Source organism: Sus scrofa, chromosome 6, assembly GCF_054392235.1.
Source record: "Sus scrofa isolate SSC_HxYL_T2T_F1_AM1 chromosome 6, Sscrofa_HxYL_maternal_Yorkshire_Landrace_v2.0, whole genome shotgun sequence".
Classification (NCBI taxonomy): Eukaryota; Metazoa; Chordata; class Mammalia; order Artiodactyla; family Suidae; genus Sus; species Sus scrofa.
In genome coordinates this window covers 34068272-34286669 of record NC_139388.1, presented here as the reverse complement: position 1 = coordinate 34286669, position 218398 = coordinate 34068272, and the positions used below count along the sequence as shown (strand labels likewise).

The window sequence follows — 218398 nt, the reverse complement described above, 5'->3', positions numbered from 1 at the left end:
AACACAATGCCCGCTCATTTTAGCCCCCAAGAGAAGACGATGGCTTTTTCCTCTCTACTTACCTTGCCCTCCTTGCATCTTCACGAAATGATAATGATAAAAACATTTCTAATGGTTTCTTTGTTACAGGCCCTGCTTTGAGGCCACGCCGTCTCCATCCTGAGCTACGCATCTCTTACCGCCAATTGAAAACGGAGGAAGCAGCTCGGGCTTCAACAGAAGCAGGTATGGGACCTCTTTCCCCATCTTCTACACAGTCAAGGAACCGGAAGTGAAATTTGACATAGCCATTTTATTTGAAAAGTGAACAGTTTCCTGGTTGTTGCATCAAAATACAGTCCACAGGTTTTACTGAAATGTGTTTATTCTATAGCAAGATAAAAGCATTTTTGTTTTAGTTAAGCAAAATACAAACAACTTAATTGCTGCTATCGTAACTCATAAAAAAGTATAAAACAGCATAAAAACACAATAAGCAACGTAGCAATGAATGGTTTATGTCACCAGTGTTTACGTTAAAGCCTCGTTTATGAAAACTTTACAACACATGATAGGAAAACTTACAACTTTGAAAGAAAATATTTACATTGATTATTCAGATGTGGTGTGCCTTTTAAATATTCTACCGGTATTACATCTTAATAAAAACTCTTGCTTTTTTTTTTAAATCTTAACTTTTGTAATAACTGTTTTCATTTAAGTGCATTTCCCTTTTAAAAATACAGTGTTTTTAATTTTCGAAACTTGTCACTCAAAACACAGAATATAATATTCACATTCTTTTCTCCTAATTGGAATGAGTATAATGGGCTAACAGCGGTCGTAGATATTGTTACAACATATACTGTGGTTTGGTTTGGAGAAGTCATGGGTAAAAAGTGAAAACGAGTCAATAATTGAATCTAATCACTTGCATTTTTTTTTTTCTGGAGAGATTTAAGGAAAAAAATAAGAGCTTTGGCAAAAGTCTGTGATTTACATTATTTTTTTCATGACAAAAAAAATGCCATCAACGATTGACGTCATACAAATGTTTGTATGAAACTGGATCTTCCTATTTCAGGTAGTTATGACTGTGCTTTTTTATTTTTAGGGCTTCGGAAGTTCCAATCGCCTTGAAGTGTAGTTTCTTCACTTCGGGGAGAAATAAGGCCATTTGCTATGACTCAGAGAGGCCAGTTTATTATAGTCATCGGTATGTCCCAGGGTTCATTAAACGGTTTGATTCACATATTGTAGGTAGAGCCTGAATAAATAAAAAAGGCATCACATAAAAGAGCACAGCTTTTCTTGTTTAAAAACAAAGTGGTTTAGAGTCAGCTAGAAGATGATTTTCAGCTACACTGTAGTTCTTATTGCCTATCTAATAGACACTTGAGAGGACCGTGGGATCTGTTACACATTTCTGCATAACCAACACCGACTTACAAGTTGCAGCCACGTACGGGGGTGACCCTCCGATGCTGCTCTCCGCCAGATGCACAAATCTGCCTGCACGTGCGCATCTTCAGAAAATACTGACCTGCGATAATACTTGAGTCTGTGTCTGAGACTGTATCTGCGACTGGTGCTGCTGAGAGGCTGGCTGGGGGCTCCCAATGGTGGGGACTGGGGACGTGATCTGGGAGGTGACGGGGGAGTGCTGCCGAGGAGAAGGCTGGGACTGATGCTGCAGGTGCTGCAGCTGCTGCAGCTGGAGATGCTGCTGCAGCTGCTGCTGCAGCTGCTGTTGGTTGATCTGCTGCTGCAGGTGCTGCTGCTGCTGCAGGTGCTGCTGCATGTGGTGCTGAAAATGCTGCTGCTGCATCTGCTGCTGGATCTGCTGATGCATCTGGTGCTGCTGAAGCTGCTGCTGCTGCATCTGTTGCATCTGTTGCTGCTGCTGTTGCTGCTGCTGTTGCAGTTGCATCTGATGCTGCTGGGTCTGCACTGAAGGGCTCACTTGGGTGGAGGACGCCGAGCCAACCATGGAGCTGATCAGTGGAGCCCCAATGTTCGATGGCATGTTGGCTGCGATGGTGACTGACGTGACAATCTGGTTCATGGGGAGTCTCATGGTTAAGGGTTTGGGAGCGATTGACCTGGGGAGCGATTGCTGGAGAGTCTGAGGCGATGCTGATACTGTTCCGTGTTGAGACAGTGGGGGGTTGAGAAGGAGGGAGGATGTCAGATTGGTGGACGCCAGGGTCTGCTGAACAGAACGAATGGTCTGGGCTTCTGCTGATTCAGCGGCAGCCTGCATTTGGGGGGAGAGGGTTGGAGTGTATTGAATGTACTGAATGTAGAGGGTATTGTCACTGATGACAAACATGGCCTCCATTATTCCTGCTTCTCTGAACCCAAGCACCTTGTCATGTGATTTTGTAGCTCTTCCCAGAGGTGGAGTCAACCCGGCCATCCTCTGAACCTGGGCCTATCTGGCGCCTTTGCTCTGGTCAACAGAATGTGATGGAAGTGAGGCCTCAAATCTGTGTCTCTCTCTCAGAACCTGCCACTGCATGATGACAGACACGCGGCCCAGTTACCCCATTCAAGAGCCAGCTCACTGCCAGCCAGCCAACTGCCATGTATATGTATGAGTCCAGTACCAGCCTGCCCTGCCCCCGGTGCCAACTGCACACTGATAAGCAGGACTCTGTCTGGCCTTGCCCTAGATCTGAAGACCTAGCTAGTTAACTGGCACTCTCTACAATGGGTGCTTATCTTTGTAAATTATTGGGCTTTGGACTGGTTGTTACACAGCACTGTTATAGCAAAAGATAACTGATACATATATTTAAGAGTATATATTTTAATAAAAAAAAAAAAAAGGAACAATTCTTCAGTATTTAAGTCTGAACCCACCATACCACCAAGGACCATTCTGAAAGTATGAGATTTGCTGAGTATAGACTTCCTGAGTTCAAATCTAGCTCTACTACTCAACATCTTTGGGACCTTGGGCAAGTTAACTCACCCATCTGTTCCTCAGTTTCCTTATTTATAAAATGGGCTTTTAAGGTATATACTTTCTGTAGAGGCTGTGAGAAATTAATGAACTCATATTTGTTAAGCATTTAGAAAAGTGCTTGGCCCACAGAAAGCACTTTGTAAATGTTAGCTATTTTGATTAATTAGCAATTACTACTACCAGAAAATGGGTGTTACTAGAAACTCTGAAGTTACTAGAAACTTCAAAGCCTGAATTTGCATGATTATTTATTTATAAGCCGTGCTCACTTGAGTATAAGAAAAACATGACTAAATTCTTTACAGACACTAAACTGAAGTGCTTTACAACTTTAGAAATATTATAGTTTACCAAATATTTTCAAAGATTTCCAGAATTTATCAAAAGAGTCATAAATAAGGGGAGAATGTTCAACACTCATGTGGCTGAATAACCTGTTATAAGACAAACGGTATGGGGCTTAACACAGACAGAAACTGCCTAATATATTTTGTACTATACACACATAATTACCTCCACAAAAATAATTTCACTAATGCAACAGTGATTGGAATGATTCCTCTAAAAGACTATTTTTTCCTCTTATTCTTTATAAAATTAGGGGTGTGGGGAGGGGGGGTAAGGCACGCTGGAGGCATCAAGCTGCCATCCACTCTCTTTCATGATTTTGAATGTTTACTTCTAGGTTGTTATTACTCACATGGATAAAATCTGCTCTTCAAAGAAACCTGAGGAGTGGCCTTACGTGGAGAGTCACTCAAGGTAGGAAAAGCCATGGCTAATGGCTTCTGTTTGAGGCCTTTATCAGTGTCAGTCTCTGTCCACTGGTGGACAGTTCTCTGGTTTTATAGAAAAGCTCGGAGGGTAGGGGCGGGGGGACTGCGTGTCACTGGAGGGTCATGAACATTACTTCTGTATGCTCTAATATTTAAAAAATCACCAAGCCAGTCTTAAGGAAGAAATTCAGGGCAAGTCTATTTATAGACACTTGGCCAATCACAGCATTGTGCCTTTATGATGCCCCTCAGTGGAGAATGGAACAGGTGGATAATTGTGAAGAAGTCCTGGTCACCGGGGACTCCTCCTTTACCGTTTAAGGTAAAGCTTCTATTACTTTTGTTGGTCGGTGTGAAGATTAAAAGTGATAGTAGGATCTCATCTTAAGGAAGGGAGTCCCAGGCTCTGAGTGTAAAGGCATAAGTTAAAGGCATATGTGATGCAGCTCTGTTTACAATTGCTGACATTGAGACTGAAATCTTGGTCCCTGCAGCCCCACTCTTTGGATGAGTTCTTCAGTCCAGAACACAGAGAGCAAACTTAAACTTTCCTTCTATGATGACTCTTATAGTTGAGGACCAAATACCTGTATCCCCAATCCTCATGTCCCTGATTCTTCCAATTATTGAAATATGTTTTGATTTTCAGTCCTTACCATCATGGAGGCCACCATTCCTCTTTAAATTATGGGGACAAAAAAAAAAAAAAAAAAAAGAACCACTTCTTCAGATATGGTCTAACCATCAAGCTGTACAATTAGCTGCTTCCTGTGAGATTACCATATTAGCAGCTATTTCACACTTTGGCTTCAGGTTGAAATTATTCTAAACCTGTACCTTGAGGACTATTTTAGTTGCCTGCAGTGTCTCTTGACATGGGGTGCTCTCAACTGCACTTATCCAATGCAAAAAACCAAAAGCAGAACAACCCCCTGCCCCAACCAAACAATTTAGATTTTTTTTCTTTTTAAAGTCCACCCTGTTTGGTTTTTGGGAGTTCCATTTGGAAACGTTTCTGATTTGGCATTTTTGTATCCAGTGTAAAACTTTTAAGGTATCTCTTCTAAGTCAGTCATAGACCTGAGGAGCCCAGTCCTGGATGCCCCATCCTCAGAATGCCTTTTGAGTTACTGGTTCTTGGCTTAAATCCACGTATGGTCAATTATTCATGCTCTAATGCACAAAGATCAGACCTGCTTCTGGGTAAATGAATGAATAAATGATCCACTCAAGAAGTGCCCACACCATGGCTATTCGTGTCACTCCATCTAAATTCTTAACAGCAACAGCCCACACACATTCAGTGGTTTTCTACCAAAGTGCAAATCTGCCTCAAGCAATTGGTGTTAACTCTCCATGTTCATCTTCCAGAGACTCAGAAAAAGGTTTTGCTATTGACCTGATGAATGTTTTCTCTTTCTAATGAAGTGGGAAGTGTCCTAAGACAGGAGGACCTCCCTTGGTTGGTTCAGAGTGACTCTCAATGGTAGATCTTAATAGAAAGAAGAAATGACTTCGGTAAAGAAGAGAAAAAAGGGGTAAATAAACCCTTTTATTTTTTTATTATTATTATTTTCTTTTCTTTTTTTTTTTTTTTTTTGGTCTTTTTGCCTTTTCTAAGGCCACTCCCGCGGCATATGGAGGTTCCCAGGCCAGGGGTCAAATCGGAGCTGTAGCCGCTGGCCTATACCACAGCCATACCAACGCGGGATCCGAGCCACATCTGCAACCCACACCACAGCTCTCGACAACGCCGGATCCTTAACCCACTGAGCAAGGCCAGGGATCGAACCTGCAACCTCATGGTTCCTAGTCGCATTCGTTAACCACTGAGCCACGACGGGAACTCTAAGGGGGAAACCCTTTTAAAGTGGCTTTGCCAGCAACACCAACCCTGCTCTGAGGTACTCTGAGGCCTGGACAATGACAATGAAAGGGAATCGCTGCTTGATGGAGGAAATACATCAAGAGTAAAAACATCCGTTCAAAGTATCCTCCCCCAGGCCTCTTCAAATTCTAGGAAGGCTAAGGACAAAGTTAATTAAATGTTAGAACATAAAGTAACAGCTCATGCTCCGTTTCGAGCAAGGTAGTAATAATCCAGAGCAACCTTTGCTTTGGAATACGGGTGCATTTTCTAATACATGAGGGTCCGTTGTATACTCAATGTATAATACATGTATACATGTCCTTTTTTAAGCACTTGGAGCATAATTTTACTTTAAATAATCATGAAGTTTATTTATTTATATGGTGTGGAACAGTTTGGTCAAAAATGCAACATCCCCTATTACAATAATGTAACCATTGGAGAATTTATGATCTGATGTCCAAAAATGCCTGACAAACATACTTCTCAGTTTAAATAGAGGACTTTTTCTTTTCTTTTTAAGACCACACCTGTGGCGTATGAAAGTTCCCCAGCTAGGGGCCAAATCAGCAGCTAGCCACAGCTGCCAGCCCATGCCACAGCCACAGCAACACCAGATCCGAGCCGTATTTGAAACCTACACCACAGCTTGGGGCAGCACCAGATCCTTAACCCACTGAGCGAGGCCAGGGATTGAATTCATGTCCTCACAGACACTATGTTGGGTTCTTAACCCACTGAGCCACAATGGGAACTCCTAAATAGAGGATGTTAACACAAATCTCAGTCCTGGATAGGAAGAAAAAAAGGTAAGAGGCTGTTTAAAATTTGTCTAAATAGCATCAAGACACATACATAGAGATCCGTGAATCTTTTGGAAACAATTTGGATTCATCAGCTTAAAGTAACTCTTATTTGTCATGCCATCATCCTGGTGATCTCTAGTGGAAACAAATAAGTTTATGAGTTGCTCAAGATGTCTTTTTTGTTGTTTTAATCAAGTCTAGGAGGAGGTGCATTTATGTTTTCAATGCTCAGGGGCTATTTTCCACATCGTAACTCTCTCAGAGACTGGCGCGCTTACCTTAGAAACGAGGCTGGCCCTGTAGGCAGCGAGAGCTTTCAGGTATTCTTTTTTGGCAGCTTCTGTTTTCCTTTTATATACCTACAAAAAAGACCACAATTAGCACCACTTTTAGCATACACATTCTCTGCCATAAAATAACTGCTGTGCAAATTAGGTCACCACAGAACTCACTTAGAAAGTTGGCCTCCCTGGCTTTGATTTGTAACTGTAACCACACACAGAGATACTAAAACAAAAGGAAACCCTGTCACCCTCACTGGAGCACAACTTTGATGCTTACAGTTGCAAAGGAGAAAAAGATCTCAGGTTGCAGCACAGAGTTCCTGAGAGTGACAGCCGAGCGCCTCGTGCTCAAGCAGTAAATAAGATAACAAGAACGAAATTTGCGGCAAATGGTTTAAATTATAGAAAGTTAACGAGTTTCTCCATCACTGTCTTCTTGCCCTCACACACATTTCTAAACTGTGCCAAATCAGAGGAAGAAAAACTCACAACAGTAGGGAGAGGGTGTGAAGAGAAGAGAAAGCCCTTTCAACCCAGGTTTTCTTCTGGAGGAAAAAAAAAGGTCAGAAATAGTAAAAGATGAAAGATTTCCATTAGTGATGCCAGTGAGTTACATAAATTAATCTCAGCATATTAAACCTGATTTGGGCATCCTTTTCTTAACAGTGGTCTGATGGCTGGCTATTATTCCAAAGTGCAACTATTTTTTTTTTCCCCTCCAGAATTTAAAAATTAGATGCAGGAATTCCCTGGTGGCCTAGCAAGATAAGGATCCAGCGTTGTCACTGCTGTGGCTCGGGTTTGAGCCCTGGCCCGGGAAATTGCATATGTCAAAAAAAAAAAAAAGTTAGATGCAGCATTTTGTTAGCCTTTAGGATTACTGGGGTGGAAAATCAGTCTGCAGCACATAGCATGAGGCTCAGTACAAACAAACAGGCAAATTCAAGGGTTGTACCATCCCAAGGTAAATAACCAGTTAATAGGAATGAACTCATGATTTGTTTAAAAAGAAAAAAGAAAAAGAATGCCAAGGAAAATCAAGGTTTTCCACACTCTTCATTCCTGAAATAATTATTCTGGTTTATTACCAATAAAGGTCTATTCTGAGGACATGCAAAGTTAACTCCTATCTATGGTCTTTGGAGTTTCATGCAAGAAGCCAGCGTAGAACTGAGCCCCAAGGAAGCCATTCTTCTTTCCATTTGTGTGGAGAACTTGCACGGGGAAGACAGGAGGCTAGACCCTAAGGAAGTGTCTCCCACCAGCATGGCTAATTTCTCAATACCTCTCATACTGCCGAGCTTTCAAATGAACTTGGAATAAAATTTCAAATGCCCAATGACAATAATGAGACATGCAGAGGCGGCTTCAAAGTTTGGAAACCCACCAGGATGGCACAAAGGTTCAGAAAGATGATCAAAGAAAAGGCAAGCAGGATGGACCTAATCCCTTTGTAGTGCCCTTTTTGAACAAAACAGGGGAAAAAATTCCACATTATTTAAAATGAAAAGATTATCATCAAAAGTTTATGCTTGCAGGATACTGCCTGGATTTCCTCCAACTCTCTCCTGAATGGGTTCTGAACACGCACCCGTGAGGGAACTGAGAAATCCATATAACTGGAGAGTGGTTTGGATTTACATGTTTGTGTTTTTTAATCCCATGGCTTAGAAGGGCTTTCATGAGAAGCGATTGTGGTGAGTGGATGTATTCACTCAGCAAAGGTGTAAGGAGTATTCTCGCAACGCAAGTGGAACTAGATGTCTGTGATGAATCTTGGCCTCACCTGCTTTTGTTCTTCTCCGAGGCTGTCCCACATGGATGCTACGATTTTTGAGACCTCTCCAAAGGTTGCATTGGGGTTTTGACCTTTAATTGCAGCCTGAGTGTCTCTGAAAAACAGGGCATATGCTGACACGGGCTTCTGTGGCTCATTGGGATCTTTCTTTTTCTTTTTCTTTGGAGTCTTGGGCTTCTTGCCAGAATCTGGAGCAGCTCTTTTCTCTCCAATGGCCTGCAAAGCAGGAAGAAAATTCACTGCATAGAATGTACTTGCAGAGAATGCAGAAAGATTTACCCAGGTCCCCAGTTGTTCTTTTAAGGTTTTGTTAAGCATCATCAACAGATGAATCACCACCCAGATCGGGGGAGGGGTAAATTTGCCGAGAGTGAACTGGACAGCAGAGATTAGCATTTAGAACATTGATTAATGAGACCCAGAAGTATCTTCAATACATTCACAACATATGCTCTAAATAGCAATTATGAGTAATGAAAAACAGAACACTCTGTAACAAGCAGTGCTATATATATATATATATATATAAAATGCAACACATGTACTCATAAACAAAATATTTTACATTTTCAGAGGTTTTAGCAGTAAGCCTAAATAATATTCAGGATGTTGATCCTTTTCAGATATTTTAAATGAGGTCCCTTGCCATAGGCACATACCATATGTATGATCGGTCTGAATTGATTTTTTTCAGGCTTGGTTTTTTATTTTACCAGAATGTTACTTTGCTAATGGTCTCCGGAAACTCAAATGGAAATTAGCTATAATCCCCAAGTCTGCACAATAAGGGAAAGGTCATTTTTATTTCTAAAACAATAAAAACTTTCTAAAGGATAGGATTACAAGAAATGTAAAAATGTCAAAAACTCTTAACTAGAGCTAGAAAGGAAATTGATATTTGTCATACAATTAAACACGTGTAAAAGAGCAGCAACAGTAAGTACTCAAAATCGCCAAGGCTATAAAGAAGACTAATAAGATGTTTGTTATTATATATAGCAAGTAACCCTGCCCACAAGAATACTGGCGTCGAAAAGCTCACACGTGTTCATAATGAACTCCGAAATCAAAACCAGAATGATATGGGTACAGTTCCCCAAATTTATATACCACTGAGCTCCAATATACACCTGCTACCATCATCTAATTTCACTAATCATATACTTATCAGAGAAGCAGGGGAAATGATGTGTCAGCCTTGTTTTATGCCCCCTGGATTATAGTTTGACTACATTGGAGATCATTCTGCAGTTAACTTCATCAAGAACCCTGCTGAAGAGTTTGACAAAATCTGTTTCAAAAGGCAGCCTTAGGCAAGATCAACAGAGATAGATTCCAGTTGCTAACAGATTGGCTTTTAATGGCCTTGAGTCTTGAATCTTAATTCAAATTTTCCAAGACTATCATTACTTTCTAAGGGAGGGTCATTTGGAACTTAATCCAATTACTAGACTCCTTAGGGAGGAAACTGATAAAAAAAAAAACCTTTTCTTTGAGAGTATCTAAACCCTCAAGGTGTTAGGAAGCCAGAAGCCTACTTCTTGCTGGGCCTGCTGTTTGCACTATTTGAGCGATAACCACACCTATGCTTTATACAAATAATTTACAGAAGTCAGTAGATGTTGAGCTAGGTTTCACCTCTCCTCCAAAATGCCATCTTTCATAACTCACACAATTAATTCAATACAATTCTAGAGCTCATAGTCTTGTTTTCTAAATCTTCAGAATGAGTGAGACTTGTTTAATTCTAGTTTATGAATCTAAACTTGCAAGGGAGTCAGATGTCTTTAAGTTGGAGCTTCAACTGGAGCCAAGTTTTCTTTCAATGAAAAATATTACTTTAGCCGCACGAAAAAATATATATACACAGATTTTTCTGATTGAGTCAAATAACTCTATTCTTTTCTTGGAAGGGAATTTGACACTGTTTGCACCAACAATACGCTGACCAATGGCAAGATGAAAGTAATTTCCAGTGCAGATTTTTCCAAATAAGAAGAGTTCAGTTTCATTCCCTGTAAAACAACATTCAAATGTTGACAACCTTTGACGTCTTTCTTGGATACCCATGACTTGCCCTAATCGTCACTGGCTTTTAAGAATAAACCCGAAATGAAGAATCTCACAGCTTAAATAAAAGTTCAGAATTAATTCTCCTAAAAAAACTTTGCATAGTTGAGTCAAAGAGCTGTGAAACATGGAGAAATAGCTTGACCACAAAGACCTAATCAACAATAATGTTAATCTTCCTTTTTTAAGTTAAGTCGCTTAAAAGATAAACTGGATTCCTTGTCTTTACACAAAACCTAGACCCTGGCTTAAAATGGAACAAGCTAGCAGTCCCATGAAAGGTCCTCTTTAGACCTGACACTTTAAGATTGATGGAGAGGTCAGTTTTAAGATCAGTGGGAAGGAGTGAAATGAAAGGAATCCACTTGACGTGTGTAATGGCCAGTTATAACTCAGCTCTATCTTATAGTTTATTATTTCCCACTTTGCCCCCCTGAAGTCCTGAGAGTGTGAGCAGAGACTGCTCAGCACACGTCCCCACCCTGTGTTCAATAGACCAAACGCTCCTTCTTAGTATCCTTGCACCATTTCTCCTCTTTTCATCTAACCTCCCTCTTTTTTATCATGTGCCATGTTCTTTAGCTCCTCTTCTCCATGTCTTATTTAAACATAAATTATGCTCAAGGTAAATATAAATGATGCTCAAAGTTCTGGCCTTGGCTTGCTCCTTACACACCCTGAGATCCTGATAACTTCTATGTTTCACATCCATTTGCTGCTAATGATCCCCAGATCTATAGTTTCATCTCCAATGGCCTGAGTTCAAGACGCAAGTAGAAGTGTCTCAAAGTCAACCCCTACCTTGTCAAACGCTCATCTTCCTCCGGGGGGGAAAACAAACAAAACACTCCTCTTTTCTTGGACTGATCCTTTCCATTTACTGATATCCACTCAAACTCAAACCCAATGGATCTTTTACTCCTTCAGATTCATGGGCTTACCAAACCTTAATAAATGATTCTTCATCTTGAATATCTCACTAATCTGGTGCCTCCTGTCAGTGCCTCCCTTTGCTAAAATGAAAGGAAATATTTCATCGCAAAATGATCTTTTAATGGTTTCCTTCTCTTTGGTTCCCTCTCTTTGTAACACATTCTCTTTGTAATAGGTATACAGCCCTAGGCATCTTCCTGAAGAGTACGTGTGCTTATGCCATTCCTCTATGCAAATACTTAGCTCTCAACTACCACCAGGGGAAAAGCTACATTTCAGCCACTTGAAGAAAGAACTTCAACTTCTATTTCTTTCCTCCCCATGTCACATGGTTCATAATACCCATAAATGGCCATGTACTTCCATTACTCCCTGTACCAGAATGCTGGCTTCTCTCTCCTGCCTCACAAACTTTTATGTATCCTCTTAGACCTAATTCAAACATCACCTTCTCAATAAAGTCTTCCTCAAATCACTCTCCTAAGCAGAATCGATGACAGTCTCAGCACACCAGATACATCAGTTATACCACTCATTACATCTGGAGCTGGTTTTTTGTTTTGTTTTGTTTTTGTCTTTTGTCTTTTTAGGGCCCCACCCGGGGCATATGGAGGTTCCCAGACTAGGGGTCCAATCAGAGCTGTAGCCGCCGGCCTACATCACAGCCATAGCAACTCAGGATCCGAGCCACATCTGTGACCTGCATCACAGCTCAGAGCAATGCCAGATCCTTAACCCACTGAGCAAGGCCAGGGATCAAACCTGCAACCTCATGGTTCCTAGTTGGATTCATTAACCACTGAGCCATGACAGGAATTCCCTGGAGCTCGTTTTCAACATTGCTGTTCATTCCCAGTGGGAGGTCTCAGGGGCAGTCATTCTTCTATCACCATATCTCGAATCTCATATCATTCTTGGTTCTGGTGATACAAATCTTTGTATCACCAGCACCAAGTAAACCACCAAGCACTGGGTAGATGTATGACACATAATGAATGAATGAGGAATAAGGAATTGTGTGTCTAGAATAGGTAACTTATATGAAACAGGATATTTTTCTAGGCATTCAGAGAAGTCACACCTGCAACTAAATTTCTATTTCAAATTAGGTATATTTGAATAATATATAATTTCCCTGACAAAAGCAAAGACGGAAGGAAATTGGCCCTAAGTGATAAACATCACTGAAGATGCAAGACCATCCCATGGGGCAATAGTTCCCCCAACCAACTAGTTAAAATTTGTTCACATGGACATTAACTTAGAACCAGAGCAGTTCAGAATTTCTGGAAAGTCTAATGCAAGCCTTGCCTTTTGCACATTAGGAAAATTAAGCCTACAAGAGTTAAGTGACTTGCTCAATGCCTTACAACTAGTAGAAGCCAGATCTCACAATTTGCAGTTGAATACACTTTGCATAGAAAATAAAAGAGCGAAGGAAAAAAAATTGAGCTCTCATAAACTGAAATGCTACTCCAAATCCTTGAAGAAAAAGAAGGTAATGCCATGCATGCAGTTCAAAGACATGAGCAGGACATGATCCCAAGTTCTCTGGTGAGTTACACAGGAAAGGCAGTTCACTTACTCTGTTGGATTCATCAGCGTCCTCTTCATTGATGGAGCTGGAAGGGGAGGGAGTTGCAGATTTGCTCGCTGGAGGTGAAGGAGAAGTGTGGGGCACACTGGCACCTCCCAGATTCAACCCCAGCTGGGCACTGAGCTGAGACTGGTTGATGGTGGTGAGCTGGGCAGGAGGCATGATTCCAGAGCGAGCAGCATCTGTCATGTGGACGATGGACCTCATGACCAGGGAGGGATCCTGACGGTACTGTGACACTTGTGTGTGGCTCTGATCCTAAAGGGGCAAGAGTGAGAGGGAGACTCTTAGTTTTCCCATACATCAGTGAATTTGCAGGGGTTGGGGAGGAACCAATGGTTGAAAGGGGTCAAAAGGTACCAACTTCTGGGAATCAAATAAATACATCACGAGAATGCAATACACAGCATGACGGCAATGGTATTGCATATTTGAAAGTTGCTGAGAGAAGAGATCTTAAAAGTCCGCATCACAGGACAAGAATGTTACCTAGACTTACTATGGTGATAATTTCATCATAAATACAAATATCAAATCATTACGTTGTACACCCGAAACTAATATATGTAGTGTGTTCCTCGATTTAAAAACTCACTGAACTTATAATGTCCACTATTCCTTAGATAGATCTGACTTGTTGCAATTTTGATAGATCTGACTTTCCCCAGGATAACGGTTTCTATTAATTTATTACCTAGAAGGACTCCTGCCAGAAAGTTGAAAGGTCAAAAGCACAAACCCCAAATTACCCAGCCTAGTCTACTACACCCTAGGACTATCGCTGGATGACTTAACTAAATGATAAAGATTATTAGCAAAGGGAAGCTAAAAGTCCACCTCCTGCTTCTTACTGAGGCAACTAATGACAAAGAAAGTGTTGAAGCAGAGGTCCAGCCATTTCAGGCCCACCAGTTGGTGTGCAGTCCTTCTCATACCCAGTTCTGTTCCATTACCCTTTTCCCAGCTCTCCAAGAGGAGAGAATCAGTTCTCTCTTTTATCCTCCCAGGAATGCATATGACATGTAGAGAGGATGGGCTGGAGATGCACAGAGCAAACATCTGTTTGCTTCAGGTCATCTGCTCTGTAAAACCCTCCATGGTTAACCAGAGGGTCGTTCCAATTCTGAATTACACCGTCAATGGCATCTGGAAGTTATTCCATGTCTTTAGGATTGGTAATTTTTTTCATCTTAAACGTACATTGTTTTCTTTGCTTCAACCCACCCTGATTTAATGTACTAACGAATTTTTTTAAATATGTATAAGGAGGAGGCATTCGCTTCTCTGAAGTTTACTGCTGTCACTTCAAAAGTAGCCGTCTCTGTTTTGGGCAGTCATACAAAAGGCTTTAGAATTATTGCTACCTTATTTTTTTCACTCCAAAAAAACCCCACAAAATGAAGACATGCTTTTTTAAATGACTTACTTTAAGACTTATCATTTAAGAGGGAGTCTGTGACTTTATTGAAACCAAATTCTCTTGACTCACAATGACCCAGAATCTAATTTTATACACAAGCCTATGAATTCTTAACTCTTCCTCTTTTGAGTCTTTCTGATAAGGTTTATTTTTGCTCTTTAAAGAAACAAATGAATTATAACTCAGAGTATTTGGTTTCTTGATCTTAAACATTATAATGCCACTAAATAAGAAGCCATGGCTAGCCATAGGAAACTAGATGAATAAATTATGATCGATCATACTACAAAGTATTATGAAGCCTTTTAAAATAATGAATTAAATTGATGGGTATTGACTTAGAGCAGAGTTCCTCAATTTTGGCTCTGATGACATTTTAGACCAAATAATCCTTTATTGATAGGGGCTGTCCTTTGCATTGTAGGATGCTGACAGTAACCCTGGCCTCTACCTACTAGATGCCAGTAGCAACCTCTCTCCCCCACCAGTCATGACACTCAAAAATGTCTCCAGACATTGCCCCCTGGAGGTCAAAACTGCTCCCACTTAACCATGAATCTAGAGGTGGATGCAAGATACAGCAAGTGAAAAAAGCAAGGTGCAAAATAGTTACAGCAGGCCCTTTTTGTTTAAAAAAAAAAAAAAGTGTATTGGGAGTTTGGGATTGGCCTCTGCACCCTGAGGTCTATGAAATGATTGGCCAACGGGGACCTGCTGTACAGCACAGAGAACTCTACCCACTATTCTGTGATCATCTATGTGGGAAAAGAATCTGAAAGAGAATGGATGTGTGTACGATTATAATTGAATCACTTTGTTGTACAGCAGAAATTATCACAACCTTGTATATCAACTCTACTTCAATAAAACTTTCAGAATGAAAAAAAAATTTAAATGTGTAAACAGTGGTTACATTAGAGGAGGCTAGATTGAAAGGGTAAGCAGGGGAGTATCTTAACTTTTTCTTTTTCAAAAACCAAAACCAAAAGAAACAAACTAAAACACTCTAGTTAGGAAAAACTAAAAAGATACACACAGTCAAAATAGTCTGTATAGCTAATTGCTAGGGTTTAATAGGAAATGCACAAATTTTCCACTTCTTGACCTTTTCTGAGTTATCAAATTCCTACAGAATCTCCTGGAGAAATTTGTCACACATACCAGAACAACCCCACTCTTCCTTGTCTCACTGACAATATTTTCTTCCACTGCTCCTAAAATACTACGTTCTACTGGCAAGCGTCCTTCTGCAGACTCATATCACAAAAGTGGATTTTATGTCATCAGTTTGTCCTAATTTCTTTTTATTAGTGTTCTTCATACATTTAGCTATTTGTCTTCAAATATTTGAGCTGACTGTCCACTCTTGCATGTTCTTTGAAAGTTCCACCAATGCTTGCTAATGCCCCTTCCAGCTCCCAGTTACTGGGAATTAAGCTGTCTTATGCTTAATTTTACTCTCCAAATACATCTTTTAGAATGCTCTTAAAAAGTCCTTTCAGAGTTATTTATGTATTTCTTTTTCTTTTTACAGCTGCACCTTGGCACATGGAAGTTCCCGGGCTAGGGGTCAAATCAGAGCTGCAGCTGGTGGCAACACCAGATCCAAGCCAACCTACTTCGCAGCTCATAGCAGCGCCAGATCCTTAACCCACTGAGCGAGGCCAGGGACTGAACCTGCGTCCTCATGGACACTATGTCGGGTTCTTTACCTTTTGAGCCATAATGGGAGCTCCCAAACTTATTTAAATCTAAATGTTTTAAAATATTTACAAGCAACGCCATGGTATTTTAATTCTGACTGTATACTAGTAAAGTAGTTAACTGGCATGGCCACGAAGAATGAGATATCCTTTTCACAGCTTTCTCATTGACCGAGGAATTACTTGGCCCTCTTTACGCAAAGGCCCATGAACATCGGCATGTATAGATGTTTGATTGATGCATCCCAGACATACATATTTCACAAGGTCATCTTCAAAGAGAAGGCCAAGTTTGCTTGGCTTTATCAGCGCTTCCTGATAAAGAACGCTTTCTATCTGCCGTTTATGCCATTATTACAAACCTGGTTGCCTGAGAGCGCCTGTTGACAAATAGCCAAGGTTCACGAAAAAGGAAGAGTTACCGTATGTTGACCCCACCAGGACTTGTGCTAAGCTTACTACGAATTTTCCAATTCAACCCTCTAAATAACTTTCTGAATTAGGTACTATTATACCTCTTGTTAGATGAGAGTGAGTCCCTGGGCCATGGAGCTGGCTGGTGACGGCTTGATGGGGAAACTGTGCCCTGGGGAGCCAGGTGCCACCGTGGCGGAAGCACGCACTGACGGAGGAAAGGGGCTCTGAGCTCTCCACCGCCACCATCCCTCTTCAGCAAAAGCAACTCTCTTTTCATTTCTTTTATACGTTGAGATTCCTCGCAACATTTCTTTCTTTCTTTCTTTTTTTCCTTGTAGGGCCACACCCACAGCATATGGAAGGAAGTTCCCAGACTAGGGGTCGAATCAGAGCTATAGCTGCCGGCCTACACCACAGCCACAGCAACACGGGTTCTGAGCCACATATGCGACCTACAGCACAGCTCACAGCGATGCGGGATCCTTAATGCACTAAGCAAGGCCGGGGATCAAACCTCCGTCCTCAAGGATACTGATAGGGTTTGTAATCCTCTGAGACACAATGGGAACTCCCACATTTCGCTTTTTAAAAATTGGGTTTCCCTGCAGTGGGGAAAGTGTGCAAAACCACCCCTGAAGGATAGTGGTGATGGGGTCAAGGTCTTGCCAAAACTTAGAGCCATGCACACAGTCTTCAGATCCCAAAACTGCTGGCCCTGCCTTTCTTATCTCCCACAGGACAATACATCAAGGACCTCTGAAATATTTTCAGGCAACCTCTGAACCACATAATCAATGCATCAAAATGTGCTAGCATTTACCATGGTCCACAGTTATCCGATAATAACTTCCTATGTGTGAGGATTACAGTATAAGAAGATTAATGGTTAAAGTGTCTCTTTAGAGATTCAAGTTCCTTTAGGGCCACCGATTATTAACAACTTCCTTGAGGAACTTGGCCATCCTTAACAGCTCCAATCATTTTCTATTAAAGAAAAAAAAAAGTACCCTTTAAAAGACACTTCCTTTGATCTTAGGATTTCCACTTATCAAGAGAAAGATGTCAGCTCAGTTGAAAAGTATTAATTGGGAGTTCTTTGGTGGCTTAGCTGGTTAAGAATCCCATGTTGTCACTCCGGTGGCTTGGGTCAGGATAACTGCTGTGGCCTGGGTTCGACTCCTAGCCCAGGAACTTCCTCAGGCCATAGGCATGGCCAAAGGAAAAAAAAAAAAAAAAAACAACGGATTTATTGAGCACTTACTATGTGCCAGGCCAGAGAAGCCAGTATACTAATTATATATCTTTGAAAACTGGAAAATTACCATGTGATTCTTTTAAATATCACTGTAATTAAATAAAATTTAGAATGGATTAATAAATTGACAAAGTATAAAGCAAGAATAATCCATATATATGCATATACCTTCAAAAATAGCTCACAACTTTTCCTAGAATTAATGACATCAGAAGGAAATGTATAACCATGATATAGCCCTAAGATATTTAATGCATTTTTGCAAATCATTGTCTCTTAACTTATTACAGTTAAGCCTTGAAAGGTTTACCAATGATCACTAAAAGACAAAGTAGCGAGTGGGTTATAAGAGATTGCTATTATTGCGTTCAACAATAAGGACTGAATGCTGGTAGCTTTTCTGATACCTCTCACAATTACGTTTAATTTTACTTTTTTCTTTTTCTTTTTCTTTTTTTTTGTCATTTTAGGGCCACACCTGCAGCATATGTAAGTTTCCAGGCTAAGGGTCGAATCAGAGCTGCAGCTGCCAGCCTAAAGCCCAGCCAGAGCAACCTGGCATCTGAGCCAAGTCTGCGACCTACATTGCAGCTCATGGGCAACACCGGATCCTTAACCCACTGAGCTAGGCCAGGAATCGAACTCACATCTTCATGGATACAGTCAGGTTCATTACCGTTGAGCCACGATGAGAATTCCCAATTATGTGTTACATGGAGAGTTCATCTGCATCAGTTTCTAAATTGTTCATCCTTTGGAAACAACTCATTCTCTCTTCTTATCTCATTCTGTCTTCTAATTGATAACATTAGATAAGGGCTTCTCAACCTCAGAAGTATTGACATTTTGGTCTGGATAATTCTTTGTTGAAGGAATGCACCCAATTCTTTGCTTGCAACCCCGGAGCACTCTAGATGTTTAACAGGCTCTCTGGTCTCTACCTTCTAGGTGCCAATAGCCTCCTCTCCCCCACCAGGTTGTGCAACCAAACGTCTCCAGATGTAGGCAAGTGTTCCTTGGTGGCCAAGCCTCCCGACCCCCATGAACAGCTTTATCACACAAATACAATAGAAATCAACTTCTTGAGGGGGAGGAGGAAGGAGTGTCCACAGTTCTGTCTGTTAAAACAGACACAATGAAAATATTTTATGAACACATATGCATAAACAAGATTCAAATGGTGATAAATACTGTTAAAAAAAAATACAGGCTGTACAAAAAAACATTATTCAGGACAGGTGGCCACATTTGATTAGGTCAGCAGGAAGGGTCTCTCAAAGATGACTTTTGAGCTGATACCTAAAGAATGAAGACAAGCCAACCATGAAATGAGAAGAAAGTATGTTCCAGGCAGAGGGAAGAGCACGTGCAAAGTCTGAGGTGGGAGAGAGTGTTTGGCAAGTTTGAGAAATAAAAAGGACACCCATAGAGGTGGAGGCCAGGTAGACAAGGTGAACAGCAAAATGCAGTGGGTTTGGAGCAGCGAGAATGGGCCAGATCATGCAAGGTGGGGACATCAGGAAATGCTTTCCTGAAGGGGTCACCCACTGAGCTAAGGTATAAAGGAAGAGTAGAAGCCACATAAGTCAGAAAAAAGAGACGGGTATCCCACACAGAGAGGAAGAACATAAACGAAGTCCTGTGGCCTAAGGTAGCACTTGCGGTAAGAAAAGGAGGGGTCGGCATTACTGGCCAGGAAAGGCCAGGCTGGCCATGAAGCTGGCGAGGCCAGTAATGGCCATGAGTAACAGGTTTTGTAATCCACCCCGGATTCCATTCAGGATGTAGAAGGATGCCATTGAAAGTTTAAAGCTCGGTACTCGTCTAGTGAGGTAATTCATTCCAATATGCATTAACCGATCATACTTCATGGGCAATCCATTAACTGTGTACAACTTGGATTTAATTGTAAATAGTATGACGATAAAGATACAGCCTAATGCCTCAACCTGTGCTTTGAAGAGTACTCCAGGATGAATTTTTGCTATCAGAGAAGGTCATTCAGAATAGGGAGGTCATGAACTTCTCAGAACAGGAAGCACCTCGCCTTCTATTTGCCGGGTAAGTACCATTCAACAACACCTTTGCTCAACAATGCCTTGCTGGTTTGTGTCTGTCTTGGTTGGGGGAGTGTTCAGCTGAGGCTTGCTTCTCTCTCTACTGATGAAAGAACCTCTTTGTCTTTTTTTTTTAATATTTATTTTCCATGCTTAGTTTTTTTGTTTTTTTGGCCATGCCCTAGGCATACAGAAGTTCCCAGGCCAGGGATCACACCTGATCCACAGCAGTGACAATGCCTGATCCTTAATCACCAGGCCACCAGGGAACTCCTGTCTTTTGATTTTTTTAAAAAGCAGGAAACCAAGGAATGGATATTTCAGGTCTCAGTCCTTCCTTCGTTCTCTGAAACTGCCTAAAGCCCAATCTACTACTGAGCATTAATTATTTGAGTGAAGGGTTAAACATCTGAATAATTTTATATTAAAAAGGAAACTTTAGATCACTAGCATAAATTAAAAACTGAGATCCATGGTACTCAGAGGGATGCCAGATAAATACCAAGTAAAGTATTTAAAAAAATCCCATTATAGTCTCTCTAAAACCAGGGATCTGCCTAAGGTCCTGGGCCAGAGTTCTGCTTTTGTCTTTTTGAAAAAGGATGAAAGAGGTGTGAAAGACTTACTAGCCCCTTGACTTAATCAAGATCGAAAGAGATCAAAAAGGTGAAAAAACATCCCTACTGCGTAAATCCCTGTGTTCTATTATCATGTCTCTATTCCATATAGGGTATGTGGGTTTTGGGGGGATGGGGAGGGGAAAGGCAGGATGAGGTTTGCTCCTATTTGTTAAGCCAAGAAAACTCTACCTCCTCTCCATATTTTGGCTCCTACTTTCAGGCCTGAGGTAAGGACCAGTTCCTCCAGAGTGAATTTCCCTTTCCCTCCCATGCCTGGCATTTATCTTCTCTCTTTCACTTTGAGTAGAACATCCTCCTGCATTGGGTTTGGTTCCTTTTACAAATGTAAGATATAAGCTTTCAGATGTAGCTTTACATTTTAAATATCACACATGATTCTATTTTATTTATTTATTTACTTAATTTCATTTTATTTTTTATTTTTTGCTTTTTAGGGCCACATCCACGTGGCACACGGAGGTTTCCAGGCTGCCAGCCTACACCACGGCCACAGCAACGCCAGATCTGAGCCTCGTCTGCAACCTACACCACAGCTTATGGCAACGCCTGGATCCTTAACCCGCTGAGCGAGGCCAGGGATCAAACCCGTATCCTCATGGATACTAGTCAGACCATCTCCCCTGCGCCATGAAGGGAACTCCCTATTTTATCTATTTTTACTCAGTACTATGGTGCTTACTTCCATCTGCACTGATTTTATCACAAAGGATTTTTAAAAGTCCCATATGCAAATGTGTTTAATGCCCCTCCCATCTACATTTACAAATAAATATTCTCCGTAATGATCCAATGTTGGGTTTTCATAATAAAAGATAACATCTAATTAAGAGGCAAATAACCCAAATATATTAGCGGCCGTGATTAAATAAACACATTTTCACTATGCAGCTTTTTAATCAATATTTCTTGAGAAATGGAGTAATTAAACAATTATCAGCAATACAATCGCTTTGTGTTAATAAGTATCAGAGAACTACACATAGGAAATTCAGGCCATTTATTTTATGCTCAATTATTTAGTTATGTCCTATAGTGATGTTAAAATTTTATTTCCAAATAAACAATCAATCCGTACTTATGCATAGCTAGCATATTCCCAACCCCAAAAGAACCTGAAACAAATATAGTTATGCCAAATGCATACCGATGATAATTATAGACCTACGTACCATAAACTCCATAGTCATCAAAATATCTGCACTGAAATAGATAATTTTTACTTAATAACTACTCTCAGGGTTATAATCAAACATACATACTGATGAAAGTTTTGTGAAAAACAGTCTTCCCCAAAGTTAATTAATACTTTCTCAGCAAAATAAAAATTTTTAAAGGAGTTTTTTATAAAACAATGGTATTCTCTCATATACCCCGTAACTCCTTTGTTTTGCCAAGGAGTCAGCTCCAAGTTTATTTTATTCAATCCTAAATACAAATTTTCAAGAGGAATTCCATTCTGACACCTGTTGATACTTTAAAGACACCCTCCCATTTTTATTTTGTAGTCAAGGTGTGCTCTCAATAAAGCATATCCTTTCATTATCCTCTCATTCATTCATATGTTGGACAAAGAAAATATTTGAGAGTCTAGCATATTCCAGCCCGGACACTCTTCCAGGCCTGAGGATGAGAGTAGCCAATGAGACAGGTGAGGGCAGAGGACAGGCGGTACACAAGCAAAGGGCACCATTTCCAAGAGCGACACATGCTGTGAAGGCAAGGAAGTGAGGCAGTGGTACGCATCCCTGTAAAAACCATTTAAGCCATCAGGCCACTTTTATTTGGGAGACTGAGTAATATAAAAGGGTGTGTCTACTGTCTCTGATCCCCCCAGGGGAAGTACTGCCAATGCTACAGGAGATTCCAACTGCAGATACACATGTTAAAAGCAAGATACAGGGAAATACAGACTAACTTTTTAATAACACTTTTCCTTGAATGTGATAAATCGAGCAAATAATCACACGTCACACTTCACAAGAGCTAGCTGGGTTTTGTACAAGTTCAGAACATGCTCCTTCTTGAATACATGATCCTAAAGTAAACTCAACCTTTCGGACGCTCATAGATTTGGGATCAGTAGGCATTTCTAGGCCAAGAATAGAGAATATTTCTTTTAAGCTCTGTATGGTCCAAGGCTGTTCGCTCTACCAAGAAAGGGAGCTGAGAAAATGTCTGTGGCCTGGGTGTTTGGGGCAGACAAGTGTCAAGGTGCAGTAACAGCCCAACTAAAGTCGACTTTGAACAGCGGGCCTCTTTGAAGCAGTAATCAGACTCTGAATTTTTGCATTCCATGGAAGAGACACGGCTAATCAAGAAATCAATTTTTAAAATGATTCGTCTCCAATGATTCAGAAAAATAAATAGCACTTAGTAGGTGCTCAGGAAATGTCTGCTGAAGTTAATAGGGTTTCAATTTGCAAACGTGGACGTTGCAGATAGGTTCCATTCCGTGCAAAGTGCATTATTTTGCTTATGTGAGCCGTGCCTTTTCTTGTTAACTTAAAATAAAAATACGTTTCAACCATAACTTGGCCAAAAATAAACATTACTGAAGTAATCATTCAATTTGTATGAAAAATTGTTGGTTCCCCCAATGGCTACGTGGTAATCGTCCTGTGGAATTTAACTCTGCAGCCTCTATTGACAATGGCAATGAACACGTCCATAACAATAATAAGGGCTTGTTTTAATAGAACGTTCCACGCATTAAACACATTAATGACCCATGAAATAACTGTTTTATCTGTAACACATTAAGCGACACTGCTAAAACAATGTATTAATTGAAAGTCTGCTATTTCTCTTAGTGTTAGATTTTGGAAAGTATAAAAACGGCATGAACGTTATTTCGTGAAAACAACAATAACTCAAAATTAGAGCCATGCTAAATGACTGTGTGAAAACTAAAAAAAACTTCTAAACTAAGCTTGGTAATCTTAGAAGTATTGTTTTGATACGTTCCCATTTTTCTGATCAAAAATGATGTCTTATGACTTCAGAGCTTTATGATTATTTTAAAAGCTGATAACTTTTCTTCTCTATGTGCATACCTTCTACAGGACTTTTTTTCCCCCCTCTCTTATTCTTTCTTTAATAAGTACAGAGACTGCCATACTCAAATTTACCTCCCTTACTTGCATCTTTTTCAATTTTCGAATACCATGTTCGATGTGACGAGAGCACCAAAAGCATTGTCTATAAATATGTGCTCTCACAATTAAGTCCAAAGCGATATCAAACAGAAGATGTCGGTCCTCTAAACATGAAATATAATGCATGAAGAAAACGTACGTGAATTATCAGTGTGTTTCATAAATTCTCTTTTGGGGGGCATACAAAAAAATATCAGACTAGAGACAATTATTTTACTGTCTGTTTCCTGGATATCAAAGAGAATTTTGAAATTCATCAAAGCTAACCTTCTGTTATGTACAACAGGCTAAGCTGAAAAGAATGTTAACAAGTTCAATTTTCATTCAATCAGCACTACTGCTCTCTGAAATGTTTCATTGCAGGAAAGAAATAAAAATAATCTATATGGTAATTATGAGGATGAATCCCCCAGTAACTTTCAGCTACATGAAAGGTCAGTTCTATTCAAGATATTTTATCAGTCTCCTGCACATACTCCTGTCCTGTCATTTTAAATCTGAACAGCATTTTATTTTCCCATTTACAGCTACCTGCAGAATTAAGTACTTAAGCCAAATAAGAAAAAAAAAAAAAAAAGAAAGAAAGAAAGAAATGTTGAATGCTGGCAAAGGCTATAATAGCATAGAGATAAATCGTTCAGCTGCTCTCTCTCAAGCCTCTAGGGCTGCAGATTTTTCTTCTCCTGGTGCACTGTGGGTATTCAAAACTTGTTCAACATGATTTCATTTCATTTCAGGCACTGCCTGAGAAAACTAAATTACAGAATCAATCATACAGAAGGTCAGAGTGAGACTTCATTACAAGTATTGCATGCTTGCATGAATATCTTTCATTTATGACTGACCCAATATGTCACAATAGCTGTCTAGTAAAAATAATCCACTTTCTGAAATTGATGTACTACTGATGTCAGTGCTACTCAGCAGGCTGGGCAGATTATAGAGAGGTGTTAAAAAAAAAAAAAAGACCCTTTGGAGCGCACGTTGTAGATTTTTAGGATTGCAATCTTTTGTAGATTAAAATAATTTCCAGATGATCATCTGAACTGACAATAATGCTTAGAGGTAAAGGATTTTTAACCAGACCATTACTGCTGATTTCGTCCTGCCAACCACATCCTGTTTTAAAATATACGTATCCACAACAAGCAAATCAAGGTTGTTCTTTGAAGTCACAAATGCATCGACTTTCCATGTTTTTCAACAATTCGCTTTTGAATACCGGGGCATTATTTGCATATTTTGAAATGGCAATGTTAATCATTAGACTCTTTTTAATCTCCCCCTTTCCTTTTTTGTCCTTGCTTTCTGGGTTTTGTTTTTTTTTTTCTTTTTTCTTTTTTTAAAATCTAATGACACACATTTAAGGAAGATAAACATGTTGTGCTGGTCGCCAACAAAAAAACACAGCTAATCAGTAATGTGACAAACTGTCACTCTTTCGAAAGGAAAACCAATGAAGCTCTGAAGAAAAGCTGGTTCAATACCACATAAACAAGCTGGCTTTTCTCCGTATATGATGGTCTTAATTCACCATGGCAATCCTCAACCGACAGCCATATTCATTTGAATAATAAAACTTCTTACTTGCATAAGGTATGAAATAGCCAGTGCACACTAGGAAGCCGAATGCATGATATATCAAGTATTATTTATTATTTTTCTGGTGACCTTCCTAAGGGAAATCTCCGAGGAGCTGCTGGGGTGCATTATGATGTAGCCAGCCACCTCGGTACCCGCAGGGAAATACAGAAGAACCTTGACATAACCTATTTTTAACCATGCCTCTGGCGATTCTGAATTCAAGTTTATAGGTGAACATGTCAGGTAGTACACAGAACAAAGCCGACGACACATTGTATTCATCATAATTCTGTCCCGGTACATTTTATTTTTTTCCAACATTTGTGATTTAAAATCCCATGACATTTCTTCAAGGTGAAATTCTACTAGAATTTTCAACAAGATTGGTTTGTTTCCAGCCCAAAGAAATATCATTCGGGTTCAGCAAAACTTCAGAAAGGCACCAATAAATGTGATGAGGTCCATGTAAATACCATGACAACAGCCTGCACTTAGCTGGAGTGCTTATACTTTTAAAAATCAATGAAATAATTCAACTGCTTTAGTGATTAGCAATACATTACAAAAGAAGCATTAAAAATTGAGTCCTCTCTCCCAATGCCAGTCCGTGAAAGCATTGTTCTTTAAGTGTATGTGAATATCATAATTATTTTATGATTCCATCTTTAGTTCTTTCCAATATAGTAAATTCAATTGACCATGAAATGAAATTTCATAGTCAAAATGCCTCCTTTACACTTTTTTATAGCAGCAATAACAGTTTTATAGCTTTAAGGCAAGGTAATTCATCAGATGTTTAATTTAAAGGCAGATTCTTATATTATTAATAAATATTTACCAATTTAATAAAGCACACATTTTAGCATGCATTATAGGGTCTTTTAACTATTTCCCTAACTTAAATGAGCCTGGCTGAGCATCTATGAATGATGGTGAACCTTGGGCAAACTCCCTTGGTGACTAAACACCCTTTTTATTTTTATTATTTTCCAGGCACAACCCTGCGAGCCTGACGGTAGAGGAACAGAGGACAGAACCCTCCCTTCCAGTGTCAAAGGGACAAAAATGTAAGAAAGTCCACAGGAAACAATTATTTGCGATGGCAAGGAACGTTTATGAATACTTAATGACCCTTTCCCGACTGTTCCCTGCATTCTTTTCTAACAAGAAAAAAAAGTAAAAATAAAAACCCCGATGTGCAGCTCAAACACAAAAGATCACAGGCAAAGAAAATTATGTTGCCGCAATCCTATTTGGGAAAGTAATCTTATATTTCAGAGCGCACACGGAATCTTTGCACCGCTAATCCACTACATATTTTGCAATCATCTGTTGTTATCTGGGGAATTAACAATGAAACCAATAAACATCACTGGCATGGTCATAATGTGCAGAGAAATATGTAAACAAGCAATAGGATTTGTTTTTTGTTATACCAACACATCTGTTTCATTTGATCCCAACAAACTATTAATCTTGTTTTAAAATGTCTGCTTTCGTACCTCACCTAGATAGACCCAAATGCCTTATATACTATGGTGGAAAAAAACAATCCCAGCAGAAGAGTTTAAAATACTTAAGCAGATTTACTCTGGTGATCGCTGACTATAATTGCGCACTAAGAAAAATAGAACCAAAATTATTGCATTAGCAATCTTGGCTCTCTGGAGTGCCTTCTTCGGTGTTTGCGGTAATAAATAACACCATTAGGTATATTTCACACAATAACCTGCTCTATATGTTCCTCTGCTGGTTATAAGCAATTATTCTTTCTCCCTTTGTCCAGATCACAGTCTGATATTTCATTTCAGGTAGCAGCAAATCATGTGTCCTAAACAGGTTATAAGCCAACAAATGCAAAAAACCTAGGCACCTGATAAGGGCTTTCATTTCTTAAAAACCAAAACAAAACAAAACCAAAAAAACCGAAAAAAAAAAAAAAAAACACCTCTCCTGGGCAGACCTTCAACTCAAGTACACGTCTTTGTTAAACCCAAGGCAGGGAAGGTTGGCTGTTTTCAAACCAATGAATCAGCCTTAGAAATCATTTCAAACCAGAAGGATCATGTTGGGTCATCCTCTTTCAAGTAACTGTTAACCAACCCAACACCCTCTTGTCCAACACCAGGGACTCATCCCGAACCTATATTTAAATGGCACTGGGAAGAACAGTCCACCTGCTCACCGGGAGACAGGCATGCACGGACGAGAACACGGGCTCTCAGATCGTCACCCTGAGAAGTGAACACAATAAATAAAACACTTTCAAGCAGTACATCTGCTGCCTACCATGTGCAACCCACTGCTGTGAAGCACGCCGTCTTGTTCCACGAGATTCCTTGAGATGGTAATGGAAGGAAGATCCAGGCTTTGAGGGGGAAACTGGGGTGTGAATTCACTTCCTTGGGAAGGCAACGCATCGCTGAGGCCTTGAAACGGTAGAAGTACATCAGGCATGCCCAGGGCGGGGTCTGACTCTGGAGGTGGCGTGATTGGGGGTATTTCAAACTCCTCATCCCCGAGACTTGGTGTGTGGAATGTCTGCTAAAAGGAAACAAAATACACGTATCTTCATCTTCTGATCCTGTTATCTTATTTCTCCTGGGCGGGAACACATGCAAACACTATAGAGCGAGGCCCAATATTTATTTCTCAAAGGAAAACATCTTAAAACACAGACTTCCATATATAAAGTTTTGCTGATCATTCTGATTAAAGATTTAAGTCTCATTATCATATGGTTTTAATGGAGTATCAGTATTAACAGTTTTTTAATGCGTACTTAATTAGCAACATCTGTCTCTGTTGTTAGTTGGAGCACCAGCGACATTAGATTTGGCTATATAACAAATTGCCACTTTATTGATATGTTAGTGAAACAGCTCAAACACTTACATTATCCACATGCTTCATAAAATGCTGACGCTTTTGTGGTTCACACACACGTTAGGGCAGAAGGGAACATTACACATATTTACTTTCTGCCACAACATGTGAAGCAAGTCGTGTTAACTGTATGGTTTGCTTTTTTAATTTCCTTATTGGTTTATTCTCAAGTGCAATGAATGCTTCCGTGGAAACTGGTACTATTTGTAAGAGCGCATTTTACATAAGGATTATCAGAGCCTACATAGCCAGTGCTTTTATCCGAATGCGAAGGAGGGCTATTTTCTTTCATGTGAAGATTTTGATATATATTTATCAGAACACTTTTCTGCCCGTCCTCAGCTTTTAAAGACTATAGAACAAGCATTGAGAGATATTGATAGAAATGTACTAATGCTATGGATGCTGCTCTTTTCCTTAGACAAGTGTTCTTTCTCAAGACCTAAGTAGATAATGGACTGCTTTCTTGACTGCTACTTAGAGTCTTAAAGATAGTGTTTTCACACAGGGCCTTGGGATGTAAATCAGGGCTGTTTTGCAGAACCCCACGAACCACCTTTCTTAAAAGAGAACTTAGATTTCTGTGGGGGGACAGGTCAAGGTCTAGAAAGAATATCCTCTTTGGTAGGGTGAAGGGATTGGGGCGGAGGGGCTCAGATATTTTTAGTCCTAGCTCAGCGGGTCAACATTATAGTTCATTTATTATTAATGGTACTTTTGGAAGAATGAATCGGTGCAAGATAACTTGAATCTGCTATAATTGGTTAAGAGAACTAATTAAGAGTTGAAAATCATCATGCATCAAGCTATCGATAATGATAAAACTTAAACACCATTTAAGAGACAATAGAAACAAACTCAAGGGAAAAAAATTTTCTTGCATATAGAACCCATCAACGGCTACTTGTATCTCATCGGAAATAAAGAGGTCACAAGCTATGGGAGTGTATGGCTGGACAACTGAACATCTTGAGGTTCTTAGCAGATTCAACAGATGCAAAACCTCTGAGCATCATAACACATTGGAAAGCTAGAATGAAATATGAGATCTTCTGGCATACTTAGTCTAATAACAACCCCTCCAAAGATGTCACTTTCTTACTGGGGTACCCCGAGTTCTCAAACACAAAGGGATGAATTGGCCACAAGCGTTGTTGGCTAATGAATGTAGCCCTATGGCTGCATTTGCCGTTATTTTGGCACTAATGTGGTCTAGTAACAGATGCAACTGTAATTTGTGACTCATTTGCTACCCCATTACTGCTTAATGAAATCTAACATATCACATTAACAATACGGATAAACACTCATTCTTGATATGTGGCATTTGGCTGTTTTCATTACCACTGTAATTAACACTTGAAATATTATTTCAATAAATATTTAAAGTACTTTAAAAATGGTCAGGGTAATCATGACACAGACAGAAAACATAACGCAAATGTGTGAATTTCAAACTCAGAGTGTCTTAGTCCCCATGGTGCTATCTATGGGGTGATAGCTATGGGAAGGGAATTGGTTTCAGGCACAATTTTGACTTTACAGCATCAAACCTCAAGTCTTCCTGAATTAGTCTGCACTCATTAAAATGTTGAAAAATCAGATAAATTTACTTTTAATGCAGTGATTGGGAAATCAGGCACATCCTATAATGGAGTGCAGTAACACTTGGGCCTCATTTTTGTTCAAGAAAAGATGTACAGTGAAATCATTACATAAGATTACCTTTTAAATGCTAACATAAAGCATGCCTTATGCTAGGCAGTCAAAATTAAGGAGGTTTTCAGGTTTTTTTTGGTTTGTTTATAAATAAGGAGATGTATTTTATACATAATATGTCTCTCCAGCATATTTTTAAAGACAAATTAATTTTAAGCTAGAATTTAAAATATCACTATTTCATAACCTAATAAAACAATACCATAAAATTATATAACTAAGAAAATGCTAAACTCTTAAATGACTTTCCTTGAGTGGTAAGACATTAAATGTGAAGTTAAGCATTCCTTAGAGAAAAGAGTAATCAAAACACTGGCTATCTAAAATTATAAAAATAACCATGTATGGCATCAACCAAAAAAAGACACTGACTTTTGCAGCGATGCCATAGGACCAATATCAGATTAATCAGCTAGAATTTATATGATTACTTTTTATAGATATTGACTTTTCAGTGTTTACCTTGTACATGTTAAAGTAGTATGTACATGGTTAAATACCATCTGTACTGAAATGTTCAAAACATTTGTTCCTTTTGATAAAAATGCAAATCTGGAGAACTGTTGTATCAACATATAACAGCCAATGTCTGACACGGTGAATTATCACAGCTGGAATTAAATTGTCTCTGAACAGCTGCTGGCAGAAGAGCTTTCATCAATGTTTGATTCAAATGTAGGGAAAAAAAATCCTACAGAATGAAACATCATGTTGTCCTTACAGATGGGGTTTGTGCTCATTATCACAAACAACACAGCAGCCAGTGCCAAACAATATTCCCTTATCTAGGCAGTCTTCTTGGTTAGAGATGATGGTCACTGCAAAAATGGTTCATCTACCAATATCCTTAGTTCTTGCTTCCCCACTTTTTCTGATAATTTCTCCACGTTAATTTCTTTCATATCACTTGCTTCCCGGTACCAAGATCATTTACAAAGCCATTATGATTTTCATTCTCTGGGGTCAGGCTGGTTCCGCATCCTATATCTGAATGTATTTGGAAAATGAAGACTTTATTATAGGACCCACAAGAGGAAATGTTCCATTTGGACCAATTGCATTTCTGCTTGCTCTTGGTTTAAAATCTTAATCTCACACGGTCCACCATTTTTAGGAAAACAGTCCTTGATCTAATCAAGATTGAGGCTTTTGTTTTTTGTTTTGTTTCTTCCTGGAGGGCAGGTCAGTGTGACTAGACAGCAGCCCTAAGTCTAAGGAGGGGATACAGTGAAAACAGCAACAAAGAGACGTGTCCATGTGTGCTGGTAAACTTCAGACAAACCCAGAGCCATCATGGGGCTGCCTTTAGATTCCATTGCTCTGTTTTCCCAGCTATCACTAAGTCTTAGAGCATGCCCACTCATTCATTTATTCATTCATTCATTACATTTTTACTAAGCATCTACTACGTGCCAGGCACTGTACTCAGCTGTGAGGATCTAACAAAAAATAAAACACATTCTACATCACTCCCACAGAAGACCCAAGAAACTATAATACCATTCTGCCACACTATTCCCAAACCATGGCAACTTAATGAAGTTATCCCCAGAGCTATGTGAAGTTTAAGTATTTTCTATTTGAAGTCCCTTCCATCCTAGTTTCCAAAATAACCTCTTATCTGTATAGACACCAATATAGTTTGGACAGACAGATTTTCTATCCTTTCTTCTACATTTACTTTTATTTGCATCTATATTCTTTTCATCAAGAGATATGTGTGTGAATTACTGTCTGTAACAGCCGATGGACAAGGGATCAAGGCCTGTCAGGTTATTTTCTCTTCCAATAGGTTTTTCTCATTTCTCCTCCAAAGTCATTACCTTGTGCCACGTAAGAGCAAGATAAATTCGATACTTTGCTTTTCCCTTCCAGCCTTTTAAATGATCTAAATACCGTACAAAACATGAACAAACACATTAAAGCAGACACCTACCTCGCTGGCTGCAAAGAAAGCGTTGTTGGCCTCAGCCATATTCATGTAGTTATTGTTATTTGCAAACTGAAAGAAAACAGATTGGTTTACGTTAATATGCAGCACCGTAAAGAAGAATTCTGGGGGTTTACGTAATGCTCAGATGGGATTTGGAAAGAATACTGATGCTATGAGATAAAAGGGTGGTTTGACTCGGACCAAATGGGAACTGTGGCAGGTTTCAGAGCACCATGCTATATATATGCTGTCGCTTGGTGCCCTCTGAAAAATAAAGCACAGAGTTAAGCTAACGCAATCATTCTAGAAAATGATGTTGTTTCTCATCAAGACCAATAGCGAAGGGAGAGAACTGCAAACATTTGGCCAACTGGTCACTAGTGGGTGGTGTTTATCGAACTGGCATTTGTCAGAGGGTAGAAGGAAAAGAGTTTCCAAGAAAATCACCTTGACACATTTTTTTAAAGCATGTTGGGATTTCATAGCTTACTTTTCAAGAACAGATGTCACAAGTGTGGGTAGGTTAAAATGTGAATTAAAGTGAAGAGAATCCAATTCCCGGGACTCAAATTCTTTTTTCTCGTGAATGGGGTGTGGCATGAATGTAAATAAATAGTAAGACTAAAGAATATTTTTTAAATTTCCAAGCAGAGTTTCAAACCATATCTCTACCCATCAGAGCTGTTGAAAACAGTGGTATTTAATCTCTCAATGTAACATTAAGTGCAAAGAGGTTTAAAAAGTAAGCGGGATCCTATGAACACAGCAATTTTTACTTAATTCCCTGACACAATAGCCCATTCATACCACCACAAATAAGACTGTATCAGCATTTCAGACATAAGCTCTTTACTTCTAGAGACCTGTTATCAAAATGTAAAACTTGGATTTTGGCAAAAAATGTATTTTCAGGTTCAGATGGTCTAAGCAGGCACGTTTTGTTGCTTTAAACATTCTGTTATCAGTCTGGCAATATGGAAAGGCTCTGTGAGCTTAATTATCTGGAGCTCTATTATTTTCATGATTTTTAAATGGCAAAAGAATGCCCTTCTTTGTATAAACTGTATTATTTCCTTCCTTTCATCCATCAAATAACATATAGGTTTGGTCCCCAAAGGGTGAAATGTATGTATCCATTCTCTACTATAAACAGAGGTAGTAATTATTTAAAGTAATAGGCACAATTTTCCCAAAGAGATAGATAGCTAGCTAGAGAGACAGAGATTCACAGACAGATAAATCTAGAGAGTAAATATAGATACAGACACATAAACATGAGAAACCCAGTAATCCTCCTTCCAATAAACCTGCAAACACTTATTTCCGAGGGGCTCTCAGACCCTGACTCTGAACCTGTAGGATTCGTGCACAGAAGCGGGATTGACATGCAACACTTTATCATGTCAGGGATCCAAGAATGAAGCAGGATTTATACCGAAGACTCTAATGGTTCCAGAACGCTGCTATGGTCCGCAGATGCAAAATCCCACCCTGAAAAACGACATCTAAGTACATACTCACACAATGAGCCCTCAGATTCATTTGGATAAGTATCTTTATAAGAATTTCTGAAAGATGCACTTGTTTGCGCTTAAGAAAGACCTTTATCTAGTTTCTCTGCAGGCATGTGATGTCAGAAACACGTGGTGATGGCTTCACAGATGTATACTGATCTCCAAACTCATCGAGTTGGGTACATTAAATATGTGAAGGGATTTTTTGGTATGTCCACCATATCTTCACAAAATGTTTTTAAAAAGATTAAAAAAAAAAAAAAAACCCATGAGCAAAGTACGTGCACATGCACACATATTTTCTCCCACTTTTCTACAGTGTTAAATATACACAAGAGAAAGGATAGGTTTTTGTCTTGGAGGGTTTGATGAATTAATGATCCTAAAATTAAGATCTCGGGCCTCCATTTCAAATGTTCTTTGGGGGTTCTGTGAGAACTTGGGTCGCGATGTGTATTCTGTGTACCAGTCCTTTTCCCCAAACCTCCCTACAGCCTGTACCACAACTTTACTGTTATTTAAATGTAGTTTTTTTTTTTTGCAGGGGAATTAGAAATCCATTTAAGGCAAACAGCTCATTATCAGAGAGTATTTTTTAAGATTAAACTCACTTATTATCTAATAGCACCTAAAACAACAAAGAAAAATAAAATGGCTATTAAACTAAGGGCCTAAACAATTCAAAAAACAAATTAAGCTTAGAGTGAAATAAGAACTGGGTTAGAAATCCTCTTCTGAACAGTTAGTATGCGAATGTAATTACTGAAGAAACTACAGCTAATCAGCTGTGAATTGTATCCATTAATTAGTATTTGCCCTGGAGAAATGAGAAAAATCAGTAACAACGCTGGCACGGCGTGTGCTGATGAGCCACGCGACGGCCGCGCCGCAGTTACTCAAGCAGGTGGCTCCAGTGGTCCACGTAATTTGAAAAGCTCTCACCTGAAGTACTGAGCTGGAATTACAAAGCACTCCTTGCATATCTTTTGTATCTATATAAGGCCGTAATTAATGGCTTTTAATTTGGAAACACTTGGCGATCAGGCGGGAACAGTTATAAATCATCTCAAAGAGAAGCAAAGATTTCTGTTCTGCTTGGGTGAAAATATCTCCTTTACAAAGATGGTGTCAAACACCTTGCAGGCAATCATCTCCTGTGCAGGTGGCTGCGCTTCTGGTTTAGAGCAGGAAAGTAGTCAGAGAAATACAGAATGCCCAGTTCAATCTGGCTTTCAAAAAACAAACCAACCAAAAAAACCCACTTCTTAAAAAGTATAAGTATATTCTGGAGTTCCCGTCGTGGTGCAGTGGTTAACGAATCCAACTAGGAACCATGAGGTTGCGGGTTCGGTCCCTGCCCTTGCTCAGTGGGTTAAGGATCCGGCGTTGCCGTGAGCTGTGGTGTGGGTTGCAGACGCGGCTCGGATCCCGCGTTGCTGTGGCTCTGGCGTAGGCCGGTGGCTACAGCTCCGATTCGACCCCTAGCCTGGGAACCTCCATATGCCGTGAAAGTGACCCAAGAAAATAGCAAAAAAGACAAAAAAAAAAAAAAAAAAAAAAAAAAGCAGAAGTATATCCCGTGCAGTGTTTGGGATATACTTACACTAATATATATATATTTTTAATTTATTGGGCATTCAAATTTAACCAAGTGTTGTGTGTTTTTATTTGTTATATCCGGTCACCCTACTACGGAGTGATGAACCTGAGCAGGAAGAAAGGGATGCCGCTTTTCTTTGTATTTACCTCATCTGGTAATGCTAGCTTAATTTTATTTATTTTGTTTTAAATGATGATCTCTGAATCTTATTTGTTTTGTTTTGTGTAAGAACAGATCCGATTCGGAGAGAAAAAAGTGATCCTTTGGCGGTAGAGTTCTAACATAATGACCTCCGAACAATTAACTTTAACTGAATTGTGTACACTCAAATTTACTTGATGTTCTGAGACCATGCCATCGTAAACACATTAAATTACCCAAAAACCCTAGGTCCACAAGGGAAGGGCCCTCAGCTGTGTTCACCACCATCTCCCCCAGAACTAACAACAATGCCTGGCATATTGTGAGCCCCCCCAATATTTGTTGAAGGGAGTACAAGAGGGAGAAAGGTCGATCACATTTTAACTTCATAAAGTTAAGATGACTGTATCATAATCACCATTCTAACTGAAGCGGTTTTATCACTTAGCTTTTGATGATGATGATGAGAATGGTAATACTGGCAAAGTCCTCCACATGCATTATCTCATTTAACTTTCCAGAGGGGGACCAAATGTAATTTATTCTCCCGACAACCAGTTAGAGAAATGTCCTTACTGGCCCTGTTTTACAGATGAGCACACTGAGACTTCTCGGGGTCAGAAAATGGCAGCTTTCTATGATTCTTTCTTGCCCCAAACCACAGATTCAATCATGGAAATCTGACATCACTCCTCCCTCACAATCTGTATGATGTACTTCCAAGCGCCACAAAAACTTGAATATTTCACTCAGTGATCAATTTTAAAACTTTATTTTTAATCATCTTACCCAAAGCTGGAGTTTTCCATAGGCGACCTCAAATTATCTAAGTCTGGTAAAATGCTCCTCAAGAAAAGGGTTCCAAAGTCCAGTAAGTTTGGGAAAGGCTGCAGATCACTCCTCTCGCTTAGATGAGTCACAATGCTCACCATAAAGTTAAAGGCTCTGAGAAGTCCTGCAGTTTACTCTTCAGTAAATATTTATGTGCTTACAATGTGCAAGACACTGGAGACAAAATGACGAAAAAGATAGTAAGGGTCCTACCTGGATGAAGCTGACATTTCTCCATAAGTGGGAGACAATAAGCTCTTCACCCCCAAATTTGCTGTGGAACACTTCCTTTTTGTGTCCCCCACAACATCCTGTGGGAACACCCTTTGGGAAACCTATTCCAAATGCTTTATTGACAATACTATCTTCTTTTCCCTGAATCCTCCTTAAAAAAGCTGATATCTTAATTTCACATCATGGTAAAGTTTATGCATTGTACAAACCAGCTAAACATAAATTTCTAAATTATGCATGTTAAGTCACCTTAATTTGGCCTATTTCCCAACTTTCTGGCTGGTAACTCTCCACTGATGTTCCTTCAAAGATCCCCTGCCCAACGATATAAGATTCTTCCATGTGATTTTAAGACTCAAAACAAAAATATTTCACATAAAGAATTAGCAGGTTAAAGAGTTAACTACTCTAAAGAGCATTTTAAAACATTATGAAAGAAACAGGCCACCTCTAATGGTTTTAAGGACCATATCTATGTAGGGAGACGGTCACTGTGAAGCAGGGGCATTTATGAGGTGCACTGGTGATGATGGGTCCTTTCCAATTTGATTGGCTCTGATAGACATGCTCCCCAAAGATAGAATCCCCAAAGATATCATTATAAAGCAGAACTAAATTACTCTGCGTGTTGAACTTCTGTATCTTAATGATTTCACAAAAGAACATCTTCATTGTACTTGGAGGTAGATTTGGTTTTGCTGCTTGATGAGTAATTATCACTTCGGCAAATACAATTTATGAAGGACATCCGTTAACAAGGAGCATTGCAGGATTGAAAAAACATTTATTAAAGGCCGTCGCGTCCGTGGCCCGGCTAACCATGTGAAGTGCCAGAGGAAATTAATGGAGAGTGTTAAGTCTAGCTCGTCCAGCACAAGGCTTGGAAGACAGTGGAACAGCAGACAATAACCCATCTGTAATCACAAGACGAATACTTCAGCTTGATGAGTCCACACAACATCATTTTCACTGAAATTATTTTGACACCCATGTGAAGAACTGTATAGGCTTCTAATAAAGCAGCATTAACTACAGGGTATCAAATGGCTGAAGAGCACAAATTTAATCCTGAAAAAAAAAAAAGATAATCCTTCCAATTCTCCTTTCTTTTTTCCCATTAGATTTGTTAGCAGACACCATCCAATTTGATGCCTCAGTAAGGACATCTGTCAAGTTGCTTACACAAATGAACTGCGCCACCGTGGATCAAGTGCACCAAGCATGGTCGCGTGGTCTCATGACGGAGAAGGCTGCCGTGCTAAGTTCACACACTCTCCAAGGCTCTGGTAACCACCCCGTGGAAAAGAACTTCCCAGAGATAATCAGGTTTTAACCATGTTCAGCAGTGGTAATCTGGTCTAAGATACAAAGCCCCAAAGAGTGAACACAAGCCCAATACGGCGAATGATAATGATAAATGGATGGTCAGAGGGGTGGATCTGGAGCGACACCTCAGGAAACAAAAGAATGACTTAGTGAATAAAGTCGGTCTGTGCCAAAGGTCAGAAAGTCCACAACAGCCTAGAAACAAAGCAACTGCAAGCCGGGAGGCATAATTAGCAGAACACACATATATACCTGCGATTCGGCTAATTATGCAATTATATACAGAGAGAATGATATGCACACACACATATATCATACACACATGTACGTACATACACACATGTACGTACATACATATACACATGTACATACATACATGCGCACACATGCATTAACAGCTCAAATACAAAGCAAGATTTTTTTTTTTGAGGAAGTAAACTTTCCAAAATATCATTTGCCTTCGCATATGCTCTAAGTCTGTAATTATCTCCCGAGCACCAGACTCATATATACAACTGTCCACAGCTCTTCCCCTTGGATGGCATCAGGCATCTCAATCATATGAGCAAAACTGAATTCCTCATTTCCCCCCACCCACCGCCTTCCCCATCTCCTTTGATGGGGAAGTGACTCAGTTCCGGTGACTCAGGCCAAAAAGCATCCTTGAATCCACTCTTTCTCTCGCCCTTCCTCCACCACATCATCAAAAGATTCTGTTGGCTCATCTTTCCAATTATATCCAAAGCTGACCGCCTGCCACCCCCTCCACGGGACTCACACAGGCCCAAGCCATCCGTCTCCTCCTGGATTCTGCTGTAGCCTCCTGGCAGGTCCCGCCAGCACTGCCGTGCTCCCCCCAGAGTCTATTCTCAGCCCAGAGCCAAAGGGATGCTTTGAAAATCCAAGTCAGATCACATCCCTACTCTGCTCAAAACTTTGCGATGGCTTCCCATTCATTCAGGGAAGAAGCCCAAGTCCTTACAATGGCCTATTTCTTCTCTGAGTCTCACCAGTGTTCTCCCTGCGGGCTTATCCTACCCCCGTCCTGCCGCTGGCCTCCTTGCTGGTCCCTCAAGACCTGCAACACATTCCCATCTCAGGCCCTTTGCACTGGCTGTTTCCTCTGGCCAGATTGCCGTGGCTCCAAGTGTCCCCATGGCTTGCCCACTCCCCTCCTGTTGAGTCTTTTCTCAAATGCCACCTTCTCTCTAACCATCACAGAAGACGTCTTTGCAGCCCCGGCTCCACACCCAACAGGCTACCCTTCTTTCCGGATTGATTTTTTTCCATAACCCTTTTCAACATATTTATTATCTTTCTCCCCCCACTAGACTGTAAATTTAATGAGAATAAGAGTGCGTTAACTACTGTTTACTCTGACGTCCCAGTGCCAGAGTGTTTGATACATAGTAGGTGTCTAATAGATCCCAATTAAACAAACAGAAGAATTAATTTCTAGATGCGAAATGATGGTGCGTCGAACAGTCCTCCCAGCCAAACAGAGCAGTTCAAGTGAAAAGGACAAACCAAGCATCCATCACCAGAGGTCTCTCTACAAACCATACCTATGGGAAGACAGTCATAATAGGAAGAGTTATATATTCTAATAAAATGAGTATTTTATTTTATTTTTTTTGTCTTTTCTAGGACCACACCCGAGGCATAGGGAGGTTCCCAGGCTAGGGGTCGAATTGGAACTACAGCTGCTGGCCTACACCACAGCCACAGCCATGCGGGATCCAAGCTGCATCTACAACCTACACCACGGATCACGGCAACACCGGATCCCTAACCCACTGAGCGAGGCCAGGGATCAAACCCACAACCTCATGATTCCTAGTCGGATTTGTTACCCACTGAGCCGTGACAGGAACTCCCGAATATTTTAAACACTAGAAATGCTTAGCTTGAAAAGAATGCTTTAGTTTAGGAAATGCATGAACTCTTTTCTAGAAAAGATATAGAGGCCTGGGTGGGAGGAACTAGAGTGGTAAGAATGATTGCCTTCAGTGGCTTGACAACAAGACGGGATGAACAACAGATTCCAGCCCACAGGCAAAAGAGCTCACAGAAGAGAAAGCCAACAGCCTAACATCGACGGGGCAAGAATCAGAGCATTAAATTTGATGGTTGATTTCTTTTCTCATTGAAAATACTGTTTCTTGAAATGTTTGCCTTATAATCTAGGTCAGATTCTCGCAGTGGGGTGCTAGGGAACCCCGGATTAATCAGATGCTGGTTAATGCGGATGATGTGATCCCGCCCCCCTAAATTTTTTTTGTGTGTGTGTCTTTTTGCCATTTCTTGGGCCACTCCCGTGGCATATGGAGGTTCCCAGGCTAGGGATTGAATCAGAGCTGTAGCCGCCAGCCTACACCAGGGCCACAGCAACGCGGGATCCGAACCATGTCTGTGACCTACACCACAGCTCACGGCAACGCTGGATCCTTAACCCACTGAGCAAGGCCAGGGATCGAACCCTCAACCTCATGGTTCCTAGTCAGATTTGTAAACCACTGCGCCATGATGGGAACTCCAAAAATTTGTATTTTTTTAGGCTTCTCAGGAACTCGGAAACACACTCATATTTGAAAACTATAAACTCAGTTAATTTTAGGCTAATGGCTGGAAATTTCTTTAAAAAAAAAACAAAAAAACAAATCTTTCCATTCATGTAGTTCTGATCTTACCGAAATGCTGATAGAGAGCAGGCTCTATTGTTTAGTCACACAGACTTGGTTCCATTCTTTATAATCTCTCCCTACCTTCCTTGCTTAGAGAAAAGGTAATCACTTGTGAGGTGACCCTAGCCCTCCTCCCCTCCCCTCTCCTCCCCTCCCGACCAGGAGGAAAAGACAGAAACGTATTCAGTTGGACCTCGTAGGAAATGCAAGTTCCACTGTTAGATTTTTCAGCACGTTCTGTGGACCCACACAGGCAACAACAATGCTTAAACATATGGCCTCTACCCAAACAAGGAGGCCTTTGGATTTTCATGATCTGGACATATTTGAGTCTGTGAATTGCATAGCCATCTGGACTAGTTAGAAGTAGCAAAGGAGGAAAAAAAAAAAAACCCTCGACACCCTCTCAAACCCAGCAGCACTTGTTTTAATATCAGAAAAACAAATGTAAGTAGCAGAGAGGATATGAAGCCTCACAGATTAAGTTTTCTTTTTAGCAGAAATGGAGCCGTTTGGGGAACTGGCCCAGCAACCCAAGCATCACCAATATTTGGGGAATGGGAAAAAGCCTGATTTTCCTGAAATACATTCCCAAAGGGGCCACTGGTAAGTCATATGCTGTGGAGTGACCACACCTTCTGTGTAATTATAGTTTCTCTCACTTCTTCCTCCCCAAAGCCTTACCAATAGTTCACTGAGTACCTAGTAGATGCTCATTAAAAAGCTAGAGTGGGGGACTGTCACGCCCTTGCTGAAGATATTGAGAAGGTAAAATCCCAAAAGATACGATTTGTTGGTTTTTAAGGGATGACAGCTCAGGGTGACAGGACAAAACCATGTATCAACCTAAGGGCTGTGGAGTGACACTGACAAATGGTCTGCATGTTTAAGAGATGGAATCAAAAGGGCATGGCCATTCTGAGGAACAATGCTTGAACCTTGGAAGGAAGAAGGCAGGAGGAAGGGGCGTCCTGGGCAGAGAGAAGGGGGTGAGGGAGGCTGCAGCCCCCAATGTGCACAGGCTTCCTTCAGAAGTCAAACAGAGACCCATCTGGCGGCAGAGGAGAGGGAGGTGATGATGGAAGGCAAGGTTGGCTGGGGAGACAAACGGTCAGCACCCAGATTCTGTCTGGAGGGCCCTGACGGCCAGTCTGAATGTTTTGAAATGCACTAAATCAGAAGGTCCTTGAAGGCTTTTGTTGGAGGGAAGAGGCAGTGAGGGAGCCGTAAGGCCTGTCCTGAGGACATCAACAGTGGAAGATGTACAAGGCTGGTATCTTGGTATCAGGCAAGATGCAAGCCGGGAGGCCAGCTAACAGGGCCAGGCTGGCATGAAGCTACAGGTCTGGGCAGAGGTGACGACATGAAGAGTGAAGTACAGACAGCACTCATCACAAGTCAGACTAACTGGCTTTGAACTCCAATCCCACCAAGCTAGCTGTGAGATGGTAGACAGGTTACCTAACTCATAAACTCATCTTTTTTTTTTTTTTTTGGCCATGTCCACGGCATTCGGAAGTTCCCAGGCCAGGGATTGAACCTGTGCCACAGCCATGACCAGAGCCACAGCAGTGTCAACATCGGATCCTTTTTTTTGGGGGGGGGCTTTTTAGGACCACACCCACAGCATATGGAGGTGGCCAGGCTAGGGGTCAAATTGGAGCTGTAGCTGCTGGCCACAGCCACAGCCACAGCAACACCAGATCTGAGCTGCATCTGCGACGTACCCCACAGCTCAGGGCAGCGCCAGATCCTTAACCCACTGAATGAGCCAGGGATCAAACCTGGGTCCTCATGCATCTAGTTAGATTCATTTTGCTGAGGCATGATGGGAACTCCATGACACTGGATCCTTAACTGCTAGGCTACCAGGGGACTCCCCTAACTCACCTTCAGAACAAGTTCAAGCCCCAGCTGGGTTAATTGTGCACAAACTATTTAGCTTCTGTGGCCTTCAATTTCTCCATCTCTAATGTGGGGATAAGAACAGCATTTGCTTCATCCTGGGGTTTTGGGGAACCAAATGGGTTAGTGCACAAAAAGCCACCTTTTCTATCTGTACTAACAGCTAACATGACATTTCAGAGTCTTGCAGAAACCAAAACAGACCAAGTGTAGCTGTTTTACAAGCTGCAGTGGCTTATAGAACAGCACAGGAGAGTTTTACTGTCTAAAGAACTCCGATGGCTTTCCAGTAATGTTTAGAGTAAGATCCAGAGTTCCCATCTTGGCTCAGTGGTTAACGAACCCGACTAGTATCCATGAGGATGCAGGTTCGATCCCTGGCCTCGCTCAGTGGGTTAAGGATCCAGCGGCATTGCCATGAGCTGTGGTGTAGGTTGCAGACATGGCTTGGATCTGGCGTTGCTGTGGTTGTGGTGTAGGCTGGTGGCTACAGCTCTGATTCGACCCCAGCCCGGAAACCTCTTATTGCCATGGGTGCAGCCCTGAAAATTTTAAAGAAAGAAAGAAAGGAAGGAAGGAAGGAAGGAAGGAAGAGAGGGAGGGAGGAAGAAATAGATGAGAGAGAGTCAAAGGCACAAACTTCAGGTGCAAAGTAAAGGAGGCTCAGGTATGAAAAGTACAGTGTGGGGAACAGAGTCCGTAACTAGAGTATCTCTGTATGGTGACATATCATCGTGATCATTTTGAAACGTACAGAAAGACTGAAAGACCATGTTGTGTAACAGGAACTAACGTAGTGTGGTAGGTTAATTATATTTCAAAAACAAACACATTCAAAGAAAAATAGACCAGATTTGTGGCTTCCGGGGGGGGGGTGCTGGTCAGGGGAGGGGGAGCTAAATAAAGGTGGTCAAAGGTACACGCTTCCCAGATAAACACCTGCGAGGGATATGATGAACAGCACGGTAAAAATAACGAGCACTGCTGCATGTTATACATGGAAGTTGTTAAGAGAATAAATCCTAAGAGTTCTCATCACTAGGAAAAAAATTTCTTCTGTTTCTTTAATTGTCTTTCTGAGATGATGGTGCAGCCTCTATGGAAAACAGTATGGAGGAGTTCCCGTCATGGCTCAATGGAAACGAATCTGACTAGTATCCATGAGGATGCAGGTTCGATCCCTGGCCTCACTCAGTGGGTCGAGGATCCAGTGTTGCCCTGAGCTGTGGTGTCGGTCACAGACGCGGCTCAGCTCCTGTGTTGCTGTGGCTGTGGTGTAGGCCGGCAGCTGTAGCTCCAATGCAACCCCTAGCCTGGGGACTTCCATAGGCTGCAGGTGCCTATGGAATTTAGCCAAAAAAAAGAAAGAAAAGAAAGGAAGGAAGGAAGGAAGGAAGGAAGGAAGGAAGGAAGGAAGGGGGAGAGAGAGAGAGAGAGAGAGAGAAAGAGAAAGAAAGAAAGAAAGAAAGAAAGAAAGAAAGAAAGAAAGAAAGAAAGAAAGAAAGAAAGAAAAGAAAGAAAGAAAGAAAGAAAGAAAGAAAGAAAGAAAGAAAGAAAGAAAGAAAGAAAGAAAGAAAGAAAGAAAGAAAGAAAGAAAGAAAAAACAGTATGGAGATGATCATGAAATTTACTGGGATACTCATTTCATGACGTATGCACATCAAATCACTATGTAATACACCTTAAACTTATACTATGCTATATGTCAATTATATTTTAAACAACTGAAAGGAAAAAAAAAAAAAAAACACCTTGGAAAAGCTTTTCTCGGCACCACTTTGCCCACCCCTGGCTGCACCGGATTCTCCTTTGCCAAGTTCCAAATCCAAGCTCCAAGGCAACCCATGCACCACTCCACACTGTGTGCTGAAATGATCTATTTCCGTGTCCGTCTCCCTCTAGGGTAGAGGCTCTATGTGGCCCCTTGGCCACGGTAGCACCATGGCCGGGCACATAGTAGGTACTCAACGGATAAGGCAACCGCCTCCGGATCAGCCTCAGGAGTACCTGCAATTGGCAGCTTTGGTGTGGAGCTAAGCCATTTATTTTTCAGTGCATATGACTCAGTCCACTTCAAATTCAGGTGAACCATGGTTCGGGTTTGCCAAAGCATTGCCAAGCCTTAAAGCAAAATAGAAATGGAAAGTCATATAAGATAAAATCTGAGTTATTTTCCTTGGACTGCCAGACTTTGTAGTTCATGCTGCAATCAAATGACTAAGGACCTCAGAGACTTTCCACTGAAAACAAAGTTTAAGGTCTCTAATGACATGACATATTTATACTGAATACCCTCAGCGGGTCTCCTGGGCCTTACTTCTTGCACAACCCTATGCAATTTCAAATGTAAAAAAGGAACAACACATTAAGTAAAATGCTCCTTGGTATTCTGAAATGAAAACATTTTAACTAATTACAGCATTTCTTTAGTTCAGTGACCAAACTCTGCCTACCAAAGGTAAAACACACGTTCTCTAATTTCAATCCCTCTAATTACGCTTTCGTATGAAGTTCATCAAAACATCAGTGACTTTCTATATTGTCTTCTATTCTTTGATCTCTAAAGAATAAAACTGAATGCTCTTCAACCATATGTTTGGGTACTTAAATATGCTCACATAGGGATGCAGATAAAGCTGTAGATACACAGACACAAATAAATCTACCGGTGTACAAATCAGTGGTTCCCAACCAGGAGCAATTTTGCACCTCATCCCAGGGGATATTTGGTCATGTCTAGAGAGAGTCTTTATTGTCATAACTAGGGAGTGCTTCTGGCACCTAGTGGGTAAAAGCCAGGGATGTTGCTAAACATCCGACAATGGACAGAGCGGCTCCCACATCAAAAAATCATCCAAAATGCCAATAATGCCAAGAAATCTTGATACAGAACAACCCATATATTAAGCATAAACAAAAGCTATCTAAAGTACTCTAAAATAAATATTACAGGATTACTGCTTCTACACTATCCAAACACAAGCAGTGTTCTTTCTTCAAGTGGGCATTATGCTTACTTTGGATATATCTACTTATAAGATTATTGACTGCAATTAAGGCTTATCTTAAATGCATTTCAAATGTGTATCAACTAGTTGGTTGTCAGCTTTGAAGCTTTCCATGTATATAAATCCTCAGTGGCATCTTTTTTGTTTCCCTGTTGGGAATAAGCCAAGAAATAGAAATAGTTTGGCAGATTATTCTAAGGTTCCTGTTTTAAAAAGAGCAACAAACCCACAAATTCTTCCCAAAGAGTAAGTGACTTGATGTGTTTATTTTCCAGTCTCTATCATATTTGATAAACCAAATGCTGGAAGCTTACTTAACCAAAAATCATCAGCGATAAGAGTTCAACAGCATATATATTACTTTATCATTTAAATCAAACAAGATGACATACCCTATCTCTAAATGTCTGTTCATTCACACCTATCATTTCCAAAAGCTTAAAAACAAGTCTCAGATTCTTGATAAGAAATCGTAAGTGTGTACGAAACCCCTGGTTCTATTCTGGCTACTAAGACATGTCGGGGCTAGTGTTTTATAGCACAGGGCAGGGATTTTTTGCCCACACTGCAAGCGTATCTTGATTAGATACATTTTTTTTTCTGTGATTTTATGATTGCTTGAATTCTGCAGGGACAACTTTTTACCAGATGGGTGATCGTATAGCTTTCATTAGTTCTCTGTATCTTACCAGTTGTGTTTGCTTATTTATCCAAAATCTTTTACTAGGAAAGGGCTCACGTGAGACTCTAAATCCCACTTCTGATAAGGTCTCGGGACTAGAGGGAGGGCAATTACATTCCTTCCCAACAGCTATTCCAAAACCTGCCACGTAAGATTTTATATCTCATATTTATTTTTAAAGGCGGTTCCCCTCCCCCTTTGAGATATACATTTTAATTCATTTGAATAGTAGGCTAAGGGTTCCTTCAACAGAACCATAAAATAACATCTCTTCGAAGTAGGGGCTTTCTTTCCTCTTGAAGGCAAATGAAGGCATTCAGTCAAGATGTCAGTGTTAACCTGGTGTGTAGCTCAAACTTATTTTAGCATTTTACATAAAATAACCATGAGTTTAAGTATTCCTAAATAAGGGAGGTGTTTATTCTTGGAATCCCAAACAGTTGCTGTAACCAGCACATTCCAGATTACCTTAAAATTTTCTTGCATGAATTTAAAGAGATGTGATTATACAGCAATTTGTAAGCAGCTCTTCTTAAATCATATATCAAATTTTACTCACTTCAGCAAAATTCAAATTCTATTCCAGAAGAGTGACTCAACTATATGAAGGCAAATTATATCAAGTTTGTAAATGCAAAAAGTGACCCAAAAGGAGGTAAAAACATGTAAAAATCTTAAAACAATCCCAAAGGGATCTTAGCTAGGCTGCATGTTAAACTAAAAACTGTATATGCATCCTATCTAAAAATCTACTAATCCTCTTGATATACACAGTTTTATTTTATTTTATTTTATTTTATGTTATTTTATTTCACTTATTTTTTTGCCTTTTTAGGGCCGCAGCTGCAGCATATGGAGGTTCCCAGGCTAGGGGTCAAATTGGAGCTGCAGTTGCTGGCGTATGCCATAGTCACAGCAACGCCAGATCAGAGTCTCATCTGCAACCTACACCACAGCTCAAGGCAACACCAGATCCTTTAGCCACTGAGTGAGGCCAGGGATCAAACCAATATCTTCATGGATACTAGCTGGGTTTGTTAATACTGAGCCACAACAGAAACTCCTAGGCACAGTTAAAAGGCAACCTATTGGGGAGGAAATTTTTGGTTAGAAACTTTTTTAAAAAGGCAGATTACTTGGCTTTAAAGTAAAATATCAGCACCTTACTTACAGTGACTCTTCTACAGAATGTACATATTTCTCAACCTATACTGGCTCCATTTATTCCTAGAAAGAAAATTTTTTCTCATTGCTATTAGTGTAAGTATATATGGTACAAAGAAAAAATTATTATACATTCTACCGTGGTGCTTAATAATGGAGAGGAAAAGTAAGCTCCATCTATAAAACCTAGCTATAAATTTTTCTTTGGCCATGATAAAAATAATTTAGGGTATGATTTTTTTTTTAAGGACTGCAGCTGCCTTCATACCACAATTAATATTGAAAATAGCCCCTGCATAATAGGGCCCCTGGGATGGGTAACAGGTTACATGAAGGATGTCCACTGGGCACTGGCCATGAGCTGCTCCCTTCACTGGGCTATCTAAACTCCATACCCATATCATGTTCACAGATAGACCATGCCCTCAAAAACTATGCCTATTGTCCAGCTGTTTCACTTTCATCATGTTTTAATGACTTTCATCAGATTATAAAAAGGGGCAGAGAGTTCCCCACACAGCTCAGCGGAAATGAATCCAGTATCCATGAGGTTGCGGGTTCGATCCTTGGCCTCGCTCAGTGGGTTAAGGATCTGTCTTTGCCGTGAGCTGTGGTGTAGGTCGCAGATGCAGCTCGGATCCCGCGTTGCTGTGTGCTGTGTCTCTGGCATAGGCCGGCGGCTACAGCTCCAATTTGATCCCTAGCCTGGGAACCTCCATATGCTGCAGGTGCAGCCCTTAAAAAAAAAAATAAAACACACACACACACAAAAAAAGGGGGGTGCACAACTGGGTGGTGGGAAGGGGAAAGGTATATAGAGAAAGGAAACTCTCAACATAAAAGATAAGACTTCTCCATGGGAAAAAAACCTTCCAGAAATAACAAGAAATGTGTTCTATTAAGTCAAATTCTTGACCCTTGCATTGACCAGAAAAGAAGGGCTGAGAAAACACCAAGTGCTCCTCTCATTCCAGCACTAAACTATCAACTCCCTGCACGTGCCTTCTGAAAACAAGAGCTACAAGGAAACCCTCACCTGCTCTCTGCCACTGTTGGGCAGAAGTTTTGAAAGTTGCTTCCTCTAGTAGTCCAGGCAGTTTTTAACACAAGGAAAGGAACTCTACCAAAGAGAGAGATTTATTTTCTAACGGCAGGTCCTGAAGTGGATGCTGCAGGTGATTATATGGACCCATATAAAGTGATCTTGACCAAGAAAGCCTCACCCTGGTCTTGAGAAATCTGAATGATGGAAGGTCCAGCTAACAACATGGACTTTTACAAAGTAGCCTTCCTACTGGAGGAGAAGAGGTATCTTTGGCTATCAATACAATGTAGTATCTTTTAAATGGAGCCTAATGTTCACCAAACCTTAATGACTCTAACAGGAGTGTAGAGAAACTTCATTAACCAAACAAGGTCTTTCCAAGAATGATAATGCAACAAATACAAATATTCTAGAAAAATCATGTCTCAAAATTGTGGATTTTATTTTAAAGAGTTCTAAAGAGGTTTTAATGGCATAGGAAAATGGTCATGGTTATATAGAAAACAATGATTCATAATCATAAGTAGTGTCAAATAGTATTTCCTTCTTTTAGCTTTTCATGCTTTCTAAAATTAGCATCTACTAGTTTTGTAATCAGAAATACACACACACACACACACACACACACACACGCACAATTTACAATGGGACTGCTCAAGAAGGATTTCCTTAATCACCTCTATCAGCCCAAAGCCCATAATAAATAAAAGTATTGAAAATAAGCAGCAATAATCAATTTTTACTGTTTAGTCATTTACTCATTCTTACAACAAATATATTCTGATAACATCTATGTAGCAGGGAGTTTGCTTAAATACTTGCATAAATACTTATGAACACAAAGAAATGGTCTCTGACCGCATGGAGACTGGAGAAAAGACAGCAATTAAATGATTAGAGAAGTATCTGGTGAGACCGAACCTGTGAAGGATGCCATGAAGGAGGACACAGAGTGCAGAATGGGTTAGAACTGATACTGGTGGACCAGACGGGAAATACTGCACCCGACCAGTTAAGAGGTGCTAACAGCATGAACTCAGTGGGAATAGAGTGAAGACGGGGAAAGCTGAGGAGAGGATGGAACCCAGGGTTTGCCCCCTGGACGCCAGGATGAGTTGACAGGGGTGAGCAAGAAGGGGCTCCTGTCAAGGAAGATGGCTGGGTTTGGGGCTCACGTAACTGGATGGGTGGTAATGTCATTCAATCAAACAAGGGAAGCAGAACAGAATCAGTCTTGGACTTGGAGGCTGAGATGAAGCATGGGTGCATTTTAAATATGCTGGCATTGAGGGATCAAGAAACGTCTGTAGTTTATGGGAAAGGTTTGGAATAGACTTTTTAGGGGAGAATCTTTGTAAGACGCATGGGTGCGGATATTCAGTGAAGCCATGAAGGTGAATGAGACTGCGAAGAGATGAGGCTTAGAACAGAACCTTCAGCAACTCCAATATTTAAGAGCGAGGACACTGACTTAACAAAGGAGCCTGTGCAAGCGTGGTGAGGGTTGCAGAAGGGCAGCCCAGAGAGAGTGGCATTCCTGACATCAAGAGAAACTTTGTTAAGAAGAGAGAAATGGGTCTGGTTAAATACTGCAAAAACTCAAAGTACCAATGAAGCTGAAATACATCTGCTGGATTTAGTGACCTTAAGATACTTTGCTCTTCACCAAAGGTGCCGAGCAGAAATATGAGGGAGGGGGTAGTACCAGTTGCCCTCAAGGAGTGGTGAGGACAATACAGGCACACAAGTTATGATACAGGACCACATCCAGAAAAGACTCAAATACTCCACTCCAGTTTTGGTGGGAGAAGGGAAAAGTGGAGAAGCAAGATGCTGTGGCTAAGGGAGATTTTACTTATATAAAGAAAATATGATGAAACTAATGTTATAAATCAATGCTAAAGTAAATAAATAAATAGGTAGATAGATGACAGATAGGTAGATAGATGGATAATAAATAAATAAATAGGAGTTCCCATCATGGCGCAGCGGAAATGAATCTGACTAGGAACCGTGAGGATACAGGTTCGATCCCTGGCCCCGCTCTGTGGGTTAAGGATCCGGCGTGGCCGTGAGCTGTGGTATAGGTCGCAGGCACGGCTCGGATCTGACACTGCTGTGGCTCTGGTGTAGGCCAGCAGCTACAGCTCCAAATAGACCCGTAGCCTGGGAATCTCCATGTGTCTCGGGTGCGGCCCTAAAAAAAAGCAAAAAGATCATAAATAAATAAATAAATGTCATAATGAATGCCCTGATTTACTATGGGAGAAAAAAATAATTAGATCATGCTCTTAGTATATACATTATTCCACAGAGATAAACAGAATCCAAAAAAAAAAAAAATCTGTAAAGGAAACATCTCAGAACAAATGAGCAAAAAAGACTTTTCCTATAATAAAGCAGAAGATGCAGCTTCTGGGATTAGTGAAAAGGCCTTGTTTGCCACTGGCCCAGGAACTGTTGGTTTCGGGTGGTGAGAGGGAGTTTCATGCCTTCTCCTCTACCTCCCAGCCCTCCCGGGTGGAGCAGCAGAGTCACAGAGGATAGAAAAGGAAAAATGGAAGGCATCCGCTTCGTTATAAGTGGTGCCAAAAGGGAGAAAAATGAGTTTTCCCAATACCCTTTCGTGGCTAGGAACTGTCATACATTCAACTGCAAGACCACAGGGAACTGTACTCGATATTTTGCAATAACCTAAACGGGAAAAGAATCTGAAGAAAATAGATGCAGGTGTATGTCTATCTGAATCACTCTGCTGCACTCCTGAAACTAACACAACACTGTAAATGAACTATACTTCAATTTTTTAAAAAAAGGTACTGGCGTTTGATTTCACCTCAATACTTCATTCGAAAATACAGAGAGTTCAAAATTTAACATGCATGTCCATGGAACAAGAAATACCTCCCATCTCCAATTTTAATCACCCACCTCCTTTAAATAGGAGGAATTATCCAGATGTGTTCAGAAGAAAATGGCTTCTAGAGAAATAAGGTGAAAAGGATGTTTCTGTCTCGAGGACAACAAATTCGTAAGCCTGGAACTGCCATTGTCACATTATCGTCCCAATATTGTCTTAAAAACAAGAGAATCGGATTTGATTTTATAAAGTTAATGCGTGACATATTAACTGGAAACTTCTAATAAACTTGAAACCATTTCTCACAAAGCAATTTGGTTGTGATAAATGTTGATGTTGGGGCACTTTTAAGGTGACAGTTTGTCTCTGGAGCTATTCCTACACATTTGTCATTTTTGATCAAAAATTTAGTGACTAATAGAGAAAAATAACCATTTCCCCCTGATTTCGCTATGTATAAAGAATGAAATTCAGAAATAATGCTATTTGTAGCAATATGGACTGACCTAGACTTTATCAAACTAAGTCAGTCAGAGAAAGATAAATAGTATGATATCACCTACATGTGAAATCTGAAAAACAGCACAAATGCACTTATGTACAAAAGAGAAACTACTCACATACATACTAAACAAACTATGGTTACCAAAGAGAACAGGCGGTGAGAAGGATAAATTGGGAGTAATGGGATTAACAGATACACACCACTCTGTATTAAACAGACAAGGACTGACCGTATAGCACAGGGAACTACATTCAATATCTTGAAACAAACTCTAATGGAAAAGAATTTGAAAAAAAGAATGTATATGTGTGTGTGTGTACCACTTAGCTGTGCACCTGCAAATAACACAATGTTGTAAATCGACTATACTTCAATTTTTTAAAAAGCCTGCAATTCATCCACCTTGAATCTTTCCTCTTTCATCTGAGGTCCCGTCAGAGCTCTTAAGTAAAAAAGATAAACTTCCAGGTCTCCGAACTTGAAAATGAGTAACTGCCTGTACTTTTTCCATAAGGAGCCTTGGTGTATATAGGTTTTCTTTCTTGAACACATCCCACCCTTTTCCAGCTTCAGGCCATCTCCTCCCTCTGAACTGCTGCCTCTCTCCGCCCCCATCCCCATTCACCCCTGCCCCCAGTTCGTGGCCTCCTGTGGAAATTCCATGCATTCATCAAGATGCAGTGCAAACACCTCCCCTCCTGCAGGTTCCTTCACAGCTCAGGCCACCAGAGCTGCCTCTCCCTCTTTGGACACTTCAAAGTCCTTCCTTCCCATCTCTTTTATGATGCTCAGCCCGCGCTGATAACGATGAATTCTTCCTATGCTTGATCCCACCGCTCACCTCTCCCACCGTATCGGAAGGTATTTAAAGGCAAGGACCATCTTGTCCCCTTGACTCTTTTGCAAGACTAGCCACCTTTATCCATAGAAGAAACACAGTAAGTATTTGGATTTCATTTTCTACTCTTGCATGAACTTTTTCTTTTTCTTTTTTTAGTGGAAGAGAAAATACCAACTGAAGAGAAAGAAAACCAAGGTCATAAAAGTAAAGCATAACAAGGAAAAGGGATTCAAATCTTGGCATATTACTTGGGTTCCAGGAAACAGACTCCCCCAAATTGTCTGCAAGTCTACAAGCACCGACTCATTTATTCAACAAATGTGTACAGAGCCTTCAATATAGAACATACACGCAGACACACAATGGGTGGACTGCAGAAATATGAGCACCAAAAATATGCATCTCCTGATAGGCATGATCTCTGTATTATTAGGTTTCTGAGTTCAACAGGTCCCCTCCAGTCAGCAGTCCCTTGTAACTCTCCCAGTCTACTCCCCAGAGTAGTTCTGCTGAACGTCTCTCTCCTCTGGCTTTCTGCCAATCCTCACCCACTCTTCCACTAGAGAGTTTTGTTCCTTACCAAAAAAAAAAGCAGAGGTCATCAATTGAATTCCTCAACCATGACCCCCACATCAGCTCTTAAACCATCCTTTCGCTTCCTCTGCCAAGGAAAACGTGTTCTTCCACTTTTCCTCTAAACCCCATTCCCATCTAGACTTGGCTCTATCTGTGTACCTCTCACTTGATTCTTCAGCTTATCCCATTTCACTGCTTTTGCCCTAGACTTATAAAAATATTCCAATCCTTGAGGGGAGGAGACCAAAGACTACTGAGACCACTGAACCCCTCTCAAACTAATCTCCCTGCCCCCATCCCCACCATCCCAGATCCCACCTCTAGAACCTGATCTTTCACTCACTCCTAAAGCTGCAAACTGTCTTCCTCTGCTCAACGGGTCACTGCTGTTAAGCCTACAGTGGACTCCCAATGACCCAACCGCACGGACACTTCCCTGTAGCAGCTCGGTCTCAAACGATCACTCTCCCTCTCTGACACCTTCCGCTCTTCCCTTTTTGAAAAAGTATTTGCATTTGGAAACAGTTGATCTCTGCCCATTTTCTTATCCCCCTGAAGATTTCTCAGTGTCTTCTTAACACCTGTTCTGATAATTCATCATGTCCAGAGCATCAGCCACCACCAACACTCTCCAGGCTAAATATCTGTCATTCTACTGAGTTGCAATTGTCCCACTCCTGCTGGATATCGTCACGGATGTCTTACCAACAGCGCCAACTCGGCTCATCAAGGGCAGAACTAATCTTCATCAACATCAGACGTGTTTCCCTCAAGTAACCATCCCCAACGTCACCTCGGATCCTCTCACCTTGTACCTAAAGTCTTCGGCTCTGCCAACGTCTTTGGCATCTCTTCTGCTAGTGACCAATCCTAACCAACCCTCAGACTCCAGTTTCTCTCGTTTCTTATCCATCCTCCAGGCTGCGACTTGAGATACCTTTCTCTCAGTTTATCTTCTGAGTAGCATTTTTATTGCATGATACAAAATGCAACACACTGAAAAGCATGACACAGAGAAAAAGCCTCTCTCACCCCCTGACAACATGACCATTCAATATTTTGGCCAACTACTTTCCCAGTCTTTTCTGTTTGTTTCTTTGTCTTCCTCCCTGCAATATATATAATCTTTGAAACAAAACTGGGATCAAAGCGTATACTGAATATAATTTTTAAACTTAAAAATATCCCACAAACATTTGCCTCGCTGTTACCTTCTAAGATGTGATTTTTCACAGCCACACCGTACGCCCAGGCATGGCTTCAGTATCGTTTACTTCAGCAGGTCTCAGTAGGGTTAGCTTTCCAAAATGGAACTCTGAACACACATGTCCCGGTGGGGCTTAAAATCCATCAAAGGCTGCCCACAGCTCACTGATTACAAACCCCTTTCATCAGTCGGGGAAAAAGACCATTCATGAGTCTACACCACCTTATCTATACAGCCTCATGCCCTCCTGCTCCTCTTTCCCACTAGCAACCTCACCCTCTTTATGTCTATGATCTTCTACTCCAGGGTTCTGCCAGCTTTGCTCCTAAAAGTGCCCTCTCCTCTTACCATCCAACGATGGCAGGCCTTGCTGCCAAGATGCCCAGGCTGCCTTTCACACCGAGTATGACTGCTTTCTTCATCCTTCTCCCTAATTAGGCTTTAAGCCCCTCCAGGAGATACAGTGTCTTAACACAGAGCTAAAGACCCATAGCAGCCCTTAGAATTTGTGTTTAATAAGTGGGGACAAAGGTTTTTCATGTGACTGCATCACCGGTATAGAACTACTACGTAATACTCATAAGGAGAGCTCAATTTACTAAGCATGTGCCATATCTGATGTTGTTTGAACTTCAGAGTTTCAACTGTCTATATATTTGGATAATTATTCTGACAAATGTGCTTGACCCACCCATTGACTGTAAATGTCACAAAGCAATTGAATCCCTTTTTGCTATTTTGTCCTGAGTATAATTTTGTCCCACGGGGTGGGACCAGACAGGTGCTAAATAAGTCTTTCCTGCATAAATGAATAAATGGCTCTATGAGGTCACTGAGAGTGCGGTTGCCAATCCTTAGAGAATGGAAACTAAGGGACAGACCCTTTGGTTGAGGCTTCATGTTATCAAAAATCAGAAGATGACACATCAATACATTTCAGTGTCCCATAGTAATTTTTTGGTAGGTGTCGCATTTCTCATGAAAGAAGGGACCCTCAGCCACGTGCCAAGCTGTGTTCAGAGCTACCTGCCACGTTGCCGGGAACAGGAAGAAGTCTGGCTTTGGAAGGACTCCAATCTGAGCAATTCTGTGGGGCCCCCTGGACACGATAAAGGCTGGCTTTGAAATATTACTCCCTCAGTTGTTCCAGGCTTTATAAATTGGATCTATTTCTCAAAATGGACCTGTACAATGAATCCAGGTATGAAATTACTTGGGCAGTATCTTACAAACTTTTTAACAGAGCTTTGTTGTCGGTCACTTAAAACTATGCAAAAATTCCTTAATTTTCCTTTTATATAAAACTTTCATGAGAGATCGAATTTTCACATACTGTATTGGGGACCTAGGACAGATGGCCAATCAAAATTAAGTCACTCTTCCCCTTTCCAGTTGAGTCAGAGCTCCAAATGTTACCAGGTGTTATCAGATATGACAAGAAAAATGAAAGACCATATCTTTGCTTCTGATTTGCAGAATGATGAAAAGCGTCTTTATTTTTTTTTTCTCAAGAGTGGACTCTTTCAACTCCCAATTTTGTTTTCATGAGAGGCGCAGTGTAGATCAGACAATCCAACTTAAAAAAAAAAGTTCACCCCAGCTTTCGTTCTGAGAACAGTCAGATCAAAAGAATTTTTCTGAAGGCAAAACAGGTGGGTTTTTCCCCTTTATACTTACAAGTGAAACAAACATGTACTTTGTACTTTCACTGAACACAGAACAAGTGGACAGAAGTGAGCTTCCCTCTGCTTCGTTAATACTCACACCTGCAAAGGGCTCCTTTCCTGCAAAAGGCAGAGGCATCTGAAACGAGTCACTTATAATTGCGGCAAAGGGAACAGGATCTCCATACAGGATTCCAGACAAAGTGTGCAGAATAATGTTTAAGGGAGATATAAATGTAAGGTAATGTTAAGAAATATTTAACCTTGGAAAAATACACACACACGTGTACACACATTCATGCGCCCAGCCTCTTCCCCTCAGAAACCAGCTCTTTGGAAAGTGCGAGCTACAATCTTTATTTAAGTTCGACATATCCCTAAATTGGACTATGACATAAAAACAGTAATGATGAGTTCTCAGGAGAGGTTAAAAAAATAAAAGCACAAATAAACTACAGAGTGATGAGAAGCCGTAAAGTGCATTTCATGCCAAATATCATCTGAAGATAATTACTTAACTGTAACAAGAGAGACAATCATATATAAATATTTGATCACCCTAAATATTTTCGTTTGTCTTTCCCAACCTCTTTTTCTCAAAAGATTTCCTCAATTCTTTATATTCATCCCATTCCATCTCAATCTTCTTAAAAACTGTTTTGTTTAACATGGAAACAACCTAAATGTCCATCGACAAAGGAAGGGATAAAGAAGATGCGGTGCATATTATACAAGGGAATACTTCTCAGCCACAAAAAGAATGAAATAACGCCATTTACAGCAACATGGATGCAACTAGAGATTATCATACTAAGTGAAGTCAGTCAGATAGAGAAAGAAAAGTACCATATGGAATCTAAAATACAGCACAAATGAACCTATTTACAAAACAGAAACAGGAGTTCCCATCGTGGCTCAGCAGTTAACGAATCCGACTAGGAACCATGAGGTTGCAGGTTCGATCCCTGGCCTTGCTCAGTGGGTTAAGGATCTGGCGTTGCCATGAGCTGTGCTGGAGGTCACAGATGTGGCTCAGATCCCACATTGCTGTGACTGTGGTGTAGGCTGGCAGCTATACCTCTATTTGACCTCTAGCCTGGGAACCTCCATATGCTGCAGGTGCGGCCCTAAAAAGACAAACAAACAAACACACAGAAAAAAACAAGCAAAACAGAAAGAGACTCACAGACATGAAGAACAGACCTGTGGTTTCCAAGGGGGAGGCAGGAGAGAGAGGAGGGATGGGCTTGGAGTTTGGCGTTAGTAGATGCAAACTATTACCTTTAGAATGGATAAGCATTCTGGTCCTGCTGTACAGCACAGGGAACTATATCCAGTCTCTTGGGGTAGACCATGATGGAAGATGATATAAGAAAGGGAATGTATGTATGTGTGTGTGTGTGTGTGTGTGTGTGTGTGTGTGTGTGTGAGACTGGGTCGCTCTGCTGCACAGCAGAAACTGGCACAACATCGTAAATCAACTCGACATTAATAATAAAAATTTAAAAAACAAAACTGTCATGTTTAGAGACCATGCCTTCTCATCCAAATATCCAGCACCTTTGCCTCTATCTCTTGAAAGCCCACCTCTCTTACAAAGTCTTCCCCTTTATTTGGAAGAAAGATGGGAACTTGTTCCCAAAGTCCTAGCCACTTAAGCCCACGATCATCCAGATGGCTCTTCAGTCACGGCCCCACTCCCTAGATTCAATGTCAATACTTCAGATGCTTTTTCAGTGTTTATAACTCTCCCTGTGGGCACCCACTCTTTAAACTTTTATCCTCACCAATACGGAAAAGCTCAAATTGTCTATTTTAGGAGAGCTGATATTTTCCGACCAATAATCCAAAACTCCCCTATAACCCGCCCACCCACAATTTTGAGAATAATTTTATAATCCCTTCTTCCACCTCCCTAAAGAATCCTTTAATACTAGCAAACAGATCTGCTTGTCATGTGTGGTGGCTCCAGCTAATTATTTTCTAAAAGTCAGCGCCTCTCTCCATGGCCTGGAATTAGTGGCTGTTTCTAAACTTCTTTCCGCCAGGCCATGCAGCGGACTCTAACCAGTGTTCCCACCACTTGCAGAAAAAAGGGTGTCACTGTGGGGTCAAAGCAGTTGAGAAATAGGTGTGGCTTCTCCACCTTCTCCTCTCCCTTCTATCCCACCTGGTTGCTGGCACCTAGAAGAAGATGGCCAAGCCTCCACCAGTCCAGCTTCCCCAGCAACCTCGAACTGTACAGGTGAACAAGAACTACATGTCTATTTCACGGACCTCCCTAAACATTTGTTGTCTGTGTGTTACAGCCATTAGGCTAGTCTGACCGGATCACCATCTCCTACTTGCTCCTTTCTACTTAAAACCCTTGAGGCCATCGCAAGGGGGGTACCTGACTTAGATCATTCAGTGTGTCGGTCCTGTTCTTCAAATCTCTGATCAAATCCATCTCTCTCATCAAAATTTGCACCAAAAATCATCCTCTTGGAGTTCCCGTTGTGACTCATCGGTAACAAACCCAACTAGTATCCATAAGGACGTGGGTTCAATCCCTGGTACCTCAATCAGTGGGTTAAGGAACCAGTGTTGGCATGAGTTGCGGTGTAGGTTGAAGATGAGGCTCAGATCCTACGTTGCTATGGCTGTGGGGTAGACCAGCAGCTGCAGCTCCGATTGGACCCCTATCCTGGGAACTTCCATATGCTGTGGGTGCGGCCCTAAAAGGAAAACAAAAAACAAAAAAAAAAATCATCCTCTCAACACTCATGCACTGTTTCTACTACCCTCATTTGCATCTGGTCACGTGACTCTTCCAACCCCTCTGTCAAGAAATATTTCTTCAGCACGTCAGATGCAAAGTGACTTGTCAACCTGATTATATCACACAGGAGGGGAGAGAGAGTTAAGTTTTTTTCTTTTTAGGGCCACACCTGCAGCACATGGAAGTTCCCAGGCTAGGGGTCCAATCGGAGCTGCAGGCCTAAGCCACAGCCACAGCAACGCCGGATCCGAGCTGCGTCTCTGATCTATACACCGCAGCTCTGGGCAACGCCAGATCCTTGACTCACTGAGCAAAGGCCAGGCATGGAACGCAACGGGAACTCCGAGAGAGGCCGTTGTTTTAGTTTCCTTGCTTTCCTGTGTCAAACTTGCATCACACACCAACGGATGGAAGAGTTTGTGACGAATGGCCAACAGAGGGTTAGCAATGAGTGCTCGAATGACGACACTCTTCGTAGATCTTCCATGAAGAAGTTTTTGTCCTAAAAATGGGATTACTGCCTGCTGTGGTGGAAGAGGGCATGGGTTTGCAGTCCACATCCTGTGGCTTTAAATCCCACCCACCAGCTGGGGTTAGGTAAGCTCTTCAGAAGTTCCTTAAATCCGCGAAGCTCCCGTCTCCTTGTCTAGAGGACAGAGATCATACTGACCCAGATTTGCAGGACTGCTGACCATCAGCTGATCCAAGATGTGAAGAAACCCCTTGTACCTTTTTTTTTTCACCGTGCAAATATGGATTTTATTTTGTCAGTTGTATCTGAGCACTTTTTTCCCAACTCTTTTACCTTGAAGACATCATCATATGGCCTTCAAAGAAGTCAGGCCTTCAAGACATACTTTCAGAAACAGCGATCTTCCTACCTCCTCGAAATACAATGACTTCCCCTGGTGCCTGATTTTGTCCTCAAAACACATTTCTTCAGAAGATACAGAGAGTCGTGTGGCCTTCCTAATAACGGTCAAATCATTATCAAGTACTTTGCTAGTGAAAGGAAAACGAGGACGAACCACTCTGGATCGACTTTCCCAAATCTCACTAGGTCTAGAACGTCTCACCGATAGACCACACTCACAGCAACATTTACTGGCATTTTGGTGCAATTCGCATGGATCATAACCCTCGGAGGGAAGCTAGTCGTCTCCTCTGGTTGCAGATGCAGAAGCTGATTCTCAGAGAAGTTGAGCTTCCTGTTCCAAAGTCACACAGTGCGTGCAGGTGTGGTGGACACAGGATTTGAAGCCTGGCTGTCTGATGCCAGATGGTGCCCTCTTAATGACCACCAGTGTGGATCCACACCCCTGCCCTTCCAGAGCACAGCTGGCACTTTCATAATCTCAGAATTCTCAGGGCAAGGCACTCGATCTGGAAATCTCCTCCAAAACTCCTCCAGAAATTCTCCAAATGACCATGGAGGGAGGGTGAAAAATGACCTATTTCAGGAGAGTGAAACTCGAGGCTTACCTTTTCTTCCAGTTATTCTCACTAGAATTTTGGTCTGAGAAACTTTGAAAACACCCTCCGGCCGGTCATCAGAAATGATCAAATATTATCACTATGAACCACAGGCCGGTGAAAAGAGGCAGTGTATCCAGGTTTACTAAACGCTGTTCACAAAAGAGTATCGAATTCTACCCATGAGTTTCTCTCATTCTTTTCTCACTAAAGACTTAAAAGCCTACACAAAATAGTAACTGGGAGCTTAAAAAAAAAAAAGAAAAAAGAAAAGAAAACTTGTAAAATACCATATAATCAAGATTGTTTAAATGTATAAAACTGTCAAGTAGATTATCCTTTATGCAATTCAAATGAGCCTTTGGGAGACAGAATTAACGGAGGGCAAACAAGAGCTTAACTTTAAAAGACAAAGAGTTGGCTTATATCAAGTTGACACTTCCAGATAAGACACTGCATTATACCAGGTTATACTCACAATAATAATTTTTGATTGGCATATCATTTGCCACTAACTACTGCTTGGCTTCCACGGAGTGCACGCAACACACTATAAACTGTTATGAAAGATGTCTTTGTATTGTTCAATATTTACAGGGCGCTTTATTTTATAAATGCTCGAATTGGCATAAGCAAAAAAAAAAAAGGACTTAAAGAAAAGGCATTTCAGATCGAAATGATCCCCTTTGCCTTACAAAAGAAGTACTTTCTAAAGACAGGTGACAATTCTGTTCAGAAATTTTCACACCAAGGCTAAGTAAATGTTCGGCGGTAAAAACAGAATTGCTTTGTTCAGCTGCACAAATAGATTTCTGCATCGCCTCTATTTGCGTATTCCTGAATATCCTCTTTCAGATCCCACTTTTATGGGGAGCAAAATCAATTTTCTTTTGGACAAAAAAAAGTGAGATCTGGTCTAATGATTTTAATCTTTTAAATAAACATGAACTGAACTTGGAGCACAAGCTTTTCCCTTAAGAAAAGATCTTTGTTGTCCAGAAAGATCTCTTTCAACCTATGCAGTTAGTGCCAGCGACAATCTAACCTGGGGGGGGGCAGAAAATACGTATTTATACCTATGTTCTTCTAAAAGAAATAGCAGATGTTAAAACACACACAACACACCCCAAGGAACGTGCAATCAAATTATCCTGCCCCAAATGTAGACTGATGTTAAGTTTAATTTTTGAAGCAAATGAGGTTCCCCAATTCAATTTTAAACCAACAGCAAATGAGAAACAGAAAACTACAACATAAAACTTTTACTGCTACTTTGCTAAAAAAGCACACTCATGTTTACGAAACAGAGTCTCCGTCAGCCTCCGAAGGGGAATTATTCTGAAATTCGGCCATACTTCAGGATCCTCGCAAACACCAGCCCCGTGTAGCTTTTCCAGGCCTGCTTCAGTCCTGCTAATAGTTATTGTTTGTACAACTGTAACTAAGTACATTACCAACCAGTTGTTCAATCTATATAAATTTAAGAAACACACATTGCCAAGGAGTGACTCATATATCAGTCTATTATATGCTACAGGGCTGACTGTTTTAAACAAATCACTCTGCCTACAGCTGAAGAATAGAAGCTATATACAGAGCAGAGGTTATTGTCTAATTTAAATCTTGGCTCGCTTCCCAGGGCTGTACAAGATTCCAATTTGTGGAAATGTTGCTCTTTGCTACTGCCAGAAAGGCTGCAGAAAATGGTATTGGGAGCCTTCCAGAAATATGTCTGCAAAATGCCAATCAACAAGTCACTAAAGATTAACAGGATGACTGTACCAAATTAATTTAAATTATAGAAACATATGGCTAGGATGTTTGCTTTGCACTTAAGACAACACCTACCTCACAAAGAGCTAGGTTTGTTCCACGGCAGAAAATAATATTCCCAATGTTCAGATTCCTGCTAAATGTGAGTATCGGCTAATAAATCGGGAGCTCGATGTCCTGGCGGAGCCGATCTTTGCGAACATTTAGGGTCTTATCTTTAATATATTCCAGACATATGGGAAAAGACTTTTTGTCACAAGGTATTTTTCTCCCCCAAAGATAGAAAGGGAAAAGAAAAAAAAAATCAACATTATTCAGAGACTGAAAACAATTTGCTCTATAATGTGAAGAAAATTCTGGCTTTATTGAGATTCACCGTAGAACTCACAGGCTGATGCCATCTCCTGCACATTATTCCCAATTCTAAAATATGATCTTGGGCCAAGAATTTAATATATAGCCCAGAGAAATTCACCAATTATATGACCAAATCATGAAAATCAAAAGACAACACAATTTATACCCCGCCAGCTGCTCTCAATATATATTATCCTCATGCCGCTTCTCCCTTATTTTCCTGGGAATCTCTAATATACACAATCATGTCATCAACCAAAGGGGGAGGAATCCATGGCACTTCAAGCCGTAGTTATACATTAGTGTTCGCTGTATTTCAACTGAAAAGGAAGGGAACTGTTTTATGTTTCTCTCCACTGCTTTTCTATTATTGCCTAGCTAATGGAAATACATCAAACAAATGTTCTACAAGAGCAATAAATATTAAAGTTGACCTATCCATCTGGGAGAAATGAGAACAATACTGCTCACTTTTAGCCCAAATATGACACTGATAAATGAAGCGATGAGATTCCATCACACTTGCAACAACCTGGGCTGGGAGCCCCCACGTGATCCTGGTACCAGCAATTTTCTCCATTCATCTTCATTAGGCAGTCACTTGACCTGCCTCCCAACATCCCTGTCAAATCAGAACCTTGGGGCGGGGGGGGGGGGGCTTGTAGTCCTTCCTAACAAGGTAGCCTAAGTGTGTTCTTCAAGTTGGTTTTTTTCTTAAGCCAGAAGAAGGCCTGGATGCGCATGAAAGAAGGTGCAAGCGATTCTTCTGGAAGCAGAGACATCAAATGCTACTCGTGATTAAAAGGGAGACCGTGGTCTAAGCTGGTCCCCGCAGCCTCCCGCTCGCCAGCTCGCCAGCCAGAGCATCACCCGGGTGGCAGGGAAGGCTTCCGAGTATGCGGACGAGACTCCCTGAGCCATAAAAAGACAATTCTGTATTCAAATGAAGGATATACGCCGGGCCTTATCACAGATGTAGAAATGCTTTCCATTTCCTTCCTCAATCACAGTTGCAAGTGAGCTGGAACAAGAAAGGAGGACATTCTTACCCTAACACAATGAGCGAGTTTCATCACATTAGCAGTTTTACATTACAGTCCATTATTTTCCATTTCAACGGCATAAGAAGAGAGGTGCTGATTTGATTATTCCGTAATAGTGAAAATGAATACCAATGCAATATAAAATTGCTATTATAACACAAAGCTACTAATATGATTCACAAGACCCCCTGGAAATTAGGTTTTATAACTCGGATCACAGGGGAAAAATTAGAAAGCCAGTAGGCAAGAAGGGAATTAGGTTCTCCCACACCAGTCGCAGCGATGCAGACAGCTGCTCCAAGGAAGCCAGGCAGCATTTACTCTGGAACGACATGCAACACCCCCATCTTTATGAATTATTTGAGAGGGATTCCTTTGTTTTTCTTCATGACATGTATTCCAAACACTCATAAAGTTAACTAAACCTATGTTCACATGTACTATTAATGTAAGGTTTTCCGATTAAAAGAAAAAAGGAGGGGAGTTCCCTGGTGGCTCAGTGGGTTAAGGATCTGGCTTGTCATTGCTGTCACTCAAGTTGTTGCTGTACTGAAGGTTCAATCCCCGGCCTGGGAACTTTAGCATCAGGCCCTGAGTGTAGCCACAAAAAAATCCATAAGATAACCCACCAGGACCTACTGTACAGCACAGGGAACTATACTCAATATTCTATAATAACCTGTAAGGGAAAAAAGAGTCTGAAAAACATATAACTGAAGTACTGTGCCATATGCCTGAAACTAACACACTGTAAAGCAACTGTACTTCAAAAAATCTTAGAAAAATTAAAAAAAATTTAAAACCATAAATAAGAGGATTCTAGAAAAAGTATGAAGAATCCCGAACTCCTGAATCAGATTTTAAGACAAGAGTGATTCTAAAAATCTGCAACATACCAAATGATGAAGTAAAATTGCCTGAAGAGTTGTGGTCCAAGGCCCTCTTTTATTCCTTTCCCCCACCTCAAATAAAAAGGATATAAAGTTGGTTGTGATGATTTATTTCTAAACCAATCTCCTCTCTAGCAGTCTGGAAGGATCCGAGACCCACCGCACACCTGGACTCGTGGTTCTAGTGAATTGAACATGTGCTTCCCCTACAGCTTCGAACATACCTGCCGGACAGGTAGAAGGGGAGCAGGGGAGCACTGAACATCAACTCCGGCATCACCCCAGGTACGAGGTAAGGATGCCAGGCCCTTCACAAGAGCTTTCCTAGTCAGTTCCCTATCAGTTTCTGAGAGCATGCAAGATGTCTGAGACAAGCAGAAAACCACGGCAAGCATCAACCTTCGGTTTAAACACCAGCATCACTGGCGTCAAACGGACAAGTGTGAATTTCTGCTTCTGGCTCCTTGTAAGCAGGGATACTTTAAGGTAGGACCAAAGTTTCCTGTCTGCAAAGAGAGGGCATTCTAGAACTGGAAAAGGGTTTGCTGGCCATGGTTTTCTTCTCTTAATGAAAGAGATTATGCTATTAAGAGATTTAAAAGAAACAACTCACATTTAGTTGGAAGTCACAGCCCATCAAATTTTACCTTGTATCTCCAGGCTATGCCCCTTCTGTTTTTTTCTGTTTTGTTTTGTTTTTGGTGGTGGTGTTTGTTTGTTTGTTTGTTTTTGTCTTTTTAGGGCCACACTGACTATATATGGAGGTTCCCAGGCTAGGGGTCGAATCGGAGCTGTAGCTGAAGGCCTACACCTGAGCCACAGCAATACCAGATCTGAGTCGAGTCTGCGACCTGCACCACAGCCCATGGCAACACAGATCCTTAACCCACTGAGCGAGGCCAGGGATCAAACCTGCATCCTCATGGATGCCAGTCAGATTTGTTTCTGCTGAGCCATGATGGGAACTCCCCTTCCCGTGTTTAAACATCTCAGTTATTAGAGGAGGTGGCACTATGACTGGAACAAATACCAAAGAGCAGGAGTTCCCACTGTGGCTCATCGGTAACAAAACCAACTAGTATCCATGAGGACACAGGTTGGATCCCTGGCCTTGCTCAGAGGGTCAAGGATCTGGCGTTGCCATGAGCTGTGGTGTCGGCTGAAGATACAGCTTGGACCCCACATTGCTGTGGCTGAGGTGTGGGCTGGCAGTTGCAGCTCTGATTCGACTACTAGCCTGAGAACTTCTGTATGCTGCAGATGCGGCCCTAAAGAGACAAAAAATAAATAAATTTTAGTTTCCATGCAAAGAGCATGGAACTAAAATATGTATATCCCACAAATATCAGCTTCTCAGCCTTGGCTGCAACTCCTGACCCAACCTTATAGTCAACAAACACCCTGCTACCTGACCAGTACTGGTACAGCCTCATCGGGATTTATGCATAGGAAGCTACGGCATCACACAGGATGTTCCACAAAGATCTCTGGGAAACACGAAGGTGCTGCCACATTTCTCAAGCGGGTACCACAGACACAGTTCCAAGAGTTGTGAAGGTGGAAATTTACACTCCTACTAGGCATCTGGAGCTGATCTCCAAAGCCTTCCAATAACCATCCCTGCATTTTGCTTTCTCGCCTCCCTGTTAGAATAACTCATATGCCAACATGTCTGAACAACCAGTTAGTACTTATTGCACACCTTCTGTATGCCAGGCACTATGCTAACCACTTCCCACTAATTATCTAATTTATCCTTCACAAAATCCTTTTGAGGTAAAAACTGTCAAATTTTTTTGTTTTTTGGACACCACCGATGATAAGATACAGTCCAACTACAGACATGTTAAAATGTAAAGAAATGTATGCCTTAGACAACAAAATATAATATTTTTATTATTTACCTTCCCCATTTATAGTTAGGGAGGCAATGTTCTGAGAGGCTAAGTAACTTGTCCACGATCACACAGCAAGAAAAACCTGGGCTCAAGCAAAGAATAGTCTGATTTTAACATTTAAAACTCTAAATAAGTAGTCTCCAATTTTTTTTTTTTAATGGCCGCACCTGTAGCATATGGAAGTTCCCAAGACAGGGACTGAATCTGAGCTGTGGCTGTGACACATCGGATCCTTTAACCCACTTGTGCTGGGCTGGGGATCGAACCTGAGCCTCTGTAGTGACCTGAGTCACTGTAGTTGGATTCTTAACCCACTGCACTAGTGGGAATTCGTCTAATTGTTTTTTCATTACACAACTCTACTAAAAATACCCTTGTAAATAATAATAGTTAACACTTCCATACTATTTACTGCGGTGCCAGGCACAGTTCAAAGCCCTTTCCACATGTTAATTCATCAATTTCTCATGACAACCTCTGAGACATACCACAACTGTATCCATCCCACAGAGGAATGAACTAAGGACCTTGACCAAGGCTACGTGGTGATGCAGACAAAGCAGCCTCCAGAATCCATACTCTTGAGCCACTGTACCATCTCCCTAAAAACACTGGCATCGCTGCCAAGATCTGCAGGTTAACTTAGTTATAATTTATATACATAATTACCACCATTCTATTAAGACTTATCAAAAATTGTAATAAGGGAGTTCCCATTGTGGCTCAGCAGTAATGGACCCAACTAGTATCCATGAGGATGCAGGTTTGATCCCTGGTCTTGCTCAGTGGGTTAAGGATCCGGTGTTGCCATGAGCTGTCATGTAGGTCAAGGATGTGGCTTGGATCCAGTGTTGTTGTGGCTGTGGTGTGGGCCGGCAGCTGCAGCTCTGGTTTGACCCCTAGCCTGGGAACTTCTATATGCTGTGGCTGTAGCCCTAAAAAGCAAAAAAAAAAAAAAAAAAAAAAAAAAAAAAAAGTAATAAAAAAGCATAAGAAACTTAGAGAAAATGACGGATATTTTCCTCTCCGATCCTAAGGTCATTCCCTGAGCTATGTGAGACCATACTGGGGAAACTCCTGCTAAACAAATTCCTTTGACAGCCCTCCTTTCCTAAAATGATCTATAAGAGACAACCATGCCACCAAGTAAGGCTCCCTCTGCCTTTCTTCCTGGGGTGGCACAGACTGCAATTACTTGAAGGAAGGAAGCAACAGAAAAAGGAAGGAAAATATCAGTTTCCTGTCATTTGAATGCCCACCAAACAAAATGTGGGCCTGTCAATAAATCTGCTGTCAATAGAGTGGCCACATCTTCCCAGGCGGCTTATCAAACACATGGTTTTCTGGGACACTGCCACTCCACTTTTTTTTCCTGAAAGTTCCTTCCAACTCTACAATAGAACAAACACTCAAGCATTTCCTGAGTGCCTACTGTTTGCCAGCCCATGTGCAGTAGCAGGAACACAAAAATAAAACCTGCAGCCCTCAAAAAACAGGAAGAAAATCTAACACGCCTAGAAAAAGCCACGCTCTTCCATGCTTCAAGTTTAAGTCTCATTTCTAAAATGTCTCCCCTTGTATTTTAGCCAGAAAGCCCGTTTCCAGCAAGAAAAGACCTAATAAATATGATGTGGGTCAAACCTGGAAGAAGAGATCTTCAAGAAAAGGAAACAATTTTCAGTTAAAATGTGAAAGTCTAGTCTCAACGAAAAGCACAGATTGAGAAAATATTTCAGTAGCAAAGAAGGAAAATTACCATTGATCCGGGTGGCCAGGTCTAAGGAAAAGCAGTAAGGTTTTTAAGAGAAATCTTTAGTAGTGAAGTTCAACCAAATAAATGAATTATGCTGTAGTCAAAATGAAGAATTCCAGAAAGATCTCGTAAATATAACTTTTAACAAAACTAAAACAGGGGAAGTATTTTACAATTATTACAAAAAACTTTTTGAGAGACCCACATAAGAATTTCATAATATCTTGATGAAGCCTGAACTCAGTTTCTGAGAATTTCAAAACATTATCAAACAATATTGCTTCTTGCTGTAAGGATAACATTGGCTTGTTCATATAATCCTAATATGAATAATCATAATAACAAGGCATTTTTGCATGTTACTTCAGCGATCAGTAAACTTTTTCTTAAAGGACTAGCTAGTAAAGATTTTAGGCTCTGTGAGCCCTCTGGTCTCTGCTGCAACTACACGGCTCTGCCTGATGCAGCATGAAAGCAGCCACAGAAGACACAGCTGTAACTGAGTGAGCATGGCTGTGTTCCAATAAAACTTTATTGACAAAAACAAGTGACAAGTCCACATGGGCCATAGTTCACCGACCTCTGGTTTAAATTATTATTTGCATCTACTTAATTTCTCTTAAGATGGGTGTTTAGTGGGATCTTCCCAGCATAAAAATTAGAAAATATAAAAATGCAGGAGTTCCCGTCATGGCACAGTGGTTAACAAATCCAACTGGGAACCATGAGGTTGCGGGTTCGGTCCCTGGCCTTGCTCAGTGGGTTAAGGATCTGGCGTTGCCGTGAGCTGTGGTGTGGGTTGCAGACGAGGCTCGTATCCCACGTGGCTGTGGCTCTGGCGTAGGCCGGTGGCTACAGCTCCAGTTGGACTCCTAGCCTGGGAACCTCCATATGCCGTGGGAGCGGCCCAAGAAAAGGGAAAAAGACCAAAAAAAAAAAAAAAAAGAAAGAAAGAAAGAAAATATAAAAATGCAGAATGAAGGAAAAGCCCTGGGCTAATAAGTCAAAACAGGGCTGGGCTCCGGTACCCCTGTGTGACTCAGGGCACGTGACTTACCATCTCAAGGTGTCAGCTTCCTGACCTGTGAAATGGAGATGATGACACTCCCAGCCTCATAGTGTTATTCCTTGTGAGGACCAGACAGCGAATACACATAGAGCTTATTGTTGCCAGTCACCCAATCATAACTGTCTTCCAGCGTATCTCTAATGATGCTAAAAACACCCAGTGCAATGCCCGCATACCTAGATACTCACAGGGAATGCCCGAGTAAGTGACCCAAATGAGAGAAGGGAGGGAGATGGCAAAATGCTACCTTAGTTTCCAAATTAAAGTGTTACCTAGGAGTTCCCTGGTGGCCTAGAGGTTAAGGACCAGTGATGTCACTGCTGTGGCTTGGGTTCAATCACTGGCATGGGAACTTCCGCATGCTGTGGGCACGGCCCCCCCCAAAAAAGTATAAGCTGGATCTTCCAATGTTTTACAAAAGAGAAAGGCAACAGAAAGTCATAGTTAATATTTAAACTGTATTGATAGATTTTCTGGAGAAAAATTCTATATATAATTTGTTTCTCTACAACTCCCAAAGAACAAGAAATAAAAAGTAAATGAAAAGAGCTGCTATTTTACAACATTACTTGAACCAAAGGACACATTTATGGGAACAACACACGTATTGTAAATTAACCAGTTTCAATACTGTAAAACAAGACTCTGAGAACAAAAGTGCAAGACAATTTACACATCACTCCAAAGCTTGCTTTACTGTGGTTTTTAAAGCCAGTAGTCATATGCTGGTATTTGTTCTGCAACAGAATCACCACTTTCATATTCACTACAGCATGAGATACTTAATAAATAATAGGTCTTGAAAATCCAGGGATTAACTAGTTTCTTTTAGCAAAACTGAACATCAGGGCAGCATATGCCAACCATTCCTAATTGGGCAACAATTTTTGTGGCTGGGAAATAACAAAAAGGCCCAGCATATTCTCTTAAGAAGCTCGGGTTCTAAGATGAAGAGAATGAGAAATGTCTGATGCACACAAGGCCACACACACACACACACACACACGCACGCACGCACGCACTGGTTGGTGAGCACAATCATGGTTATATTCTTTCTTGCTCACATGACAACACTGCAAAGCACAGGTGAGTGGCAAAGGATAGAGACTGTTCTACAGCTGGGATAAAGGAGGCTCTTAAAGACCTACTGGGATGGAAGGATTCGGCGGGAGAGACAGAAGGACCAGGCAAGGGACTCTACCCTGGGAAACGGAGAGTGGAGATGCAAGAAGCCCAACAGGACAGACATATTAAAAGGACAGAAACTTCCCCTCCCCCCTGATTTCAAACTATACTGCCAAAAAACAGACGCACAGATCAAGAGAATAGGATAAACAGCCTGGAAATAAACCCATGCATATATGGTCAATCAATTTACATAAACGAGCCAAGAACATACAATGGAGAAAGGAGAGTAAAAGGAGAGAAACTCTTGAAAGAAGCAAGATTATGGAGATCAGGTAAGGAGACCAATACGTGGCAAAGAAAATGCCCAACTAGGAGTCCCCAGATTTTACCTTTCCACCGCTCTCATTTTAGTCATCAGTGCAGTTAGGATGTAACGATTAATTTATGCCACCAATAGCTCTGATTTCATTAACCTCTCATTAGAAAAACAATAACTAGCTAATCTTTTTTTTTTTTTTTCAGAGGGATTACTTGTTTGCTTGATTCTTTAGCTGTGATAAGCTCTGAATGCCGGGGTCTCCAAACTAAGCATTAAACAGATTAATTGACAATTTGGAAGCAGAGGAATAATTACAGATTATGCGAGACAATGTAACTAGATTGGATTTCATGACGCTGATCACTGGATTTTGCCACAAAAATTACCAAGTGCTCTGGCGTCCAGAGAATGGCCTCATGGATAAGCCCCAAGTTCCTTCTGGAGCATGCAAAACAGTTGGCATCACAATCAACCAGCTATTAATTTTATATCACCATCAGAATTAGGAATCTCTAGGAGGATCTCAATTTTTATCTAAACCTATCTGAAACCTCAAGGATGAATTTTATGAACTTAGCCCTGAAGTGACCATCTGAGTCAAAATTACAATCATCATGGGAGAAGGGTCTCGATACTCAAGTCTAAGGCTATCTTATCTACCTCCAAGACTTTCAGGAGTGGTGCATTTAAAACCCTTCTCACACTAAAAACAATACACAAAGTGCCTCTTGGTCTCAAGTCTTAGCCCACACATGACCGGAACCCACAAAATGCTCAACTCCATTACTGACATGCCCAAAGGTCTAACTACCAAAAGACTTGAACAAATACAACAGATAAAGAGGTGCATTTTATCCAAACTGCTGGAAGCCAGGTCTAAGGTGAGGAAAGAGGAACCAACAAGAAGGCAAACAATGTCCTCTAGCTAAGAATTCAAAACACACACTTGCCAGGGCCTTCCTCTCAAGCCAATTCACTGCGTGATACATCAGATTGAAGAGTAGGCAGCTTAGAGTCCTTGGGAAAGGGCCACAGAGCACAACTCAAGGGTCCCACAGGTTCTTGGCCTTTCTTTTAAAGGTCACAGGGTCAGGGTAGCCGGTCCCCTGCCGGAAGTTATTCATCACAGCGTATGGGTCAGGTTCATAAAGGAAACAGAGGCCAAAGGCAAGGTGCAGGTAAGAGGACTTCTTTAGAGGGAGGAAGGCGATGGGAGTCATTGTGGCAGCCTCTAACCAGGAGAGACCACTCACCTGAATCATTTGAAAGAGTCAAAAATGATCATGAAATCACGATCAAATCACTTATTATTTTCCTCCTTAGAACTCCGACTTTCCTTAGAACGTCCCTCTATATCTGTGTCATCTAAGGAGCTACCATTTATAACGCAGCATTGTTTGGGTCAAATGCTCCAAGGAAGTCATCGTGCAGCCTAATGGATTTACGTAGCTGGAAACCATGATTACAGTCCCCCCGCAGAGATGTGAATTCAGCTCACACTGTCCGAAAGCTTTCCACAAAGTGATCATTGGCTCTCAAGGGGATGAGACCCACAGAGTTCACATTTAAGGCTAAAAGGCATGACGCCCCACTGTTTAACTGAGGTAAACAGATACATAAGACATGCCGAAAAATGTTTTCGAAGTTGCAGAATGAAGTTGACAGTTTCCCAGACAATTAATTTTACTCAAAGAATAGCGGGAGAGGAGTTCCCTTGTGGCCAAGTGGGTTAAGGATCAGGCATTGTCACTGCATTGGCTGAGGTCACTGCTGTGGTGTGGGTTTGATGCCTGGCCTGGAACTTCCTTCCATGCTACAGGCATGGCCAAAAAAAAAAAAAAAAAAAAAAAAAATGGGGGGAGAAAAGCATGGCTTTTGCATTATAGTAAACATGGAGAAACCATATAATTATGCAAAAAAAAAAAAAAAAAGACAGAAGAGACTCTGAAGTCATTGCTGGCAGCTAACTGATCTTGAAGAATGTGAGCTCTTTGGGGCTTCTGTGATAAAGTTTAGGATGATGATCCTTAAAGGAGTCATAAAGTCTTCATTTCAACATTTATGCTTCAATGTTTGCACATATTTCAGTAAGCCAAATAAGCCACAAGCAAGAAAAGACTTATTCAGGAAAACATTACGTCAAAAACGATTTCAAGGAAAATGATGTATATGATTATTTCCATATTAATAGAGCAAAGGAATGCCATAGATGACTCAAGATATTGGTTAATCCAGAACTGCTACTGAAGTCCAGAAGTTACACACCAAGGATTTCATTTACACATTAGATCATTTTTATCTATGATCTTAATTACATTTTGCTAGGGCTAACCATACCTTCTTGCTTTCTTTTTTGGCTAGTTATCTAGATTATACTATTTGAAAACAGTGACTCTCAATCATGGGAGGTGGCAGAAAAAAGCCCAGGAAGGAGCGAGGGCAAATTGGAGGACTCAACCCTATCACAACGAAGCTACGGAGGTTGCTTGGTTATAATGCTATAATATTGCATAATAACAATATTATGGATGAACTTCAGGTTTGTATCTGAACATGTTTTAATATCTGATCAAAAATGTGAGTGATTTTTTTTTTTTTGTCTTTTTGTTGCTGTTGTTGCTATTTCTTGGGCCGCTCCTGCGGCACATGGAGGTTCCCAGGCTAGGGGTCCAATCGGAGCTGTAGCCACCGGCCTACACCAGAGCCACAGCAACGCGGGATCCGAGCCGCGTCTGCAACCTACACCACAGCTCACGGCAATGCCGGATCATTAACCCACTGAGCAAGGGCAGGGACCGAACCCGCAACCTCATGGTTCCTAGTCGGATTCATTAACCACTGCGCCACGACGGGAACTCCAAAAATGTGAGTGATTTTTGACTAAGCACTGTAAGCAAAGAACTATGCCGTCATAGCAGAACTCCTCTAAGTTTTCCATTACAGAGGAAAAGTTTCAATTAATCATACCAATAACTGGAGACATGGATATGAAGGCTGATTGAGAGGCGACGTCTAACACAGATATATCTGGATGGGAGTATTTAGGAGCACAGCTCCTCTGGAGGAAGTTCAATATCACCTACTTAAGCACATACCCTACCCTAAAACCCATGAGTTTTGGTTTTGTTTTTTTTTTCATTTTTAAAAGTTTTATTGACGTGTATGTGATTTACAAGGTTGTGATCATCTCTGCTGTGCAACAAAGTGATTCCGTCATCCATGGACACACATCCATTCTCTTTCAGATTCTTTGCCCACATAGATGATCACAGAATATTGGATAGAGTCCTCTGTGCTATACAACAGGTCCCTGATGGCCAGTCATTCCATATACCACGGCGTGCATATGCCAACCCCAACCCCCTAGTCCATCCCTCCCACACCACCGCCCCCCGTCATCTCCTTTGGTAATCATAGGTTTGTTTTCAAAGTCTGTGCATGAGTTCTACTCCTAAGGAAACACATGAGAGAAACTCTCGCATGCTGCACTGGGTAAAGGTGCAAGATGTGTGCAGGAATACTGTTCATAAGAGCAAAATGTTGGTAATGAGTTCAAGTGTCCATCGATGGAAATGGTATAGCCATACCATGAAATAGTATACAGCAGTGACTATCTGAAAAGCACAGCCTCATGCATCAACTTAGATGAATATCACAAAAATAATACTGGGGAGGGGAATCAAGTCAGAAAGGAAAATGTACAGTATAACTCCATTCATTTAAGAGATTGTAAGTATGCAAAACTAAACACTATGTTGCTGAGAGATGACTAGATGTATGGTAAAACCATAAAGAAAAGCAAGGGAGTGAAAAAAGTGTAAAATTCAGGAAAGTGACTGCCTCTGGGGGTGGGGACGGAGGGAGTCACAATTGAGAAGGACACACAAGAGGCTTCAATATTATTGATTAACTTTGAATTAAGTTGGGTGTTGAGTATTGGGACAAGCAAGCTACTGTGTCAGTTGTCAAACAGCAGAGTTGTTGAAGGAGCTTGTCTTGCTGCCTTGGAAGGGGTGGGAGATGGTTCTGTGTGCAGTCTGGGACTTTCCATTTCTCTGTGAGACCAAATGAGGTTTTCCTCTGAAATTAAATCATGTTATTTGGCACACATCATGGAACCTCTTGGGATAGTGTGGGCAACCTAGTGAGGTCTAATTTGATTTGAAATCTAGGCTATGGTTGTGTTCTTGTATTTTGTCTGTGGTTTGATTTAAGGGTCAGCTTCCTTGACAGCTCTCCCTAGAGCATTCCAGGCCCTTGGAGGCTAGAAGGAGAGAAAACTTCCCTGAAGGTCTGGGGAAAGAAACCGTGGACCTAGATTGAACATGGACAACTCTTCTTCAGAGGGTCACACATTGTCTGGTTAAGCTCATTTCAATAGCAGACCTGTAGGGATTTGAGGTTAAAACACTATATGTGTATTAAGTGTTTGCTTCAGACCTAACACCCATAGATTATATATGTTTATCCAAATAGACCAAAGCCCTTTAACTTTGCCAGGAAAAGGAGAATAAGATATGTTCCTCAGGGGAAAAAAAAAGCTGGGCATTGGGTAAATAGGTGATAGCTTTATTGTTACTCTTTAAACATACTCATCAATTATATTCTTGTATATGAAATATATTTTGTGATTTAAATTCACAATATAGTGTGTATATATATATATATATATATATCAATTTAAGAAGCTTAACATGCAATAAAAGAGTGAATAAACACAAATCCCTAACAATACTAACAATCAAAAGATGATGGCTATTGATAAAGTAATTCAAAAAGAAGCATTAAAGTATTTCCAGAAACCCTGATTATGGCAATGTTCTTTCAACCCAAGTTAATAAAGTTGAGGAAAGTTCCATCTTTCCTATATAAACTGAAAATACGAATAAATGTTTACTTGGAATTATCTCTATAACTATGCTTGAAGCTAATGTTGCAAGTAAAGCTATTTATATAGCCTCATCATTGATTTGAATGCTTATCATGGCAGTTTTATTATAAAGAACATCTAATAGATTTCTTTCCCAGCTAAGGAAAAAAAAAAAAAATCCAGTGCTATAATAAGGTAGCGTACATTTGCGGGTAAAAATACTCTTTTTAGAGAACATAACATAATTAGTTTCTATTCCAAGTCTGTCAGTGTGCACTGTTAACCCCTGACAACTATACATGAACCTTTTAATTAGTATGTTATCTTTGGTGCAATTAATAACTTGTACCTCGTGTTATAGAGAAATTAAAGTTTTCCCACTAAAGCCAAATGCTTCGGTGTAGTTCTAAAAGCGTTTTGCCATTTAAATGAAATTTTAACATTCAGACCTCTTGCTCCCAAAACACATAAGCCATTTTTTTCCCAAAGCCAGACAGCTTTTTGCTATCAAAGTTCTTTCAAATATTTTACCTAAGACAGAGAATCTCATATTAAATTCAATTTCACACTTGCCAATCACACACACCCACTCACAATTCCTCTAAATGATGCAATGGGGCCGTGTGTGTGTGTGTGTGTGTGTGTGTGTACACACACAATGCTTAAATACATATAAACACACTGACTGCTGGGTATTGGTTCAAACACACTTTTAGCATACCATCTCATTATTGAATACAATCACTAATATTAGCAGTTCTACTAACATAATTAACATTTAAATATGAATTGGCAAGTCCAAGGTCTGAGATTCATGGCAGTAGTTAGTTCTCAAGCTGGTGCTATTATGGCCAGTCATATTTGCAAGATGAACCTAAAAGGATCCCAAGTCCCACCCCCACCCTCGGACCTCAGAGATATTTGCTGCTGATAATGGTGAGGAGGAGGCATCTAAGTGCAAAATCAGCCATGTTCCTCCATTCCCTTGACATTCACCCCCTCCCCTTAGATGCTTAAAAAAAAAAAAAAAAAAAAATCTGTTGCATTTCCAAGAGAAAGAACAAAGACATAAGCCTTGGTCAGAATGATGCCGCTTACAAGATAAAATGCAAGGTCCTTTTTCACGTGTCTTTCCCTTTTCTCTTATGACAAGCATGGATAATCTCAAAATATGTGTGTCAATAAAGTGATTACAATAAAGTGATGGACGAGACATTAAAGAAGAGAAAGGAATAAAAGTACATAATACTTAGGACAAAGGCCTTAAAATTCCGGAGTGGGTCTGTTGAGCAGAAATACAGATATAAAATTTTATATCAGGACAGATAAAAATGGATTTAGCAATGCTGGATTTAAACTGGAAATAGCTCCTTGAATTCGTCACCTTAACCTCTTTTCAGCTCTCACCCTAAAATGACCTAACAGGGGAGTCATTTCTTCTTTCCAGAGGCACCTGAACGGCAGAGCATCCAAATCTTCGATTCTAATACTAGTCTCTGCTCAGAGGAATCAGAGCTGCTTGGAGAATAGCTGATTCCATGTGTTGGGATAGGAAAAAAGAATTTCAAGATCAGGTGGGACTTGTTGTGGTTTTCAGAAAATAAAAGTGCTTTCAGGAATGCCTGGGGTGATGCTGAGAGGACCAAAGAGACAGTGTAAGAAGACTCCCACAGGTCATGCTGTGACCATCTGAGCATAAGCCTGAGAATCCGAATCATAATTAATTAGAATAAGCCCATCCCATAAAAAGCTCTGAGTTCAGGATACTAAAATAGAAAAGTTAATGTAAAGTATACCCCAAAGAAAGATCTCCGTCATGCAAAAGAAGAGGCAGTCTATGAAGATGTTCTAAAATCAAGTTTAACAGGTGGCAAAGTGTTCACAGATTTGGATGTTCTGTTTCCCCTCCTATGCATGTGCTTCCTTATAAAGTACAGATCTCCATGATTTCATCCTGTGTGTTTGTGGAAAGAATGAATACAAAAATTCTGAGGAACCCAAAGAGTTCCAGAGAAGTAAGAACTATTCCAAGAAAACATGAAGAATTCCAGCAAGAGTCGGAAGAGTGAGCCTTAAGGTCTCAAGAAGTTAGAGAACTACTAGCTCACTCTCCAATGACCCTAACCTTGAGTGCACTTATTTAAAAAAAAAAAAAAAAAACTGTTTGGTGTACAATTGTGTTTGACTTTACAATTTCAAAGAATGCTTAAAGCAAGCAAGATGGCTAATGCCTAACTGGATCAATTCAGGACTCTTGAGGGAGGCAGCAGAGCACAGTGGAGAAGAGAACTTGAAATCAGAGAGTCCAGGTTCAAGGACAATTTTGCCTATTTCCCAGTTTTTAAAATGTTAATACCCATCAGACCTCCCTCCAGAATAAATACATAGATCAAACATGAGGGAATGTATGCAAAGGGACAAGCCCCATGTCTTGTGTTTAATTCTATTTGGTGATTCATCTTTAAGATAGTTTCACCATAAAAAGAGTAAGATATTTTTATTACTATATCCCAGAAGTCAGGACACATTCTGGAAAAGACACGTAAGTATGGGCTCCCATTGATTTTCCTCTTTCTTTTTTTTTGGCCACGCCCAGGGCATGCAGAAGTTCCCAGGCCAGGAATCAAACCCGTGCCACAGCTGGGACCTAAGCCACAGCTCTGACAGTGCCAACCCTTAACCTGCTGAGCTACCAGGGAACTCCTCCTATTGATTTTCTTTCTTGTTTTTTTTTTTTTTTTTTTTTTTTGGTTTTTTTTTGTGTGTGTCTTTTTGTCTTTTCAGGGCCACACCAACGGCATATGGAGGTTCCCAGGCTAGGGGTCTTATCAGAGCTATAGATGCCGGCTTACACCACAGCCACAGCAACACCAGATCCAAGCCGAGTCTGCGACCTACACCACAGCTCATGGCAACGCCGGATCCTTAACAAACGCAGGATCCTTAACCCACTGAGCGAGGCCCAGGGATCAAACCCGCAACCTCATAGTTCCTAGTCGGATTTGTTTCCACTGTGCCATGACAGCAACTCTGGTATTGATTTTCTTTCAATTGAATTGAAGAAATAAAACTTTGCCTCAGAAATGGTTGCCAAAGTGCCAGGAAGGTTTTTGAAGGAAAAACTATAAAGCTCCCTCAAAAAGGATTCCAACCCCAAAGGTTCTTTAATCCAGAACTTTACTCCTGGGCTAGTCCAGCCAACGAGAGCCTCTGTTTTCTACTTACCCAGAGTATAGTTATGCTCGATGTGTCCATTTATGCAACAAAGGCCATACTTATCATCACGTGCCAGGTACTACCCTGCCTGCTTCAGATGCAGGTAGCCACAGGAGACCACAAGAGTCCTGCCTCCGACAAGGGGAGGACAGATAAAAGCAGATGACAATCCATAGAAATTTCAGATGAAGAAAACAAAATAAGATTATGGGACTTAAACTCTTTTTGAGAAGGGAAACAGGAAAGGCTTCTGGGAGGACATGACGTTTTGTGCTAAGACATTAACAAGGAGAAGGAGCCAGCTTTACCAAGAGCTGGAAAAAAATCCCTTACAGGAGAAAGAGTAAGTGGAAAACACATTCCTATGTTAGGAATGTGCCTGGCATAGGATGGAAGGAAAGAAGGGAAGGAAGAGAAGAGGAGAGAGGAGAAAAAGAGTAGAAAGAGAAAAAAGGAGAAAAGGAAAAAAAAAAAGAAAAAAAGGAAGCTAAGATGGCTTAAGCAAAGGGAATGCCAGGGAGTATTATGACTTGAGCTTGGACAGGCGGGAAGGGACTAAAGAAAATGGTGTGAGCGAGGGGAGCAAAAAAAATAAATAATACCCCTCATAACATTCAACAGTAGATCTTTTCTTTTTTTCTTTTTACAGCCACTCTTGCAGCATATGGAAGTTCCCAGCCTAGGGGTTGCAGCTGCCAGCCTACGCCACAGCCATGGCAACGTCGGATCCAAGCTGCATCTGCAGCCTAAGCCTCAGCGTGCAGTAACACAGGGTCCATGAGGATTCAGGCCAGGGATCGAGCCCAAATCCTCGCGGGCACTATGTTGGGTTCTTAACCTGATGAGCCACAATGAGAATTCCCAAAGTTTATTTTTTAAAAATAGTTATTGAGTATAGTTGTAATATATATATAGCTGTATATAGCTGTACACCTGAGACTAATATTGCATTAGTTTCGGGTGTACAGTAAAGTGACTCAGTTATGCATATATATATGTATATATATATATATATATATATATATATCCATTATTTTTCCATATAGGTTATTACAAACTATTGAGCGTATTTCCCTGTGCTATGCAGTAGGTTCCTGTTAATTATCTATTTTATACAGTAGGGTGTATATGTTATTCCCTTTTCTTAATTCATCCCCCTTCCCCCATGGTTTTCCCTGTGGTAACCGTAAGTTTGATTTTGAAATCAGTGAGTCAGTTTCTGTTTTGTGAATAAGTTCTTTTGTATCATTTTTATTATATTCCACATATAAGTGCTGATATATAATAGATCAATTATCTTCCTGCAATTTTAAAAACTATATATGTACATGACATCACATAGTGTACCACAGCAGTGGATCACAAGGAAAGAACTGGCTATAATGCAAGCAGACAGCATCTGATATTTTGGGGGGAGTTAGGAAAAAAGAGGTGGAGACACCAACATAAAAGACTGAATAAATCACAGCTTTCCCAAAGCCCACTATTAAGGATATATGCTGCACACTGACAGTCATCCCTATGGACAGCACCATCTTCCAAAGGGTCGGAAATACAATGTTACCTGTGTTATTGAAACATCTGTGTGTTAGGATACCTGGAGATGTCTAGTGTATTCATCACAAAGATGATAACTGACCATTTCCTTTTTTTGTATTTTCAATGTACAGAAATATCTAAGACCAGGCTCATACTTCACCCGGTCTTAGTTATTTCTGCACATGCTTCATTCATGTAATTAGAATTGTTACAAGAGCAACATACTTCATTCATAGAATTGTTACAGAGTGAAGGCATAAGGGAAAATACAGAAGCCTAGATGAGAGAGAAACTGAAAATATACCAAAAACTATTCTTCTCCTCATTCATATGGGATAAGAAATGCCAAGATCCCAGCAGGGCACCTGTGGTCCTATAAAGGCTAAGTGAGTGTTGGTTTCCTCTCCAAAATAAAAGGGATTTTTCTGTGTTGCTTCTATTCTAGTTCTAAGACTAAAATTCTACTGAGTAAAAGCAGAATGACCCAGAATTGGGATGCGGAGGCCAATCTAAAATTGAAAAATCCAAAATGTAGAACTTTTACAATAAGGGGAAGTTCACTGCTTACAAAATACTTAAAAGGAGGGCAAGGAAATTTATGCCTATTTTTCTACTTGCTTTACATACATTAAACCTTACAATGGTCCTGAGAGAGGTATTTCTATCTCCTTATTTCTTTTTTCTTTCTTTCTTTCTTTTTTTTTGGGGGGGGGGCTTTTTAGGGCCTTACCTGAGGCATACTGAGGTGCCCCGGCTAGGGGTCAAAATGGAGTTACAGCTGCCAGCCTACACCACAGCCACAGCAACGCAGGATCCAAGGTGCATCTGCGACCTACACCACTGCTCACAGCAATGCCGGATCCTTAACTCACTGGCCAAGGATTGAACCCACATCCTCATGGATCCTAGTTGGGTTCGCTTTTGCTGAGCCACGACAGGAACTTCCCTATCTCCTTATTTCTGAAGAAATCATGGTTCAGAGATGTTAAATAATATAAACCTAGGGACAAAGCTAATACATGGTAGTTGTGGGAGCTCCAAAGCCATGTTTTTCCACTATATCAGACAACCTTTCAAATACACAAGTTTAGCAAATTCCAAACTATTGGGGCCTAAATACATACCTTTTTCGTATTAAACACTGTATGTCTTCTCTTCTGTTTCTGGGTATCATTTCAGCCCTAATTCGAGAGGCCATGCTTACAAATTTAACTCCACATGACTGGATTTGAGTAAGATCCCAACTGGTCCTTAACCACTAGACTACTCAGAGCACCCTTCATTCATCTCTGGAACAGCCACTGGAAAACAGGTATTGTCTTCTCAATACGGTTGTAAAAGCTGAAATAAGAACAGCACTCACAAATTCAACAGTGCCAGAAACAGAAGGCTTCCGAAAACTATGGGAAGGAGAGTATCGTGGAGGAAAACCAGGAACTTGAGAATCTAAGAAGCATTTATATGGAAGATAGGAATTACCTTGGAGGAGGAGGAGCCCAGGACCAGAAAAGAAAGAGTGTTTAACTATCTAAAAGGACCTAAAAGAATACAAGTCCCATGAGAGTACAGCTCTGGTCTGTCTTGTTTTGCCATGTAGTAGGTATTCATTAGGTAATTGATGAATGAGAAAATCAAGCAAATGGAGAACTTAAAAGCACAGCTATGAAGTTTACCACCCCAAAAAAAAAAAAAAAAAAAAAAAAAGTTTTCAGTGGGGAGAGGCATGGTGCCCCTGTCCTTGGTCCTGAATTAACTACATGTGTGGCTAAATATGAGTTTCCCAACCCTGGGCCACTGGTATCCAAATTCTACTCATTTTTCTTTATTTGAATTTCCATCTTTACGCATTTTTTAAGAGTCTGATTTTTTTTGAGCTGCAAAATAAATTATTTTATGACTTCCGTGTTCTGAGTTGGCACAGCTGACTTGATGTACATACAACAGTTTCTACCATGCTTGACACATAAATATTTTCCCTACTCCCCTTGGGAAGGTAGGCATTATGTATTTCTCATCCTCCCCTGATGTTATACTTCGGTTTAAAAATAACAGTCATTATCACTCAATTATTCAGTGATCAAGGGTAACACCAGGTGCAAACAAAAGTTCTGACAACATTAAAACATGCCCTTGTTACAGCAAAGGATTTAGGAGCTTGGCATTTATGAAGCTAGTGATCATGTCACTCTCTCAATTTGAAGGAGGTAAAACAGAAGAACAGAATAAGCTGATTGTTTTTTCTTTTTGCCCTTTTAACGTCCTTTTTTTGATTTAAGGGTATCCGTAGCAAAACATATTACTTAGCTTTCTGTCTTCAAAACTGCTCGCACTGGTGTAATCAACATACAGAATGTTTCTTAGTTTAATGATCTTTACCATCAATTTTCTGAACATGATAACTCTCAAATATCAATGACACAATAACTTTGGGTTTTTTCTTTTCTTTCCACTTATAGCCCATGTGTGTGGGCTATATACCCACACCTACTCACTCACACACACAAACAAATCAAGCACACACACATATATTTGTAGAAAAAAATAAAAACCTCAAAGAATTATATATCTCAGAACTAAGATGCTTGAGCTCATCTGGGTCGAAGTCTTGGTATTGTAGAGGACCTCAAATGTAAAATACCTTTCAAATTTCACACAGATATCCAGCTTGGTCATGGATAGAATACCTAAGAAAATACCAAATATTAACAATATGGCATTTAGATTTAAAAATCATCATATTTAGCCGTGAGCTGTGGTGTAGGTCACAGATGAGGCTCGGATCCTGCATTGCTGTGGCTGCGGCGTAGGCCAGCAGCTATATAGCTCGGATCAACCCTTAGCCTTAGAATTTCCATATGCTGTGCTTGTGGCCCTAAAAAGCAATAAATAAATAAATAACATCTCATTTAATATTTTTTCATCAATTTCCAAATTTCAGGAAGGGGGTCTATATAGCCCTGTGGATCTAATGAACACTACAAAAGAAAAATTACAATATTTTCCCCATGTAGAATTAGACACACAAATGAAAAAAATTTTTTTTTCTTTTTAGGGCTGCACCTGCACATATGAAAGTACCTGGGCCAGGTGTCGAATCAGAGCTCCAGCTGCCCGTCTACACCACAGCCAGAGCAATGCCATATCCAAGCCACATGTGTGTCCAAAGCCGCAGTTTGCGGCAACGCCAGATCCTTAGCCCACTGAGCGAGGCCAGAGATCGAACCCACATCCTCACAGAGACAATGCTGAGTCCTAATCCACTGAGCCACAAGGGAAACTCCAACAAAAAAATCAATTGCAGGAGAAAGGGACCTGGTTGTATCACTTATATGCTGTTAGAAAAATCTGTCTCATTTATTAGCAACAGTGAAGGAGAAAAGTTGGCAAGAGTCAGTTATATTATTTTTCCAAGTAATGAATAAGTGGGGCATTTAAAAATCTTTTTCACTATAATTGGTAAAAATTTTTACTCAAATTTATGATATTTCTCCTTTCTGGTAACGACTCAACATTACCAAAATGGAGCAAAGACTGAAAAAAAAAAAAAAACTTACGCTAACCATGAGGGTCTGCCAATATGGATATATCTCAACATTTACATACTTATTGGTTTAGCCTCGGTCTCATAAATGCTTATCATAAACACCCTGTAGACAGAGAGAAGACCAGTGGTTGAGGGTTAGCTGTGCAAAAGGGCACAAAGAAACTTTTTTTGGTGATGGGCACATTCTGTAACCACAGTGATGGCTCTTCACAATCCTACGTATTTGTCAGAATTTCAACTGTACAGTTAAAACTGGCAAATTGTATTGTATGTACATTGTATCTCAGTAAATCGGACAAAATAAAACAGTCAAGCCCTAAGGGGCCTTGACCCCTTAAGAATAATTTCTGTAGAGTAACCTGCCATGTACACACAAATATTAATTACAACCCCACATACTAAACAGAGACTGCATCAAGTACAAAGTGATTCTCCAATAAAGAACACACACAGATTGCAGGTTAAGGAATAATCAGTACAAAAATTAGGTGAGACACTATTCATCCAGAGGAGACAATGGATTTCTTACCCCCTGTCCTAACTATCCTTCACTCGTGCTCAATCTCCTTCAGGGTAGAGTTGAAGGAACTTCCGGAGGTGTCTTAACTCACCTCCTATAAATGCCACCACTCAAAGGTTTCCTAGGACCCTTCGGTCTTGTCTCACTTGACACCCATCATCATTTTGACCAGGAAAGACGAATGCCCCCTATGCCTCCACCTCTGTACTAGAACGTATTAGAGGAAGCAATTCAAATCCTAGAAAAGGATGTGGTAGCAAAAGCCAGAAGGGTCTGCTGTGGCAAAGCCTTCTCCTCTCGCCACAGCGAGAGCTCTCTTCACCTTGGTGGTGCCCTAGCCAGCTCCCGAGAGTGTCTATAAATATAGACGAGAAGAGAAAAGCACTAATAATGATGAATGTAATGCAATTAAATAATTTATGAAGGACAAAATATTGGAGCCACGGGAGCTCTGAAGGAACAGACAGACCACATGCCTCGTACCTGTAAACTCCGTATTTAAATCCAAATGGTCCTCTGCCATCACACCCAAAAAAACAATCATAAAATTGGGAATTACTGTAATCTTTTCCATCAGATTAAACACACCAAGACCACGTGGAGAATATAGAGACAAACACGAAATTAAGGACAAAAATAATATTTAAAAATATAAACTACGAAGAGTATGGAAAAAAGTTTCTGTTTAGTCCATCTGTGATCCTTCTCCCAGACCCCCGAGCAAAGGAGACACAGATTTCTGCTTCCAAAAAATGATTTCTTGCAAACCATATAATACATATGTTTCCCATTTTATTTAATAAAAAGTAGGATGAAGTAAAAAACAGGTGCCTCTACAGATGGAGTATGCGAAACACATGCAACACTTCTGATAATGCCGATTCCCACCCTACCCCACCCCTCGCATTTAAAACATCCCTAAAAATCCGCATCTCAAATATTACCAAATATTTAGATTCTAAAAGGATGAGGCTCATTATTTTGCACAGTAACACATCGTCAAATAATATTCCAGTCTCATTTTGAAGAACTGCAATTGATATCTTTTCCATATATATTTAACCTCCTACAGATTTATTTGATTCTCAATAATTACTATTCTCTGGTAAAAGGCATATGTTATTACAGTACACTACGCTCCCACAAGCTGTCCATTCAGTGTATTTTAATAAATCTCTGCCAGAGCTGTATAAATTTGATCCTGTTTAAATTTAATAAGGATCAGAATATATCAAAGCACAAATACCCATGGGAGAAATAGATATTTTGCATAGTTATTGAATGGCCTATTCAGGGATACAATATGTAAGACCCAGACCATCGACTTTGAATTAAAAAGAGAGATTAATGTGCTCAAAGCTGGCTACTTGTTAAATAACATATGAAATTAGTATTTAATAAAACATCTTCTCTATATTGCTGCTAATGGTATCAGTCCTAATACAGCTTTAATATCACTATTCCCATACAGAATTCTAATATTTACAAGAATTGTCAGCATCATATTTCTTAAATATCTACATTTACTTTGATAAAACACAATACTATATGGCACAAAGATGAAGAGTCCCTTATTGTGACTTGGAATTGGGGGCTGAATGTCCATTTGAATGATATAAATAAAAAGAACAACTGCTTTTCTTGATGTATGTCTCACAGATTGCAAGCATGATGAACAATGCACTGCTTGTCCAGACTTTCTCTTCTATGGTAGAATTTTCTGATTTGAATCGTGTTTCAGGGATCGTGACTATTTCTGTGCTTGAGTAAATCATTCCAATTTTTTTCTACCAAGATTTACATTTGAGTGTAAACACCAAGGCCAATGACTAATGAGCCTGGATTTAGGACCTGGAAGAAGTTACAGAAGGCTAAATGTCAGTTATCAGGAAACCCTTCCTTGCAGTGAGGGGGGTTAAGGAACAGCTATTGCCAAGAAGATCCAAGAGAAAGAGTATCACTCAAGTCATGCAAAACCAACCTTTTCTAGCACTAAATGTCCTTGGCAGGTGGGTGGGCTAAACTGTCTTGAGTTATCTTGAAATATTCTGGAGGCTATAAATTGTTTAAAGTCCATGAATTCTCCATTAGCTCATGCACATTATTCTGAAATTGATTATCTCCTTATTCCCAAACGCTTTCATCTTATTTAAACTAGAAATGTAAGGACTAATTTGGCCATCCCACAAACTGATAAAACACTGTGCATTGGCCCACCAAGATCCATTTGCCAACCTTACCAGAAGATGAGGTCTTTCTGTGGGATGGGTGATTATCAGGCATTATCAAGGCTGCCCCCAATCCTTCCTCACTCTGTCTTCTGTGGGCACCTGTGTCTTCCTTCTCTACCACTTCTGTCTCTTCTGTCCCTCTGTCAGATTGGATTGGGTGAAAGAAGTGAATGCATCCTAGCTGAGCAAAGTGAAGGGATGTGATGATTGAGCAAGCTTAAACCCACACATCACTTCTTACCAAGCAAAGAGAAGTAGTAAAATGACCTACAAATGCCATGCCCCAAGGGCCAACAGGAAAAAAATTTGGAATGTGGATGCGGATATTGCATTGTCATATATCCCCAATTTTATGAAGCACTGCAATATAGAATCCAAACATGAAAGCGAATCCATAGGAGTAATCAGTGCTTTAAAAAAAATCCTGAGATAGTATCTCTAAATCCATTTAAAAATTGGCTCTTGGTTGAATGTCTTGTTTGCCAATGAAAGTAGCGTCATTTATTATAAGTTTCCTGAAGAGCTTTTCTTTTAAAAGATCAAGCTTAGCAGCAGGATTGGCACCTTATTTTATACAAAATACAGTTATAACACACAGAGATACAACCACTACCAACAGTTTCTAACCAGCCTAAACTGAGAAATGCCATTAAATCTTAGATTTGTTCTGCTCATGTTAATACACTCACCTCAAATTATAGCTCTTCACCCTAGACCAGTGTCCACCAAATTTCAACCTTCATGAATGTTGCCATGTAAAGTAAGTGCACATTCTTCTTTCTCCAAAATCTTGGGGCCAGATGGATTTTACCATTGAGAGTTTTAAAGATTTAGAAAAGTAATACAATGCATATACCATCTATGACATAATACCTTGAGTGGTCTGGCACCCCATAATCAAATACATGAATATTTCTTCAGCAAAATGTCTGATTATTCACAAACAGGGAGATAAATTCAGAATAAAAACTGTTTCACCTAAGTTCAGTTCAGGTTTTGTTGCAAATATGTTGCCATAAGCTTTTTGTAAAAAAAAAACTTTGTTTTTCATAGCTTTCAGAATTGGGGAATTATAGATAAGATATTGTGATCCTTTAGTTCCCATTAACGCCTCCATTTCACTAAGAACAATTGTGCAGGGGTTTTTAATTAACAAAAGGAAACCTTACGTCATAAGTAGAAAACCAGCATTCTTTGACATAAATCAAACATAACCACCCAAAGTAATACAATAAAAGAAAAATGATTAATTTCATTCTAGCAAACTACTAGCTACAGAAGGTTTGTTGCCAAGTCCTGTGTTGCTTCCCTTCCTCCTTTCTCTGTCTCTGTCTCTCTCCTTCCCTTCACCTTTGCCTCTCCTTCTTTCAATGTCTCGGTTAAACAAACAAACAAACAAACAAACAAAAATAGCAACTATTAGGGGTTAAAGATATAATGGCACCACACTGAGCTTTTTCTCCTTGATGTAATAAGAAAGACAGAAAGGAACATGGCAGAGAAACTCTATGTAATTCAGTATGGTTGACATACCCCCGAAGCTAAAAATCAAATCGCATCTCACTAGTGGCAGAAAGAAACTCACCACCACCTACCTCCCTCTCTTCTTAAACCAGCTTATCCCAGTATTTGCTCCTGTCCCTGGCCAGCCCTACCTCTTCTATTAGATATTTGGAAAAACACAGAGGTCTCCAGTAGGCAGCGGAAAAAGAAACATAAAGGGTATAAGACCACGTGGGTGCAGGTAGTGCATCACTTTTATACCATTTTGTACCTGTTAGACAAGTTCTGCTTTTGTTTCTGGCTGCCTGTGTGGAAGATGCTGCAATCACCGATCACCGGCGTATGCGAGCATGATCACAGAGGTCAACTCCGGCTACACAACCCCCGTGGTTGCAAGTATATTCTCTCCAATGGTCCCTGGTCTTTTCAGAGACCCCGGGATGCCTCATGGAACTGGTGCTCAGACTGAGATCTCAAGGCGGCAGCAGCATCACCTGGGAGCCTATTAGACATGCAAATTCTTTGGCCCTACCCCAGACCAACTGAATATGAAACTCTGCGTGTGGGACCCAGCAATCTAGATTCTAACAAGCCCTCCAGGTGATTCTGATACTCACTCCACCTTGAGACGCATGGGGTTCAGAGCACAGGCTCTGAAACCAGCTGGCTGAGTCTGAATCCCAGATCTATCCCCTCCTAGCCTGTGACTTTGAATGATTTATCTAATCTAGCCACGCCTCTATTTCCTCCTCTGTAAGTCAGGGCCTTAATAGTACTTACCTTAGAGAGTTGAGAATTAAATATATTAATACATTGGAGTTCCCATCGTGGCTCAGCGGTAATGAACCCAACTAGTATCCATGAGGACGCAGGTTTGATCCCTGGCCTCACTCAGCGAGTTAAGAATCCAGTGTTGCCGTGAGCTGTAGGGTAGGTCAAAGACGTAGCTCAGATCTGGCGTTGCTGTGGCTGTGGTGTAGGCCAGCAGCTGCAGCTCTGGTTCAACCTCTAGCCTGGGAACTCCCATATGCCATGGGTGTGGCCCACGGCACAAAAAAGACAAAAAAAAAAAAAAAAAAAAAAAAAGTATTAATACATGAAAGTGTTCAGAATAGTTTTTGGAAATATCCCACAAATATTAACGTCCCATGAAAACTACAGAAAACCTTTACTTACGACTGACAGTGACATTTCTTTCTTCCAGACAATGACGACATTTCATAACTACGTTTTCACTTAATGCTTAAAAGTAAGGTTCAAGCCTTGTCTCCTAAAGAACCGGGAGCCTGACTCTACATCAGTGGGGGTAGCCATATGACAGCCCACAGGCCATATGTAATCCTTAGATGGTTTCAAATTAGGTGCCAATACTGAAAAATTGAAAACTATCACAGAATCAAAATTTCTGGATCCCCTTGCAAAGGCTGCAGCTCAGACCACACTGGCCTGGAATCCCCCAGAGCTATGTTGGCCAGAGGGGAACTGCAACTGCGCCCTTTAGAGGGGCTCATGTTCTGCTTCGCACAGTCCCCAGCCACACACACAGGCAAGCCAGCTACAGTCAGGTATCACCTCCCTGGGGTCTGTGACAGGTGGGTTTGTGAGCCCTCTCCCCCTGCAAATTCTAAGAGCTTCCAGGAGGTTCTGTGTGCATGGGATGACCACCTGTCCCAAACTACCTGAGACTGAGGGGGTTCCCAGGACATGGATCCTTCCTGCTTTCCTAAGAGAGTCCCAGGAACCCCAAGATGACTGGGTCACCGTATCTGTGCAGATCGGCCCCAAATCTACATTCCAGGAGACTTGCCTGACATGATCCCCATTCCCAACTACCATGGGGAATACTTCCCATGCAAATCCTACATGTACCTGAAAAAACACTTGCCTTCATGCAGGGGTGCATTCCTCAGGTACTGCTTAAGTATTTCCCCTACAACAAGCACAGTTCTGGGCGATGTGGATAAAGCCATGAAGACAAAAGAAACATCTCTGTCCTGATAAGGCTGTGTCCAGTAGCGGGGAGAGAGGCAAACAGTAGAATAACTCCCATGAGTCTTGTGAGACCTGAGCTCATGGAGGGAAATGAAGAAGAGGAGGGGGATGGAGACTGTGGAAAGGAAAGAGGTTCCTCAAGGGTCCTACCAGGGTGGTCCTAAAAGGTCTTCACGGGAAAAGGCCATTTGAGAAAAGACCTTAAGAAGATGAGGAAGGGAGACATGAAAATATCTGAAGGAAAGGGGTTGGGGGCCGAGTGAAGGAAGGAGGCCAAAGGCCCTGAGATGGGCGTGTGCCTGGAGTTTCCAAGCGTGGCAGGAGCAAAGAAAGCCACGCCTAGGAGATGAGGTCAACACGTTCATGGCAGCCGCCCAATAGAAGCTGTTTAAGCCATTGTGTGGACTTTGGCTTTTATTGTGAATGAGTCAGAGAACCACTGGAGAGCTGGGAGCAGGGGAGTAATAGGACCTAGCTCAATGACTTTTCTAGAAGAGTCACCAACATAGAGGGGTTTTTTCTTCATATCCAAGGCAGTCAGTCCAAAGAAACTAGATCCACTCCTCGAATGCCAGCATCCTTCCCGTTAAAGACAGGAACCCCATTTGACATCCTGGGGTCCTTAGGCAACAAAGATTGACATAGCATCAGTGAAAAGAAAGACTTACTTCATTTCATCTCCTGGGATTTATAGACTGCAGGCTAATATGCTATTGCACTGGAATATTTGTGTTTATGAAGACATTCTGATGAATGAGACTTTTTTTTTTTTTCCGTTCATGAAATTTTCAACATAAAAGAACCCTGAATTCCTATTTTGAAATCCATTGTGCCATTTTTATTCTGCCTGTATTTTAATATAGCATCAATATTTAACTACTCATTAAATGAAGTGTGACTTTTATAGTGAAAATGTCAGTCTTTGCAGTTCATTAAATTCATTTAAAGTATAGCCGCTTGATTTTTTTTTTTTTCCTGGAAGAATAAAAGGACTAGGAATTGAAGGCATAAGCTTTAAATTTAAGCATGTGTTTTCTTCAAAATTAACATTCAGGATCCGTAACATTATTCATAAGACCGAGGGACCTGTTTGCATCTTCCCGCATTTTACTTAGTGACTGTCGTCTTTATAGAGTACAGAGCTGTTTATCACAGTTGGATATGACCAGTGGAATGTCACTATGGACATTAAGATGTCATAAGCTATTATGAATCTCTGGAATTCTGCATGTAGTATTAAAAAAACATTATCTTGAACTATGGCATCAGAAAAAATACACCCTGAAAGATGTGAAATTTAATAACTCGCTGAATCCAACAGGCCCTAAAAGGGGTCTATTTCAGTTTTTAAAAATAATGCTGACATGACATTCGATTGCCTGAAAGAAACGGATACAGGAGAGATGGAATTTGAGAACTGAATCCAAATGAATTTTTTAGAGGTTCGTGATTCTTTCTTCCTCCAATTACTACGATTTACATGTATGAAGCAGTAAACGCAAATGATTTCAAATCACCCTGGGTACGTGGCCACAATGACAAAGTCTTTTAAGGAGATTTCAGAAGAGTTGAGCATTTCTGAACCAGACATTAAGGAGCTGAACGCCGCCAGGCCCACCTCTTACACGGAGGCTAAAAAGGACCCAACTCTTGTGACAAGAGCAGGGCCACACCCCCTCGCCTTCCTCCTCTCAACATCAGGAATGGCCACCTTCCAAAACACAAATCTAAGCATGACCCTGTTAGCATGTTGAGCTTAAAAGGGGCCTGAAAGATAAAGCCCAGACTCTGGAGCTTGTCAGGAGAGACGTGTCGAAATCCAGCCCCTGTCCTCCCCTCTGGGTCTCTGCTGAGAACACCAGCAGAGGTGTTCTGCCTCCTCGGGACTCCAGGACTTTTCGGGATGCTGCTTCCTCCCCCTTCCTGACCCCTCCCCCCCCCACCCTCCTTCCCCCCCCCCACCCTGCGTACCCACCTCAAGGGTCCTCTATTAAGGTAAGATTCCCCACACAGTTTCTTTAGCTGGAATGCCAATGAGGAAGGAAAAAGTCTACTTTGTCCTATTCTGGTGTCAAAAGTCTAAAAGGGATGATATTTGAGAAAAAAAGGGAGGTTGGCTTTGAAAAATAAATATGTAGGACCTGACTGCGACGGCATGCACTGATCTCATCGCAGCTAATCAGATACGGGAAATAAAATGACTGGAGAATCTTTCTGATGGACCAAAGGTTGACGACTGGGGGAGGGGAGCATCCGTGGCAAAGGTAAATGATCCGCTTGAGTAAGTTTGCAGAGTTGCTTTTCTTTTTCTTTTTCTTCTGTCCTTTTCCCTGAAGCCCTCCTACTGGAAAGGAAATGAAAAACAACACCAAAAAAAAAAAAAAAAAAAAAAAAATCTACACCAAACTTATCTGGAGTCCAGAGCACCTATCTCAGCAACGAAGAGAGTAGAACATATATAAAATAAAATAATAAATCAAATTCTACTTTGGGCATCTGGCCACTTGCTAAGAAGCGTGCAGCTGCCATCAGCAACTATACCAGCTACACCTAGAGGGGTGAACCTTAATTTCAAATCAGTGGCTACTGTCAAGCAGGTATGAATTTATGTCATTGTTTCTTTGTACTCAGAAAGAGTGTATGCCTGAACTACAAAGGCAGTAACTAAAGGAAGGGCCTCTTTTCAGGCCTCTGCTACTTTCCACCCCTGGGGAATTCATTTAAGTATGCTGGAGTGTAGTGCATGTGCACGTACACGTGTACACACACACACACACACACACACACACACACACACACAAAACCTTCTAACATTTCCCAGTATTTTTATATGTTGCCTACTCCCTTCCCTGTTACAGGTATGAATACTGTGTTAATTTGTAATACACACCTGCCAGGTAAATCCAAGAGGAAGAGAAAATGAAAAAAATGCACAGTACTCCCCATTGCAAGACACCCATAATTGAATTCTTTGTTCCTATTTCTAAATAGCAAAAATAGGAGTCACTGTTGTGGCTCAGCGGGTTAAGAACCCAACTAGCATCCATGAGGATCGGGTTTGATCACGGGCCTCTGCTCAGTTGGCTAGGGATCTGCTGTTGCCGCAAGCTTCAGCGTAGGTGGCGAATGTGGCTTGGATCTGGCGTTGCTGAGGCTGTGGTACAGGCTGGCGGCTACAGCTCCGACTGGACCCCCTAGCCTGGGAACTCCCATATGCCGCAGGTGCGGCCCTAAAAAACCCAAAATAAATAAATAAATAAATAGCAAATATATTGGTTTGCCCATAAAGAACTAAATGTTCATTTGTTTTCCTTTAGATCCTCCAGAATTGGCTCTCCAGGAACTGCCCATCTTGTCCAAAGTGGCTACTTTTTATAAGAATCCCCCACAGCTGCTTCTAAAGACATCCTCCGACATTCCATTCCCATTGGCTTAAGGATTCTCATACTTTTCTAAAATATGTAGTTGCCCAAGTTTAATTATCCTAGAACAATCCAGTCATCCATCGACAACCAGCGAAAAGAGTATGGAATTTTTTTTTTTTTCCACCATCCATCTATTCATTGAGATTCTACCAAGCCTGGAATGTCCAGCGAAAGAGTCAATAATCAGGGGAGAAATGAGTTGCAGAAACTCAAAGAGCACAGAATAGCCAAGACAGGAGATTACGAAGCCAGGAGATGAGGGCTCAGTGAATTAAACATTCTTAAGCAGACTTACATACATAATGAATTGGTCAATTCTGTCCAATGTCTCTGAGAGAGATTACCCTTCCTACACGCCGAATGAGTGTTCAAGGGTGGTAGCTCGGATGGATTCCCGAACAAAATAAGTGTTAATCACTTTATCTCCCCCAATCTTTTTTGTGAAGAAGAGCAACTTTTCATTTCCATAAAGCCTTGAAATTGTTGGCTGGTAGGGGATGGGAGGGTGGGGGAGGGCTGAGGAGAGGATGCAGACAATGCAGTCCCTGAAAAGGGGGATTTCCTGACAATAAAACCCTGATCAGAGCCAGAGAGGGGACATTGTTGTCTGCAGCGCTCCCCCTTTCCTTCGGGAATTCCAAGCATGGTAGAGGGAAGGGTCACGGTGACCACAGCCTGGCGAAGGATCAGCCAGGTAGGCATTGCGATGTGTTGCGTGGGAAATGTTGGACCATAATACATGTTCTCAGGATTTGTTCTTTTAAACACCTTGCTGCAGGGTCCTTCAGGCAGCCTGTCAATTGGTCAAGAAATGTGTAAACAAATCAGTCCATAACATCTTTGAGCAAGGGACACGGATTATTAGCATGAAAGCTTACAACTAGTTATGAATTGAGATTTTTCCTGCACACCAGGCACAATGCTGCGTAGTGAGGACAGAGCATCAGACAAGACAGACATAGTCACTGCTCTTGGGAGGTCACAGTTTAGAAAGTCAAAACTATTTCTGAAGTGTCTTTGCACGCCATACCATACAGAGTAGCCACGGCGTAAATACTGGAGGGATGAGTGAAGAAAAGACTTCTGGGCATGAGGTTCATGTAACTCAAGACTAAAAAATCATAATGATACCTAGCAGATAGATGGGGAATGACCAAATATATGAAATAATCAACGTGAATGTTTCCCCAAATTAGAATAAATGGGATAAGAAATGGGAATTCTTGACATCCTGATCCTATCTATTATTTAATATTTTCATTGCACAGAACCAGTTATCTGTGGTGTTTTAACCAATTCACCCCAAAGAGCTTTGGGACTGACTTAGTTCAGGTGTCTAGAGACAGAGGTGGGCCTTAATTGAGCCAAGTCCCAAGTTCATGGACAGTTATTCCCTCTCATAACACAGACCTTCTCTTCTCAATCTACTATATCACCTAGCTTTGCAAATCCTAAAGTGATTTCTCTTAACCCAGAGAGATTCCCCAAATAGAAAGAGAGAGAAGGAAAGAGAAAGAAAACAACTGCCAGGTGCCCAGACAGGAGTTGATTCTTTTACCTGGTCCAGGAGCCTCACTCCCTGGTGACTCCCCAGAATGGACACTGGCCTTCTTAGCTATTCCAAGGCACACACAGTGATGGAGGTTCTTTTTAGCTCCATCAAGCCCTGGAGAAATAACTGCCCTATATTTAGATAATTGCCCTTTGTAACAAAGGGGTAACTCATCCCAGGTAGCACTTCCTAAATGACAAAACCAGAAGGCATTCCAAAATATTCTTCTAGCTCAGTGGTTCCCAACCAGGGGTAATGTGCCCCCCCAAAGACCACTGGGGGGCTCTAGAGATGTTTTAAGTTGTTATACTGGAGGTGCTACAGGCATCTAGTGGGTAGAGACCAGGAATGCTGGTAAACATCCTCTAATGCATGGAAAGCCTCACAACAAAGAATGATCTGGCCCAAAACATCAATAGTGCTGAGGTTGAGAAACCCTGACCCAGTTATACATTAAGCAGAGAACAGAGGGTCCAGCTATCAATGCTTAAGGTGTAAAGTCCTCCAAATAGTTCTGTTAATATATCGAGAGAGTCTGAGGCAAGATTCTTCTCCCAGAGTCTATGTTTAGCAATCTATCCATGTGTTAAGAAATTTACCTGATCTTAGGCTAAAAGTAATATCCTAGAATCCTACTGACGATGATACAGCCAACATTAACGAGGTGTTTCGTATACAGAGTTCCAGTCCACATGTACACCCCTAGGCTGTAAATACTATTAGGATTCTCTACAAAGTAAGCTTATTTTTTACTCACAACTAACGATCCCATCGTACAGGTGGGTGTGTAAACCTCTAAGATGGAAGTGCTGTGGGGCAAGACTTACCCTGTTTTGTTCACCGACGTCCATCTACCACCCAGCAGAGCAGAACACCCATTTTCCAGATGAGGATGCTGAGAGGCTCCGAAATGTGGCTGAGATCACACAGCCAAGGCGCAGACCGGGCCTCCGCCCCCGCCCCCTACGAGCCTGCCAACCGCTCAATATTTGGAGTTATTAAAACCAATTAGACCTCTTGGGCCAAACCTTAAGGAGGAATGAGTCAGGCTGCTTTCCAAAGATACCAAAATAAAGTTTTCCACTTTTCAGGAAGCTGATTAAACAAAGCAGTGGCCCCGAGACAATGGTGAAGAACATCTGCATTGCCCTGAGTCACTTGAAAGCCGCCTAAGAGGGTGGCTGCTTTTAAAAGAGGTTAACTGCTTCTCTTAATTTGGGCAGGGCTCACGCGCAGCACCAGGCAGACTCCCCCCGAGCCAGGACTGCAGTGCCTTCTCAAAGACCAGAGGCCCTGGGGGTGTGCAGAAGCTCTTTCCAACCACAAGGGAGCCAACTCCTGGGTCCTGGGGATGCATGTGTGGACCTGACCACTGGTCCAATGGACCCCCCCCAGTGCCGGGGTCATCTCAGCACCGTCTTCAGGTAAAACTAAAACTACATCTACGTAATTAAGATAGATGTTCACTGTGGCAGGAGGTGAACATTCCCCGATGAGTGCTTTTCGAATGATAAGGGAGGTCCCACACTAACGTGAAGGCTCAGGGATGATCCCAATTTCCCTGCTTTCATCATTTCAATAGATTCCCCACTTCCGGGAAGTAAAGGAGACAAACTCAACCAGGCGCTATAAATCGTGAATTATACGCATCCTTATAAAAAGACCAAAATGAACCTATCTGCAGAACAGACACAGACTCACAGACGTGGAGAAGAGACGAGTGGTTGCCAAGAGGGAGGGGAAGGGAATGGGAGGGACCGGGAGTTTGGGGTTAGTGGAAGCAAATCATTCCATTTAGAATGGATAGGCAATGAGGTCCTACTGTACAGCACAGGAAACTATATCCAAATTCTTGGGATGGAACATGATGGAAGATAGTATGAAAAAAAGAAAAAAATATATATATATATATGCATGACTGGGTCACTTTGCTGTACGGCAGAAACCGACAGAACATTGTAAATCAACTATAATAAAAACAATAATAAAAAAGAATAAAAGGGGAAGGGGTAAGTTTATTTTTTAGTGTTACAATATTGACACAAGTAGACTTTAATTTTTTAAGTAGAAATTTCTCTTGTTGAAAGATACGCAAAGTATCCTTGACACTATACAAACATGCTCATTGCACTTAGAAGCCTTTTAAGTCTTTATTCATAACCTGTTTTTCTCCACAAAAGAATTGGGTGACCTTCCAAAGTACAATTAACTCTAAAGAGGGAGGTAATATTTATAAGAATAAAGGCGAAAAAAATAGGAAAGTAACAAGACCAAGATGACCAGCACTCAGGAATACATATCCTACTCTCTTGGATAGTTGCTAAATATGTTTTGTGTTGGACTCTGAGCTTCTTGGCAGCCAATGCAAAGAAAGAAATGAGAATAACAAGGTTAAGGACACCCATTAGGTGAAACGAAAGGATTTTTTCCAGCTCTTCCTGATATAGTAACCTAAGAGGACTTTCTGGTAAGTCATCATAAAAAAGGACACTATGCTATGCAATGGCCTGTTTCCAAACAGAACCCCCAAAAAGGGTGTTCGCAAAACTATTACTCATGATAGCCCTCAAGGCAGAGTGAAGCCCTAGGAGTGTGTAATTCAATACATGGGAGAGACCCGGTGAAGGCAACCGTGGGGTGGGGTGCACAACCGTGTGTGGTCCTGAGCATTCAGCTCTCAGACTGGCAGAAGCCTTGCATTAAACTAGGTTATCTGGATGAACGGACACCTCGCATCTTCAGGCCATTCGCCACGTGTATGTTATCTCTTACAACATGGGTTTTATTCATTCATTTATTTTTGCTTTTTAGGCCTGCATCCTCGGCATATGGAGGTTCCCAAGGTCGAATCGGAGCTCCAGCTGCCGGCCTACACCACAGCCACAGCCATGTCACATCCAAGCCGCATCTGCGACCTACACCACAGCTCACGGCAACGCCGGATCCTTAACCCTCTGAGCAAGGCCAGGGATCGAACCTACATCCTTATGGATCCTAGTCAGATTCCTTTCCGCCGAGCCTTGATGGGAACTCCCAGAAGTTTTAATAAGGACTGAACAGCAGCCTTCAAGATCATCATTTGTGATGAGAAACGAGGGCACAAGAATTCTGCATCAACCGTTAAGTATGATACCCAAATGCATCATCAGGAGAAAACTCCCCAGAAGGCTGAATTCTCATCTATGGGTTTTGCTCCACTGGGAAATTTCAGTAGTCAAGCAAGGAGGTGTTGTTGCTTGTCCAAAAGATACCTGTTAACTTAGGGTTGAATGGACTGCTCTTAAAAAAAAAAAAAAAAAAAAAAAAAATACCCTTTGCTTTTTCTTCTCCACAACTGAGCACTGGTTTTTGTCTTTCTTAGCTAAGACTCTTTTAGATCACTTGCATTCATTGTCACTCTTCTTGGGTCCTGTTGTCACTATTTTTACTTTTCTTGTTCGTCTATCAGAATTCCTTTAGCTCCACTCAGTTTTCCTTCACGTGGTTTCTACCCTGAACCGCCACAAGTTTCTCCCTAATAAACATGCAGCTCAAGAAACATGTCAACTACAACGCACCCCCTTGCACCTGCTCGAGCGCCAGTATTTTCAAAGTGTCTAACGATGAAAAGAGGTGCAGGTGATCAAAGTGATATATATCATAACCACGGTGTTTCCTAGGAATCTAGGACTGAGACAAGCCATAAAAAAGGGAATGTGTAAGGATAAAATGTTAGCCCATTGGCAATTAGAAACCTGTTAAGCCAAAGGCAGAACTGGAGACGATCCGTGAAAAATCATTAATGTAGACAGAGTAAAGCTATTATGCTACCAAGAAAGTTATTTAGCATGAACAACTAGGCTTTGAGGACCAGGGAAAACTGCTATTTCGAAATAGTATTTTCAAAACAACTGATAGGTCTAAGCAACGCACAAAAATGTTAAGACAGGCAATTCTACTTTGTGGTGCTGAGCTGTAACCACTGCCATTACCCTGAGCAGAATTCTAATGTTTAGTAAAATTCAGCAGTCTTTTTCTAAGGAATTTTGTTTTTGCTTTAAAGCGATGAACTTTGATAATACATGTGGACATGCCACAACATCCAGTTGAGAACAGAGCAATTTACCCTGTATCCTGTATTCCCAATATCTATTATGCATCCTGGATTGATTTAATTGATCTACAAATAAAATTTTAAAATGTCAATAACTACACTTAACAGTACATTTATTGTATGGGTAATTTTTACACATCGCATGCAATACAAAGGCTCCCTTATGCAATAGTAATATAAATTCAGTGAGTCAATATAACAATATTTAATAAACAATATCAGTGGTATGTAGATATGGCTAAAAGGAAGTGACACATTTGAGAAAGCATTGACATAAAGATGAGCCACTGGAAGAGTTTTTAGAAGGAGAATGATGCTTAAGACTCATCTTTGGAGGATTAAACTGAAGTGGAGCATAGATTCGATTGGAGGTGGAAGAAATTTAGGACCCTGTGGCTACGGCAGAGGCTAGGCTAGGACACTGGCGGGATAAAGAAAGAAGGAAGAAGCGAAACAGATCACAACAAGAAAAAAATGAAGACAACATGAAGAGTTACTGCTCTAAGGGACTGAAAGGGGACAAGTAGTAAAAATTAATTTTTTGTACCTGAAAATGATGGAGGCATTGTGAGAAATGGTGAAAAGATGAAGGGAGCTTTGGGGGCAGAGGGAGGCAGACTGCCACATGGCTTATGTTGGATTTGAACTGACAGCAGACAGGGATGTGGAGACATCCTATAGGGAGCGGCCATAGAGCAGATAAGAAATGTAGATCAGGCCAGAGACAAGACTGGAGGCCTTGGGCGAGACTGAAAAATAGGCCAGAATTGGAGTTCCCACCATGGCTCAGTGGTTAACAAACCCCATTAGTATCCATGAGGATGCAGATTCAATCCCTGTTCTCGCTCAGTGAGTAAAGGATCCGGCATTGCTGTGGCTGTGGTGTAGGCCGGCAGCTATAGCTCTGATTGGACCCCCTAGCCTGGGAACCTCCATATGCCAACAGCACGGCCCTACAAAGACAAAAAAAAAAAAGGCCAGAATTCTTCACACCTCCCTGTAGCCACTCCCCTTTCCAATGTGATTTTGCAGCAGGTTTCAAAAAATGGAATCTACTTCCCTTCCCCTTGAATCTGGCTTTGGGCAGTAGAATGTGGTAGAAAAACAGAGTTTCTGGGCCAGGGCTCCAGGGCTCTTGGCACTTCTCAGCGTGCAGGCTCTTGGGCACAACTCAGCATGCTGGAGGGGACAGACTCCATGTACATGCAGGAGCCAGCCAACCTCCAGGAGCAAAGCCTTCTTGTCAACCTGCCACTGACCACAGACACATAGGCAAACCCAGCCAAGACGAGAATAGCTACCCTCTGGGCCCCGCCTAAATTGCTGACTTGCAGAATCACAAGTGAAATAGGTGTTTTGAAGGCACAAGGTTTAATTTGTTACACAGCAATAGATAACTGATGCAAACGACCTCAGGGAGGGAACAGTTAAAGGCAGAAAATAAGATCCTCATACAAAACGAAAAAAATATACAGGTGCGAAAAGGCAAGAAGCCAAACTTTGGGAGGACATTCCCACTGCCAGGGAGGAGGAAGGAGAGCAGCAGACAAGAAGACTCAGAGCAGAAGCAACCAGAAGCAACCAGATATACAATATTTGGGAAATATGTGGGCTGCCAGGGAGACAGAACAATCGGGGTAGTGACAGGAGATTTCAAGGGGTCATCAGAAACATGCAGCGCCAGGGCTTAGAGCTAGATCTGGCCTGGTGCAGGGACTCCACATCTTACATGAATGAATGAAGTCTGATCTGCCAAGGCAGAGCTCGTGGGAGAAGAGGGAAGACAGCGTCAGTAATACAATGAGAAACAGAAGCGGACTGCAGATGTGAAGGAGGGCCTGAATGGGAAGACGTGGAACCCTAAGTAAAGATTTCTTGTTGGAGCCATTGTTCAGAGAGATGGTTTTTGGGTTTTTTGTGGGTTTTTTTGTCTTTTATCTTTTCAGGACTGCACTTGCAGCATATGGAGGTTCCCAGGTTAGGGGTTGGTGTAGCTGCTGGCCACAGCTCATGGCAATGCCAGATCCTCAACCCACTGAGTGAGGCCAGGAATTGAACCCACAACCTCAGGGTTCCTCCTAGTCTGATTCGTTTCCACTGTGCCACGACGGGAACTCCCGGTTCAGAGAGATATTAAAAAGGGGGTCCACAGAATCAGAGAAATGTGTTAGTGTCGGATGTTGCTTTCCCCGGGACTCACAGGTACCTGCGTGGCCAGGACCCAGCAGCATCAGCATCACTTGGGAACAGCTTAGCAGAGCCAACCCTCTGGCCCACCCACAAGTGCTGAGCCTCCTTTAATCCCCACCCCCCGGCTGACAGGCATACACATCCCAGTCTGAGAAGCACTGTACGGAGACAAGGAAGGAAGAGCGTTTCATTGAGTCTTGAGAAAGTCATTCTGTTGTGAACTCCTTTCAAGCCCCCAGATAAAATCAAAGACCAGTCTCAGTCTGCAGCTCACATGTCTTGTACATCTCCCTAACACTTGCAAATCCCCCTTTTCCACAAACAGAAGGCAGAGCCCAAGGCCAGCGAGGTCTCCAGTGAGCCTTCCAGAATACTCTTTACTCCCCTGGTGTTTATTTTTAGGATTTTCTTCTATGTCTGGGAAGTGATAGGATTTTCCATTTGTGATAGTCTTAATTTCACATTGATTTCTGTGAGCGGGGAAAAAAAAAAAAAACAATAAGACCCTGAGTTAAACACAGCTATGATGCATATTATATTGTGGACGGAATGAGGAGAGTGCCAAAGTCGTGACCAGTGAGGAGGCACTCAACAAACTCAGGACTGGAAAATCTGCGGTGGGGGTCAGAGGTCATCTGGGCACATCTGAAAGCAGAAAGGACTAAGACAGGAAAGATGGGAGTTGTCTGTAGGACCCAGAACAGGCAATCATCCGAAGGGCATCAACACCTTCTGGGAGGATTTCTCCCAGAGAGTAGAAACTGCTCTCCTTTGGGTCTGGAAGAGAGAACTGGTTCCTACCCACGTGAGAATGCCAAAGGAGCAATTCCTAGCAGATGCTACCAAAAGTTCCTCGGGAATCAAAAGATGGGAGTTCCCATCCAAGCATGAGGGGAGAGCTGGTTTGACTGCCCCTTGGAAAGAGTGGTAAAGACTTGGATTGTCCAACTGGAGAATGTCCAAGAGAATAAACAGAGGAACAAAAAGACCCAGGTACACTCAGATGGCTGTAATTTTTAGTCAGGAAAACAGACACTGTTTTCAGTTATCCCAAAGTTGAGAAATGAGGCGGACTAAAGGCTGACACCGCATACACACCAAGAAGGGAGGGGGCTGAGGAGGTCAGAGGTGCTGTGGAAGCTGCCATGTCTTTGTAGCTAAGGCTGCGTGGCCCAGGATTAACAAAAAGGACCAGAGGAATAAGGAAGGAGAAAGGGCAAAAAGAACTGCAGGTTTCTGGGGAAGAAGATGCGATGGACGTGTACATAAGATGAGTCAGACGTAAACTGAGTTTGAACAAAAAAGAAACACATCAATGGAAAAACACTCTTGTTTAAAAAACCCAACCGAAGGAACATCGACTGGTGCGCACAACTGTGTTACTGACACTTAGGACTTGAAAAATGACAGTATAAAAATGCTAGAGGTATTTCGAAAAGCAGAGACAATGGGGCCTCAAATATAGGTAATCAATTAGCATTAGGACATTGGATTTGCAGTTCCTGCAGAGAAGAACATAAATCACCCGATACTTTAAGCCTGCCCAGAATAAAACCCCCAAACTGAAGAAAGGATTGAAACGATGGCACAGTGTCTCTCTTTCACTAAAAGAGGAAACTCCAAGGAGCCAATGAAAGCAATTTTTTTTGTTGTTGTTGTTTTGCTTTGTAGGGCCACACCCACAGCATATGGAGGTTCCCAGGCTAGGGGTCTAATCGGAGCTACAGCTGCCGGCCACAGCCACAGCCACAGCCACAGCAGTCCAGCCGCATCTGCGACCTACACCCCAGCTCACAGCAACGCCGGATCCTTAACCCACTGAGCCAGGCCAGGGATTGAACCCACAACCTAATGGTTCCTAGTCAGATTCATTTCCGCTGCACCTCAACGGGAACTCCGAAAGCTAAAATTGTGAGTGAAGTTTAGCAAAATACACAACCTGTAAGTGTACACAGAATCCCAAACTCGGAGATACCCAAAAGGGTTCCTTGGACCCCACCCGTCAGTCACTCACAGGCACTCGATCCTTCTTCCACAGTAATTGACTGTCTCTCTGGGCACAAGACCAGCCACAACCTCACAGTCATAGGTGTGGGTACCAGGGTACTTTGTAGTCATGGGTGTGGCCATGAGAAATAAGCAAGTGTCACGAGGCTCCTTCTGAAAACCTCCCTTGACCCTTGACCTCATTTCCTTCCTGCTGATTGGACCATGATGATGTTTGGACAAGGGTCACATGAAAGTTGGGGGGCATTTTCGGTCCCAGATGTCTATGAAGCCCCCCTCTACCAGCCCCGTATACTCACCTGTAGTCTTCATTATGGTAAAATCTACCTCATTGATGCCATTGCTACGCAAGTTTGTTTTTCTGTTACTTGCAAACGAGCCCTGAGAGGTTCTTCTTTGCCTGCATGGATGTCTCCCCTTCCTTGACCATTTCTTCACCAGCCTGAATACTGGGACTACGAGCACTCATTTCCATATTTTCTTCACTCGTTTCCCTCCATCTCTGTTCTTCTCTCGTTCCTGCTCAGGCAAGATCCACCACCAGCTCATGCTCACCACCCATTGCCCACTTCCTGCCTCCAACACATGAAATACCCATGGAGGACATTTAAAACAAAACCTAAGCTTAAAGACTTCTACCAGGGATCGTGACATCTAGAGGCCAGCTCCTTGCAAACAGGACAACTGTCTCTTTACCACTGCGTCTCCATCATCTAGATAGGAGTAGGTCCAATATGTTTAGCCAAAGATTAACCTTCAACCAGACCCTCTACTCAGCAATATTTGTATTCTCCAGGTCACTCCTTGCCACAGCTTCTGTGATGGGCAAAGCACTGTTCTAGATGCTAGACAGACGATCATCAAAATAGACACTGTCCCTACCATCATGGAGTTTGGATTCTAGAGGCGAGAGATACCCAAGCAACACAGGGCTAAATGAGCAAACACAAATTCAAACAGAGATGTGTGCTATGAATGGAATAACGAGGGTAGAGAGACGGTGACTGGAGGGCTGAGTGAAAGGCTATTTCAGATATTTTTCAATGGGTAGGCCATACCTGAAGGTGACATTCAGGCTGTGACCTGAATGCTGGGAAGACCTTTGGGGAAAGGGATCCAGACAGAGGGAACCAGAAAGTGCCAAAGGATGTGATGCAGGCTGGGTGGGAAGACACCCAAGCAAGGGTGGAGGGAAGCAGCGTAAGGAATGAGGTAGAAGGAGGTGAGGACAGACCTTGGGCTTGTTCAGCAGCTTCCACACCCATTCATATTCTCATTCCCAGTCTCACCTCTCTCCCCCTCCCTCCTGCCCAGCCTCCTGTCCTCTCTGGCTGTTTCTCTTCCAATCAATCAACACTCCCCCATCCCCGCCTCATTGAAATGTCTCTCTTTAGCCATCTTCTCTTTCTTCCACATCATCTCAGAGAAAGGGTTACCAAGCTTTCATTTCAAGGCCAATTCCCCTTTACCTGCAGCCTGCATCCCAACACCAATTGCCTACCCAACCCATCATTCAATCACTTTCTTTCTTTGTGCCTCTTGAATCTCTTCCACAAACAGTTTCAGGTACTGTCTTGCAAATATCTTTTCATTAGCCCCCCCATTCAAACTCTCCTCTCTTTGCAACACACAACCATGTACACTTGAGCACACACACGCACCTGGATGTCAACACATGTACACGCAAATGTGCACACATATGCACATACGTTATGGCTGCTACCTATTCAATAAAGCTTGAGATCTTCCACCAGACATTCAAGGGCCTCTATAGTTTGGTCTCAACCAACCACATCTCCTACCAGAGGAATCGCCAACACAGACACAAACTCAACTCCGTAGGCTGGCCTATGGGAGTGTCCCCTACCAGCCTCTTAACAGGACCTGAGCTAGGGTGTTACATTCAGGCAGAGAGCCCTGCCTGGAATCTCCTCTCTTCTCCAAAATCCTACTTTTCCTCCTGGTCCATTCCAAGCCTGACAGCCTCCGTGAGCTCTTTCACCCGACCACACCTCTCCTTAGGGACCTTCACTCTCATCCAATCTCCACCTTCACCAAACCAACCACTGGCTTCATCCTAGAACATCTCCTTCTGTACACATACTGCCACACACACCTATTTTGTCCTCACATAGACACACCTATTCTCCTACCAAACCAGAGGTGTGGGAGTTCCCGCTGTGGTGCAGTGGAAACAAACCTGACCAGTATCCATGAGGACGCAGATTCGATCCCCGGCCTCATTCAGTGGGTTAAGGATCCAGCGTTGCTGTGAGCTGTGGTGTAGGTCGCAGACATGGCTCAGATCTGGCATTGCTGTGGCTGTGGCTGTGGCCGGCAGCTATAGCTCCAATTAGACCCCTAGCCTGGAAACCTCCATATGCTGAGGGTGCAGCCCTAAAAAGCAAAAAAAAAAAAAAAAAAAAAAAAAAAAAAGTATCCATACCAGAGGTTTCTTGAAGGCAGACCACATCTAACCTCTGCCCCTCACAAGAAGGATATTCTTAATAAGTGCTTAAGAAATCATAACAATGACATCTGCCTTAACTAACACAGGCCGTTTCTGGTTTCCACCAAGAACAGGAAACATGGAAAGCTCAAATCCTCAGAAACCTTCAAAATTGTCAAGCTCCACTTCATACTTCATTTAGGAGTTCTGACAGACTTTTTTTTTTTTTACCATCTCTTGACCACTTTCCTTTGCTGTGACATCCACATTTTGCTCTCCCTCTGAGGAACCACTGCTCCTGATGCTTAGCCCATGTGGTTTCCATGGAGCTGTCACTATGTGTCCCTGGTCCTGAGACAGATAGGACTTTGCACCTGGGCCCACCTGTCCAATGAGACTTGGTCCAGAGAAGGTACTGAAACAACTGGGAAAGTGAGCAGTTCCCACCGTGGCTCAGCAGTTAACGAACCCTACTAGCATCCATGAAGATGCAGGTTTCATCCCTGGCCTCGCTCGGTGGGTTAAGGATCTGGCATTGCTGTGAGCTGTGGTGTAGGCTGCAGATGCAGCTCGGATCCAGCGTTGCTGTGGCTCTAGCATAGGCCAGAGGCTACAGTTCCAATTGGACCGCTGGCCTGGGAACCTCCATGTGCCGCCAGTGTGGCCCTAAAAAAAAAAAAGGAAAAGGGGAAAGGGATGCTGAGCTGTATGGGTGTGACTTGGGGATGCTGAGCTATATGTGTGTGACTTGAAGCATCTCCCCACCACCTGAGTACCACATGACTAAGAAAGACACCAAATGAAAACGGAGCTAATAAGAAAGTCTTGACAGCCTCCCTTCATGACGTCTGGATCCAGCTATGCCTGAAGCAAAACTTACAACCCTTTTATGCTTCTCAGTTTGAAGGCTTTTCCCCACTTGGATTCAAAGGAATTTTTACCTATGCAAAAGTTTTGACCACTTCTTTTTTAAACCTTGCTGTTAGAATTTTTTTAAGTAATCCAAATAATAAGAGTTGTGTTTCTCCCTGAAGACAGACATCACGGATCAGCAAAACAGATCCACCGGTACGCTTTCTGAGGATTCAATAATTCTAAATTTAACTCATCCTTTTTTTCAAGAAAAACCCACTTCCACCCAAACATACATATTTCATGAAAGTTTTCTGGTCAGGTCAGCATTTGGGACTTCTTCCTATATCTAGGAGATTTTTAAAAGAGAGTGGAAAACTTTCATTCTTCAACGGTACATCAAAATGCCTTGCTCATTACCAATGAGCTGTAGAAACTGCTGAAAAATCTCACAATATGGTACAGTTACACTACATCGATTTAAAGTATTTTAAAAACTCACCTCCATTACAATATTTAATATATAATTCTTCTCTGTAGGCAATTTACTCAATGCAGAAAAGGCCACATTAAACTTGGAACAGTTGGCATAGATGAGCCCACCTTAAAATCTAGCTCCTCCGCCAGAGTGAATCTCTATCATTCCAAGGTGCATTGAAGTGACATCACAACACTTCTTTGATATTGGCCGTTTTGTTTAACTGGTGGGCTATCAAGACATGAAAATTATTCTTCTATAAATAAAAGAAAATTACATTCAGATTAAAGACAGAATGTCGGTCATACAAGAAGGGACATTTTCCAATGGCTGATGTGTTTTACACAAGCCTGGAACATATTTTAAAGAACACGGCCTCCCTGAGGAAGGGATTAGGATACAAACCGAGGAAACAAAGAAAATAAAATGATCTACTACAAAGGGAGAAGATAAAACCTGTCAGAAGCTCATGCAGACCTTGAATAAAAGCCTCTATGCCTTATATTTTAACAGGGTTGGTTTTTTTTTTAAAGATTGCTGCATCCGCCTTTAAAATACATTGAATTTATAAGCATGCTTAGCAAAAATCTTGTCGTTCCTTATTAACCACAGTCGAAACAGATTCTCTAAGATACTAATGACATCATTAACATGTCACAAAATACAATTTGAAGTTGTGCCTCCTACATAAAGGAAAAACACACGAAATGTTTTCATTCATATACGGCTGATGCAGTTGTAAAGAACGGTTTTGCAAATTCTGTGTCATTCCCAGTTAATGACAGCTGTTTAAGGATGTTTCTTCCCAAATAACTGTTAAGATAGAAAAGGTATATCATCACACCACACACACACATACGCACATACACACAAATATACACACACACACATACTCCTTTTTTATAGCACTGCTGTCATGGTACAGGAGGATTTCCAAATTGTCTGAGTTTCCTACCTTCCGTCCTAAACTACCACCTCCCTCACTGGGAAGATGGATTAACAAACGCCACACCAGGGAGTTTCTGTTGTGGCTCAGCGGTAACAAACCCAACTAGTATCCATGAGGACGTGGGTTCAATTCCTGGCCTCACTCAGTGGGTTAAGGATCCGCCGTTGCCATGAGCTGTGGCACAGATCGCAGACGTAGCTGAGATCTGGCATTGCTGTGGCTGTGGTGTAGACCGGCAGCTGCAGCACTGATTCGACCCCTAGCCTGGGAACCTCCATGTGCCACAGGTGTGACCACAAAAAGACCAAAAAAAAAAAAAACCCCAAAACAAAAAGCACCACACCAACCAATTCTCAAGACCAAGGATACCCAGGAGATACCCATCTCCTCACTCTTAGAGGAGTCCCTCTGTTTCCATCACTTTTTCACATACAGGAAGACCCAACTTTGGTTCTTCAGTGCCGAGCTCTGTCTCTTGAATTCCAGTGACTCGTAGGTCCCAGGGCACCCACTTGATGTCTCTGTGGGAACGTTCCACCAAAATATCCCATGTCAGCCTTACCTTTCCTTTAACACCAGTCTCTCCTCTGGCCTCTCTGCTTCTGTTCAAGGTCCCAACATTCATTTGGGTCCCAGGTTCAAACACCCTGAGTGGTCTCTGTCTCCTCTTTCTCCTTCCTAAGCTACAGAGATGCTCTGCTCAGTGCCCTTCTCTCATGCACACCCATATGCCCATCTCCCTAGTTCAAATCCTTCTCACACCTTTATCTCAAACTGGCAAGTGGCATCCTCCTTGGTTCCCCTACCGCTGCCTCTTGTCAAGCCCCACACTGATCTCGCCAAAAAGTCAGATCCACCTTCATACCACTGGCCCATTCAAAATTCTTCAAATGTGCCCAGTAGTAGACATAGACATAGGGGTCTTTCCAAGAGCTTTTACCTTGCTAACAGAGCATAACATCAATTACGCATGTGTGACAACGTGTCCAGCCCTAGGGGGTGACATGCGATTGGTCTAAGCTGATCCCAGCAATCTCCTTCCTCTTTGTCAATGACTGGTCTAGGGTGGGCACATGGTCCATTTCTGATCAATAAGACAAAAGTCTAGTGGAACTGTTTCCAAGAAAGCTATTCTTCCTTAATAAGAGATGTAGAGAGGAAGAAAATGTTCTTTTGCTATCACTCACCTACCACTACACTGCTTCCTGTGCTGTGCATTATCATGCGAGGATGTGATGTCTAGAGCTATAGGAGCCAACCTGTGACCAAAAGGAGACTGCTAAAGCTCCAAAGATGGCAGAATAAAAAGAAAAGAGGGTCCCTGAAGACATGATTGAACCATCCAAGACAGCCTGAGACTGCCTACCTACCTGACTTCTTTGTAAGTAAACAAATGTCCTTATGGTTGATGCCACTGTTGGGTGTTCCGTTACCTGCAGCCCAAAGCATTCTAACTGATAAACTTACAAAAAACAAACTCTTGCCCTTACCACTAAAGGCCCTCAGTGCCAAGCTATTCACAGCATGACATCATCATCACCTGAGTGGCCCCACCCCACACCTATGATTCAGCATCCCTAGGGGTAAGGTCCAACAGTCTGTGTTACAAGAAGCGCTCCAGGTAATCCCTGTGCATGCCAAAGTCTGAGAAACGCTGCTCTATAAAATGACCACAAAGTGCTTTTTTGCGTCTCATCTACTATCCTCTACACCACAAGGAACCTGGGTTTGTATTTCTCCAGTGACAGTGACCTCATTTCACTAGGTCTGAGCATCATTTGATGCTCGCTTAATCTCATCTCTTCTTAATCAAAGTTTTCAAACTCGAAGCCTCCAGGGACCTAGAGGTATACAGAGGGCTAAGCATGAGAAGGAGGGAGTGGAGAGGACGGTGGTGAACTGCAGAGTGCACGGCCATCTGAATCAGGGCCACTAGCAGATGATGCCATGTGAGGGTATAGGGCCAGTGCTGCCAAATTTATGATTAAAGCAAAAGCTGGAAAGCTGGATTTACATGCAAAGACTTTTAGAAATAGACAACTAATTTATTTTTTAAAATGCTGATGCAAATTAAATAAAACAAGTCCTCAACTGGATTCAGCATCCCCCAGATGGTTTGCAACCTGGTGTTGATAGTTCTTAAAATAGCCACACATTCTTTGAATGTCGTGGCCATATACAATCACTGACTTCATCTAAAATGACTAAAATTCATATTCTTTGGCTAAATGTATGTTAGTCTCCACTGAGCACAGGATCCTCATCAATATTTCACTGTTTAAGGGGGCAAGATGGGGAGTTGGGGGACCTCTAGTTAGTGTCAGCAGGATTACGTTATCCATTAGTCACCACAGACTGGACACATAGCACTATACGTTTCTCAGAGGTCTACAAAAATGTTCAAAATGTGAGAAAAAAAATACCAGTTGGCCATATGGCACACACATGTGCGCACACACACATGCACACACACACACACACCACAAATTTAAAACCAATAGATGCTTAATTAAAAGCCTACGAAATGCAAACTTAAGCCACCTAATCAACATCAACTCAGATATGATATCATATCATAGTCTATTACATGCAGGATGTAAGGGAAGCCCAGATCCATAGGGCTTAGGAACTGCCAAGGTCCTAAAAAGGCCCTGAGTGCCAGACTGGAACCGACCAATACGCCCTAAGCCTTGTCTTCTTTGTAGCAATCACAGACTCCGTTACCCAGTTCTACTGCCCCTTGAGGGTGCTCGCTCCACTGCTCTCAGCCTAAAACAAAGTTTTCCATCATGACTGCACAGCGGAAATACCTGGGAACTCTGAAAAATGCTCTTGCCTGGATCTTATCCCCAGAGATTCTTACTGAACTGGTCTGGGCTGAGGCTGAGCTTGCGTATCCTTGGGGTTTTTGTTTATTTGTTTCTGGCCACACCCACAGCATGCAGAAGTTCCTGGGCCAGAGATTGAACTCACGCCACAGCAGCGACCACAAAGGACCCTTAACCCCTCTGAGCCACCAGGGAACTCCTGAGCTTGAGTATCTTTTTTATTTATTTATTTATTTATTTATTTATTTTGCCTTTTCTAGGGCCGCTCTTGTGGCATATGCAGGTTCCCAGGCTAGGGGTCTAATCAGAGCTGTTGCTGCCAGCCTACACCACAGCCACAGCAACATGGGATCCAAGCCACATCTGCGACCTACACCACAGCTCACGGCAATGCCAGATCCTTAACCCACTGAGCAAGGCCGGGGATCAAACCCGCAACCTCATGGTTCCTAGTCGGAGTCATTAACCACTGTGCCACGACAGGATTGCCCTGAGCTTGAGTATCTTATACAAACCTCCTCCTACTCAACCACGGCTGAAGCCAGGGCTGAGACCCTACAGTTCTAGAAGCAATTTCAGAAACATTTTGAGACAGTACTCTTTCCAGTTGTGCCATCTTGATTTTCTTTCTACTACCTTGGCTGGGAGCAAAGGAAGATCAGGGCAACATCAGTGATCTGATTACCTAGACCAGGGGTTGGCAACCTTCTTCTATAAAAGGGCAAACAGTAAATGTTTTAGGTTTTGCAAGCCATAGAGTCTCTGTCACAATGACTCGCCTCTGCCACTGTAGCAGGAAAGTGCCCCAAACGACACATAAACAAATGAGTGGGGTTGTGTTCCAATAAAACTTTATTTATGGATGCAAAAGTGAATTTCATGTAGTTTTCACAGTCAAGAAATATTCCTCTTTCAAATTCTTTCAACCTTTTAAAAAAGTGAAAACCAATGTTAACTTGCAGACCACACCAGGATAGTCAGGGGGACAGATGTGACCTGTGGGCTTCAGTTTCCCAACTCCTGATCTAGAACTACTATTCCAGCGACTTTCGACCATAAAATTAAGGAATGAGAGAAGAACTACACTGAAAGTGGTTTCATCGTGCTTCCTCCACTCATGTAATTGAACACTGGAGTAGGACTGCCCACACAGTTGAACATAAACTAGAAAAGGATTTATTTAAAAATAATTTTGAATCCTCATTTGCATATGAATTTGTCTAAGACAACAACCCAGCATGCTTTGTGGGTCCCACAGAATGATTCCAATTATTTGTTAACTTGCAACCAATATTTAAAATTCAAGAAAGAGAAAGACAAATACCATAAGATATCACTTATATCTGGAATCTAATATACGGCACAAATGAACCTTTCCATAAACAAGAAACTCATAGACTTAGAGAAACTCATTGACTTCTGGTTGCCAAAGGGGAGGGGGAGGCAGGGGGATGGACTGGGAATCTGGGGTTAACAGATACAAACTATTGCCTTTGGAAAGGATTAGCAATGAGATCCTGCTGTAGAGCACAAGGAACTATATCTAGTCACTTATGATGGAATATGATGTAGGATAATGTTAGAAAAAGAATATATTGTGTGACTGGGTCACTTCGCTGTACAGTAGAAATTGACAGAACACTGTAAACCAACTATAGTGAAAAAAATAAAAATCATTTAAAAAACAATAAAATAAAATTCAAGATATTTCACATAAAGACCCAGATTACCATTCTCTTGCAAAATGTGCAGATACTGGGTCAAATGTTGGCATGGCAACAATCTTCTAACGCTGAGCAGGACTCCCCCTAAAACGGGGCATTGTCCTCCACTTGACCCAAATCCTTGCTTCACAGAGGTTAACTGGCTGTTCCTAGAGACATTTTGAGCTTATGACCCCTGCTCTAAGGTCCTTAGAAAAACCTTATATTTCTCTCACAATGTGGCTTCCACACCTTGGTTTAAAGATTTGACATAAAAATCTCTCGATCTGCTCTCAAAATTCAATACCCCCTACTCCAGACCCTAGAAATAAAATCATTAGTTCTCATGAAAGTGCAAGATACCAAGTTAAGGAGAGTTTCAGTCAAAGCCTTTCCCACCGTTACTGCCTCAATGGGTTCTCAATTTGAACCAGGGTCTCCAATAAGCTAGACCAATGGTCTTCTTACTCTTCAAGTTGGCCCAGCTAGAGGCCCATGAGGTGGAGAGAAAGCACTCACATCAGAATGTCTTAATTAAGCCGAGTAATCAAGAACACATATAATATAATCAGAAAGCAAGGTTTGGGACTGATGGAATCACAACGGCATAGGACTTTCCTATACAGGGCAAGAAGTCAAGAGCTGCATATTGAAAGAGGGAGGGCGGAAGTCCTAAGAATGTGCAGAAAAAGCTAGTAACTAGAGTTTAGTCCAAGTTCATTATTAACCCAATATGTGATTTTACCTTGTTTACACCCATGTTAAATACAATAGTTTATTGGGAGCCGGGGGTGGGCTTCTGAACACTAACTATATCCTGATTGATGTACAATAGTTTACTGGGGGGGTGGGCTTCTGACCACTATATCCCGATTGATATGTTGCATTTTATCATCTTACTAGTGAAGACAAATTGAACCCAGGGAAAGAAAACTCCCAGATACAAAGACAATGGGTCACTAATTCATTCGAGTTACACACAGCCTTTAAAAAAAAAAATACATATATATATATATATATGATAGTTTAATATGTTAGTTGAATCAGAGCAAGAAATGTTCAAACAGTAGATTTTTTCCACTTGAAATTAAAATGGAAATTAGCCCTTGGAAAAGAGAGATGACTTTAAGTTTATACATCAGTGGCTGGTTCATGAATTATTAACTGATTTTAATGATCCTGGCTATATTTTATTTGAAGTTATTCTCCTACTTGCAATGACTTTTGAACCCTCAAAACTCTTTCATCCATTCTCCATAGACAGAGTATACTTTCAGGAGTGCTGACATTTAAAAAGGATCCATATACTCACAGAATGTAAAGATAATACACATGCATATCATTTATACAAAGGCTCTGGTCATTTGTTAAAGAGAGAAATGAATGAAACCCTATTATTCACGGTTTGTAAATAAATTTAAAGATAAGTGCCAACTTTTCACTTGTTAAGCCTGGAGTGGAGGATTTTGTATTTCTTCTAAAGTTTCCCAGATGGTCATTAAAACAAGAAAGGGCAAAAACAGACTTTCTTTGAAATCCATCATTTCCCATCCAGAAAGATAATACACACGATCAAGAGTTAGGTCTTAAGAGATTAATAATAACAGGTGTTTTCAAATAAAATAAATGCATGTCTTTGTAGTCTAGCTTTTACATTTTCAGTATAAATCTACATTGAATAACACCACTTCAGACACACAAGTTAGCTAGGAAACAAAATGCTATAAACCTTTAATTAGCACTTGCTGTCTTATACCCCTGAAGTTACTACTTCCTCTTCTACTACGTTCTCTCCATGAAGAAAAATTACGGGGAATAAAGTTGAGTTTTTTACTTCTGAAATTAGGAATAGGAAGATACAGCATCACAGCTCAATTTAAAGATGACGGCATTTTTATCGGTGAGGACTTAAATGCAAACCTCCCTTAAAATAAGTACAATCTGATTTCTACTGATATTAAGCACTAACTTTCTTAAGTTAGTACATAGAGCACTTAAGAGGACAGATTGCTAAATTACTAAGAAACCAAGCTATTTCCGGCAGATAACTGCATTAAGAAAATACAACAGCAATCCAACTTGCATCCTCACCCCTGAAGCTGAACAAGCATCTCAATAAATAATGCCTTTCTAGACCCTCCCTGAAATAAATGTTCTGAGTTTTAATGGACTCGAAATAGCCTTTCTCAAAAAATAGAAAGAGACACACACAAAACACCCACAATTTCCTCTGGTCCCCTGAAGTACCCTTGGGATCCTAGTGAACAGAGAGATTTGCCACGCATTGCAGTGACTGGATTAGTACAAAAGGTTTCTATTTTCGTGTCATTCGAGTGTTGCTGATCTTAAATCAGAGAAAGAAGTAGTTGCATTAGGCAAGGTAATGGCTTCCAAAAATAAGAGCATGCCCAGTTATACAAGGCTTGCATACACAAGGCTAAGTTGTAAAGAGATAAATAATACCCCACTGGAACAATTAGGTGGATTCTCAGAAACGCTACATACTTAATTAGGCTGCCAAAGTCCCTCACTGAGCATACATGGGGGACTTTTTAAAGCATGTAATAACCTGAGTAAATCCAAAATCAGAGGACAGAAACTAAACCTTAACTGTGGCTACAGGGATAGGCCTTTTCTTGCTTCTCTTTCAAGGCTTAACAGTATCATTCTAGGAATTCTGAGAGCGTGAAGGCCCCCACCAGCAAGGGGTTAACAAACACACTGCATAATGTCCTTTCCTTCCCTACTTATTGGGAGGCCCCTCCGAGCCAGGCGTAGAGCTGGGCGACGATGACACAGAGGACAGGGGTGAGGAAGAGAGAGACCCTAACGGTCTTTCACAAACTTCAGCACTGGAGTTGGGATCCAAGTATAAACAAATAGAATGGAACAAGAGCCTCCATCAGCCACGGGGCACAGCAAACTGTTCCTCACTCTAGATACAATCCCTCCTCTTCCTGCGATGTATTCATTAGTTTTGTATAGCACCTTTCTTTCATCAGTCTCCTTATTTCCTCCTCTGTTATCCAAGCGATCATAAACAAACTACGATTTGAAAGAAAAAGGGGGGGGGAAGAGGGAGGAGCAGGGGGGGAAGGAGAAAGAAAAACCACATTCAAAAGGCACAGGCCAGGCAGAACACAGCTCTTTCTCTGAATATCGCCCTCGGGGTGATGTTTCCTCCAAAGCTTGGCCCCGGGGGCTTCAGGAAGCCTAGAGAACCCGAGTCCGCGCCGCCCTGGCCCAAAGACTGCGGCTCCCGCACGGACTCGCCGCTCCGAGCAGCGCCAGCTGCCCTTCTGGGATCCACCTTCGACCACCTGAAACGCTCGGTCCTCCAAGTTGGCGCGGGGGGAGGTGGAGGAGGTGGGGGGAGCCAGGGCGTGCTGTGGAGGTCTCCAACCCTGACCTCCCCGAAATGCCAAACTTACCCCTCCCCCAAAAAAACGAAAGAGGAGAAGTCACCAGCGCTAACCTGGGAGGGGCGGGCACCTCCGTGGCGTGGTCCAGAGCGCCCCAGCGAGGGGGCAGCAAAGGCCACCTGCCGGGGTCGCAGCACTTCGCGGCCCCCCTCTTCCCCCATCCTGGGCACGCTCAAAAGTTAGTTCCTTTCCTTCGCTAAGCGGCCCCGGGTCCAGTTCTTGGGGGTTATGGGGGAGGTAAGATGGACTGGGAGAGAGAGAGCGAGGTCATCAGACCACTAGATCGGGGACTCCTGCGTTACCCCTCTAACCCCCAAACTCGGGGGGGGGTTGCAATCGTGTTTACTAATAACAACAATAACAAAGAATCACACGCGAGTCCCGTCTTTCAGTCCTCTGGCTGCGCTTGGCTTCTCTGGGGCGGCCAAAGAGAGTCGGCGGGGTTGGGGGGGGGGGGCGTAGAGATAGTGGGAGGAGAGGTGGAGGAGAGAGGAGAGCCGGCTGAGGGACAAAAAGGGGGGGGGGTGGGAAGGGGGTTAGAAAGAGTAGAGCGAGAGAGTTGGACAGAGACGAAGGCACAGGGGGAAAGGAGTGGAGAGGGGAGAGAAAAGTGCAGCGGACCGCGAGCCGGAGCGCCGGGCGCGCCCGGGATGGGAATGTGGCCCCCGCCCCGCCGCCCCCCGGCCCCGACCCGGCCCGGTCACCTTGCTGTAGCCGTAGTACCCCAGGCACTGCGCGAAGTCCAGGCCGGCAGGGTCCCCGGCCGCCGCGGGGTAGAACCTCACATCCATGCCGGAGCCGGGCCCGGGGCCGGGGGCCGGGACTGGGGCTCGCCGGGGCCGGTGCCCGCCTCCTGGTAGCCGCTAGCTCCACCGTCGGGGGCGCCCGGCCGGGGTCGTCCGGGGGGGCGGCGCGCGGGACTCGGGGCGGAGGGGCGCCGCGACCTGGAGCCGGAGGAGCCCGGGAGCCGCGGCCGCCGCACACAAAGGCGCGGCCACGCGAGCCGCGGGAGAGCGGGAGGCGGCCCGGGGGACGCGCCCCGCCGGGGGCACCGAGGCAGCGCTGCGCGCCGGCCGGGCGCCCGGGGCGCGGGGCGCGGCGCGGGGGCCCGGGGCGGTGCGGCGAGTTCAGGTGCGCCGGGCGAGGTTGGGACGGCGGCGGCGGCGGCTGGCCCCGCTCCTCCTCCTCCTCCCCGGGCGGACTGAGGAGAGGAGCCGCGGAGACAAGGGGCCCGGCCCCTCCCCTCCTTCTCCCCCTCCTGCCTCCCTCCGCCGCCGGTCCCCTCCCCGCGCCGCCGCCGCTCCGCCCCTCCCACCGCGGGCAGCTGGCTCGCCGCCCGCCCCGCCGGTGCGCTCTCGGCCCGGACCGCCTCCGGGTGCACCGACCCCGCCCCGCCGGCCCCTGCCCCGCGCGGCCCCTCGCAGTTCACCCCGCGCCTCGCGCAGCCCTCGCCCGCCCCGTCTCCCGCGCCGCGGCCTCCCCTTCGCCGGGGCCCCTCTTCTTCCCACCGCGCCCCCCTTCCTTCTCCGGTCCTCTTTGTCCCCGCTGCCTCGGAGCGCTCCTCGCTCCCCTCCTTCCCTCAGCCGCTTCGGCCCGCCTCGCCGCCGCCGCCGGTCCGGTGCCCGGTGTGGCCCTCCCCGCCCCCTTTGCGACCCCCGCTGCCCTCGGCCCCCAGCTCCTGCCACCAGCATCCACGCGCTGTCCGCTCGCTTCCCACCCCACTTTCCCTCGGTTTCCTCTCCTCTGCCCCATTCCTTCCTGGTGGGTCTTCCGATCCCTCTATCCATCCACTCGGCCTGCCCCCCACGAGTGTCCCCTGCCTCGGAGACAACCCAGCAGGTAACCTGCATGAGTGCCTTCCGAGAGCCGGGATCTGGGACCCGGTGTACACCTGTGGTATTTTCCAGGAGGGCGGGGGGTGGGGGGCTGACCTTTCACAGGTAAGGCAGACGTGAAGCTCCCGGGGTTAAGCCTCTTGTCGGTTCTCTACGCATTTTCTTAGCTCTTGTTTGCATTCGAAAGGCATTTGAGTAACTGGATCTAGGCGGATCACTCACTGCCCTCGGAGAGAAAATGTCCCTATTTTCCTAAAAGGTTCTGGGTGATTAACTTCCTCACACTGCACTCACCCACCCCCTCTTTCTTTCTCCCTCTTTAAGCTCCATCCCACCCTCCTCACCCCCTCAGCTTTATTGCTTCAGCTTCATTTGAGAGTTTGGCCCTCAGCCTTGATGAAGGGAAAGACTTTATACCGGATGAGAACTTTCAGGAAAGTCTGTGAGTTGTGCCCTCCTCCCAATACGGTTATCTAGAAACTGCTTTAATCAGAAGGGAGAAATTTACAGATGTTTTAGCCGACCACTCACTCTTGTGTCCCTGATCACACTTGGCTGGCCCACGGCCTGAAGTTTTTTAAGGCCAGCATTACAGGTGTTTCTCTTCATTTCTTCTGTTCTCCAAAATAGGCATTCCGGCTGGGGGACACCTTGTGTAAGTCCCTTTGCCCAATATTATCTTTCTGGAACCGAGCAGGAAAAATAAACTTCAATTAGGCGAAAGTTTGTGTATTTATTTGCTCTTCTCTTGGCAGAATCGGGTGTTTGGAGACTGCGCGAGAGAGCGGTGTGTATTCAGGAAAAGGAACAACTGCTTACATTGTCCCTGGGTTGACTCCAATCCTCCCCCCTCCTGAAAAAGCTTTGGTCTCCTCTCTGGAGTCTCCATTTAACGTTGACAACCCAGCGGCGCTCCCTAATGGCCCAGCGGGTTGCACAAATTGGCAGTGAGCTAAGATATTATCAAGACAACACCCCATTGAGCAGGCTCTTGAAACGCAGAAGTGGAGGCCCTTTCTCCGGGCCACTGGGCGCCTGTGGCCTTTCCACCAATCAGAGCTGTAGGTTGCAGTGGCCACCTGTTGTCTCGCAAGAGTACATCTTTTAAGTTTCACTATTAGTATTTAACAATGGCGTCAAGTGCAGCATCTGGCCACAGGAGAGGAGCAGCCTGCTGATCGGAGATACCAAAAAAGACATTTTTTTTTTTTTTGCCAGAAAGTTGTGAAAAGGAGCCCCCAAAAGGCTGGGAAGCAGAGTTTTTCTTTGCACACTCACATTCCTCACCTTCTGCTCTCGTTCTGTCATGCATCTGGAGCAATCGGAGCTTGATTACAGAGGATGAAGCGAAGTATAATCAAAGTTACAGAGAGACTAAACCTGAAGTTGTAATCAGACCTTGAGGATCAGGAATACAAATATGCGTAGTAGAAACCCCACTGGCTGCGAGAGCAGGAATTGCATGTGGGCGCTTGCGTGTCATTGAGCATTGAGCTGTGGAGACTAGAAGCTGGAGGGAGAACCTCCCAGGAGGCTCCCTGGAGTCAGGAATGCCGGGTCCTAGCAATACGACCTCTTGGCCATCGTTTAAGAGAAAGCCTCTTAAAACCCCCCTCTGTTACAATGCAAGTGTCTTGGGGGAAGGAAGCTGTGTTCATCAGTCAGTGTTTGAAGATGAAGATGATTTAGAAAGTAACGTAAGCGAAAGTTTTGAGTGTAGATCTTGATTAAGGAGAGAGGAAAAAGAAACTGATGAGTCTGGAGATACGTAGGTTGAAGCACTTAGAAGGAAAAAAAAAAATCTCTAGAATAGAAACAATCATTTGGGAAGGCGGCTGGCCAACCACGCAATTTTGCCCACGGTCCGTCTCCACACACTCAGCAGCTACTTTTTGCGTGTCTGCTCTGTGTCCGACACTATTTTAGGTGCTTGTGATTGGGAAAGGAGAGCCCAAAGTGACACACATGGAAGCCCTTAAAGAAGAATTGGACCCATCACACTACTACACACACACATGGGCATGCCTGGTCCCATCCAGTTACCTGGCGATCCCCTCGTCAATGCAGAGACTGCTGCTCTAGGGAGAAGCAATCTGATAAACAAATTTGCATTCATGATATTTGCAAAAGAAAGCTCCTGGGAGGGGACAGGACAAGACACACTGATCTAGAGCCAGAGCTGGATCACTGCTCTATCCCAAGAAACTTGGACCATGCCTGGCACCTAGGTGGTGTGCAGTAAATAAATATTCATTTAAGAAAAGAAAGTGAGAATGAAGAGGGGAAGGAGAAAGGGAGAGAGGGGGAGGGAAAAATCACAGATGTTTTCATAGTGGAATATCCATCCCAGGGGGCCTGGTTAAGGTCAGATTTGAAAAGAGTAGAGCCAACACTTCTAATGCGGAGAAGAGCAACCTATCCGAGGGCGGGGGAAGGGGGCCTTTTGCACCCTACCCTTTAAAATCCTTTGTGTTCATAAAACTAGAATTATATGTCATTTCATTTAGAGCTGATCTGATTAACCACTGCATTCAGAATTACCCCCCCCCCCAATGTTAAGGTTTCCAGTGGATTTGAAGCCCATCCGTTAAAAACTTCAGAATGATGCTTTTAAAAATTTAATGCAATTGTAACTGTCATGCTATTTGTCAACATAAGGGTGTCACCTTTTTCAGGCTGTCAGCATTTTCTTTCTGAAATGCCACAGACAAAGGCTTCCTTTGTACTAGGTTAGCCTTGAATTTGAAGAAACTTCTCCAAGAACATATCTTAAACATGCTTTGAATTTACGCTGCGCAGCGCTAACAGTCATTGATTTAGAAGGGCAACACGAGAATCAGTTATGCAGCCAAAATACAACTTCTGGGCATAAGACAATTCCTGTAGGGGTTTTATATGATCTTGGTCAAATATGTCAGTTTTATTAGCTTGATGTCTGTAATTGGATAGCTGATATTATCCAAGAACCTCTAAAAAAATGGAGGGAAACTACACAAACTTTACATACTGGGAACATTATTTTTGCATCTTGACAGAGCTCGAAAACTGTATTTCTCTATTTTATCTGGCTCCAAATTAAGCAAGAAAGTCCCCATGAGGACGGCATTAAACCCGCTGAGTTTTATAACCAAAGATCTCATTGAGATCCCCACTTTTAGCGATCGGCGAATAGCAATTTAACCTGTGTTCTGCTTCCCTGGTGGAGATGAGGCTAGTATTTAACACTATATACAGTTTAATTTTCTTGAGTTTCGGCCATGAAAAGTTCTATCCAAATATTATGATCCTTGTTTGCAATATGTAATGTAGCCAAATTAACAGCAGCTCCAAATGGAAATTAACAAGGCCAGAGCTACTCAAGTTTCTTTTCCATCCCCATAGTAACAGCTAATGTATTATCTTGGTAAAAGTCTTACACTTGGTTTTATATCTGAATTTGGCTTCATGTCTTAAAGCATAGCATTTCTCTCCAGCCCGGATTCTTAGTGTCTGCATAACTCATCGCCATGAACTTTAAGAGAGTTTCATGTTGAGAATCAACACTTCACATTCATAGAGTAAATCGCATGCCGATAAAATCAAGTCAAGACCCACCAAGGCTCTCACAATGGTGAATGTACACATGGTAGAGAGGGAGCATTCTGACCTCGGGGCCCTCATTACACGTCTCCAGTGCAGGCTTGAAAACTAATCACCAGGAGAGAGTTCCACACAGGAATTATAGTGTGAGAGAAAAAAAAAAAAAAAAATCCCCAAGCATTGTCATTGTTCGTTTCCATTTTCAGTGAATCCAAACTTTTCTGGTCTGGAAATGTGAACTATTTTGATATTTTTACTTAGGTTAAAAAAAAAAAAAAACACACAGACACATGAGCAAATGGGGGGAAAAATAAGCAAACTTTCAGGATGTGATAGTAAATATATATTGTTATGTACACGGGTTGTTTCTTATATTTCTATAACCAATTGTGACCATACTGGTCTCTGCTACCAGGCAGGAGAAGAGCTCTACAAAACGAATCATTTTCCCTTCTGAGTATGACTTTTACTAAGAATAGATACACCCATAGATTCTGACAGAGATATAGTAATTACGGAACGGTAACCCCCGAAACCTTAGTAGCCAAAAAAGTCCTGAGCTGAGAATTCATTCCCAGAAATATGAAATGTAGCAAGTATTTGCTTGTGACCTAAGTAGCTCTTCAATAAAGCTATTTTAAAAACCAATATACTCCACACAACCAAGAGGTGTGCAATTTTCAGTGTGTTTACACCCTGCCTTAAAAAAATATATCCTGTGTTCACAGAAATCCTAAACTGTGGTCCTGCCTGTTTTCTGAAATATATTCTATTTCTTTTAAAGTGAAAGAATGACCTCTTTTGCAGGAACAATTTTCAGAGACAGCGTGTTTATCAAATGGTTTCTCTGCTTTCATAAAAACAATTTATTTTCACTGAACTCTTCAAGATAAGCATCAAAGCCAGGAAGAATGTACAATGAAGTTTATAATTACACTCCAGAAACAAATACTGGGTAGTTTTTATTTTGCTCAAGTGAAAAAGGATTTTTTTTTCCCCCTCAAAGAGACAAAGGTGGTGATGGGGGAGGAGGTTTATATAGGGGTGGGTGGAAATCAGGAAGCTCCGGATGGTTTCTAGCCAGAGGGGTCCTGCAGCTTCGCCCACAAAGCCCACTGGCTGAACAATGAAAGCTGAGGACCCAGAACTCGCTTATCGATGGGTGGGGGTCAGTCCCCTTTTTATTCCTCACCAAAGGACAGCTATAGGGGCATTAAAGAGAGAAAATCATTAGGCAGATATGACAGATCTATATACCACTTGCACCTAAATATCTCCCATAGCTGAAGCCTCTAATGACATCTTTCTTTGACAGGCACCCATGTTTCCAGGCTTAATTTACATGGCCTGTTATTTTTAATAACCACAGAACAATTAAAGTGTACAAAAATAAAAAATAATTAAAAAAAAAACGAATAGAGACAAGAACTGAGTCTAATAAAGATTCCTTTTCTTAAGAATTGGGAAACAATTGTATTTTCATCACAGAACAGCCAAGGACTAGCAGCAAAATAATCTCCCCTAATTTACATAGATCTGTGCGTGCCAAACAGAGGAGTGTTTGCTTTTCGAGTAATAGTGCAGGTGCGTATCCTGCAGTGACGAAATCTCTAACTCATCAAACTCTTTCGCCAGAGTGGGACATGCCCTCTTTTCTGGAACTGTTTCAAGCTTTCTCCCCAGCATTCCCGCCACCTGTTTATGGAGTTCATCCTCAAGAGTAGATGCATGCAATTAGAAACAAGAAAATGAAAATAAATGACCTGGTTTGTTATGTATAACAAAGAAACTCAGCAAAATTGATGCCGTGGAGCTTGACCTCTCGACCCTGGAGAAAGAGCCACCTCATGGCTTTCTGGCCAAAGAACAATAGTCCCACAGCTTCCATTGTCCAGCCAGCCTGACTCTTGGATCGTCATTAAAGCCATATATGCAAAATATGAAATGTTTTACAAGTTAAATGAGAGGATTTGAGCTTTTTAAAAAAGAACCTGTTTAAAGAAGTGAGGCTAGTTAGCAAAAGAGCTTTTCTGTTTAAGGAGATCAGGTAAAACCATTTCATTGTATCTACTCAGTGGGTCCTGTGTCAACAACATGTTGAAGAGTCAGAAAATATTCAAAAATTTCTAACCAGAACTCTGGGAATTGAAGAATGATTAACTATGTAATAGAAATCAGATAGAAAGATGGTCCTGGCAAGTGGTTCAGGGAAAATATCACAGCTCCTCCTTTTACAGCTGTTGGTGGGAAGGCAGACGGCAACTTCCTTCTGCTACCTAAACGCAGTGTGGACGGCGCCCCCTAGAGTTGTTCAATGAAGTAGCATCATCATTGTCTTCTACTTTCCCCAACCCATACCTCGGAAACCCAGGCAGGCAGAAAACGAAGATCACCATCATGGAAGGCTCTTCAGAACCTGTACCTGGTTGAAACACCTTGAGGGAGACTCTCTCATAAAAAGCAACAACCAGCTAATTGTGTGGCTGGTCCTACGGCTGGCCTCTACGACCACCTACTGCCTTCTTTCCCACTTTTGGTTCCCTCCCTCATTCAATACATCCTATGAGTGTCTTGGGTTCTTCTAGACCTTAAATCACAAAATCCAAATTTGACTTTTTTCCCCTCAAGTTGCTTACTTATTGTGCTATCTGTCCAGGATACTTATTGAGTATCCTGAACTGTTTAATTGTTTTACCCCCCTGGAGTAATTACCTGGTTTTTAAAGGACTCTCTATTGTTCCTCAAAGTATCTTCCTCACTGTCCGAAGAAGCCAGTTCCACAAGATATGCAGATCAGCAGGTGAACTCTACCCCAAGTATCACAGGCCATCCCTCCTCACCTTTTTCTCTGAGCCCCATGGAGTGATTCATCAGGTGCTTTTCCTCATCTTTCACGGGGGATGCTGCAGTCGTCAGTCTGGAGAGATCTTTACAAACTGTTCTTGGTCTTTTACATACCACCACCACCAAAAAATTATAGCCGTAAAAGGTCCAACTTTCTGGCCAACATTTGTGGGACCAGCCAATGCTCAGTGTCAGGGAAAAGAACTTTCAGAAGTCTATGCAGTTAAATGATCTAAAGAAACCCATTCTAGGACAGTATGGAGGTTCCTTAGAAAACTAAATATAGAACTACCATATGATCCAGGAGTTCCCGTCATGGCGCAGTGGTTAACGAATCCGACTAGGAACCATGAGGTTGCGGGTTCGGTCCCTGCCCTTGCTCAGTGGGTTGACGATCCGGCATTGCCGTGAGCTGTGGTGTAGGTTGCAGACGCGGCTCGGATCCCGCGTTGCTGTGGCTCTGGCGTAGGCCAGTGGCTACAGCTCCGATTCGACCCCTAGCCTGGGAACCTCCATATGCCGCAGGAGCAGCCCAAGAAATAGCAAAAAGACAAAAAAAAAAAAAAAAAGAATTACCATATGATCCAGCAATCCCATTCCTGGGTATACATCCAGAGAAAACTCTCATCCAAAAAGATACATGCACCCCAAAATTTATTGCAGCACTGTGTTCTAACCAAGACATGGAATTGATCTAAATGTCCATCAACAGAGGAATGGATAAAGAAGATATGGTACATATATACAATGGAATATTATTCAACCATAAAAAAAGAATGAAATGATGCCATTGACGGCAACATAGATGGATTAGAAATTTTCATACTAGAGAGTCTTATACTGAGTGAAGTAAGTCAGGCAGAGAAAGACAAATATCTTTTATACATGGAATCTAATAAAAATGATACAAAAGAAGTTATGGAAAAAACAAAAACAAACTCATAGATTTCAAAACCAATCTTATGTTTATCATAGGTGAAACTGTTGGGGGGAGGAAAGAATTGGGAGGGTGGGAGTGACATAGACACACTACTGTATAAAATAGAAGATTAAAGAGAATCTATTGTATAAAATAGGCAAACATACTCTGTAGTTTGTAATAACCTATATGGGAAAAAAAGAATGAATATATTTACACGTATGACTGATTCACCTTGCTGTATACATGAAACTAACACAACACTGTAAATCAAGTGTACTCCAATAAAATTAGATTTAAAAAAGAAAGAAAGAAACCCATTCTGCTGTCCAAAGATATATGTCAGCTATTGTTTTACTGAAAGACTGAGCTTTCTTCCTCTAGGAATTTCACTAAATCAGTTCCCACCATATGCCTGAAGTACCAAGTAGCTGTGCCGCATCTCACCCAGAACTAAAATTCATGTCATTGATTGTTAACATTTTTATCGTGCCTTTCTTGCTACCCTGTGCTAAGTTTCCAGAAGCAGAAACAAGCACCATCCCTGTTCACAGTGAAGATTATAAGACAGAGGGAAAAGTGTGATCATGATGAAATATTGTCATCAGTGTCACAGAAGAGTCTCTCCCTCCTGTAGACAAGTGTTTCTTCACTGATATGGTTGCAGATAACATGTTAGGGTGTTGCTTAGAGAAGGGAGAGATAGTTTAAGGGGATGCTTCATGGAGAAGGCATTTAAAAGAAGGAAGCATTTGGGGGAGGCAAGGAGGAGGAAGAGGTGTCCTAGGGGAGGGAGATTTTGAATACAGTTACTAAGGAGAACATAAATATTGAGAAGTCATCATGGGGACGTGAGCTTGTGTCAGCTATCTCTTGGACAGACTATGCTACAGTAACAAATAATCCCAACTATCTGAGTGGTTATCACTACAAAGGACTATTTCTCATCCATGTTGTTTCTGTCTACCACCTGCACATGTTCACTTCAGGACCAACGCTGAAACAGAAGCTTCTATTTGGTCCTATGGCAGAGGGGGATAAAAGGTGGTGGAAGCTTGTTATGGCCCCCAGAGCTTCTGATCACAGCACTGCCATCACTTTTCACTGGTCAAAGCAAGTCCGATGGCCAAGCCTGCTGTCAGTGGAGCAGAAAGTACCGTCCTCTCATAGGGAATGGTCTGAAAGGAAGGCTCCACCCCCCAATATTGTGAGATAATGCAATCAGTGACAAGGGAAGAGTTTTTGAGAAACTTATCAAAAGTCTCAGGCAGCAAGTAAAGTTGTTTAGTGGGAGCAGTGAGTGAGTATTGAAGAGCTCGGTGAGATAAGCTGCCCGGCAAGTTGTAGGGGGGCAGAGACAGGATGAGAAGTGAAAGGTAATGGAGTTTTCAAAGCGGGGCAGCTGAGTTAGATTTGATGCAAGAGTCTACGTGGAGGATGACATGAAAACATGGCTGAGTGCTCTGATCTAAAATTTGCTTTGACTCGTACACAGCAGACTCATTTAACATTTAATGAGTTTATCCTGTGTGCCTGTTGCGGTGCAATGTAGACATTTGCATATGTATATTTAAAATTGTAATCCTCAGGATATCTCTCTGAAATAGATAGTATTATTCCCTTTTTTTTTTTTTAAGTTGAAGAACGGCGCTCACAGGGGTTAAATGGCTTTGCTTAAGGACACAGAAGGAACCCATAGAAAAGCTGTGATGCAAATTGAGGTCTTTTCTTTCTACTGCATCACTGCAAGGCAAAGAAATAAAAACGTCACCTTTCTTTAGTATTGACTTGTTATTCTTTCTCCTCTCCTTGTACCTACAGTCTGAAAGCAAGGCTAATATGACACTTTTCTTCCTCAAGCAGAAGTTGTCATTAAAATGCTGTTTATATAACCACTCTTTGCACAGTACAACTTTATAAGTGAATAAAGAAACAAATCTTTCCACGAGTTGATTTATTATAAAATCCTATGGCGGAGACAGTTACCATTTTCCAAAAGTTCATGTGCTGCCCCCTCCCTCCGACATGTATTTCCCAACCTTTTTTTTTTTTTTTAAATTAAGGTGCGGGGTCACGTGACCAGTTCTGGCCAATGAACTGTGAGCGGAAATGTGTTGCTTCCAGGCTGAGACAATTAAGATCTGATATACATCCCCCACGTCTCTCTTGCCCTACTGTGGTGTCCTGGGAAGCAAGGAGTTCCAAGTGCCAAAGGTAGAAGACAGAGAAGGGCCATTCACGCCTCAGAGTTTACATGAGCAAAAACACACGTTTATGGTTTTGAGCCATATCAGTGTTTATTACTGTAGCATAGCCTAGACTATCCTGACCAATACAGATCCTCTGGACTTTATTTGGAAAAGGAAAGGTACTGTACCTGTCTTGATCATTCCATGATTCTTATTGATCAGCACAGGGCCTCCCACATGGTATGTGCTCAATAAACATTAGTTGAAGAATAATGAATGAATCCAAAATTGAATATGGTCTCTATATGCTATTTAGTGAAGCCACCTATGAACTATTTTTGGAAACGAGTTGTTGATTAGTCTTCCTGAAATATCACTGCATCTTGTCGTTCCTCAGATTAAGAGCTTACTGTATAGTTAATCAATTGTAAACCCTCCCCCCTGACATCAAGTCCCTAGATTCCTAGGATTTTACATCTTTAATTTTGTATTTCTGACCTAATCTATAATTAGACACTGACACATGCCCTCTAGTCATTTCTCCACTGTTCCAGGAGTAACTATTGTACATTCTTGAGCAAATCATTTTTAAGTTTCCAGCCTCATTCTTTTTTGTTTGCTTGTTTGTTTGTTTTGGGGGTTTTTTGGTCTTTTTTTTTTGCCATTTCTTGGGGCTACACCTGCATGGCATATGGAGGTTCCCAGGCTAGGGGTCAAATCAGAGCTGTAGCCACCGGCCTACGCCAGAGCCACAGCAACTTGGGATCCAAGCCGCGTCTGCGACCTACACCACAGCTCACATCAATGCTGGATCCTTAACCCACTGAGCAAGGCCAGGGATCAAACCCGCAACCTCATGGTTCCTAGTCGGATTCGTTAACCACTGAGCCACGATGGGAACTCCTCCAGCCTCATTCTTGTAAAATGTATCTGTAGCAGATAAGAGAATGTATACAAAATTTTTAAATTATGCAGGATTATGAAAACTTATTTCGTCTTTGTTTTGGTTTGTAATTATGAGATTAATAGATTAGAGGGGTGATATTAAAGATGACTCTCTAGTCCAGAAATATATCTGTCAAAATTCTAATAATCTTGTACAGACAATTGCTGTTTAGGGAATATTAGTAAAGGACACTGTTGGTCATCTCCTCCAAATTCATTTCCCCTTCTTTTTGCTTAACCCTACTTCCATCTTATCTTGTCCCCACCCTTCTCCATGGGGTCATATTCATTCAGGGTGGGTCCTATCATGATATTCCCATTTTTCATTGCCAGTGACTGGTTTACACTAACACATTTTTTTTCTCCCCCCCCCCCGCCGCCCCCCGTCTGCACCCTATGATATGCATAACTTCTCAGGCCAGGGATCAGACTCATGCCACGCAGTGACAATGCCAGATCCTTAACCCTCTGAGCCACCAGGGAACTCCTATGATGCATTTCTGTTTGATGAGATGTGCAACAGAGCAGGAGGGCTTCTGAGAAGGGTTTCTTTGCTCTTAAAAAGAAACACTTAAGAATATACAATATTTCTTCTGGAAAATGTCAGGTCTGGCAACGTTGCAACCATCCTGTCAACAGAGAGGGAGCTCGCCTTAGGTCAGAGCTGACAACCCGAGATAAGAATGGTGCAGCAGAAACATACAAAGAACATAGACTCTGGATGTCATGAGTCACTGAAAGAACCAAGCCTGGAGCTCTTTTCCTCTTGATTTCTAGTTCTGTGAAATAATACATATTCTATCTTTTGATCCAATTAGGTAAATCGAAGTCTTCTGTTACATGCCACTGAAGGCACTGAAACCCACTTAACTTGCTGAATTAGTTTGTCAGGGCTGCCATATAAGATACGAAAGACTGGGTGTGGCTTAAATAACAGAAGCGTATTTTCTCACAGTCCTGGAACCTGGAAGCACCAGATCAAGGTGTTGGCAGGTTTGGTTTCTCCTGAGACCTCTGTCCTTGGCTCAGGATCATCTCTCGAGGGGTGTGGTGGTGCATTCTTGCTGTCCCCTTGTGTGTCCCAATCTCTCTTTGCAAGGACACCAGTCAGATTGTGTTACTGGACACCCTAAAGGCCTCATTTTAATTTGATGATGTCTTTAAAGGCCCTGCCTCCAAACACAGCCAAATTGTGAGGTACTGAATGTCAGGGTTTTAGCATACGAATTTTGGAGGGAACACAGTTATAAGATGTGCTCAAGCCAAAAGAGAGCTTATTTTAAAACTACAGAAAAACTCTCAGAATCAAAGTGCGGGTTAGAAAGTTAGACCTCGTGGGAACTGGGAAGCCAACAGGCAGCGATTCTTTTCATCTCTTTCCCTCTTTCTGGGAAAAAAAAATTTTTATTTCTCTCAGCATGGATGCTTTGGTTCTGTTTTTCTCCTTGCAGATCAGCTCCCTGCTCTTCTGCCTGTACAGGGCCCATCATGGGTGGCCCACATTACCGACCTCAGGCCCCAAGTCACAGGACACTCTTTGGCTCCTTACAGCTAACAGACTCAAGTTCCATGCCTTTTTCAAATTTCGTTCTCCGGTTTTATTGAGGTACAATTGACATATACTATTTTATAAGCCCAAGGTCTAGAATATAATGATTTTATATAGAGAGAGTTCAGAGCCACAAAACTCTGTAGTGCAGAAAATGAAATAGTGCCTAACAGACAACAAATGTAAATGGTTAGGGGATTCCTTGTTCAGATTATATTTCTGTGCCTATTCTAACAAATTATTAATATTTGTATTTTATTGACTGTGGGATCCTACTATCCACATTCATTTGTTTGTTTGTTTGTTTGTTTTGTGTGGGGTTTTCTTAGGGCCACACCTGTGGCATGTGGAAGTTCCCAGGCTAGGGGTCAGTTGAATCAGAGCTACAGCTGCCAGCCTACACCACAGCAACAGCAACGCCGAATTCGAGCTGCATTGCCACCTTCGCTTCAGCTTGCGGCAATGCCAGATCCTTAACCCACTGAGTGAGGCCAGGGATCCAACATGCATCCTCACAGGGTTCTTAACCTGCTGAGCCACAAAAGGAACTCCTGAAAAATTTTTTTGAGTGAATTCTAAAATGGTGTAGCTTCAAAAAATATATATATATACACACATACATATATACACACGTGTACATGTGTACATGTGTGTATATGTATATATAGACACACTTATTTATATATGTTGATTCTCTTCCCAGTTCACATACTTCTCCCTTTTAAAACTTCATCCCATCAGTTTCTAAAGGCAACTCTCATGTTCTCATGAGTGCTTCTCCAAACACATACACACATCCACCAGTGAGAAGCACTGACTTATAAGAGAAATTCGGGCTCCTACCATGGCATTAAGGCCCCTTCCTACTGAGGTCCCTTTTTGTGCTCTGGTACCTATTAATTCCCTAATAATAGGCCATGTACTGTTTATTTAGTCTCTTCCATCTGCCTGGAATGTTTATTATACATACCTTAACCTCCACACTGTTCACCTCCAAGCTTGCTCAGTGATTCTTTTTTTTTTTTTTTTTTTTCCTGTCTTTTTAGGGCTGCACCCATGGCATGTGCAAGTTCCCAGCTACGTGTCAAATGGGAGATGCAACTGCTGGCCTACGCCACAGCCACAGCAACACCAGATCCCAGCTGCATCTGTGACCTATACCACAGCTCGTGGCAACACCAGACCATTAACCCACGGAACAAAGTCAGGGTTGGAACCTGTGTCCTCATGGATCCTAGGTGGGTTCGTTACCACTGAGCCACCACTGGAACTCCTTGCTCAGTGATTCTTAAGATATGGTAAGCGCAAGAATTATCTTGGAAACATCTTAAAATGGCCATGCCATATTAATTGAAGATTCGGCTTAAAAAGGCCCAGTGTCTCTGTATTAATAAGCCACCCAAAGAATTCTAATGCACAGCCATGTTTCAAAGCCTTTGCCTTAGGCAGCAAGATTCCCAAACTGGTCTGTTCACAAACACCTAAAATACTTATCTTTTTTTTTTTTTTTTTTAAGATTTCTAGGACTTTCTACCAGAGGTTCTGATACAGATGGTCTGAATGAGATCCCAGTAATCAATTTTGTGGTGTTTTTCTTGTTTGTTTGGTTTCTTTTTCTTTTTTCTTTTCTTTTCTTTTCTTTCTTTTTTTTTAATGGAAGTTCCCGGGCTAGAGGTTGGATCGGAGCTGCAGCTCTGACCTACACCACAGCTTGCAGCAACACCAGATCCTTAACCCACTGAGTAAGGCCAGGGATCAAACTGGCATCAACACAGACGCTATGTCAGGTTCTTAACCTGCTGAGCCACAGAGGGAACTGCAGGAAGTTTAATAAGTTTAGTAAGTCATGCATGTAGTTTTCACAATCAGGGAGTTTTAAAAAATAAAAGGCGGATTTATCCTTTTGGGTTTAGCTCAAAGATTACTGCCTGTCTTCCAACCCCAGACTAAGTTACCTTCTCACCACTTTCCGAGCATTTTGAGATTCATCTAGCACAGTAGATACTAGATTTTATCAGACATACATTGATGTCATGGTTACACAGTGCTTCTCCCCCCATTACTCAAGAGCTATTTAGTACCTGGGCTTAACCCATAAGCTTTGTTAATAATAGTCACACAGCAAATATTTAGTGATATGATCTGCAAAATTAATTTGAAATAATGGATTTGCAATTTAACCCTAGATAATTGATGTGTAGTTTAATTCTGGATAATTTTGTGCATTTTAATTGGGATTTCTGAAGATACAACCTTAACCCAAGGGACTCGGGATGACTTAAATTGGCCCCCAGACACTAAATTACACTGAAAAAGTCCTTCTCTTTTCTATTCCATTTTAGTCCTTCTTGTTATGTCATAGAGGGTGTAAGGTTTGCTTTTCCTTTTTAACAAAGAAAGAACAGCCCTCAAGCTTGGAGCATTGGCCAACTGGATCCTGGCATCGCTTCTCGAGGGTTCTTAGAGAAGATGCCATGACTCCTTTGGAAATCTGGTGGAGCCTCTGGACCTTGTATCAAAATAATGTTTGCAAAAGCCTGCAACAAAATGCCTAGCATTACAAAGAAAAAAAAATATGTTCTATCCACCATCCCTTTGGCAGTCAGGTTTGGACTATTGTATTTATATTGATGGTTACTTTCTACATATGGAAGGTGATATGGGTTTTCACCGCCAGTCATAACATATGGTGTGTGTTTGAAATAAACTTATTTAAAGAGGAGGGATGAATTAGAGAAATACACTAAATAAATGAGAATAAGAGGGATGAGCAAAACTGGGAAAGCGTTACGTCATGATCAAGTGAAGAAGACTAACTTATCCCAACCAGGTGAGTTGAGTGGTGGAAATTTCAGGCACCACTTCAGGCTGGTGAGGTCACTAGACCAGGCTTGGGGTGAACTCCCCTCAGTCAGTCAATAGCTATTGATTGAGCCACCCCACCTCGTATAAGATACTCTGCCAAGTATTGGAATAGGGCAATGAAAAAGACCAATGATCTACTCTCAAGGTGTTTCCATTCCAGTGGAAGAGGAGAGACAGCAAAATAATAAGCAAGGAGTTCAATAGTAAGATTACTTGGGATGCTGCTATTTGTCCTGAAGGGTCACTAGAGAAGGAGTGACTTGGAGTTCTTACTGGGGGAGTGAGGGTGGGAGTCTTGCTCAGCCCCTGGCTGGATCAGCAAAACACCAGGCTCCCACTCCAGGAGTGCCTGGAAAAATGTAGAGGCAAGCCGGGATTTCTGGATCATTACCATGAGGAAAGGAATAAATGTGTGTTCTCTCTCAGTGGCTCCTCTTGACACCTAGGTAAATGGCTGTTTACACAGGCACATCACCCAGCCGCTCCCTTGAAGGTAAACAGCCGCTTCCTGCCTTCCCTGCTAGCACAGATTGGGGCCCAGAACACTGTGTACCCAGGGGAAAGAGGAGGTCTCCTCCATTCATGTTTTTGTTAATTCATTCAAGCAGGCTTTATTGGAGGCCTCCGAAGTACCAGGCATCGTGGTAGATCCTGGGAACCTAGTAAGGAACGAGAAAGAGGACACTCCTCCCCGGACCTCCGTCTGTCAGCTCCACTTAGAATTCAGGGCTGTCCAAGCTAGAAGGGCCTCAGGGTCCCCAGGCCATCCCTCTCCTAGTACAGACAGGGACATCAAAATCTGAAGGGGAAAAATGACTTGCCCAAGATGCTGAGCTGGGTCATTGTAGATTTCACGTGTGTCTGGTCTCAAAACTCCTTCGTCAATCCTGCTTTCCTTGCTTATTCCTGAGGTTATCTCGGAGGGTATCTGAATTGACTCTTCATTTTTTTTTTTTTTTTTTTTTTAGAGCCGCACCCACGGCATATGGAAGTTCCCAGGCTAGAGGTCAAATCGGAGCTAACGCTGCTGGCCAAAGCCACAGCAACTAGGGATTCGAGCCGTGTCTGTGACCTATACCACAGCTCATGGCAACGCCAGATCCTTTTTTTTTTTTTTTTTTTTTTGTCTTTTTGCCTTTTCTAGGGCCGCTCCCGCGGCACATGGAGGTTTCCAGGCCAGGGGTCCAATTGGAGCTGTTGCTGCCGGCCTACACCAGAGCCACAGCAACATAGGATCCGAGCTACTCTGCAAGCTACACCACAGCTCATGGCAACACCGGATCTTCAACCCACTGAGCAAGGCCAGAGATCGAACCTGCAACCCCATGGTTCCTAGTTGGATTTGTTAACCACTGCGTCACGATGGGAACTCCTAGGATCCTTAATCCATTGAGCGAGACCAGGGATCAAACCAGCATCCTCAAGGATCCTAGTTGGGTTAACCACTGAGCCACGACGGGAACTCCCAAATTGACTCTTGCTATTAGTTTAGTGTGTTCTCCTGTTCTTTGTTGCCAAACTATTGTGATTTAGGGAAAGGAGACACCAGTGGTGCCTCCGAGAACACTGGCATGTAAATCCAATTCTAAGACCCTACATTACCAAATGGACTTCTTGAACTGGCTGAATTTGTCTTCCGCTTGTTTACCTTTTGTCCGGAGGATATGCCTCTACTTCAGTTTCCCAGGTTGAAATTAGCGCAGCCTCTAGTTAGGACGAGTCTACATTACATTTAACTAGACCTTCCATTTCCCTAACACCTTGTATTTTCCATCGTTCCCCACACATGTTAAATCCGCAAGTGTTTACGGAGAACTCACTGTGTGCCAGGCCCCGGAGGAGATGCTGGGCTTTAATATAAACCAGAGAGACGCATATTCCCGCCCCGATAGTCTAGTCTGCGAGGTAAGCATTTGTCAAATTATCACACCCATAAATATAAATTTGCCACTGTAATAGATGCTTGTGTTATTTCCTGGCCTCCGCGAAGCAGAGGCTAAGACAGGACTAAACCTGAAAGAGATTTATGTGTGAGTGAAAATAGGAAAGTGGATGGAGGGGCTGGGCGAGCCATCGGGCAGTGAAGCGGTTCTGGGAAGGAAAGCATGGGGAATCCTGGACTGCAGTGTAGTCCCCAGGAAGACCCGGCGAGGCCGAAGCTGCCCATCAGAAGCATCTTGAGTTCTCATGAACAGACCTGCCTTCATCTTCCTGTTGTGCGCAGTCACAGGCTGCAAGCAGTCCCTGGGAAGTGTGGCCTCTGCAGAGAGGTGGTGGTGGCTTCCGAGTCAGCAGCGAGGGATTGTCAGTCAGCTACACGCCCCTCAGGGGGAGAGCTAAGAGGTGCGCATGCGCGGCCACCCCAACGCGGCAGAGGCGCAAAATCCGGTAACAGCAGAGGATAAACTAGAGGAACCTGATCTGGTCTAGGAGGATGCAGATTCCCTGAGCACCTTATCTTTCTGTCAAGTCAATGAGGTGAAAGGTCAACGTTCCAGGAAGAAGGAACAGCCAAGGACAAAAGAGCCATGGCCGAAAGCTTGGGCTGTTTTAAGAAATCAAAAGAAGGCCAGTACAGTGAAGAGTGGAATTCAGGCTGGAGAAGCGGGCCGTTCTGGGGAAGCCCCAAAGGTCTTTGTTTTTAATATGCATCTAAAACTTATGATGGACATGGTGGGGTAATGTGTGTGTGCCTGGACTTCCAGATGGTTTAGCTGCAATGTGACTGGGGGAATGGGAGATTGGAGAGGCCAGGGGCGTGATGCCAAATACTTGTTAGGATTAAAGCAGAGGTTACAAACTGGTGGCCCCTGTGACAAATGTAACTTAAAGATGTGTTTCGTGTGGCCTAGGCCGTGGTTTAAATTTTTAAAAATTTATTGCTCTCGTTTAACAATTGGGTGTTCTACACAAAAATCTGGATGACTAGCTTCTCTTAAAAAATCAGATCTAGGAGTTCCCGTCATGGCACAGTGGTTAATGAATCCGACTAGGAACCATGAGGTTTTGGGTTCGATCCCTGGCCTTACTCAGTGGGTGAAGGACCCGGCGTTGCCGTGAGTTGTGGTGTAGGTCGCAGCCGTGGCTCGGATCCTGCGTTGCTGTGGCTCTGGTGTAGGCCGGAGGCTACAGCTCTGATTCGACCCCTAGCCTGGGAACCTCCATATGCCGCGGGAGTGGCCCAAGAAATGGCAAAAAGACAAAAAAAAAAAAAAAAAAAAAAAAAGCCTGCATAAGGAGAAATTATCTGAAAAAGACAAATTTGAAAGCCCTGCTCTCAGCAATGCCAAAAAAAAAAAAAAAAAAAATCAAATCTAGGATGGACCTAGGGATTATCATCCTAAGGGAAGTAAGTCAGACAGAGAAAGCCAAATATGCGATACTATTTATATTTGGAATCTTAAGAAAATGATACAAATGAACTTATTTGGAGTTCCCGTGGTGGCGCAGTGGTTAACGAATCCGACTAGGAACCATGAGGTTGCGGGTTCAACCCCTGCCCTTGCTCAGTGGGTTAACGATCTGGCGTTGCCGTGAGCTGTGGTGTAGGTCACAGACGCGGCTCGGATCCTGTGTTGCTGTGGCTCTGGCTTAGGCTGGGGGCTGCAGCTCCGATTCAACCCCTAGCTGGGAACCTCCATATGCCGTGGGAGCGGCCCAAAGAAATAGAAAAAAAAAACAACAACAACAAAAAAAAAAAACAAAAGAAAAAAAAACAAATGAACTTATTTACAAAACAGAAATAGATTGGAAGACATAGAAAACAAATTTATGGTTATCAAAGGGGAAAGGGGAGAGATAAATTAGCATCTTGGGATTAACAGATACGTACTAGTATATATAAAGTAGATAAAAAATAAGGACCTTATTAAATAGCACAGGGAACTAGATTCAATATCCTGTAATAAAGTATAATGAAAAAAATCTGAAAAAGAATGTAAAGAATGTATGTACTTATAAGTGAGTCACTTCGTTGTACACCTGAAGCTATCACAACACTATAAATCAACTATAGTTCAATTTTTTTTTTTTTTTGGTCTTTTTAGGGCCACACCAAGGCATATGGAGATTCCCAGGCTAAGGGTCCGATTGGAACTGTAGCCGCCACAGCCATAGCGATACAGGATCTGAGCTGCATCTGTGACCTACACCACAGCTCATGGAAACACCAGATCCTTAACCCACTGAGTGAGGCCAGGCCAGGGATCAAACTTGCGTCCCCATGAATAATAAATTCGCTTGCACTGAGCCATGGCAGGACCTCCCCTACACATTGATTTTTTTAAAAAGAAAAAAAAAAAAATCAGATCTAGCATAACTAGGCCCGCCTTCCTGCCTCTGGTAAAGAATAGAAGCTGTCTCCTTTAGACAGGGCCTATAATATGATAGTTGATCAATAAACATTTACTGAGTGAGTGACTAAATGAATGAGTTTAGAGAGACTTGGAGGTCAACCGGGCTTGTGGTAAAGGAACCCTTCTCAGTCTGAAAGAGAATGTGATTTAAGACTAAGTTCAGGGAGTGCTGGTAAATACACAACCAACATTTTGGGGGTGGGGTGTGGGGGGGGAGAGTCCTGTTTGGTAACGTTTACCAATTTTTGTGCTGTAAATGTTCCCACCATGGCTGTTTTCAAGCTGCCAGCGTGACATCCCTCAGTGTGGACTTGAAGAAGGGCACAGTCTGGGCTCCCGAGATGGTCCAAGCTCTCCTCCAGGTGAGGCTAGAACCACCGAAATACTGACCTTCTGGAACTGTGCTTGGAACATAACAGGTGCTCAGCAAATGTTTGTTAAACTAGAAGCGGAATGAGTCTCTTCCTCTTAGGGAAGGAAGTCCCTAAGCGAAAATCAGTGGGAAACTGGAAAGCCTAAGAAGAGGGATAAAGAATTAGGGTGCTGACCCTGGCGATTGTGGGTCAGGGGAATGTGGTCCTTCTTTATTTTATTTTATTTTTTTAGATTTTTGGGGCCTCACCTGGAAGGTCCCAGGCTAGGGGTCGAATCAGAACTACAGCTGCTGGCCTATACCACAACCACAGCAACACCAGATCTGAGTCACATCTGTAACCTACACCACAGCTCATGGCAACACTGGATCCTTAACCCACTAAGCGAGACCAGGGATCAAACCCGCATCTATGGTCGTTCTTTTGACCATTAATTAACCTTTTAGATTTTCCGACCTCTCATTGGTCAAATGAAGGGAAAGGTTTGGGTGATCTCTCTAAATCCTCTTATAACTCCATGATGTAAATTAGTGATTTTCAGCCATTATTAAAAGGCATAATTATCTTTCCCAATAAAATATCACAAATCCGATAACAGGGGATATACATCTGTTGGGACCCCTGATCCTCTAACTAGTTAGTTTCCCCCAAAGTCCCCTGCAGTGGTCTGTCCGATTGGTGATCTCTAACGGAGTGAGTGACCCACCCACCCCCCTGTCTTCACCTCTGCAAAGTCCCTTCCTCTTGAATCTGGTCCCGCCAGAGCCCATGACCTGGTCCCACCACTCAAATATAGCAGAGGGGAAGCTAGGCCCTAAGAAGGCCTGACAGCTTCCAGAGTCCTAAGCCACTGCATAACAGGTCCACTCATCCTGCTGGGGAGGCCATATAGAGAGGCTGGGGAAGGCTCATGAACAAAGAGAGAGGCCCTGAGCCTACACCAAGTGACAGCAAGGGACCCAGCCATCCCAAGCCCGCCTGGCAGCTGAGCGCATCTGCAGGAATGACCATAGGCAACACCAGCAGAATTGCCCAACCAACCCGAGTTCAGACTGCAGAATCACAGCTGTTGTTTTCAGGTTTTAGATTGTTCCAGTTCAGATTATATTAAAGAAATGAGATTACCTAAATAGCCATCCATGCAAAATGGCTGCATGCAATGGCGAGCAGCACACCTAGAAGAAGAAGGCAAGTCTAACAATCATCACAACAATCATCACACCGTACACCTACAAATGTAATAAAATTCCTTAAGTAATAAAAAAAAAAAAGAAGAAGGCAGGTCTAGGTTTCCTGGCATAACAACTTATTTTCACATGAGAAGCAGCATTCAGAATATGGGGCAGGATTCTACCAGTACTGTAGCAAGATAAGCATGTGTGCCTGTGTGTGTGTTTTGTGTGTGTTTTGTGTGTGTGTGTGTGTGAGACTGTTAACACAGAAAGCAGTTTTAGAAAGACGCTTTAGCAACTAGTAGCAAAATGGTAGACTTAGGATGGTGGGGGAGACTTACTTTCATTATCTATCATTTTGCACATATTTTTACCATGTTCCCATTTATTACCCATTCAAAGTATAGAAATAACATTTTGGCAAAAATAAACAAAAACGGGAGTTCTACCAATATAATGTAGCAAATAACAAGCTGCAACCCTATGGTGACACGCTATTATGTCAGCCTTGATGACTTAGGTCTTTGACTAAATTTTACTCAGAAATAGTAAACAAGAATAGAGGAAAGATTGAAAACCTGTCTGGTCAACAGATACCCTTGTCACTCGTTCCATCAGAACGGGAGATGTTAGTGAGGAGGGGATGTTATCCAGGAAAGGTCTCAGGTTCTCGAGAACCTTAGGTTCAGTTTTCCAAGAAGCAGATCCAGAGTTATGGATTTTAGGAGAATTAATTGATTTGGGAGGCGATCCTAAGAAGCACCAGAACAGGAGAGGGGGATCAGAATGAGAAAAGAAAGACGTTGGTTGAGTAATGAGTGGGTCAGTGGGCAGCGGGGGCTCAGTCCTGCTGGGGACTGCCGAGAGACAGGCTAGAACTCGCTGAGTTCTCCCACCCAAAGAGGGAGGAATCTGGGGTATTTATCCTCTGCTCCTGGGGGACATCACTTCTCCAGCGTGTCCAGCCTACCCCACGTGCAGGCTGAGATGCCAGAGAAAGTGCTGGTGGTGGGAAGTCGTGCGGGGTAGGGAAAGTCAGTGTCAAGGGGCGGGGCGCCGTGAGCACCAGCTTACCCGGAAGCAGAGCTTGGGGCGAGAGCTTTTGCACCGAGGAAGCAGGAGAGGAGAGAGAGCCACAGGGGGAAGCACATTACTTGGTGACATGTGATCGCTAAGTCTGCAGGATGTCTTCTTGAAAACCATCGGAAACTGTCTCATCTCCATCCACCTGTGAGGAGGAAGGAAGACGGACGGATGTCCGAGGGACTTCAGCTCCTCTGCCCTTCCGGGTTGTCCTTGTGAAGGTGGCTAGCGGATGTTCCAGTGTCTTGCCCCTCAGTGGCAATAGGCAAGTCCCGGGGCCCGACGTGAGACGTGCATAATGTGAAATGAGGATCTGAGCTGCTGCCTTGGTGAGCGCTTCCCTCTATAGCTGTAGTTATCTGGCTTCATAACTATGGGAGCACAAAGCATGCCCACGGTGGGGCTACTCAACTGCTCGTGATGCCAGGATGGATTTGGGAAGGTGCAAGGATGCCTCTGGTTCAGGAGCAATGTGGGAAACTGGGCCAAGTGCAGGGGGATGTGTCCCAAAACACATCATCTCACGGAACCTTGCACCAACTTATGCTACATACACGTCAATGAGAAATTTCCTTCAGAACTTTAAAGGTAGAGTCTCAAGACTGGAGAAGTTATTTCAACATTGCTTCCTGACAGTTTATGTGGCAGAGATGATTAAAGGATGTGATAAGCACGCAGAAAAGAAAGAAGTAATTACTAAGACTCAATATCAGTTCTCCAAGAGTAGGCCATCCTGTACTAACCGATTTCCATTTTCGATGCAAATTACTTCACTGATAAACATTGATCTAAGCAAGAATTCTGATCATGTCACTCATGATATTCTTTGGGACAACATGCCAAAACACAAGCAGGATGACTGCACCGTTAAAAAGGGTTTCGTTGCTGATTTCAGCCAACTCTGCTTATATTCAACCTGGAAGTCTCTGCAGATATACCATGAAGTTATTGTCTTTACACCTGTTAGGTTCAATATCTTTCTTCAGAGACTTGGATAAAGACAGAGCAGGTGTACTCACCCAATTTATGGATGACATGAATGGCATAAATAGGCAAGGAAGAGTTGGTATGTGTGATGGCAGAACACAGATTGGAATTGTATTGGCAGTTCAGATTGTTGGGTCAAAGCCAACAATATACAATCTAAGTATAATAGAATCTGTCTTAACATCAAAAAAAGAGTCAAATATGTAAATACAGGGTCAGAGAACTGGATTGACAGCCATTGAGTCAGAAAAGATTGGAAGGTTTCAATTAACCTAAAGCTCAATATGAGCCAACAAGGGAACTGCTTTTTTTATTTAATGCAATTTTAAGCAGTGATAAAGTATTATTTTCAGTTGAAGGGCAGTGATGATCCTAATAGAATCTGCGAGGGGCATATTACATCTGGAGTATTGTTTGCTTGGTTCTGGGTGAAAGAGTGAGCAATTATATACAGAAGGGATTTGGAATGCATGTCACACAAGGAATGGTTATCAGCACTGGGGACAAATGAGAACAAAATGATAATATTTTCAGGGAATAATAATGACCTCCATCTATTTGAAGAGCATTCAGGTGTAAAAGGGAGGAAACCTAATCTCTGTTGCTGTGTTTTAGTCCGCTATTGCCACATTAATGCTGTGGCTCATAACCACGTCTGTTTACCTCATAGATATCTGCAAGTAAGTTGGCATTTGTCTGATCTGATGTAGGCTTGGCTGGGCTTGGCTTCAGATCATGGTTTGGGTTGAGTTTTGTTCCTTATGTTTCTTTTTCTTGAAGAATCACTAGGTACTCCAGGGAATATTTTTCTCGTAGTGATGGAAGGAGCATTCCCAAAGGAGCACACCAAATAAAAGTCTCTGGTGGCACCATATCCACCAATATTCCAATCGCCCAGATCAAGCCATCTCAAAGTCAAGGGTCAAGACAGTACTGTGAGGCCATGGGAGGGGAACTGGATGCGTTTGCATTACAGGTTTAGTAAAACCAATAATTCAATGTATCCCACCCCAGACTAAGCTCAGTGGGCAAAACAAAGCTCAGTGGGATAAAGTTTTAAAAATGTTGATCCTGGTATAGTGTAATACAAAACTGAATGGTCATTGAAACTGTCCAACAAAGAACGTAAACTGGCAAAATCCTTGTCCCAGATGAGGTTAGACAGAGTTCAATGGTTCGTTACCCAGGAGCATCATAAATGGAATGCCAGGATCATTTTAGGAAGTCCACACAGCCAGTTGGTATCTTTCCACCTCCAACATCCTGCGAGACCATGGTTCTGTTCTACCGCACACCCTTCTCTCCAGACTCTGATATCCTGAGGCTATTGCTCCCTGAGCACCCCCTATCCCTGCCCCGGGAAGTGCAATTATATATGGCTTTTTTGTTGTCCCTGAGAATATCACATGAGTATTCCTTGTCTACTCAATTTCTCTGGAAGCAGTTCAGTGACACAGGCTGGGTCTCAAACTTGGCTTGCATCATCTATAGCCACTAGCTCAGTGTTAGGTACCAAGCCCTTAGCACGGCATTGAACAACCACCTAACACCCAGTCTTCTCCAAGATGTTCTCACTGACACTCCATCCAGAAAGAAGTCTCTTTCTCTTTTGAACACCCTAATACTTTCCATGAGACATAAGATTTTCATAGGGTAGAAAAGTAGTTCTCTATGCTAACCGTATTAGGGTGATTTGGGAATATTTAAGATGTTCCTATTCAGATCCCATCCCAAGATCTTCTCATAGTATTGATTTGGTGAGAGAAATTCCAAGCAACAGCAGTTTAAGCAGTAAGAACATTCAGCTAACTGACATAGCAAGACCTATGGAAGTAAGTGGTTTCAGGATTGGCCCAGCAGTTTAAGAACATTGCCAATAACTTAAACTCTTTCTGTTATCTCCCTGTTTGGCCATTCTCAATGTATCAGTAATATCTCTCCTCATGGTTTCAAGAGAGCTGCTGTGTCCAGGCATTGTATCCTCACACCAGCACACTGAGCAGGAACAAAGCAGGCATGGGAGAAGAGTTCTTCTCACATCTCTCTTGCCGGAGAAAAAGAGTCCAGAAGTTTTCTGCAGACATTTGCTTATCCCACATTGACCAGAACTGGACCACATATCCACCCCAGGGAAAGGAGATGGGTTGTCCAGATTGCTTTAGGCCTAACATGATCCACTGTTCTGACTAGACAGTTCTGGACAAAACCTGGACTCTGAGCCGAAAGTTATGAAGACAGGATAATGGTGACTAAAGAGAGTAGCTTGTATCCACGGATGCCTCCACAGGACAGTAAGCTTGCCCAGGGCGGGAACATCAGTGCACAGACAGGGCAGGAACATACCTGTGCACACAGAAGCTTTAGGAATCTTCAGAGATGCTCCAAAGTCACATGCACCATAGCTAAACCCTCTCTCTCCAAGTCACAGTCTTGAGTGCTATTTTTACTCTTTGTAATGCACGCAGTCGCATGCTCCACTTAGTCTGACTTCTGAGAATGTTCATTTCCCTAAGATCTCCAAACATAAGCCGGGTTTTCACTGAGAACTGCAGAGCCCTCAGAGGTGTAGAAAGCATATAGATATGTGCTAATGACTTAGTTTTCTAGAAAATGTATGTCTATGAAGGAAGCATGGATTAAGCATAACTAGTATCACCTGCCATCAGGCAGGATGGGCATGGAATGTCAGACAAAGCTGGGATCAACTAGGAGCTCCACCATGTCCTACCTGTGTGAACTTGGGCAAAATATTCAACATTTCTGAGCCTTGGTTTCCTCACATATAAAATGTGAACCTTCTCTTGGGGATGATATGGCGACCAACACTGCCATAATAGTATGGCACTATTACTATAGGTGCCCATTCCATGGCTCACCCTGTTCTAGGTATTTTACATACACTATTATTTTTAATTTTAATTTTTTAAATTTTTTTTGGGGGGCCACACCCCTGGCATATGGAGGTTCCTGCTCTAGGGGTCGGATTGGAGTGGCGGCTGCCGGCCTAGGCTACAGCCACAGCAATGTGGGATCCGAGGCAGGTCTGTGACCTACACGCAGCTCATAGCAACACTGGATCCTTAACCCACTGAGCGAGGCTGAGGATCGCACCTGTGCCCTCATGGATATTAGTCGTATGCATTACTGCTGAGCCACAATGGGAACTCCTTATTTTTTAATTTTTTAAAATTGTATTGTATATTAGAGTATAGTTGGTGTACCATGTTGTCTTTCAGGTGTACTGCAAAGTGATTCGCTTATACATATAGCCATCCTTTTTTCAGATTCTCTTCCCACATAGGTTATTACTGAATATTGAGTGAGTTCCCTGTGCGATACAGTAAGTCCTCATTGACTATTTTATAGAAAGTAATGTGTTTATGTTAATCCCAAACTCCCAAATTCCTTACATGGAGAGAAAAAGTATCATATGATATCACTAACATGTGGAATCTTAAATAACGATACAAATGAACTTATTTACAAAACAGAAAGAGACTCACAGTCTTAGAAAACAAACTTATAGTTACCCACGGGGATACAAACACTATTATTTTTTATCTTCACAAAAGAGCAACGAGGCGGGGGCTTGCTTTGTTCCTGAGGCTCAGAGAAGTTGAGGGACTTACCCAAAGTCACACAGCTCATGAATGAGTGTTGAACCTGGGTATTTGACTTCAGAGCCAGTTCTGGAACATATCAATTGCTCAATATTTCTTGGCTTCCTTTTTCCTTTTCTCCAATTATTTGATGCCATTCCTTAATCCTCAGAATGGTTGCTATAGGCAACCCTTGTCTTCCTTCTATAATGCATCATTCTCTTTTTTCTCTGCTTGGTTCCCAGGTAAATGTTTAGGTGTTTTTTGTTTTTTTGGTTTTTTGTTTTTTTTTTTGCTTTATAGGGCCGCACCTGAGGCATATGGAGGTTCCCAGGCTAGGGGGTGAAAGGAAGCTGCAGTTACTGGCCTATACCAGAGCTCATGGCAACGCTGGATCCTTAACCCATTGAGTGAAGCCAGGGATTGAACTCACGTCTTCATGGACACTGGTTGGGTTTGTTACCACTGAGCCACGATGGGAACTCCTGCTCAGTATTTTTTAAATGCCCATATATGAAATGCCCTTGTTTATATACAATGCTTCCGGGCTTCCCTGCCTTGTTTGGGGCAGGGGAAAGCAGAAGGGAGGCAGGGAGAAAGACCTATGAACTCCAGTAGCCTTTATAGCTTTTATCCTCTGTTTTCACTTCAGGATGCTGTGCCCCTCGGTGATCTTCCTCTCCATCTCCCTTTTCCTGGAGAATGCCAGCCTGGCTTTACTTCCTTTTGATAATATCCACAGCTCTGTGTGCCCTTGATCGCTTCAGCTGTATTGCACCGGGCCTCCCTAATGGCATAATGTCCTTTTCATGAGAAGGAATCCAAAATGGCACAGTAGACTTTTGTACACGGCCAGAATCGCCGCATTCATCACGGATACTCTGGGCTGTTCTATCCAATACTCTCATTTTCTCTTTTCAGGAGGGACTGGTATCAGCTTTCACCCTGCCTCTGACGAACCAGGAGCTAATTTTCTCTGAGTCTTGTAGCTGTTGTTTTCCAGTCTCTGCCAGTTTCCATTTCTGCATGACATCGGTTGACCAGGACGCCCCTACCCAGGACCGGGACTTGGGTTAATCAACACTTGGCAGTCTTCCCAAAGTCTGTTCTGCATAGATTTCTACAAACCTATTGCTTTCCTATGTCCTGTCTTTTCTCCATAAGTAGTTTAGTGGACACATCACTCTCTTTCTCCTTCTGGTGCTTGCATAGCTTTACCTGCTCATCATAAAAGAGCCTTTCTTTTCTCCTCCTCCTTCTTCTTCTTTTGGCCACCCCCATGAAACACGGAAGTTCCCGGGCCAGGGATGGACCCTGCACCACAGCAGTGACCCCAGCCACAGCAGTGATAATGCCGGATCCTTAACCTGCTGAGCCACCATGGAACTCCTCAAGAGCCTTTCTTCTTGCCAAGGCCAACAGATTCACATCGTAGGTGATTTAGCCTGAATCTGTCATGGCCAGAGAACACGCTCTAGAAAATTTAAAATAATAATGAAAAACCAAAAAACAAAAAATGTATTTTCTTGAAATATGAACATAGCACAAAAATTGCAGAGGAGAGAGCCTGAAAATAGGTTAATTGCAGTTTAATTTAATTGTACATTACAAGAGCTGTCATTGATGGCGCCCATAAGAAGGCCACGAAGTCTCTCCAACAAGTTCTATATATTATGTCATTTAATCTGTGTCATAAATCTTAGAGGAATATATTATCACTTCAGATTTACAGAGTAAATGAAGGCTACAAATGGTTCAGTCATTTGCCCCAAACCATGCAGCTAGTAAGAATCAAAGGAGGGATTTTAACCCAGACCTTGGTTGATTTCCAAGGCCATGAGCTTACCTGCTGCTATCCAGCGTCCCTTGCTTTTTTACTCCATGGACCACCTCTCTGATGTTTCCGTATTTGCCTTCTGGTTAATGTTTACTCCCTCCTCCCTGGCACACCAAGTCAAGGGTGTGGCATAGGCTTTCTGCTTCCTGAACATTTGTTGCTCGGTTTAAGCCAGCCCCACTGTCTTCCAGAGGGACATTCATTAAAAGCGCACAACCGAGCTGAACAGAGAACCAGCCCACGATCGGCTACTTGGAGGATTTTGTTTTTCCTTTTACATGGTTGACAATTCTTTGGTGCCAAAATGACCCAAACATTACCTAACCTTCAGACAATCCCAGAGGACCTGGAGGAAACCCCCAATCACTCAGGAGGAGTCACTGGGAGACATGAGTAAAGGGAAGGCCCTGGCACAGGACTATTGGTGGAGGGGCAAGGATTAGGGATTGTTATTTTTTTTTTTCTATTGCAGAATGTGTGGTGGAGGGAATGTGGGCTTTGGAGTCAGACCCAGGCCTGTGGGATGACCTTGGGCCACATTCTGGGCATTTTTGGCCCTCCTGGGCTTCCTTAGTGGCGAAATGGAGATGGCCATATGCCCTCCCAGGGGCATTTTGTGGATTTATGGTATCTCATCTATGAAGTACCCAGCACACGCCTGGCACATTGCACATGCTTCTGAACCCAAAGCAGAGGCTTAGCTGGGCTCACTCTGAAGTCCCAAGTGATCCAGGGTTTGTGGTCAGCCTTGTTTCTAAGCCATCCGGTGAACCTGGACTGGTAGGTCCCGTCACTGATTCATTCTCCACTCAAGAAGTAGATCTTATCATCCCACTCTGCCTCTTATGGATTTTGACCAGAATAACTGAGAAGGCCACAGAGCATTTTGAAAATCTAAAATACTGTTAGAAAATTCCTTACTTGCATAGGAAAAAGGAAGGAAAGAAGGGGAGAAAATAGAAAGAATTAAAAAGTGATATTTCCAAATTTGCAAAGTGAGCAAGATCGGCATTTGATACTTTTTAATCTCTCCTCCCCCTGCCTCTACAAATGAACTTATTTGCAGAACAGAAACAGACTCATAAACTTTGAAAAACTTATAGTTACCCAAGGGGACAGATGCAGGGGAGGGATGGACCGGGGGTTTGGGATTGGCCTGTGCACGCTGAGGTCTATGGAATGATTAGCCAACGGGGACCTGCTGTGCCGCACAGAGAACTCTACCCAATTTTCTGTGATCATCTATGTGGGCGAAGAATCTGAGCAAGAATGGATGTGTGTCTGTGTGTGACTGGGTCACTTGGTTGTACAGCCGCAATTATCACAATCTTGTAAGTTAACTGTACATAACAACAACAACAACAAAAAACTTAAAAAAAAATGCTAAACTAAAAAAAAAAAAAAAAAGGAAGGGCAGTGTACCAGGGCTTCCCCCATCCAGACACACAAATCCCTCCCATTATCCTTCACATAACGCCACCGAGAAAACTGCTTACTTTGCTTTCATGCCAATTGACCTCACTGCCTCCCTTTCCTCATCTGTTGAGTTGTGCTTAGTAACAGCTGCCCTGCACACCTGCCAAGTCATTAGAGGAGCCCAGTGGATAAGGTGCGGGGTTGGGGGGGGGGGTGTTCAAATTGAGATGGAGAGACTTCCTGGTGGGGAAGGAGCCCTGGGCCAGGAGTGAGCACACCCCAGTCAGAACCCGGACATTGACAATCAGTGGCTTTGTGACTCTGGGCAAGTTGCTTCACCTCTCTGGGCTTCAGGTCCCTCATCTCACAATGAACAAAGCCGAACCTGGCAGCTGTGCCTCTCCAGGTTGGAGGACTCAGCAGCTCCCACAGGTGAGGGCAGCTTGAAAGTTGTGCCCATAGGACGCATTATTTCCATCATCGTCCGAGGTCCGTGCCAGATTATTGCCAGTGTTTTGCTTTGTGTTCAATCTTTTCTTACACAGTAAAAGCACAGAGATACAAACGCCCATCCGTATGCATTTTCAGGAGCACCTGAGGTCCCTTTGGGGTTCTATCTTTACCCAGCCTCTCACAAGCCCTGAAGCAGGGTGGTATAAGACAAAGTGAGCGTGAGGTCTGGGTGGGGAGTAGGCGCCTCACCTAGAAGGGACAGGGGAATTCAGTGCCAACAATAGTTTCCAGGAAGGAGTGGCGGTCCTGGGTGGCTAGATCTGATTTTTCAAGGAATGTCAATGATCTTAAATTTTTTAAAATATAAATTCCATCATTTAAAAATAAATTGAATAAAGATAAACATTTTTAAGAAAGGGGCATTCCCGTTGTGGCTCAGTGGCAAAGAATACAAATAGTGTTCACGAGGACTGGATCCCTGGCCCAGCTCAGTGGGTTAAGGATCCAGTGTTGCTGTGAACTGTGGTGTAGGTCACAGATGCAGCTTGGGTCCGGTGTTGCTGTGGCTGTGGCGTGGGCCAGCAGGTGCAGCTCTGATTCAACCCCTAGTCTGGGAACTTCCATATGCCTCCAGTGCAGCCCTTAAAAAAAAAAAAAAAAAAGATTAAAAAATTTTAATAAAAATTAAGCATTGAGGAGTTTCCATTTAAGATAAAAAATATTTTTAAATAAAAATTAAGCATTTGAGAGTTCCCATTGTGGCTCAGAGGGTTAAGGGCCTGACATAGTCTCTGTGAGAAAGCGGGGTCAATCCCTGGCCTTGCTCAGTGGGTTAAGGATCTAGCACTGCCGCAAGCTTCAGCGTAGGTCACAGATGTGGCTCAAATCTGGCTTTGCTGTGGCTGTGGTGCAGGCTGGCAGCTGCAGCTTCAATTTGACCCCTTGCCTGGGAACTTCCATATGCCACAGGTGTGGCTATAAAAGGAAAAAAAAAATAAGCGTACTTCAAAGACTCTTAAAAAAATACAGGTTCAAAAATAATCCTAAACAGCATAAGAGAAATTCACCTGCCTTTTCAAAAGGGCTGCAAACCATAATCCGGTGCATCTGCCCCGTGTTTCAGGTTGGGAACTGAAATCTGAAGCCCAGGAGAAGGCTGCTTGGCGGGTCTGCAGTGGACGCCCTGGGTTGGGACTCAGAGATCGGATCTACATCCTTTGTTCTAGTTACAGCGGGGTCTGCTGATTTCCTGGGCAGTGCTTGTTCGACCACCTGGGCTTCCTTTTCTGGAAAGGATAGGGCAGAGACAAAAGAAGAAGACAAGGGGGAAAGGAGCTAGTGAAGGAAAGAGAAGAGAGGAAGAACCCCCTGAGCCAGTGCCCGTCAGAGGACCCAGCATCTGGACCTGGTCCAGCATCTCCAAAATGACACTGCACCCTGGAGCAAAATGCATGCAGCCCCCAAAGTCCACCTATGGGACCCGGGGCTGCCCTGTTGTTAGTCTCAAGGACTGAGATAAGTCTTCCAAAGTGTTGAAGGCGTGGCTTCTGACAGCCTGGCCGCCGTTGGCTTTATTCTGGGAGCCTTGCCACTGCGCCAGGTGAAAGGGAAATAGATTGTAAAACACTCTGGATATTATCACAGGTTATTAAAAAAAACAGCAACCACCTCACCTGACTGTGCCACGTTCCTCATAGGAAGCAGGGCGGGGGAGGGGGGCTTTGATGTCTTTAATGACCCTTTTTCTTGCCTGACCCTTGAACCCCTCTCCTGTCTCTGGGGCACATCAGGGCATGTAGCTTTCTTTCTTGATTGCCTTCTTCCCTTGCCTGTTCCCTACGTCGGAGGCCCGGGTAGGACAGTCAGTGTCCTGAAGTCACCGGAGTGCAGGTGCCTCTGTCTGAAGCCTGACTCTACTACTCACCAGCTGCGTGATTCAACCTTTCTGAAGCTCCCTGTCCTCAGCTCCAAAATGGGAATGAGAAAATTAACCCCAAATAATGAATGTAAAGTATTTCCCGCAGAATGAGACAGGCGAGGAGTAGTCAACAAATGACAAGCTAGAGCTGGGTGCATGGGGGTCTCCAGAGCACCCAGACTCCAAGTCCAGCCAGCCAGCTGTGAGTGGAAGTCCAGCACAGAGTCCCCAAGGACAGCCTCTGAGGCTATGCTGCCTGAGTTTGGCAACCCTGACTACTACGTTAGTGAGCCCAACTAGTATCCATAACTAGTCTCCACTTTTTAAAATTTAAAAACCAATTTTTTTATTGCAGTTTAGTTGATTTACAACGCAGTGCCAATTTCTGCTGTACAGCAAAGTGACCCAATCATACATATGTATACATTCTTTTTCTCATAATATCTCCCATCGTGATCTACCCCCAAGGGATTGGATATAGTTCCCTGTGCTACACTGCAGGATCTCATTGCTTATCCATTCTAAATGCTCTAGTTTGCATCTACTAACCCCAAACTCCCAGTTGATCCCACTTCCTTTCCTCTCCCCCTCGGCAACCACAAGTCTGTTTTCTGTGTTTGTGAGTCTGTTTCTGTTTCAGAGATAGGTTCATTTATGCCCTATTTTAGATTCCACGTATCAGTGATATTGCATGGTATGTGTCTTTCTCTTTCTGACTTAACTTCACTTAGTATGAGAATCTCCAATTGCCTCCATGTTGCTACAAATGGCATTATTTCATTCTTTTTATGGCTGAGTAGTATTACATTGTGTATATGTACCACATTTTTTTTCCTTCTTCTTCTTTCTAGGGCCACACTTGCGGCATATGGAAATTCCCAGGCTAGGGGTCGAATCAGAGCTACAGCTGCCAGCCTACACCACAGCCACAACAACGCAAGATCTGAGCCACATCTGCATCTTACACTGCAGCTCATGATCCTTAACCCACTGAGCAAGGCCGGGGATCGAACCTGCGTCCTCATAGATACTAGTCAGGCCTCCTGCACTGTTGGTGGGAATGTGAGCTGATACAGCCACTATGGAGAACAGTATGGAGGTACCTTAGAAATCTGTACATAGAACTACCATATGACCCAGCAATCCCACTCTTGGGCATATATCATTGTAGTTTTGATTTTCAGCGAGTTACTTTACCTCCCTGTGCCTCCACATCCTCACCTGAGATGGAGGTCATATAGGACCTACCTCTATGGGGCAGTTTTGAAAACTGGCAGAGCTCACCTGGGATGTGCTTAGCAGCACTCCCACCCTGAGGGCCAAATGGAGGAGAAAGATGCCCTGCGGGCACCATGGAACACAGAGTGACACAGGGGCTCAACCCTTGTCACTATGGAGCTTAGCATCAAGGAAGAGAAAGAGTAGATGCACTTGAGATAGTTCATAGTGAAACAGCAGCAGCTGCTGCTGATGCCCACCCGTGTCCCCTCTGGCCTTAGCCTTGTGGTTCACGGGCATTGCAGAAACCCACCTTCCAGTTGCTGGCCTCTGCATCTCACCCGTATCCTCCTCTGGCATCCAGAGCCTGCTCTGCCCACATATTCAGCAGGGTAGAAATCCCTGAAAATTAACACACACACCCCACCCCTGATCCCAGAGGGACTGGTGGGTGCTGCTCTGTGAGATGACTCTGTGGGCATGTCCCACATTGGCTCCTGGAGTTCCCCGACAGGTTCGAATCTCAGTTGCCACTGGCTGGACCACACATCATTTCTTGGCTGTCCTCCTGCCTTGTCCCATTCCCTCCTCCCCCCCCTGGTGTTTCCTGGGATCATCTGCAAATAAAGTACATGCCCTTGAATCCTTGTCTTAGGGACCATGTTATGATGGACACAAACTGAGGAGCCAAGCTGAGTATCCCAAAGTGCTCTGATGTTTGTATAGGCTGCAGGTGCCAGGAATCTACAGTCGGGACCTGGAGAGATGCCCTTGGCCACAGTTTCCCTTGATAGGAAGTGGCTGTTTGCCTGAAGACCTGGTACCTGTGCTCCATGAATCCACCCTCAGGTCCTTGTTTAGAAGCAGGCTTCCTTAGCAATGTCCCTGGAGGCAGGGAGCCATGGGTGGGCTGATGCAAGAAGCTGGGATTGTGTCTCTAGGCTGGGACCACATCCCCGCTGTGGGCTTCTCAACTCAAACACAGCCTTTGTGGATAAGAGGAAGCACCCTCCAGCCAGGTAAATTGGAGTTCTCTCTTCATTCTTTCTTTCTTTCTTTCTTTCTTTTTTTTTGTTTGCTTTTTACGGTTGCACCCGTGGCACATGGAAGTTCCCAGGTGAGGGTACTACAGGATCTGCAGCTGCCAGCCTACACCACAACCACAGCAACACAGGATCTGAGCTGCGTCTGTGAGCTATGCCACAGCTCATGGCAGTGCCAGGACAAAGGATCGAACCTACATCCTTGTGGATACTATTCAGATTCATTTCTGCTCCACCACCGTGGGAACTCCTTTTTTTTTCTTTTTTGAAATAGGGGGTAAAATATAAAACCATTTAAGTCTCTGGGCCCTTTTTATGTAAAAAATAAAAATAATGAGTTAGATGGAGAAGTTCCCATTGTAGCTCAGCAGGTTAAGAACCCGACGTTGTCTCTGTGAGGATGTGGGTTTGATTCCTGGCTCTGCTCAGTGGGTTAAGGATCCAGCATTGCCACAAGCTGCAACATAGGTCACAGATGCAGTTTGGATCTGGTGTTGCCATGGTTGTGGTCTAGGCTGACAGCTGCAGTTCTGATTGGACCCCTAGCCTGAGAAAGTCCACATGTGGCCATAAAAAGAAAAAAAGAAAAAAAAAAAGGAGTTAGCTGGAGTTCCTGGTAGCTCAGTGAGTTAAGAATCCAGCATGGTCACTGCTGTGATGCAGGTGCCTGGGAATTTATGCCTGCCATGAGCACTGCAAAAAAAAAAAAAAAAAAAAAAAAGAAAGAAAGAAAAAATTAGAGCAGTACACCCAGCAAAGAGGAGTCTACCTCATGACAATGAGACCAAAAGACACTAAAATAAGGAAACAGTGAGGGGAAAAGTAAAACTCAGGACGGCTGCTCCTCAGCTGGGTAATGGATATAGAAGTAAGGCAAGATCTAGCTCAATTTTTCTATGAAAAATAAAAACATAGAAGAGGAAAAAAAATGAAACAAGACCCTCGGAGCCAGCTCTGACACTCAAGTGTTCACTAGAGAAAATGCATACATTTATGAGACACACCTGCCTCCCTGCAAAAGTTGCTCTCTCCAGAGGCCCGAGTCTTTGGTTGGGACATTCTCCTCCACACTGACAGACGGTTTGAAAACCTAACAGAAGACTAGAATGGGGGTGCCCAGGCCTCAGAAGGAGCAAAGAGATGAAGGAACAGGACTTTCTTCAAAGAAATTGGATTTTTTGCAGCAAATCAGAGCCCAGGCAGTGGAGAGGAAGGCAAAGAACCCTTAGAAACCCCTGTGAAGCCTCTTCCAAAACAAACATGGTCATTTTCAACCCCTCACAGGTGTTTTGCCTCCCCAACTACACACAGAAACAAATATTTACAGAGTTATGAAAATTCAACAGAAGTCACCTGGGCACAAAGTTTCCCCACCCCGCCCTGGGCCCAAGCTCCCTGGCCTGTGATCCTTACACAGAACGTCAAGAGTTTCTGGGACAGGAAACCCTTGGGCAAAGGAGAATTCATTCCCAGATTGTATTCACAAGGATAAAGGCCGCATCATTTCCAGAAAAGGGTTTGGGCTCCAAGGGAAGAAAGGATTTTATTTTATTTATTTATTTATTTATTTTGTCTTTTTTTGCCATTTCTTGGGCCGCTCCCAAGGCATATGGAAGTTCCCAGGCTAGGGGTCTAATCAGAGCTGAAGCCACTGGCCTACACCAGGGCCACAGCAATGCTGGATCCAAGCCGTGTCTGCAACCTACACCAAAGCTCACGGCAACGCCGGATCGTTAACCCACTGAGCAAGGGCAGGGACCGAACCCGCAACCTCATGGTTCCTAGTCGGATTCGTTAACCACTGAGCCACGATGGGAACTCCAAAGAAAGGGTTTTAGAAAAAGGCAATGCCAGTGGCTTTTTCTCATCTGCCAACATTTGCAGAAATGCCCTCAAAGAGGGCCTGACCGTCTTGCAAATCAAGCCATTGCCACCACGCACTGAGTGCTGCTGGCTGGTGCACTGACCACCTTGAATGATTTCTCATTTGGCTGTTTGCGGAAAAGGCCCTTTTTTTTTTTGCTTTTTCTGAACGTCCCGAGGACACGAATGGGTCCCCACATTAGGAAAGGCAGCTGGGGGGGGGGGGCTTGCTGTCTACCCTTCCCATTGATCCTTTGCCTTCTTCAGTAGCTCTGGAGAACCAGGCGTGACAAGAAAAGTGAACAGGGTTGTGGAAGGAGGGAAGAAAGAAAAGAGAAAAGACAAAAAGGGGAGGAGGGAGGGAGGGAGAGACAGGGAAGGAAGATGGGCAAAAAAAAAGGAAAGGAGAGAGGAGTTCCCGTCGTGGCTCAGCAGTTAACGAATCCATGAAGTTGCAGGTTCCATCCCTGGCCTTGCTCAGTGGGTTAAGGATCCGGTGTTGCCATGAGCTGTGGTGTAGGTTGCAGATGCGGCTTGGATCCCACATTGCTGTGGCTGTGGTGTAGGCCGGCAGCTGTATCTCCAATTGGACCCCCCTTGCCTGGGAATCTCCACATGCTGTGAGTGTGGCTCTAAAAGGGGGAAAAAAAATAAAATAAAATAAAGGAAAGGAGAGAAGAAGGAAAGACTATATAAAAACCCATAGAAATGAAAAGGGTGAAGAGGACAGAAGAAGGGAATGAAGAGGGGTGGGGGAGAGAGAGAGAGAGAAGCAGACAGAGAGAAGAGAATGAGAGACAGAGAGAGACGCAGAGAGCCGGTGAAAGCCGAGGCTGTCGGACCCTCCCTGGTTCACACTGAGGAGCCAGATAGCCTTTCGGTGAAGAGCTGAGATGAAGCTCACAACATAATTTCCATTATGTTAATGTTGCTTTAAAATATATTGCACAGAGTGCTGCAACAATCAAATTATCAATTATAATGTCTGCTCAGAGTAGAAAAGTGTTGCAAACAGAGGGCTGATTACTGCTTCAGCACATCCAATCTGCATACTCATTGTTCAGTACAGGGAAAACAAATTATCTTGTGTTGGCCCCAGTTCAAATTTAATTAAATGAGTGCAAAGCAATTATAATAAAGTACAATAGTGTAGTAATGAAAGGAAAATAACTCATTAACCTATTAATCTTTATTTATGTTCCTCTCAAATAACTATGTAATTTCTTTATCACCGCATCCCACCAGAAAAAGTAGGGTCTCACTGCTTGTGGCCTGGTTTAACAGGTTCTATTCGGTGAAGATGCCTCTGCGTGGACCTTGTAGACCAACTTGCCTTAGCTGGGGGGCTGCCCCCCCAAAAACCCTCCTGTCAAGCCCCCTGCCCACGGGGATGTGTATGTGGTCCAGACTGAACGTTCCTCGTCCACGTTTTCCTGACACTTGTCAGTTGCACAAGGTAAATCTCTCTGGAAGCGGCGATGTGCTGACCCAGCAGATGGGGGAGAAGCTTCCTGCACATCTGCTGTGTCAGGCAATGCAAAGCCAGAGAGAGGACAAGAGTCATTCTGGTTGAGAGAGCGAGAGCCTGATGCTTTAAGCCTGAGGAGATACCAAGAGCTCACCCTTCCCAGCGTTTTCTAGTCGACAAGGTTTTTTTATGGGTCTGATCTTCTTTAAGCCTCACAACAACACCATGAAGGGGTGTGGTTACCGTTGACTGCTTTAGAGACAAGGGCATGGGTTTTGAAATGGAGAAAGGTTTTGCCCAAACCTCCAAGGTCACCAATAGCAGATCCGGGATTCTAACTTAGACTAACATCCCCTAAATCTTCATTTCTTTGTCCTGGACACTCACTGTACAGTCCAGGGCCCATCATCTCAGGGCTTGTCAGAAATATAGACTCTTGGGCCACACCCTGGAACTAAAGAATCAGAATCTGCATTGTACCAGATGCCCTGGTGATTCAGAAACACGGAAGTTTGAGAAATGCTAGTGGGCCCTCCTGGGCATGGTGGTCCCTTTTCTAGAAAGAATAGTGATTCTCATGGAAATCTCTTGATTAAGCATTTCCTGGCAACTGGCAACACCTTGAGTTGACCTTGGGATGACCTTGAGTGTCACAGTTGATTCTGCCTTCCACTGGCATATCAACTGAAGACACGGCTGGAGGTAGAGCATATAGTACAAGCAGAAATGCTTTTTCTCTCTAGCCCCCCACCTGACCCCTTCCTTCAAGAAGGATTTTTGAAAAATGAGAGAAAAGAGAAAGGAGAAACTGATGAATTGAGGAAGGAAACAGACATTTGGTACGTTTCTGCTTTGTTCCTGGAGATTTTCCACGTGCTATCCCATTTACTCTTCACAATGAACACTTTTTGTTTTTTAGATAAGGTGACTGACAATAGGTTGCCTGAGAAGTAAGAGAGATGAGATTTTGCTTGGCTTCAAAATGTGCACTTTCACTCTATCGCCCTTTTTTTTTTCTTAAAGAAAAAGAAAGAAAGAGAAAGGAAAGTAGGAGGGAAGGGAGGAAGGGAGGGAGAAAGAATGGAAGAAAAGAAGGAAGAAGGGAAGGGAGGAAGGAATGAAAGAAGGAAGGAGGGAAAGAAGGGAGGGGGAAGGAAGAAGGAGGGAAGAAAGGGGGGGCAAGGAAAAAGGCGGGGAGGGGCGAGCGGAGGAGGTAAAAGGCTGGGGTCTCTGTCATCAGTGACCTCCAGCTCCCGCTCTCTGATGCACGTGGAGGTGCTAGCTTTAGCACACAGGGCTCCAGATGTCTAACTGTTCCTTGACACAGAGCATTTTTCCCCCAAGAAAGGACTAGAGCCCATTTCTTTGTTTTTTGGGGGTTTTTGACTTTTTTTTTTTTCTTTTAGGGCCACACCTACAGCATATGGAGGTTTCCAGGCTAGGCCTCTAATCGGAGCCACAGCTGTCAGCGTACACCACAGCCACAGCAACACCAGATCCAAGCTGCTGTCTACCACCTACACCACAGCCCAAGGCAACGCTAGATCCTTAACCCACTGTGCAAGGCCAGGGATCGAACCTGCAACCTCATGGTTCTTCGTCAGATTTGTTTCTGCTGTGCCACGACAGGAACTCCAGAGCCCATTTCTTTGTGCTTCAGTCCAACTAAAGCCCCAGTGGGTGCATCTGGCTGGGTACTCATAGTTTCCTGTCCTCACCACTCAGAGGGAATCCAAGTTATTGGGTAAAAATCAGGCCAAAGGAAAACAAGTACGTGCAGTTGCTGGGAGATGACTGCCCTGGGTCTATGCTGAGGGTAGAAAGCACCAAAGTCTAGAATGACAACCCTCACTGTTGTTCACTGCAAGTGTCTCCACTGTCCAGTTTTGGCTTGTCTTTCGTACCACTGTTTTGGGTTGCTTGTAGGCTAGAAGGGCAAACATCAGTGATGAAGAGGTTTGTCCTTTGTTTTTTTTTGTTTTTTTTTTTTTGTTTTTTGTTTTTCGTTTTTTAGGGCCACACCTGCAGGATGTGGGAGTTCCCTGGCTAGGGGTTGAATTGGAGCTACATCTGCCGGCCTACACCACAGCCACACAGTGTGGGATCTGAGCTGCCTCTGTGACCTACACCACAGCTCACGGCAACCTGGATCCTGAACCCACTGAGTGAGGCCAGGGATGGAACCTGAGTCCTCATGGATCCTAGTTGGGTTCTTAACCCGCTGAGCCACGAGAGGAACGCCGAAAAAAAGTTTTAAAAACTGTAGTTGATTTACACTGTTGTTCCAATTTCTGCTGTACAGCAGAGTGACTCAGTTATACATATATGTACATCATTGAATATTCTTTTCCATCATGGTCTAACCAGGAGACTGGATATAGTTCCCTGTGCTGTACACTAAAGGGACAGTCCTTTGTAATTATGAGCTCAAAAATATTGCGTGCCATTTACATACACTGGAACATTTCTTAAATTATCTCCATGTAACCAATTCATCCAGTTAACCAAAGCTCTCCCTTCTGCTGGTAAAACAGCGCTTCTCGTGCCCCCGGCAGGTCCAAGGCTCATGGCAAGTAGGCCACTTTCCAGAATGTCCTGGTCCCGTGCCTCCATCGCTTGAGTGCTGTGTTCCCTAGGAATCCATTAGCGACACTGCCAAACCTGTTGTATTTGCTATTGTGATGATGTACAGACATATTTTGTGAGTGACAAAGGAAACAGAGGTGTTTCTATGAAAATGAGAAGGAATGCTTTGGAAATAGTTGATACAGGGAAGTCAGTAAAATGACTATGGGCAAATTTGGAAAATAATTGAGGGACTTTGTGAAGACCTACATGGAAACGGCCCTGAGAACATTCTTTTTGTCTCTCATGGCTTCATGTTCCATTTTGAGGAAAATGAAACTCAAATTCATAGTTCATGCCTGTGAATGCAGTTTACCCAAGAGAGGTAATCTAGAATGTTCAACAATGTAATGTAGTCATTTAAACAAAGGGCCCAGGTTCTAGATCAAGTGCTTAGCGAAATAATATATATGTCTTGAATTAAAAGAAATTCGTGAGGAGGCTAGGGTGCAAAATTTAAGGAAGCACTGACTCTTAGGACACTTGTCCTGGCATTGATGAAAAATTTTCATATAAAGCACTGGACAGTAAATATTTTAAGTCTTGGAGTTCCCATTGTTATTCCGAGGTAATGAACCTGACTAGCATCCATGAGGATTTGGGTGTGATCCCTGGCCCCGCTCAGTGTGTTAAGGCTCTGGCGTTGCCGCGAGCTTTAATGTAGATTGCAGACGAGGCTCAGATTCTGCATTGCTGTTGCTGTGGCTGCAGCTCTCATTCAACCCCCAGCCTGGGAACTACCATATGCCTCAGGTGTGGCCCTAAAAAGAAAAAAAAAAAAAATTTAGGTATTGCAGACCAAACAGCCTCCGATGCAACTATTCAACTCTGCCTTTGAAATGTGACAGCAGTCAGAGACAATACATAAACCAATGGGCACAGCGATGTTTAAATAAAACTTTATTTTCATATACAGTTTTCCAGCCAGATTCGGCCCATGGATGATGGTTTGCCAACCTCCGCTTTAGGCGAGACAGTCCCCTGTGGCTACTAACTTGTAGGGTACAACACTGTCCCTTGTGGTTTCCTTTAACCCTGCTCACATCTTTGCAAACAATCCTTTACTAAGCTTCCCTCAAATTATCCAAATTGAGTGTGCCATCTGTTTCCTGCTAGGACCCTAATTGATGCACTTGGCTTTGCATTTCTCCGACACAGGCTTTTAATTGCAAAGTAACAACAACAACAAAACCAACAACAAAAATGGAGCCTATAACCAATTACCATGCAGCAGGGACCCAGTGCTTTACATGTATCCACCCATCTCGGAATATGATAGAAGATTTCGCAAAGTTGCAATATGCTCTTAAAGTTGGCAGCTGCTGAAATAAATAAACCTTTTTTTTTTTTTTCCTTGGGGCCTGGAGTCTCCATCCTGCTGCCCTACTTGTCCTCTTCTAATGGAATGGAGGTCTGTTCTAATTAAACAAGAAAACACATCTTTTCACAAGGGGAGAACGGAGGGCATTGTACTCTGTGCTCAAAGAAAGCATGCTTTAATAAGAATCCTTTTATAATCCCTGCTTTTATTTGTTGCTTCCCAAAGCTTTTGCTGGTAATAAAAGGATTGTAAAGTTGACAAATATAAGCAAGGACAAAGAAGTTTGGGGAGATAATGCCTTGGTGAATGGGCGAGTATTTGAAAGTGTATTGATCCCACAACACGTAGAAGATGATCGTGAAAAGCTAAAGCTGCCATCAGGGTGATATTTCTATTACAAAGTAAAAGTCCCTCCAGGTAGGACCATCTCTTCCTCCTACTGTGTAGGATTATGCTGAGTCTGGAGGAGAAAGTAACGCAAACCAAAATGCAGGATTTGGGATCTGAAGATCTGGGTTCAAATCTTGAATGCATTGCACTTCTCCTAACCTACTGTATTAGTCTATGTAACCAGCAAATGGAGCGTAGGCAAATGTTCTGCCTTCTGGTATGGGTACATTATGGATGTCTGGTGTTCCACCTTCATTACCCCCAGCGGCATCCATTCGTCCTCTTGACCAAAGCCAAAAATTTTTCCCTGAGATTCCGTCACTGGGGCTTCATCTCCATTGCATGAATGGACCTACGCATTAGAGTATAGCCAGACCTGAGCTGATGAATATATGTATCCCCTGGCCACAAAGATTGGTTTAGTTATAGGCACACAGGCTCCAAGTAGCCAATGAGACTGAGAAGCAATAAGTGATCAGATGTTGTGGGTTTTTTTTTTTTTTTTTTTTTTTTTTTGTCTTTTAGTGCTGAACCTATGGCATGTGGAAGTTCCCCAACTCAGAGCTGCAGTGCACAGCAACACCAGATCCAAGCCGAGTTTGTGACCTACACCGCAGCTCACGGCAACACTGGATTCTTAACCCACCGAGTTGGGCCAGGGATCGAACACTTGTCCTCATGGATGCTAGTTGGGTTCATTAGCACTGAGCCACAATGGGAATGCAGATAAGTGATCAAATGGGCCATCCTTTCCCATTAGACTTGAATGTGAGGGCAGAACTGCTGCAGCCATTGTGCCAGTGTGTGGAGCCTGAGGCTAAAGCCAGCAGAGTAGAAGGATGACATTGTTCCAGCAGCCAACCTTAATGAGATAGACTGGAGAAAAACGGTAAACAAGTCTTTGTATTTCCCTGCATCCAAACTCTTTGTAACGTGATGGCAGATGCTCCCGCTGAAAGCATTTAAGAGCTAGAGACTGTTTCCTACCCCAAATATATGGACTGGTCTTGTGATTTGCTTTGTGCAAAGCACAAAGCAAAGCAGTGGGAGGGATGCTGTGTACTTTCCCTTTCCCTCGGAATCTGGCCAGGATGCAGCAACACCTGGACTAGCCTGCTGAAGGAGGAGGGATGAGGTAGGGGAGAGCCAGGCATCCCAGCCAACTGCCAGGAGCAGTGGTACCTACCCTGCCCACGACTAACTGCAGATGCATGAGGGGGGCCAGCAGAGACTAGAAGAACCATCCAACTGAGCCCGGCTTACACTGCTGATCCACAGGTTTTGAGTTCTAAGCTACTATATGTTGAGGTGATCTGTTACTCAGCAACAGCTAACTGATACACACATCCCCACTCCTCGATTTTTCACTTACATGACCCAATAATTTATCTTCTTGTTTGGGTCAGTTCGACTGGGGCTTTCAGTCACTTCAAATGAAAAGAATCCTAATATAATAGAGATGTGCCTTCATTTCCCAACCAGATAGAAATCCTGTCTGTCTGATTGGTATCCGAGGGTGACTGAATAATCAATAAATTTATTTTTTTGCCCCCCCCATGGCATGTGAAAGTTCCCAGGCCAGGGACTGAACCCACACCATAGCAACAACCTGGGACATTGTAGTGACAATGCCAGACCCTTAACCAAGTACACCACAAGGAAGCTCCAGCAATCAATACATTCTTAATGATTATGTGATATTTGGCAGGTTATCAGATCACATTTGGGTATATTTGCTCTTAAATGTCCAAAATAATCTCTATGGGGGTCATAGATTACTCAGCCTGACACCTCCACAGGAATTTAGAAGATATTAGGTGCTTCTCCAACCATCACCTTAGGTGAAAACAGGTAAGCTTGAGTAGCTAAGGAACCACACTGAGCCATCTTCTTTGAGGGAATCCAGAAAAACCCCAGGGCTCAATTCTACCTTCCTTGCCATAGAAACCTGAAATTAAGTGTCATCTTTTTCTTTCTAAAATAAAACTCACATACTTTTTCTAGGCAAGAAGCCCAGACTCACCTGCCTTTCTTCTCCTCTAGAAACTTCCTGCACTCGTTGCTATAACTTGTGGCATTATTCCTAGAATTTATTTTCTCTTTCTTTTCTTTTTAGAGCCGCACCTGTGGCATATGGAAGTTCCCAGGCTAGGGGGTGAGTTAGAGCTGCAGCTGCTGGCCTACACCACAGCAATGCCAGATCCAAGCCACCACGTCTGTGAACTATGCCGCAGTTCATGGCAATGCTGGATCCTTAACACATTGAGCGAGGCCAGGAATTGAACCCACATCCTCATGGGTACTATTCAGGCTCATTCATTAGCACTGAGCCACAACAGGAACTCCGTATTTCTTTTTTCTTTTTCAAAAGAAGAAACTAATGCAGGGAGTCCATGAGAGACATCCTCCAAGCCAGTAAAAAGACAGCATCCACCTGACCTATGTCACAGTGGAGTCCAGCAACCAATCCTCAGCAACTGTTCACAGATTGTGTGTGTGTGTATGTACAGAGAGAGAAAAAAAATTATTTTTATTCTTTAATCAGAGGATAACTAGACTTTCTCCTTCCCGAGTGAGTTTACATTTTAAGTTCTTCAATTTTTTTTTTTTCTCAAATCGACAGCCAAAGGTCACAAGAAAGAAGACCTTGCTGAAGACTGAAAAGAGAAATCCCCTCTGCAGACAGAGATAACTTCTCTCGGTCCAGGGGTCAGGCAAGGGAATCCGTAGCTGACATTCGCCCTTCTTGCTAAACTCTCCCAGGCCTCAACAGCTTCCCATGTCTCTTTTCTTCCTTCTCAATCCTGCACGCTTATAAGCTCATCTCTTTTCCCCAAAGGCTCAAGGAAAAGTCTAAGGCAGTCAATGCTATTCATAAGAAGAGGAATGTGTGGATTCCGTGGCTTGCTCTCCTCCAACCTAGACAACTGACGTGGTGTCTGACAGTCTGCAGTGACCATAATGAGGTCCAGAGCCGTCCAAACCTGCAAGGCTACGGAACAGAGAGAACGCCATATTGGGAAACTGGATGCCAGTGAGAAGGCATGCAGAAGGTGAATAAATGGGGAGTTCCCATTGTGGCTCAGCCGGTTAGGAACCCGATGAGTATCCATGAGGATGCAGGTTCGATCCTTGGCCTCGCTCAGCGGGTTAAGTTGCACAATATATCCTTGTGTTTATTTTATACATAATTATTTATACATCTTAATCCCCTAGCCACTGGTAAACCACTGATTTGTTCTCTATATCTGTGCGTCTCTTTCCTTTTTTGTTATAGTCACTAGTTTGTTGTATTTTTTAAGATTCCACTTGTGAGTGGTATACAGTATTTGTCTTTCTCTGTCTGACTTATTTCACTTAGCATAATCCTCTCCAACTCAATCATGCTGTTGCAAAAGGCAAAAAGTTCCTTCTTTTTATGGCTGAGTAGTATTCCATGTTATGTATATATACCACATCATCTTTATCAAACCACAAGGAAATATCACTTCACGCCCTCAGAATGGTTCTCATCAAAAAGGAGGAAAATGGCAAATGTTGTCAAGGGGATGGAGAAATGGGAACCTTCATACTTTTGATTAGACTGTAAGTTGGTGCCATCCCCGTGGAAAATAGACTTACCATGTGAACCAGCCATGCCCCTCCTGGGTCTGTATCCAGAAAAAACAAAAACACAAATTTGAAAAGATGCCTGGACTGGTTTATAAAATCTCCCTCTGTGCTCTCATTTCTCTCATCTTCCAGCCGGATGGAGGACTTCAAAGTCCTGGGACTGGAGTTCCCGTCATGGCGCAGTGGTTAACGAATCCAACTAGGAACCATGAGGTTGCGGGTTCGGTCCCTGGCCTTGCTCAGTGGGTTAAACGATCCGGCGTTGCCATGAGCTGTGGTGTAGATTGCAGACTCGGCTCGGATCCCACGTTGCTGTGGCTCTGGCGTAGGCCAGTGGCTACAGCTCCGTAGCCTGGGAACCTCCATATGCTGCAGGAGGGGCCCAAGAAATAGCAAAAAGACAAAAAAAAAAAAAATTAAAAAAAAACCAAAGTCCTGGGACTGACAGAGCCTCTCAATGGGAAGAGCCCCAGCCATGGGCGACTGGTGGAGCAGCGTTCGCATCCCCACACCTGCTGATCCACATGGCACAGGTATGTGAACTGGAAACACACATCCATTCTCTTCTGTTTTTGACATGAGGACGTCTTTGCTTTAGTCATAAGAGCTACTGAGGTAGGAGATAGATAGGCCCAGGCTGAGCCGCTGCAACTGGTGTACAAGGAAGAGGATTGGCCAGAGACCAGCCAGAAAATTGCCGCCCTATAAGCAACATAAGCCGCCCTGGTTTCACACAACTTACTCCGAGTTTGCCCGTGTGCTCTTCCACACGTACTTGGCCTCTAATATATGCTGTCTCTGTTTCAAAGCTGTGGTCTCTTTGCTGAACTCCTTCTGCAAAGACGTCCAGGACTGAGGTCCTCCTTGCAGCTGGTCCACCGCGGGAATTACTGCTTAACCGGGGCTGCTTCACCAACAAAGGCCAGTGGAGGTGTTGTAAGGACTAACCAGAAGACACACATAAACCCAGCTTCTCTGAAGGTCTTTTCCCCCACAATTCGTGTCTCCTGGGCCTTGGAATATGAATTCCAGCTGCTCCATCAACCGCTGGCTAGAACCGCTTTCTCTGTTGAACACAAAGTCTTCATTCATTGGGTGCCCTCCAAACACATTCATCCCCTGGTGCTGGTTCCCTGGCCTAGAAATGTGTGCGTGTGTGTGTGTTGGGGGGGCGGGGGATGGCGGCAGAGGATTCCCTGGATTTATACGCTCTATTACCTGTATTAGTGAGAACACCAGGCTGGGACCATTCATCCTCTCCTGGTCCACCGGATAAAATGATTCACTCTAGACTTAAAGGTTGAAGTCAATTGAGTATCATCTTAACTGGAGGGAGAGGTGCTTCCATAAAGTGGAGAGAGCTTTATGGCAGAAAGTTGTATTAATGACCCCACTTCAGTGCTTATCAGGAGGAGGTCATATAATCCCTTCCCGGAATTACATGCTGGCCAGTTCAGATAAATAGCACAGATCTCCACCATTCATAATCCAAAATGTTAACAATTAATTTGCGAAATCAATCCTGAAGGGGGCTGGAAGCCCACATCGCTAGGCTCAGACAGGCCTTACACAGTGGATTTCTCAGGAGTCAAAATTTAAACCTCCAACTTGTAACGAACTGTTGTCAAGACACAGCTGACTTAGGCAATCACGATAACGTTATTCAGCAATAACCTGGGTGAAACATACTCTAAGTGTGAATTAATAAGTCGGCTGACACTAGGCCCCAGATGTTTTCCACTCTGGCAACATGCCCAAAGTGATGATAAGCAGATTTACATACTTAACTATTATGTTTATTTAAAGGAAATTTCCAAATCCAAAATAACATCCAGATTTCTTATTTGGCTGCAGATCAAAAGACATCCTATCAATAAAGACAGAATCCAGGATAAACCTTTTCAACATCTGCTTAAAACCAAACAACAGATTTGAGGGTTTTGGTAAAACTTAATTGCAGACAAATTTTATGGCCTCTTACATAAATATATATTTTCATGTCCCTAGGGTGGTTCTGACCTCATCAATTGCTGTGTTCACAATACACGACATTGTTCTTTTACTGGCACCAACAGATCTGCCTTTATGGAACATTCCAGGCTCAAGGTTTTCTTTAAGACTGAAGGACAAACAGACTTTCTCCCTCGTTAGGAAAGTCAAGAGACGTCGGGGGCATGAGTGAGAGCTCTGAATGCTGTAGAAAAGAAAAAGCTGCCCACCTACCAACCAGGAATCGCTTTGTTTTCCCATAATTACTACGAAGCATTTACTTGTTTTCACTCTTCCTTCATTTCGGGCGATGGTAGAAATGGGGATGTTCTTTGTATGTCAACCTTTTCCCCTTTTGCTGTTATTGTTGCTCTGGATGATACTTCCCCACGGGCAAGCTCAGTACAGCATCAAAGTCTTAATCGATCTCTGTGTTGTGAAGGAGATGATAAGCCAACGGGTGTTGACCGTAATAGCTCATATCCTGTTAATGTGAATTAGCTCACTTTCCATAGGTGTGAACTGCCTAAAATTGGACCAAGATCCTTGGGCGTTGAGGCATTTTCCTACCCACCGGCTGGGTTGTCATTGAACTAGGGATCTGCTTCAGAAACTCCCCTTACCTAGGAACCCGTTTAGCGTCAGAGCCAATATTAGCCATTGACCCCAGCATGGGGAGACTCAGAGAGTCAGGAGTCATCCATCTTCTCTTCTGCTCCAGCCTTTGAACCTAATCATGGTAAACTTCTGGGTCCAAGCTCGTCACAGCCGAGATGGGAAGAATAAGCTGGTGAAAGCAACCCAAGAAATGCAAACCAAAGCAGCAATGGGATACCATTTTCCTCCTCTCCATTGGCAAATATGTTTCCAAACACTGCTTTAGTTATCGTTCAGATTTCCCCCATCAGAGGTGATACAGATAACAATGATGTATGTATGAAATCTAGATCTCAAAAGCCTCAAAATTTGGCTAACTGTTGACCCAGAAGTTCCGCTTCTAGAATGCATCCTAAGAAAATAATTAAGGATGTGTGCACAGATTTAGCTATGAGAATGTACAGCTTCGCTTATGCTAAGAAAAAAAAAAATTACCAAATGACCTTTGGTGAAACAATTGAAACCAGGTAATTAAATGATGGTCCACAATTTATAACATTATTCAAAATGAAGTAATAGGATAAAATTTAATGATAAGGAAGGGTGCTTGTTCTATATTGCTGAGAGAAAAAAAAAAGGAGGTTGCTGAAAAAGCATATATTGCTTCTTGCTGTTAAAAGATATATATGTACAAATATGTAATATGAATATATATTAATGACATACAACAAAATTATGGCAGTGGTACAATCAAGCATAGTTTTAGTTTGTTTCTTCTATTTTTTATAACCTGTGTTCTATAGTGGAGTAATACTTTTATTACCAATGATTCTGAAAGTATAAAAGCTTTCATTTTAAATCGACTGTATAAAAGTATAGTTTACATACAATAAAGTGCAGTCTTTTTAATTTTTTTTTTTTGATTGTGCTCATGGCATATGTAAGTTCCCTGGGCCAGGGATCGAACTCACACTGCAGCAGTGACCTGGAGCTGCTGCTGTGACAACACTGGATTCTTAACCCACTGTGCCACAGGAGAACTCCAAAATACCCTCATTTCCTGAGTATTCATTTCAATGAGTTTTGACAAATGTTATGTGCCCCCTTGTCACCAACAAATTAAGATATAGAACAATTAAATTACAGAATTATAATATAATTTCTGCTACCCTAAAAAGTTCCTTCTTGGCCCACTGTAGCCAAACTTCTTCTACCTTTGGCTTCAAAGCAAACTTCTGTCGCTGTTATAGGTTGAATTGTATCCCTTCCAAAGTTTTTTCTTTCTTTTTGTCTTTTTCTAGGGCCGAACCCACAGCATATGGAGGTTCCCAGGCTAGGGATTGAATTGGAGCTGTGGCCACCAGCCTACACCAGAGCCACAGCAACTCGGGATCCAAGCCGGGTCTGCAACCTACACCACAGCTCACAGAGGCACAGCAACTCGGGATCCAAGCTGGGTCTGCAACCTACACCACAGCTCACAGCAACGCCGGATCCTTAACCTGCTGAGTGAGGCCAGGAATAGAACCCATATCCTCATAGATCCTAGTTGGGTTCATTAACCACTGAGCCACAACGGGAACTCCCCTTCCAAAATTTATATGTTGAAGTCTTGACGTTCAGTTCCTGAAAACATGACCGTATTTGGAGGCAGAGCCTTTAAAGAGGTAATTAAGGTAAAATGAGGTCATATGGGTGAACCCTAAGCCAATACGACTGTTGTCCTTACAAGAGGAGATTAGGACACAGATACACACAGAGGGAGGACCGTGTGAAGACACAGAGAGAAGACAGTTAAATACAAGTCAAGGAGAGAGGGCTTTAGATATCAACCGTCACCTTGAACTTGGACGTCGAGCTCCTAGAATTATGAGAAAAATCCATTTCTATTATCTAAGCCACCCAGGCTGTAGTATTACAAATAGGGTCACTACGATTTTTTTTAAAGTTTCATATGATGGAATTGTACAGTACATGCATCTGCCTGCTGTTGCTCAGATTCATTGTTCTTATTATGGGTTATCTGCAGATCAATAGAGTATTTATTCTAATCAGTTCATGAGAATACATTTTTTATTGCTGAGTAGTATTTCATGGTTTGGCTATACCACGTTGTGGTTTATCCATTCACCGGAGAATGGGCATTTAGGCTGTTTCCAGTTTTGGACTATTATGAATAAAGCTACTATGAAATTCTTGGACAAGTTTTTTTCCTCGACATATGTTTTCTTTTGTCTTGGGTAAATAGTCATAAGCAGAATCAGAGTGAATGGTTAACTTTAAGAAACTGCCAAATTGATTTCCACAGTGCATATACCACTTTGCAACCCTGCCAGCAATGTCTGAAAACTCTGGTTGCTCCACACCCCTCCCAACACTTGGCTTCCTGGTCTTTAATTTCAGCCATTCCAGTGGCTATGTAGTGGTGTGTTATTGCAGTTGTAATTTACATTTCCCTAATAACTAAAAATGAACATCTTTTTGTGTACTCATTGTTCTTTGTTAGATTTTATTTTGTGAACCCTTCAAATCTTTTGTCCATTTATTCTTGGGTAATTTGTCCTGTATTATTGGGTCTCCTCCTAGAAGTTCTTCATATATTCTAGATACATATTTTTTAGCTACATGTATTGCAATATTTTCTCCTAGGCTGTGGCTTTGCTTTTCTTTCTCTCTCTCTCTCTTTTTTTTTTTTTTTTTTTTTTTTTTTTTTGGTCTTTTTAGGGCCACACCCGTAGCACATGGGTCTTAAGTGGAGCTGTAGCTGCCGGCCTACGCCACAGCCACAGCAACGCCAGATCCGAGCTTGGTCTGTGACCTACACTACAGCTCACAGCAACACTGGATCCTTAACCCACTGAGCAAGGCCAGGGATTGAACCTGCAACCTCATGCTTCCTTGTCAGATTCATTTCTGCTGTGCCACGATGGGAACTCCTTTCTTCCTTTTTTTCAATTTTTAAATTTTTTATACAATTTTAGAAGCTTACACTCCATTACAGTTATTACAAAATATTGCCTATATTCTAAATGTTGTAAAATACATCCTTGCAGCCTATCTGATACCTAATGGTTTGTTCCCACTTCCCAACCCTTTACTGCCACCTCCCCCCCGCCGTAACCACTAGTTTATTCTTTATAATTGTGTCTCTTTTTTTATGATTTTTATTTTTTCCATTATAGTCGATTAACAGTGTTCTGTCAATTTCTACTATACAGCAAAGTGACCCAGTCATACACACATATATATATATACTTTTTCTCACATTACCCTTTTTTTGCTGTATTCACTAGTTTGTTGTATTTTTAAGAGTCCACAGGAAAACATTATCATACAGTGCTTTTCTTTCCCTTTCTGACTTATTTCACTTAGCATAATGTCCTCCACATCCATCCATGTTGCTGCAGATGGCAAAATTTTCTGTTTTATGGCTAATATTTTATCGCATATATGCACCACTTTTTTTTTTTTTTTTTTTTTTTTTTTTTGCTTTTTAGGGCCGCATTTGGCATGGACGTTCCCAGGCTAGGGGTTGAATCTGAGCTGTAGCTGCTGGCCTACATCACAGCCATAGCAACACCAGATTAAAGCCACATCTGTGACCTACACTATAGCTCACGGCAACACTGGATCCTTAACCCACTGAGCAGGGGCCAGGGATGGAACTCACATCCTCATAGTCAGGTTCTTTTCCACTGAGTCACAGTGGGAACTCCACACCTTCTTTATCCATTCATCTGTTCTTGGATTAGATTGCTTCCATATCTTAGCAACTGCAAATAATGCCATTATGAACATTGCGGTGCAAGTGTCTTTTCAAATTAGTGTTTTTATTTTTTTCAAATATATACCCTGGAGTGGAGTTGCTGGGTCTTATGATAGCTCTGTTTTTAGCTTTTTGAGGAACCTCCATACTGTTTTCCATAGTAGCTGTACCAATTTACATTCCCTCCAACAGTGTATGAGAGTCCCCTTTTCTCCACACCCTGGCCTATCAGTCATTCTCCGTGTTCTTACGCATGATTACCATTCTAACAGGTATAAGGTGATATCTCATTGTGGTTTTGATTTGCATTTCCCTAATGATTAGCAATGTTGAGCATCTCTTTATATGCCTGTTGGCCATCTGCATTTCCTTCTTGGGAGAAAAAAAAAAGTCTATGCATTTCCTCTGGTGCATGTTCTTGACATTTTCTCCATGGTATCTTTCAACGAGCAGTTTTTAATTTATTTTGCTTTTGTGAAAAGGAGATGACCAGTGGTACCCTGTGCCAATTCAAGAGCATCTGCCTTTTGATCTCAGCTGAGCCTCTCGCTTTTTTACTTGATTTCTATCTCTCTTGCTACATGGGTTTTTCCTTGTTAATCCAACCAGCTGGCGCCTACTGGTGGAAGTTGTGAGCAGAAAAGGCAAATGAGGTGTCCGGGAAGCTACAGTAAAAGCAGAAGCAAAGCATAACTTGCCCTGGTGCTTCCTCTGACCTCTAGGAAGGGAAGTGCCATGTCTGCTGAAGCACCTTCTAGTACTTTGTGACTTGAAACTGACAGCAAACAGTTCCTTTATTCACAACCATCCATTTTTTTTTCAATTTTTTAAAATTTATTTATTTAGGAGTTCCCTTTAGGGCTCAGGGGGTCAAGAACCCGACTAGCATCCATGAGTATGTAGGTTCCATCCCTGGCCTCTCTCAGTGGGTTAAGATCTGGCATTGCCATGAGCTGTGGTGTAGGTCACAGAGGCGGCTCGGATCTGGCATTGCTACGGCTGTAGGCAGATAACTACAGCTCTAATTCAGGTCCTAGCCCAGGAACTTCCATGTGCCACAGGTGCAGCCATAAAAAGAAAAGAAAAAGAGGGAGTTCCTGTCATGGCTCAGTGGTTAACAAGTCTGACTAGGAACCATGAGGTGGGGGGTTCGATCCCTGGCCTCGCTCAGTGGGTTAAGGATCCAGCATTGCTGTGAGCTGTGGTGTAGGTCGCAGACGCAACTCGGATCCCTCGTTGCTGTGGCTCTGGTGTAGGCTGGTGGCAGCAGCTCCAATTAGACCCCTAGCCTGGGAACCTCCATATGCCATAGGTGCAGCCATAGGAAAGGCAAAAAAAAAAGAGAGAGAGAGAGATGTTTTCTCTGAAGCTAGTGTTGTGGGTTTCAATCAGCAGAACCAGGTTCCTTCTACCTTTCTGTTCCCGACCCCCAAATAAGCAGTTGGAAGAAGTACCCGCATTCTCATAGGGCCAGAGACTCCCTGGTCCCATCAAGAGACATCCAGCAGCCGGGTCCAGAAGCGCTCCTTTTTTTTTTTTTTTTTTTTTGTCTTTTTGCCTTTTTGCCTCTTTAGTGCTGCACTTGCAGCATATGGAGTTCCCAGGCTAGGGGTTGAATCAGAGCTGCAGCTGCCAGCCTATGCCACAGCCACGGCATTGTCAGACCTGAGCCAAATCTGCAACCTACACCCTAGCCGTGTCAATGCCAGATCCTTAACCCCCTGAGTGATTCCTGGGATTGAACCTGCATCCTCACAGATGCTATGTCAGGTTCTTAACCCCTGAGCCACAAGAGGAAGTCCCAGAAACCCTCTTTGTCTGGGGGATTTGAGACTCTTCTACTCCACTGAGTGCCTCCCTCCTGCTGCGGTGTGTCCCCCCCCAGGTGGTTCTACTAGAGACCAGTGGGAGCCCCCACAGTACCAGATGTACCAAGCAGACCAAAGTCACACCACAAAGGCTCTAAAAATTAAACTGTCCCTGGGAAATGTGCATCCTAAACTCATATCTCACCTCTCCCTCTCATCAACCCACAAAGGCATGCCAGGAGCTGTGTGCTGAACCTAGTTTGCCTGCTAAGCTGAAAGATTTAAATAGGACCCAGAGCCTCCTAACAATAATAGCCAATAATGTCCAGGATGTAATTGAAAACCATCACACTAAGAACCAGGAAAATCACAACCTGAATGAGAAAAGATAATCAACCAGCTGCAGGACTGAGGTGAATCAGATACTAGAATCATCTGACAAGGACTTGAAAGCGGCCATCATAAAAATGCCCCAACAATCAACTTCATGTTCTCCAGAAACAAATGAAAAAAATAGAAAATCTCAGCAAAGAGATAAAATTTTTTTTAAAACTTTTTTTTAAAAGTTCCAGTTGTGGCTCAGTGGGTTAAGAATCTGACATAGTCCCCATGACGATGCAGGTTCAATTCCTGGCCTTGCTCAGTGGGTTAAGGATTCAGTGTTGCTGCAAGTTGTGGCCTAGGTCAAAAATGCAGCAGAACTGTTTTTGTCATCGCTGTGGCACAGGCTGGCAGCTGCAGCTCTGATTCGACCCCTAGCCTGGGAACTTCCAAATGCAGCAGGTGCACCCGTAAAAAGAAAAAAATTTAAAAAGAACCAAAACGAAAATTACAGACTGAATAACAGAAATAGAGTATATCTTCCAGCTGACTGAGCCCCTGCAAAGAACCCCAGGAGACACACTCAGTGATTCTATTTAATCTCTTTGGCAACTTTCCAGCTACAGGGAGGCTGGGAAATGTAGTCTTTAAGCTGGGCCCCCAGGGATAGATCGGAGTTTTGTTCATTGGGTAAAAGGAAAGACTAAGGGTTATTAACTAGCCACGTGTGCACTGAAACAAAGGGCCCATACAATGAGAATAAGACCAAGGCTCTGGGCATGTGTTGGAATATGGACTTATAATGGATAAGACCAAGAGCAATCATGTGCCCATTAATGAGATGATAAACTTTGAGCGATGTCTGGCATAAACTATCGTTACCAAGATTCCTAAGAGCCTGCATCAAGACAATTCGAGGTGACCTAACATCACTAACACCGCAACAGGCTCACCCTCTCTGGAAGGCCACTTAATTACCTGATTAATTTGCTCATCTTAATTAACTTGTCCCTATTGTTGATAACCTTGTATTGATCGCTCTGCTGGTAGTAATTAGAAAATGGTACCAAAGTAAACGGAGAAGTCGCAAGAAGGAAAACCAGAGCGTGCATTCCTGTCTCCCAGGAATGCACCCTCTAGGCTCTGAGCGCAATAGTTTGGCTTCTCCTTCTGGGTTAATAAATTAGAGATGCAACTCGATTCTCTGCTCATCATTTCTTCCTGCTCCATTTTCCTTTGGAGAGGATCAGCCCTTTTTGTTTTCTCCAAGACTCTGCTTCCATACCCGCAACCCCGTGACCCTACCCCCTCCACCAAAGCTGATTGAACAATGGATAAACATAAAACCTAAGGTGAACCAATCATATTTTTTTTTTTCAGATCTTTGGAACATGAAGAAACAATATCGGTTAATTTTGGGTGCTGAAACTGTAGGATTATGTAGCCTTGGAAGGTCGCCAGTGCAGCCATTTTGTAGGAGCATTTTTTTTTTCCAGCTGAAATACAGTTGATTTACAATATGTGTTAGTTTTGGGTGTAAGCAAAGTAATTCAGTTATTTATATATGCATATATATATATATATATATATGCACACACACATTCTTTTCCATTATGGTTTATTATAGTTCATTGACTATAGTTCCCTGTGCTAGACAGTAGAACATGGTTGTTTATCTATTTTATACGTAGTAGTTTTTATCTGTAGCAACCATCCAGAACCTGGTACCGCCACCTGTAATCAGAGAGAGCTGGTTGGTCAAGTTCACCAGACTCCTAATAGCTTTACCATTCCTGGTTCCAGATTTTTTTTCACCTAGCCATACTTGCTTATAGGATATTTCCAATCCTTTTACAAAAGTTTCTAGTACATCAGCCCACTCAAGCTGGTTGCCATTTCTTGCATCCCATTGAGTCCCTCATAGAGTAAAGCACTTGCACTATTGACTTCTCTCTGATTTTGTTATAAATGCCTCTGATGAAAATGCCCATTTAAGAGACCCATGAAACATCAATATGATGGAAGTTGCTATCAAAAATGTATAAACTGAGAATGGATTGATGGTTGGCAGAGGAAGGGGTGGGGATAGGAGAAATGGGTGAAGGCGGTCAAAAACAAACTTCCACGTACAAGATGCATGAGTCTTGGGGAGCTAATGGACAGCTTGATGACTACAGTGCATGATCCTGTACCGTATATTTGAAAGCCACCAAGAGAATAGACCTTAAAAGTTCACATCCCATGGGGAAAAAGCTGTAGTTATGTGAGAGATGATGGATGTTAACTAAACTTACTGTGGTAATCATTTTGCAATATATACATATATCAAATCACTACATTATACCTCTTAAACTAACACAATTCTGTACATTAACTGTATCTCAATAAAACTGGAGGAAATATATAAATTGAGACACTGTTCTGTCCTCCACCAGGACGAGTGCTGTGTCTAACTCTTTCCTACCCAGTAAATCAGGGCTCTACCTGCCATGAACATGTCACCATTTCACCACTGACTTCAGTCCTTTGGAACTCCCTAAGTTCTCATCCCACACAGGTTCCCAGAACTCTTTGCCTCCAAGAAGTAATCATAGTCAACACTTAATGCCCATTATTTTGGCTTGGGGCCATGGCCTTTCAATGCTGGAATTGAAGTGATGCTCTCCTACCTAATTTGATTGAATCGAGTGTTCCAGGAAGACTGGTGATGTTTTCCTTGCTTCGGGGTCCATCCTAATGAGCAAATGCTGCCTTCCTTTCATAGAAGGCTGCAAATGTGGGCTTGTAAAGAAAATCTTTACAAACGCTTCTTGGTGTCTCGGACATCACCCAACACAATTACGCATGGGGCTCTGCTGGGAAAGACTAAAATAAACCTGCTTTGCCCTCCACATACGCCTTTTATCACGGCAGCATCAAAGTTTAAAAAAAAAATGTGTTTCTCCAAACTTTGACTGTTTATTAATTTAGATTATAAAGGAAGTGAAAGAGCCAACAAAAATTAAAAGCAGCTTAATCAGGGAGACAGAGTCATGACCATCTGGAGTCCCATATTCCCAACCTCGTTGTCTAGAATCTTCATAAGCCCTGATTGAGTTTGCATAAGTCACACAAACAAGAGCAGCTCCAAACTTTGTTGAGAAGAATTAGGACATTTTTACAAAGAAGGAGCAGATCAGTTGAAAGCCATATGCTTTTCAGAACTCTGTCATGGCTTCCCAGTGCTAGGAGTTTTCACCATTCCTAATCCGGAAGCTCAATTCCAGAAGACTGAGGAGCCCTATCAAAGCCCTAAAGTTTCTCATAAAAAACTAAACCCACAATTTTTTCTCTGTTACCTAAGCCAAACCTCATCCTCATGAACACAAAAATAAATGGCAGCGTGTTATTCCAGAGCCACAATTTACTACTGTAGAACATTAAAGATATTTCCAATATTTTTTCTATGTTAAACACCCCAGTCGTTCAACATCCATGTGTATTCTCAGGTAGCTCCTTAAGATAAACTACTAGAACTAGTTATATAATCAGTTTATCTGGCTGCAGCTAAACTATTGAACATATTTAAATATTTTAAAACTTTTTGCCAACCTTCTTCTCCAAAGAGGTGGTACCAAATTATGCTTTTACAAAACTTACCAGAAGTTGTCTATTGATGGATGCACTCAGCACACTGGTGATGATTATTTTTTATCTTTGACCATTTGATTTATGCTGGGCTTTTGCAACCAGAGTCAAGGCAGTACATTATCTCTTAGTCTAATCATGATGATCCTCTCCCCATCACCACCACGAATGCTAACAATTTCTCTGCACTAGGGATACCAGCACCAGTTAAACTTCGACTACATTTACTTCATTTGGGGGAAAAGAAAAATTGCAACAAATCATTCACTTAGTCATCCCTCAATATTACTGCGTACCTACTTCGTATCAGCATTGTTGTAGGCACTGATGATACGGTGATGGACAAGAGTGATAAGATTCCTGTCTTAGGAAGCAGATGGTCCCCACCACCACGCACAAAGAAGACTGCCTAGGGCTCAAGACTGCTTCCATCGTAGCACATGGAAAGCAGGGCCCATCCAGATCTTCCTTTCTCTCCCATGGGCACTCACTCACCAGTCTCGGAGAGCTTCACAGACACTGTCTTCTTAATCCTGCAGGTCATGATTGAAGATGGTCACCATGTCAACACTATAATGGGCTACTCTTGGGTCATTTGAGTATTCGACATATAAGAGTGGTCCACAGATGCTAAAGAGGCAACCCAGTCTTCATCTCATAGAAGATTAAGTTTTCCTGAGCACAGTTTCTCGATTGTAGATGGTATTCTCTCTTCACATCTCAATGGCTTCAATCATCTGGACAAGCCATAGGTCCCACCACCCTGCCATTCCTGAGCAACAAACCAGCCCAAGGAGGTCAGAGCTTTGGAATGTTCCAGGAAGCACAGACTCGCTAAGGCAGATGAGGTCTTAGAGGAGGTGGAGTACCGCCTACCTTTTATTTAGGAATCTCTCCAGTCTTTACTTTTCACATGCTCTCTTCCTCCAGCTTGTAGGTTTCCAGGGTGGAGACCTAGGGAACACGATCCAGGAGCCATGATCCTTTCCCAGGTGCAGCTACAAAGAAATACGGTAAGTGAGCTAAGTCAGACAGAGAAAGACAAAGACGGTATGTTAGCCCTTATATGTGGAATCTAAAAAATACAACAACCCGGTGAACATAGCGGAAAAAGAAGCAGGCTCACAGATGTAGAGAAACAAACCAGTGGTTAGCAACTGGGGAGGGGGCAGTAGAGAGGGGGAGGAGTGGGAGAAAAACTCTTTGAGTATAGGATAGGCTCAAGGATGTATTGTACAGCATGGGGAATATAGCCGGTATTTTGTAATGACTGTAAATGGAAACAACCTTTAGAAATTGTCTACAATTTTTAAAAATTAAAAAAAGAAATGCCCAAATGTTCCGATTGGAGGGATCGTGACCCGACGATGGCTCTGAACAAACAGATCTCCCTGGATCCTTGACTAGTTCCTCGGTCAGTTTACATGAGCCCATCTTTCGTAGATTTCACTTTTTGAAAATAAAATGTATTTCAGGAGCATTCTGCATCCAAGATGATGTGTGTACGTGTGAGTGTGTATGTTCATACATGTGAGTACGTGACCATAGCGAGGAAAGTTCTTCAGAAATCAGCTGGCAAATGCCGGTGAGCGGGTCTGACCATATACATGCCCTCAAGTCTCCTTCCTTTTGCTCCTTTCCACAGGAGCACAGGAAAGAGCACAAATGTGACTGAGTTCTGCAACTTTCATTGTGCATATTTGTTTGTTTCTGTCTGCTCCCTGATGGAAGATATGCTCTACGGGAGCAGGGATCTTGTCTATTTTGCTTGCTCCTACGTCCCAATAGCCGAGAATGGTGGCCGGCATGAGTAGGTGCTTAAAACTTAATGTAAACAAATACATCATCACATTGCATTCACACAACAATTCTATGAGAGGACTTCTGTTATTCATTCAGTCATTCAACAGTTTTGCCTGAGTGTCTAGTATGTATCTGACATCCTGCTGGCCTCAAACCATAGTTAATCATCTTCCTCCTTCCTGCCAGGTGCCTTCTGGGTCTTAATTGTATCACAGGAGATGAAAATGTGCCTTTGTTAGCAGGTTGCACAGACACTTGGCCCTTCAAACCCATTTTGGACCAAAGGAGGGGAATAAAGACCTTTGATGTATTACTGATGATGTGGATGAATTTAGTCCTTCCCTAATACACAGACACACACACACTCACACATGAGATTCGGTGGAAGGGACGCAGTTCTGATTATCCTGCTTGACACTTCTCTGTGTCCCTAGCAGAGACAGGTAGGATCCCCTCAACTCACACACACACACACACACATCTCAATTTCACCACCTCTCTCCTTCCCCAACACAGAGTCCCAGCTTTCATGGAGCCTTGGCTTCCAGAGGACAAGCCTTTCTCCTCCTGAGCTGGGATCTCTGGAAGGGACCAGGTGAGAAAGAGGAAGCCGGAGGTCTCAGTATCCTCAAGGGCAGGTGGGGGGCAGGGTCCCCAGAGGGAGAAGTCTCCTGCAGCCGGCCCACGGGTGATTGGCACCTAGGTTTAATGGAGCTGGCTTTGGGACCTGGGATCAGGCACACTGCCATCTCAGCAGATGGGCACGTGGGTAGATAGCCAACGGATAATGTATGAGCAACAAATGTGTTTGTCGAGGGCAGTTTTCCCAGGCAGGGAACAGCAAAAGAGGCTCATCCCGAGTCTCCACACCTGTGCTCCTCTTCTGTTTAAAATTCTGCTGGTGGCTGAGGTCCTGAATGAGATGTGTGTGTGTGTGAATTGGGGGGATCCTACCTGAGGGACTCCCACAACTGCTCTTGAGTTCCTGCAGGAGGAAGGGGAGGAAGGGGGGGGCTCCAGGGAGCACAGGGGAAGGATGCCCCCCACGGGGGCGGGGGTCCAAAAAAGATGCCAAGGCCCGTTTTCAATGAAGCCCAACAGGAGGGAGTGAGGTCATACACAAAGATTCCTCTTGGTTTGTCTATTTTTCTCCCCCTACAGCTGAGGAGTTGTGAAAACCTGTTTTATGGCATTCATGCAGCCATGGGGAGCTTTGAGGAAGGATGGCAAGCGGGCGAACCACTGGCAACTGCCCTAGGATCTTCTCCCTGGGAAATAAGAAGCTCTATCTTCACAACGTATAAATTATGAGCATCTTGAAGAGGGTTCAGAGATAAGACACACACAGCTCATGCACGGACACAGCCTTCTCTTGTATCCGTGGGAGACCCCACAGATTAATTACAATGTATTTAGGATCTTCTCATGATCCCGAGGTAGGGCTCCAGATCTTTTAAAATGTATTATCCAGTACATTGTCAGGGGCACAGACACAAAAGTATATACTTGAGAATTCTCCCTCCCAACCCTGATCCCCAGTCACCCAGTTCCTTTCCCCAGATTGGGACCAAGCTGCCATTTATGAGACGTGTGAGGCAACCATTTGTTTTGAGAGGATGTGGTGCAGGAGATAAAACTCACTGCCCAGTCAGAATCCAGGCTTTTAATTTCAGAAAGGTGGCCCAACAGCATTTTTCCAGCTCCCATCTCTGTCACCCACGGGTCACCTGGGACAGAGCTGACTTGGCTCTGTGGCAGTATTAGATCCACGATATCAGTTTTAGATAGAAAGGTATCTCTGTGCCCCGAAACCTTGAGGAACATCTGGACTTTCCAGAGGCTGATATCCACTGAGCAAGGTCAATACCGCCGGGAAAGCCTTAGCCAGTTAGACCTTCTCATGGACCACCCGAGACTTTCTCTTGGGACTGAGGGTCAGATGCCAAGCTGGAGCATTTCTCCGGGCTGTGAAGGCTAACAAAGCCTTGAGAAAGCCATGGAAAGAATACCAGGTGCTGGCCAGGGACTCAGAAGAATCTGGGTTCTCCCCGTTGTGGTATCTCCTTGTCATGTGACCTTGGAAATGCTGCTTCCCCGTTTCTGGCACAAAATGAGGGGGCTGCCCTGTTGAACAGAAGTAGCCGAGTGGTTGCATCCGTGGACTTTAGAGCCCATCCTTCTAGGTGGGAATCTCATCTCTAGTGCTCACCAGCCTCCTAACCCCATGGGAGACACAGAAGCCCGCCCAGACTTCATGCTCCCCTAAGTAAAATAAGGATCATAGTAGCCCCTCCCTCCCAGGGTTATTGTGAGAATTAAATGGACTCACAACACACTTAAACTGTGTGGCATAATGCCTAACACATGGTACGCACTCAATAAATGTTCGCTATTATTATTTTATGATGACTTTCAAAGGTGGCGGTAGATAGTAAAGGGAATAGACGGAGAAATTAACTACCTATTTTTATGCCAAGACTACTGATGATAACTGGCTACTAAGTTATTTGAAAGGTCTCAATTTGCTATTGCTGCCACCCGCGTCTTCCAGTAGTCGTAAGTAATGTTAATTTTGCAATCAGTGATTAGATTTAGAGATAGTGGTGTGGTAACCTGTTTCCACCCAAATAAAGCTTCAAAATCACTTAGGCTAGAAGAGAAATAAGAACATGCCCATAACGAACGTAGCTACAAAACAGAAACAGATGCACAGACATAGAAAACAGACTTGTGGTTGCCAAGGGGGAGGGTGGAGGGAGTGGGATGGATGGGCGGTTTGGGGTTAGTAAATGCAAACTATTCCATTTAGAATGGATAAGCAATGAGGTCCTGCTGTACAGCACAGAGAACTAGATCCAATCTCTTGGGATAGAACAGGATGGAAGAGGGTAGGAGAAAAAGAATGTATGTACATGTATGGCTGGGTCCCCATGCTGTACAGCAGACGCTGGCACAACCCTGTCAATCAACTATACTTTAATAAAAATAAAGAAACAAACAAATACATAAATGTTCATAGCGAAGCCAGCCCTAGGGGTTTCTCATGCTGAAGATGGGGTCATGGCTTTTGCCCTTAGCAGGCAAAATATGGAAGATCGGTTCGGAAGTAGGAGAATTTGGTTCCCATTTTATCAAAGGTGCTTTTGATCTCCACTGAGAATCCTTCCTGGGGTGTGTCGTCAGTGTCTGAGCTTTGAGTTGAAATGTGTCCCCCAGCCCCCCCCAAAAGACATATTGACATTCTCACCCTGGTGGCTACGTCTTTATTTGGAAATGGGGTCTTCGCCCATGTCATCAGATTAGGGGAAGGTCATACTGAAGGAGGATGGGCCCTCATCCAATATAACTGGTGTCTTTATGAGAAGAGAAGAGACAGAGAAACACAGGGAGAACGCCATGTGTCCATGGAGGCAGAGATCAGAGGGACATGTCTTCGAGCCAGGCATGCCAAGAATTGCAGGCAAACACCAGAAGCTAAGAGAAAAGCCTGGATTCTTCAGAGAGACCCTGGCCTGCCCACCCCTGGTTTTCAGACTTCTAGCTGCTAGAACTGTGGAGAGAATAAAAATTTTCTTTTCCTTTTTCTTTTTAGGGCTGCACCTGCAGCATGTGGAAGTTCCCGGGCTAGGGGCCAGCTGCAGCTGCTGGCCATAGTCCCAATGCCAGATCCTTAACCCACTGTGTGAGGCCAGGGATCAAACCTGAATCCTCATAGACACTATGTCGGGTTCTTAACCCACTGAGTCACAAGGGAAACTCCGAATATTCTTGTTTTAAGCCATCCTAGTTTGTGGTTGTTATAGCAGCCATGGGAAACGCGTACAGTCTGATGACAGTCAAGCTGGAGGCTTGGGAGAAACAAATCAAGGAAGGACAGAGAGAGAAGGTCTTTGGGAACATATGCGACTGTTCTCATTTACACTTAGTTGATTATGTCACCCATGTCCCACTAACCTCATTCCTATTTCAGGGTTCAGCTGGCTGTCCCCCCCGTGTACTGACAAGTTCTCATCCAAGATCGTACCATGCAACCTCTCTTCTCGCACTCAGCTTTACCTCCTCAGAGAGGCCTTCGGGGACGAGCTTCACAACAGTATCCCACTCTCTTGGCATTCTTTATCATTTTCCCCTGTTGAGTCACTTCAAAACTCAACACTAGATGCTATTCTTCTGTTGAACTGCTGCCTCTTTGCTTTCCCCAACTCCACAGTGGCAGGGTGTGAACACCAGAAGAAAGGGGATGTGCTCTCTTGGGCCCCACTCTCTCCAGCCACCAGAAGAGCACCTGGTTCATAAGAGGAACACAATTGCATAACCCATCACCTCTAGGATAACCTCAATTGTTAAGAAGCATCATTATCCTGTACCACTAAGAAAGAAAAAGATGCCGCTAATGAAACGCTGGCCTGGCAATGCCCGAGAGATACATCCCAATCCAGAGATGTTAAGTCGTGAGAAAAAGTGTGTCTTACATGCAAAGACATATGGCACAGGTTTCAATAACAAGACCCCATGCAGAGCTCTGATCTAGAAGAACTCTCTTGACCCCTGTGAAGACCCACACAGAAGTTGCAGTGCTGACTCTGAGTATGATTCCAAGTCTGTGAAGATCCTACAAGGGCAGAGTGGAGGGAGAGAGTAGGATGGGTTCCCGGACCCATGGGTAGGGGTCGATGTGTAACAAGGAAATTTCTGGCCACTTCCAAAGCTCAACAGGGCAACAATGAACTTCAGAAGCCCAACACACAGTCCTGTGGCTTATTGAATTTCACAAGTTATGTTTGGTGGCATGCCCCAACCTACAAAGCCCTTTCACAGGGATTCCCACTTTTCCTGCCACTTCACAGCAATCCTTGAGGGCAGGCAGGGAAGGGAACTGAGGTACAAGGACTCACTCAAGGTCACACGGATAATTAGTGCCATAGCCAGGACCAGAATATCTTCTCCCAATGCCATGGCCAGACCTCTTGCTACACATCCAATTGACTCTAGTGCCCAACCCAAGCTATTTTCAGAGCTTGCAAATGACAAATTCTAGTGTTAAATAGAAGGGAAGTGAATTCAGCTGGTGAACATTCTGGAAGATTCCAGAAATTTGTGAACAAGTGTTTTGCCTGCCCTTGAGAAGATCACCTCTCCCTTTGGCTCCTGACTCAACCATGAGAGACCCCCCCCCCAGCCACCTTGTCCCCCACGTTTATTCCAAAGTCTTTTTCATGTAAATGAGCTATTGAGCCAGTGAGAGAAAAAGTCTGGGCTCCTTTGGGGGTGCGTTTTGGAGCAGTTTGCTGTTTTCTTAAAGCTTGGGGAAGAGTAAGCGGTAATCAATAGTGAAATCTGCCTGAATCTCGGAGGCTCGATGAAGGTGCTTTTGAAGCACATCACAAAGCTTGATTTTCTGTTATTTAGTGCCAAAAGTTATTACCTCAGCAGCAGTGCGATGTCTAATTTATCCCAAATTGTTAGCTGAAATCTATTAAAGTTTATTAGCACCATCTCAGAATACAGTAACATCTCACTGGTTCTGCTCCTGTTTAAATTGACCAGCTGGTTTAACTCTATTAGCTTTGAGGCTAAGATAAACTCGAGTCCGCGGGAGCCATCCATGGTACTGGGGGATTCTGAATACAGATGAAGCTCGGGGTATTTGGGATGTTAGCTGTTACCAAATTGCTACATGCTTCATCTCTCTCTCTCCCTCCCTCTCTCTCTCTCTCTCTCTCTCTCTCTCTCTCTCTCGATGCAGCCTCGATCCCTTTATTCCATTACCACTGGCATGGGGAGCTGTTCTCAGAATGCAGAAACTGGTTGTCACTGTGATGGCGTTTCCAGCAGAGAGGGAGGCATTCCTGGAATCATAAGGCTGACAGCCCACAATAGTGACTTGAAGAAACTTGGATTGTCTGAAAGGAGAAACTAATTTTGCAAGACATTTCCCCTTTGCCTGCAAATCTGTGACTCCTAGAAAAGTATTTCCAGCTGAATTGAGGAAGGACAGAAGATCTAACGTTAACAGTAGGAAGAGGCTTTGCTCTTAGGTCCTTCTCACCTGTCCTCAGGGGCAAGACCTCAAGGAAATCAGATCACAAACAGACAGAAACATTTAAGTAGAGGCCGAATGACCCTCTAGAATAGTACCCAGTGTTTGGCTGTTTGGGGCTGTCAAGAAAAGTGAGAATCCTGTTCTTCAAAGTCATGCTGGGAGTTCCCCGCTGTGGTTCAGCTGAAAGGAAACAGACTAATATCCAGGAGGATGCGGGTTCGATCCCTGGCCTCGCTCAGTAGGTTAAGAATCCAGTGATGCTATGAGCTATGGTGTAGGCTGAAGACACAGCTCAGATGTGTCATTTTTGTTGCTGTGGTGCAGGCTGGCAGCTGTAGCTCCAGTTTGACCCATAGCCTGGGAACTTCCATATGCCTCAGGTGCAGCCATAAAAAAATTAAAAAAAAAAAAAGTCACTCGCATCTGGTTTGAAAGCTGACCTCACTGCTTACAGTCTGCACACTTGTGAAAAACTGACCTAAATATTCTTGGTTCCAGCTTTCTCTTCATAAAATGGTTCGGGGAGAGGGTTCGGGTGTTGCATATTAAGTGTTCAACACAGCCTCAGGCACCCAGGAAATGTCATCACCATTAGTTTCTTCATCTTTCCGTCTGCTTAGCATTTTATAGCTGTTGAGTTCACTATGTTTCCACTTTGCTCTATACTTCACTAAAGATCCCTTGTAATTACTCGTTATTTTTTTTTCCAGTTTGGAAAAAACCCTCAAAAGTAGGTGGAGCAGGAATCGACAGCCCTGTTTTACCTGAGAGAAAGTCCTTGATTCCCGAGCGGTAAATAAAGAGACCCACCCAAGGGCACGTGGTTAATGCAGAATGAAGGAAGAAGGCGAGGTCCCTAAGCCTTGCTCCAGCGTGCCCTGTCCCCCGCCATGTGCTCTCCATGTCCCAGGGTTCTGTAAGGGACACATGCTTCAGAAAAGCGGAACCAGCACACCAAACCCCAAGCCTACATTAGGACCAGAACTGTGTTGTCTCACATAGAAAACAAACGTGTGGTTACCAACGGGATAAGGGATGGGGTGGGGGAGGGACAAATGAGGAGTAGGGGATCAACAGATATAAACTACTACACATGAAATAGATAAGCCACAAGGCCTTACTGGATAGCACAGAGAGCTATATCAGTACCTTATAATAACCTATAACGGAAGATAAGCTGCAAAAACAAAACCAAAAACAAACGCAATCACTATACCATACCCTTGGAAGGAACGCAATATTGGAAATTAACTATACCTCCTTAAAAAAAAAAAAAAACAAACAAGAACTAGAGTTCCCGTTGTGGGTCAGCAGGTTAAGAACCTGCCTAGCATCCGTGCCGATGTGGGTTCGATCCCTGGTCTTGCTCAGTGGGTTAAGGATCCAGGCTTGCGGCACGCTGCAGCTCAGGTTGCAGGTGCAGCTCAGATCCCGCATTGTTGTGGCTTGCGGTGTAGGCCTGCAGTTGCAGCTCCAATTTGACCTCTAGCCTGGGAACTTCTGTATGCTCCAGGTGTGGCCCTAAAAAGAAGAAGAAATAAATAAATAATAACCAAGAACTGTGTTGTCTCAGACGCAGTGGAGACAAAGTTCTCGATTGCTTAGAAACACCCAGAACACCGCTCAGCCGAGAAGAGGTGCTCATTCTGTGTTCGCTGCATGGCCAGGCTGATGACATCCACTCCATCGGAGTCTCCAGAATGAAAGTGGAAAGAGGGTGCACAAGAAGCGATGTTAAAGAAGATGCAACATGGGCAGACGGTGGAGAGACTGAAGTGGGCCCATGGTCATTCAGTGAGCACCTCTAAAGTGCACCTTGTTCTGACTCCAAGGCAGCCAGACCAACAGGAGCGGGGACGGGAAGGCCCCTGGGGTGCTGGGTGGTTGGTGCCCCGAGAGCAGAGCTGTTTGGGGCAGAGGGAGTCAGCCCCAAGTCACACACCATCTACCCAGCTCCTGACACCACGCCTCCAGAACCTGACCTTCCTCGAGATGCCTTGAATGTTTTCAAGACAATGTGTGTCCCTTGTACCAAGCCAGCCACTTTTCTGTGTTAAGCGAATGATGGCAAATAAAGCAGATGTTATTAGCACCACTTTACAGCTAAGGGAAATGAAACCCTGAAAAGGAGCCCAGTGGAAAGACTTCATTCTTCCCTGAGTTTTTAAAAGTGAGTTTATTTATTTATTTATTTTTGGATGCACCCGTGGCATGTGGGAGTTCCTGGGCCAGGAACTGAACCTGCACCACAGCAGTGATCCTTAACCTGCTGAGCCACCAAGGAACTCCTTTTTATTTATTATTATTTATTTATTTATTTTTGTCTTTTTAAAGCTGCCCCTGCGGCCTATGGAGGTTCCCAGGTTAGGGGTCTGATTGGAGCTATAGCCGCCAGCCTACACCACAGCCACGGCAACACAGGATCCAAGCCGCGTCTGCGACCTACATCGCAGCTCACAGCAACGCCAGATCCTTAACCCACTGATCGAGGCCAGGGGTTGAACTTGTGTCCTCATGGATACTAGCCAGATTCGTTACTGCTGAGCTATGACAGGAATTCCCGGAATGCCTTTTTCAATGCCCAATGTTAACTAAGTAATTTAGCGTGGACTCCATGCCAGAGAGTGGAGGAGAGGAAGACAGACCCGAGGAGGAGAGTCCACCCACATCGCACAAGTGAACTGTGGGTGATGAAGTTTAGCAAAAGATGGAGACAGAGAGCAACGTTGAGGGGGAATTTAAGCTATGCTGGGTCATCGGAGATGGTCTATCTGAAAACGTAGGGACTTAAGCTGGGCTCTAAAAGATAATAAGAAACCAGAGAGAGAAGAGCTGACAGGTGGAAGCGGCGAGTGTTCCCAGGAGAGAAAAAGCCCGTTGAAAGGCCTCATGTAGAGAAGAGTTGGAGCAATTTGAAGAACGAAAGGGACCCTCTGAGGCTGGACCACGGGGAGGGAGAGAAGTGAGGTGGGGACTGGGCTTGCGAGAGAGCTGGAGCTGGATCCCACACGGCTTGGTAGGTCGTGGGTTTTATTTTAAGTAAAATTAGAACCCCAAAGGGACGATGCTAAAACAGGAAGTGATCGTGGCTCAGCGGGTTATGAACCTGATGAGTATCCATGAGGATGCAGGTTGGATCCCTGGCCTTGCTCGTGGGTTAAGGATCCAGTGTTGCTGTGGCTGTGGGGCAGGCCAGCAGCTGCAGCTCTGATGCGACCCCTGGCCTGGGAACTTGCATATGCCATAGGTGCGGCCCTTAACAGCATAAGATGATCACTCTCTGCTATAGGGTGAAGAATGAAAGGGGGAGGTGCCCAGGAGTGGAAGCAGGTGGGCAAATGTGGAGGCTTTTTCAGGGCCAGAGATGCTGGTGGCTAATCTTGGGGTGGTAGAGACCTCAGAAGAGACTTGGCCAGAGTCAGAGGTAGAGAGGGCTAAAGCAGAACTAGATTCCAAGTCTCCAGATTGTCCAACCAGATCTCTTAAACTGACCACGGCGCAAAGGGAGGTGGCTGGTAGAGACATGGAAAGGTCATTAGAATTCGTTTAGAACACTGTGCTCAAACCAGAGTCTACACCCCCGGAGGGTCCACATGCATTATTCCCTCTAAAAGAAATGTTCACTGTCACCTGCAACTTCAATGACAAGGAAAAGAAATCAATAGGAGCACCCTGGGGATCATTTGAATGGCCAACTTCTTCTAAGGGGGTTTGGCCACACTGTGCCAGAAAGGACCTTGGGGAGTTCCTGCCATGGGGGAGTGAGTTAAGAATAGACTGCAGCAGCTTTGGTTGCTCTGGAGGTGCAGGTTCAATCCCCAGTGGGCTAAAGTATCCAGCACTGCTGCAGCTGAAGCATAGGTTGAAGATACAGCTTGGATTCAATCCCTGATCTGGGAACTTCCATGTGCCATGGTGCAGTCATAAAATAAAAATAATAATAATAATATACATTTTTTAAAAAATAGAAAGGACCTTTGCCGTTTTTATTGACCATCACTGCAGCTTTTCTGTCTGCATTAAAGAATAGAGCAGGATACAGTGCATAAATTCGTATGAGATGATAAAATCGTGTCAAGTGATGAGAAGAAGAGAGACAGGGGATTGTTGGTAGCTTAGGTCTCCTACCCCAGGAGAGCCTGCACCAAAGCCTGATATGACATCCGTGTTCAAAGAGAGGAGTCCATTTCAGCCAAACAACATGATCCATCATAGTTATTGAATAGTGTTAATTTGAATTTTATTGCATCTGCAGTGAAGTTTAAATTTGATTTCTAATTTGTTTTGGTTTCATAATTGACTAAAACAATAAGCCCAAGGAGATTATATCAGATTTTACATTTATATATGTTAACATTTGAGTAAAAACACTTCATGTTCTCACTGGGACCTAGAAAGATTATTTTCCTCTAAAAAAAAAGCCTACATATTACTCGAGTTTGAGAAATCCTGATTGCAACCAGATGAAAATTAAGTAAAGGTCTGCTCTATTCTAGACCACATGACATTTTTTTTTTGTTGGTGGCATGAGCAAGAAGGAGTACCAGGGAGAGCTGTCCTCCCAGAACATGAAAAAATCTACTCAAAGCTCAGTTTAAAGAATGGGTTTCAATGGTGTTAACTAGGTATCGCATTTCACCATTACAGTGAGTATAGATTCTACTTCTTAAAATAAAAAGCAGTACACATATACAATGGAATATTACTCAGCCATAAAAAAGAATGAAATGATGCCATTTGCAGCAACGTGGATGGACCTAGAAATTATTGTACCAAAGTGAAGTAAGTCAGATAGAGAAAGGCAAATACCCTATCATATCACTTATATGTGGAATCTAATATAAAATGATCCAGAAGAACTTATTTATAAAACAGAAACAAACTCACGGCTTTCAAAAGCAATTTTAGGGTTACCATAGGGGAAACTGAGGTGTGGGCGGGGAGGACTTAGGAAGATGGGAATAACATCCACACAATATTATGTAAAATAGGTGAGTAATGGGAACCTACTGTGTAACACAGGAAAATCTACAATAGTTTGTGATAACCCACATGGGGAAAAATAATGGATATATTTATATGTATAACGGATTCACATTGCTGTATGCCTGAATCTAATACAACATTGTGAGTCAACTATGCTCCAATACAATTTTTTTCAAAAAACAATGAAAAGCAAGTTATTATCCTCATACTCCCTTAAGTAGAAGTCAAGGGCCATGTTCTATGAAAACTGCATGTCTGTATACCTAACCCTTGCATTCAGTGTGGAGAGCTGTTCATGCTATCGAGAAGCCAACAGGAACTAAGACTATCGGACTCTTCTTCCCCTTATCAACCTCCTAGGAAGAGGAAGTATGCCTGCACTCATTAGCACTCTACACTTTTTCTTTTCTTCGTCATTTTGCTTGCCTGTTTTCTAGTTGAATTTTCCTAAGATAAATACAGCTATAAGGCAGATCAGCTCTGCACAGTGTCAGGACCCTTGGGATATAGGAGAGGGGGATGCTGGCTTTTGATGCAGAGAAGGACAACAGTACTATGTGTTATTCTCTATGTGGCATCCAAGGCTTCCAAGGGGGATGTGAGGACCCCAGGGTTCTGGGATGGATATTTTTTGTTTTGTTTTGTGACCGTGCCCACAGCATATGGAATCTCCTGGGCCAGGGATTCATTCTGAGCCACAGCTGTGACCTACACTGCAATTGTAGGAACACTGGATCTTTTGTTGTTGTTGTTGTTTTAGGGCTGCACCCGAGTCATATGGAGGTTCCCAGGATAGGGGTAAAATCCGGGCTGTAGCCGCTAGCCTATGATAGCAATGCGGGATCTAAGCCACATTTATGACCTACCCCACAGCTCACTGCAGAGCCAGATCCTTAACCCACTGAGCGAGGTCAGGGATTGAACCTGCGTCCTCACAGATGCCAGTCAGATTCGTTTCCTCTGCGCCATGATGGGAACTCCTGCAACACTGGATCTTTTTAACCTAACCCACTGCACCGATCCAGGGATCAAACCCATGCCACTGCAGTGACCGGAGCCATTGCAGTCAGATTCTTAACCCACAGCGCCACAGTGGGAACTCCTGGGATGGATGTTTTTAAAGAGAGACACGTATAATTTTCACCCAAGACTTGTACTCATGGAAAGTACCGTTCCTTAGCTGCCTGATTAGGCATACAGAAACCCCAGCACCAAAAAATTGGAGGCTGCTCATCGGGGCAAACCGACCAGGAAAGGGAGGCTGGGATAGAGAGAGCAGATGAGTGCTGATGTCACGACCGTGTCTCTTCAGCCAACTACAGGTTGGAAGGGTCCCATCAAATTCCAGAGAGGCTAAAAGCCAGGTGTGTTCATCCAGGGAGGGGAATGGCTACTAAAACAGATTTCCTTTGCTTTGCTTCATGCATCACCACTGACCTCTATCATTCGCCATTTGCAAGGCACACAGAGCACATCCCTGCCCCACTGCTTTTTAGGCAAACATTAAACAGCACTGCACATGGAGAACAGCCAAAGCGTTTGATAATTCATCAGCAGCGGCAAACGTGAGTGTTTCCATGCGATGCAAATTGCTTTGGCTTCCACACTGCCCCTGTCGCTTCAAGGGCTGATGGTAAATAGCCTTCCTTGGGATTACTATCAAGTATTCATTTTAACAACATTAATTTACGACGTGTTATCCCACTTTACATTGTGCTACATGACTTATTCACAGAGCCGGCCCTTTGGTGACTGATGTTTATTCATTCTAATCACCGCATTCGCCTGAGATTTTTAGGTTAATGAGACCTGGACTGGAAAAAGATCGTGCGTGGAGTTGTTCGTGGGAGAATCATTCATGACGGAGACAGCACCACCTCCTGAAAAATCTATGTCTTTAGGGTTGGGTAGTGGAGAGGGAGAAACCGCTGGAGGGAGCTGAGTCAAACCAATGTCCTCACCTAAGGCCCTCCTGACACCTGCCCACCAAGGAAGCAGCAGTAACGACACCAACAGCAGTGCAAATGCTCCTTCTGGTAATTTACACTTTTCAGGTCTCTTCCTATCTCTTCTTCTCACCATAACCCTGAAGAGTAAGCATGGCGGATGGATTCAGAGTATGAGACCCGAGGACTGATTGGTGGTGTTGAAGCTTGGCTTTACCACTTACCAGCCAAGTAACTTTGGGCAAGTTACTCAACTTTTCTGTGCCTCAATTTCAGGGAGTTCTCATTGTGGCTCAGTGGAAACGAACCCCGACCAGTATCCATGAGGACGCAGGTTCAATCTCTGGACTCGCTCAGTGGGTTAAAGATCTGGCATTGCCATGAGCTGTGGTGTAGGCCGCAGACGTGGCTTGGATCTGGTGTTGCTGTGGCTATGGTGTAGGCGGGCAGCTGCAGCTCCAATTGGACCCCTAGCCTGGGAACTTTCATATGCTGTGGGTGAGGCCCTAAACAACCAAATAAATAAATAAATAAATAAATAAATGGGCAAATTATAGTTACTACACAGAGTTGTTGGCAAGCAGCGTTGTTACAGTAAAACACAGAACTGAGTTGGAGTAGAGAAGCAGTGAAATCCTGCCCTATAGCATAGGGAACCATATCTAGTCACTTATGATGGAACACGATGGAGGATAAAGTGAGAAAAAGAATGTGTGTGTATATGTGTATGTATGTATGTATCACCTTGTTGTACAGTGGAAATTGACAGAACACTGTAAACCAACTATCATGGAAAAAATAAAAATCATTAATAAAAATAAATAATGAAAAATAAAAAACACACCAAAAAAACCAATTCATAGAAAAAGACATCAGAAATGTGGTTATCAGAGGTGGAGGGGAGAGAGAGGGAATATTTGAGGAAGGTGGTCAAAAGGTACAAAGAGTCAATGATAAAATAAATAAGGACTAGGGATGTAATGACTGCAGTCAGCGCTGCTGTATAATATACAGAAAAATAGTTAAAAGAGTAAATCTTAAGAGCTCTCAGAGTTCCTATTGTGGCTCAACAGGTTAAGGACCCAGTGTAGTCTCCGTGAGGATGTGGGTTCCATCCCTGGCCTCACTCAGTGGGTTAAGGATGCTGCATTGCTACAAGCTTCGGCGGATGTCACAGACGCTGCTTGGACCCGGCATTGCCATGGCTGCGGTGTAGACTGGTGGCAGCAGCTCCAATTTGACCTCTAACCTGGGAACTTGTAAATGCTACAGGGTCATCTGTAAAAAGAAGAAAAAAAAAAAAACCCACAACATACCCAAAGAGTTCTCATCACAAGAAGAACATTAAAATGATGGCTGTTAGCTGAACCTGTTGCGATCATTCTACGGCGGTACATTCTGCAGAGTAAATGCAATCATCGTGCTGTACACAAACTTATACGGTGAGGTAGACAGTTACTTTTCAACAAGACTGGAAAAAGAAAGCCTTTGCCCCCGTGGCGCTTCGACACCTCTGAATTATTTATATATTCACCATCGACAATGGAGCTTTGATGTGGGTAACACTTGCAGGCTTGAACTTGTGGTGAGCTAGCAATCGTGGAAATAACTGGAATACTGTAAGGAAGACAGGCTCCTGGGATGCTTCCCACGTGGAGACTCAGGGATTAAGGGGTATGGGCTTATTCCATATTGTAGCTCGACCCTCCCTGTGGATCCAGTGGTTAGGATTCGGCGCTCTCCCATCTCGGAGCACACGTGGCCACCACACCATGGAAAGGGCAGGTAGAGAAAAAGGAGTCTGATCTAGAAATAACATATGTGGCTGCTGTCCACATTCCAGGGTCCAGATCTGCTTACGGACCAGACCCTCTGCCCCCCCATCAAAGAGGAGATAAGAAATGTAAACTTTCTATGAGCCTATGAGCTCTAGAGGAAAAAGAAACGGCTTGTTGACCATAGCACATTGTTTATTCCACTGGTTATACTGACAAGCTCTCATAGCAGTTAAGTGCCTTGATTGACAGTGTACGTTCCAGAGACTGGGTGTTCCAGGCACATAGTGGGCAGCTGAGACCTGACATTTCTACCTAGAACTCCGCAAAAGGAAAAGTCTAAGTGATGGAGAAAGATGTTTCTCTGTGAGGGAGGAGTTCCCATCGTGGCTCAGTGGTAATGAGCCTGACTAAGATCCATGGGGATGTGGGTTTGATCCCTGGCCTCACTCAGTGGGTTGCCGTGAGCTGTGGTGTAGCCTGGATTTTGCGTTGCTCTGGCTGTGGTGTAGGCCAGCAGCTGTAGCTCTGATTTGACCTGTAGCCTGGAAACTTCCATATGCCGTACCTGTAGCCCTGAAAAGCAAAAAAAAAAAAAAAAAAACAAAAAGATTTTTCTCTAGGAGAGAGCTCTAAAATTGACCTTGGCTAGCAGAGATCTCAAGAGTAGAAGGGTTGGTAGTAATTGTGCTCAAATAATGACCCCATGGTTACATTCCCTGTGGTCTGGGGCTCATGAAATGACATTGCCATGCATGACTCTGGCAGAGGAACCCAGGTCCCTTGCTCCCGAGCTACCATGTTGCTGTTGACCACATTCAATATCTTCCGTTCCCACTGGGCGTCTCTCTGACCACGTGGGCAATCACTGATCAGACGATACAACTCTACCCAGAGGGTCAGGAAAGGAGTGCCCACCTGTGTACTCTCTGCCTGGAATTCTCTTACCTTATAGCTTAATAAAGATAAGGTGACATTTCCCTGTATGCCTTGGCTTGGAGCTGGGGAAACAGGTTCAGAGCCTGGTGATCTGAGTTCCATGCCTGATTCTGCTTGGCATCCATTCGAAAAATACTGAGCAGCTAGCACCAAGAGGCCAGGCTCTCGGCTCAGTGCTGGGGACAGAGCAGAAACAGGTCAGACTGTCTTAGGTTCTAGGGAGAGGAGAAGACCTTTAATAATAGTCAAGCAAATAAAGATCTAAGTACAAATTGGAGACATGCAACTAAGTAAAAGTATAAGGTTCTATGGCAGTAGTCTTTTCATGCCCATTCTCTCCTTTCCACCCATCACCAGGACTCTCTGTTTTTAGAAGGGCGTAAAGCCTTCTAGAAAAAAGATTATTTCTCCCAAACTCTCTTGCAGCTCAGTGTGGCCATCTGACCAAATCTTGGCCAATGGAATGTGAGCACAAGAGGCGAGTTGTCCTGCTTTGTCTTCCTCCTTTCGAATGACTGGAAGTCAGATGTGATGGCAGGAGCTGGAGCAATGTCTTTGGACTCCAAGACAGAAGCCGTGTTGACAAAGGAGCCTGGCCTTTCATGATGATGGAGCTGTCCACCAGCCTTTCAGATCTATACACACTTTTGCATGAGTAAGAGATAAATACTATTATTTGGAGATTTCTTTGTGAGTGAGGCAGGACCTATTTTTTGCTAAGTTCACCTCATGGGAGAGATGAAAAAGAGCCAAGTGAATGAAGATTCCTGGGAAGTGAACCTGAAAGGAAATCAGGGTGGCTCATAGGACGCAAAGGACAAGAAGAGAGTGGTGTGGCATGAAGTAGGCAGGGGATGGCAGAGTGTGAGTGGACATGCAACGAAATAGGTGTTCATCCTTGGCAGTTCCCATATCATGGCTCAGCAGAAACGAATCTGACTAGCATCCATAAGGACGCAGGTTCAATCCCTGGCCTTGCTCAGTGGGCTAAGGATCTGGCATTGCTGTGAGCTGTGGTGTAGGTCACAAATGTGGCTTGGATCCTGCATTGCTGTGCCTGTGGCGTAGAACAGTAGCTACAGCTCTGATTCGACCCCTAGCCTGGGAACCTCCATATGCTGTGGGGGTGGCCCTAAAAAGATTAAAAACAAAGCAAAACAAAACAAAACACCCCACAAAAACAGGTGTTCATCCTTGGACATCATTGAACTTCTTAGGTTCTCAGATTCCATATCTTCCCAGTGGGAATTGCTGTGAAGATCAAATGACACATTGGGAAGGCAAGAACAGCATGATGCTGACCAAGGGCATAACTAAGTTCAACCAAGTTCAAATCCTATCTCTGCCACTGTCTAGTTGCATAGCTGGGAGTTACTAAACCTTAGTGTGTGCCTCAGCTTCCCCAGCAAAAGAATTAAATGAGTTAATATGTATAAAGCGCTTAGAATAGGACCTGCCACATAACTGCACGCTATAGACACATTTATTAAATAATTGAATGAAAGAACAGTGTTTTATGACTTAAAAAAATTATACTAACTACATATAAGAAACTCCCACCAGAGACTGAAACTCTTCCAGGTCAGTGACTTGGCCTCTTGCTCTTTTTCACTCCCTGAATTTTTTTTTTTTTTTTTGTCTTTTGTCTTTTTTTTTAGGGCCACATCCATGGCATATGGAGGTTCCCAGGCTAGGGATCTAATTGGATAATCGGAGCTCTTGCTGCTGGCCTATGCTAGAGCCACAGCAACGCCAGACCTGAGCGGTGTCTGCGACCTACACCACAGCTCCCGGCAACACCAGATACTTAATCCACTGAGCAAGGCCAGGAATCGAACCTGAAACCTCATGGTTCCTAGTCAGATTGTTTCCTCTGCGCCACAACGAGAACTCCTCTTTCTTTTTTTTTTTTTTTTAATGGTTATACTGATGACATGTAGAAGTTCCCAGGCTAGGGGTCAAATTCAAGCTGCAGCTGCCAGCCTATGCCACAGGCACAACATCACCAGATCCAAGCCACTTCTGTGACCTACACTGCAGCTTGTGACAATGCTGGATCCTTAACCCACTCAGTGAGGCCAGGGATTGAACCCACAACCTCTCGGACAATATGTTGGCTTCTTAACCTGCTGCGGCACAGTGGGAATTCCAGAAGTGCCTCCTTTTCAAAGAAATCTCATCAAAAGTGACTTTCATTTTTTGACCACACCCATGGCATGTGGAAGAACCTGGCCAGGGATCGAATCCACGCCACAGCAGCAAGGCCGAATCCTTAATCTGCTGCACTACAAGGGAACTGCCAAAAGTGACTTTTTTTAGGGCCATATGGAGGTTCCCAGGCTAGGGGTTGAATTGGAGATGCAACCACGGGTCTACACTATAGCCACAAACATGCAGGATCTGAGCTGCGTCTGTGACCTACACCACAGCTCACAGCAACGCTGGATCCTTAACCCATTGAGCGAGGCCAGGGATCCAACCTGCATCCTCATTGTTTCTTGTCAGACTCGTTTCCACGGAGCCATGACGTGAAATCCCAAAAGTGACTTTTAAAGAAGAAAATCATGCAAAGTGCTTGGGGGACAATGACTCCTCTGCACCCCCATTCCCTCTCCAACTGTGACGGCTAGGATAGTCAGAGTCCCTCCTGTGGAAAGACTGTTGTAAGACTAAGATGACATACATAAGCGGAGGTAGGCAGACTTTTTCCGTAAAGGGCCAGGGAGTCAGTAATTTAGGTTTTTGTGGTTCATATCACTTCTGCTGCAACCACTTAATTCAGCTGTTGTAACCCCCAAGCAGCCATAGAGATTACGTAATGAATGAACACGAATGTGGGCCGATAAAACTTTACTGATGGACGTTGTCATTTGATTTTCATGTAATTTTTAATTCTTTTGATTTTTTGTTTAACCATTTAAAAAACGTCAAAACTATCTGAGCTCGGAGTCTGTAAAAAAAAAAAAAAAGAAGAAGAAGAAAGAAGAAGCAGGGGGTTGAACACGTTGGTCCATGGGTTAGAGTTGCTGACCCCATCCATAAATACTTGGCACAGTGCTTGGCATATAGTAAGGGCTCAGTAGTAAGAGGAACATGTTTGTTATCCATATGAGCAAGAGAGCATCAGGCAGTGGCTTCCTAGTCCTGCAATCAACCCTTCTGCAAACATTTGGGCATCAGCCCTAATCTGAGACTTTCCTTTTTCTTCCTGTCCTTCAAGCAGCTGGATTTGACTGGGGTCAGGGCTGGGATCTGGGGCGGAGGTGGGGGAGGGGGGTTGCAGGAAGTCAATGCCTTGGTTTAACAGCTTCCTAAACATCCTGACTGCTTGGACCAAAAACTGCCAGCTTGAAAGGGGCTTTATAAATGAAGAGCCTGTAAAGCAATTCCGAATCTGATTTTGCTGCAAAAGCATGATTTTAACAGATCTGTAGCTGTTCCCAACCTTTTAACACTGTCTCCTGTGAGTCAAGAGATTTTGATCTTGTAACTAAATTGACTCTGCCGCAGGTTCGCCGTCCTCCTGGGTAAATTCTCTGACATGCATGGCTTCAGAACCAACCCCGGTCTCAAAAAAAAAAAAAAAAAAAGAAAAAAGAAAAAAAGAAAAAACCCAACTCTCTTCTCTACAGTTATCCTCTATCTCATTTTCTCCAAACTGAAATACATATTTTTTTTAATATCATAATGAATGTCAGAATCAACTCCCTTTGGCCTTAAAACTTGTGTTCTTTTACTTGGGGTAGGAGACATTTCAGTTTAATCCTAATGCCAGTATTTAGAAAAGTGGCAACAGATTTAAAACAGGGATTTGCATCAGGCCAGAAATCTATTGTGTTCCCAGGCCAGTTAATAAGTACACAGTGATTAGGTGATTTCTTTTTCTTTCTTTCCTTCTTCCCTTCTTCTTTTTTTTTCCTTCTCTTTTTAGGGCCATATCTGTGGCATATGGAGGTTCCCAGACTTGGGCCAAAAACAAAGCCACAGCAATGCCAGATCTGAGCTGCATCTGTGACCTACACCACAGCTCACAGCAACGCCGGATCCTTAACCCTGAGCAAGGCCAGGGATAGAATCTGCATCCTCATGGATACTAGTCGGATTCCTTTCTGCTGAGCCATAGCAGGCCCTTCCTTCCTTCCTTCCTTCCTTCCTTTCTTCCTTCCTTCCTTCCTTCCTTCCTTTCTTGAGAAAGGTTGTTGTAGAATCCAAGAAGAAATGGTTTCGCAATAAAGAGCTTGCTTGGCTGAGGCTGAAAACAATGTCTCTGGAAGTGCAGGCTTTTCTGGATGGAGCAATATTGTCCACATTCTACAGTTCGAGACAAGAGGCTGCTGGTGTTTCAGGGCCAGAATCCCCCGGGCATGTGCCTGCTCACAAAAGCTGTGCTCACGCGTGAGGAACACAGCCCTGGGGCTGGTGTTGTGGAGCTGGAAACGTGTCCCATCTCCTGGCGTTGGGAATAGAATATGACCAGGAATGACCAGGCTTCGCCAATAACAGGGGGGAGAGGGAAGGAGGTGGAGGAAAATGCAGGAGGAGGAAAAGATGGGAGAGGAAAGAAGCACAGAGAGGAAAGAGATGAAAGAATAGGAGAAACCATAAGCCAGAGCATGAAGGGCCAGAGAAAGCACGAGAAGCTGAGCAGGTAGCAGGGTTCCAAGCCTTCCGTCCTTGTGCCCTTGAAGATGTGGGCAACTTTGAGGTGGCTCACACTCCAATGACATCCAGAAAGAAGAGCTGTCACCAGCGGACTTAGAAAACTAGCTGCATTTTCTTATAAATTCAAAAATCCTATAGTTCACAAAGAGAGCATGTGTGTGTGTGTGAGAGAGAGAGAGACTGAGGTTTTTTTTTTTTCTTTTCCTTTGCTTCCCCTTCCAATTTCTGTTTTCTCTTGCAAAAGAGGTTATTCCCCTTGGAGTTCTGGTTGAGAAGCTCAGAGTTCTAGAACTTTATATAAGCTCCTCTATTGTTTCGAGACGGACGTTTTTCAGGGATGAATTGAACGGAGACTTGGCTGGCAAGCAGGGAGAAGGATGAGAGAACCATGAAAGGACATTTCATCCCTGTGGTCCCGTGGCTGCTGAAGAGAATCCCTAGGTACAAAATCAGAGCTCAGCTGTGTTTCCAGTTCTCCCCATCTAGGAAAAGGGAAAAGGACTCAAAGCTACAAAGTATGCAGAAGATGAAGCCGAACGGATTAACCAGAGGCTTCTGGTAGCCAGCATTTTAGCCCATCTAATGGACAATCGTTTCCCATTGTTCTTAAAAACAATCCCCCAGGTGCATGAGACTTTTTGTTATTGTTGAAACAGAGTCTCTTCCACGTTATCAAACAGAAGAGAAATCCTGTTCAGAAGATGTGGATAATATCCAGCATTTGTCAAGGGCTTTCTAGGGTACACGGATTGTCTCATGAAATCACCACTTTACAACACTTACAGGTCTTAAGTTTATTCCCATTTTACAGGTGCAAACAGAAACTTAGAGAGTAAGATATCTTTCCCAGGGTTAGAGCTAAGAGTCAGAAGAAAATCTCCAGTTTGAACCCTGGTGGGTCCATCCAACCATTCGTCTGGAGTTCTTTTTATTTTTTTTATTGATTTTTATTTTTTCCATTATACCTGGTCTACAGTGTTCTGTCAATTCTCTACTCTACAGCAAAGTCACTCAGTCACACATACATATATACATTCTTTTTCTCACATATCCAGAGTTCTTTTGCTTAATCTTCAATCTTCACTACTTTCTCAGTCAAAGATGTGTTTGCAGGAAAATAAATATGAAGATAAATAAAAACACAGCTATCCTAAGGGAGATTAGGGTCATAGCTCATTAGGTGAATAATTCATTAACCAAAGAAAAGGGAAAGTCTTGAGGTGGTGCTATGCATGGAGGCCCCAAGCCTCAGAGGGCCACTTTGTGTTGGGTTAGGTCACTTTGTCATCCCATTCCATGGTGTGTGTGTCTGTGTGTGTGTCTGTGTGTGTGTGTGTGTGTGTGTGTGTGTGTGTGTGTAGATCTCAAGGAGAGCTCCCTGGAGGCGGATATACATGAACCAGTTTTTAACAGGTGGTCAGGCATTTGTGATATGGACAGGTGATGAGAAGGAGATTCCAGAAAGAGAGAAGATGTCCAGAGGCATAGCTTCTCAAACATTACGCATTGTTACATGAAATTCTAAATGTCTGCAATGTAAATTGTAAGAACAAGAGTGGTCAGCATTGAGACTGGAGAAGGAGCAAAAGTCAGACTCACCTTTTTTTCTTTTTTTTTGCTATTTTTTTAGGGCTGCGCCTGTGGCATATGGAGGTTCCCAGACTAGGGGTTGAATCAGTGCTACAGCTGCCGGCCTACACCACAGCCACAGTAATGCTGGATCTTTAACCCACTGAGCCAGGGATCGAACCTGAATCCTCATGGATCTTAGTTAGGTTTGTTAACCGCTGAGCCATGAAGGGAACTCCAAGAGTCAGACTCTAAAAGGGCCTTGTGTTTGATACCCAAGAGTTTGGACTTCCTAGATCCTTCATGAACCTGCCTTATTTGGAAGCACCATATGTACATCTGGTAGAAAATAAAGTTATTGAGACCCAGCAAAATAGAGGTATATGCACTGTAGCAACATCCAGAAACACAACCTTGATTTGCTCAAAGCTTGAGTTCACGAAGATTAGGTTCATGTCACTGTTATTCCAAAGGATGGCCTTTAAAATTAGTAATGCTCTTTTTCTTATTTCTCCCTATACATGCACTTTCTCTATACCAGCCATTTGTGATTCTCCTACAGCAGAGACACTTGGAAAGAGATAGGGAATATATTATTTTTTGAGGTGAGATGGGAGGGAGTGATCTGCCCAGTCTCAGAGCAACTTCTCCTTTTTTTTTTTTTTTCAGCTCCTCCTTTTTTAAAGAACCTTCTCTCTGCCACAGGAATGGAACATTGACAGCTGTGTTTATACACTTTGACCCAGCCTATAGACAAGTTGATTGGTGTGATATTGTGATTTGTAAGAAGAAATACACAGTTGACCCTTGAATGACATTGGTTTGAATCACGATGGTCCAATTATTCGTGGATTTTTTTTCAATAAATATAATGTCTGTATTTTCATTTTACAGATCTTTAACGAAATGTGGAAAAGAGCTTGTGTTCGATTAAAGGACATGATGTGTGGAATCTAAAGAACTAGGGTTTGAGTTCTGATTCTACCCAAACTGTTTCCTCTTCCTGTCCTTGGGTGAGTCATTTATCAATTTGAATGTCTCCCCCCACCCCCACTTTTTTAACTTTAAAGCAGAGATTGCTATTGTTAGATTTTAGACTCCACAGGGATTGGCACCCATAACCACGGAGGTATCTAAGATTCAACTGTATATTTGGGTTTTAGCCCCCCTTTATGTCACAGAGCCCCTAAAACCCTTGGAATGTCTGATGCTAAGAGCAATAAAGGTGTCTCTTGTTATGTTAATGAGGCGACTGTTGGACCATACTTGGGGATGGGGGCTGGTTGCCAGGAGAACCAACTTTGTGATTAGAGGGTTGGAACTTTCCATCCCACCTCCGCCCTAGGGGGAGAGAAGAGGGGCTGGAGTTGAGGTCAAACACCAGTGGTCAGTGATTCAATCAATCATGTCCATGTAATGGAGCCTCTGTAAAAACTCAAAAGGACAAGGTTTAGAGAGATTCCAGGTTGGTAAGCAGTGGAGATTCAGGGAGAGTGGTGGGTTGGGAAGGGTATGGAAATTCTGTGCCCTTTCTCCATATCATACCCTACACACCACTTCCATCTGGCTCTTCCCGGGTCATACCCCTTTATAATAAACCAGTTATCTACTAAGCAAAATGTTTCTCTGAGTTCTGTGAGTTGCTCTAACAAATTAATCAAACCCAAGGAAGAAGTTGTGAGAATCTCTGATTTATAGCCAGCTGGTCAGAAGCCCAAGTGACAAACTGGACTTGTGATCTGAAGTGGAGGTCAGTCTTGAGGTACTGAGACCTTAGCCTGTGGAATCAGATGCTCTCTCAGTGTCAGAGTTGAACTGAATTGGAGGACACCCAGCTAGTGTCAGAGAATTCCTTGAATGTGCTGGGAACTGCCCTCAGCCCTCACTGCAGCTGGAATCGGATGTTAGAAACTTAACTGGACCAAAGGGAGACACATGACTCAAGTGAGTTTAAACAGACTGTCTTTACCAGGAATGTGAAATAGGAATTCAGAGATAACCAATTTATGTGAATGGTAGAATATGAGGACACATTAAAAACTTGGATGTCTGAGGCAGCCATTTTTTTTATGGACTGAGAAACAGTAAGAACAGGCGTATAAAGAGAAGAATGAAAAAGACGCTCAGAGAGAAGCAGAAACGAGAGAGAAGGAGCAGTGCCTGGATGCCTGGCAGCTTTTCTAATTTCTGAAAGCAATTCTGTTCTGAGGCTCAAATATGATTCTCCCCAGGTTTCATAAGACATTCATATTTTGGGTTTTTGTTTTTTTTTTTTGCTGGAACTCTCTTGAGTTGGCTTATGTTACTTGAAAGTCAAATGGTTTTGACAGTACCCAGATCAGCAACCTTGTTGCTAGCGGCCAAACAAGAATCATAAAGACCAAGAAGAGATGTAGGAAGCGATGAGAAAAATCTCCAGGGCTCATACTGCTGAATAAAGTCTCTGTATCTAAAGACTGAACACGATTTCTAGGACCGTTCCTCCAATATGACATGTCAAATACACCTCAAAGACCTCTTTGATCAATCTGGAGCCGAAGCCTTGTGAAGCTAAAGCGTAGGGGCTGAAGACATTGGTTTGATCACCATGGACAGCCCTTTGCAGATTGCCTTCCTCCGCCAAGGAGCTTTCTCTACCCGCTCAGCCCATGTACACATCTTCCTCCCTGCTCTTTCAGTGAGCGCTTGCCATGGTTTACAGCTCTTTGCAGCAGTGTAGAGCCACCCTCGCATCTGTACAGCTCCATCTCCCTCAGGAGAAAGCGAGCTGTTGAGAAAAGGAGCACATCTTACTTATTTCCATTTATTCCACAGTTTCCCCCACGAAATCTTGAACCTTCAAGCCTTTCAATGAATGCCTTTAAAAATGTCTTTAAAGGGAAATTTTCATCAGTGAATGAGGTCCATGTTGAGATACAGTTGCCTCAATTCCCTCTAGACATTATTTGAAGGAGAAGAGAGTGAATTTGATAGATGGGGCCTCAGTTTGGAGCCTGAATCCCACCCCTCCATCAGTTTGATGTTTAGATATGTGTTTTGATGTTTAGAGGAACAAGGGGAGAGAAAGAGAGTTGCTTCAATTGGGGTACAGAGCTCAGGATCTCTGTTGGGGGAGGTAAACCCTGATGCTGTCTCTCCCATGTGGAGTGGTCCACTCTTAGTTTTTATTTCATCACAGTGAGACAGATGGTAGAACTCCTAGAAAGAGAGTCTGACCGAAAGGATTCACCTGCTCTTTACTCAACAATCTTTTCCTATTTTTTAATTTTTATTTTGTTCATTGAAGTATAGTTGATTTTACTACCTGAACAGCCAAATCACATCCACAAATAGCACACATTCCTTTTGAGCCTCAGCCTGAAGGTGAAATCTTCAAGTATCTGAGTGGTTCTGAGCCTCAGGGCTAGAACCAAATCCCCTACCCCCAGCCCCAGGCCACCAAGGAAAGGAGGGTTCTCATTCTTGTCCTCAAGTCAAGTCCATTGCCATCTTCGGAATTCAGGCAGAAGGTTATTTGTGGAGAAATACTAAGTGGCAAGTCAACCAAATTCCTAATCAAATGGGCTCTCACCAGGGCTGTAGGGATTTCTCACTTTCCCTTAGTATAAGCATGAATTTATTTTACAGGAAGTAATTTAGTGACCTCTGACTTACCAAATAATGATCCTAATTTATTCGTATCCTGTTCCAGCAAGAAGGGAAGAAACATCATCTCATGGTTTGTGCTAAACTTTCAAGCTCCCATCGGCATCTTTCCAGAGAATCCTCCACAGCAAAACTCTCGACCCAGCTTTCTAGAAAACCTTAGCGGAAAACCGAAACTCTGCTTTCCACATCCTTGTGTCAAGAAAAGACAGGGTCTATACACCTTTCTCATCTTGATTAAGACTTGCTTTGTGCTTTGTAGTAGACGTCCCAGAAGCTGGACCCTGTAAGGGCTACCGCAGGGCAAGAAGACACATTCTATATAACAAACATTTGTTGGTTTCCTTCTGTGTGGTCCACATTTTTCTAGCCACTGTGGGAAGATGGAAGTGAATGGAAGACAAGAAGTTCAATACTATTGATACTCTATCTATGTTCCAGGATTTTTCAGTTTATGAAGTGTTTTTGCTTCATTAATTCAGTTCATACCACTGTTAAGATTACATCTTTTTAATGAGACAAGTCATATAACACCTCCATTTGATACACGAGGAAACTGAGGCTCAAAATGGTTAAGGCACCTGCCCACGTTCCCATGATGAGTAGAGGATGGTGTGGAGACTAGAACCCCTTGTTTATTGACCTTAGTGCCCTCTGTGCCTCCACTTCACCTACAGGGGAAGGCACGATGGATGAAGCAAGGCCAGGCCACATGTGATTTCGTGTTAAACGACACAGTTTGATACCTAGCCTGAGAGGAAAAGAGGAAAAGATTGGTATGAGCCAGAGGGTCCTGGAAGCTTCATGGAGGACATGGTCTCGGGCTGGACCATGAAGAAGAAAGACAACACTTCCATGGAAGGAATGGAAACTGTGATGAGAAGAAAGTTCCTCCAGGAGCCTGGAAGATCCCCAGAGGCCAAGACTTGGAAGAAAACAAAAACGGAAAAATGCTAAAGCCCGTTTTTGAAAAGTCTAAGAAAGCTGAGCAGCAACAGTAAAACATGTCATTCTCCAATCTCCACCAGACCAGGAGGGCAGAGCCGGAAGAAAGGCTTGAAATTTGGCAAAGGAAATGAGAAGCAGGTAGCTCTGTGCTAAGAACAACCAGGCCTTCTTGAAAGCTTCCTCCAGAGCCTCAGTGTCGGAGAGGAGAGGCCCTCAGAATGCAGAGCTTGGCAAACCTTCCAGTACCCCCGAGCTGACACACAGCGGCCCCCCAGCTCTGCCTTGGGTCTCATGCAAACTTTGCTGTGTGGACGTGTGAGGAGGATAGGAAGTCATGGCTAAGAAATGAGTTGATCTTTGGCACTGGAAAGCGAATTCCAGTGTGGCCCCTTTTCTCCTCTCCTGAATCCCCATACGGGCCACGTTAGCTCTCCCAGCAACACTAAAACCTCCAGGCCAAGGCAAACTTTGAGAGCCTGAGCCTTTCCCTGGGTTAGTGGAGGAATCATTCTGCAGGTCTCAGTTCCATATGTTCTAGAACTGATATCCATTGAACCCAGGGAGCAGTTGATTTGACCTTGAGGCAGAAGGGCTTGGACCACCTCACATGGAGCTGCCCAGCTGGAAGAACCCATTTCTGCCATCGGAGCAGCAAAGAAAAGTCAAGGTCAGCAAAGCAGGCAACCGTGGGGCTCGCTTTTCCCTGCCTCCCCCACCTGACCCACTTCTCCGCAATCCACCTGCTTCAGCCACCTCAGGCCCAGGCCCAGCTGCCAGGTTCTAACTGAGGCAGTGCCTCCAATTGCCAGGAGATTGCTCTCCAAACTGTCACCCCCTGATCAGAAATGAAGGAGCTCTGGAAAGTAACTGACAGCACCTGAGCGATCTCTCATTTGAATTAAATCAAGATCTTTAAATATTTATAAAGTTCTGGTTTCTAAAATAGCCAGCCCTTTCCTTGCACACAGGCTGTTGAAATACGGGCCTACTTCATTCTAAACTGGAGTGGTCTGAACAGTCATATATTTCGTTTGTGTGTGAGCCAGGGCTTGTGTCACGGTGTGTACGATTGTGTGTGAGATGGAGAGGGTGTGTTTGTGTGCATGTTGAAAAACCTATTGCATTATGTTAACTATCCCAAGGGCTCCGTATAGAACATGACTGGAATGAATATAGGACAAGAATAACTTTTTTCTATCTCATTAGATGGGCTGAGTTTTGAAATCTGCTCTAAAAAGTGTGGCAAAGTGTGCAGTGTTGTAGATTAATGCACTGAATACATTTCTACAGTTCTTGATGTGTTTCATAAAAGGTCCATTTCAAAAGTGTGCTGTATTATAGGTGAACACTCGCAGTAAATAATCTTGTTACAGAAACCTAAGCAATTTTTACAAGGCGTATTTCTGGCTGACTGAACAATTTATTCTCCAGATGTCACATTGTATTTTTCCAATATAAAATGAAACAGCTTTTTTTTTTTTTTTTTTTTTTTCTTTTAAGGCCGACTGGGCTGCTTTGTCTGAGTCTAGAACAAAGGATCTCTCCTTAAGGAGGCTGATGCCATGTTAAAGCCCATCCCTTTAAAATTAACACCACACCTGGGAAGAGCAGGCAGTGCCGCCGCCACCGCCGTGGCTAGCTCTCCTTTTCAGGAATGATGCTTGGCGATCCGGCAGGACATTCTCCTGAGTCACCCAGTCGGAGAAAACCCTCTGGCTTCTTGAAAAGCCAGAGAGAGTACGAGAAAGAGGATGAGGAGAGTGAGCAGGAGTGGAGGAGAGAGGAGGGGACGATGGGGTTCGGAAGGGGATGGGGGAGGAAAGAAGGAAGGGAGGGAAGAGGCAGGGGGGAAGGAGAAATAGGAAGCAAAGGTGGACAGGGGAGAGGAGATGGAGGAGCAGGTGGCAAAAGAAGACAGAAGACAGGAGTTCCCATTGTGGTGCAGTGGAAATGAATCTGACTAGTGTTCTTGAGGATGAGGGTTCAAACCTTGACCTCACTCAGTGGGTCAGGGATCCTGCGTTGCCATGAGCTGTGGTGTAGGTTGCTGATGCGGCTCAGATCCCACGTTGCTGTGGCTGTGGCATAGGCTGGCAGCTGTAGCTCTGATTCGATCCCTAGCCTGGAAATGTCCATATGCCTCCGGTGCAGCGCTAAAAACCAAAAAAAAAAAAAAAAAAAAAAAAAGAGAGAGAGAGAGAGAGAGAGAGAGAGGAGAAGAAGAAGACAGAAGACAAAACAAAGGCGAGAGAGAAGACAAACAGCAAAATAGATAAAATGGCTGGAAGTGATGGGAAATATGGGAGAAATATGCAAAATCTGTTGCTACCAGGGGCAACATTTGATGGGTTCTTTTGCAGAGCATTAAGCCCATGAAATACTCCATGAAAAATAAAAAATAAAAAAGAGTTCCATGATCAAACAATTTGGGAAAACAGTAAATCTATGTCACCCTCTTCCCTAGAGACTCACAATGCATCTCAGCATGTTAAAAGCTCTGAGAAGTCTTGCTGGAAAGAAACCTGTTTAACTTCACTTAACCCAGTGCTTCCCAATTTATTTGAGGTCCAGCTCTCTCTCTCTCTCTCTCTCTCTCTCTCTCTCTCTCTCTCTCTCTCTCTCTCTCCCTCTCTTTCTCTTTTCTGACAAAGCATCTGAAATGGCTTGGACCCATTCTCCTAAAAGTCTCTGGCACATCTATCACACATTATGTCTAGAAAGGCTGGATGATCTGACACCTTCCACATCCACATCAACAGCTTACATAAACCACAATATGCTGCATAAATTGCTAGCGCTATATGATACTTAACCCTGGGCAAGCCCCTGTGAAAGTTATTTCTTCACATGGTATTTAATGCTGACAAAGTATATCAGTCAGCCTTGTCGAGGTAGAGCTACTGTAACAAATAGCCCCCAACATTTCAGTGGTTGACAGAGGTTTATTTCACACTCACCCCATATGCTGCTGCAGCAAAGCCCAGGCTCTGCACTTCTGCTCCATGTGTGGTCCATGACCTGATGTCCAGGTCAGATAGAAAAGAGCACGATGAATGAACCCTGCAATATCTTTGAAAGCTTCTGCCCGCAATATCATATATCACATTCCATTGGCCAAAGCACGTCACATGACCAAGCCTGAAGTCACTTATCCCATAGCACTGCAAGGTGGCAAAGAGGGGGAAGTATAAACCTCTTACAGGGAGGGAGTGAAAGAGAAAAATAACAGCAGCTACTACATAGAGGTTAGAGGGGAAGCTTTGGCCTCTTGGCATGTCTTTTGGGGGCTTCTTATTTTAAGTTTGGTTACCTCATGGTCCTAGAAGTTTTTCTAAAAAATTAGGCAAAGACTAAAGATGAAGCTGGTATAAGATAGACGTATTAGGATATTAATGAACACAAACAGGTTCCACTTTAAGAAAAATTAATACATGAAGAGTTGCAGGTGTCTTAGGGTTTATGTGTTCACAGAGGGTTTATGTGTTCACCAAGAAATCTTTGTTTAGTCAACGATTTCCCAGCAAAGGTCCATTGAACAGAGCTGTATTTAATTCAGTGAATTAGATTGGACCACATGAAATTGTCATTTTTTGAGGTTTAAAAAAGTTACCTATTAGCAATTTCATACAGTTCGACCTAGTACAAAAATACAATTTATTGGAGTTCCTGTTGTGGCTCAGTGGGCTAAAAACACAACTAGTATCTATGAGGATGTGGGTTTCAATCCCTGGCCTCACTCAGTGAGTTAAGGATCTGGCATTGCCACAGGCTGTGATGTAGGTTGCAGATGTTGCTTGGATCTGGCATTGCTGTGGCTGTGGTGTAGGCTGGCAGCTGCAGCTCCAATTCGACCCCCAGCAGGGGAACTTCCACATACTGCAGATGCGGCTGTAAAAGGAAAAAAATATAGAATTTATGTGCATATTGTCAGAAACCTTCACCAAGGATGATGGAAATGTTTCCCCTTGGCTGCCAACTCTGACTAACCTGGAGTGTTAAGAAGGATTCTGAAGTGGCTTCTTATCTCAGCAAGAAAAAACCCCATGATCAACAAGTGCTACCTGTCATGGCAGCAGGGCACTTGTGGTGTGCATTTGCCATCCTTGTTCTCCCACAGTGGAATGTGGGTGCGGCCCTCTTTTTAAGGCATCAGCATACCGACAATAGTCCCTGAAACCAAGGTAAGTGTCTTCTACCTCTCAAAACTCAAAGGATTTCTGCTAGAGTACAAATGGTGCCTTATTGAAGGAGGTGTCATGGACTGACTCAAAGTCCCTCTCCTGGGTGTGTGTGTGTGTGTGTGTGTGTGTGTGTGTGTGTGTGTGTGTGTGTATAATCTCTAGGAACTAGAGAAAACCCTGAAAAAAGTATCCTATTGGGTAGGTGAGGTTTGAGGCCAGAGAGGCACCCTGGTGACCGCCATCTCCATGGAGTTTCCCACTTAAGCTGTCTTCTACAGCAAACAGGTTTGTTCCTGAAACTGGAGCAGGACCTTTGCACTGGCTGTTCTCTCTGCTGGAACCCTCTTTCCTCAGAGAGCCACATCTTTTTTTTTTTTTTTTTTTTTTTTTGTCTTTTTTAGGGCCGTACCCATGGGATATGGAAGTTCCCAGGCTAAGGGCCATATCAGAGCTACAGCTGCCACTTATGCCACAGCCACAGCAATGCAGGATCCTAGCCACATCTGCAACCTATACCACAGCTCACGGCAACGCCAGATCCCTACCTCACTGAATGAGGCCAGGGATCGAACCTATGTCCTCATGGATACTAGTCGGGGTCGTTACTGCTGAGCCATGACAGGTATTCCAGGGAGCTACATCTCTTGCTAACTTACTTTCTTCAGGACTTTTTTCAAATACTGCCTTCCCAGAGCGGGCTTGCTTGCCAAGGTCACATACAGTAACTACCCCTGCCAATCTGGCTCCCCCATCACCCTCTATATTTTCCTTCAGATAATTTATGACCATCTGACTTGATAAATGATATAGGTGTATAATAGACACTCAGTAAATGACTCTTGTATGAATGAATGAATGAATGAAATCAGACCAATAACACTGCCCAGCAGAACAGGGACACCTTGGAGAAACAGCCTTTCTCATACAGATTCATTGCTGAAAACTGAAAAAAAAAAAAAAAAGTTAAAAGACTGCTGAATAATGATGTTGAAAATATTGAATATAACATACCTCTGTATAATTAGATTAAATAATCATAAAGGAATAAAAGTCGGAACCATTTTAGAGGAAGGAACAATAGAATGAATATTGAAGAAAAATACCAAATGAGTGAGGTTTGATGATGGCAGCCTGATCTCAAAGGAGACTAGAGCTTAGAAATGCAAAGAGTGAGGAGGGAAGATGGGCAGGCATACACCGCCAGAGACCCAAATTACAAGTAAAAGAAATATCAAGGGAGTTCCCATTGTTGAGCAGGCTAAGGACCCAACATAGTGTCTGTGAAGATGCAGGTTCGATCCCTGGCCTCGCTCAGTGGGTTAAGGCTCTGGCGTTGCCATGAGCTGTGGTGTCAGTTCAGACGCAGCTTGAATTCAGTGTTGCTGTGGCTGTGGTGTAGGCTGGGGGCTGCAACTCTGATTCCACCCCTGGCCTGGGAACTTCCATAAATGGCAGGTGTGGCCCTAAAAAGAAAGAAAAAAGTATCAAAAAGGAAAGAATAGGAGGATCGGAAGCAAAAGTCAAGGAAAATGACAGTAGGTAACTTGTTTGAAGTGAAGGAAAAACCAAGTCTGAAAACAGAAAGGGTTTTCTGGATGCCAGGCAAATTAGTAAAATTGAGCCGTCTGCAAAGTTAATCTGAGAAGTTCCTTGAGTGAGTGTGCCAATTGCTGTGTTCAGTGTGTGCAACACGCTGTCTCATTCAATCCTCACAGCCACAGGCAAGGTGGTACTTGTATTCTACCCATTTCACAGATGAGGAAATGGAGGCCTGGAGAGATCCAGTGAGAAGTCCAAAGTCCTACTGAGAGCAGGGAGTCAGGAGTCAAGATTTTTGGCTTCCAGACCTCTGACCATTGCACTCTCCTGACTTTTGGTGAACGTGAAATGCTTGGTATAGACAGACAGGCCGCACACTGAAGGCCCAGGCACTGACTGGTGTCTACAACATCGGCCACAGGTAAGATGTGTCCCCTTCCTGCAGAGAGCTCTGAGGACTTTGCCTTGAATTTCCGGAGGTGGGATGTCTTTTACTGAGTCTCTCTCTCTCTCCCCCTCTCTCTCCCCTGCCTGTGTTCCCTCTCTCTTTTTCTTTCTCTCCCCTCTCTCTTCTCTCTCTTTCTTTCTCTCTCTGTCTCTCCCTCTCTCTCCCTCCCACTCCCCTCGCCCCTCTTCCAAGATCATTGCCAGCACTGATGGGCAAACTCAGGAGGGCAGTATCTGTTTAAGCTCAGCCCCCAAAGCCAAACATCCTGGGGGTTTGAATCCTGACTCAGCCACGCACTAGCTGTGTGACGTTTGCAAGTGAATGAACTTCTCTGTGTCTCAGTTTCTATATCAGAAGAAAATTAATAACAATAGCTGCCTCGTAGAGATCATGGAAGGAATTTAATAAACTGAGACGCATGAGATCCCAAGCACACAGGCATATAGGAAGCATTCAAAAGAAGTGAGATTTCATTAGCTCTCTGGCCCTGATGCAGCTCCGGCCTCAGTGTCATGCACCCTCCTCTCCCCCTCAGTCTCTGCCACCAGGCGCTTCTGCCTTACAGATGCTGCTCCACAGAGGAGGTTCTGCCTCCCGTTTCACTGGTTTCCGGTCAACCCCAGTGGCCACTCCTCTGTCGTGGGCCATGGCAAACCCTCGCAGCCTGGCTTGCCCTCCTTGGGCCTTCTGCATGGTCTCCCCCCCTTCACACCATTGAGTCAATGCCATTAATCAAAATCCTATAGCAGAAAACGCATGCATAAGTCCGACACATTTATTGCTATGGCAACAATTCAGGCACTTGTCCCAGTGTCAAGCTATATCAGTGGAGATAAATTCTATTGTTTTCACAGTGACAGTTTTCTCTGTGTTGGACTTAATCCATGGAAAAATATAGCCTTTCTCCTTATTTAAGAGAGTGAGAGAGAGCTTGAAAGAAAGAGAAAGTGACCCCTGGGTTTCTTACCCTGTGCATTCAGAACTGAAACCAAATTCTGCCCTTTCTTTTAAAGGAAGGAAGACATTCAGTGAGTTGCAGCCACATCACCCTGATCAATCCATCAGCAGGATCCCTGTAACCAAGATTTCCTCTTTGGAACCTGGACTTCCAGGAGGGCCCAAATGCATCCAGAAAATGTGCAAAATCCGGCTCTGGAATGGCCGTCCCTGTCTTAGCCTGCGTCCCGCTTTGGCTCTTTGGATAGCTGGGTGAATTCAGCCTGATGCCTCAGCAAACAGTGTTGGTACATAGAGACAGGCTTGTTCGTAATGAGCATTTCCCCGCTGATGAATAGCATCTCTCACCCAGAGAAACGACCTGGGTGTCTCGGAGATGAATGAAGGGTCCGCTCTCCCATCTTCCCCCAGCATCTTCGCCAGCAGCCTCCCAGCACGGTGGCCTGAAAACCTGGCTTCTGCATTATGTGCATGTAGGGGTAGCCGACACGCACCACACCCACACTTCAAGAAACAGTCAATTTGCCTTTTACAAGCCCTTACATCCCCTTCTCCGCCGAGTCTCTTTTCCATCTCTCCTGCTGGCCTCACTCAATCTCCAAAGGTGCCATCCAGGCTGAGTCTGGAAGCCTCTTTGAGCATTGGTGTGTGTCCAGCCCTCTGGGAGATGCTGGGTAGAATATAAGAGAAGAAACACTGCCCTCACACTGCTAATAGTCGAGTGGGAAACACTAACATTCATTCATTCATTCACTCATTTATTCATTCTCTGCTATCAATTATTAAAGTACCCACTATGTGCCAGGGACTTTACACACAACACCTATATATTACTTTCTTTCTGCTTCTTAGCAAATGACCACGCAGCAACACATCAACCTTAGAGCAACCCATTCTCATACAGGTCTGAAGATCAGAAACCCAAAATGGGTCTCACTGGACTAAAAGCAAGCTCTCCACAAGGTCCGCTCATGCTGGGTGCTCTAGGGAAGGGAGAATCCATTTCCTTGCTTTTTACAGTTTCTAGAAGCTTCTTGGGCTCCTGGCCTCTTCCTCTACCTCCGAAGCCAGCCACCTGAGGCTAAGTGTTTCTTTCAGCATCATCTCTTTGGTTCATTTCTGCCTCCCTCTCCCATGATTAAAGACACTTGTGATTACATTGGCCCCATCCGGATAATGCAGGATAATCTCCTCATTTGAAGATCAGCTGATTAGCATCCTTCAGTCTATCTGTAGGTTTTATTCCCCTTTTGTTGCATGATATAACATATTCAGGAGTTCCCATCGTGACTCAGTGGTTAACGAACCCGACTAGTAACCATGAGGACGTGGGTTCAATCCCTGGCCTTGCTCAGTGGGTTAAGGATCCAGCATTGCTGTGGGCTGTGGTGTAGGTCGCAGACATAGCTCAGATCCCGAGTTGCTGTGACTGTGGCTGCAGTGTAGGCTGGCAGCTGCAGCTCCAATTCGACCCCTAGCCTGCAAACTTTCATATGCTGTGGGCGTGGCCCTAAAAAAAAAAAAAAAAGGAAAAAGCGAAGTTGAAAAATAAGAAGGGAAGTCAAACAAGGCAATACAGGCTAGTATTCCAGGAAGGCTTCCAGGAGGTGGTGAGGCTAGGGCTGCATCACAAGGTTGTATAAAAAAATAGCTCCATTATTTCAGACTCTTGGGTAGACATATATGGGGGAGGGAGGTTGCCCCCAACTCTTGCCCTCATCTCTTTGAGGAGCCCATCCCAGAGCAGGAAGTCTTGATTCTTTCCAAACCCGGGGTTCAAAATTACTGTTCCAACTTCCCCAGAGTCCTCAGCAAATTTCCACCCATTTTTAGTAGAACTGGATGCCTTGATCCCTGGGTCCCATCCCCTCCTCATGGCCCTCCTTTTCTCTCTTTTCCTTTCCTTTCCTGTCTTTTCTCGCTTGGCTTATTTTTCAAAAAAGGAGGGGGGCGCAGAATGGTGCTCTGTGTCCTGGGGACTCTCCTGGGAATCTCCTCCGAATGAATGAAGGAAGGAGCGCTGGGGCTCTTCACCGAGCATCCCCACAGTGGATTGTCCTGGCTGGACCCCAGGTCTGGTGAAGCCTCCGTCCTGAGGGCAGAGAAACAAAAAACAAGACTGCATGGCCCTCCTGACCACAGTCCTCTCCTGGCTCCAACACAGAAAGAAATGGTTGGGGTTTTTTTTTGGTTTTTTTTTTTTGTCTTTTTAGGGCCGCACCCATGGCATATGGAGGTTCCTGGGCTAGGGGTCTAATCAGAGGTGTAGCCACCAGCCTACACCACAGCCACAGCCACATGGGATCTGAGCCATGTCTGCGACCTATACCACAGCTCACGGCAACACTGGATCCTTAACCCACTGAACAAGGCCAGGGATCAAACCTGCAACCTCATGGTTCCCAGTCAGATTCGTTAACCACTGAGCCACAAAGGGAACTCCAGAAAGAACTGTTGAGAGTCAAGATCTTGTACTTCTGGGTCCTTCGTCCCAGGAAAGAACCCCAAGATGCCAAGAGGAAATCCATATCTGGTTCTGTGTGTGCGTGCCCGGAGAAGAGGGTGATGGCTTCTAGGGAGGGGACGGGTGTCTTGGCAATGGCATTTCTTAAACCTTGGTAAACCGCTCTCCATAAATTATGGAAGAAGGGTGACATTTAAACATCGTGTTTTGAGGATGGTAAGGAAGCCTGAAAAAAAGGCTCAGAGAACATAAGAAGAAAACCAGGTGATGGAAGCCTGGAATGGGAGAGGCAAGAAAGAGACAGAAACTTAAGAAAGAGCAGGTGGCAAGGGTGGGCTCCAGCAACTAAGCTACAAAAAGGGGAGGGAAGGATTCAGTGGAAACAATAAGAATTTCTGGACAGGAGGGGACTAGGAGAAGCAAACTAGCAGGAAGGAGATCTGAAGCTCCTCTTCTAGAAATATTTATATAAGACTATACCTATATAATAATATAGATTAGAGTTATTTTTGCTTTTTAAAAAATTATAGTTGATTTACAGTGTTGTGCCAGTTTCTGCTATACAGCAAAGTGACTCAGTCATACATGTATATATATTCCCTTTCTTTTTTTTTTTTTTCGTGTATTTTTGTCTTTTTAGGGCCTCACCCAACACATATGGAGGTTTCCAGGCTAGGGGTCGAATCAGAGCTGTAGCTGGTCGCTAGAGCCACAGCAACACCAGATCCGAGCCATGTCTGAGATCCACACCACAGCTCACGGCAACACCGGATCCTAAACCCATTGCGCAAGGCCAGGGATCGAACCCGAAACCTCATGGTTCCTAGTCAGATTCATTTCCACTGAGCCACAGTGGGAACGCCTATATTCCCTTTCTTATATTTTCTTCCATGATGATCTATCCCAAGAGACCAGATATAGTTCCCTGCGCTGTACAGTAGGACCTCATTGCTTATCCATTCTAAACAGAATAGTTTTTGCATCTACTAACCCCAAACTCCCATCCATTCCCCTCTCTTCCCCTTGGCAACCACAAATCTTGTTTTTAAATGACTTTTTTTTTTCTTATTTTTGCTTTTCAGCACAAAGTTTCCAGGCTATGGAAGTTCCCAGGCTAGAGGTCCAATTGGAGCTGCAGCTGGGGGCCAACACCACAGCCACAGTAATGCAGGATCCAAGCTGCATCTGCAACCTACACCACAGCTCAAGGCAATACCAGATCCCTGACCCACTGAGCGAGGACAGGGATCGAACCCACATCCTCAAGGATACTGGTCAGATTTGTTTCCACTACAGCCACAATGGGAAATCCAAATTGACTTTTTTTTTTGGCTCCTTTTATGTAAAAGGGAACTGTATATCACTAGCATAACCAAAAAATGAGTGTCACTTACTATAAAGGGAAACCAAACACAGAATAAATACCGTGGGTATGAAAAACTGTGATTAAATGATAATTGCTTAGGATTACTGCTGAAGATTTTGTGCCTTCAATCTGGTCTCTGTTGAGAAGGAACAAATTGAATTGTGGACAGTTATTTAAGACATAGTCACTCCAAATAGAAATTTGCTCCATGGGGCAATTAAAAGCATTAAAGGCAGGAGTTTCTATTATGGCTCAACAGGTTAAGAACCTAATTTGTCTCTGTGAGGACTGGGGTTCAATCCCTGGCCTTGCTCAGTGGGTTAAGGACCTGGCATGGCCACAAACTGCAGCATAGGTTACAGATCCAGCTCAGATCAGGTGTTGCTGTGGCTGTGGATTAGGCAGTACAGCCATAGAAAATAATAATAAAAAATTTTAAAAATAAAACGATTGAAAGTAAATTGATATAGAAGCAACTTTTTCACTGTGGGCTTCAATATTTTATCTGTGTGGGACACATAAAGTAATCTCACAAAAGCAAGCGGTAAGTGTCTAGTATTGGGGCGATGCTGCTGGACGATGTGGTCTTAGCACAGTTCCTTAGGGAACAGCCCGAGGCAAAGTTTGCCTGCTAGGGCTTTGTTAGAAAGTAAATACCAGGGCGACAAGGGTGAGGGGAAAAGATGCCAGGCAGGGATGAAGGAAAAGCAAATACAAGCAGGTGCATTACTGACCTGGCCACGGTCTCATAGGAAACACAAGTGCTTGGCCATGTAGACATCCCTAGAAAAACTACAGAATCACTGCAATGCGGAACTGTCTGTGGAAGGGAGGAAGGGTGACGAATTCATCTGCAAACTCTTTGACATCTTTTTTTCTCTCGTTGGGTGGAGTTTGCCTCACAAAACCTTCACTCATCAACCCTTCTGGTTTGGGCTGCATCTTTGGACTCTGCGGGTCACATCTGGTTCCAATTGGGCCCTGGAGCTCTTAGAGTGAGTGTGATGAAGACCATGCTGAAATGTGGCTTCCTTCCCAGGGGAGGGTGAGGTGACCAACAGTGTGAAGGGACAAGGGTGGGGGGTGGTTGTGGTGGCTGCGACATCTCCAATTGCTCTTCTCTAGAGCGATGAAGCTGAGGCAAGCAATGCAGGAGACCCATCACGTGCCGAAGTTCTGTGGATCTGAGCAGAGGTTTCCTGTCTGTTCCCTCTTTTGTAGAGTGAGAAGTCATCGTGGGTAATGCTGGAGATACCATCTCATAATGAGCTTCTTGGGTCAGATGGACCAAGCAGATCTAATCAGGCGCATCAATTTGTTGCAACACTAATATCAAAGACAATCTACCTGATGTCATTGCATTAATATGAAAATTCAGGGCAAGAGGAAATGAAGAGCGATGTAATTAAGTTTACATGGAAAATTGGGATTTGGAAGAAGCACAGTGGACTCGCTTGTCCATGGTTTATAACTGGAAAGGGCTGTCAAAATCATCGCCTCTAACCCCTTCATTTCCTAGAAGGAGGGGGGATGGGGTCATAAGAAGCCCTGGATCCTTCTTCCCCCTACATATACACCAAGTCAACAATAATTTACTGACAAGTTCCCTATGTGAGAAATCCACAAATCAGTTGAGGGGCTCCTGCACCCTGGGTGAGCATGAAACCCTCCACACTGAGGCTGGCAGGGACATTCAAGATACCCTCTTGCCCTACTGTGCTCCCTACCTCCAGCACAGTGTTCTAGTATTGGGAGAAAACACCCTAATTTCCAGCATCTCTTTGGGGAAGGAAAGAAGTGGACCACACATCCAACAGCCCAATGTTCCCAGGGGCTCCCCAGAGGATTTGCTTCCACTAAGCCTGTCTCTGAAGGCTGACAGAGCCCAGCATCATCCTGCCACCTGGGGACCAGGGAGCGCAGAGATGGCCCTAAGACATGATGGCCCTATGTCTCAGCACAGTGCAAATAGGTGAATAACTCCAGACCCCCTCTTCTCCCTGGGGAGGGAAAGAGTTGAAAAGAGCATCTAATGACCCAACTTTTTCTGGAAGCTTCCTGAAGAACTGGCTTCAGTCTCCCTTGTCTTAGAGGGCTGACAGGACCCGGTACCCTCCCAATGTCTGGGGGCAGCTAAGAATAAAGAAGCAGAGTAGACGGCACAAAGGTTCAAGAAGCCCCAAGAAGCTCTGGGTCTTTTCCTATGTGACACCAGCCCATGAAGACTGGACAGGTTGGCTACCCAGTGCACTGACACCAACAGAGAGAGTCAAGGAAAATGAAGAAGCAGTGACATAGGTTCCAAATTAAAGGAACAAGATAAATCCCCAGAAATCCCCCTAATGAAAGGGAGTTATATGATTTACCTGATAGAGAATTCAAAATAAGCATCGTAAAGATGCTCACAGGGACACTACATGAGCAAAGTGAGAATTTTAACAAAAGCACAGAAACATAAGAAATTACCAAACAGAAATGAGGAAGGTGAAAATTACAATAACTAACCTGAAAAATTCACTCGAGGGGTGCAGGAGCAGACGTGATTAGTGCCCATGGTCCCAAGCAAGGCTTGGCCTTGAACCCAGCTCTTCCGACCGAAAACCCAGTGCACAGCTCTCTCTAGCATAGTAGAGCAACAGGGTGAATGGCCTTCTCCACCGCCCCAAGAAATGACACAGCATTGATCAGAATTACATCTTACTCTGCTTAATGGTATAATTAATGTGAATTTAATGCTAAAGACCCATGATACAAAAGCAAGAAATTAAGGTAGTAAACTTGCGTTTCCTTTTCTCAACCTACCATTCTAACTAATATACTGCATCGGTTTGATTATATTATATTATATTAACTATATTATATCATATTATATTATATTACATTATATTATATTATATTATGTTGTATTATATACACACACACACTTTTAAAATTGTCAGAATATTCCTGTTCGTAAGCCAGTCATTTTCACTTATCTCAATGACATTGGAAAACTCTTTAGGCAATTTGGTATTATATTGCATCTTTTCCCTGGCAGGTTTACATTCTTTTTCATTGTTTTCTTTTTTTTTTTTTCCATTTCTTTAACTGACATTTTGAAATGTGCATTTATTTTTCTTTTTGTGAAATGCTCTTTTGTGGAAATGAGACTGTGTTTGCATAACAACTAAGATCTTTGTTTTAAAATGCTTGGGGTTGTTGTAAGAAACTTTCATCTCTGGGAGAAAATAAACTTTTGAAGTGAGCCCAAATGGAGAATTGAAGTGGGGAGGTGGGTTAAATGGGGGATAAGGGGAGAGGAAAAACGAAGGAGGCTTTGTTTTATTTTGAAATACGACACGTTTACAGCAACCTCTTCCATGGACGTGGGCAATAGGGTTTCGTTTTGGTTCCAATGTTAGTTTGGAATTTTCTGTTTTGCTTAAGGTAACAACAAGATGTCAAAATACTGGGATTGCGTAGTAAAAGGAGTATGTTCTGAAGATTCCAAAAAAAACTAAATGCAAGTTCTTTTTTTTTTTTTTTTTTTAATTCTCAAATGTCCCAGGTGCAAGACTGGGATAACAACACCTTTCCAGAGTCACTGGGAACTTGTAGATCAAAAACCAGATGTGGGGGTAGGGAAAAGGTATGGTATCAAAACTAGATTAAAGTCTCATTTCTGGCGCAGTGGGTTGAGGATCTGGGATTGTCACGCCAGTGGCTTGATCCCTGGCCTGGGAACTTCCCATGTGCAGTGGGCGTGGCCCCAAAAAAGTCACTTCTGCAATCACTCATGCTCAACTCCGAGAAATCCAACACCTGGGCAAACTCCATATTGGATCTGTAGCTATTGGAGGAGGCTGTCTATCCATCCCTCATTGCCCCTGCTGCCGCAGAGCCATCTCTCTTTCCTCCAAAGGTTTATGCTTTCCTTCGATGGAGCAAATACCCTGGCAGGATTTATACTTTCCAACCCTGGGAAATTCACTGGGGCCATATGACTGACTGCTAGCCGATGGAATCTGAGTGGAAGTGATGTCTACCACCCCCAGAGGTGGCCTGTTAAAAAGCAGCAGGGGGGTAGTTCCCCAAGTGGGGCTGAGAATCTGA

General features: G+C 43.2%; 2 protein-coding genes and 1 long non-coding RNA gene across 10 annotated transcripts; 1 reads left to right on the top strand and 2 right to left on the bottom strand.

Moving 5' to 3' along the window:
- Positions 1–272: 272 nt before the first annotated feature.
- Positions 273–117504, bottom strand: TOX3 (TOX high mobility group box family member 3). Of its 8 annotated transcripts, XM_084960294.1 has the most exons (10): positions 117400–117504; positions 63945–64010; positions 61724–63026; positions 35899–36114; positions 31858–31923; positions 27606–27860; positions 13073–13342; positions 8473–8700; positions 6681–6761; positions 273–2236 (listed from the first exon to the last, which is right to left on the bottom strand). In XM_084960294.1, exons 5-10 carry the CDS (start codon positions 31900–31902, stop codon positions 1508–1510), a joined length of 1608 nt encoding a protein of 535 aa, XP_084816420.1. In that variant the 5' UTR covers positions 31903–31923; positions 35899–36114; positions 61724–63026; positions 63945–64010; positions 117400–117504; the 3' UTR covers positions 273–1507. The 8 variants fall into 8 exon arrangements, with proteins under 8 accessions (XP_084816420.1, XP_084816421.1, XP_084816422.1 ...); XM_084960295.1 differs by lacking the exons at positions 35899–36114; positions 63945–64010 and adding an exon at positions 106591–106797; XM_084960296.1 differs by lacking the exons at positions 35899–36114; positions 117400–117504.
- On the bottom strand, positions 55610–62380 carry LOC146402296 (uncharacterized). Its single transcript, XR_014805907.1, has 2 exons — positions 58710–62380; positions 55610–56632 (listed from the first exon to the last, which is right to left on the bottom strand). It is a non-coding gene; the product is annotated as an uncharacterized LOC146402296 (long non-coding RNA).
- Positions 116258–121620, top strand: LOC146402295 (uncharacterized). The gene is made up of 3 exons (XM_084965662.1): positions 116258–116270; positions 116329–117307; positions 118059–121620. Exons 1-3 carry the CDS (start codon positions 116258–116260, stop codon positions 118252–118254), a joined length of 1188 nt encoding a protein of 395 aa, XP_084821788.1. The 3' UTR covers positions 118255–121620.
- The last annotated feature ends 96778 nt before the right edge of the window (positions 121621–218398 follow it).

What these genes read in the sequence shown, in the direction of transcription:
- LOC146402295 (XM_084965662.1), top strand. An exon ending in CCTCGGAGACAACCCAGCAG is followed by an intron (nt 117,308 to 118,058) that starts GTAACCTGCATG and finishes TTCTCTTGGCAG; the next exon opens with AATCGGGTGTTTGGAGACTG.
- TOX3 (XM_021094177.2), bottom strand. Translation starts at nt 116,259, where the DNA reads ATGGATGTGAGGTTCTACCCCGCGGCGGCCGGGGACCCTGCCGGCCTG. An exon ending in TCGGAGAAGAACAAAAGCAG is followed by an intron (nt 6,762 to 8,472) that starts GTGAGGCCAAGA and finishes TCTTTTTTGTAG; the next exon opens with GTATATAAAAGGAAAACAGA. An exon ending in GGGCCAGCCTCGTTTCTAAG is followed by an intron (nt 2,237 to 6,680) that starts GTAAGCGCGCCA and finishes CCCCAAATGCAG; the next exon opens with GCTGCCGCTGAATCAGCAGA.